The following is a 284,177-nucleotide window of genomic DNA, read 5'->3' on the forward strand; positions in this document are numbered from 1 at the left end:
CCTGTTTTATGGGGTAAAAGACATGAATGGATTTTGGTTGATATTGAGAATTGGACATAGCTTCTTCAATTTTTGTAGAATTGATTTCAATTTTTTTCATGCCTTCAATATATCAAATGGATTTTTGAGTCACACATTAGGAAGGGTAGGGGGAGGTTTGGGTGATAGTAATAACTTTATTTATAGAAGGTAACACATTAAGACATAGGCATCATATTATGAAAAACATAACACACGTCTTATTTACAATGCGGCCTTCTAAAAGAACATACAAAGACACACACACACACACACACACACACACACTAAATAAGATGTGATGCAAATAATTAATACTCAAAACACAAATGTGAAAAACACATTTTGAACAATACCGCAAAAATACATATTGTTAAAAAAAGCATTATTACATTTTTTCGTCATGGCCTATAATTAGAATTAATGATCGTTTTAACATGTAAAATGCTTAGAATGGGATTTCAGAAAGGTACGTATTAAAATGTAATATGAAAACATAAAGAAACATGAATATAATACATTCATTTAACACATCAATGCTTAATAATACATCAATTTGTACCTTAATGTTAACAAGAAAACTCATCAAACTTGTTTAATTGAGTAAGTAGGACAGTCACACATTTATTTAACACCTTACTCAACAAATACATACATATAAACTATACCTGTGGTATGCATGGAATTATGCATTTAATTTTTACAACGGATTTTGCGATTGATGATGTAAATAGAACTTCTTACAGCGGGTTTTAAATGTCTTTTCTGTGTTAGACTTACGTATTTCTTCTGGTAAAAAATTCCAAACTTTCCCACTGTAGCATGCAAACGAGTGTTTCTTGTATTGTGTTTTATGTCGAAAGTGAGCAATGTCTTGTCGCGTGGAAGATCGTAATCCATATCTTGTGTTGCTAGATATCTTAATAATGTCTCTTATGTAACTCGGTGTAAGATTATTAATAGATTTAAATACCATAACAGCCGTTTGATATCTGCAACGGTATTCAAATTGAAGCCATTCTAATTTTTTAAATAATTCATGCGATGGCGTTCTAATAGGCTTAAAGAGAATAATTTTTGCAGCTCTTTTTTGAAGCAAGGTGATTCTTCTCATATGCGTTTGCTTACTTTTCCCCCAAACGCAAATAGCTTGGGGTACTTTTGTTATTTTTAGCTAGTTTGATTTTTAACCAGGTTTTCACATAGTAAAACCTGGTTATTAGAATGACGAACGTCGTTGTTCGTGCGGGCGGCCGGGCGGCGTCAAACTCACCTATGAAACTGAATAATTTCAGTAAGGGTTGACATATCGTGACCAAACATGGTCTATAGGAAGAGTTTATGGACACCTTTCATGGAATTGCAATTGGGATTCCTAGAGTCAAGGTCAAGGTCATTATATATATATTATATCTATACTTAAAATAGAAAAATGTTTGAAACTGAATAACTTTAATTAGGATTGACATGTCTTGACCAAACTTGATATAAAGGAAGAGTTTATGGATACCTTTCATAGGATTGTGTTTTGGGTCCCTAGGGTCAAGGTCACTGTTACTAAAAAATAGAAAAACAGACACAGGCTGAAGTTCTTTTGTCAATCATTGAAAACCTGGTTTCGTCGCATTGCGGCGTTTCTTGCTTGGTCACTTACGAGCAAACTGTCGAAGCTATCACTTTCAAAATTTGGAATACGTGTTCACTATCAAATGTAAAAAAATGAAAGAAATAAAACGTAAAAAGATAAAATCAGATGAGCGTTCACCACCCGCAGGCGGTGCTCATGTTGCATTAGCTGTAAGGATGATAAAATTGTGAAGGCAACCACCTTTTATTGGCTGAGAAGAAAATTGAGATTATTGCCTCAAACCAAATCTGATCATTAGTGAATCTACAAAAATGCGAACATGAGTATTGTAAAAAATGAATAAAATTGGTAGTTCTATAGGGCGAGGCAGAATTTTTGTGAGACTTAGGGCCGATTAATTAGGAGAGGCTAGCAGTTAGGATCAATATGGAGCAGGGTTAACCCTATCTCGATCTCAGTCAATACAAAGTGGGAAATTCTCCTCAAAGAGATTAATACCGCTCCGCCTATTTTCTCTTGGTCTTTGCAGCACAGTGCCTGAAATGGGTTTGTGTCTTCTTTGGGATTCATAAATTGGCCATATAGGAGAGTTGTGACTTAAGATTTGGAAAATGAACAAGTAAGAAAATTTGCTTTGCTTGATTGTATAGCATTTTTATTATTTTATTTTTGACCCTCATGTGATTTGTACTGGCACATGCCATTTTAGTCTGGGAGAAACAGGGCATGGTTTACCACTGGTAAATCCAGGCCACATTTATACGTCAGCTTTTTACATTAGTATAATTATTCTATGAACTTATCTAATATGTCTAAATAAATTAAAATTCATAATCCCAAGGTTATTACAATTGTTACAATACAAAATATTCATATACTGCTAAATAAGTTAAGACTAACAACAACTAGGCAAAATTAAAAAAAGTAATCGGATGAAAAGAAGAGAAACATTTTTCAATCATGGTCAAATGGCAGTCTGGTAGTTTGCACATATAGATTGTAAACCAGCTCTAAGAGACTATAGAATAAAAATTAAGTTTTATTTACTAACCCTAACCCACTTATATTAAGCTTTTAAAACACACTGAAAAGGCCAGACATCCCAAAAATACTTTGTCATTTAAGTAAGTTTAAAGTTTCAACTTATTTATTTTACAATAAATGTAAAATAAGTTATTACTACATAATATATAGCACTCTTGTCTTAATGGTTAGGTTTAACCCTTACCCTATGCAAAGAGAGTGGTCTAACTAGATGAAACCCACTTGTACAGCTTGCATGGTGACACCATGCTCTCAGGCCAGGAATTGTACCAGGAACACCTTCGTGAAAAGCAAGTGTGTCAAACTCTTATGAGACATTGATTTTCATTTTAATTACCAGAACTTACACAGTAGAATCAAACTGAACATGTCAATTATAACCTAGACTCAGGTGATTCATGTTCAAAAATTTGCACTCTTTTTTATATGAATTACAGTTGAAACTCGTTGGCTCAATATTGCAAGGCTCAATATCATTGTTGGCTCAAACCATATTATATCATGTATAGGACGCTAGCATAGATAGGACGCAGGCAAAAAAATAGTTGAAAAAACGGGTAAAAACCCTTAATATATAAGATAGGATGCAGCGGAAAAATGTCAAAATCGGAGCTGAAAAATTGAGGTTGGTAAAGTATTTATAATATATATTGAACAAACAAAAAAATGTATATAAGGCATATTTCGATAACTGTCTTGCGTATTTCGATAATTATCGTCGTATTTCGGTAATTTAACATTTCGGTAATTTAGTGTACACAACAATGATATAATTCTTGACATTTTGAGAACATTCACGCATATTATAAGACTTATACAAATGCTGTAATAGCACGCCTTCTGACTGACAGTCAACCATTGCAACCGTTGCAATAGTTCCGACATGCCTTCTGAATGACAGTCAACCGTTGCAAAACTGTGTATCGTCAAAACTGATGATTGTTTTGATAAGGCTTGTCGCTGCGCTGAATAAAGCATGTCAGGCATAATTAATTTGTGTCGGTAATTATCCTTGCCAGCGGAAGGCACGACGGTTAAAGTGCGAACAAACAACCATACGGTATTACCATCGCAATAGTTCGTTCTATTCTTGTTTTTCTAATGACAGACAGTGGGTGTTTTTCACACCTTCGCACATTTGAAAAGATTTGATAGTGACAATAATGCTACTTTGCGTTATGCACATTCCTTTATTAATTTTTTAAAACAGTAACATACAACAAAATGTTTTGTAAAATATCGAAACATTAAAATCATGAACAACGATTAATTGATATTTACCTCCTTTCCCGATTTTCCGATGCCGTTATAACTCAATCCAGTTAAATGCTGACTCACATTGAATTTTTGTGAGTAGCGTCCCTTTTGTAAAAAAGTAAACACTCATGTTTGTTTTCAATTTATTTATCAATAAATCATTTTAAAGTAAACATTCAATATATTTCTGCTTGTGTTAACTTGCCTGATTTTACCTATGTCAGTTGTTCTCTTCGGTGACGCAGTACAGATACTTACTATTACCGCGTTCTTCCCCGGTCCGATATTTTTGACCTGAAATGGACTTGGAAAAAAACAGATGAAATTCTAATAGCATAGAAAGGACGCAGGAAATTTTTAAGACGAGAATTGGGGGTTAAAAAGTGCGTCCTATGCATGATATAATACGGTACTTTGTTTTGTTTGCTTGTCTCAATTTCATTCTTGCGGGCTCAGAGATGAATTTCACACCTTGATTTGTTTGTTTGGCAGCCTTCATTTAGCTGAGGCTCTAATCGATTAGATTTGCTTGATTGGTATCATAATTATCATCAAATTTAAATGGTTTAACAGTTTGAGCAAACATGCTATCACTTTATTTTCCGTCTTTAATTGGCAAGAGTACAAACGTCAAAAGTATGTCATTCATTAATAAATCTCAATGCATTTTGATAAGGCATCTTCACATAAAAATTGCACTGAATGTTTCTCCAACTGGAAGAATTTATACAAATGTCAAATGCTGAGCAATCTAGAGAAGGACCCGGTACAACCTAAGCTATTGTATGTGTTCCTAACTGTATGCAGATTACTTGTTAATTGTTTTCGTATAGATGTGTTTATAGTTTTATTGTGTAAATAAATAAAAAAAATCATATAATAATGGTATCAAATGCATCATGACATTTGGATATTGTCTTTGATTTGTGTACAGTAATTATGTCCAATACATACTCTGGTGGAGATAATGTAGCATATAACAAACAAAGTAAACAAGACTTTCTTTCATGCATCAAAAAAATAAATACACATTTCATCAGCAATCCCCCTTGGCTCGATATTCTCGAGGCTCAAAATATTTTAGCCAGTCCCTGGAATATCGAGCCAACGGGTTTCGACTGTATATTTTAAACCAGTTGCTGGGGTACATAATAAAAGGAAGCTTAGCCAGCCACAGGTAAGTACCAACATACAAACAGGCAGACTACTAGCTAGTCAGCAATCAAAACCACCATACCAATCCAGGCAGACCACTAAGTCAGCCAACCATCAAAACCACCATACAAATCATGGCAGAACCCTAGCCAACTAGCCATCAAAACCATCATACAAATCATGGCACATCACTAGTCAGACAGCCATCAAAACCACCATACAAATCATGGCAGACCGCTAGCCAACCAGGCATCAAAACCACCATACAAATCATGGCTCATCACTAGCCAGACAGCCATCAAAACCACTATACCAATCATGGCAGACCGTTAGCTAACCAGCCATCAAAACAACCATAAAAATCATGGCAGACCACTAGCCAGCCAACCATTAAAGCCACCATGGAAAAATGGCAGAAATATAAATCACAGCAGACATCTAGGCAGCCAACCATCAAAACAACCATGCAAACAATGGCAGACATACAAATTATGGCAGACCACTAGCCAGCCATCCATCAAAACCACCATACAAATCATGGCAGACCACTAACCAGCCATCCATCAAAACCACCATACAAATCATGACAGACCACTAGCCAGTCAGCCATCAAAACCACCGTACAAATCATAGCAGACCACTAGCCAGCCATCCATCAAAACCACCATACAAATCATGGCAGACCACAAGCCAGTCAGCCATCAATCAAAGACACTACCAAAAGAATGGCAGACATACAAATAATGGCAGACCACTAGACAGCCATCAAAACCACCATACAAATCATGGCAGACCTCTAGCCAGTCAGCCATCAAAACCACCATACAAATCATGGCAGACCACTAGCCAGTCAGCCATCCAAACCACCAAAACGCATCATGGCAGACCACTAGCCAGCCATCCATCAAAACCACCATACTAATCATGGCAGACCACTAAGCCAGTCAGCCATCAAAAACACCATACAAATCATGGCAGACCACTAACCAGCCATCCATCAAAACCACCATACTAATCATGGCAGACCACAAAGCCAGTCAGCCATCAAAAACACCATACAAATCATGGCAGACCACTAGCCAGCCATCCATCAAAACAACCATAAAAATCATGGCAGACCACTAGCCAGCCATCCATCAAAACCACCATACAAATCATGGCAGACCACTAAGCCAGTCAGCCATCAAAACCACCATACAAATCATGGCATACCACTAGCCAGCCATCCATCAAAACAACCATACAAATCATGGCAGACTACTAGCCAGCCATCCATCAAAACAACCATACAAATTATGGCAGACCACTAGCCAGCCAACCTTCAAAACCACCATACAAATCATGGCAGACCACTAGCCAGCCAACCATCAAAACCACCATACAAATCATGGCAGACCACTAGCCAGCCATCCATCAAAACCACCATACAAATCATGGCAGACCACTAACCAACAATCCATCAAAACCACCATACAAATAATGACAGACCACTAGCTAGCAATCCATTAAAACCACCATACAAGTCATGGCAGACCACTAGCCAGCCATCCATCAAAACCACCATACAAATCATGGCAGACCACTAGCCAGTCAGCCATCAAAGACAATATCCAAAGAATGACAGACATACAAATCATGGCAGACCACTTGCCAGCCAGCCATCAAAACCACCACTCAAAGAATGGCAGACATACAAATCATGGCAGACCACTGTCCAGCCAACCATCAAAAGCACTGTTTATATCATGGCACATCACTGAAGTTAGCCAACCATCAACACCACCATACCAGTCATCAAGACCTCCATTAAAAGAATGGCAGGCATTCAAATCATGACAAACCACTAGCCAGCCAACCATAAAAACCACCATGCAGAGAATGACAGACATACAAATCATGACAGACCACTAGCCAGACAGCCATCAAAACCACAATACAAATCATGGCAGACCGCTAGACAACCAGCCATCAAAACCACCATACAAATCATGGCACATCACTAGCCAGCCAGCTATCAAAACCACCATTCAAATTATGGCAGATCATTAGCCAGACAGACATCAACACCACCATACAAATCATGGCAGGCAAAAAGGTAGGCTTTGTCTTTAACTGTTACATAGCACAGTTTCCAACCTCTCCTTGACTTTAAATGCATTTGTCACTCATCATCAAGTTGATAAAGTGTCATTCATTTGCATTATTTTTTGTCCTATTTGTCTAACACTTAACGTTTTACACTGTATAACAGTCAAGCAAACCATTTGTTTTTTATCATTGTTATGCATTATAAATGGAAATGCTATTGCTTTGAATTGTGGGTTTGAAATCAATGTTGTAATTAATAATTCAGATGTGCCTGTGGGCATGTTTTTGACTCAAATATATGATGAGGTGAACGATTTTACTGGCTATATTAAATTATTTTACAGCAAAACTGCGATCGCTCGAGGTCGCCAGGCACCGAGCCAAAACCTCGAGGGAACCGATGTTTCGAACGAGCCGATTTTCAATTTTCCAGTTTGATATGAAATATCTTTCAGTGTATTTTAAGTTTGAAGTCGTCAAACAGACTGTTTACTAAGACACCGATTATGTGTTGCGTTGTGGAAATCGCTAATATGTTCACGGGTTGACGTAAACTAAATGTAAAATGCAAAAGAAAAAACAATAAATGAATAAATAGAAATGTTTATTTTAACAAAAAAGCTCATTTTCGTAACAAGCAACATTTGAATGACAGTACATATTGTGGTATTAGTCAGATTTAAGTTTCGCAAAATCAAGGATTGTTGATTGGCGCATCTTGTCGGTTTCGCGAAACTGTTCAATCGTAATGTGACGTGACAGCGTACAGAGCGTCTGAAGATCCCGGTCAGCATCGGCAGTGAATTCAAAGAACCTTCTGACCACATTTGAAGCGTTAACTTCTCGTCATTAACTTCTCATAATTATCATCTCAAATGCCCATACCAACTAAAATCGGCCATGCGTTAACAGTGAAAAACGGTTTTTCACAGCTTATCAACTTGCCTTCAACTGTCATTGCAATTTTTAGCTCCACTGGCCGAAGGCCATCGAGCTTATGTCATCACAGATTGTCCGTCGTGAGTGCGTGCGTGCGTGCGTGCGTGCGTGCGTGCGTAAACTTTTACTTTAAACGACATCTCCTCTGAAACTGATAAGCGGATTTTGACAAAACTTCACAGGAATGTTCCTTTGGTGGTCCTTTACCAAAATTGCTCAAATGGTTCCGGTCCATTGCACAATATGGCCGCCAGAGCTAAAAATAGCAAAATCTTTAAACGACATCTCCTCTGAAACGGTTCGGCAGATTTTGATGAAACTTGACAGTAATGTTCCTTGGGTGGTCCTTTATTAAAATTGCTCAAATGGTTCTGGTCCATTGCACAATATGGCCGCCACAGCTAAAAATAGCAAAATCTTTAAACGACATCTCCTCTGAAACGGATAGGCAGATTTTGATGAAACTTGACAGAATTGTTCCTTGGGTGGTCCTTAACCAAAATTGCTCAAATGGTTTCGGTCCGCTGCACAACATGGCTGCCAGGGCAAAAAAATAGAAAAACCTTTAAAGAACATCTTCTCAGAAACCGATGATCAGATTTTGATGAAACTTAACAGAAATGTTCCTTGGATGGTCCTTTATCAAATTTGCTTCAATGGTTTCGGTCCACTGCACAAGATGGCCCCCAGAGGTAAAAATAGAAAAACCTTTAAACGACTTCTCCTCAGAAACCGATGATCGTATTGCAATGAAACTTGACAGAAATGTTACTTGGGTAGTCCTTAACCAAAATAGCCCAAACAGTTCTGGTCTGCTGCACAACATGGGCACCAGAGCTAAGAATAGAAAAAAACGTTAAACTACATCTTCTCAGAAACCGATTATCAGATTTTGATGAAACTTTACATAAATGTTCATCGGGATGCCCTTTAACCAAAATTGCCCAAATGGTTCCGGTCCGCTGCACAACATGGCTGCGAGAGTTAAAAATGGAAAAACCTTTAAGGACTTCTCGTCCGCAGTCTTCACGAAAAACATTTTAACCTACTAGCCAGTTGGACTAGCATAATGGCATATTTTACTAGTCCGAATGACAATCTAGTAGTCCGACTATTTTGCCACATTATAAAACTGTATGCTTGAGGTAAATACCTATTTCAATTGAGCAGCTTGCAGTTTGAGTAAACATTTCTTTATTATGATGCTCATGCAGTGATAGGGAGTGACATCCTTCTGTTGGGAATAGTGCTCCTTGTTTTTCAGAACCTATGGGTACTATGTAAAAACAAAAGGCATCTTGCTTGAATAGACTGTAATAATATCAACATGGTTAGAAAAGAAATGCCATGCTTTAATAGCTTTGATTACATTTTACTACTGAATTACCTCCCTTTAATAGAAAAAAAAATAATGTCTTAATTTTTCACGTATAGCATCTTTAAATAATTTTTAAACAATAATAATTTATGAGTAAACATATAAGCATAAAGTTTTCACAAAAAGATCAATTTAAAAACCTTACATTTATACATAGGAAAGTATATATAGACTGAACATTAATTTTCGTTTAAGTGACATTCTGAAAGTTTATGAAACAGCTATTTTTAGTAACTTAAATGGCCGAAAAGTGTAAGTGAAACACCAAGTCGATTCTATCTCGTCAGTTCTTGTTCAGGTTAGATATTTGCTTCATAATCTATTCAGATTAAATGTTTATTAATTGTTTAACTTTTAAGCATTATTTTGGGTCGATATTTATAGTTTAAAGGAAAAACATTAAACATTAAAACATCTATTTTCATAGATATGTGCTGTTATTTCTTCGTTTACAATGTTTAACCAAAGCCATCTTTCCTGCTAGGTATCACATGACATGTGCTGTGTGGGTACACCTAACAACCAGTCTGAAACTGATTTACCACAATTATGATTATATAGCAGTTCTGATAAATCAAAAGTGATAACAAAAAAGAACAATTCCAAGGTTTATTTCTTTGCTTGTTTTGCGATCTTCTGATCCTTTGTACAAAGCAAAGGACGTCTCCATTTCCATTTGGAAAACAATGGTTTGTAATTTTTAGCTCGCCTGTCATATGACAAGACAAGATTACATGTTAGTCAATCGTCAGTCCACAAATTGCCTGCGTCACAATTTTGACATAATCTTTATGAGACTTAATAACAAGGGTCATCTCAACAAAATCTTTGACAAAATGGCCCAAATGGTTCCGTTCCGCTGCACAACATGGCAGCCAGAGCTAAAAATAGGAAAAATCTTTACACCACTTCTCCTCAGAAACCGATGATCAGATTTTGATGAAACTTGACAGAAATGTTCCTTGGGTGGTCATTAACCAAAATTTGTTAAATGGTTCCAGTCCACTGCACACCATGGCTGCCAGAGCTAAAAAATAAAAAAACTTTATACGACTTGTCGTCGAAACCGATGACCTTTTTTCGATAAAACTTGACAGAAATGTTTGTTTGGTGCTCCTTTACTCAAATTGCCCAAATCATTTCGGTCCACTGCACAACATGGCAGCCAGAGCTATTAAAGTAAACAATTTTTTTTAAATAACTTCTCCTCAAAAATTGATGATTGTATTTCTATGAAACTTGACGAAAATGTTCGTTAGGTGGTCTTTGCTTGAACCTTTTGGCCAGTGGAGCACAGGCACTGATGTGCCTCTTGTTACAACTTGCGAAAATTTTACACCTAGCAATTGTTTGTTTATTTTGTAACACGCGTTCGGGAAAAAGTGTGAAATTTTGTCCTCGAGGGAGCCAAAAGGTTTTGTGCACGAATTGTGTACTTGGGACCGAGGATATTGCTCGACTGCTCGACATAATTAGGTTTCGATGCAGCGTGGGTATATTTTATATGAAAATAGAAGGAAAATAGTTCGGGACCAAGCTCCGACCTCGAGGGAACGCCGGTTCTCGAACGACCGCTTGTTTGAAGGAACGCAGTTTCACTGTATATAGGATAAGGGCTTCATTTAAATGTATATTTGTAAACTTCAGTGTCATTAACAGAAAACAAATGCATTTAGCTCAAAGCTCTAGATTTAGTAGACCTTATTCATTTTTGAAACAGCCAAGATATTACCAAGATAGACAGGATGGACTCTAAAGCACTGCGGGTGAACAGTGAGTATGAACTGTAGACACAATTAACTCGACTGTGTATGTACTATACACACAAATAAACTGAGTATGTACTATACACCCAAATAAACTGAGTATGTACTATACACACAAATAAACTGAGTATGTACTATACACACAAATAAACTGAGTATGTACTATACACACAAATAAACTGAGTATGTACTATACACACAAATAAACTGAGTATGTACTATACACACAAATAAACTGAGTATGTACTATACACACAAATAAACTCAATATGTACTATAGACACAACTAGACTAAGTATGAATTGTACTATACACACAAATAAACTGAGTTTGTCAGATAGACACAACTAGACTGAGTATGTACTATAGACACAACTAGACTGAGTATGTACTATAGACACAACTAGACTGAGTATGTCCTATAGACACAACTAGACTGAGTATGTCCTATAGACACAACTAGACTGAGTATGTCCTATAGACACAACTAGACTGAGTATGTCCTATAGACACAACTAGACTGAGTATGTCCTATAGACACAACTAGACTGAGTATGTCCTATAGACACAACTAGACTGAGTATGTCCTATAGACACAACTAGACTGAGTATGTGCTATAGACACAACTAGACTGAGTATATACTAGGGATGCAAATGAATGTATGAATATTCGAATATACGATCAAACGTTTGGTATTAGAATGTCAAAATCGGTATTAGAATATTCGATGTTTTGTTGTTGAATAAATATTATTATAAACCTATTGCCTACAACTCTCATGTTTTGTTTAAAGTTTGTTTGTCTTGTTTTTACAACGATTGGCCTATACTGCCAGAGGTGTGAATGTGATGACAATACACTAAACATGCGTCATATGTCATTTAGGGAAATTTAAATGTCTGCCAATTAGGGAATAAACTAGTTCCTGAGTTGGTTTGGTTTTTCTACTTAGTATAGTTTTATTTAGTAGAGGTCAATCCCAGGACAAGGCTGTCCCTCCTACGGAAAGAGCCTCCATGGTGCATAATGCCATTTTACCAGATGAGAAATTTCAGAGGCTCATTCGGTGAAATTCAGGGTCCTCCGCCCGTAGTGGTTAGGCTAAAATGCCCCGGCTATTACTTTAGCAAACATTATAATAGTTTACTACAACTTTTAAAAGATGGATTTAGGTAATCGAATATTCGAATATTTGTTCGAAAGAATTACCGAATATTCGAATATCAGTTTTGCCAGTTTGCATCCCTAGTATGTACTATACAGGGCTTGAATTTTAACTTTTTTTGATACTCGCAAATTTTTGCGAGTGCTTAAACTTTCAACTCGCAAAATTAGACACTCAATTGAATGTTTTTAGGGCAAACCTTTGTGTTTGCTAGGAAAAGGTATGTATTGTATGAAAAACAATGGTTTAAGGAATAGTACAATTGTTTTAATGAATGATTATGTAATTGTTCTTTAAACGATATCATTATATATGTTACACTGACAATACATTCTGAGGAAGTCTGATCAGGCGAGTATTGGTATGTGCAAAATATTTTGAATACATTCCTTCCGTCATTTGTGCTGAGGGTCAATTAAATGTTCAACTTCCTCTTCCACATTGAAGCAGCTTTAACATACGGATTATTTCATTTTGGCTTCTTTTTTTGGAACTGATAATTGCCATCATTGGCAAATTTAAAATCAACATGCGTAAAAGAACTGATCTTTTCTTTGCTTGCCATCATTATACAGACTGTGTCTCGAAACGAATAGTGCTAGAAACAGCCGCCAAAAGTTTAAACGAAAGATCAGTCTACAAAAATACATAGTAAAAAGTACTTGCCACATATTAATCAGTACCTGCCTGTGCGCATAACGTTAATCAACGTCATCAGTTTCTCTGTGATTATCGAAAAATGAAAGTAGGCATTTCTTAAATTAGTTTTATATCAATTGTGATCACTGATTATGTTCATGTCTATTTCAAGGATTGCAAATTTTGAACTCGCAAATTTTTGCGAGTGTCTTTAAATTCAACTTGCATTTTCCAACTTTGGCTTGCATTCTGCGAGTGTGCGAGTGCTAAATTCGAGCCCTGTTATAGACACAACGACTGAGTATGTACTATACACACAAATAAATTGAGTATGTACTATAAACACAAGTCATCATAAACATGTATACTCAATGCCTTTTGGATGCAGTATCTTAATTGATGTTTGGACATGTTAGTGTTTAAGCTATTGTGACTGCCAGATTCTGATTTTATCATTTAGAAAGCTTCAGACAAAAAAATCATTTGATTGGTTTTTCAGCAGTTACTGCATGCATGTTGGCTCTTTAAGAGTAGCTTGTCCCTTATATTCAAACTGTAGTTACAGTGCTTCAAGTTTCCATTAGTTAATGCTCTTGAATATTATGTTTAATGATAGTCTTTTTTTACTTATCCCAGCAAAAGGTGTAGTTGTCTAGGTTATAAAATAAACTGGGACATATCTTGATGTTTCAAGAAGGTTGACCAATATCATTGAGGATGCAATTGTCATAGTTCAATCTTCATGTAATTAACAGATCTAAAGACTTTCTACAGACTGAGTGTTGGAAATAATTACTGTAAAGTGTCAGTTTCAGAGGCTATGTTTGATAAACAGAACCCACACATGTATTATTCAAGTTACTGTGAAAAGTGTCTGCTCTATTTGCTTCTCTTGGGTAAACAGCCATAAATGGCCATATGGTGCTCTTATTTGGATATTGCTATTGTACCTCATCCCAATGACTGTCTATACAGAACTATTTTTTTTACTTTTTTTCTGACTTATTTAACAGATAAGTAAAAACACTTTTTTTTCTATTTTCAGAGTATGCTTATTATGAGATGAACATGTGCTAAACAGGATAATGGATTAACAAAAAATGTGAAACGTTGGACATACTACAATGACTATTCCGGAGATTGTAACTCCTTGAGAGCTGATTGGATGATCACCACAGGGCTTCCATAGTGGCTCGGCAGAGCACAGCCACTGATTTCTTTGCTTCACTCAATTTAAGTTCGCTGTCGGCACCGCTTTCAGTCGTCAAAATTTCGTTCGCAAACTTTAAAAACTCATTGGATGGGGGAATGAACTTCCTGCGGCGCAGGTTTAGTTCTGGGGATCTGCAGGTTGGTCTTGCACAGTTGAATCTTCAGTTAAAAGAAATAATGTAAAAGCTTGATTTAAGAGTGTTGGCTCATTAACATTTGATTCAATGTCTTGCTGTGTTGGGTATTTATGGGGTTTAAATGCCATAAGTACCAAGCAACATTCAACTATGTACTGCTTTCCTATCTTCTTGCATTGAGTCTTGAAATTTTAAACATAAATTCTTACAAGTGAATAACTATGATGATTAACTTTCTTTGGTTTATGATGTAGCTTTGACATTATGTAAGGTACTTAATTTAATGATGTTTTAATTTTAATATTGAAAAGGCTGGTAAACTCTGTGTATTTCTTTAGGGGGAGTTGCGAGATGATGAAGAGCTCAACTTTTCACGGCTCAACTTCTCCAAGCGGGGTCCCTCTCCGAGCGCACCAAGCTCCCCGTCAAAGTCTCAGAGTTCTACTGGGCTGTTCTCCTCTGTTATCACTGCAGTACAGGCCCAGAAACCAGCTTATAATAAGGACCGATGTAAAACACTCCTGGTTGTAGATGACCAGCACACTAACTGGTATGTGCATTCACACTAACTGGTATGTGCATTCACACTAACTGGTATGTGCATTGTCATTCAGGCTGGTCTTGGGTTGGAATCCAGGACTCCCTACTAGCAAATCAGAGCCTGTAGTTTTATCATTAGATCTAATGTTTAGGCTGCTTAAATATGTGCAACTCTCTACACTGACCTTTGTAGATACCCTGGTAAATCAGTTCTGAAAGTGATATACATATGCACAGTAACTATTGTTAAACACGAACATTAAAGACAAATGAGACAAACTCTGAAACATCATATTAAAATGGTGTCTCAAATCTGCTTATGAGTATCGGTATATTAAAATTAGATTCAATTTCTAGCAGTTCTGTCATCTTGAGCAAAAGGAGCTTTGACATGATCGAACGTGATAGAAGTACAGAGGAATACATAACAGTGTTGAGACAAACTCTCATATTTTAAGCATTATCTTGATCATTTGATTCTCAACTACTGTGAAATCATTAATGTTCATGGGGCATTAATGTTCGTGGTTTTCGTGGGTTTGGTGATCCACGAATTCAAGATCCCACGAAATATAAACCCTTTATTCACTTTTTCAATTGCCTTGTTACGTACATACTCTAGTATATTCTTTACAGAGGTTGCAGTATACAGTGTTAAAACCTGTCTCACTGTATAACTTACGATCATTATTCTGTTAATATATTATAACTGCCTTTAACAAATAATGAACCAAATCAATTAAATGTGTTTTATACAGCAAATGACAGTTATAAGCACATGTTTAAACATATGCTGTTAATGAAAATCTCCAAGTTTACAAGATGTGCGTGTTGAGTGTCCATACTCAATTCTTTGATTTAATAAAATAATTAATCGATTTCTTGTATATTGAAGATTACTAAGCACCTAACGTGACAATATACGCACCTTTTTGGTGTTTTCACAGTTTGCAAAATTCTTAATTGGCATTCAATGGCTTCCCCTATCTGTATTTATGATCAGGGTACATCTTCTTTTATTACCTTTATTCCCAGTTAAATCGATAAGTGACATGGGTATATGCACTAATTGGCATGTCGTACCACATTAGCGAGTGTCATAAACCGAGTGACGGAAGATGGAAATCACGGGCCAGCGCGTGGATATTATACAGACGATCTAGGATGATCGCATCTTCAATTTTTTTTTTTTCAAAAATGAAAATCCACGAATTCAAGTACCCAGGAATTTATTTGTTTTCGGCAAACCACGAAATATCATGCCCATGAACATTAATGAATTCACAGTAGTTCAAACATTTCTGTAAAATGTTATGTTCTAATTGGGTCATGATTGGTTAACCTTACTTTAAATTATAAAATATTTAGAGCTAAGAAAATGCCTAAATTAGTAATTACTGTTCCGGTCTAGGAAGAAACAGGGTTTTCATTGTAAGAGTTTTGTTTCTGGGCTTCTCCCCCACCCCACTAGGGCTAGTGTTCATTTGAATATTGTATAATTGCAGGGGAAAATACTTCCAGGGCAGAAAGATATTTGGAGACTGGGATGTCAGAGTTGAACAGGTAATCATTACTATCCCTTAAGATTTGAAGGGTCAGGTTGCTAATCAGATTTTTGGTAGGGTTATGGTTGGTTTTCAGTTTTGATTTTTTACTCAATAACTTAAGGTTAATGGATAGTGATGAAATTTAGTTGGTAGGTATCTTATGTGCAGATCCAGCTTGGGATTGTTTTTTGGGTTTGTGGGGTCAAGGTCACTGTTACTAAAAATAGGAAATTGATAGCTCTAGGGCAAATTCTTGCGTTTCTTTAATATCTGTTCGCATCTTCTAAAAAATTACTATTAACTGTCATTTTATATCCATTTTAGATACAGCTTTTGGTGCTCATTTGATGAAAAATATTGTGATCTTACACTGAGGCGAACAATTATACTCTGCTTTAGTAGTTCCTATTGCATTATTATCGCCTTCTATTACAAAGACACCATTGAGTTAAGTTCATATGGTTTCATCTTGCCTGCAGTGTCATTTCTGAATGAAAATTAATAGTATGTTCACCCACGATAAATAATTTATTGATAGCTTGCACACGATTGTCATGAAATTTTCATATTTTGTATTGAATTTCTGAACATCTACTTCAGTAATAATATTCTGCCAGATATTGTTTAGAAAAGGTTGGAGCCTGTAACGTATATGTATATTTTCACATCATGAATATTTTTCTGATTGCTTTCCTTGGAGGGTAAAATGGACACAATGCATAAATGAATGTGTCTTCACTTCTTCGTCTATAATAAAACTTTGTATCAGCTGAGCAAAGCCAATCCCCAGTGTTCCTAATGACTGTTGCAAAAATACAATTTGAAACCTTTGTATAAATTTGTGCTGAGAGGACCAAATGAAAGGGAAAAACTGACGAAGGAAAAATGGCAGCTTTTATGAGTTACATTGCTCCCATGATAATGTTATTAGTTTGGGTCAATATTCTGAATCATAAATAATACAAGATATACTCTGGCTACCGGTACATAACATGGATTTATCGAGACATTACAGGAACTGAAAGAAGCTTCTTTTATATATGTTTGTGGTTCTTGCCAAGTATTGTCATATTCTTAGTGACATTGCCTTGTTGTCATTGACTGCTGGATTCATATTCGATGGTTGTCAAATACATTAATGCCATAATGATCTTTTGCAATAGCCTAAATGTTGGCTCTCACTTGGAAGGGACTGTTACAGTACACTTGTTTACATGACATGTCAAATCAAGCTGACTCAAATACATTCGTACATTAATCATTGTGGTCTTTAATCAAGTGAAAACAAATGGACAAGTTTGTAGTGGCATCTGCATGTCTTTCTCTTTTCTGATCCTTGTTTAATCCATGTTTAATCCCATCCCTGTTTTATGATGCACAATCATGGAAAATTTTGTTCACCAATTATATTTTAAACAATACTGAATGGTTTAATCTCAAAATAATTATAAAAGTGATGTTCCCAATTGATTGTAGAGCACAAATAACAGTGGATATACAATGATAAGCTTTTGTCTCTGGGTATGTCACAAAATATGTTTTTTCAGTATCATTAATACTGCTTACACACATGCTGATGTGTTGCAGGCTGAGTTTTCTGAGATCAACCTGGCCTCATACTCTGACACGGGAACCATGGTGGACATCCAGGTCACCAGGCAGGGAACCAAGGTCGTCAGGTACATACACACCTTCTCACCTGAGAGTGCTTTTCAATTTAAAAATAAAAGTTTATGTAGTGACACAGGTATTGCTGAGGTACATTGCTGAGGTAAATTTGTAGTAATCCTTTTGACAAAGATGCAGACATCTTGTGGAGTGTTCATTTACACTCCTATAGAATTTGACATTTAAGACCCATAAATTATACAGAGTGGTCAGTTTAACTCCAGGAGACTTTGATAAAGAACCATACGTTATATGGAATGGTCAGTTTCCAGGAGATGATGACAAAGACCCATACATTACATGGAGTGGTCAGTTTAACTCCAGGAGATGATGACAAAGACCCATAAATTATACAGAGTGGTCAGTTTCACTCCAGGAGACTTTGATAAAGAACCATACATTACATGAAGTGGTCAGTTTAACTCCAGAAGATGATGACAAAGACCCATACATTATATGGAGTGGTCAGTTTAACTCCAGAAGATGTTGACAAAGACCTATACATTACATGGAGTGGTCAGTTTAACTCCAGAAGATGATGACAAAGACCTATACATAATATGGAGTGGTCAGTTTATCTCCAGAAGATGATGACAAAGACCCATACATAATATGGAGTGGTCAGTTTATCTCCAGAAGATGTTAACAAAGACATAAACATTATATGGAGTGGCCAGTTTTACTCCAGAACATGTTGACAAAGACCTATACATTATATGGAGTGGCAAGTTTAACTCCAGAACATGTTGACTAAGACCCATACATTATATGGAGTGGTCAGTTTAACTCCAGAAGATGATGACAAAGACCCAAACATTAGATGGAGTGGTCAGTTTATCTCCAGAAGATGATGACAAAGACCTATACATTATATGGAGTGGTCAGTTTAACTCCAGAAGATGATGACAAAGACCCATACATAATATGGAGTGGTCCGTTTAACTCCAGAAGATGTTGACTAAGATCCATACATTATATGGAGTGGTCAGTTTAACTCCAGAAGATGATGACAAAGACCCAAACATTAGATGAAGTGGTCAGTTTATCTCCAGAATATGATGACAAAGACCTATACATTATATTGAGTGGTCAGTTTAACTCCAGAATATGATGACAAAGACACAAACATAGAAAGAGTGGTCAGTTTATCTCCAGAAGATGGTGACAAAGACCTATAAATTATATGGAGTGGTCAGTTTAACTCCAGAAGATGATGACAAAGACCCAAACATTAGATGAAGTGGTCAGTTTATCTCCAGAAGATGATGACAAAGACCTATACATTATATTGAGTGGTCAGATTAACTCCAGAAGATGATGACAAAGACCTATACATTATATGGAGTGGTCAGTTTAACTCCAGAAGATGATGACAAAGACCCATACATAATATGGAGTGGTCAGTTTAACTCCAGAAGATGTTGACTAAGATCCATACATTATATGGAGTGGTCAGTTTAACTCCAGAAGATGATGACAAAGACCCAAACATTAGATGAAGTGGTCAGTTTATCTCCAGAAGATGATGACAAAGACCTATACATTATATTGAGTGGTCAGTTTAACTCCAGAAGATGATGACAAAGACACAAACATAGAAAGAGTGGTCAGTTTATCTCCAGAAGATGATGACAAAGACCTATACATTTTATTGAGTGGTCAGTTTAACTCCAGAATATGATGACAAAGACCTATACATTATATGGAGTGGTCAGTTTAACTCCAGAAGATGATGACAAAGACCTATACATAATATGGAGTGGTCAGTTTATCTCCAGAAGATGATGACAAAGACCTATACATAATATGGAGTGGTCAGTTTAACTCCAGAAGATGTTGACAAAGACCTATACATTACATGGAGTGGTCAGTTTATCTCCAGAAGATGATGACAAAGACCTATACATTATATGGAGTGGTCAGTTTAACTCCAGAAGATGATGATGACCAAGACCTATACATAATATGGAGTGGTCAGTTTATCTCCAGAAGATGTTGGCAAAGACCTATACATTATATGGAGTGGCCACTTTAACTCCAGAAGATGTTGACAAAGACCTATACATTACATGGAGTGGTCAGTTTAACTCCAGAAGATGATGACAAAGACCTATACATAATATGGAGTGGTCAGTTTATCTCCAGAAGATGATGACAAAGACCCATACATAATATGGAGTGGTCAGTTTATCGCCAGAAGATGTTAACAAAGACATAAACATTATATGGAGTGGCCAGTTTAACTCCAGAACATGTTGACAAAGACCTATACATTATATGGAGTGGTCAGTTTAACTCCAGAACATGTTTACAAAGACCCATACATAATATGGAGTGGTCAGTTTAACTCCAGAAGATGTTGACTAAGACCCATACATTATATGGAGTGGTCAGTTTAACTCCAGAAGATGATGACAAAGACCCAAACATTAGATGGAGTGGTCAGTTTATCTCCAGAAAATGATGACAAACGTCCTATACATTATATGGAGTGGTCAGTTTAACTCCAGAAGATTTTGACTAAGACCCATGCATAATATGGAGTGGTCAGTTTAACTCCAGAAGATGATGACAAAGACCCAAACATTAGATGAAGTGGTCAGTTTATCTCCAGAAGATGATGACAAAGACCTATACATTATATGAAGTGGTCAGTTTAACTCCAGAATATGATGACAAAGACACAAACATAGAAAGAGTGGTCAGTTTATCTCCAGAAGATGTTGACAAAGACCTATGCATTATATGGAGTGGCAAGTTTAACTTCAGAACATGTTGACAAAGACCCATACATTATATGGAGTGGTCAGTTTAACTCCAGAAGATGTTGACTTAGACCCATAAATTATATGGAGTGGTCAGTTTAACTCCAGAACATGTTGACAAAGACCTATACATTATATGGAGTGGTCAGTTTAACTCCAGAACATGTTGACAAAGACCCATACATAATATGGAGTGGTCAGTTTAACTCCAGAAGATGATGACAAAGACCCAAACATAGAAAGAGTGGTCAGTTTATCTCCAGAAGATGATGACAAAGACCCAAACATTAGATGAAGTGGTCAGTTTATCTCCAGAAGATGATGACAAAGACCTATACATTATATGGAGTGGTCAGTTTAACTCCAGAATATGATGACAAAGACACAAACATAGAAATAGTGGTCAGTTTATCTCCAGAAGATGTTGACAAAGACCTATGCATTATATGGAGTGGCCAGTTTAACTTCAGAACATGTTGACAAAGACCCATACATTATATGGAGTGGTCAGCTTAACTCCAGAAGATGTTGACAAAGACCTATACATTATATGGAGTGGTCAGTTTAACTCCAGAAGATGATGACAAAGGCCCATAAATTATATGGAGTGGTCAGTTTAACTCCAGGAGACGTTGACAAAGACATAAACATTATATGGAGTGGTCAGTTTAACTCCAGAAGATGATGACAAAGACCCAAACATTAGATGAAGTGGTCAGTTTATCTCCAGAAGATGATGACAAAGACCTATACATTATATGGAGTGGTCAGTTCAACTCCAGAATATGATGACAAAGACACAAACATAGAAAGAGTGGTCAGTTTATCTCCAGAAGATGTTGACAAAGACCTATGCAATATATGGAGTGGCCAGTTTAACTTCAGAACATGTTGACAAAGACCCATACATTATATGGAGTGGTCAGCTTAACTCCAGAAGATGTTGACAAAGACCTATACATTATATGGAGTGGTCAGTTTAACTCCAGAAGATGATGACAAAGACCCATAAATTATATGGAGTGGTCAGTTTAACTCCAGGAGACGTTGACAAAGACCCATACATTATATGGAGTGGTCAGTTTAACTCCAGAAGATGATGACAAAGACCCAAACATAGAAAGAGTGGTCAGTTTATCTCCAGAAGATGTTGACAAAGACCTATACATTATATGGAGTGGTCAGTTTAACTCCAGAAGATGATGACAAAGACCCAAACATTAGATGAAGTGGTCAGTTTATCTCCAGAAGATGATGACAAAGACCTATACATTATATGGAGTGGTCAGTTTAACTCCAGAAGATTTTGACTAAGACCCATACATTATATGGAGTGGTCAGTTTAACTCCAGAAGATGATGACAAAGACCCAAACATTAGATGAAGTGGTCAGTTTATCTCCAGAAGATGATGACAAAGACCTATACATTATATGAAGTTGTCAGTTTAACTCCAGAAGATGATGACAAAGACACAAACATAGAAAGAGTGGTCAGTTTATCTCCAGAAGATGTTGACAAAGACCTATGCATTATATGGAGTGGCAAGTTTAACTTCAGAACATGTTGACAAAGACCCATACATTATATGGAGTGGTCAGTTTAACTCCAGAAGATGTTGACTTAGACCCATAAATTATATGGAGTGGTCAGTTTAACTCCAGAACATGTTGACAAAGACCTATACATTATATGGAGTGGTCAGTTTAACTCCAGAACATGTTGACAAAGACCCATACATAATATGGAGTGGTCAGTTTAACTCCAGAAGATGATGACAAAGACCCAAACATAGAAAGAGTGGTCAGTTTATCTCCAGAAGATGATGACAAAGACCCAAACATTAGATGAAGTGGTCAGTTTATCTCCAGAAGATGATGACAAAGACCTATACATTATATGGAGTGGTCAGTTTAACTCCAGAATATGATGACAAAGACACAAACATAGAAAGAGTGGTCAGTTTATCTCCAGAAGATGTTGACAAAGACCTATGCATTATATGGAGTGGCCAGTTTAACTTCAGAACATGTTGACAAAGACCCATACATTATATGGAGTGGTCAGCTTAACTCCAGAAGATGTTGACAAAGACCTATACATTATATGGAGTGGTCAGTTTAACTCCAGAAGATGATGACAAAGACCCATAAATTATATGGAGTGGTCAGTTTAACTCCAGGAGACGTTGACAAAGACATAAACATTATATGGAGTGGTCAGTTTAACTCCAGAAGATGATGACAAAGACATAAACATTATATGGAGTGGTCAGTTTAACTCCAGAATATGATGACAAAGACCCATACATTACATGGAGTGGTCAGTTTACCTTTAGAAGATGATGACAAAGACCCATACATTATATGGAGTGGTCAGTTTAACTCCAGAAGATGATGACAAAGACCCAAACATAGAAAGAGTGGTCAGTTTATCTCCAGAAGATGTTGACAAAGACCTATAAATTATATTGAGTGGTCAGTTTAACTCTAGTTAATGGTGACAAAGACCTATACATTATTGGAACTGAAGGAGTGTCATTCTGATTCTGCCTATTGCTCCAGTAATCATAATTTTGGCCAGACATTGCGACCCAACATGGCCTACAAGTGCTAGGCAATATCAAACCAAATGTTCTATTTTAAGCAGTGTCAGTTTTGGACCTCCAGCCATTATATCTGTTAACGTTGTTATGTTTATACATCATATGGATGGAAGTTATGGAATGTCTATAGACTGTTATAAATCCATGACAGTATGTTTATACTTGATGGGTCTGGTTTATATACCAGTTTTTACTAATTAATATTTTCTGTGAAAGAACCCACAATGACTATTTTATGTCATGACAGGTGGGTTTGTTAATGGCTTAAACAATTTTTTTTTTTTTGAAACATCTCTTTATTATACACCCCTTCGAAAAAAAGGGGGTATATTGCTTTGCACATGTAGGTCTGTCGGTAGGTCAGTCGGTTAGTCTGTCTGTCGGTAGACCAAAGCTTGTCCGGGAGATAACTTGACAATTCCTGGATGTATGGTCAGCAAACTTGACATTAAGGTTGGGCCTGACCAGGATATGACCCCTATTGATTTAGGGTCATCGGGTCAAAGTTCAAGGTCAGAGTGACCTTTAATGGTGAAAGGTTGTTAAAACTTGTCTGAGTGATAACTCAACAATGCCTTGACCTATGGTCTTCAAACTTGGCATGGAGGCTGGGGATAACCGGTAGATGACCCATATTGATTTTAAGGGTCATCGGGTCAAAGGTCAAGGACACAGTGACCTTGAATGATAAAAGGTTGTCTAAGTGATAACTTGACAATGCCTGCACGCATTACCTTCAAACTTGATTTGGAGGTTGGGCCAGTCCCCTATAGATTTTTGGGGTCATCAAGTCAAAGGTCAAGGTCACAGTGACCTTGAATGCAAACTCAACAATTCCTGAACCTATGGTCATCAAACTTGACATGGAAGTTCAACCTAACCAGTCGATGACCCCTTTTGATTTTAGGAGTTATCAGGTCAAAAGGTTGTTTGAATGATAAGTTGACAAAGTCTGCACCCATGGTCCTCAAACTTGACTTGGGGGTTGATTCTGACCGGTAGATGAACCCTTTTGATTTTAGGGGTCATTGGGTCAAAGGTAAAGGTCACAGTGACCTTGAATGATAAAAGGTTGTCCAAGTGATAACTTGACAATGCCTGCACGCATTACCTTCAAACTTGATTTGGTGGTTGGGCCAGTCCCCTATAGATTTTTGGGGTCATCAAGTCAAAGGTCAAGGTCACAGTGACCTTGAATGCAAACTCAACAATTCCTAAACCTATGGTCATCAAACTTGACATGGAAGTTCAACCTAACCAGTCGATGACCCCTTTTGATTTTAGGAGTTATCAGGTCAAAAGGTTGTTTGAATGATAAGTTGACAATGTCTGCACCCATGGTCCTCAAACTTGACTTGGGGGTTGATTCTGACCGGTAGATGAACCCTTTTGATTTTAGGGGTCATTGGGTCAAAAGTAAAGGTCACAGTGACCTTGAATGCATAAAGCTTGTCTGTGTGATAACTCAACAATACCTGCACCCATGGCCCTCAAACTTGACATTTGGATTGGGATGACCAGTTGCTGAGCTGTATGGATTTTCGAGGTCATAAAATCAAAGGTCAAGGTCATAACTCATATTCATCATAAAAATTTATGTCATATTTAATGATTCCCTGCTGCTAAAAGGATGCATTTTTATCTGCAAATATCAGTCTGAACATTTTTTAAAACTGTATCTTCTATCCTCACACTTTTAATCAGAATGGTCATAACCTTGCCTCAAAGGCATCCAATGTCAATGACAAATAAGCTGTCATTTCATACAATTGTCCAAATAATTATGACAACATTGCGCATAATGTTTGACAAACATGTCTTGTTTACATCTATAATATTTTATCAATTCCTGTTTTGAAATACACCTATATATATTGTGTGCACTATTTTGCAGATCGTTTAAGCCGGACTTTCTTCTTATCCGGCAGCATGTTCGGGACGCAGGGGAGGACTGGCGGAACATACTGATTGGTCTACAGTATGGGGGAATCCCCAGTATCAACTCTTTACAAGCCTGCTATAACTTCCTTGATAAACCTTGGGTGGTAAGCATGGGTTTCATCTCTTGACTTGCATAACTTCTTTATTAAGTGTTAACTCATTTATTTTACAATAATTGTGGATAAAATTATTGCTTTGGCACAATGTAACACAAGAAACTGTTCTCATGTTTTGGTGGAAAGTGAAGTACCCGGACGAAACAAACTGGTCACTTTGATGACCATTAACAATACTCACATATGCCCATGCCTGGAATAAAATCTTGGACATCTCTTCGTGAGAAGCAAGTTCACTTTAACCACTATGCTTATTGAACAACCAGTTAGCATGTTAAATGGACCTGCTCACGTTCAATACTCTCAGACATAGCGAAAAACAATTTTATATGAATGCAAACAAATTGTACGCTATTGTACAAAAGAAATTGAAATAAAAGTAATGAAATAAAAGTAACAAACGAGGTAAATTAAAATATCTCCTACAGAAACCAAAGATTCATCATTATTCTCTTGGCCGATTCTGATCGTTGACATTTTGTTTCTTCATACTTGTGTTCACATAGCTGCAATGATTAATAGTAGGGATGAAAGAGTTTCGACCGTTACGAGAATTGATTTCTTAATGGGCGTATTTTAACTATTTTTGCACTGATTATCACAATTGATTGGTTGATATTTTGAATCACGAATTATGAATATTAATGAGGTAAACAACAATTACATAGTACAAAAAACTATCATTTTAAAAAAAAAAATTGTAGAGTAAACAACTGAACAACTGAACTTCGTATTGAATTTCGTGTGCTAGTTTTATGTATGCTATTAATTTTCGTTCATTGTAATTCTGATTGTTGTTCATTTCTGCAGTGCATACTCGTATAAAATGAAACGAATAAGACAAATTAAAAGCCTTAAGCAGCATTTGTTTTCTTTTTATATCATTTTTTGTTAAAATACATAATGAAAGTTTATTTTAAAGGTAGAAAATGACCAATAATACGACCAACGCACAATATACGTCATTAATGTATTACATGTATACACAATCTTGTCTTTGCGAACACATATTCAATTTTTCCGAGTAATCGAGTACCCGAGTACTCGATCGAACGATCGTCCGAGTACTTGAGTATTAATTTTACTACTCGTTGCCATTCCTAATTAATAGCAATTAAATGTCAATATAGGATAAAAAAGAGGAATAAAATACGCTTAAAATGCACCATTTTGATCAAAATATTCCTGGGGGACTTGTAACCCCCAAACCCCTCTACCAACATTTTAAACCATTTAAATTCCAATTCCGAGTTAGGGACAAATGTCAAAAGGTTGACCCCCCAAGTAACTCCAAATCCTGGTTCTGCCTCTGGCTTTTAAATGTATTTGTTTTTCAGATCTGCTCTATGGGGGCTTCACTTGACAATGATGTATTTCTCACAAAATTATATAGTGTCACAGAATCTGATCATTCTTAATTAGTTTTGCTAGCATGAGAAAGAATTGGCATGAAGTTTGTTCCTGGAAATTGATGTTGCTGATGTGCAGTTCTGTCAGCTAATTTGTTAAACAAGTAAAATAAAAAAATATTCTCAAATTATTTTTTTAGGGAAACAAAATATTTTAACAAAATAGTATACCTCCGTAGAAGAAAATACAAATTGTGCGTTTAATATGAAGATATTTATAGGGGATCATGAAAAAAAAAGTACTTGTAAAAGAGACATAAATATATGTATATGTATGATACATGCATTGAGGAAGTTTTTATGTATACAATAAATTGAATAAGGTTTAAATTGTTATAGGAGTTGAAGAGCCAAAGGGAATTTACGATTTTCCAATTACCTGGGTAACCATGATGAAATGAGACCATATTTTTTTGACAGGTTGATAAAATGATATTATGACAGGTATGCTGACATATAATACATGTACAAACAAAAAGAATTGGATGAAAAAAAGACCATGTTTCCTCCTTTGACCGATCGTATGTTTGATTTCTGCTATTTGTATTTGCAGTTTGCTCAGTTGATAGAGATCCAGAACCGTGTGGGCAGGGAGAACTTCCCCCTCATTCACCAGGCGTACTACCCGAACCATCGAGAAATGGTGAGTACCTTCTGGGTGAGTGTCACGTGATTTCTTACTTCTTAGATGTGATGTGGTCCCTGGTAGCACCCTCCTGTATGGGCATGCATATCTTTGTCTACTTGCTTAAATGGACATTAATTTATGTTGTTCAATGTTTTTTTAAGAATTTTATAATCAGAACATTGAATATCGTAAAATAAACAACTACAATTATACTGTTTTGTATCTTCTAGATGTTCTTGACAGAATTAAGCTCAAAGATTCAGTATGTCGTGTCTTTCAAGATATGTATGACCTTCAATGGTGTAGTCGCTTAATTCTGCTAGCACATTTCTTTGGTTTGTAACTAGGGTTGGCAATGAGTGCTTGAGTACATCCGAGTCACATTTCTTTGGTTTGTAACTAGGGATGGCAATGAGTACTCAAGTACATTTGAGTCACATTTCCTTGGTTTGTAACTAGGGATGGAAATTAGTACTCAAGTACATCAAAGTCACATTTCCTTGGTTTGTATCCAAGGATGGCAATGAGTACTTGAGTACATCCGAGTCACATTTTCTTGGTTTGTAACCAAGGATGGCAATGAATACTTGAGTACATCCGAGTCACATTTTCTTGGTTTATAACCAAGGATGGCAATGAGTACTTGAGTACATCCAAGTCACATTTTCTTGGTTTGTAACCAAGGATGGCAATGAGTACATCCGAGTCACATTTTCTTGGTTTGTAACCAAGAATGGCAATGAGTACTTGAGTATATCTGAGTCACATCTTGGTTTGTAACCAAGGATGGCAATGAGTACTTGAATACATCCATTTCACTTTTCTTTGGTTTGCAACTAGGGATGGCAATGAGTACTCTAGTACTTCCCAGTTCCCAGTACTTGATCAGTCTTCAGTATCTGACACAAAACTCATAACCTGAAGTCCGGGAAAAGAATTGATGAATTATAGGATTATAAAAAGTGTCCTTATTTGAAAATGCACTTTTGCAAATGTCAAACTAATGGCATTTTGAACAATGTGCAGCGCCCACAATCCCTACAGTAATATAATTGGTGCTGTAAAATGAAATGGCAATTATTTTATAACACAGACTGTCATCTGAAAGTTTTCAATTAGTGCTCTTCATTGATGTGTTTTTTTATGCCCCCGAAGGTGGGCATATTAAAATCGCACCGTCCGTCCGGCCGGCCGGTGGGCCTGCTCTGTAACTTTCCCTTGTATGGACAGATTTTAAAATAACTTGCCACATGTGTTCCACATACCAAGACGACGTGTGGCGTGTAAGACTCGTGTCCCTACCTCAAAGGTCAAGGTCACACTTAGTGTTTATTCACAATGGAGTGCTGCATATAAGGACATAGAGTATAGGTTGTCGTTTCCGGGCTGTAACTTTCTCTTGTATGGACAGATTGTAAAATAACTCACATGTGTACCACATACCAAGACGACGTGTCGCGTGCAAGACCCGTGTTCCTACCTTAAAGGTCAAGGTCACACTTAGTGTTTATTCACAATGGAGTGCTGCATATAAGGACATAAGAGTATAGGTTGTCGTGTCCAGGCTGTAACTTTCTCTTGTATGGACAGATTTTAAAATAACTTGCCACATGTGTTCCACATACCAAGACGACGTGTCGCGTGCAAGACCCGTGTATCTGCCTCAAAGGTCAAGGTCACACATAGTGTTTATTCACAATGGAGTGCTGCATATAAGGACATAGTGTATAGGTTGTCGTGTCCGGGCTGTAACTTTCCCTTGTATGGACAGATTTTAAAATAACTTGCCACATGTGTTCCACATAACAAGACGACGTGTCGCGTGCAAGACCCGTGTCCCTACCTCAAAGGTCAAGGTCACACTTAGTGTTTATTCACAATGGAGTGCTGCATATAAGGACATAGAGTATAGCTTGTCGTGTCCTGGTTGTAACTTTCTCTTGTATGGACAGATTTTAAAATAACTTGCCACATGTGTTCTACATACCAAGACGACGTGTCGCGTGCAAGACCCGTGTCCCTGCCTGAAAGGTCAAGGTCACACTTAGTGTTTATTCACAATGGAGTGCTGCATATAAGGACATAGAGTATAGGTTGTCGTTTCCGGGCTGTAACTTTCTCTTGTATGGACAGATTTTAAAATAACTTGCCACATGTGTTCCACATACCAAGACGACATGTCGCATGCAAGACCCATGTCCCTATCTCAAAGGTCAAGGTCACACTTAGTGTTTATTCACAATGGAGTGCTGCATATAAGGACATAGAGTATAGGTTGTCGTGTTAGGGCTGTTACTTTCCCTTGTATGGACAGATTTTAAAATCACTTGCTGCATGTGTTCCACATACGAAGACGACGTGTCGTGTGCAAGACCCATGTCCCTACCTCTAAGGTGAAAGATACACTTAGTGTTTATTCACAAGGGAATTCTGAATATAAGGACATAACAGTGTAGGTTGTCAAGTATGGGTGGTACTTTTTTATGTTCAGATGCAATTTAAAATAACTTGCCATATGTATTCGACACGTAAAGGCAAGATCAACTTTTCATGTACTGACCTTGTTCGTAGGTCAATTTCACATTCGGGGGCATTCGTCACATACTGTGACTGCTCTTGTTGTTACTTCTTTTTCACAGACCTCAGCTGTTAACTAAATATTGTTATTTTTTATTATTAAGACTTTATAAAATTTGCATGCTTTTATCATGATAATGCTGCATTACGCAATTTGTTTAACAATGCCATAGTGTCCTTGTGGTATATCCATGTTCTCTCCTTTTTCCATTCCACAGGAAATCTGGGCACATCAAACTAGCAACACATAATATGTCTCATAAATCCCACACTTTCAGTCAAAAGTATTTACAACTATGCATGTTTAAATTTCTCAATTACTTTAAATGTCCAATTGAATGTGCATGCTCTAAAAGACTCGCCAGGGGTCTTTATGTGGGTCCGTTTTCCATTCCTGCATCATAAACAAAACAAGGCTTACCTTTACTCTAAACTGCAAAAAAAAAATGCAATTTTGTGTCGTTAATAAAAAGCATCCCATCTGGGCCATAAGAGAACACCCGCTTGGATTGCTAATGTCATATACAAACAGTAAACTATACCCATCATGTACATTGAGAGGTGATAAAGGGCACATGGTTATCAGTCATCTTATGTGTAGTTATAGTTGTTTTTTGTTTTATGTCCCATTGATCTTAGTAAATATGGAATGAATTTCAGTCAGTTTTTGTATTTAAAGAAGCAAAATGTTCAAACTCAAATGTTTAGGACAATTTTCTCCTCGATTGTTAAATAAAGTTTTATCGTTTTTCCATACAACATTTTCTCCCATAAGCAAAACAAACATTCTTCATTCTTGCCAAAAGTTATGTATTGCTATATTGAAGCCATAATTGTTCAGAAGATTATTGATTTACACACCAGGGGGTGTATAATGTTACAATGCAGAGAATACTCATTCCTGATTGGTCATTAGTGGGCTGTCGAATGTGGTCTAGGAGATGGGTAATTGTGACAAGAGTAGTCAGTATTTCATATTTTTAACGCTACACATGACTGATCATCAAATTAAGGAGATTTTAAAGAACTTGCCGGATGTGAAGAAATGGTTCTTATTTAGATTGCAGGGTTCTCAAAAAGGCACATTAAATAGGATAATTACACTAGATCAGTTGCTGGCTTCATTCATGCAATATCCTCTGGTGGTGGGAAGGGGAGGGAAATCCCCCAGAATTTCTATCTAACATCCTGTTCCAGGCAGGAATACGGTGCTTTTCAGTGAAAAAGGAATGCTTGTTAAAATAAAATGCTTTTGAAATTAGAACAAGCAAAACAATTACCGTGCCAGAGCAATTAATGACAATATCCCCCTAATTGTGGTGAAAATGTTTTCTGATTATTATGCCCTGAGAAACCTTCCAGAAATATGCCATGTTTGTGATGTTGATGCATCTTTTAGATGCTTAAAAAATCCCTTGGATTAATACCAAAATCCCCTGACTAGAATCCCCAAAGAATTTCTTTGATACATGTAATTAATAAAAGCTTTTAACTACTCATTGCCAAACCTTTAATCAGAATACTGTACATTCAATTTCTTCCTCTGTTAAACATTTTCGATTGTAAAGAAACATGTTCAGTTTTGGGATATATTCCCTAGTAGTTTGATTTGTTTAAATGTATTTATCTGTCATAATGTATTTAACATGAATAAAAAAACACCTGTTCTGTTCTGTTCTATTTTTCTGGTTAACATTTTGTGTTACACCAGCAGAACGGTTTGATTCATTTTCAATATTTTATAAAGTTTGTTGAAGTTTGAGCACACTGTTGTATGTCCATTATTGTTTCAGCTTGTCTCTATTTCATGTTGTACTCATAGGCAACGGGTGTCTTCGTTGCCATAACTCAAAAAACATTCAAGATATTCAAATGAAGTTTGTTACACATGTTACCTGAGACATGATGCAAATGTAGTGCAAGGCTCATAACTCTGGTTTCAGTGGTTGGTGAGTGAAGCCCCTGAATAACAGAGGAGTGAAGTCATGCGCTTTGCAGCACTCTTGTTTTCTCTTTTGCATTATTTACTTTTGTTGTTGTCTTAATTGTTGTTGTAAGTGATTTTTAGTTCCTATGGTTATTAAAAAGAATAAAAATAAGTGTATAGGAATAATGGCATTTATATTGCTTTATCAGGTAAAAATTTTGAAATGCAAAATGTATTTTCAATTCCCTTAATTGATATCATTACCAGTTTTGGTGGTTGAACTCTATACATGTTTGACTTTTCAAGTGTCTAATAGATTTCGATTTCATGCTGTTATTGAACCAAGTTCACATTTGAGTTATTTGGTGACTTTAGGTCCTACTCCTGATCGGAAGGGTATGCTCTAAGCCTCGTTGGTGCCATATAATGATTTTCTTATGACTACCATGGCAATATAATATTGCATTGAGTTCTCCTTTTATGATGAATTTGTTAGAGTGCAAGCAATTAAGTGTCAATAATTCCTACGAGGTTTTATGAAATCTGGCCTTAATAGTTTTCGGGAATTGATATGACATTTAAACAATAGGTAGATGATAGCTGTCATGCAACCTAATGGCTAAAGTTAAAATCAAAGTTATAAAAAAAGGTTGATTATGCTTAAGGCTATTCTCTCTAAACATGCAACCCAGCATATTTTGGACCATCCCTCCTTAAGAAAACTTTTTAATGTTAAATGGTTGAAAATTGAACAGGAACTTCCCAGTTTAGAAATGCTTTATTTTGCCTTCCTGGGGGGAGTTTCATGCTTAACTTGATGGAATGGCTTTTCAAAAGTATGTATGGTTGAAATAAGAACTTCCAGTTTATGTGGCCTGCTGGGAAATAGGAACATTGCATTACTATCCAAACACAGACTTGCCATTCAGAAATGCATACATGCCATATCCCCCGGTGGGGGAAAAATCCCCCGGTATTTCAACCCATCCCCTGGTCCCCCACAGGGGGATCCATATCCTTTGGAATTAAAAAAAAATGTTGTTTTTTTGTTTTTGTTTTTCAAAACTTGCTTAAGGTTGACAGTGGAAAGCATCAATAATATTATGAGTGTGAAATTCCATGAAGGACCATGATGACTAAGTCCAAAAGTTATTGTAATTTGAGTGTATTTCTGTATTGATTCCTAATTATAAACGCAGATATTGCGCAAATTTTCGCCGCGTAAAAATCCTCTGTATTATCAAAATCCCCTGGAATTCAGACTAAAATCCCCTGGGAAGCCTCTCAGAAATACGGCATGTATGGAAATGTCCTGTCTTCAATTTGATTATTGTAGTTCATTTCTGTGGCTGTCTTCAGCTCATACAAGATAGCCTTTACTCTCCTGTTGCACATCCTTAGATGAAAGCAGATTTTTTTCAAATTTCGATCGAGACAACATCTTTGGAATGCCTCTGATCTTACATCAAGTGAACAGTGTAACTTGTGAATGGTAAATTGAAGTTTTATTGCTGTAAACTTCAATGAAAAAAGTGACTGTGACTATTCAAATAGCCAAATTGGTACTACATTAAATTAATATGATGCAAATAATGATGCCTTACTCCAGCTGGTCACTTTTCCGAGGATGTTTGTCATAGCTCAGGCCAAAGCAATACACTGGACTATACAACCTTGTTCTATTATGTTTTGACAAATACCTATATTGCTCAATAAATGTTTAAATGACAACCAGCATCTTGTTAATTGTCTTTTAAGCCATCTAGGACAAATTTTGAATTAATATGTAAGAATTGCATGTTCTCTGTGTCTGACAAAGATGATACACTGAACAGAATACCTTGATGAATCAAAATACTAAAACATTTGATTCTTAAATTATGATCTATGAGGCTGCCTGTGTATGGGGGAACAATATATAAATAGCCTTTAACAGTGGTCTTGCTATTTGTCATTGACGGCTTAGGCCTGAGGAAAGAACTGATTTATTCTGTCTATACGGTAAATGAATCTATGCACTTTTAAAGCAAAGCTCAAGCATTCTCATATGCTCAGAATTGGAGGAATCGTGGGAATCTTGAGTTTTGGTTTTATGTGCACTTTTTTCCTCCTGCCAGTTTTATCATCCAGCTTTATTGCCTTTCTTTGTAACAGGTCATTGAATATTATTGCATCTCCTCTCCATCTTATTGTCAGACTTGAGTGCGTGGGTGGACATGAAATCTGGGAGATTCACACCACTCCCACATTTGCTCAATCGTAGCATTTAATCGCCATGGCAATTTAAGATTAAGATGGTCGTTTTATGGCTAAAGATAGACATCTCAATCCCAGGGAAGTGTTTATGTGCTTTAGGTAACCCTAAAACAACTAACAGAGAATTGTAGTATGTTTGCATAGAGCTTGCATGTTGCTGATCAGTTATTGCTAAGTGGCATTGAGACACACTCCCATCAGGAACATACAGGGCACCATGACATTGCACACTCCAGTCAGGAACATACAGAGCACCATGGCATTGCACACTCCAGTCAGGAACATACAGGGCACCATGGCATTGCACACTCCAGTCAGGAACATACAGGGTACCATGGCATTACACACTCCAGTCAGGAGCATACAGGGCACCATGGCATTGCACACTCCAGTCAGGAACATACAGGGCACCATGGCATTGCACACTCCTGTCAGGAACATACAGGACACCATGGCATTGCACACTCCAGTCAGGAACATACAGGGCACCATGGCATTGCACACTCCAGCCAGGAACATCAGGGCACCATGGCATTGCACACTCCAGTCAGGAACATACAGGGCACCATGGCATTGCACACTCCAGTCAGGAACATACAGGGCACCATGGCATTGCACACTCCAGTCAGGAACATACAGGGCACCATGACATTGCACACTCCTGTCTGGAACATACAGGGCCCCATGGCATTGCACACTCCAGTCAGGAACATACAGGGCACATGACATTGCACACTCCAGTCAGGAACATACAGGGCACCATGGCATTGCACACTCCTGTCAGGAACATACTGGGCACCATGGCATTGCACACTCCTGTCAGGAACATACAGGGCACCATGGCATTGCACACTCCTGTCAGGAACATACTGGGCACCATGGCATTGCACACTCCAGTCAGGAACATACAGGGCGCCATGGCATTGCACACTCCAGTCAGGAACATACAGGGCACCATGACATTGCACACTCCCATCAGGAACATACAGGGCACCATGGCATTGCACACTCCAGTCAGGAACATCAGGGCACCATGGCATTGCACACTCCAGTCAGGAACATACAGGGCACCATGGCATTGCACACTCCAGTCAGGAACATACAGGGCGCCATGGCATTGCACACTCCAGTCAGGAACATACAGGGCACCATGGCATTGCACACTCCAGCCAGGAACATCAGGGCACCATGGCATTGCACACTCCCATCAGGAACATACAGGGCACCATGGCATTGCACACTCCAGTCAGGAACATCAGGGCACCATGACATTGCACACGCCAGTCAGGAACATCAGGGCACCATGGCATTGCACACTCCCATCAGGAACATACAGGGCACCATGACATTGCACACTCCAGTCAGGAACATCAGGGCACCATGGCATTGCACACTCCCATCAGGAACATACAGGGCACCATGGCATTGCACACTCCAGTCAGGAACATCAGGGCACCATGACATTGCACACGCCAGTCAGGAACATCAGGGCACCATGGCATTGCACTCTCCCATCAGGAACATACAGGGCACCATGACATTGCACACTCCAGTCAGGAACATCAGGGCACCATGGCATTGCACACTCCCATCAGGAACATACAGGGCACCATGGCATTGCACACTCCAGTCAGGAACATCAGGGCACCATGACATTGCACACTCCAGTCAGGAACATCAGGGCACCATGGCATTGCACACTCCCATCAGGAACATACAGGGCACCATGACATTGCACACTCCCATCAGGAACATACAGGGCACCATGACATTGCACACGCCAGTCAGGAACATACAGGGCACCATGGCATTGCACACTCCCATCAGGAACATCAGGGCACCATGGCATTGCACACTCCCATCAGGAACATACAGGGCACCATGGCATTGCACACGCCAGTCAGGAACATACAGGACACCATGGCATTGCACACTCCAGTCAGGAACATACAGGGCACCATGACATTGGACGCTCCAGTCAGGAACATACAGGGCACCATGGCATTGCACACTCCCATCAGGAACATACAGGGCACCATGGCATTGCACACTCCTGTCAGGAACATACAGGGCGCCATGGCATTGCACACTCCTGTCAGGAACATACAGGGCGCCATGGCATTGCACACTCCAGTCAGGAACATCAGGGCACCATGGCATTGCACACTCCCATCAGGAACATACAAGGCACCATGGCATTGCACACTCCTGTCAGGAACATACAGGGCACCATGACATTGGACGCTCCAGTCAGGAACATACAGGGCACCATGACATTGGACGCTCCAGTCAGGAACATACAGGGCACCATGGCATTGCACACTCCCATCAGGAACATACAGGGCACCATGGCCTTGCACACTCCAGTCAGGAACATACAGGGCACCATGGCATTGCACACTCCAGTCAGGAACATACAGGGCACCATGACATTGGACGCTCCAGTCAGGAACATACAGGGCACCATGGCATTGCACACTCCAGTCAGGAACATACAGGGCACCATGGCATTGCACACTCCCATCAGGAACATACAGGTCACCATGGCATTGCACACTCCAGTCAGGAACATACAGGGCACCATGGCATTGCATACTCCAGTCAGGAACATACAGCGCACCATGACATTGCACACTCCAGTCAGGAACATCAGGGCACCATGGCATTTCCCACTCCAGTCAGGAACATCAGAGCACCATGGCATTGCACACTCCAGTCAGGAACATACAGGGCACCATGACATTGCACACTCCAGTCAGGAACATACAGGGTACCATGGCATTACACACTCCAGTCAGGAGCATACAGGGCACCATGGCATTACACACTCCAGTCAGGAGCATACAGGGCACCATGGCATTGCACACTCCAGTCAGGAACATATAGGGCACCATGGCATTGCACACTCCAGTCAGGAACATACAGGGCACCATGGCATTGCACACTCCTGTCGGGAACATACAGGGCACCATGGCATTGCACACTCCAGTCAGGAACATACAGGGCACCATGACATTGCACACTCCCATCAGGAACATCAGGGCACCATGGCATTGCACACTCCAGTCAGGAACATACAGGGCACCATGGCATTGCACACTCCCATCAGGAACATCAGGGCACCATGGCATTGCACACTCCAGTCAGGAACATCAGGGCACCATGACATTGCACACTCCCATCAGGAACATCAGGGCACCATGGCATTGCACACTCCAGTCAGGAACATACAGGGCACCATGGCATTGCACACTCCAGTCAGGAACATACAGGGCACCATGACATTGCACACTCCAGTCAGGAACATACAGGGCACCATGGCATTGCACACTCCAGTCAGGAACATACAGGGCACCATGGCACTTCATACTTTTGTCAGGAACATACAGGGCACCATGGCATTGCAGACTTTTGTCAGGAACATACAGGGCACCATCACATTGCAAATTCTACCATGGCCTGTATTTTGTCACAGGAAATTCAACTGAATCTGGCATTCAGATGTATAGATTCACACATCAATGTGACATGTAATACTGCTATTTCTGTTAATGTTTTTCCCTTCAGATTTAGGCAGATTGAATGGCTTGTATATTGTAGGAGACTTTGCAAAGATGTAGCAAATCAAAATGCACCTGACAAATATTAGTGTGTGCATTTGGTTCTTCATGCAGGCTCTTCTAAATGTTGTAACCATAAAGCTGTCTTTATTGTCAGATGAATAAAAGTCTTGCCAATTTAATAAAGTCATGGAAATAAATGGAAATGAAATACAGTAGTTCTGAGGAAATTCTCTCGTTAGTGTTGAAAGAAAGTGGCTTTGCTAGATAAGACACTTTCTGTAAAAGTGATCATTTCTCATACGCTTGCCTCCATACTGCTTGCTTTATCTTGAGGAGGAAATTAGTTTATTTTGATGCCATTTAGACTGAATCAATACAAGAGAAAACCCTGTTCAAATGATTTAGTTTTTGCCTTGCGATATAGATTTGGCTGTTCCAACTGTAGTAGATTGTCTGATCAGAACTGACACATCACAGAGCCTTTCATACACCCTGAACAGGAACCAGTGTTGACAGTTTCTGTGTTGCCATGAAACAATCAAATTTATGATTTAGTTTTTGTCCATCTAATGAATTAAACTGAAGCTGGGGAGTTTCTGTCTAACGAAGCTATGTATAATTTACAATGTGTATCAGATTAAGCTCTTGGCGATGCTAACTAAGCTGTGCCAATGCCAAATGCAGCATTGAAAGTCTCATACTATGACATTTTATCTCATAATATAACTACATTAAAAAAATCCTTTCCATTGCCATGGATACTAAATATATCTGTTTCATTCCATCAACCATTATACTGGTTATCCAAAACTAACTGAAAGTGACAAGAAATTTAAGTTTCGAAAATTACAGCACATAATTGCAATAAAAAATTGTGACAATGTTTTAGGTCCAATTACTCCCTGCTGTTCTCTGGGGTTTAAGTTAAGGACACACATCATTTTTTGCCATACTTGGAAGGAGCAATTTGGTAATCCAGTAAATTGTCTGCGGTGAAAATAGCAGGGGAAGACTTGAGTTCACAATCATAGACTTTCTAAGTTCAATGTATTTGTCATTCTCCAATGCTGTTTATGTCATTTGCTACTGGGTTTGGATCTGTTTTTTGCATGGTTTTGACTCAATCTTACATATTCCCAATTACAAATGTTAACAACATTGGAATGTTGCCATGCATTTGTTTCTTACTTAACTGACAAGGAAAACAAGTAATTTACATGAGGTTAATACAAAAACTTCAAGCCATCGGATACTGATGTTCAGATAAGAAAAAAGGCTGTACCGGGTAATTGCTACTAAATAATAGTTATGTAGCTTGGTCAGAATGATTGTCGCTGTGACATTCTAAATGGCTGTTTTTAATGTAATGTTGTAATTATTGATATCTGGTTAGTCTAGGTTGTTGTTGTTTTGAGTATATACACTCTCTTCCATGTAGTCTTATCTTCACTGGTGGTGCAACCACAGGAAATCATGGCCTCACCTTGTACAAAGGGGAGGATGTAATTTGGTTTCATTCAAACATTAAGTGAGAAAAATGTTTCATGGCAAACAAAATGGCGGATTAAGAATGAAAAGTACCAATTCAGGAACCAACTTTTGCCTGGTAAGTGGACTTTTTCTTTAAATTTTGAATAATGAATGCGTCCAGAATGTGGCGAAAAAACATATTCTTTGATCGGCATCTTAATTTGGTATCATAACTTTAAAGAAAAAAAGTTAAGATACCGATCAAAGAATATGTTTTTTTGCCACAAACTGGATGCATTCATTTTTCTCACTTAATGTTTGCATGAAACCAAATTACATCCTCCACCTTGCTTGTAAGGCTTAATAAGACCTTTGTGTATGAGCTGCTGATGGTCATGGAATCATTGTGTAAAGATAAGAGAGAACTGCAGTACAGCGACTATCTATTCTTTAATGATGCTAATGTGTCTGGTGGATCAAGTCTCTAATGAGGTAAACAGGATCTAGCAGCCAAGATAATAATGCTATTTTCTGTAACGATCTCTTATGATCAGACATTGAGATGGTGCCTCTGCAAATTATTGTTGTATAGCATATTTCATTGTAAAATTAAAATTGATGACACAAGGTATTTCTCTAGATCCTTCAGAATGTCTTATACAGCTTCTACCTTCCATAAAATTTTGATGTTTTTTGTTCTGTACAAGGAGCATCTTGTTTGATGAAACTTCAGCAAAAGAGATCATGAATTGATAATACAACAATAATCTCAAAACATAATTTATACAAAATTATACATTGAACAGTTCATCATATGAAGTTAAAATAACTACTGCAAATGAATAAAAGTCTGCTGAATAAAAAGAGCTTATGCTTCACTTTTTGTTCATGTATGGTCTCCATTACCAAAATGTGTGTACAAAAATTATGTTCACCAGATTGAATTTCACAAAAGCATAAGAAAGTATGAAATACATGTGAATTTTTGCAGTTTGATGCAATCACTAGCAATGGGTTCAAGTCCAGCATTCTGAACGAGCTTTCACTTCAGGGCTCTAGAAAGCCTGATGACTTTGTTTGTTTGCAAGCCTTCATTTTGGGGTTGTTGTGCCATTTACAGTCTCCCAGATGACTTTTCCTGTCCTTGATGCATGCCGTCTGCCTTTCATAGCACTCACTGTGGTCACCTCTAGAATCCCACTTGCAAGTGCTGTTGCTTGAATGTGGACTGTTGTAGGCATATGGGCTGGTGTCAAATACCTGCAATATATTCATAACTGTTAATATATTCATAACTGTTTATAAATTCATAACTGTTTATGTATTGAAATATATAATCATAACTGTTTATGTATTCATAACTGTTTATAAATTCATAACTGTTTATATATTCATAACTGTTTATATATTCATAAATGTTTATGTATTCATAACTGCTCATATATTCAAAACTGTTGATATATTCATAACTGCTTATATATTCATAACTGTTTATATATTCATAACTGTTGACATATCTATAACTGTTTATATATTCATAGCTGTTTACATATTCATGACTGTGTATATATTCATTACTGTTTACATATTCACAACTGTTTATGCATTCATAGCTGCTTATATATTCATAACTGTTTATATATTATATATTTATAACTACGTATATATTCATAACTGTTTACATATCCATAACTGTTTATATATTCATAACTGTTTATATATTATATATTCATAACTGTGTATATATTCATAACTGTTTACATATCCATAACTGTTTATATATTCATAACTGTTTCCATATCCATAACTGTTTATATATTCATAACTGTTAACATATCCATAACTGTTTATATATTCATAACTGTTTACATATCCATAACTGTCTATATATTCATAACTGTTAACATATCCATAACTGTTTATATATTCATAACGGTTTACATATCCATAACTGTCTATATATTTGTAACTGTTTACATATCCATAACTGTCTATATATTTGTAACTGTTTACATATCCATAACTGTTTATATATTCATAACTGTTAACATATCCATAACTGTTTATATATTCATAACGGTTTACATATCCATAACTGTCTATATATTCATAACTGTTAACATATCCATAACTGTTTATATATTCATAACTGTTTACATATCCATAACCATACATGTGATAATTTCTTGGGTTGATTCCGGGACACTCGTCGTTATGTCAACGCACACTAGGGGGGTCCGGAATTTTTTTTCAAATGGGGAACGTCTGTGGTGCATTCTAGAGCATATCTGGGACTATTTTAGTCGTTTTTAACGTCGGGAAAATGTACCTGTTTTGACTGCCAAGACGTATTTTTTACTTGACATGTTGTTTTTTTCTGCATTTTCTTGAAAAAATAAAACGACCAGGCTTTAAATGAAGTGCTAACCAGGAGGATATGCAGTCAACTTTCGGTTTCATCAAAACAGGAAATAAACAACTATACGGGCACCTGTTTTCCCGCGCTTTTGAGAACATGCGTTATAAAATATTTATTTTTTCATCACATTTAAAACGTTTGCAATTTATGACACACAATATTTTCCAGACGATAAAAAAGATTTTCCAGTCGATGAGCTTTTTTCCGTTTGGAGATGCATATAATTTTGATAGAGACATGTCAACAATCGGCTGTATAAAGCGATCACGTGACTTACCATGGTCACGTGATTAAAGCATTCTATATAACCACCTGTAAACCCCATATCGTCAGTTTTATTTCGGCGTAAAAATACACACGATAGTTCGGAAAAAAATGTCAAAACACTAAAATTCATTATGGACGTGTAAGTTGTTTAAAGTTGTTTAAAGTATAACGATGTATCGACTTTGAAATTTGAAAGGAATATGGGATGTTTTCCGTGTTTTAATTTTGTTTTTTTACTCATTTTGTCACTTTCTTTGAACTTACCTTCATGCTCGTTTGTCGGTAAAATGTGTGAAAAATATCAATTCATCAATTTAAAGCTATCACTCATAAGACCAAACAAATCCATATGAAAACAATGAATTTGTATACAAGAACCCTCCCCCACTCGTTAAGCACAACAATAGGCCGATAGATCAATTATCGGGTGATTGACGATGACCTCGACGACACACGTACCAATTAACGGATTAGTGTCAACATGTCCTGTGTTTTACGACCAGTGTCCCGGACAGGCAAAATAGCTGACTTACATTGGTAAAATAGGATAATCGATTCCGATTCCGAGATTTTTTTTTTCGTTTTTTTTTTTATGACTTTCCGGGACAAACATGCACCCTCCGTGACTCCGTGACAGAGATACGATTTCCGGGACAATCCCGGACGTCCGGGACGTTATCACATGTATGCCATAACTGTTTATATATTCATAACTGTTTACATATCCATAACTGTCTATATATTTGTAACTGTTTACATATCCATAACTGTTTATATATTTATAACTGTTTGTCTGGTGTAGTTTTTTAAGTATGATCAGAACTATATATTAAAGAATCAACATTGTGATAAGATTTTATGTAAGGGTATTTTTAAATGGAAAACAACAAGCACTGTTGGTTTACCATACTTTGAATGACAGGATAATTGCAATTGTCTCTTGTATGACAAATATAAATATACCAAAGGGCTTTCGAAAGTTATCAACATCTACTACTCGAGATTTCGCTAATATTTCCAAGACTCAGACTTTACTTACCACACATTCACAATTTTCTCTATAGATTCTATTGAGGTATTTTCTCTGCATCTTAGACACCCAGGCCCAAGGCATGGGGCCCTGACCATAGCTCCCGATGGTGGTACAGATGTCGATGTTCAATTGACTATCCACGTAGCTGCCTGAAATATATGAAAACTGTATTAATACCCTGACAGTTGTTATTCCTGTTTTGGCCTGCATGAACAGATCCCAAAGAAGGGAAGTCCGTTTTTACCTTCAAGAAAATACTGCTGTATGTCTTGACCTAAAACAGAAATTAAAGTAGTGAAGTTTTTCTGCTTTTCCTGTGCACGTTTAAACACAGTCTTAAATAGTCCAGATTCCGCGAGAGGTCAGCTTATTAAGTTCCTGATAAACAATCAAAATTGCTGTTTATAGTTTGTAAACAATCTGGAATGAGTACACCTATATAATTAAATACCTATCATGAATCCACACGCAATACGTATTGCAATATATGGTAGTCCGTATTCCACTCCAGTGCAATATGGCCTTTGTATAATTCCACTCTGCTGACAACTCGTCATAACATGTATCTTTGCGCGATGTTAAAATGAGGTCATTAAAATGACATTTACTATGAAAACAGGTGTAAAAAGTGATTTAACCAGTAATGTATTTAATAAAAAGGTTGTTAGTACTGGCTTTTGATCCTAAATGTCATATTCAACATGGATTTTTGCAGATTTCGATTTTGAAATCCATATCTGAAAAATTCCGCGAGAGTCAAATACCACCTCCCAGATCAAAATGGAATACTTATAACCATATTTTAAAGAGAAGATAATTGTATTTTCAAGTGTTAGGTTGTTATATATTTCACATAGTTTTTAGCTCCTTGCAAAATACAATAATCATAATGGTACTATATGTATATTGTCAGAGTTGCCTAAATCTGCCTTAGCTACAGAGCTGCATTCGGCATATCAAGTAACTTGCTAAAAGAAGCCCTGTTATGAGTATTCATAATATATTGTGCTGTTGATAGTGTTTGAGTAAGCTGAGTTTTGGCATAATTACGCAAATATAATCATATAAAAAACACAATTATTTTAATTTTTAATCAACAAATTAAAAATGCAGTATAAAATGTAGAATTTGCAAAAAGCTTCAAGAATAATGTGTGCTATATAAAAATAAATACATGAATATATCTGTATTTACATTTTGGCTGTGGCCAGAGAACTAGATACTATCAATTAAAAAAATATTCTGGGTATTAAATCAGATTCGGACAGGTTTATTCCCCAGAAATTAACCAGGATAACTTGGTAAAATGGGGAAAAATATTGATCGTTATAGGAAGATGTTAAAATGAAATTATATTATTAATCAGTGTTTGCTAGAACCAATTCTTGGCTTTAACTATTTTTAAGTTTTTTTGCATTATGTCTGCCATTGTCTGGCGTTAGGTAAACTATAAAGTATAAGCAAGGGTTAAAGCTTTAAACTATATGTTCAAAGTGGAGTTAATGTCGTGTAGTCAACCATATTGGTAACAACAGAACGCTGTAAATGTTGTCTGCTAAAGCTTCTCTAAAAATAAATAATGTCTCTGGTCTTGAAGATGTTTCAATATTACATAATTCAAAACAATCCGTTGCATATTTATTTAACTGTTTTAAATGATATAATTATTTGTTTATTGCACACGGAAACATATCATCCGAGTTACACAGGTTTACAATTGCAACTAATACTTGATGGAATCATGCACTATAAACAATAAATAAAATTCTTTGATTAAACAAAATTATTTTGAGTTCTGTCTTTCATTGGCTGATGTTTGCAAAACTATAAAGAAAAAGCAAATATGAAAGCTTTAATACGAATGATCAAAGGGAGGTTACTGCGTTACATTACGTTAGAGATAACAACAGACATCTGAATACCCGGTAGTTACGTTTTTTTGATTTATAAATAAATAAAAATGATACTGTCATATTTTTTATATAAACTCACACCAAGGGGACACAATGTTAAACATGTTGATCAACTTGTTGTTGTATATTTCAGCATAACTAGGAATTACCAAACAATATTAACTTTCTTTTAAAAGTTTTTGCTGTGTTTTGAAACATGCGCTGATTACTTTTTAAAAAAAACATTATGTATGTCTTACTACACAAATTTTCATTAATAGCTCGGCCTTCCTGATGCAGCTTAAAACTGGCATTACAAACAGAGCGAGGCGCCAATAAATAGTATGTGCATGGGTGATTCAAACCAGAGAAATTTGGTGCGAAGATCATTTAATTGTAGAACATAATTAAGCTTTAATTAACATGTCCAGTGCATTTTGTTGGATGCATTTGGTCTAGCAGGCATACCCTGACTCAGTCATGTTTTAAGAATAGAATAGATTATCCTCATAAATGCCTGATTTTTAGCTCTACTGGCCAAAGGCCAGAAGAGCTTATGCGATGGTAATGTGTGTAAGTAGTATGTGCATCCGTGCGTCCATGCGGTCGTGCAGTCGTGCGTTTGTGCGTCTGTAAACAATTGCTTGTGAACACGATACAGTCTTCAGTTTTGATTGTATCTCGATGAAACTTGTACAGTATATAGATATCCATTAGAGCTCAGTTCCTTTCGAAAACCAGCCAGATCCGTCCATAAATGCCTAGATTATGGGCCATGAAAGTTTTAAAGAAATGCTTTCTATTTTTAGCCAGGTCTGCATGAGCGAATTCTATTTTTAGCCAAGTTTACATGTACATGTAAATTCAAGTCTAGAGTTAAGGGAGACAATTTGCAAGTCTAGGATTTTGAGAGACAATTTGCATTTTGCTTCTGCAGTTGATTTTGTGAATTACTCTGCCTTGTTCTTGTTGAAAGCCCAAAGGCCATTTTTTAGCTTTAAGTTCTGTAGTTTGCACATTCATCTTAACAAAATTGGTTGTGAATGTTTAAGTTATGCACCTGGTGTCATTACTGGCCACACCCAGGGTTCACAGGTTTGGTAAACATAAATCTGGAAAGGTTTGAAAATCTTTTTTGTGTTCGTGCATCCATCTCGGCACAATTGATTGTGAATGTTTGTTCAAATTGATCAATGTTGTCCTAGGATGCCCTTGACTTTGACCTTTTGACCAACTTTTTTTAACTTTTAAAACTACAGAAATTTTTACTATGAGTACAGTTTTGAAAGCATTTTTTTTTGTCAGATGACTTTTACTTGGCACATATTAAAATAGTTCATGCAACTAATCTGCTTACAATACTTTCTGGGCTCAGATGTTGAACGTGCTACGTTTTCAGGTAACCCAAACACAAAACATAAAGTATATGTCTGTTGTCTTTTTCATACATACACATGCTCTGGATTGATATGACCACAAAAGCCATGCCAGTAGAGCATAGGCCCTTTTGGGCCTCTTGTTTTATTCATGGTAGTGCATTGTTTGTACAACCAAAGTTCAAGATAAGGTTTCATATGCAAATGAGTATTACTCCATACTTTTGTAATTATTTTAGTAGCCCACATGTTAAATGAGGATTTCAAGTGACTGATACTCATGAGCATGCATATACTTTCTTAAGATGTTTACCGGTATGTTAATTTTTACAATTACATGACTATACTCACAAAACATAGCAGGCCGTAAGCCTTTCAATGCTTTAATTTTAAGCGCTTTGATTATAATATGTAAACAATGTATTTCTCCTGAAAACTTCAGACACAATCTGATAGAGAGACAATATACATGTATTGTTTGTCAATGTTTATTGACTCTGTTCTTTCCTCACAGGGAAATGTGCCTGAATCAATATCAAAAACAGAGAAATATTTTGTCAGATTGATTTGGGAAAACATGATCATTTATGCCATAAAACAAAAGGCTTGGTTTGAAAGTGATACTGCAGTAAGCTGAAGTCTGTCAATATTGTTCTAGTTACTTAGTCTTTAATGCTTGCAGTGAAATGCTGGTATCTATTCTGCAGTTTGGACACTTTTGTCAAAGTTTATCATGGCATGAATTTCAAACCAGTCTGAACCAGTCAAATGGCTTTAAAAACAGTCAACTGGCTTAAAAATCTGTCAACTTGCTATAAAGTCAGTCAAATGGCTTTTAAAACAGTCAACTGGCTTAAAAATCTGTCAACTTGCTATAAAGTCAATCAAATGGCTTTAAAAAGCAGTAAACGGGCTTGAAAAATCTGTCAGCTGGCAAAAAAAATTAGTCAACTGGCTTTTAAAACTGTCAATTGCTTCAAAATAGTCAACTGGCTATAATTACAACCAAATGGCTATAAGAATCAGTCAACTGGCATTAAAACAGTCAACTGGCATTAAAACAGTCAACTAGCCATAAAAACAGTCAACAGGGTATAAAAACAGTCAACTGGCTTTAAAACAGTCAACTGGTTTAAAAATCAGTTTTCTGGCTTACAAAAACCGGTCAGCTGGCTTTAAAAATCAGTCAGCTGGCTTCAAAACAGTCAACTGGCTTTAAAAATCAGTCTGCTTGCTTTAAACCAGTCAATTAGCTTTAAAAACAGTCAACTGGCTTGTAAACTGTCAACTGGCTATAAAAAAACAGTCAATTGGCTTTAAATACAATCAATTGGCTATAAAAATCAATCAGCCAGTTTTATAAACAGTCAATTGGCTTTAAATACAGTCATTTGGCTATAAAAATCAATCAGCTGGTTTTATAAACAGTAAACTGGCTTTAAAAACAGTCAGCTGGCTTTAAAAACAGTTAACTGGCATTAAAAACAGTCAACTTGCCATAAAAACAGTCAACAGGCTATAAAAAACAGTTAACTGGCTTTAAAAACAGTTAACTGGCATTAAAAACAGCCAACATGCTATAAAAACAGTTAACTGGCTTTAAAACAGTCAACTGTCTTTAAAAATCAGTCAGCTGGCTTTAAAAATCAGTCAGCTGGCTTGAAAACAGTCAACTGTCTTTAAAAATCAGTCAGCTGGCTTTAAAAATCAGTCAGCCGGCTTTAAAAATCAGTCAACTGGCTTTAAAAACAGTCAATTGGCTATAAAAAATAAGTCAGCCAGCTATAAAAAACAGCCATCTGACTTTAAAAACAGTCAACTGGCTTTAAAACAGTCAACTGACTATAAAAATAATAGTCAACTGTCTATAAAAATGATTGACAGTCAATTTCATGTGGTATTTTTTTCTTATGAAGAAAACGTACAAGAATCTTCACTTAAAACAAACTTCTTCACTTGACATCTTTTTAATCCTAATTGCTTAGAAAACTTTTCTATCAGTTATTTATCTATGTAAAATATAATGAAGTTAAAGGAAATAGTAACATATACTCTGAAGAGCTTGTTATTCAGAATTTTTCCTAGCAACATACATCTGTATAGTTCTGCTATGTACATATGCTGATAAAAACATTATGCTGTTTGCTAATGCATTCATTTTGAAATTCACATGGCAGATTCGGGTTGTTTGCAAACATTAGTTCCGTTTCATGATAACCATTACAAGTTAACCTTTACTAGTAATTGATGAAGCTCTGAGTGGGGATCAAACCCATAACCCTGTGATTTGCTAACCATTCAGCATTACCATACAGTTGTGCTCTTCATTATCATGGAGGGATAAAGTATCAATTATATAAACCAACCTGTAAAAAGGAACTTGACTCGTTTTTCCAAAAATTCCACTCCACACAGCGAGTCATGAGATGCTGTGTATAAGATGCCAACTGTCATGTTTTCGTTGAACCCAAAATCATTGGGCTGCAATGGGGAAAAAAGTTTATCATTTCTGTTACATGTAATGAAACTATATTATAGAATGATGTTCAGGTGAGCTATGGGTATTACATTATAAATGTGGATTTTTGTGTCCCCTGAAAGGAATACATATTGGGCCTCTTTAGATGAGAACATTTCTAAGAAACATTTTCAACCATGCTATAAACATTGAACTGTAAAGCTCTGTTAAAACTTCAGACTCAGCAGCAGCCTAATATTTCCCTCCAATGAAAGTTCTGAAAATGCTTACTCTGGCTTTAAAGACTTTCCTGATGGTGACTTCATATTTCTTGGTCATTGAGCCATTAGGTTCTGTTTCCTTCACATTTGACCGCAGCCAACCTAGGAACACTATAGCAAAAATGAAACCTGTTTATTGTTAACTTTACAAAAGCATAGGATCCGCCAAAACATGATCAGTTCTAAATGTCCTTCTGAAGATGAAAGAAACTTATGACATCAAAATCTTATTGTTTGAAGTAATATATAGTATATTCTATATTTTTTTTGTGAAATTTGATAATCTTTCCATAGTGTTGATTAAATTGTATTTTCTCTGAAACAAGTATTGAAACATGCAGTGAGTTGAGTTTTAATGATAAAAGTGTATATTAAAATGTGCCTAAAATAGCTTCAAAGATCAATTCCAATTTCATTTGTTGAACTGTTCTCAAAGAGTGCATATAAGTGAAGATGTAAGAATAATATACTGAACATGTTCATACCAAAGTCTACACTACAGAACGTGTCCTGTGGATGTGAATATCCGCAGGAGCATGCCAACACACTTGTTACCCCAGCCACAAGTGCTAGAAGGCTGTATAGTAACATCCCCATATCTCACTGCTGTAAATATAGGAGAATATAAGATGATTGTAATATTTAAAAAAACAAACATCTTGTTAAAATAAAATAATGGCTAAAATCATTTTTTAATGAATGAGATGGTAGTATTTTTTAAAATAAATATGTTCTGCGCTTAGCTTGAATGTTAATTTTCATACAGACCCCATCTAAACAACAACCTAATACCAAATACTAAACCAATACTAAATATGCTCATACTTATTTCAGTAACAGATCTGTAGTATTTCCAGTATTTTTAAATTTAAAAGTCAAATATACGCTGTTTTGAAAATGTTCTTAGTTATATACAAAGAAAACAACAAAGGTGAATAAACACTATTATTAATTCAATTGCTCTAAAATATGTAGCTATAGGATTAACAGTTAAGGAAGAGATAACTCATTGTGCTGTCTGACACTCCACCAAAGTACTGTTTTCCGCTATGTCTTATGTTCTATGATTGCAAAGTGTACCAACTGTTTAGCGGTATAACTATCTGCTTATTCATTTTACTCATTTATAAATCAGAAAATATCTTACTATACTCAGAGGAATATTGTTACAAATACAAAACCCAGAGTAGATCATAGCATGCATTACTTACTGCTTAAAGTCCAGGCTCACCTATGATTTCCAAGTGATCTGAACAAGTAACAGGATGTTTGTGTGAGGGAACTGGTAGTTATTCCAGCACACCTGGGGGAGTATAATTACAGATAATTTATCTCAGTGCTTTGAGACTGGCTGGCGGTATCTGGCGTGATTTCTGAATCAGGATAGGACGTCCTGCCCACTCATGGCCTTAGATGATTAATTACTGAATACTTTGGGGGGTTTTAAGCTGTGTATATAAACATTTCAGTTTCGTTTTGATGTGCTAAAGAAATGTTGTGATTTAGTGTTGATATAAATTTCTCAATATAATAACATCATGTTGCACTTTTGCCATTTATACCAATGGTACCACAGACAGAAATATTCTTTTGAATTTAACATAATTAAACATGTTGATAAATCAACATTTGTAAATTACAACAATAGTATTTCAGAGACAGAGACTAGTCACATAAACTTTTATCTCACAACCATTATAAATCACTGTTTATCAGTATAAGTATCAGGTTAAGACTAATTGGCTGTTTTCGGAATGAACATTCTTTTGCAGTGAGAAATAATTCCTGCATGACACATGCATGTATAATTATAATGTGTTCCACCCCACAAGTATTTAAATGCAATGTTGGATATTTCAGCTCATTACACCCAAATTCCCTGTGGTGGTGAAGATCGGCCACGCCCACAGCGGACATGGAAAGGTAAAGCACTCTGCACATAAATCAAATTTTGTACCCGGGTATGATGAATGATTTTAAGTACTTAACAGTCTTATGTTGTAATTTTTCTGTATTGAACTTAAGATGTATTATTAATTAAAAATTTATTGTGTTCTTGTTTTATTATTCTTAAATTAATAAAAAATAGGATGCAATCCTTATGTATGGTTTTGATACTAATGCAGACAGGCTCTAAATTGCTTTTCTATCAATTAATACTCGGGTTATGTTATGGTGGCAGTGAGTTGTATGCCCCTTCAAAGAATAAAGGTTTACAAAAGGTGATATGTCAATCAGTCTGTGGGATTGTAAGTCCATCATTAGACCTGGTCTGGTCAGTCCATCTGTAACCTGTTGTTGTAAGTCCATCGGTAGACCTGGTCTGGTCAGTCCATCTGTAACCTGGTGTTGTAAGTCCATCGGTAGACCTGGTCTGGTCAGTCCATCTGTAACCTGGTGTTGTTAGTCCATCGGTAGACCTGGTCTGGTCAATCCATCGATAGACCTTATCTTGTGGGTCCATTGGTAGACCTGGTCTGGCCATTCCATCCGTAGACCTAGTGTAAGTCAATCAGTAGACCTGGTCTGGTCAATCCATCGATAGACCTTATCTTGTTGGTCCATAGGTAGACCTGATCTGGTCATTCCATCCCTAGACCTCTAGTGTTGTAAGTCCATCAGTAGACCTGTTCTGGTCAATCCATCCGTTGACCTGTAGTGTTGTAAGTCCATCGATAGACCTTACCTTGTTGGTCTGTCAGTAGACATGGTCTGGTCATTCCATCTGTAGACCTCTAGTGTTCTGGTATTGTCAGTCCATCGGTAGACCTGGTCTTATTAATCCAGCAGTAGACCTTGTGTTGACAATCCATCAATAGACCTGGTCTTGTTGGTCCATCGGTAGACCTGGTCTGGTCAGTCAATCAGTAGACCTGGTGTTGTCAGTCCATCGGTAGACCTGGTCTGGTCAGTCCAGCAGTAGACCTTGTGTTGTCAGTCCATCAGTAGACCTGGTCTTATTAGTCCAGCAGTAGACCTTGTGTTGTCAATCCATCGGTAGACCTGGTCTTATTAGTCCAGCAGTAGACCTAGTCTGGTCAGTCCATTGGTAGACCTGGTCTTATTAGTCCAGCAGTAGAACTGGTGTTGTCAGTCCATCAGTAGACCTGGTCTTATTATTCCAGCAGTAGAACTGGTGTTGTCAGTCCATCGGTAGATCTGGTCTTATTAGTCCAGCAGTAGAACTGGTGTTGTCAGTCCATTGGTGTACCTGGTCTTATTAGTCCAGCAGTAGACCTGGTGTTGTCAGTCCAGCAGTAGACCTGGTCTTATTAGTCCAGCAGTAGACCTTGTGTTGTCAGTCCATCGGTAGACCTGGTCTTATTAGTCCAGCAGTAGAACTGGTGTTGTCAGTCCATCGGTAGACCTGGTCTTATTAGTCCAGCAGTAGACCTTGTGTTGTCAGTCCATCGGTAGACCTGGTCTTATTAGTCCAGCAGTAGACCTGATCTGGTCAGTCCATCGGTAGACCTGGTCTTATTAGTCCAGCAGTAGACCTGGTGTTGTCAGTCCATTGGTAGACCTGGTCTTATTAGTCCAGCAGTAGACCTGATCTGGTCAGTCCATTGGTAGACCTGGTCTTATTAGTCTAGCAGTAGACCTTGTGTTGTCAGTCCATCGGTAGACCTGGTCTTATTAGTCCAGCAGTAGACCTGGTCTGGTCAGTCCATTGGTAGACCTGGTCTTATTAGTCCAGCAGTAGACCTTGTCTGGTCAGTCCATTGGTAGACCTGGTCTTATTAGTCCAGCAGTAGACCTTGTGTTGTCAGTCCATCGGTAGACCTGGTCTTATTAGTCCAGCAGTAGACCTGGTCTGGTCAGTCCATTGGTAGACCTGGTCTTATTAGTCCAGCAGTAGACCTGGTGTTGTCAGTCTATCAGTAGACCTGGTCTGGTCAGTCCATCGGTAGACCTGGTCTTATTAGTCCATCAGTAGACCTGGTCTGGTCAGTCCATCGGTAGACCTGTTCTTATTAGTCCAGCAGTAGACCTTGTGTTGTCAGTCCATCGGTAGACCTGGTCTTATTAGTCCAGCAGTAGAATTGGTGTTGTCAGTCCAACGGTAGACCTGGTCTTATTAGTCCAGCAGTAGAATTGGTGTTGTCAGTCCATCGGTAGACCTGGTCTTATTAGTCCAGCAGTAGAACTGGTGTTGTCAGTCCATCGGTAGACCTGGTCTTATTAGTTCAGCAGTAAACCTGGTCTGGTCAGTCCATTGGTAGACCTGGTCTTATTAGTCCAGCAATAGACCTGGTGTTGTCAGTCCATCGGTAGACCTGGTCTTATTAGTCCAGCAGTAGACCTGGTGTTATCAGTCCATCGGTAGACCTGGTCTTATTAGTCCAGCAGTAGAACTGGTGTTGTCAGTCCATTGGTAGACCTGGTCTTATTAGTCCAGCAGTAGACCTGGTGTTGTCAGTCCATCGGTAGACCCGGTCTTATGAGTCCAGCAGTAGAACTGGTGTTGTCAGTCCATCGGTAGACCTGGTCTTATTAGTCCAGCAGAAGAACTGGTATTGTCAGTCCAACGGTAGACCTGGTCTTATTAGTCCAGCAGTAGACCTTGTCTGGTCAGTCCATTGGTAGACCTGGTCTTATTCGTCCAGCAGTAGACCTGGTCTGGTCAGTCCATTGGTAGACCTGGTCTTATTAGTCCAGCAGTAGACCTTGTGTTGTCAGTCCATCGGTAGACCTGGTATTATTAGTCCAGCAGTAGACCTGGTCTGGCCAGTCCATCGGTAGACCTGGTCTTATCACTCCATTGGTAGACCTGGTCTTATTAGTCCAGCAGTAGACCTTGTGTTGTCAGTCCATCGGTAGACCTGGTCTTATTAGTCCAACAGTAGACCTGGTCTGGTCAGTCCATTGGTAGACCTGGTCTTATTAGTCCAGCAGTAGACCTTGTCTGGTCAGTCCATCGGTAGACCTGGTCTTATTAGTCCAGCAGTAGAACTGGTGTTGTCAGTCCATTGGTAGACCTGGTCTTACTAGTCCAGCAGTAGACCTGGTGTTGTCAGTCCATCGGTAGACCTGGTCTTATTAGTCCAGCAGTAGACCTGGTCTGGTCAGTCCATTGGTAGACCTGGTCTTATTAGTCCAGGAGTAGACCTGGTGTTGTCAGTCCATCAGTAGACCTGGTCTGGTCAGTCCATCGGTAGACCTGGTCTTATTAGTCCAACAGTAGACCTGGTCTGGTCAGTCCATCGGTAGACCTGGTCTTATTAGTCCAGCAGTAGACCTGGTCTGGTCAGTCCAACGGTTGACCTGGTCTTATTAGTCCAGCAGTAGACCTTGTGTTGTCAGTCCATCGGTAGACCTGGTCTTATTAGTCCAGCAGTAGAACTGGTGTTGTCAGTCCATCGGTAGACCTGGTCTTATTAGTTCAGCAGTAGACCTGGTCTGGTCAGTCCATTGGTAGACCTGGTCTTATTAGTCCAGCAGTAGACCTGGTGTTGTCAGTCCATTGGTAGACCTGGTCCTATTAGTCCAGCAGTAGACCTGGTGTTGTCAGTCCATCGGTAGACCTGGTCATATTAGTCCAGCAGTAGACCTTGTGTTTTAAGTCCATCGGTAGACCTGTTCTTATTAGTCCAGCAGTAGACCTTGTGTTTTAAATCCATCGGTAGACCTGTTCTTATTAGTCCAGCAGTAGACCTTGTGTTGTCAGTCCATCGGTAGACCTGGTCTTATTAGTCCAGCAGTAGAATTGGTGTTGTCAGTCCAACGGTAGACCTGGTCTTATTAGTCCAGCAGTAGAATTGGTGTTGTCAGTCCATCGGTAGACCTGGTCTTATTAGTCCAGCAGTAGAATTGGTGTTGTCAGTCCAAAGGTAGACCTGGTCTTATTAGTCCAGCAGTAGACCTTGTGTTGTCAGTCCAACGGTAGACCTGGTCTTATAAGTCCAGCAGTAGAATTGGTGTTGTCAGTCCAACGGTAGACCTGGTCTTATAAGTCCAGTAGTAGAACTGGTGTTGTCAGTCCAACGGTAGACCTGGTCTTATTAGTCCAGCAGTAGACCTTGTGTTGTCAGTCCAACGTAGACCTGGTCTTATTAGTCCAGCAATAGAATTGGTGTTGTCAGTCCAACGGTAGACCTGGTCTTATTAGTCCAGTAGTAGAATTGGTGTTGTCATTCCAACGGTAGACCTGGTCTTATTAGTCCAGTAGTAGAACTGGTGTTGTAAGTCCAACGGTAGACCTGGTCTTATTATTCCAGCAGTAGACCTTGTGTTGTCAGTCCAGCGGTAGACCTGGTCTTATTAGTCCAGTAGTAGAACTGGTGTTGTCAGTCCAGCAGTAGACCTGGTGTTGTCAGTCCAGCAGTAGAACTGGTGTTGTCAGTCCAGCGGTAGAACTGGTGCTGTCAGTCCAACGGTAGACCTGGTCTTGTTAGAGTGATAACTTAAAACTTTGTATGCATAATAAAAACTTTGTATGCATAATAACATTTGAAGTAAAATGATGAAACTGCAGTGGTTAGGTTTACGGGTATGTTGACCGGACGATAAACACCTTGGGGGGGGGTAAAGGTCAAAGGTCACAGTCAACAGTGTTTTTCATGAAATATCGATGGTAGGTTGCCTTTTATCAATAATTGAACCTTATTATTATGGGTTCAGTGTATGTAGATCGACGGTCAAGTCCATGGTCAACGCTCAACCATGTTATTAAACTTGTGTATGCCTCACTACTAGGAAGAACATTTTGACCTGAGACCATGAAACTTCATTTGAAGGTTGTACTTGAGCAGTTGATGACACCCATTCTCTTGTGGTCAGAAGCTTAAGGTCAATGCTACTGTATTTCTTTAAACATGTCAATGCAGTCTACAGAATATTTCTGACAAAAAAGGGGTTCAGTGGGGGCACAATGTTCTACAATAATTAGATAGCTTTACTTACTGGTGGGTGGAAAAAAATACATCAGTAGTGTGGGTGTGTCAATATGCCACTCATTGGTATTGCAGGTAAAGATTGATACGCACCACCAGTTCCAGGACATTGCCAGCGTGGTCGCCCTCTCAAAGTCATATGCAGCCACTGAGCAATACATTGAGTCCAAGTATGACATCCACATACAGAAGATAGGCAACCATTACAAGGCCTTCTTGTAAGTAGGATGGGTCTGTGTGAAAAGTTGTGAGTAGTTTTGATTTATTTTGCTCGTAAGAGAGTATTTTGCCACTGTATTTTGCCAAATTATTCTAATATATCTTTGTTTTTAAATTGTGCAAAACCTCATAATTAGTTGGCTTTATTTACCCTCTCTTGTTTACAATGCATTAGCAAAGTTGTAATATAAATCTATGATCCTGAAAAAATCTGAACATCCTGTAGGCGTTCAGCAATAGGAAATGTACTTGTTTATTTCTGAATCCTGTTTCTGTGCAAACATTAGTTTCAGTTCTGAGAAAAGAATCTAGATTAACAATCTGACATTACAAGTAAACCTTTGATTAATTTTCTCCCACAAAATGATGTTTGGTGGGTTTATGGGAGTGAGCTTGAAGGTTGGTTGCTCTGAGGGTGTTGTCCAAAAAAACCTCCTAAAAGCATCAACTGTTTTGAATAATATTTGGTATGCATGTTAAACATTATAAAATAAAGGTCAAGTTCGATTTTGGTTACAAACAAAATCTTTTTATGGACATTACAAACATAACATCACATACTTCCCCTTTTTAACTTAGAATTTCAAAAAAAGAGTGTCAGGATGACAGATGTAATCATTTGTTGGTTCAACACCATAAAATATAGGTCAAGCTTTTTAAGAAACTACTAATTGTTAAGGTAGTTTGGGCCTCTTTTCAACTAAGAATTTGCAAAATTTGTCTACTCAATATTTTATGACAGGTTATGGAATTGAATAAGTTTTGGTAGACATGTTTGACACTACAAGTTACAGGTCATCTTTGACTAAGGTTACAAACCAATAATGTTTGACATAGTTATGGCATCTTTTCAAAGGCCTAGTGTTACCATTCCTGTGTCTGGGAAGTGTATGGGGGGTTACCATTCCTGTGTCCTGGAAGCGTATGGGGGTAAAGTTTACCATTCCTGTGTCCAGGAAGCGTATGGGGGTAAAGTTTACCATTCCTGTGTCCTGGAAGCGTATGGGGGTAAAGTTTACCATTCCTGTGTCCAGGAAGCGTATAGGGTTGTTCGTCACTCCTGTAACAGATCTGGTTAGTAATCAGAATGTTTACTACTTTCATGATGAAATTTAGATGTTTAATCCCCACATTTTATTTTGTTATTCATGTTCTATTTGTAGATGTTGTGTTTTATGTTCCAACTGTTGTGTTTATTCCATCTCATATCTGGATCTCATCGTTTAGAGTGAAGGTAATTCATTTTATTTTTATGGCATGATGTTCAAAGTCTTTACTTGTACTTAATAACCATAAATTTATTCTCATCCCCTGGTATCAACGAAACTTTATTGTTGTTAACAGCATATCTATGTTCCAGTAGTACACTGCCCAGCAACAACCATATTGTTGTTTTGTATGTTTATGAGGTAGATGCAATTTGTAAAGTTGCAGGAAATATCTGAGTCATTGCTCCAGTCAGAATTTGAAAAGGGCAGGGTACTAGGTCAGAAAGGGCACTTTGATGGGCATTGAATAAGCATTAATGGGGCACTTGCAAGGGCCAATGTTCAATTCTTAGTGTGTATCACAGTGTTGAACTACATTCAATGCTAATAGTTTGTTATGAATACTTTTTTTAATAGCTGTTATCTTTACTTAAGTGTCAAAATAGTATGTATTTATTTAATTTTGTACTTATTTCTGTCAATTGACTCTGTCAAACAAAAGGGCACAGCAGGATGTAGTAAAAAGGGCAGCAGGGTGCTGGAAAAGGGCAGCAGAGTGCCCGAACCTGTCATTTAGGCCTAGCTGGAGCACTGCTGAGTATTGATACTGCATGATAGAGGAAAGGAGGGATGAACATCCTTCCTGAGGGTTGGGATGAACCTATCTTACACAAGCCGCCATGAGTTTTTTCTCCCACCTCAGTCAAACAGAATGAAGTTAAAATGTATTTTACGCTGGTACTCTTTTGTGCATTGTGAAAATAATTCGTGTATAGATATGGGATAATTTGTGGTTGTCATAGATATGCGCAAAGTGTTTCAAAATATTGCAATAGTCTAATTGTTCTATAGTTCTGAGGACAGTGCAGCATTATTTCTTGAAAGCTGCATGAAAACCTTTCCTTTTGCTATTTGAAGCAAGAATTAATATATTTGGATTTTAAATATTGCCATCAGATAAGGTTTACATGGTGCTACAGATGAAGATCTTCTACAAGGGAGGTAATTGCGTGATCACAATAAAAAAAATAGTTCAATACAGGTACTTATGAATCTAAGGATTAGGACAAGGATGGCCAAATATTTGGATCTTCTTATCTGGGGTGGTAGAAAAAGGGTCTCATCTGCTTCTTCACTTTGTGTCACTTAACACCTTTTTGCTTTTACAAATACAAACATTTGAATGATCAGTGATTGAATAGCAATTGTGCAATAATCATGGATTTATATTTCAGGAGAAAGTCTATATCTGGTAACTGGAAGGCCAATACTGGCTCGGCCATGTTGGAGCAGGTCCAGGTTAACGAAAGGTATGGAAGAGCTTTTCATGTTTATCAGTATAGTGTGCATCATTTACGAAGAAAAAATGCCATTTAAACGTATTGTAATAGTCCTTAGACCCATCCTTCACCATGGTGTGATGGTGTTGTTGGTGTTGATGCTGGCAACATCCCAAACAGTAATGATAGGGATCGTTGAAATGGTTACAAAATGGTGAAAACTAAGTCCCATTACTCTGGCTAAGATTGAAATATTCCTCTTGGTCAGCCAGAAAAAAATCCCAGTGAGATAAGGGCATCTAGCTGCTTTTTGTGTCGCTTTTGAACCAGCTGGTGAAGCGTCTCCAAACATAGCATGCACTTTTTTCATGGTCAGTAAATGACCGTTGTTGACACATCCAATTTGCAGTATTATATTCTGTCAATAGTCTGTCCTATATTTCTCTTTTTATGTTGGCTGATTTCTGTCATTATTGCCTCATATTTTCTTCATATTGACATAATTGTTATGTTATATTTATTTACAGCTGGAATAAGTAGAGATCGTGGGTCATATTTTATGGTATTGGTGTATGAGAGCATTTCATAGCAGTACAGAGAAACAGTGCCAGTGCTTTGTTACTTTTAGTTAAAGTGTATCCAATACTTAGAATGACTGTAGCTTAGTTTTACTTTTCTTCATTTTAAGCAAATTGTTGTTACATAATATCACAATAACGTCTCAAATTGAAACTTAAATTAAGTTTTCAGCAAATTATTATCTAGTTTAATTAGACCTTTAGAACTTGAAATTATTCTTTACGCCTTTGCACAAGACTTATTGAGTAGATCAATAAAGAATAAAAGGCTGACAAATGGATCTGTGTGTCTATTTTGTCATGCAAGATGATATCAGTCTGTCTGTAAACATCTTGCCTGAGCGATATCTTTGATATATTATGTACATTAAAATTATGAATATGATTCAAAGTAGATGGTCTATGTATTTCTTGAAAATTCAGCTTAAAGCTCAAGGTCAAGATCAAACAACAGTTCCATAGCCCAGCTATTGGGGGCATTTATCAATCATATAGAGTGATACCACTTATAATGGCCAATTCTATATCTCCTTGTAGGTACAAAATGTGGGTCGATGAGTGCTGTAAAATATTTGGAGGACTTGATGTCGTTGTTGTTGAGGCCATACAGGGCAAGGATGGCAAGGAGTACATTGTTGGGGTAGGTAGTGGAGGCCATATATGGCAAGGAGTACATTGTTGGGGTAGGTAATGGAGGCCATACAGGGCAAGGATGGCAAAGAGTACATTGTTGGGGTAGGTAGTGGAGGCCATATATGGCAAAGAGTACATTGTTGGGGTAGGTAGTGGAAGCCATATATGGCAAGGGTGACAAAGAGTACATTGTTGGGGTAGGTAGTGGAGGCCATATATGGCAAAGAGTACATTGTTGGGTTAGGTAGTGGAGGCCATACAGGGCAAGGATGGCAAAGAGTACATTGTGGGGGTAGGTAGTGGAGGCCATACATGGCAAGGAGTACATTGTTGGGGTAGGTAGTGGAGGCCATACATGGCAAAGGGTACATTGTCGGGGTAGGTAGTGGAAGCCATACAGGGCAAGGATGGCAAAGAGTACATTGTTGGGGTAGGTAGTGGAGGCCATATATGGCAAGGGTGACAAAGAGTACATTGTTGGGGTAGGTAGTGGAAGCCATACATGGCAAAGAGTACATTGTTGGGGTAGGTAGTGGAAGCCATACAGGGCAAAGAGTACATTGTTGGGGTAGGTAGTGGAAGCCATACATGGCAAGGAGTACATTGTTGGGGTAGGTAGTGGAAGCCATACATGGCAAAGAGTACATTGTTGGGGTAGGTAGTGGAAGCCATACATGGCAAAGAGTACATTGTTGGGGTAGGTAGTGGAAGCCATACATGGCAAGGAGTACATTGTTGGGGTAGGTAGTGGAGGCCATATATGGCAAGGGTGACAAAGAGTACATTGTTGTGGTAGGTAGTGGAAGCCATACATGGCAAAGATGACATTGTTGGGGTAGGTAGTGGAAGCCATACAGGGCAAGGATGGCAAAGAGTACATTGTTGGGGTAGGTAGTGGAGGCCATACATGGCAAGGAGTACATTGTTGGGGTAGGTAGTGGAGGCCATACATGGCAAAGGGTACATTGTCGGGGTAGGTAGTGGAGACCATATACTGTGAAATCATTAATGTTCGTGGGGCATTAATGTTCGTGGTTTTCGTGGGTTGGGTGATCCACGAATTCAAGATCCCACGAAATATAAACCCTTTATTCACTTTTTCAATTGCCTTGTTACGTACATACTCTAGTATACATGTATTATTTACAGAGGTCGCAGTATACAATGTTAAAACCTGTCTAACTGTATAACTTACGATCATTATTCTGTTAATATATTATAACTGCCTTTAACAAAGAATGAAAATCTCCAAGTTTACAAGATGTGCGTGATGAGTGTCTGTACTCGATTTTTTTTATTTAATGAAATAATTAATCGATTACTAGCACATTAAAGGTTACTAAGCACCGAACGTGACAATATACGCACCTTTTCGGTGTTTTCACAGTTTGCAAAATTCTTAATTGGCATTCAATGGCTTCCCCTATCTGTATTTATGATCAGGGTACATCCTCTTTTATTACCCTTATTTCCAATTGAATCGATAAGTGACATGGGTATATGCACTAATTGGCATGTCGTACCACATTAGCGAGTGTCATAAACGGAGTGACGTAGAAGACGGAAATCACGGGCCAGCGCGTGGATATTATGCAGTCGATCTAGGACGATCGCATCTTCGATTTTATTTTATTTTCAAAAATGAAAATCCACGAATTAAAGTACCCACGAATTTTTTTTTTTTCGGCAAACCACGAAATTTCATGCCCACGAACATTAATGATTTCACAGTATGGCAAGTTGGCAAGGAGTACATTGTTGGGGTAGGTAGTGGAGACCATATATGGCAATGATGGCAAGGAGTACATTGTGGGGGTAGGTAGTGGAGGCCATACAGGGCAAGGATGGCAAGGAGTACATTGTGGGGGTAGGTAGTGGAGGCCATACAGGGCAAGGATGGCAAGGAGTACATTGTGGGAGAAGGTAGTGAAGGCCATACAAGGCAAACAGTACATTGTTGGGGTAGGTAGTGGAGGCCATATATGGCAAGGGTGGCAAAGAGTACATTGTTGGGGTAGGTAGTGGAGGCCATATATGGCAAGGGTGGCAAAGAGTACATTGTTGGGGTAGGTAGTGGAGGTCATATATGGCAAGGATGGCAAGAAGTACATTGTTGGGGTAGGTAGTAGAGGCCATACAGGGCAAGGATGGCAAGGAGTACATTGTGGGGGTAGGTAGTGGAGGCCATAAAGGGCAATGATGGCAAAGAGTACATTGTTGGGGTAGGTAGTGGAGGCCATAAAGGGCAAGGATGGCAAAGAGTACATTGTTGGGGTAGGTAGTGGAGGCCATGCAGGGCGAGGATGACAAGGATTAAATTGTTGGGGTAGGTAGTGGAGGCCAAACAGGGCAAGGATGGCAAGGAGTACATTGTTGGGGTAGGTAGTGGAGGCCATATAAGGCAAAGAGTACATTGTGGGGGTAGGTAGTGGAGGCCATACAGGGCAAGGATGGCAAAGAGTACATTGTTGGGGTAAGTAGTGGAGGCCATGCAGGGCGAGGATGACAAGGATTAAATTGTTGGGGTAGGTAGTGGAGGCCAAACAGGGCAAGGATGGCAAGGAGTACATTGTTGGGGTAGGTAGTGGAGGCCATACAAGGCAAAGAGTACATTGTGGGGGTAGGTAGTGGAGGCCATACAGGGCAAGGATGGCAAAGAGTACATTGTTGGGGTAAGTAGTGGAGGCCATACAGGGCAAGGATGGCAAAGAGTACATTGTTGGGGTAGGTAGTGGAGGCCATATATGGCAAGGGAGACAAGGAGTACATTGTAAGGGTAGGTAGTGGAGGCCATATAGGGCAAGGATGACAAAGAGATCATTGTCCCGGTTGGTAGTGGAGGCCATATATGGCAAGGATGGCAAGGAGTACATTGTGGGGGTATGTAGTGGAGGGCAAGGATGGCAAGGAGTACATTGTCTGTGTAGGTAGTGGATGCCATATAGGGCAAGGATGGCAAGGAGTGCATTGTGGGGGAAGGTAGTGGAGGCCATACTGGGCAAGGAATACATTGTGGGGGTATGTAGTATAGGCCATGGAGGGCAAGGATGGCAAGGAGTACATTGTCTGTGTAGGTAGTGGATGCCATACAGGGCAAGGATGGCAAAGAGTACACTGTAGGGGTAGGTAGTGAAGGCCATACAAGGCAAGGAGTACATTGTAGGGATAGGTAGTGGAGGCCATATACGGCAAGGATGGCAGGGAGTACATTGTGGGGGTAGGTAGTGGAGGCCATACAAGGTAAGGAGTACATTGTGGGGGTAGGTAGTGGAGGCCATTCAAGGTAAGGACTACATTGTGGGGGTAGGTAGTGGAGGCCATATAGGGCAAGGATTGCAAGAAGTACATTGTTGGGGTAGGTATAGGAGGCCATACAAGGTAAGGAGTACATTGTGGGGGTAGGTAGTGGAGGCCATACAAAGTAAAGAGTACATTGTGGGGGTAGGTAGTGGAGGCCATACAAGGTAAGGAGTACATTGTGGGGGTAGGTAGTGGAGGCCATACAAGGTAAGGAGTACATTGTTGGTGTAGGTAGTGGAGGCCATCAAATTAATTAAAGGTGCATCATGAACAGATTACATCAAGTCAAAAAATTGTTTGCTGTTACTGGTTTTTGTTGCATGGATTGTAAGGTAAAATTTACTTTGTCACATTTCTTCAAGTACAGATAGGTCTATTGTCACACTTAACATATAACTAACATGGAATAGGATAAGATATTCTCTTTATTTTGATTTTGCACGTATTAATGATTATCTTTAATTTTAATAATAAACATTGAAAACACTTCACCAAATTTATGCTGTCTGATCTGCAGATTAATGACAGTGCGATGACGTTACTGGGGGAGAGCCAGGAAGAGGACAGGAAACACATAGCGGAGCTCACCCTCGCCAAGATGCAGGCATTCCTTAAACCAGTCAACACCAACATGTATGTTACCAATCACTTAAGTTTATTGTTATCATTGGAGGGGAATATTGACAATGGTGCGTGAACAGAGCCATGGATGGGAGGATTTCGGCGTCCACCTTCATTTTGAACTTTATAGGTGATTAGTACTGGCTACAAAATATTCTTTAAAGCTGCACTCTCACGGATTGAACGTTTTGACAACTTTTTTATTTTTGAAACGAGCAAATTTTTGCGTTAATATCTGCAAATCAATGATAAAAGAAAGATGGCAAAAGATCAGATTGCAGATTTTCAGATTTCCGCTCCAAAATTTATATTTTATGCATTTTTCTTAAACCGTTAGTTACGGTTTAAGCCGTAAAACATTAAATTTGGAATGGAAATATGAGATTCTGCGATCTGATCTTTTGTCAGCTGTCTTCTATCACTGGTTTGCAGATATTTATGCAAAAATTTGCAATTTCCAAGACAAAAAATAAAAAAGTTGAAAAAACGGTAAATCTGTGAGATACACCAAAAACTGATTTGGTGAAATTAATAAAAACCTTACATAAAGTAAAAATAGTACTGAATTCCTGGTATGGATTCTTGTGTTATTCACCATTTATAAGGACAACTAGCAGGGATAAATTTGTTTATCTGTTTATTACAATTTATACAAAAATTAATGTTTCTTAAAAAAAGCACACAATGTTTCATTAACAGTTATAGGAGAGTTGAGTTCTGAAAAGGAGGTATCTGGTAGAGGACATAGTATGTACCACCTTAAAGCTCATTTTTACAGAATTTTGAAGCTCCAAGTGTAAATACAGCAGGCCAGAATTTCTCGAACATTCTTAAGTCAGTCTCATAACAAGAGCATGTTGAGCACACTTTTTATTTTGGTATAATATTGAGGAGTGTTCAGACTTTTATGGAAATTATTTTTATGATATCAAACTGTTTCTATTTAGTCTCAAAAAAAGTAAGTAATTTGGCTGAATGAGATACTTACACTTGTTATGTTTGGATTCCAGAAGAAATTAAGGCTAGGATAGAACATAATTGATTGTTGGATAGCTTTTAAAATGTCTGCAAAGTATTTATTTTGTGCAAGACAATTCATTTTCCAAAGAATGAATCAAAATATAATAAGACTTTTAAATGCAATAAAGAAATTGTATGCTTCCTCTGCAAGTTCTACTAAATTGTAAGATTACTCCATGCCAGACGTCTTAAGCAGATTTCCCCGGAAGAAGGCAATAAAAGAAGTGCTGAAACTTGCATTATTTGTGATTAACTGGTTGTCTTCCAATTTCGAGTCATAAGCAATCAATGTCATCTGTGTTCCTCCTCTCCCTGCCAGCAAATCTTCCAACACCAGTTCTGTGATTGGCTACACCATGAATGGGAATGGTTCTGGACTGGGAACAGGAAGTATTGGCCAGACGATGACTGGCTCCCAGCCCAACAGGCCTCCATTGCCCGCTGGTGCCCAGCAGAGACCACCCGACCCTCGGGCACAGCAGGGACTGGTACAACAACAGGTACATAACCGATGTGTTTGTAAAAACAAAAAGCACCTGCAACAACTTACCTTGTTGTTACATGGGCTTTTGGTGTGTAGGTAGCTTATGTGAAAAACTAGCTTGGGATTGCTTTTGAGAAGGTTGGGACCAGGTCATTGTTACCAAAAATAGAAAAATTGTGTCCGCCAATTAACTTAAGTTAGAATGGATGGATGTTAATGAAAATTAGTGTGTAAATGGCTTATGTGAAGAGCTAGCTTGGGTTTGCTTTTGAGGGGGTCAGGGTCAAGGTCATTGTTACTTAAAGTCGAAAAATTGTTTCCCCCAAATTACTTGAGCTAGAATTGATGGATAGTAATTAAAGCTGATGTGTAGGTAGCTTATGTGAAGAGCTAGCTTGGGTTGCTTTTAAGAGTTGTGGTGTCAAGTTCAAAGTCACTATTACTAAGAAAAGAAAAAGGGTTTTCGCCTAATAACTATCATAAGTAAGAACTGATTGAACGTGATGAAAATTGGTGTGTAAGTGGCTTTTGATAAGAACTAGCTAAGGATTGCTTTTTGTGTGTGTGGGGGGGGGGGGGGGGGGAGGGGGTCAAGGTCAAGGTCACAGTTCCTAAAATTGAAAAATGGTTTTCACCCAATCACTTAAGTAAGAATTGATGGATTGTAGTAAAAGTTGGTGTGTATGTAGCTTATGTGAAGAGTTAGCTTTGGATTGCTTTTTGGGGGTCGGGGTCAAGGTCACTGTTACTAATAATAGAAAAAATAGTTCCCGCCCAACCACTTGGGTTAGTTAGAATTGATGGAAACAAAACACATAAGAGTTATTTTCAGTTACTTTTCTTTTTGATAAAAAGTTATGATAAAGGCTGCTTCTTTTTCCTAAATATACAAGAAATGAATTGTCTACAATTTCTAATTGCCCATATATAAAACCTAGTTTTGTTGCATTTTTTTCGATAATAAATACACACTTTTAGCAAAGCTGAATGCTTTCTTTCATTCACTTAAATTTGCTAAGGATCCCATCTGACAATGTTGTCAAATTAAATCAACAAAAAAAAATAAGCCATTTCTTTCACTGCAACATCTATCATCAGCAGAGACAATTCTTCTACAATATACCGTATACTAATAACTCAACCTATCACTATCCAAACTTCCATTTCATACGCTGTTTTAAAATTCGGAAGCCTTTGTTCATTGATTATCTATTTGGTCAGAATGGGTACTGGCATAATATCTTAGACAAGTTCAATAACAATTCATATCACTTCAATCACTCAAGAGTTTTTGCCCTTTAATTGTAAAATTCACCTTAAATTTGTGTTGTCTGCAGTATTTGTCCAATCACCTCCGTATTTGGTCAGAATGTGTATAAGCATATTATCTCAGACAAGTTCAATAACCTGTCATATCACTGTTGTCACTCAAGAGTTATTGTCGTTTAATTATAGAAATTACACTTATCAACAAACTGGGTGTCCTAAAATTAGGAAATGTGAATTTGAAATTGAGCGGCTATGGTAGATGCTTTTTCTCCCACCTCAGTTAAACAAAATATGTATTTTTTGCTGGAACTCTTTTGTGCTTAGTGAAAATAAATGCGTATGGATATGCGATAATTCGTGGTTGTCATGGATATGCGCGCAGTGATTCAGATTATCTTGAAATGTGCATGAAAACTGTTTTATGGTGACATTTGAAACAAGAAATAATTAATTAGCATTCTAAATATTGCCACAAGACATGGTTTCCATGATGCTACAGATGACAGTCTGTCTATCTTGGCCCGTGGGCAAGATAAGAATTTCTTGCATGGTTAAATTATTGTATCTACTTATCTGAGGTGGGAGAAAACCATATCTCAAACATGTTCATAATTCATATCCTCCAAATTATTTTACCAAATAAAGTATGCCAGGTCTACTCGATTCTTTGTAGTTTGAGTAAAAACCAGTCCCCAGATTTATACTATCATATTTGCATCTATCCTTTACACCATGTTACATATTCCATACTTTCTTTTTCTTAAGTATCAACCAATCAGCATTGAAAAAGAGCCTATTCCACTACCTGAAAGGCTTGAGAGAAGCATTGTTTGTAATTATACAATTATGTTGTTCTCAGTTAACATTAATGCAAGAAAATGGAGAGAGGTAATACTTGTGGGATATGCTTTTAGCTGTCACCTCAACCCTTAAGCTTTTATCAATGATATATATTTTATTCAATGTATTTTCATGAAATAAATTGCCGTATGCTTATACTAAATTGAAATAAAAACTCACATATTCTTTTCACGTAATGAACACTTGATCAAATAAACATGCATATTTTTATTCTATTCTGATATAAAGAAATGCCTAATTCTGAAATGTTTGTACATATTTATTGCATATAACTTCAGGTGAATGGCCCTAATGCTCCGCCTCACGCCCCTCTTCCCCAGGGCCCCACCCAGGGGCTGCCTCATGCCCCCACCCAGCAACACCCCATGAGACCTCCACAACAGAGGGGACCAACCCCACAGCAGCAGCAGCAATTACGGTATGTAACAACTTGCACTCTTCTCCCAGAGCTCCACCCGGGGGTTCCCTGACACACACACACACACGCACGCACGCACGCACGCACACACACACACAACCAACCACCCAGCAGCACCTCAAGAAACCTCCACAACAGAGGAGACATAAAAATCAGCAGCACAGCAATAACAGTAAGTTACAAATGCATGCCCTGCCCCCATGACCCCAACCAGGGACTGCCTGTCACCACAGCTGAGCAACACTCATAGAGAAATCCAAAATCGATGCAGCAGCAGCAATTACGTATCAACTCGCGCATGTCCACCGAGGGCTCCACAGTGGGGGTGCTACACACACACTCGGAAACTCCCCTAGAGACAACCCCAACAGAGGGAATATCAAAAACAGCAGCAGCAATAATGGTAGGTACAACTCATGCCCCTGCCCCCAGGGCTGCAATCAGCGACTGCCTCACACCACAGCTGAGCAACACTCACAGAGACCTCCAAAATCGATGGGACCCACCCAAAAGCAGCAACAGCAATTACATGTAACAACTCAAGCATGTCTACCCAGGGTTCCACAGTGGGGGTGCATACATACACCCAGAAACACCCCTAGAGACCTACCCAACAGAGGGAATATCAAAAACAGCAGCAGCAGCAATAATGGTAGGTAACACCTCATGCACATGCCCCCTGGGCCCCAACCAGGGACTGCCTCACACCACTGTTGGGCAACACTCTAAGAGATCTCCAAAACTTAGATTTGACACACCCAACAGTAGCAGCAGCAATTACATGTAACAATTCATGCCTGTCCTCCAATAGACCTCCACCACAAGGTATTTGATAGTAAAGAACAACTCCAACCCATTGTGACTTCAATCTATCACTCTCCCTTACTCCCACCCTGTAGCTAACCTGTGGCCTATTTTTGATGACTGAAATGTCAAGCAGAGTAAATATTTATTATACAGTAGCTTAACTTTTGTAGGAGATGACCATAAGGTGACTATGTATTGGCCCAAAGACCCGATTCCTAGCTTCAAGGTCAAGGTCACTACATGCTTCAGAACTTTGTCAGTTATTTTTATGCCCCCAAAGGTGGGCATATTAAAATCGCACTGTCCATCTGTTCGTCCCTCCCTGTGTCCGGCTCAATAACTCTTGTCCGGTCTGTTACTTTCTCTTGTATGGACAGATTTTAATATCTGTTTGACATACCAAGACGACATGTCGCGTGCAAGACCCGTGTCCTTACCTCTAAGGTCAAGGTCACACTTAGTGTTTATTCACAATGGAATGCTGAATATAAGTACATAGAGTATAGGTTGTTGTGTCCGGGCTGTAACTTTCCCTTGTATGGACAGATTTTAAAATAACTTGCCACATGTGTTTGACATACCAAGACGACATGTCACGTGCAAGACCCGTGTCCCTACCTCTATGGTCAAGGTCACACTTAGGTGTTTATTCACAATGGAATGCTGCATATAAGGACACAGAGTATAGGTTGTCGTGTCCGGGCTGTAACTTTCTCTTGTATGGACATATTTTAAAATAACTTACCACATGTGTTCGACATATCAAGACGATGTGTCATGTGCAAGACCTGTGTCCCTACCTCAATGGTCAAGGTCACACTTAGTGTTTATTCACAATGGAATGCTGCATATAAGGACATAGAGTATAGGTTGTTGTGTCCGGGCTGTAACTTTCTCTTGTATGCACATATTTTAAAATGACTTACTACATGTGTTCGACATACCAAGACCATGTGTCGCATGCAAGACCTGTGTCCCTTTTTCTAAGGTCGAGGTCACACTTATTGTTTATTTACAATGGAATGCTGTATATAAGGACACAGAGTATAGGTTGTCGTGTCCGGGCTGTAACTTTCTCTTATATGGACAATTACTTGCCACATGTGTTCGACATACCAAGGCGATATGTCGCGTGCAAAACCCGTGTCCCTACATCTAAGGTCAAGGTCACACTTAGGTGTTTATTCACAATGGAATGCTGCATATAAGGACATAAAGTATAGGTTGTCATGTCCGGGCTGTAACTTTTTTTTGTATGGACAGATTTTAAAATAACTTGCCACATGTGTTCGACATACCAAGACGATGTGTTGCGTGCATGACCCATGTCTCTACCTCTAAGGTGAAAGATACACTTAGTGTTTATTCACAATGGAATGTTGAATATAAGGACATAAGAGTGTAGGTTGTCAAGTATGGGTGGTATTTTTTTATGTCCAGTGGCAATTTAAAATAACTTGCCATAATTATGTATTTGACACGTAAAGGCAAGATCAACTTTTCATATATTGACCTTGTTCATAGGTCAATGTCACATTCCGGGGGCGTTCGCCACATACTGTGACAGCTCTTGTTCTATATGAGCATTAGTGATGAAAGTGTTTTATGTCCAGTCCATAAGTGTTCAGGTAGGGATTTGGAAATATTTTCACCAACATTAGATTATGTGTCGCATGCCACACCATACTTTGGCTGTATTGAAAATCTTAGAATGGCAGCATGTGGGGGTAGTCTTCTCTTCTGTGATAGCTCTAGATATAGATGTTAGAAGCTTTCAGTTGAAAAGTAAGCTCCTAAAATTACACAATCATTGATCTCTGCTTCCGATGTTTAACACCCTATTAAGACACTCTGAGAAATTAAAGTTTCATCAAAGAACAAAATGAGTCTGAGCTTGATGTAGTTTTTTAAGCAAATTTCCCATATGTTGGAAATTTCAATAAGCTTGTACTTGGCTTTCCCTGCTTGAAACCGCCTCCATAGCTTTGAACATCATTATGTATTGCTAAGACATTAAAACTGTCATTACTAGGACATTAGCTGTATAAAGCTGTTCTTATCATTTACTGTCGCTGTCGTTCTTAACAACAAATACTTTTTTTTTTTTTATCAAGATGAATTTTACAAGTAAATATCAGGATTTAGTACATTTATGTGTGTCCATGCTGTTTGAGCACAGGAGAGAGCTTTTGCAAATTTCTTAGTAGTGGGCTTCATTGAATTTGCCTTAAAGTGCCATCCTTACATTGTTCATACAGCAAGAGCACACACATAAATGCAATCAATACTTAAGTGAAAGGGAAGACTACAGTGATTTAATTCCTATGTAAAATCTGACAGTAGTTTATAAAATTGATGATTTACACTTCTCTCATTGCAGAGTTGTTTTGGAGGGGTTTTTTTGTATCAAAGTTATAAGGGAATGCTTTTTATAGCAAAGACATGAAACATTTCAGTGGTTAATGCATCAATTAATTAAAGGTTTTCCTATTTCAGTGGCCCCCCTCCACACAACATGGTTCACCGAGGCCCTCCTCCAATGCCTGGGGACCCACAACAGCAGCAGCGCCAGCAGCAGCCAGGACAACCACCCAGACAGATGCCCCGAGGACAGTCGAAGGAAGGGGAGGAGGACACCATGAAAAACCTCCGTAAAACTTTTGCTGGAATATTTGGCGATATGTAGCAGTGTGCTGATTGTGTTAGGACTGTAGAACATTATAATATTAATATAGTTACACTTTGGCCAAAACTGGACCTAGTCCAAATTTATACATCATTTTGAAGACAGTCCAGTTTGGTTCTAGTTAGTGTTTTAGTGGCATTACTATTTCATTGAAGTATGATAGTCGTTATAGCATTCATTATTCTGCGTCTTTAGTGTGGGCCTATGTTTACTGTATATCTGACTATAAATGTTATTAATACCATTGAACGCAGTAGGAAATGCATGATATAATACAGAGGATTTTTGTCAAGCATGTACCAGTATAGCTTTTTGAAAATGTGTATTACATTTGTTACTTGCTTAAATAATTATACATCTGTATCTTATATATCACTGATACCAGCTTTAAGTCATATTGCACTACATGGTGCAGTATGTGATGTATTATATGCTGTATGGTCCCAACACGGAAGTGTTATACTGTGTCGTTCTTTAAAATGATAGATCAACACTTAGATCAACACTTTGAAAAACATGTGTTAATTCAATATTCACAAAAAGTTCATAGCATTTGAAGTTAAAAACCAGTTTCAATCATTTTCAGCTTGCTTAATAACTATGTTTGACAATGGAGCCATTTTATTTATCTCATCATTTATACATTCCATTTTACACCAATATTATAGTCGCCATTTTTTTATTGATAATGTGATGTGATTTATACATTCCTTGTATTAAAGTGTAGATTTTTTTGCTGATCTTGTTTTGGATTATCATGATAATGTCATAGACTTGATGTCCTTTGCCACAGAAGAAACTATGTCATTGTGTAAATAAATTATATTGGCCATAATATAAAAAAAAATGATCTGTTTAATATATTGCTTTAAAAGCAGTCCAAATAGAAGCAGAGTTATGTTTATTGATCAGCTTTAAACAACTACCAATTGTTGGCAGGTAGATGTGGTTTTCTTGATATCATTTAGTAGGGTAATTTACTCCCATTTCATTATCAATGTGTCATAAGTGTTCATTTTAACTGTTGTTGTAATGCATCAACTCATGATACATGTAGGACAAGTATACATGTAGGACCAGTATACTTGTAGGACCAGTATACATGTAGAACCAGTATACTTGTAGGACCAGTATACATGTAGGACCAGTATATTTGTAGGACTGGTGTGTATGTAGGGCTGGTATACATGTTAGACATGTGTACATGAAGAAACTGTTTACATGCAGGGGCCATATACATGTAGGACCAGTATACTTGTAGGACTGGTATGCATGTAGGGCTGGTATACATGTTAGACCAGTGTACATGAAGAAACCGTTTACATGCAGGGCCCATATACATGTAGGACCAGTATACTTGTAGGACTGGTATGCATGTAGGGCAGGTATACATGCAGGACCAGTGTACATGAAGGACCCATATACATGCAGGGCCCATCTACATGTAAGACCAGTATACTTGTAGGACTGGTATGCATGTAGGCCAGGTATACATGCAGGACCAGTGTACATGAAGGACCCATATACATGCAGGGCCCATCTACATGTAAGACCAGTATACTAGTAGGACTGGTATGCATGTAGGGCCAGCATACATGCAGGGCAAGTATTCATGAAGGACCAGCATACATGTAGGACCAGTATACATGTAGGACTGGTATTTACACTTGGGACTGATATCAAATTGTAGGACTGGTATACATGTAGGACTGGTATAAATGTAGGACTGGTATACATGTAGGACTGGAACACATTTGAAAGGAACATGCTGCAATGTAAAGAAAAAAATGGTTCATTTCTTAGATATTTTCTATTTGAAATAAATAACTCTCTTTCATTGTAATTGTTAACATAATAAAAAAAACAATTTGAACAAAGTAATCATAAATGCTTGTCTATTTGTAAAGTGAGGGTTTTATCAAAGATTTGTTTCATTGTTGCTGGGCTTTAACCCAGACATAACTCTCAGTTTAATCATTAAAGAGTTGTGCTGTATTTCAACTTGTAAATAATAGATGAGCATTGGTATTTGCTCCACAGGTCTCTTGTTTTAATTTTATTTATATTATACATATTATTGTTTATTTTCATTAAGTTTGATTTCTGTGCTGTTAAAGGGACAAGACACCAAAATTGGTAAATACCGTTGTTCCTCAAGACAAGGCTAGAATTGTCAATACGAGCTTGAAGTAGTATGAAGATAATACCTCATTTTACATTGTTTACAGAATAAACACAACAGCCTTGTTGGCCCCACACACAGTCTCAGCTGAGTCTCCCTGTTAAAAAACAGCTTCTCTGTCGAGCTCCGTGTCTACATTGTTTCGCAGCAGTTTTTTGCTTCCTTGCAGTGTTCATCCTTTTGGAAAGCCATTGAAATGTGTATATTTGGCATGTGAAAGTTATGTGATGAGTGATGATAATGATAATATACTGTCTCTAACCCTTGGATTAACCGGGTAGACAAACCCAGTAGATCATCGAAAAGGAAAATTTGCAAAAGCTGCGAAAATAAATGTGTTGTAAGCAATGTGTTACATCAGAAAGTAAGGTTCAATGTGTTTTTCACGAAGATATCAATTCTATGTTAGTTCTTGACAATTTTCTGTTTTTCTTGCAATTGGATCACTTGGTGTCTAATCCCTTTAATGACACTTGGATCTGTGATATGTTGACATTTTGACTTTAAATTATATTTCTCATCCTCGCAACTGTTGTGTATATTTTTATTTTATTTAAACAAAACATTTAGTTTTAATTTATTTGATTTATTTGAGTGAATAGGCCATGGTAATTTTCTTTGTGCATATTTAACATGAGTTAAAAGACTATTTGTATTTCAAAGTATTCCCTGTGGTATGGTTAGTAATTTAGAGATATATGGGTCAAGGTTTCGGGGTGCCAGTTACAAGTTAAACCCCTTTATTGACTAGTATTCTGGTAATAAATAGTGATAGGGCACTGTGTTTTACGCAAATGCACTTACATATATGATAAACTGTTTTGTATGTTTGTGTATTACTTAAATTTGTATATGTTACTAGTTACATTAGTTCAATTACTAACTAATGGGGTTTATTGTTTAAAAATGTACATACTGTTACTCTGAATAAGAAAATGTGTAGAGATATTACCAAAATATTTTCAATTTCACATTCCGTTGATTAACAATGCATCATTTCTCTTTAAAAGAAAAAAAATCGGGGCTTGTCAAAAGACATTATGTCGTTAACATAAGAAGGTCATGCAACACCAAATGTTGTAAGTATACACATAGAAAGTGTTGACATCATGTGTCGTACTGCTGGAAAGATTGTCACCCTTCCAGATTCATTGATATGAAATATTGATGTACATGTACTTAATGTTTTCGTTTATCTTATTACATATATAACTTACATGTAAATAAATGTTAATGGCTTATTATGTGTAGGTTGGAGTTGTGTGCATAGGTCAACCATTTACTGTCTAAAATGTTCGTTTATACGTAATGTATATCTTAATATGGACAATGACTTGTAAATTATTACTTGTTACGTTGTAAATAGTTTTATATTGAAGTGAGCCAACAGTTTATTCGTGGTAAATTCAGTTGTTCACCAAAGTGTGTCTGTATTGCCACACTGTCCAGAGATAAGAGACACTTCTTTATCATTTGGAATAGCTGCCAATGACACCATCTTGTATGATCATGGACACACTGTCCAGAGATAAGAGACACTTCTTTATCATTTGGAATAGCTGCCAATGACACCATGTTGTATAATCATGGCCACACTGTCCAGAGATAAGAGACACTTCTTTATCATTTGGAATAGCTGCCAATGACACCATGTTGTATGATCATGGACACACTGTCCAGAGATAAAAGACACTTCTTTATCATTTGGAATAGCTGCCAATGACACCATGTTGTATGATCATGGACACACTGTCCAGAGATAAGAGACACTTCTTTATCATTTGGAATAGCTGCCAATGACACCATGTTGTATAATCATGGCCACACTGTCCAGAGATAAGAGACACTTCATTATCATTTGGAATAGCTGCCAATGACACCATGTTGTATGATCATGGACACACTGTCCAGAGATAAAAGACACTTCTTTATCATTTGGAATAGCTGCCAATGACACCATGTTGTATGATCATGGACACACTGTCCAGAGATAAAAGACACTTCATTATCATTTGGAATAGCTGCCAATGACACCATGTTGTATGATCATGGACACACTGTCCAGAGATAAAAGACACTTCTTTATCATTTGGAATAGCTGCCAATGACACCATGTTGTATGATCATGGACACACTGTCCAGAGATAAAAGACACTTCTTTATCATTTGGAATAGCTGCCAATGACACCATGTTGTATGATCATGGACACACTGTCCAGAGATAAAAGACACTTCTTTATCATTTGGAATAGCTGCCAATGACACCATGTTGTATAATCATGGCCACACTGTCCAGAGATAAAAGACACTTCTTTATCATTTGGAATAGCTGCCAATGACACCATCTTGTATGATCATGGACACACTGTCCAGAGATAAGAGACACTTCATTATCATTTGGAATAGCTGCCAATGACACCATGTTGTATAATCATGGCCACACTGTCCAGAGATAAGAGACACTTCTTTATCATTTGGAATAGCTGCCAATGACACCATCTTGTATGATCATGGACACACTGTCCAGAGATAAAAGACACTTCATTATCATTTGGAATAGCTGCCAATGACACCATGTTGTATAATCATGGACACACTGTCCAGAGATAAGAGACACTTCATTATCATTTGGAATAGCTGCCAATGACACCATGTTGTATGATCATGGCCACACTGTCCAGAGATAAGAGACACTTCTTTATCAATTGGAATAGCTGCCAATGACACCATGTTGTATGATCATGGCCACACTGTCCAGAGATAAGAGACACTTCTTTATCATTTGGAATAGCTGCCAATGACACCATGTTGTATGATCATGGACACACTGTCCAGAGATAAAAGACACTTCATTATCATTTGGAATAGCTGCCAATGACACCATGTTGTATGATCATAGACACACTGTCCAGAGATAAGAGACACTTCATTATCATTTGGAATAGCTGCCAATGACACCATCTTGTATGATCATGGACACACTGTCCAGAGATAAGAGACACTTCATTATCATTTGGAATAGCTGCCAATGACACCATCTTGTATGATCATGGACACACTGTCCAGAGATAAGAGACACTTCATTATCATTCAGAAAAGCTGCCAATGACATCATCTTGTATGATCATGGACACACTAACCAGAGATAAGAGACACTTCTTTATCATTTGGAATAGCTGCCAATGACACCATGTTGTATAATCATGGACACACTGTCCAGAGATTAGAGACACTTCATTATCATTTGGAATAGCTGCCAATGACACCATGTTGTATGATCATGGCCACACTGTCCAGAGATAAGAGACACTTCTTTATCATTTGGAATAGCTGCCAATGACACCATGTTGTATGATCATGGCCACACTGTCCAGAGATAAGAGACACTTCTTTATCATTTGGAATAGCTGCCAATGACACCATGTTGTATGATCATGGACACACTGTCCAGAGATAAAAGACACTTCATTATCATTTGGAATAGCTGCCAATGACACCATGTTGTATGATCATAGACACACTGTCCAGAGATAAGAGACACTTCATTATCATTTGGAATAGCTGCCAATGACACCATCTTGTATGATCATGGACACACTGTCCAGAGATAAGAGACACTTCATTATCATTTGGAATAGCTGCCAATGACACCATCTTGTATGATCATGGACACACTGTCCAGAGATAAGAGACACTTCATTATCATTCAGAAAAGCTGCCAATGACATCATCTTGTATGATCATGGACACACTAACCAGAGATAAGAGACACTTCATTATCATTTAGAAGAGCTGCCAATGACATCATCTTGTATGATCATGGACACACTGTCCAGAGATAAGAGACACTTCTTCATTATCATTCAGAAAAGCTGCCAATGACATCATCTTGTATGATCAGTGACTTTTTGCAATAGAATACCAGGTAATATAAAAATGATTTACCAATACATTTGAACCATCTCATTCAGTAAGAAGCTTATATCATTTAGTGAAAATCCTCCAGATAATGTGTGAATAATAATTACCTATAGATTGAGATTACCATTTTCTGTCATTGTTCGGTAGAAGTTGAAATTACATGCACAAGGTTATTTGGTTGCTATTATAAAAACATTTTATAGACAATATCAGTCACTCATATGAATGATACTTGGTACAATGATAAATCCGTAGAATCTTGCGTGAACAGGCTTCGCATGCCACTATTAAATCATGATACTTTGTGCAGTGATCTTATAAATCCTACTACATTGTATGTCCGACCAGAACCCTTTAATGTCTGCCCATATAAGGGCACGAGACTGCATACTCGTACTGCTGTTTACACCACCATGCAACATCCAACTCTCATAAGCATGCACGTGTATTTCCTTTACAAAGTTAAAAGTGCAATATGTGTATACATGTCCAAACCTGTGGATAGTTTAACCCAGGGCTATATGTGTGTACATGTCCAGGCCCTTGGGTATTTTAACCCAGGGCTTTACGTGTGTGCATGTCCAAGTCCTTTGGTAGTTAATCCCAGGGTTTTATGTGTGTGCGTGTAAAAGCCCATGGGTAGTGTAGCCAAGGGCTTTGTGTTTGTGCATGTCCAAGCCCTTAGGTAGTTTACCCAGGGCTTTATGTGTGTGGGTGTTCAAGCCCATGGGCAGTGTAGCCCAGGGCGCTATGTTTTTGTGGAAGTTGATAGTTATGTCCGTAGTGTTATTTATTATTAATGATTATGTCTTCTGTTGTAGAAATAATAAAGTATAAAGCAAGTATATGTTATGTTTTTATTTCATATTTCATTCCAATATAACAACAGAATCGGACAGTTCACAAGTGTGAATATAAGCTCCCTGATTCAGCCAATGTAAAGTGAATACTATAGATAACAAATGTAACATCTATCTGACAGTTTTCATAAGTAAATAAATGACTTTGCAGATATACTGTTACATCTTTAATCTTGAGATAAACTAGCTTATAAGTTAAAACGGAAAAATTATTTATGTATGCTATCTGCATTATTGAAAAATATGATAGTGTTTTTGAAAATGATCAGTCATTTCCCACAAATCAAGGGCTTAGTGAAAGACTTTTAAAATGCCTTCTATTGCTATATGAAGTTACAACTGTCCTGCACTTGGCCCGCGAAATATAGACCAAATCAGTTTGCTCACATTCATTTGTAACCGACGTAACAGAATGAGAATAATTGTATATGAAGGTCATACAAGTTCCGTACACACAGTCCACTCATTGTGGCCTGTCTTGTCAGCAACATTATTACACAAGCATTTTTTTAATCTGTTTTTTGGGGGGAACTTTTTATGTATGTTTCAAAACAGTCTAGACAAAGTTTATTATAATTAAAATTTACACTTGGGATTTATTTTGTGACACTTTCAAAGTGTATAATTGAAATGAGTGGCTCTGAACCATACTTAGCCATATGCTTCTGATAAGAGGGCCAAAATGTGCAGCAAGATGAGAGAAGGCATACATGAGTATCATGATATGGTTTTCACAACAGTTCCAGCTTATTTATATGGGAAAGATGAAGCACCAAGGTGAGGGTTGGATTAACTTGTACACAGTGAATATCAACATCTCAAGTGGACGAACAATTACTTTTAGAAGAAACAAAATCGAGGTGGAATTTTAACCCAGTAGCAGTCAGTTTAACCATAAATCACATATGGTTAGGGTAAGGGTTATAACCGTTATATATTAATAAATTACAATATAAAACAGGGAAACTAAAATATACAGACAACAAAGGCTTTTAACATAGGTCGCAGTGCGTAAAATTATGCATGGAAAAAATAAATAATTATTCTATTCAAAGGTTGAAATACAGTCATTTTGTCCAAAAATAAATTGGTGACAAAATAAATGCATATCAATTCTGACCATATCGTGTATTACATTTAACAACCTTAGAGCATTTCAGTGACATTGTACAATATTCTCAAAATCAATCGGAGCATATTCTTTAAAATTTTCTAATTCTCTAATCACAAAATCTAATCAATCAAAAATACTTGGAACATTTTAGAAACCGCTAATTTGACCTTGTAATTTTTGGCTTGATGCCACAGTAATGTTCTTCAAACATTTGTAGCTCAGCTTTCCCTTCAAATATTGTTCATTTACATCTTACATTTTTGTGAAATTATACAAAATAAAACTCAATACCGACAACATTGAAATCAATCATCAAAATTTGCACATAATTGGAAAATGATTTCGCCACATATTGCGTTCGGTTGGCTTGGAATAATCATAACACATGGCTAGAAGCCAACAAAAACAACATCAAAAGAGCAAAATGAACATAAACAAGGTAAAACTAATTGCACTTAATGTCTTATTCAGCGGTCTTTAACAGTTTTCTTGGCCCTCGTTTTTGGGGACCCTTTGGCTTTTCAAATTTCATGGTGGCAATGTTTTTCTTTGGGTGGAGCTCATCATACAAAAATTCCTCAGTCAACTCTTCTGCATCGTCTATTTCCAACTAAAACAGAAAAATCAATGTATGTCGGAAGTGGCATTCAATACATTTAATTGGCCTTTAAATTCAAATCTTGAGTCATGCCAACCCTACTAACTACTACTTCAATGACTTTATAAGTCATATATTTCTCCTGTTAAATCCTAATAGCTGCAGCATTCCCCATCTCGCCTATATATAATGTAATAGCTATTGATGTATTTATACATTTTCACTGACTTTTCCAATTTCGGTGAATGATCACTCAAACAAAGAGAAACATGCAGAACAATGTCATATCAGAAATGTTTTTTATCTATGCCCCAATGACTCCTGATTAATGGTGTTTAAATGTATTTGTTTTATGATGAGGTTCATGGTGTATTTACTCATGTGATGAGGTCAATAACAAAAAATGGTGCATTTGTTCCTTAAATGACATGCATGATTGCAAATGGTGGATTCGTTCCTATGATGATTTACCGTACCTTTTTCTCTAGGGGAAGCTGAAGCTGTTGTTCAAGCTGGGAAACAAATGGGCCTTTACAGCTGGAGTAGAGCATCCGTTCCTTGATTGGGCACTTGTATCCAGGCATGGAGTATATAAACACTGTAAACATAGATGTACAATAGAATGTAAGGATTAAACAGTGATTAGTGACATTTATTGAACAATCTACATTTGAACATGTGTATGAACAACTTTTAATGAATGTTTTGTGAAGGTTTACAGAGATTTATCAGTGATTAAAATAGGCATTTGACTGTCAAATAGTATAATATCACTTTACTTGTTTAATTTTAGCCTACTCTGAAGTCAAAATCAAATGAAAGAAAGCACCTCGCTGGGACAGAATTTTAACAAAGTCATTTCCAAAATAACATTAAGACTGCAGACAATTATTAGTGCTTTTATAAACAAGAGGCCCAAAAGGGCCTATGCTCTACTGGCATGGCTCTTGTGGTCATTTTCAATCCAGAGTATGTACGTTTGAGTAATAGGCAACAAATATATAGTTCACTTTCAGTGTTTGGGTTAGCTGAAAACGCTGCACATTCAACATCTGAGGACAGGAAGTGTTGTAAACAGATTAGTTGCATGAACTATTTTAATATGAGGTAATCTTAGGTTAAAAAATATTTGCTTTCAAAACTGTACTCGTCAGTCAAAATTTCATTTCTGTAGCTTTAAAAATAAAAAGTTGGTCAAAGGTCAAAGTAAAGGACATCCGAGGACAACATTAATGCTTGTTTGCAAAACTGTTTACATGGTCAAAAGTTCATTACTGTAGCTTTAAAAATTAATAAGTAAGTCAAAAGGGGTGGGGCCAGCTTTTGCCCAAGGGGCATTATTTCAAATGTTTTCAATTGCATTATATGATGCTCCACAATTAATATCAAAGGTGTGAACCTTGTGGTTTGAAACAAGAAGATTTTGAAAATACTTCTTAAATAAGTCTCTAGGAAAATTGTGACACCCAGGGCAGTGCCAGTTTTGCATAGTGGTTTCAGACAAAAAGGTTTTTAACATTTCCCAATTTAAAGGGTGGGGGGGGGGGGTGGAGTCCGTCCCTTACAAAGAAAAGAGAACTCTTCCCTGGGCCTCCGCCAACGTCGCCGAGGTCGTTTGCATTTGCCCCACTGGTCCCTTGCAGGACAATCTCCGTGGGGGGGGGGGGGGGGGGGGGGGGGGCGCAGTAACGACCCCAGGGGCATAATTTGAATTTGAAGAAACCTTCACAAGCAATTGTGACTTTACATGTAAACTTGGCTAAAAATAGACTTTGCTCATGTAGACTTGGCTAAAAATAGACTTGGCTTATAATAGCATTTTTTATACTTTCAAGACCCATAATCCAGGCATGCATGGGCAGATCTGGCTGGTTTTCAAAAGGAACCAAGTTCTAATGGATATCTAAATACTGTACAAGTTTCATCGAGATACAATCAAAACTGAAGACTGTATCGTGTTCACAAGCAATTGTTTACACAATAGCATTTTTTTATACTATCAAGGGCCATAATCTAGGCATGCATGGGCGGTTCTGGCTGGTTTTCGAAAGGAATCAAGCACTAATGGATATCTAGATACTGTACAAGTTTCATCGAGATACAATCAAAACTAAAGACTGTATCATGTTCACAAGCAATTGTGTACACAATACCATTTTTTTTATACTATCAAGGGCCATAATCTAGGCATGCATGGGCGGATCTGGCTGGTTTTCGAAAGAATCCAAGCTCTAATGGATATCTAGATACTGTACAAGTTTCATCGAGATACAATCAAAATTAAAGACTGTATCGTGTTCACAAGCAATTGTTTACAGACGCACGGACGCATGGATGCACATACTACGTACACATTACCATCACATAAGCTCTTCTGGCCTTTGGCCAGTAGAGCTAAAAACTACAATAAACTCATTTCCCTAAGAGAAATCAGGAAAAAAAAAGAGTCCAGCAAAAGTCCAGTAGCCAAATATTTAATGAAGACTCTTTTTTTATATGCACACAACTTAGGCCTTACAGAAGCTTAATAAGAGGGATACAACAAAGAAACAACCGGTTGTCCAGTAAGCACAGTGGTGAGCGCACTCGCTTCTAACCAATACGACCCAGGTTCGATTCCCGGCCTGGGCACATGTGTGTTTGGTTTGTGGTCACCAAGCCAGACAAGTGGGTTTTCTCCGAGCACATCGGATAACCTCACAACACAAGACCACACTCTTGCACAACATCGTGCCAACAGGAGTGACTTGTTATAAGGTATCATAACTTTCTTCACAATCTTTGTAAAATATATACTGTTTAAACTAAAGAAACAACTCATTTCAGACCAAATAACCACCTATATTTTCTACAATAAATGTTAGGGAAATTGCCTTCAAATGATCAGAGAAACAGGAGTTCATTTTAAACTGGTTTGGGATTTCTTAACCTCACACTTTACAAATATAAATTAGAAATTGGCTCATTGCAATCAACCTTTAGAGTTAAGGAAGTCTCCCTCGTGTGTGTGTTTGAATGTAAAGAGATGGTATCGAGCTCCGTCCGTGGGGATCTTGCCAGGGAGCTGGGCTGTGGAGACATTGCCACTGTCTGACAACTCAATACTCTCACCAGACAGGTCCAACTTCTGCAATGTAGGGTTATGCATGTATTTATCAAAGAAATGATCATGGAAATCATTGTCTTTCAGACAACTGAGAATGCATTCGGAACTCCTCGGCCATTTTTATCGAAAACAACCTCGGATGTATGCCGGTACATCAGTTGTAGTAGTTCATAATTTTTTCAATTATATCGTTAATTAAATGAGGTCTTTTAGAGTTTATTGATCTAAGTTTAAATTGATTGCCAGTGAAGTGTTTTATTGCAATTATAATTAAGATTCCCAAGAGTTAAGTCATAAAGTTTAACTGCTAAATAAAATTACTACGCGATCTACTTGCAGCGGACTTAAACGTATGGCATTTTGAGTATGTAAACCATCCAAATACATTCAATGTTGTTTTCAATAAAAATAGCCGAGGAGCTCAGAATGTAGAGATGTACTACAAGGGTTGCATCCAGTTCAAATTGCATCATTTCAGTTATATGACAACAAAATTAAACATGACAGTGGTTTGCACCTTCATTGCACAACATTCAGCAATGATTTAGTAAAAAAAGGAAAAGTAATGCTAATGTTCCAGCCAGAACTTGTCTCGCATGGGCTTTACGTCAACGTTTTCTTTCTATTTCCATAATACCATTTACAGAATATTTCAGTACTCATGAAATAAGCATCCTTGTTTCCACAATCATACATTCATTTGTTAGAATTACTAAGAAACCTGAGGATTAAGGCAAAGAATATCTATGACTTACAAACCACATTGTCGAGCTATCAAGTCAACTATGATGATCAATATGGTGATATTTTATAGATAAAGAATTAAAAAATAAAATTCATAAGAGAACTGAAATACCGCAAACAATCCTGAACAGATATCCTACCAGTTGCACATAGGAGATCTTGTCCTGGTGAAAGTCGACTATTTTGTGTGCAGCCTCGTCCGAAATGGGGAATGCCAGACCCTTCATTGTCTGATGCTTCGTGTCTATGTGAATATCTGTCCGTGTCTAAAAAAGGCACAAACAGGTTGTACAACACATGTAGCACAGGCAGTTACTGACCTTACCACAATGCAAAATACATGAACCCATTAATAGATGTGTCCTTTTACATCCATTTCTTATAGTTGGATGGTTCCACAATTTGAGGGATTTTAAACTACAAGCAGAAATGTCATATACCGGTAATGTTTTCAGGTAGTATTGGACTTTTTTCAACCGATCATAAATATGACACAAGCAGTGCAACCAATACAGTCTGGGTTAATTGAGGAAAAATGGATAACTTGAAATAAATAAAACTATGACCACATCCTTTACAAAAATGGTATCATGACTCATCTTAAAACCAGAATCATTTTTAAGGAAAATAACTGAATTATCTCATTTAATGATGATGTATTTGCTTGTACAACTAGAAAGTGCTCCAAATCTTTTTTTGCAGATTTGACATTGACCAAAAATAAGGTACAGATTCTAGTTCTCATAACTCTCTTAATGGTTTTCAGTTTCCATTCCTACTGCGATCTAGACTGTTATGAAAATACAGTGCTTTATGTGTACCCCACCTCGTTGTGCTTGATATATTCGAGCTCCTCCTCGGCTGCTGTGAGTGGGGCCTGTGATGACTGGTGCTCCAGGTGCTTCTTGTACCCTGCCAGGCTCACATCAGCCTAAAACATGAAGGAAGAACGGTGTTCTCAGCCAATAAAGTAAACAGGAATATGCAAAATATAACAACTTGGGAATGCAAAAAAGACTTAAATATGACAACAGGTTTTAATCAGATGTTAATCAGGGGTTTTACATTTCAGTTATGTGTACTGCTATCATTGTGTTCCTATCTCTTTACAGCTATCATTGTGTTTCTACCTCTGTAGTTCCAAACATTTCTTCCTGGATTATTCCCGTGCCAAACTCTGTCTTCATAGTGGATCTTGTGGCCGCATATATCATCTTCTCTTTTACCTAGAAACATTCAAACAAATGCTTAAAGATATTCATAAATAAATTTATCTTTCAAAGTAAAGAAAATGCTAACTAGTAATACATGTATTTTGAATATACTTGTATGACTTAAAAAATATCATCAAGATCATCAGATACATAACAAGGTATATATAAAATTGAAAGAGACAAAGCCAGCATAAACTACAAGAAGATTATCTCTCAAACAAAAAGAAAACTTACAGGAGAAAAATCTGGAGACCAAGCTATAAATATCCACAGATATCCCTGGTTGTTCTTGGAGTCTAGTCTGTATAAGATATAGCATGGCTGCTTCTCCTCCAGCTGGCGCAACACAAGGTCATTAAAATGTTCAAATAGTAAAGGAAATAATGATTCTTTCATCAATCTACACTTAAATTGACTATCTATAAAGTTAAACATGATTGAAGTGAATATTGATGAAAAAAATCAGATAGTTTTAGTACTTTAAAAACAAACTGTCAAAGCATGATTATAAATGACTGACTTAAGTGATTATAATCAGTCACTTCTATACGTAAAATTGGGTAAAAAGAAATAGAGGATTATTGTTGTTGCAGTGTAAGATTGCTATATATTTCAATGATTGCCATTAAAAGCAATAAAGCCAATTGTGTAATCTACTGTTAGTGTTTATAAGGTAAAATATATTCCAATGTTCTACTGAAAAAATATTGAGTTGGAAAAACTAGTGTCACATTCAAGCCAAATAATGTATTACATCATTGAGTTTTCATTCCATTTCTTGTTTGTTTGTTTTTTCACAAAGAAATACTTACACCTCAACTTCCATTCCTTAAATGAACTGCCTTTTGGCAATTGCGTTTATCAATCGATGAATGCAACATCTTCGGATATGTTCAGATCGCAATTCATCGCATAACAATATAACGATACATGAAAACTATTGATCTTGTTATTGTTTGTATTGTGTCAGAAGATCCCGTAAAATATAAATCAACATTTTAGAAAGTGTTTATTTATTATATTTTAAATGTATTATTGCCATATGTGTTTCAATTTTACATTTTAAAGTGATTTCAAGTGTTGATCTTTTCCTGCGTTATTGTGACGTCATTTGAACAAATGTTTCAGAATGGGTAAGAAGGGATTACTAGGAGGTTTTCTTAAATGAAATGAAGTATTTTTTTAACAATTATTGAATGAAAAAATGAACTATTGGTGTAAATAAAAGTAATGAATTGCGGGGTTGATGTCATTATCGGGGATATGAATGCAATTGGGATGGTCAAAGTATGCGTGGAGTCCACACACTTTGACCATCCCAATTGCGTTCATACCCTGATAATGACATCAACCCCGCAATTCATTCCTTAAATGGGCTAAAGTAAGAGAAACAGTGAGAAATCTTCTTTTTTTTTCAATAAGCTCATCCCATTTGTCCAAATGGTAAGTTCATTAGAATATAACTTACTGGGGTTTTTTCAATTAACCATTCTAATATATCAAATGATTTGTAGAACACTAATTAAAGTGAAAATTTCAAACTTGAATTGAAATTAAACTGACACTACAAATATGTATATTTTAACATATTGTCAACCAATTATAAAGAATCTGTGCCGCCAATAAAAGGATATCTTCTTCCCAAGTTCCTCTAGCCTTTTCACTGTTTGCTAGCTCTAATTTCTCTAAAATGAAAAGAAGCAACCAGAATAACATGACCATTAGAAGAACTATGGTAAACTTGAAATATATAGTAATATTGTTTGAATGTCATAAAATAGAATCAGAGCAAACATTATTAATGCTGGTTTTTATTCTAAACTTATAGTTTCATTTTATATGGATTGCTAGAATAAATAGAAGAACTCACTGACATGAGTAAATGCTTCTCAATTCATTGCTCAATGAATTTACTCATTTATAAAGCCTTACCATCTTTAATGGCAATCTTTATCAGTCTGAATCCGCCATCTCTTGAATGTGAAAGGAAGTCCTTCAATTCATCAGAAGCTAAAAGCATTAACACATGTATGTCAATATTAATACAGATTTACAGAAACAAATATCTAACTAAATTGCCTTTTGTTCCCAGGATGAAGCGTTGTTTTCCACAAGTCAACTTCAATCAATTTACAACTTTGGGGATTTCGATGAACATGCACCATTAGAAGTTAGTTTGGCTGGTTAAAACTGCAGGTTGTGAGACCAGAATGGTTAAGGATCTACATGTACACGTATGCTGGGACTCACTTCAGCAATACAGATACCTGTAAAGGCATCAAATGGTCAAGTGTAGCAAAGCTTTATAAAAATGAACATGATATTCATGATGATGTCAAAGTATTGACAAACATACTTGTGATGTAGTCTACTATTAGAATGGCATACTTTTAGCACATTTCCTATGTGTACAGGGTGTATTAAACCTGAGACTTGAGGGCAAGGGCAAGAGCCAGTAAGAAGGGAATTACGATCCGTCCTACATATAAACATGAATCAATCCTCCATCTAGCCATTTTTTAAACATCAGTTTGTCCATAAAACAGCTGCTTCAGAGTCTATGATTATTTTTGATTTGGCGACTCTACACGTCCATGTCTAACTTGTTGTTTTCCTAGCCAAGAATGACAGATACCAGCACAAAGTATATTGAGCGGAAAGATAATGGGCACCGTCTAGATAGTGCTAAAAAGGCGATGCCTTGTTGACTGAAGTCGAACTAAATTAGTATTTCATGAAAGACTTAACTGTAATAAGAAAAAGGTATTGGCTAAAAATAATTATTGTGTAACTTTGTGTTTTTATTTGTTGAGTTACAGTTGGAGAATTTATTTTACATTGGTATGAATCAGTCGACTTGTGGCATTTAGGGAACAAAATGCAATATGCAAATGTTAATGAAGTTCCCAAAATGTGCATTCTTGTGGATTAAAATCAATATGATCATTTTAAATGTTCCTATAAATGATGGTTCGGGCTTTGTCAGTGAGTGATACAAATGTCAGGCTGGTGTGGTTTGGCAACGCAATTTCGACCAAAAAAGGAGACTCACTACCACCGAGCTATCAGGGTGATTAATGCTTACATTAAACTTTATTTCTATAAAAGAAAGGTATAAAAAAATGTTCAACGCCTCAGCAGAGATATATAAATGGTTTGCCCCACCCACTTCTACAAATAACTTGACATGTCAAAAACAACAACAAAAATTTCAAACTCATAGAAAATAAAATTCATATCTTTGTAATTTATATTCTGTAAAGTAATGCCATCATATTTCTGAAAAACAATTTGTATATAAAAAGGTTAGTTACCTGAAATGCCGGTTTGATGAGACATTTTACAGATTTTAACTCAACAACACGGAAGTAAACAGTAAGAGTGTAAACACACCTACGTGTCACGTGATAGTAGCAGACAACAGTTTTCTGTTCAGCCCGTGTAGCGTTTTGATGATAATTATGTTTTCTTAGGTCAAAATGGACTAAACTCATGTTTTGTACCATGACACATCAATCGGAGTTCATTTAAATACGAACATTATGTGTTGTTGTTTTTTTATTTAATCCAAAATTACCCCAAAATATTTTCCAAAGTGGTCAGTTGGTTATTGCTGAATTTTAACAGAAAGCAGAACAGACAAGATAGAGTTACCTGATAACGCACCGACAGCTGAGTAGTAGAGTGTTCGCTCCGAGTGCTGAAGGTCGTGGGTTCAAACCCCGACCACGTCAAACCGAAAAACATTTAAATTTAGTACCAGTAGCGCTCGGCATTTAAAGGGCACCACTATGAAATTAGTGTACTCGTTACTGGTTAACCCAGCAAATTATGATGTATCCCGTGGCTCGGTACTTTACACCAAGCACGTTAAAGAACCAAAAGGTCTCTTCGCAAATGAGCTGGGTACCACACCTGAATCGCTCGTGTCTCAATCTGTTTCTTCAAGTATTCTTAACAGACAGATAGAAATTCTAGGGAATTACAGAATTACATTTTGTATCAACTTATCATTGTCAACAATTAAGCCTTGGTGAAACAAGAGATGTTTGCCAAACATTATGCCCCCCTGAGCGCCATGTTGTCAGGATTATATGGACAATTGAATGAAATATGCATGGACCGAAATGACAGCTGATTTGTTGCTGTTTTAAGATTATGACCATTAAAGTGTGAGGATAAAGTGTGTTATGACCGTCATGACCTTTGACTCTATGAACTCAAAATCATCAGCTGGTCACCAGAAACCTAAATATCAAGTTTGAGGGCCCCTTAAATCATAAGGGGTCATCTACAAGTCAGATGCAACTCCAAGTCAAGTTTGAAGGCCATGGGTTCAGGCATTGTTGAGTTATCACTCGGACAACCTTATACCATTCAAAATCATTGTGACATTGACCTTTGGCTCTATGAATCCTAAAATCAATAAGGGTGATCTACTGTCCATGTCAAGTTTAATGATCATAGGTTCAGGCATTGTTGAGAAATCAGTGGGGGAAGATTTGTTAACTTTTTTCCGTTAAAGGTTACTGTGACATTGACCTTGGCCTGATGACCCCCAAAGTCGATAGGGGTCATCTACTGGGCAGGCCCAACCTTCATGTCAAGTTTGAAGACCATAGGTCCAAGAATTGTCGAGTTTGCTTTCAAGGTCACTGTGACCTTGACCTTTGGCCCAATGACCCCTAAAATTAATAGGGACAATCTTCTGGCCAGGCTCAATTGAGGGCCATGGGTGCAGGCATTGTCGAGTTATCACTCGGACAACCTTTTACCATTCCAGGTCACTGTGACCTTGACCTTTGGCCAGATGACCCCCAAAAACCATAGGGGTCATCTCCTGGTCAGGCCAATTCTCCAAGTCAAGTTTAAGGGCCATGAGTGCAGGCATTGTTGAGTTATCAATCGGACAACCTTTTACCATTCAAGGTCACTGTGACCTTGACCTTTGGCCCAATGACCCCCCAAAACAATAGGGGTCATCTACTGGTCAGGCCCAACCTCCAAGTCAAGTTTGAGGGCCATGGGTGCAGGCATTGTTGAGTTATCACATGAACAACCTTTTACCATTAAAGGTCACTGTGAGCTTGACCTTTGACTCATTGAGCCCAAAAAACAATAGGGGTCAGCTACTGATCAGGCCCAACCTCCAAGTCAAGTTTGAGGGCCATGGGTGCAGGCATTGTCGAGGTCACTGTGACCTTGACCTTTGACCCGATAACCCCCAAAATCAATAGGGGTCATCTACTGGTCAGGCCCAACCTTCATGTGAAGTTTGATGACCATACGTCCAGGGATTGTTGAGTTATCACTCGGACAAGCTTTGGTCTACCGACGGACCGACCGACCGACCGACCGACATGCCTGTGCAAAGCAATATACCCCTCTTCTTCGAAGGGGGGCATAAAAAATAGACTGACTGAAATAGATCAATAGTTTCATATGACCACGAGTTTAAATACAATTGCTTTCGAAAACTAGGAATGACGGTACCAAATTTATGTTTCCAACAAGGTTAGATACATAGAGGTACATAACGCATGTGAATTGAAAAAAGCATGTGTGATTGTTCCCTACTCAAAACTTTTAAAAATTGTGTTTTATAATTTCAGAGCAATCTACTGTGCAAAGACAAACATTTCAAACAATCAAGACCGAATGAATATAAAAAAGTATAGTCATTATTAATCATAAAAGATAGGGAAGTTTCCGTGGTGCAGTGGTTAACACTGAAGCCATCCAAAATGGGTACATATACGAGACCGTCAGAGTCCAAACTTTTTTTCATTTTCAGGCATACGAGTTACAATTCAAATAGTGTTGAAGTTGTACCCTGCAGACCATTTTTGCGGAAATTGTTTTCTCAATGTCAGAAACAGCGTTCACGTGTTTATCATTGAACCACTCATTTACGACAGATCTTTTTCGTGTTAAGTCATTCGCGGCAACCATGGTGGAGACTGTTAATTTCACAGTTTACTGTTCCGAGTATTTTCCGAATCAATTAGTATTTGGCCTTTTATTGGAGACTTATTAATTTTAGGTAATTGCTTTATATCTAGGCGGTATTTGTGGGACAATGGTTTCATCATGACATGTTTCGTTTCAGAAGTAATATCAGGTCATTCCACTGAGGTATTTTTGTTTCTTTCATGTTCTAGCTTTATTTTCTCATTGGAGATTGATTTTTCTTTTTCATTCATCTCGACCGCTGTCCGTTTACTTTTTACTAGAGAGTCAAATGAAATTCCGTTGATTTCAGTGTCGTCTGTTTCTTTGGCTAAATTGGGATCCGGCGCTGGAACAGCCGTTTCATAGTCACTTGCTTTTTTTGGCATTTTTGTCCCAAATGCTTATTAGGCTTATGAATTTGCGTTCTTCCTTAGGTTTTGTTACGTCTATTCCAATACTCTTTTTAGCAGCTTTAATATGATAGCATGTACCAGTCGATGGACATTTTCACACCTTAGTTGGAAACAATTTTACATTATAGTATATATTGAATCTCCAACAAAACACCGCGAATAATGTACATGTATGCATTTATTTCTGGAACATGCCATACAAATTCACTTTTTACTTTATCTACCAAATCCTTTTGTGAACGAAATCTCTTTGCTTCACCTTGGTACTCTGACTGATTTCGTGTTCATCGTTATTTTTTGTTCATCAATGGTTTCTGTTTCAGACTGTTTATTTACGTTTTCTTGCAAATAGTCATGTGTTAAAATTTCATCTGGATTTACCACTTTGTTAGGAAAAATAAGTTCATCGAGTGAAATTCCGAAATGTTCATATCGTTTTTTAAGAGAATAATTTCCCAAGTCAGCACGACCTCTCAGAACATTGCAGTATATGCCGTTCTGTAGGTAGAATAAACTTTGAATCATATTGTCAACTGGTAGTTTTTGTGGTTATACACCCTCTTAATTGTATGATTGAAGCTTTCAGAAATATTTGTGGTAACACCTGATTTTTGGCATACAATAGGACCAGCTTCTTCTTACAACCATGTACCTGAATGTGTGACAATTTCTGGTTTTAAATGGGTTTCAAAGTAATTATTAAATGCAGTGCACCAAGTTCTTAATTCTTCGAAAGGCGAGATCAAATGTTTCCAAAGATTCTTCCCTTATTAACGTATCTTAAGTTTTGTAAATATAAGTCCGTGTTTGCAGATAGTGTTTCTTTCTCACAACCAGTCACGCACATCTCATTTCACGTAGTTCCAGCAGTGGAAAACGGAAGTGTTAATTAACTTTATATGCACAGCTTTTGTCAATGCAAGTTCACAGTCTGCCACAAAGTTTACCTCTTTAGGCCAAGTTAGGACATTTGTCTTGTAGAATAGTCAAAACTCGTACATGAAACGTTTGGTATTTTTGCTCATGCATAAAGGCCAATGGAATGGTAATGGCTCACTTTTAAACAAGAAAAGTTTGTACACAACCAGAGTTAGGTAAAATTTCCAACAGCCAAATGTAGTGTCTATTGACAAAAACATTTTTCTCCCTCTCCATAAACTGACAACAAATTATTAAAATCTTCAATTGATTGTTTTGTTCCCATAATTACAGTCAATGATGGATAAAGATCGATTGGGTGAATAAACCCATTTAACTGAAACGCTAATCATAATGAATTGTATAATATAAAAGAGTATTGCGAAAGCCGTCTGCTTGCCTAGTTTTGTACTTGTTTCAAGTTTTACGTTGCTTCGGATGCAGCCGCAATACCGTCGACAGAACTGTTTATGCCATTATAATATTTCGCCGGCGCAATGTTTTCGATTTTAAAGATTTTATATCATCAAAGACGGACGGACACGTTTGGGTATAGGTTCAAATACGTATACGTTCTTGTTTCAGTCTTTTTGGTATTACCATGCTGTATACATCTACAATGTAGGTTTGCAAACAGTCTCGTCTCGAATGTAAAGAAAAAGGAAATATCTATCACTTTCGATTATGTTCCATTCAGTTCCAAAATCGCTTAATTGGTGGTAATGTTTTACCGGTTTGTTACAATTTTTACCCAATGTCTAACCTTATATATATTGGCAGTTTCTTAACACCATCGTTAATCCATTTATACTGTGATTACAACGCCTATCCAACTTATTTGTGAATTTCAAAGTGTCAACAATAATAAGTTGTCCAGCAGCTGGTTTCATTGCCTCTTCGTTACATATGAAATTAGGGTCAATAATGGTACCCTTTAAACACATTTTTAAAACACCTCTAGCATAATCAGCACATATAGGTTCATTGACGTAAGCACGATATACTTTATTTGTATTTTTTAGAATCGGTGGGCAACTGTCATTATGGGACCTACTGTTCGGAAAACTTGGACTGCAGTATGTAGATTTTGTAGCTATATGGTTCCCAGCGTACTCTGCACAAGAGTACGGCCCGATAATGAAATGGTAAGGGCAGGTAACCCCGATAATGAAGTGGTAAGGGCATGTTACCCAGGCTAATGAGTCGCCCAAATTATAGTCATTTCAAAACTGTTGTCTGCTGCCTTTCAAAAATGGCTGAAAATGAACCAATTAAGGATGTATCTAAGGATGAAATGTAAGTAAAGTAGGTTTCATTTGGTTAGTAATCAATAAAGGTATGCTTATATTGGATTTTGACCCTACCCTATCAAATCAATCTTGAATATTTGACATTTGCCTCTATACTGGCTAAGGTCACTAATCCGAACACTTTTTGTGTTGTTTTTTTCACAATTATCTTGGACAGTGTTTGTCGTAGTAAGTTAAAATTGCGTACTGGGCAGTTGCCTAATTCCGGATTTGCCTAAATATTCGGAAATCGTTTAAAATGCATTTCGGCGACCGTGATCAATATAGAATGATCACAGTCTACGCAACTGACCTCCATAGCAACAGAAACAAGACAAAGGTGCAGCTATTCGAGTATAACCCCAAAATAAATACCTCTATACTTTCGCTTTCCTAAATGTCAATATTTAGTCACATAGGGGATGACGTCACACAGCGCGAGCTTTTATATTGAGGTTTGACAGGGTTATCTTTAAACACTAGACCTACGATACAATGTTTATGACTTATCTTCAATCACGAAATACAATGCCAATTACATATAAAGTAAATAAATTGACGATGTCATTGTTTTGTGTTGTGCAGCATTTGATATGAAAACGAAGCAGAAATGAAGCAGATTCGTACTTTCAAAATTTTGCAAATTCGGACAAATTAGTAGTTCGGATACGCCGAAATACACATACAAATACTTCAGAGAAGTATAAAATTTATATACAGGTTAAACATTTAATACATGATGTTCATTTAAGCAGCATTTAAATATTTGTATATTGACTTGATAATGTTTACTTTGTTCTTTGAAAAAATCCGAATATTTAGGCACTGAATGCAGGTTTTTTGTCGTCGTTTATGCCCTTATTTCGTACTGAATATTATATTATAATTAATTGTTTTTTTCTTTTATTCTTTTTCCAGTTTGGTTGATATAGGACCCAACATTTGTCTATTAAAATTTTATGCACTAATGATCAGTAATTATGACAATATTTTAAGAAAACTTCAAAATTGATCCGGAATTAGGCAACTGCCCAGTATGAAACATCTTTGGTTAATGTGAAAACTTCTGTTGAAGTACAAATCCACGATCTCATCCATTTGATGTCATAAATCGTTCATTTTATGGTAAATCACCCTTAACTTTATGCTATGGAGGGCACGAATACCTAGTTCTGACTTCCATAACTTTAATGTTGATATATATTTTTTTGATGTTTACAACACATTAAAGTTATGGCGTAACCCCCATAGTAAAGTCAACCAGAATCAATTGAGTGTGATGATGCAATGCAATCACATGACCATAATGACGTCGATGGATTCTATTTATAGTATCGGTTCACATTGTTCATTTAGTTGAATCCAATTATTGTGATCCCGACATAACAACTAATATCCATACAAATATACCTGATAAAGATGAGCACTAGCGTCGAATCTACGTATCAGATGATGATGGATATAAGATGATCGTCAGAAGTAATAAGTCCGTCAGGTCTCAGTCGTGGTCAGTCAAAGTCTCTGTTTCCTGCTAGCTGGTTCCCTACATCAGCTTCTATTAGACTGGTTATCATAAATGAATAACGTGACTGGTTCCCAGATCACAACACAATTGCAGTAAGGCTGAAAATACCTTTTGATAAGTAAAAACAATTGATTTATTCCAAATTTGTTATTAGTTATTTACTAATTATACAAAACAGAAAAAAATAACAGTAAAATAAACACTACATTTTTGAGGTCAAATGTAGGTCACATGGGTATTTTCTGAAAATAATGGTGTCACGTGATTAAATTTGAACACAACTATAACCTAGTTAAGGAATGCTTATAATCAGATTTATTAAAATGATAAATTAACTATATATAATGCGTTTTTTGGTTTTGAAAATGTGGTTGTGAACTACATTTTACTTCATTTACCTGAGGATTTAGTTATTTTGTCTGTACAATGCATACAAGTGAAATAACAGCGTGACATAAAAATGTCACGAATTCTGGTAGGGTTTGGTAATATATACGATAACGTGTTCGTTGAAGTTCTTTATCTTACAAATACCGAACACTTGCAAAGCGAAAATACATGGTCATATTATTATAATTAACACGGACCTACAAACCATGGATTGGCAACTCTTGTCTGTGTTAATGCTATTTACTCAAACTCACGTGTGCAGCGCGATTTTATTCCAAGATCTTACCGTGTGGTCGTTTTGGAGACGTCCGACATCGGCCGAATATATACATATAGGAAAACATTAATTAAAACTAAATATAAATTTAATCAGGAACATATTAGGTCCTGATTAATACTTCGATAATTAGAGAAAATATAATAACGACAAACTACAAACATATTACATGCGACATGTCGATCGGTGTTAAAAATAATTATCAACAGAGCTGGCGGAAATAACCGAAGATCGCCGTTAAATGTTAATCACCGATCGGAGATTCGGTGGAATTTTCCGATATTTGCTGAGCGCGCGCTAAGGATTGTGGGTAAATTATTATTTCTTATCGTTTCACCGATATTGGGCAGTTGCCAATCCATGGTTTATAGGTCCATGTAATTAATAAGTATGCTCTTAGCTGTGAAGTTATTTATTGTTTCGGATGTTTTTCAAAACATGCAATTCAAATGTAAAGGGTGGTTTCTATTTATAGATATCTTGAATGTAGGTCAATATAACTGTAAAACTTCAAGATGCACGTGCACCCTGACGTCATTCACGCCATGTGCTACATTTTGATCTTTAACTGTATAAACATTGAATGGCATTTTTATAGAAAAATACTTAACAAAACAAGATGAAACTTCGCAATTTATCTAGATCATCGAAAAATTGATCATGGTAAACAAACCCGTGTTTTTGCCGGGGTTCGGGATTTGTGCCCTGTTCGGAAATGTACCATCAACCACTATATTATAACATAGCTAGCCCGGACATAACAGTAGTTCTGTCTTATGAGACTTTCTTCTTCATTGGCTTCAATGACAACAGATCTACACATCTTCTTTTTTTTAAAAAGAGGACATTTTCGCAACCTGAAGAAATTGTGTGTGGTAATTATACTGATACTGTCCTAAGTTTTAAATATAGGCTAAATAAATTTTTGATAGCAAAAAGATTTGATACATCTTACTATTATTAACTGATACTGGAGCAGGAAAAAAAGGATAGGAGAAATAACAAGCCATTGTTAAAAATGGCTGTCAAGGCTTTGAAGACTAGCAGTAATCAGTAAGGACTTACAGTACACTCAACGAGTTGGACCCACTTTCCTTTTCCTGTCGTGGATTTTCAGATTTTCGCTATGGCAATGGCAAACATAAAAATGAATTTATCATCTGTCTGTGTTCCGTGGATTTTTGGTCCACTGAAGAATAACAAACGGGGCGCTTCTTGGAGAAGCTTACTCTGTGGACACTTGATAACAATCTACGCTAAAAATTATTTTTGTGGAATAAAAATTTTAATTGATTATGATGCCTACAGTAAATTGCTGTTTTTCAGATCCACTTCTGAGAAAATATTTAATAAACTTTTAAACATTATGTTTTGCATGAAAGTAGCTTATCTCAAGAATAGCCACAATAATGTGCGTTATGGAAACTTTTTAAAATATCGGCATTTATTATGTTCCCTTAACACTGCGTAGAGTCGCCAAAAAAATTCCCAAAAACGTCACTAGCTATTTTTTACAACCAATAATAATATCATATAATTATCTACAATGTATAATTGTTTTAATAACATGCATGACTTCAAGGTTCATGGTACACAATTGTGTAAAATGTCGGCCATGTCACGAAGAAATACAAGCAGAACCAATATATAAATCGTGAATGATTCAATATTTATTATTACTAAGTCAAGACAATATTTATATGGCATTTACACTCGCACAAAGTCATACGAATAAATCACTGGAAAGAACTTTGAGCAATGCAGATCTGAGCAAAAAAATTGAGTAATCAAGCATAAGAATTTTCATGACTAGTTTGAGGTCATTGATTGTTTGATTAACAGCATTATGAGTTTTACATTTTGTAGAGTAGACAGATGCAACCTATACTTGGATATCAAGGAAACACAGTGGCCGATAGTTTACAGGCCGGAGTACAACATCGGATTTCTGGGCTTGGAGAAGCTTCATCCCTTTGATGCTGGAAAATGGGGGCGTGTTTATCAGTATCTTAAAGGTTTGAACAATAATTATGAATGTGTGACATTTTGGTTTACAAGTTTACTAAACATATTTGGATTTTATTGTGTGTAGAGCTAAAACCATGTAAATAACACACTACACATGTACATGTAGTATATCATTGTTACAGAGGGCAAGATGGTTCGAGATGATACAACCGTCAAGCCAGAGGAGGCTTCAGAAAATGACCTGAAGGTGGTTCACTCGCAGTCCTACATCAACAGTCTCAAGGTGACACTTATAATCACCTTTGACCTTAACATAGTTTGAGGTTAACCAAGAAACATGTACATATAGATATTAATGGGAATTAATCCACTGTCAGCAACAAGTTTTCTTTGCAAGTACACTTAAAAATGTGTTTGTACATGTATATTAAATATTAAAACACAAAACATACGGGTACATAAGTATATTTTAGGTAGTACATGTAAAATTTTATGTACCAGAATATGTAGTAAACAAATTAAATTCATTACTGTTGTCGTATTAAAATGCCTCATTTAACATTATGAATCTATTAATAAAGCACTGAAAAGATATTTAATGAAATATTTGGATTTAGGTTAATAATCATTGATCATTATTTTGCATGTATGCTATCTTATTGAAACTAATAGAACAAAAAAATAACCATTGTTTGTATCATGTCATTGCTATTTTACTGTCATGCCTATCATGTGTTATGTTGCCACGCACAGCTTACAAGTATAGTGGAGGGAACCGTATTAAAGGAGGTACTCATCATTGTGACCATTTTCACCTCACCTGGCACTGTTTTGCTTGGAGGGAAATCATTTACTTCATAGAGTATCAACTATTATTATGCCCCCAACAAACAAAATTTGAATGGGTTTATTGGAGTCACCCTGTGGTTGGTTTTCCTTGTCCAGAGCATAACGTCATAACTACTGGATGGAATTCAATAAAACTTCATAAAATGGTAGAACATAATGAGAGAAAGTGCAGTGTAAGGCTCCATAACTCTACTTCAACTAATTTCAGAGTTATTGCCCTTCGTTACTTTTCCTTGCCCGAAACTTAACTTGAAAACTACTGGATGTAATTTAATTTAAAACTTCATACAATATGAAAGCATGATGGGAGGAGGTGAAGTGTTCAAGAACCATTACGATATTTCAGCTAATGACAGTGTTATTGTCCTTTGTTACTTTTCCTTGTCAGAAGCCTTAGTTCTAAATTACTCAATGGATTTTAACAATCTTTGGTTAAATATGAGTGGAAATGCAGTGTTCAATAACTTTTACTATATCTTATCTAATGAAAGAGTTATCAACTCATTACTGTTTGTTTCTCACATGTCTGCAACATTAGTTGAAAAGTATTGGATGAAATTTACTGAAACTTCATACAAATGTATAATTGCTCTACATGTAGCTGTTTTAAAACCATAGCTACCGTAGGGACATCCCATTGCCAGAAGAGCAAAGGCTCTCATGGGCCTCTTGTTTTACGGAATTATGGCCCTCTTTCAACTTAGAATTCACCAAAACTTGGTGTCTGGAAGATATCTTAGGACAGGTAAAGTGTCTTAAAAAATGATATATACACTTGTTTTAAGTTCAAATCTTCCTTGGTAACAATCCACCAATGTTTGACAGAGTTATGGCCTCTTTTCAAAGAAAACATTTGCCATTTCTATGTCCAGGCAGCATTCTGGGGTATTCGGTACACCCAAATGATAAACTATTAAAGTTGTAAGTATTTAAAAGATAATGTAGGTAATGCAAATTGCATATGTTTTTCAGAAATATCTGTTATACACTAATCTGTAAACTCCCATCATGGCAAAACATTGGTAGGTGGAAAACACATGTTATATGTCCACTGCAAGCAGTAATAATATAACATTGCATGTTAAACTGCACATTACTATAATGGTCTGGCCTTTACCCTGACCTTTATTAAGGTCATATAGTTATAGTGAGTATAAGACCAAGCCGGTCGAGGTTCGTTTTATGTCCTAGTGTGTATAACTAACAAAAGCTGTTTTCCATAGTTTACTCTCTTCGTTTCTATACAGATAAATCATGAATCAACATGAAGCACGAAGCACGAAGTACGAAGCAACACACTGAAATATAATATGAACAGTAATCAGTTAAATGCATCATCACATTTAGTTATTACAAAAGGTTAAAGAAAAGGTTTATCTCATACAATAATCATGTGCTTAGTGGCCCGTATTAACAAACGACTAATAAGATAAATAACATTTCCTACAAAGATAATACAGTAATGGCAACAACAATAAAACATGTATGACATCAACAACTACAGATACACTTACAAGTTTATGGAACTGAGTGTTCTCACTGTATACATGTCTCTCATCTCTCACCCATGGTGTCTGTTAATCTGGTCACTGTGGTTACTACTGTAAACAATTATGAACACAGTGAAACACATGCAAAGGGTTACTTAAAAGAGCTGCTATCTTGAAATACTGTGATAGAACAGAATTTACCAAACCTTCCAAAAATACAGAATGCACAGCCAATACAACATATTGCAATTAAAAGAATAACACTCTTGAATTCATTTAATACATACCAAACATGGAAATACTTCCAGGAACTAGTTAAAATAATAAAGCTCTAAAAGTGCGCCAAAAGCTGCAATCCTGGCAGATTGCTATTCTCACAAAAACCTCAAATATCAGGGGGAAAGGTAGCAGTCAACACAAAATATGAGAACTGGAGCAGACAACACTTTTTACTAAATGCTGAAATATCCACAGGGCTACATACACCCCTGCCCTAAGAAATGACGTCTCGTCATTCTTCTACACAACTTCCAACAAAATTGAAATCAGAACTAGCCTATAACTACTGTAGTATACCACTGTACTACTTCTCTTAAAACTAATCTGTTTTATTCAAACAATATGATCTTATAATCACACGAATATATGTCAAACAAATTCAAAATTTGCACACACAAAATCAAATTTCAGCATTTCAAATATACTACTTACTGTTAATTTCATATTTAAGACTTTAAAAATCTGTAACTGCCGCTTCTCTCCCTCTCTTGAAAATAAGCGTCCGCGCTTGTCTCGAGCATATGAAAATTCATGGCGTTTTATTCAATTTATTTAAAATTCAATAAAATACAGTAAAACAAATTTCATTTTTCATAATTGTATTTCACTTCCAAACAGAATCTACTAACTTCTGTGCTATCATAGTATCCATATCCATCAATATTCCTGACTCGACCAACATCGTCAGAGCTACTATTCTCGAATCATGTGGTCTTGGTACCATCTGGTTTAACTGATATGCGTCATATCTAGCAGGCATTCTCCTTTGTCTTGTTGATCTTCTCAGACCTTCTTCCATATCCTCTTCAGTTTCAGTAGGTTGAGCATCTACTGTTTGATCTCTATGCCTATCTGCTTGTTCATCTCTATTACTTTCTTTCACTCTCTCTCTACTTTTCTGTCCGCTTTCTCCATTCTCGACCAATTTCTGATGAGTTTCTTCTCTCAGATTTGCTTCTCTTGTCGCCTGTGCTAAGTTTTCATTTGTCTCCACTTCAGGTTCTTTAGGTTCATCATCACTTTGTTCTACGATTCGGTCTTCCTGTCTATCTTGCCGTTCATACCCAGTATTCTGTCCTTGACCATCTTGTACTATTTCAACGTCCATCAGAGGTGGATTTCTGCCACTCTCGTCCACATCAGGCCTGATCTCAATAACATCTCTATGTTCCACTGTAGCGCTATTTCTGTTTCTTCTATCATCTTCTACTACTTCAATAGTTCCATCAACTCTTCCAGTTGTCACAGGTAAATGGGCGTCCCCACCATTAGATGTAGTTACTACAAAAAAATAACCTGACTCGTCATCTGTTTCTGAATCCTCATTTGTGTCGACACCTTTTTCTTCACCTTTCGCTACTTCTTCATCTCTCTTATCATCTGATGGTCTTTCCGCCTGTACACCATCCTCTTTATGAGCTGATGTCTCTCAGGCACTTTCTCTACTGTCACATCTTCATCTATCTCTTCCTTGTAGTTCACAGGGACTAAATGGTTTCTGTGCAGCGTCTTCACTCTGTTTGACTTTCATTTTTCACTTTAAATACGGGTATATCTACTCTTGGTTGTTCTATAACCTCATAGATGTCTTCCTCAAATCTGTCCTGAATCTTGTGTTTTCCTTCAAAGGCAAGTATCTTTACCAGAACTCTATCCCCTACTTGTATCTCAGCTGCTCTGGCCTTTCTGTCGTAATACTTCTTTTGTTTACTTTGAGCCTTCTCGGTGTGTTTCTGGACTATCTCGTTGGTCTTCATAATTCTTTCCTTCATATCATCCAGATATTCTCTAGTACTCAGCTTCTTCGGAGTGTCACCGGTATCAATCTCAAAGACTGCGTCTATAGGCAATTTTGGCTTTCTACCGAACATCAACTCAAAGGGCGCTATACCAGTTGTCTCGTGTGGTGTGCAGTTGTAGGCATACACAAGAGGTGCAACAAACTTCTTCCAGTCATGTTTCTGACCTGGTTCTAGCGTCCCTAACATACTCAGTAGTGTCCTATTCATCCGTTCGGTTTGACCGTTGCCCATCGGATGGTACGGGGTAGTCCTACTTTTCTGCATGTTTGTAATCCTACAGAGCTCTTGGACGATTTCGGACTCGAAGTTAGCCCCTTGATCAGAGTGTAGAACAGTCGGAATGCCATAGTGCAAGACAAAGTTGTTGTAAAAGGCTTCCGCTGTGGTCTTCGCAGTCTGATTCTTCAGTGGAATAGCCTGTGCAAACTTCGTGAAATGATCTGTAACAACCAAAATGTTTGCAATTCCACCCTTAGACGGCTCCAGGGTCAAAAAGTCCATACAGACTAGCTCCAAAGGGTATGTAGAACATATGGAGACTAGTGGTGCCCTGGTGTTGGTTGGCGTCTTCTCCGTAAGCACCTATCACATCTAGAGACCCACTTGTCAACATCTGATGTCATACCAGGCCAGTAATATCTTTCCCGGAGTAGGGAAAGTGTCCGTTCACGTCCCGGATGACCAACATCATTGTGCAGTCCCATTAAAACTTCCTTTCTATATACTTCAGGTAACACAAGTTGTTCTATGATCTTTTCATTTTCATTCATCTGCTTATACAGTACTCCTCTCTTCATTTTGAAATTCTTGAAATGTCTTTTCATGGTGATATCGTCTCGTCCGTGGTTGTATCGGGGTAAAGTCTGATCTATAACTGCTCTTCGCCATCTTTCTATCAACGGGTCTTCTCGCTGTTTCCGTCTTACTTCCCTTAGTTCTTTCTGGGCCATCATCTGTCCTGGCATCTCGGTAGCATCAACTATACTGATATTCATTGATGGCAATGTCTCAAAATATGGTGGTGCAATAATTCCACATATCGCCTTGACCGTGCTGTCCTCAATCTTTACCCTTCTCCCTTCTTCTGACTCTTCTTCTACATTGGGATATCGACTCATGCCGTCGGCGTCAGCATTTTTCAGTCCAGCTCTATATGTGATTCGAAATTGTATTGTGCAAGTGCAGATGCCCATCGCTGTCCAGTAGCATCAAGTTTCGCAGAGGTAAGTATATAAGTAAGAGGATTGTTATCTGTAAGTACTGTAAAGGGTTTTATTTTCAGGTAATCGGAGAATTTTTCAGTAAGTGCCCATTTTAGTGCCAAAAATTCCAATTTGTGAGCCGGATAGTTCTTCTCTGATTTCGTTAAAGATCTACTTGCATAGGCTATGACTCTTTTCTGTTTGTCCTGTTCTTGACACAATACTGCTCCTAGTCCTTTGAACGAAGCATCAGTGTGTACTTCAAAGGGTTTGGTGAAATCAGGGTATGCAAGGATCGGTGGATGGGTAAGTATTTCTTTCAGGTGTTCAAATACTTCCTGTTCTGTTAAAGTCCATTGCCATTCTTTTCAGGTTTCCTGCTTTTGTTGTGCTTAGACTTTTTGGTCGCAGTGCCCGGAAGGAGATCGGATAGTGGTCGTACAACCTTGCTGAAATCCTTCACGAACCGCCTGTAATACCCAGCGAAGGCAAGGAACGAGCGAAGTTCGTCTGCATTATTGGGTACTGGCCAGTCACGCACCTTCTGTATCTTGGCGGGATCTGTCTCAATGCCTTCTTCACTGACTACGTGGCCAAGAAAATGTACCTTCTCCTGAATAAAGAAACACTTTTCTGGTGATAACTTCAGCCCGCATTCCTTGAGCCTTGTTAACACTATGTCAAGTCGTTTCAGATGTTCCTCGTAAGTATCAGAAAATATGATCAGGTCATCCAGATATATCACGCAGATGGTCATGTTCAGGGGTCCAAGACACTCCTCCATCAGCCGCTGATAAGTTGCTGGACTGTTTGACATACCAAACGGCATTTTAATATATTCGTAGAAGCCCAGTGGTCCTACGGTGAATGCTGTGCGTTCTTTGTGACCTTCTTCGATCTCGACCTGATGATAGCCGGCCTTCATGTCGATCGTTGAAAAGAACCGGCTGCCATGAAGGATGTCAAAAACTTCTTCGATGCGTGGCAGTGCGTAAGCATCTTTGACTGATCGGTTGTTCAGTTGCCTATAGTCAACACACATACGCAGCTTGCCATTCTTTTTCCGCACAAGAACTACATTAGAAGCCCATGGCGACCTTGACTTCTGTATAATGCCTGCAGCCAGAAGCTGTTCTATGTGTAGTCTAACCTCGTTGATCATATCTGGTGGTATACGTCTATGGCGTTGTTTTAATGGTGTTTCGAACCCTGGGAGAAAATCTATGCGGTGTTTCATCATGTCACACACGCCAATGTCAGTGTCTCCAGTTGAAAAAATGTCGCGGTGTTTCTCTAGTAATTCATCAATCTGTCTTTTCTGATCTGCATTAAGCTTCATGTTCTCGTCTATATGAACTTCTTTTAACACGTCCTTCACTGACTGGTTCTCAATATGATTTAGCACATCATTATCAATTGTAACTGGTTGAAGTTCACAAATTATAGATCTTGGAGCGATGGATATGGTGTTGGTGGTGAGGTTTGAAATGTTTACTGTTACTGGCTTATTCTTCTTAAATTCATAGTATATTATTCCAGGTGTAATGTCCACAAAGTCAGGCAGGTAGGTATCATCAGCTTCATGAATAAGAGCAGTAGTGTTATGATATTCCAATTCCTTGTCTGTGTAACACTCAATGTCAAGGCTCTCATTTGGCTTCAATATAACTCTCTGGTTGACAGATCTGATGACAGCTATACGATTCTTCCTTCGTTTCAGCTCCCGTTCTCTGATAACTATACATCTGAAGGATAAATACCATGGCATATGAAGCTTGGCCTTTTGTAAGAATTGTTCGCCAAAATTTAACTTGCATCCTTCCAGAAGTATGTTGAGGATGTTAGTTCCAAGTATCAGTGGAGTTTTGTCAGAGTACTGAGTATTTTTACTGACAAGAAATAAACAAGGCTGTGTCTCTGCTGACTGTAGTCCTTGTCCAGCATCTAACTCCACTTCAATGCAGCCCTCATACGGCAAGTTCTCACCATTGGCACATTCCACGTTCAAAACCTCATTCACTGGCTCAATTATAATGTGGCTGAGATGACTGTCATAAAATGCCTTCGACATAACACTCACGCAGCTTCCAGTGTCAATAAGTGCTTTAGCTGTTATGCCATTTACTTTTACATCTGTTTCATTCGTGTCTCCTACTAGCTGAGTATCCCTCTTCGTCTTGTTCAGATTATTTACTATGGGCTTGGACACTATTATCGGGCAGTCCTTTGCAATGTGGCCCTTTTTATTGCATTGGTAACAGGCAGGCGCAAATGAATGAGTATATGTTGGCCTTCTTGGGTAAAACTGTGGCCTTCTTCTATCATAATGGGGTTTGTATCTTCTATAATTTCTTCCAAAACTGTAAGTATTTGCTGAATAGCCACTTTCTCTCTCCTTTTCTAAAATTTCAATTCTATGATATAAATTTTTAACTAATTCATTCACTTCAGGTTCACTATCAACTTCTTGTGCCGAGTTACTATATATGTTTGATTCCGTTTCCACTTTCTTATCTCTTTCTAAGTCCAGCTCAAGACGTCTTAACTCTAAAACAAATGTATCATAATCTTGTACAGTGTCCAGCTTGTAGAATGAAAGATGCCTAATATCTCTTTTTAAACCTTTATGCACAGTTCTTTTCAAAATTTCAGTATCACTTTGTTTCAAACCATCAAGTTTTATTGCCTTATAAAACAAATACTCAGCTCTTGCGCAAAACCTAGACACTGATTCTTCTGCACCCTGATCCAATGAGTAAAAATCTCTTAATACCTCTACTCGGCTTTCCAAACTTCCATAGTTACTGTCTAACCTCACCAAAACTTCTTTAACAGTTGCATTCACACCCAGAAATCTCATTATATCAAATGCCTCGCCTTTCAATGATTTCCGTATACTCATAAGTATCTCATTTTCACTATAGGCATTACTTTCCACCAACATCTCAACTTCAAATTTAAATGTATCCCAATTGACATCACTGTCCGACTCATTTCCGCTGAATGTGGATAATGGCGGGTACAGGTAGGTCTCATGCTCCCACTCCATATCGCTGTCTTCATCAACAAATTCTGCCATTCTGAACTAAGTTCACTAATGCACTAACATTCACAAAGCTTAATCACAAGTATCACTTATCACTGTTTAACACTAAAGTTACAATGTCCCAGTGTCAAAATGTTCTTTTAAGCACACAAATCACTTCCATAATTCAACTATGTTCACACGCAAGTGTTCACTTGTCACTTTTCACTACAAATAATCACAATATTTGCATGTTTAGCACTTAATTCATCACCCAAAGATCAAATAATTCACTTGATCAATCACTACTTAATGAATTATGTTCCATATGTAGCACCATACAATTATTTCAAATCACAATAGGTACCACTTCTCATCACTAAGTCTTCAACACAAGACCATGCTTTCACCACACACACAAATTAAAAATGTAAAATTCACACTAATAAATCCAAACGGCACAACTGCTGCACCAACTATGATCTCATTTCACAAATCACTTCAAATAAACTCAGTTTCCAAAATGAAATTCACAATTCACTTCATAAGTGTCCCTAACGTACACCATAGTTTCACTTCACACAATCAGTCAAACTCCGGTGATAATGAGTAGATTCAAAATCCTTAATCACTGCGTCTGAATAATCAATAATCTATTTTCACAATATCATGACTCCCAATTTCACACCATCACAATGTATCATAAACTCATATATTCCATCCATAAGTTGGTATCTATTCAACTCCACTTTGCTTCACTATAAGTGTTCTCTTATTATATTTTCAATACACAATGGTGAATGCCAATGCACATATCAGACAACTCATTCAAGCATTTCAACTTGTAATGTCCCTTTAATTCAATTCAACCCGAACTGTCATGCCGTCCCTTTAACTCACACAATGTTCAATACTGTCCCTTTAACTTAATTCAACATGGATGATCAATACTGTCCCTCTAATTCACACACGTGTTCATACTGTGCCTTTAATTCACCTGAAATTCTAAACTGTCCCTTTAATTTCATTCACTTCAACACTAAAGGTGTACCTTTAATTCAAACAAACCAAATCATGACAACTCATAACTATTTAGTCTTTAGATTGTCTTGTTTCTCTTTCCATCAAAAGCAGCTTTCACATTACATACAAATCTATAACCGGTTAAATATTCAATTTAATTTTACCACTTTCCTCGCAAAGAATAATAAATTATATAAGTCAAATTTATTTCTGTCACTGTGTATTTGCAAATAAAATATTATGAATATTATTATTTATAATAATATTAATAATTGTACATGTACATGTTTTCTTTGTGTATTTGTACCATCAAAGTATTTTAAATTTATTTAAAATACAATGATAAATTTCTACAATTCACTCAAAACAATGTTTATTTTGAATGAAATCATTATAGTACCAAAAAATATTTCTAAGTTCAAATAAAATCATTTGAGTACAAAAAAAAATGTTTCTAAGTTCAAATAAATAAATGTCTTATTAATTTGGCTAATTTAACAGCCACTTATGCACCTAATTGCTACGTGTCTTTCTAAATACTACAATAGTCTTTGATTAATTAACTATAAAACACAAATACTATCAATCTACATTTATCTAATGTCAAGTACTACTTTTCTAAAGTTTACTACATGTATTTATCTAACTATACTACGGTGTAAGAATATCACATGATAGTGTCACATGACGGTACATATCAATGATGTCACAGAGGGATAACTCCACAATCAACCAATGAGAGCAACGATAATAAATAGAATCCCTGATCACATGACAAGAATGTTAGTCACATGCCGTATGAATGGCGTAGTAATTTTCAATGATTCAATCTAAACAAGTCCCGTACAGGTAAAAGAAATAGTTCCAATTTTAACCTCTTAATTTCAATGAACACATCCAAAAAATGACAAAAGTAATCAAGTACAAAATAAATGCAGAAGGAAATGAATCTCCTAAACCTTGAATATTGCACAATAACCTTGATTTAGGAATTTACACCTGTATGCACTCAGAGGTCTCAAACTAGGTCAAGATCAATATATGTTGTACTGGCAATGTATTGGAACAGCTGATTAATGTAAACAAATAGGTCTTCACAATATTTTCAAAAGCAGCACTTTAAATGAGTAACATTTGTGGTGAATATTTAAAATATTAAAATGCACTTATGAGGAAGGGATTAATTAGTAATTAAATACCTTTACCAGATTATTATTCATGCAAGTGAAATCTCTCTCTTACTTTACAGAATCAAAATCTCACAGAAATCATATAAAATACCAGAATCTGCAATTTGTTATTTATTTAAAATGCAAAATAGAAATTAAATTGCAAGTTCTAAGCATTTTAGGCAAAATATGGTACTCACAAAATCCAAAACCAGAAACACAGCAAGTCTCTCACAATGGCCACTAAACACAAGTGTCACTACATGTCATTTCACACAACAAATGTTCATCATTTCCGGTATATCCTGGTTTGGTCCCTGCTTCCCTGAATGTCATCCTTGGCATTCCATATATCCATCCGAATTCTAACGTACACATGGGTCAATCTTGGGAATGTGCTGGCTTCCTCGGTATGTTGCATCTCAACGAATGTCCAATAGATCCATTAACATTTAAATCCAAATTTAAATTCCATGCATGGCATGTTTGTCAAATTGTGTATTGGTTAAATCCTGATATCTGCAGGTTTAAAACTATAGTTATGTTTACAACAGTGGCAGTTGATCTGTAGTCCACACAAATTTCACTCTATCTAATCCATATGAAAAACACACTTTTCACAATAAATCACGTTGGGCGCCATTATAATGGTCTGGCCTTTACCCTGACCTTTATTAAGGTCATATAGTTATAGTGAGTATAAGACCAAGCCGGTCGAGGTTCGTTTTATGTCCTAGTGTGTATAACTAACAAAAGCTGTTTTCCATAGTTTACTCTCTTCGTTTCTATACAGATAAATCATGAATCAACATGAAGCACGAAGCACGAAGCACGAAGCAACACACTGAAATATAATATGAACAGTAATCAGTTAAATGCATCATCACATTTAGTTATTACAAAAGGTTAAAGAAAAGGTTTATCTCATACAATAATCATGTGCTTAGTGGCCCGTATTAACAAACGACTAATGAGATAAATAACATTTCCTACAAAGATAATACAGTAATGGCAACAACAATAAAACATGTATGACATCAACAACTACAGATACACTTACAAGTTTATGGAACTGAGTGTTCTCACTGTATACATGTCTCTCTCTCACCCATGGTGTCTGTTAATCTGGTCACTGTGGTTACTACTGTAAACAATTATGAACACAGTGAAACACATGCAAAGGGTTACTTAAAAGAGCTGCTATCTTGAAATACTGTGATAGAACAGAATTTACCAAACCTTCCAAAAATACAGAATGCACAGCCAATACAACATATTGCAATTAAAAGAATAACACTCTTGAATTCATTTAATACATACCAAACATGGAAATACTTCCAGGAACTAGTTAAAATAATAAAGCTCTAAAAGTGCGCCAAAAGCTGCAATCCTGGCAGATTGCTATTCTCACAAAAACCTCAAATATCAGGGGGGAAAGGTAGCAGTCAACACAAAATATGAGAACTGGAGCAGACAACACTTTTTACTAAATGCTGAAATATCCACAGGGCTACACATGGTTGACCATGGCTTTTGGTTAATAATTGCCCAAGTGGAAGGAATAATTGCCCCGAGGGCTTTATTTTATGTTTTTGTACAACTAAAGTTTTATATATTCAATAAATTTGTTTTAAAAGAAGAAAATGCCCTCATTTTGAAAAAAAGAAATAGCATTTCAGTATACCTCTTAGGTTTTTAAATGCCAAATGTTCGCTTACATCTGTTCTAATTTACTAACAAAATTCAAATCAATGTAAGATATATCGAAGTGGAGAAAAATATTAAACATTGTTTAATGTCTTTATACCCGTTCATTTCGGATCCATTTGGCGTTACGAAATAAATTCGTTCTCCCGTAATTGGCACACATTTGGGGCAAAATTAATTTTTTTCTGACTTTCTTATATAACGATTTCTTTACTTTGATATTAAAGTTCAATACCTCTGACAAACTGTGTACAAATTTAACCCACACCATTCACTCCGTTTGTCTACGAAAACCTTATGAAGTTACCTACTAAAACGCGTCGTTACGGAACATATATTAATCATCGGACTATCTTTGGAAATACTATTTTACTAACACTTTAGATTGAATGATTTGATTCATAGGTATTGGGAAGATAAAGACCAATGGTTAACTTTAATAACAATAGTATATACCATATCTCTTTCTGAAACTTGTATATTCGGGATGTAAAAAGCTTGTATAAGCAAAGATTTAAAAAAAATGCCATTGTTTAGATGTAATCCACAAACAAGAACTGTCATGAAGGTGGTCAATTTATATTTTGATAGAAGCAGAACACAATTAAAGCATAACTTTTAATTAATGTAACGTTGCCAGACAACTGTTGCTACACAAATGTTTAACCAACAGTAATTACATTCTGTTACGGAACATAATTACATTCTGTTACGGAACATAGGTGACTGTAAATGTTGCAAATGTGTGAACAATGCATTCAAAAAAAATAATGTTTTTGGTTAGCCGTTTAAGCTTCATTGAAGCATCATTGTCACAATTTCATATAATCTAAGAAACCATAAGTAACTGTTAACAACAACAACAACAACAACAACAACAACAGGGATATATATATATATATGAGCTGTGCCATTAGAAAACCATAAGTGGCTTTACGACCAGCATGGAGCCTGATCAGCCTGCATATCGTTTCTTCGCTGATCTTGTTGATGCAATATTTGAAAATGAATGTCTTTCTTTGTTTTCTTCTTTCTAGCACTTTCCCTGATTGCATCAATCACTGCATTCCCAAAAATTAACCTTTTACGAACAGCACTTCTCTTTTTTACATTTATGCCTGCTTTCTTAAGCATGAAAGCTGGTTTTGACCTTGGGGTTGCATGTATGCTCTCTCCAGAAGTAGATGATTTTCTTGTTGATGTTCTCTTTCTACTCGTTTCTGCAGCTTTTTCAGCTTTTCACGTTTATCTCTTAGTCCGTCGAGATCCCTGTAAGCCTTTCGTAGTGTTTGGTGTACCTTCTCTTTACTCCTAATCCCTTATTTCCACAAAAAAGTTTTTAACTTTAAACTTTCAGAGGTCCTAGTAGAAACCTTTTGGTGTTCACTTGACTTATTTGCTTTCTTCTTTTTTCTTATATTATGTTTCTTGTAGTCCTCTCTACAATTTTGTCGCCGTTGCTCTTTCTTTTCAGCAGATAACTCATCAGATGGGACATACTTTTTCTCTTTTCTTCTTCTCTCTTTTCTTAAGTATGATTCGTAGTTTTCCTCTCTCTGCCTTTGTCTCCATTTTCGTTGTCTTTCGGCATTTGATAGTGCCCTTCTGAAATAGAAAACCAGTGCAATTTTTAAACTTAGTATTAATAATCATATTAACTTTTTAAATCATGATTCATCATCATCATTATTAACTTCAATATAATGATCATTATAACTATTATCATTGTCATCATTATCATAAATAAACTGTTAAATAATTTAAAAAACATTACGATTTTATTTGGGGATTGTACAATTAAAAAATTCATTCTAAACAGAGCATTTATTAGTACTATGTTCCGTAACAAATTTGCTATGTTCCGTAACGGAAAGCTGCAACTTTACAATGCACAATGCAAAACATGTTAGATTTCCAGGTCATATTGAACAACATTTTCATACATCTTACTCATGAAAAACTCATTTGAACCTGTTTAATAAACATTCTGAATATTAGTTTTACGGTGGACAAAAACCTAGTAAAATACTATGCTTCCGTAACATTTTTGTTGTGGCTGTTGGTTTATCGGTGCTCTCTTTTGTCATTAAAATTTATTCCATGTCTAAAACCAATAATATATTTTAAATTGTCAACTACTTATGGATAAAATGCATATATCACATCAATTTATGATGTCACAATAAACCTATGTTCCGTTACGGATATTTGAAACGGGTAAAATTTTATATAAAAATCGTCAACTTACGACTTCCAACCCTTTTCTTTTCTGCAAATAATGTTTGCAATCGCATTCACCAGTAAAACTGCTTATACAAGTAAAATATATTGAACATTAACATAATACAAAAAAGTACAGTGATTTTCACTTACCTTTATTTACCGTATTTTATCACAAAAAGTCGATTTACAATTTTTTGGCAGACATAATAATGACGTTTCAGCGGAGGCCGTGAAGAGGTAAACAGTCTCGCGGTTATTTGAACCAAATACTGTACCGCATTTATGATAATCGATTCGTTACGGAAAATAGTCGTTACGGAAACATAGTGAAATAAGGCTTCTGCGGGACACACTGGTCACTTTTGTATGCCGATAGCATTTATTTTACTCTGTTTCATTTCAAGAAATACAAATCAGTATTTTTCAATCTATATTTGATTTATATAAAGTACATTGGAGTACATACGGCCGTTACGGAGGCATAGCATTTTAAATGCGACATTCGTATTTTCTAAAATAAAATCATTTGTGTTAAATTGTTTTACCGTAGGAGTTTTATTTATAAATTTTAGTCCAAATATGGTATTCGGACATTATATTGGATACGGATTTAAAAGAATATAACACACTTTAAGATTGTTGTATTCCAGTTTAAAATCGTTACGGTAGCATAGTCACATTTCGGCGACAACCCTATTTGATAAGATTTGCGGAAAATATTGATCTCTTGCTAAAACTTTTGCTGCAATTCCTAATCATATATGGGTACTTCATTGATTTTATACGAAAAATCGTCTGAAAACACTGAAACAGTTTGTTTTTATTATTTAAAAATATCTTTAATGGGACAAGCGACAGCAGGTTTTTGTGGTTATAATCGTTTATCAGATAAATCTAAAAGATAATCGTCGAGTATTTCAACTACAAAATTTAGGCTAAGCAGCTAAAAACATCTCAAAGTACTTATTTAACTCTTAATTAGATGTGTTTAAGCTCAGTTGTACATTTTATAGCTCTAGTAATGTTGGAGACAGGATTTTTTCAAAATTGCGTCAATTATTGGAGAATCGCTACACGTAAAAATTTACGCCTTTAGGGAAGATCAATTCAAGACCCAATCTTTACAAACGTTCATGTTTATTCAATTGTTTACTCACAATTGTATTTGAAAATGACTATTTTTTATTATGAATTGATTTTAAATATCGATTTTAATTTTTGACAATGAACGTGTCTTGTAATTAGTACAAAGCCCACAGCGTACGCGTTTTACTGACACAAATTTTAGTTCAAAAATTAAGAAGCAAAATATCCTCAAATGAACAAATGCATACGTTTGATGTTGTTAAAACTCCGAAGTGCTGAAATAATTTAAAGGTAAAAAAAAGATATAGAAAAAAAACAAAACAAAATAGTTTGTGTGGACAAAGAGGACCAGATGTACATATGGCAGTAATCTTGGGACATTTGTTATTACTGAATAAGTGATATATGATACCCAAATTGGATGACCGAATCATTTGTGAAAAGTTTTTTTTTTTTTTAATTTATATAACCGCATATTTTTTATATAACGACTGAAAGTGAGAAAAGTTGAGTTAAAGATAATTTGAATTATGTGCCGAATTGACTAAGCTTGATGGTGCCGAGTAAATTAAGGGCCGAATGTGTTGGTGCAGAATTGACTAGGCCGAATTACCTTGTTGCCGAATGGTCCAGTTACCCTGAATAAGACCCAATTACGTAACAATAACAGTAAATGTTCTGACAGACAACGACGAATATGTTTTGATCGAAAACCTGAAACAAAGCTACAAAGTAACTGCATGATTTAATATAGTCCATTTGTAGGAGATCGGATGATATTTTGATGTGCCATTAGGAATATACGGCAAAAATAAAGTTGATGCTACTTTTCGACAGGCGTGCATCAATTGGTTCTCGCATTCAAAGCTGAATACAACAGCAAGCGTAAACTATACCCAGCATTATACACCGTCACATCACTCAGAAATATTTTCTATACGCGAAGCGAGATATCTGATATTCTGAACACGCATTGTATCGGTAATGAAAGTTAAAGACGAAATCTTATTCAGAATAGAAAACTGGTCATACAACTGCTGTTTCAATTTTGTTCAAACTCGGGAGTAACATATTTATTCAATGTTCAAAAAAGATTAATGAATACGCACATGGTACTTCTTTTCACACCTCGATCATGATCATTTATGACCTTTAATAATTAACCCCAAAATTTCAGAACGAAAAAGGTTTGCTATTCATTATTTTATCACGGTCATTAAGAATACATATTGTATAAAATTGATAAAATGATTATAATTCTTCAATCTATCTTTCAGCTTTAGTTTATGGAAAGTTACTTTTGTACAAAATTAATTTAAGTTCGTCGTTTGATTTTCGTTCAGTAATAATCGTATTCGTACCGCCATGTTGTTATGATGTTCGTGAACGGTTTGAGAAAGCAGACTGATGATGTCGTATTTTAGTCTTAAGTAAGTATCAATATATGAGCTGGCTTATTATAAACCCATTAGTTTGGTAAAACATATGTAGCCAACCGGTTTATATTACCATTACAGACGGTATAACATGATTTAGATACGTTAACTGCAATAACAAAGGCAATTTGCCGTGTGTAGAAAGCAGGTCAAGATTGTGCTATGTATTTATTATTGAGTAAATCCTATTTTGTTTACAGTCTGAAGTAGATTTTGATTGAAATTGTGTTTAAAAAATGTTTACATCAGTGTTTGTGATATTTTTAATATGCTGTTGTTGCAGGTTTCTTTGTAAGATATGCTAACTTGTACATTAGTCTAAAATAATAGACCAGTAGACGTGTTATGCACCAGTCAATTGTAACCACGGCCCCCCAGGTCCGGGGAATAGCGGGGACTTTGACTTTCGGTCCAGCCAACCCCGGGTACAATCCCAGTCCTGCTGGGACGAAATGATGTTAAAACCCTGGCCAAGTGCCCCTGCACCCCAGAGACTATATATACGGCCCAATCTCCGTCAAATTTGGCGCTAAGACAAAACCACCGCGGTCACCCGGCCCTGCGGGGCCACCTTGCCCGGCCCTTTTCTCCGGCTATCCCCGGACCGGGGGGGGCGTGGTTACAATTGACTGGTGCATTATACAGGATTCTTCCAATCCCGAACGTCTAAACGGGTTTGTGCAAAAAACAGGTGTGTTTGAAAAGTATTAAAATTGTATTAAGTGAAGTATTTTATGGCTGAAATTGATCATAAAGGTTTGAATTCATATTTAACCATGTAAGTGAAAATTTATTTTGCACAAAACAAGCATTTAATGCATTAAAACACATTGTTTACCTTTAAAATAAAATGAAAGTTGACTGACACAGACCACAGGAATTTGACTCAGTGTTTCGTCAAAAATGACATATTAAGTCATTATATGACCAAAAATTGACAAAAGACAACAATTTCGGACAAAAACCTGGTCACTTATACTATCAATAGAGAAAGGACCGGCACTCCGGACGTGCCCAAAATCAGGTAAGTCAATTTTGATCTCCGTTTCTTTTTCACCACCGTCGGAATCTAAACATTCTGTACATTTTTGAAAAGCCCTATCCATAACCTTTGTAATGATATACAATACTTGACACTTCTTTCGGAAATAAAAAAGAATCGAGCAAACAATCATTCCTGTCAGTGCGATTTTCCCAGGTCGGAAAAGTTTATAGAACCCAATGTAAAACAGTGTGATCAGAGTCAAGAGCATGTTACGGTGGCATATAGCGACTATTCATCGACTGTTCCTAACATATACAAACAAAGTTTGGTAAATGCATCAATAAAAACCAACCTTTCTTGTGTTTATCATCCAAACTCAGTAAAAACAACTTTCCGCTAATTACTTTCTGTCAATATCGGCCATTTATGTTTGCAAGCGCCTGGCTGATGGCCTTGAAGTTGACCTTGTTTTCGATTGGATTTTCGCTGGGCCCGACCAATCGAAAACAAGGTCAATTTCAAGGCCATAACTTTTTTAGTTTTGCATATACTGCGTTTCTGAACAGTAAATGTAAATTACGCAGGTTATTTTTTATTTCCTTTTATATATGCAGGTTGAAGCTCAGCACATAATGAGAAGGTATACAATGTGGATGTGACAATCATGCTTCATGCTGTAGACAGAGAAATGGGAGGACTAGAGACGTACAGATGTCGTGCATAAATGATGACGTTGCAAACACCCACAACTCATTCACATCACCTTTTACACACAATATACAGGTAATTAAAAAATTTGTTTAGCCAGCTCAAAATCATTCTAAACATATTTTCTGCATTGATGGAGCTACTATATTGTATCTGCTATAGCCATCAGTTCACCCCTGCCAGGTCATACCTTAAATTTCCATTCAACTAAAATAAATATATTTGTTTACATGAAATATCATTAAAATGGCGCAGTACTAAATTAACAAATCAAAATAATTGTACTACTATGTACACGGAATGTTCAAGATTAAAATCTAATAATAGTATGTGTGAACATTTGCATAAAACCTGAGTTAAAGAGACCAAAGAGAGCATCAAGGTCGTCAACCTACTGCAGACTGGAGTTACATTTGGCTTATGTCACAAGGCTGACTGTTTCCATGGAACTGATTTTGCTTCCTTACCCTTCCTACATTTTGATCAACTGACAGCAGATGGGAGTGTTCAATTGCATCTTAAATAAAACTGTTCAGACTGTTCTGATATCTGACAGCAGCTTCGTCAAAATAGAACTTAACCGCTTGGAATGAGACCAACTTTAGTCATAAACACATATTTAATGTGTGCTTGGACATTTAGTCGTGAACAGTTTAGTTCTTAACATTATCAAAATAAGCCTGTTGACATTTTGAACTTTCAATTCTCTGCATATCATTTATATAACAGCTTCTCACAACATAATTTTTTGTCAAGTTTTAGAAAACATACTACAAAGGCACTTCAGTAATGAAATTGCTTTCGAAAAAACATTTCATTTGTTTACAATATGAAATAATAGGATTTTCACCAACAAAGAGAACCTCTTAACCTGAAAATACATGAAATTTAACTTCAATAACATTATTTCTAAAAACTGGAAATATTCACTATTACTATATGTGTTTTGAAATTTGTTTGTACAAATCGCTGCAAGTATATCAACTTGTATTGTTCTTTCAATTGTATCATGTATATTTAATTGATTGCACATAACTAAACCACTAATGATTAAGTTTTGATCTCATTTCATGGTTCTCTTGTCTAATATAAATGTTACTCAATAGATTATTATGATGGGTATACTTTCTAGTTCTTCACGTAGTATTTGATAATTGTCAGCTGTATCTTTTCATTCAGGAAAATCTGTATCTAAATTTCTTTGCAAGCCTCCGACCCATTCTTTGCCTCATATGTAATGATACATGTATGTGTTATGTGGTTGCTGTCAGAACAGGTATTATTATTTATGAACCCGATAGTCAGTACACGAAGTGAGCTATTGTGATCGCCCTGTGTCCGTCGTCAACAATTTGACTGTTTACACTCTAGAGGTCACGATTTGGGCACAATCTTAATGAAACTTGGTCAGAATGTTACCTTCAATAAAACCTTGGACGAGATCGATATTGGGTCATCTAGGGTTAAAAATAAGTCACCAGGTCAAATTAAATGAAAAGCTTTTTAACAATGTAAAGGTCACATGTATGACTATCTTCAGGAAACTTGGTCAGAATGTTAATATTAATAATTTCTAGGTCAAGTTTGAATCTGGGTCATGTGCAGTCAAAAACTAGGTCACCAGGTCAAATTGAAGGAAAAGCTGGTTAACACTCCAGAGGTCACATTTATAACTGTATATTTATGGAAGTTGGTCAGAATGTTTATATTAATAATCTTAGTCAAGTTTAAATCCGGGTCATGTGCGGTCAAAAACTAGGTTACCAGGTCAAATCATAGGAAAAGCTTGTAAGCACTCTAGAGGTCACATTTATGACAGTATGTTCATGAAACTTAGTCAGAAAGTATATATGATTAGCTTTAGGCCAAGTTCGAATCTTGGTCATGTGCAGTCAAAAACTAGGTCACCAGGTAAAATTTAAGGAAGAGCTTGTTAACAATCTAGAGGTCACATTTATAAATGTTTCTTCATGAAAGTTGGTCAGAATGTTTATATTAATAATCTCTTAGACAGGTTTAAATCTTTATCATGTGCGGTCAAAAACTAGGTTATTAGGTCAAATCATAGGAAAAGCTTGTTAGCACTCTAGAGGTCAGATTCATGACTTTATGTTAATGAAACTTAGTCAGAATGTTTATATTGATTAGCTCTAAGCCAAGTTCGAATCTGGGTCACGTGCGGTCAAAACAAGATCACCAGGTCAAATTTAAGGAAAAGCTTTTTAACACTGTAGAGGTCACATTTGTAACTGTATATTCATGAAAGTTGGTCAGAATGTTTATATTAATAATCTCAGTCAAGTTTGAATCCGGGTCAGGTGTAGTCAAAAACTAGGTCATAAGGTCAAATCATAGAAAAAGCTTATTAGCACTCTATAGAGGTCACGATATGACTGTGTGTTCAGTAAAGTCAGAATGTTTATATTGATTAGCTCTAGGCCAAGTTCGAATCTTGGTCATGTGCAGTCAAAAACTAGGTCACCAGGTCAAATAATAGGAAAAGCAAGTTAACACTCTAGAGGCCACATTTATGACCATATGTTCATGGAACTTGGTTAGAATGTTATTCTTGATGATCTATAGGTAGAGATTGAAACTGGGTTATCAGAGGTCAAAAACCAGGCCACTAGGGTCAAATCATTGAAAAACTTTGTAAACACTGTAGAGGTTACATTCTCTCTTTGATCACCATGTAACTATGTCGGAATGTTTATGTTTATGAAGTGTATGTCACACTCGAATTGGATCAGGCGAGCGATATAGGACCTTCAGGGCCCTCTTGTTAAAAATAAATTGTGCATTTGCTCAATTGCTATGGTAAAATATTTTTTAAGTTTCATAAAATCAATCTTGTGATATAGCTTTCGTGTTGCATCCACCATGACCCCAAGCCTTACCTTTTCTTAAACATCTGAATATTCAAGTAAAAACTACTAGAAATCATGATTTTCTGTTTTGTCAATTCACAGAAATTAAACAGACAAGGGCTGATATCCAAATGGTACTCATTGTGTACTGCCAGAAATGAATAATTTTATGTCAATAACTTCAGCACACCTCACCTGTCAACAGTCATTAATTCTTTAATAATAACTTCATTGTTGTCATATATTCAAGTAAGCCTTCCATTCAACTGCAATTAATCTAATAAACTCTGGTATGATTGTTTGTTAAAGATTGGCTCTTTTCTAGCAGTTGTGAATTGACTCATTTTCATTGTTTGTTAAAGATTGGCTCTTTTCTAGCAGTTGTGAATTGACTCATTTTCAATCTCATATAGATCAATAAACAAACACCAGAGTTCAATTGAGATTTTAGTTTCTTAAAATGCTTCAACAAACCTTTTCACATTATGGCCTTCTGACAGAGGCTAGATCACTGTCAAAACATTATTTTGGAAACCGGTTTGTCATTGTTTGATGAAATGTATTGCCTTATCTGCCTTTAGTAATGGAACGAAGGAGGGGCTCCTTGAGCGGCATAGACTGTTCATTGTTTTATTTACAATGATGTAGTGAAATAAAATTTATCTTTGATTTAAGTCTTCATTTTAAACAAATTGTTGCTTCCGACGTAGCATAAATTACGTTATTTATCACTCTGATATATATACACTGTAAATTATGCTTTGTGTGAATTTGTTAATGTTGTTTTACAAATTGAACTGGTCTGTGGTTGTTGAGGCATTGGTCTATCACAGTGGTCTATGTGTTTGCCTGTTATGTTTTGAATTGTTCTGGAAAATCATTTGTCCAATAAATTCATAAAGGTATGCACTTCTATATTTCATGTTTTTAATTTATTATTAAGACGAACATTTAAGTTGTTGTTTTAGCCTTTGTGAAAAAGTTATCGTTCCAGATTTTTAATAATGCCATAAAACATCAATTGATGTTACAGATTTGTATTTGTGTATGGTTCAAATCCTTATTACATATATTTACACTACCAATTGTTACATTGATGCTGCCAACATTCAGCAGTACCATCCCTCAGCACTTTCAGTGCTTTGATTTAAACCCGCAATGTAAACGTTTTACATTTTAAAGTCGTATAGCAGTTAACTTGCTTACTATAATCATAAACCTCAATATTTAGCTATTTCGTTATTAGTATTTCTCCACTTTAATCGATGTAACTTAACAACTGACGGGGTCAGATGAGGTCGACGCTCTAAGGTATGTCGCACAGGAAAGTAACACTCTTCTAATTCTGTTCTCACATATAGCATGGTTGCATGCTATAAATACTGGACACAGACAACTGTGACAAGGTCAACATATATGTTTTGCGAAGCTGTCATTCAAAGCAAGCAGACTGCAGAAGCAACTTGCCTGATTTCGAAATACCTTGTACCTATGTCTTGCTTTGATATATGTTTTTGAATATGTTGGCTGATCGATGACTTGAATAAGGCTAGTTAAGTTGAACCAATACACTGAAAATTTACCTGTCGCTCCAAATTTTTACCTGTCGCAATGTTACAAACAGTATTCAGTAACATCAGCCTAAACCTTGATTTTAAGCCTCTTATTTAAATAAGTTTTGTAATTCCCCATTATAACAGGTTTAGATCTTCTTGGTTAGATGTGTCCTACTATTATAAATTACAAAAAGAAGCTAAATATCAGGTAAAAAAATCAATATTTCGGATCTTAAGACATAATTTTTGTCTTCCCTTGCCTCCCATAAAAGCTCATATCCGGTTCGTCTACCCATGGAGAAGCTAGATCTTACTCTTTTAATTCATCTTTAAATTAAAGATACAGTCAGGGCATACCTGGGCATACTCGAATACGCCCAGGCATACAAAGGAATTAAGGTTCCCGCGAAATGGCCAGTAAAAAAGTCCCACGTCAGGGGATATTGGTCACGCTCCAACCCCAAAGTCAAACTCAGACACAACATGTATGCAAAAACGAAAGTAAGAGTTCTTGTTATTGGCATTCTTGTTATTGGCAATGTTAAACAGAGCGGAAAGAGAGTCAGCTCGGTATATTCGTCATTATATTAAAATTAACACGATTGCCGGGAACCACTTCCCCGAAAAATAATTGTAATTTTCGAACATTTCCGTAAAATTCTGTCTGTTAAAAAGTATTAGAGTACAGACTGAAATCGGAACCTTACGTGTTTTTTCGGCTTTTACGGAAACATGTGCAAAACGGGGTTTACAAATAGTAATACACGGATTAACACGATGTCGGATGAAAAATTACAATCAGATTTCATATATTGATATGTCTACTGAATGCCCAACATCATTTATGTAACATAATATACAACAGTCGCATGGAATTAACTGACGGTATTGTTTCACTGTTTTGCAGGTGCTGCTGTACACATCATTCCCAACAGATGTTTTTCAAGTGCTGGCGAGCATGGTTCAGAGGATGGCCCCTCAACTATCATGCTGGTTGGACAGTCACATGCTTTAGCATTCAGGATCAACTTCTGATGGCTTTGATGAAACTAAGGTCGAATTGTAAGGACCTAGATTTAGCTGTCCGGTTCAATACCAGCAGGGCAACTGTGTCTAACGTTATCAACGCCTACATATCTGTATTGCATGAAATATTACATTATGGCGTTTTAAAGGCAGTAGGAATTCCAAGCCAGCTGAAATGCAAAGGTCCCATGCCAAAATCATCTGAAGATTTCAGCTCTGCTAGAATCGCTATGGATGCTACAGAAATCATACAAGATGTGCCATCAGATATGAACAGTCAGTCGCTGTCTTACAGCAGCTACAAAAGCAGACACACTGTGAAGCTAGCTACACACCAAGTTTCATCAATATCGGTCAATGCTAACTAAAGTTATTGGGCAGAAACCATTTTTCTATTAACAGTAACAGTGACAGTAACAGTGACCTTGACCATTTTTCTATTTTAAGTTATAGTGACCTTGACCTTAGCCCCTCCCCACTCAAAAGCAATCCCAAGCTAGCTCTTCACATAAGCAACTTACACACCAAGTTTCATCAATATCTGTCAATCCTAACTAAAGTTATTGGGCGGAAACCATTTTTCTATTTTTAGTAATAGTGACCTTGACCTTAGCCCCGCCCCACTCAAAAGCAATTCGAAGCTAGCTCTTCACATAAGCTACCTACACACTAAGTTTCATCAATATCTATCAATGTTAACTTATGTTATTGGGCAGAAACCATTTTTCGATTTTTAGTAACAGGCGAGCTTGACCTTAGCCCCTCCCCCCTCAATAGCAATCCCAAGCTAGCTCTTCACATAAGCTACCTACACACCAACTTTCGTCAATATCTATCAATCCTAACTTAAGTTATTGGGCAGAAACCATTTTTCTATTTTTAGTAACAGGCGACCTTGACCTTAGCCCAACCCCTCTCAAAAGCCATCCCAAGCTAGCTCTTCACATAAGCTACCTACACACCAAGTTTCATTAAAATCTGTCAATGCTAACTAAAGTTATTGGGCAGAAACCATTTTTCTATTTTAAGTAACAGTGACCTTGACCATTTTTATATTTTAAGTAATAGTGACCTTGACCATAGCCCCTCCCCACTCAAAAGCAATCCCAAGCTAGCTCTTCACATAAGCAACTTACACACCAAGTTTCGTCAATATCTATCAATGCTAACTAAAGTTATTGGGCAGAAGCCATTTTTCTATTTTTAGTAACAGTGACCTTGACCTTAGCCCCACCCCCCTCAAAAGCAATCCCAAGCTAGCTTTTCCCATAAGCTACCTACACACCAAGTTTCATCAATATCTGTCAATGCTAACTTAAGTTATTGAACAGAAACCAATGTTCAAAGCTTGCCCGCCCGCCCGCCCGCCTGCCCAACGACAACCTCATTCTAATAACCCGGTTTTTGTTGAAAACCTGGTTAAAAATACGGTATTATATTTATGACAAACAAATGTAACACAACAAATTGCTGTGCATAAGGTCAAATTAAAAACGAGAAAAAACACCAATTGTGCATACGCCACGTGATACGGCTTTTTTGTACAAAAAGAGTTTCTGTAATGATCACAGGACTTCCCTTTTGTTTAAAATAATTGATTCAATTAACAAATTTTCGAACTTTAAAATAGTTTTCAAAGATGACAGAAATTTGTTAAAGCAGTGTTTGATAGTTAACATTGAATGTGATACACACTACTCAATCTCTTATCTTTTATCATGGCACAGTGTCAAACTCTGACAATGGTCCATTTTCAGTGTCAGCTATCACATTATTACATTCATCATTTTCATGAAGAAAATAAACTCAATAAAGTATACTAGTATCTTTATTTAAGAGATGGTAAAAATGTCAACATATAAAAATCAATCATAGAAGACATATTAATTGCCCAAGAATTGTCTTTTAATATTCTAACAATTTGCATGTCTTTCGTTGTCCAAACAACCAAATCACAAAACTGAGTGCCAGTAATATGAAGCTGTCCCTGAATTTGGTGCCAGTAGTCATGTGAGCGTTTCAAGCACATCCTGCCATCTGGAGATAAGTCTGGAAAAAACAAAGCCGTCTTTAGATCATGTCTTATGAACAAATGCTTGTTTCATTTTCATTTAAAATGATCACTTAAAGTTGCACTCTCACAGACTGACAGTTTTGACCTCTTTTTTGGTCTCAGAATCAGCTGATTTTGGAATCAATGCCTTCAATTCAGTCATAAGAGATAACTCACTATAGAACAGATCTCAATTGGTTGGAAAACTGCGGAAAATTTCATTTCTCTTCAAGCGTTTTTAATGCTTATAGCCATAGTACATCAATTATGAAAACGTTAATATGAAAACTGCGATCTGTTCTTTTGTCAGCAGTCTTACATCACTTGTTTTCTGGCATTTATGCAACAATTGGCTCATTCCAAGACAAAACTAAAAAAAATCAAAAAATCTGTGACAGTGCAGCTTTAAGTTAAATAAATAATAGTAGTTGATAGTTAACTGAAATATAATGGTATAAGCAACCAGCATCAACATCTTCCATTTAGAGATAAGATAAATCAAGTTAACAGTTTGTGATATGTGTTTACAGTTTATATCCACCTTTTTCTGTGTCAAAAATCCAGAGATGAAATTATTTTTCACTTACAGTCGAAACTCGTTGGCTCGATATCTCATGGCTCGATATCCTCGTTGACTCGAACCAAATTAAAATGACTGATTTTTATTTACTCTTTGTTCATATAAATTTCAATCGGATGGCTCGATATCTTGAGGGTCGATGTTTCTCCATGCTCGAAGTCGTTTTCGCAGTCCCAAACAAGAATTTCACACTTTGATTTGGTTGCTTGGGTCGATGTCATTTTCGCGGGTTCAGTTAAGAATCTCACACCTTGATTTGTTTGACTGGCTTCATTTAGCACAAGGCGCTAATCGATTAAAAATTGCTTGACTGATATTATAATTATTATCGAATTTAAATGGTTTAACAGTTTGAATAAACATGCCATCACTTTAAGTTATGTCTCTAATTGTTATCAATCCCTAAATTACTATGCATTTTGATATAACTTTTAAGCTATGTTTGTGTTACCCACTGTTTACAATTGCTTGTTTTCGCATAAATGTATTTTTATTATAAATAAAAAATAAAATGATATTTTCTAATAATCGAATAAGTCATATTACGAAATTTAGGGTGCGTAACTATGCCCAATAAATACTCTTCCTTCTCTTGCGGAGATAGCTTAGCCAATAACAAACGAGGAAGTACTTTGGCCGGTCCCTAGAATATCGAGCCATCGAGTTTCGACTGTATATTGAAAATCATCTTATAGAATACAAGAGATGTTTGTCAAACATTATGCCCCCCCTGAGCGCCATGTTGTCAGGATTATATGGAAAATTGAATGAAATATGCATGGACCGAAATGACAGCTGATTTGTTGCTGTTTTAAGATTATGACCATTAAAGTGTGAGGATAAAGTGTGTTATGACCGTCATGACCTTTGACTCTATGAACTCAAAATCCAGAGTCATCAGCTGGTCACCAGAAACCTAAATGTCAAGTTTGAGGGCCATGGGTGCAGGCATTGTCAAGTTATCACAAGTCAAGTTTTTTTCGTTCAAGGTCACTGTGACCTTGACCTTTGACCCGATGACCCTTAAATCATAAGGGGTCATCTACAAGTCAGATGCAACTCCAAGTCAAGTTTGAAGGCCATGGGTTCAGGCATTGTTGAGTTATCACTCGGACAACCTTTTACCATTCAAGATCACTGTGACCTTGACCTTTGACTCTATGAATCCTAAATCAATAAGGGTGATCTACTGGTCAGGCTTAACATCCATGTCAAGTTTAATGATCATAGGTTCAGGCATTGTTGAGATATCAGTGGGGGAAGATTTGTTAACTTTTTTGCGTTAAAGGTTACTGTGACATTGACCTTGGCCTGATGACCCCCAAAGTCGATAGGGGTCATCTACTGGGCAGGCCAAACCTTCATGTCAAGTTTGATGTCCATAGGTCCAAGAATTGTCGAGTTTGCTTTCAAGGTCACTGTGACCTTGACCTTTGACCCCTAAAATCAATAGGGGTCATCTACTGGTCAGGCCCAACCTCCATGTCAAGTTTGAGGGCCATGGGTGCAGGCATTGTTGAGTTATCACTTGGACAACCTTTTATCATTCAAGGTCACTGTGACCTTGACCTTTGGCCCAATGACCCCTAAAATTGATAGGGACAATCTTCTGGCTGGGCTCAACCTCCAAGTCAAGTTTGAGGGCCATGGGTGCAGCCATTGTCAAGTTATCACTCGGATAACCTTTTACCATTCCAGGTCACTGTGACCTTGACCTTTGGCCCAATGACCCCTTAAATCAATAGGGACCATCTTCTGGCCAGGCCCAACCTCCAAGTCAAGTTTGATGGCCATGGGTGCAGGCATTGTCGAGTTATCAATCGGACAACCTTTTACCATTCCAGGTCACTGTGACCTTGACCTTTGGCCAGATGACCCCCCAAAACCATAGGGGTCATCTCCTGGTCAGGCCAGTTCTCCAAGTCAAGTTTGAGGGCCATGGGTGCAGGCATTGTTGAGTTATCAATCGGACAACCTTTTACCATTCAAGGTCACTGTGACCTTGACCTTTGGCCCAATGACCCCCCAAAACCATAGGGGTCATCTACTGGTCAGGCCCAACCTCCAAGTAAAGTTTGAGGGCCATGGGTGCAGGCATTGTTGAGTTATCACTCGAACAACCTTTTACCATTCAAGGTCACTGTGACCTTGACCTTTGACCCATTGAGCCCAAAAAACAATAGGGGTCATGTCTGATTAGGCCCAACCTCAAAGTCAATTTTGAGGGCCATGGGTGCAGGCATTGTCACGTTATCACTTGGACAACCTTTTACCATTCAAGGTCACTGTGACCTTGACCTTTGGCCTGATGACCCCCAAAAACAATAGGGGTCAGCTACTGGTCAGGCCCAACCTCCAAGTCAAGTTTGAGGGCCATAAGTGCAGGCATTGTCACGTTATCACTCGGACAACCTTTTACCATTCAAGGTCACTGTGACCTTGACCTTTGGCCTGATGACCCCCAAAAACAATAGGGGTCATCTACTGGTCAGGCCCAACCTTCAGGTCAAGTTTGAGGGCCATGGGTGCAGGCATTGTTGAGTTATCACTCGGACAAGCTTTAAAATTATTTTACCGTTAAAGGTCACTGTGACCTTGACCTTTGACCCGATGACCCCCAAAATCAATAGGGGTCATCTACTGGTCAGGCCCAACCTTCATGTGAAGTTTGATGACCATACGTCCAGGAATTGTTGAGTTATCACTCGGACAAGCTTTGGTCTACAGACGGACCGACCGACCGACATGCCTGTGCAAAGCAATATACCCCTCTTCTTCGAAGGGGGCATAAAAATGAGTGAAAATACCTAGGTAGAAGTCTTTGTTTGAATGACAAGCCTCCGTAATAGTCATGTCCTTGGCCGAGAAAGGGCACTTCACCTCGATGATATCTGGTGACGTTACTGGCGGTTCCTTCTCTTGAAGGTGAACGCGGCCACCAGGTGAAGCCCAAGGAAGCCTGATTCATGAAGCCAAATGCCTGTACAATGTTAGATACACATAAACAGTCAACAGCTACAATATGGTTTAACGACACTGGTCAATTAATGAATGTACCCATACTGGGGCTCAAATCACAAACCTCTTGATAACAAGGTTGATGCATTACACAGAGAGCTAAATCTCTACTTTTTTACTTGTTTATTTATCAGCAAACTACTAATATTAAATTTCAATACTGTACAATATTTCAATACTGTACAATCAAACATTCTCGGCAATAATACATAGACTAGTGATTCTTGAATATAGCAAGTACCATTAACAGTATTATAATCATTTTCATCTCAATACAAATGTAATATACATGAAGGTCAATGAAAAGTGGTGGGAACTTAAAATGTATACATTGAAATGAGCTTTGTAACACAGATGAAGATGAATCCAATTTTGAAATTAATTATTCATATCACATGATTATCATTTGTGCATTGTGTAATATATTAACATGCAGTAACTGGTTGATGTCATTAGGTACCAAATCACATTAAAATGTACAAAACTTTACGGTACCTTACAGCATTAAGTATTTTCAATAATAAGTATCATTGGATATTTTTCATGAATCAGAAAGACATTTAAAATATTTACCTGTTTGTACCAATGTCACACCTCCAGTTCTGCAATATGCATCTAACCCATTTTTCTCATGAGTTAATCCCCACTGGATAGGCGCCCTTCTTCTGAAGATTGTAGGCGCTCAGTAGCCGTTTCTTCAGGGATGCACATAATCTGTTAATACATTATCATACTAAAGTGACATCACACATGTTATTAACAGTTGTATATAACTGAATACAAAGTATATTGCTATCATAATGCTTGGATAAAAGGGAAAAATAATAAAGATAGTTTTACAAGAGACCTATTGGTTAGTTTATCATCCATAGCTTTACCGATTGCGTTTGGAAGCAGCAATTATTTGTCCAAAGTTGGAGGCAGTGAATCGCAGCTTTCTGGCGGCTGCCCAAAGGGAGTTTTCCCTCCGTCCGGTTGTCATGAAGGCTAGCTGGGTGATCTTCTCCTGGGACAGAACAAGTGATCGCCCAAAATATGTGCGTGGATCTTCTGATGAATGGTATCCTGCGCTGACTAACACATCTTCAATCAGTGGTAATGGAACTTGTGGCGGCTTGGGTTCCTCCAACAGAATCCAGTGTAAAGCTACAAGTAGATAGTAAATAATAAATTTCATTAATTAAAGGAAAATTGCTAAAGTTAACTATTACATAAATAACATGCATACAATACACAATCGTGTGAATATGTTTACATCATTATTTTACAAGATCCTTGTTAATCAATATTAATTTAATTATTATTCTAAACATTATTATTTTGTCATTTGCAATTTCAGAAAATTTAATCAAAGTTCAGACCAAATATTTTGAATGCAGAACATTTTTTATCAGAAGAAACAAATGAAAGTATCAAAATATGGTAAATAATAAAAAGACATATTCTTCAATCCCAACTGTACAACAGTAACAAAAATCAACATTTAACTCCAACAATTTCGCAACCTGTGAAACGCCCTAACTGCCCTTGGCAGTTATATAGAAATGATCTGTCGTCTGCTGTGACAGTCCTCTTAAGAGCCCTGGATAAGAACATTTTTCGAAAGACATCGATACAGACTTCCAGCTTTTACCAGACCAAAGATTTTTTTTTGTCAACTTGGTTCTTTGCTGTTGTAAATTAGGCAAGTTTTTTACCAGTCGTGCTCAAACCATACCAAACATGACTGATGGGTCAGGCAGTATCTGCAAATCGTGGTATTTAATCTTAATTGTTCTAGTTAATCAATAAAATTTATGTTAGCATTTCATACTAATAATGTAATTATAATATTTTTACCTGTACTCTTGTTGCCTTGGGGGATATAAGTCATTCATTGTAACTGTAGTCTTTGGAGGTGCTGACTTTGGATGTTTGAGCCAACTGCATTTTATATATGTTTTGCTAGCTCTCTTGTACCTGCAAACAAATCTACAAATGATGACCACATTTGAACAACATTTATGAAGCAGTTATTTTACTATTGGAGACATATTATTGCATTTCAAATGATAAATCACTGCTATGATTTCCCCTGTACGAAATTTTCCAACCGTAAAACATACGTAAAACTTTAAATTTTACGTAAAGAATCATGGAAATTACGCCCAGAATTAAGGAAAATAAAGAACGATTTACGTGTGCTAAACACACGGAAACTGACCGTAAAAGTGGACGTAATATTTAAATTAACCAGAAATTCGGAACAGGAATTTGTATAAAATTCTGTGTGTAAAAATTTCCAAACGTAATATAAAGATAGAATTTGTGTGCCAAACGGACGGAATCTGACCGTAAAAGTGGGCGTAATATTTAAATTAACCGGAATTTTGGAACAGGAATTTTTCAAAAATCTGACCGTAAAATGGCACGTAATATTTAATGCATACATGCCATATCCCCCGGAGGAGGAAAAAATACCCCAGAATTTCGACCCATCCCCCAGTCTCCCGGAGGGAGATGAAAATACCCCGGAATTATAAAAATGTGTTTAAAATTATGCAAATTTATCACACGGTTTAATTATATATATATGCCTGTTTACAGTTATAATGCCCTTCCTGTCCTGAAGCTTAATTGGATTATCAACTGACGGTGTGTTTTAACAACACCTATTGGGCGACACTTAATAAATCAGCAGGGCACATTTCATGCATTGTTTTGATTGAAACTGACAGAATTTGCGTAAGAAATATCAATTAGACTGGTCAGATAAAAGGTTGATTTTCATTGGTAAAAACTATAATTTTTATCCAATCAGAGAGGATGTAACAAATTAAAGCGTTCTTCAAAACATGTGTCATTGTCATCAAAAGGATTAATAATTTAAAGGCAACAGTAAATTATTCAGTAAAGAAAAGGATTAAAAATAACTAATAGACAATGCTGTTCTTTGTTATGCCTCACTAATATGTTTACATACATGACATTGACCTTCATCGCAAATATCGGAAAATAACAGAACTTCCAGAAGGGAAACTGAAAGTAGACAATTCGGATGAAATGACTTTTTATTTATTTATTATGGTGGTGATGTGTTTATTTTCTGATGAATGCCAAAAGAAGATATGTTTATGAACTTAAAACAATAAATTATGCATTTGCTTTTTATCAGAAGCAAACAAATCTGACTATTTGGGAATTGAAATGCTCAGTAGCAAAAGTTTAAACATAAACCCGGTTTAGTGGCACTGGGCAAACGCTAAAGACATAGAACAAACAAGAAACATAGAACAGCACAAAACTCTACAAACTTGGTATGTTTATCAAGAATAAAAGGCATCATTGTACTAAAACTGGGAACAAATAAAGAAAAACGTTATTAAAAATAAAAGCGACTTGTATTTGCTAATCTCTCCTTCTAAATGATTTGAAAATGTAAAAGTTTGAAGAAAATGAAGTCACATACCAAAAACTTAATACATACTTGTCAAAAAATGTTTTTTTCGCCAAAAATAACTCTATTTTCATATTTCTTTCATAATCTTATTTTCGCGAAAATAACTTTATTTTTGAAAAAAATTACTATATTTTGGTCAAAAATGTTATTTTCGCCAAAACTAACTCTAATTTCATATTTCTTTCAAAATCTTACTTTATTTTCATAAAAAAACCTTATTTTTCGTATTTTAGTCAAAAAGCTATTTTCGCGAAAATAGGTTATTTTCGTATTTTAGTCGTACCGTTTTAAATGCTATATTTTATATTTTAGTCTTTCTGTTCTTTACAATCAGCTTTATTGTTAATTTCAGCTTTTTACCACACTCACACTACATGATACAAAGAAATAAAAGTGTTCACGGTTATACTGTTCATTTATTGAAAGAAGACATAACAGTACAGTAATGTGTAATACACAAAATGATGTTTGTTTACCTGCAGAATACGACGTATCTCTCATGGATGCCTGAACATTTGCCTGTATCACTCTCAGTTCATCGATGGAAAATCGTAATACTCTCCCGCTTTCTACCGCTGCTTCACTTTTTCGTGTAAGCTTCACATGACATTCGACGTATCTCGACCAGTACAATATTGATACCGGCATATTGTAGTTTGTTTGAACCCGGAAGTGCAAACTCTCGTTAATTCTCGGAGGTCACATGTTTTTCGGAAAATTTATTTTTAGTTTCTATGTTCAGTTATTTTTAAGTATTATATCATGATTATTCAGCGTGTTAATCCGTGTATCACTATTTGTAAACCCCGCTTAAAACTACGTATTTGTTATGAAATCCATCGCTGGAAACGTATATTTGTAAGGCACGGATGCGAAACAGTGGCTCCAGCTCTTTTAGGAGCTGTGTATAAAAAGGAGCCAATGACACTTCCGAGCTAGAGCAAAAGAACGGATATCATCGTAAAACGTAAGTATGACTCGTTATTTTAATTATATTATATATTTTAAAAAACAACAACACTATCTTAATACTTGTTATAAATAAAAAACTGCAACCAATCCAAATATGACCAGTTGAATGCATTATTATACAGCGTATTGGCTCAGCCTCCACGCTTTGGCTCCAGCTCCCTGGCTTTGGCTCCAGCTCAACCCAAAAAAAGAGTATAAACATGCTTATTCCGGTAATCAGGCGGTCATTTTTATTCCCGAGTGAAATTCAGCTGAAAATTGGTGAAAATGTTCTACTTTCGTTTGTAAACATTGATGTGTTTGGTGGGAGAATTGGTTTTATAACTCCATAAACAGTATGTTCACAAAATAACCCAAATACGTGTGAAGATTAAACATATTCATATGGCACTGCATTCCCGGTTTCTCAAATAAGCCCTCATAATTGTGATATTAGATAAAATAACGAGTCATACTTACGTTTTACGATGATATCCGTTTTTTTGCTCTAGCTCGGAAGTGTCATTGGCTCCTTTTTATACACAGCTCCTAAAAGAGCTGGAGCCACTGTTTCGCAGTCATGTAAGGGATATCTCTCAATATTGTCTTGTTTTAAAATCTACAAACAAGTTTAATATGATATAATATATATTTCAGTTTCGTAAGAGGTGCAGCATATTTATTGTTTACATTGGATAGTAAGCAAAGCGGTTCTAGGCTTCAGTCTCAACAGAGGCATGCATCCAAGGTTGTCCCTGCAAATGACATCAGTTACTTACATACCAACGCAACAATTAGCGTGTTTATAATTGAAGCGGTGGCCACCTAGCATGGAAAGTGGAACTATATATACGTGTTGTATTATCGGGTACTAATCTAACACTTTGTGTGTAACAGCTGCAGTTTATCAAGACTTTATTCTTGTTCCGCTTCCTATTTTACTGTAGTATGTACAAACGACATTGCGCATGAAATTAGGTTACCTTTTCGTGTTATGCGAATGATACAACCTTATACATAATAACTATAGTATGAGGTAAATGAAGTAAAATGTAGTTATCAAACACAAACCAAAAAAAAAACACGCTGAATAGATAGGTGTTTTACCTTTATAATAAATCCGATTATAAACATTCCTTAATTATGTCGGTTATTTAAAATTTTCAGGTAATACGGGTATGACTGAAATACGAAAATAGGATATTTTTGCGAAAATAACAGCAAAATAAACTTTACATTTTTTAGGTCAAATGTAGGTCACTTGGGTAAAACTAACTATATTTTTTCAAATATGTTATCTTCGCCAAAACAAACCCTATTTATAGATTTTTATCAAAATCTTATTTTCGCAAAAAATACTTTATTTTCATCAAAAACAGATTTATTTTCTTATGTAAGTCATTTCGCGAAAATAGCATTTAGTTTTACCCACGTGACCTACATTTGACCTCACCAATGTAAAGTTTTTTTTGCTATTATTTCCGCGAAAATAACCCTACTTTCGCAAAAATAGCCGAATTTCGCATTTTAGTCCTACCCGTATTTTCTGAAAATCTTATCACGTTATTAAATTTGTCTGGTTCCCAGCGTACCCTGCACAACAAGAATACGTCTGGCGCATTCGGAGCTCCTCGGCCTTTTTTTTTCAAAAACATGGCCGAGGAGTTCCGAATGCGCCTGGCGTGGCCCAAAAATGGCGACCTCCAGTCGTAACGACGTAAGACCACATTGATTTGGAGGGAATGAGCTGAATTTTGACCTTAACAAAATTTAGTGACATTTTACCTAAAATAACCTAAAATATATTTTGTTTCTTCTTCAGATTCATCAAAGGGGTCACTCATACCAACTATCTTGCATAAATAACTATGAATCACGGCACTGAATCTGAAGAAAAAAATATATTTTAGGTTATTTTAGGTAAAATGTCATTAAATTTTGTAAAGGTCAAAATTCAGCTCATTCCCTCCAAATCACTGACGAAGACGACCTCCAGTGTAAGTACAACGGATAGGGGGAAAGTATAAATGTTTGGCTGAAATTACGAAATAATAGTTATCTTATAAGTCTGAAACTGTAGCGCAGCAGTGATTTTGTCATAGATTTATTAATTTTTTAAGCAATTGCATTTTGGTTTACTGTTATAGTGTTCGGATGATGCGAATGTAATGCCAATTTCGGATACTAAACCAAACTACATACGCTTGTAGTTCATAAAAATCGAGTAAAAACACCTTACTACGGTATTTAAAACTTATAGATACATTGTCTGTGTCCTAAACTTGGCAACAATGAACTGGATGGTATCCAGTGACACCCCTTTTATACAGATAATACTTCATACTGGAGACATGACAAGTGCATTATCATACAGTCTGGTCTAGCCAACACTGTCTGCAAGTGCATCTAATCACTAATGTTTACCGGTATGAAGGGGGACCAAGAAGCTTGGGCAGTTTTGTTCATTTATACTAGTATTTATGAAAGTTATGTTTTTACTTCTACTGGTAGTATAAGATCTAAGTACATGTATACATAACAACATGAATACCATATTTTTCATTGAACGTTGGATAGAACTCCTATCCTAACTTTTAAACCAGCGCAACACACTCAACTTCTGAAATGTTGACATGTCAGGTGAAAATTATTTCGTTTACGTATTGTATACATTTAACATTAAAGGGACTCGCTTATGTTTTTGTAAAATGCACTTTAAATGAAATAGTGTGGCAAATCATTGTGAGTGTTAAACCCATGTTTCAAATTATTTGCCACCTTAAGTTTGCATACAAAATATATTTTGTACAATAATTGTATTTTTTCTGCAATTTCGATATCATGGAGTAAGATAATGAATAAAATCAGTGTTTTCAGATGCATTACTGTGAAAACTCATTTTTGGTTCCAAAACATGAGTGAGTCGTTTTAAAGAATTTCAGTCCATTAAACCATTATGCACCAGTCAAATGTAACCACGGGTCCCCCAGGTCCGGGAAATAGCGGGGACTTTGACTTTCGGTCCAGCCCAATCGTAACAACTCGGCCATCTCCGGCAAGCTTCGAGATAGACCTCGTAAATAGTAGTAAGGATATACGAAAGTGCGATGCGGCTACCGGCGATTAACACCGTTTTCAATCCGCGTAAAGAAGGCCCATTGTAACAACAAGGAAATGGATTGTGTTAAATTAAATGTGCTTGTTTAAGAGAAAATATTTATTGTAACCTCAAACAATGTTCGTTTTATGAATAATTAGATGTGTCCTTTTACATGAAGCTCTCTGTTTCCTCTAGAAAAATCATGAGCACACAGAAAATGTACTTGACAGTAATTGAAATGATCATACGGTTCATGGCATGCATGAATCATTACATCGGATTAAATGCATGCATGGACTAAATGTCAGCATTTTCTCAACAGCCATACGATTACCCTATGAAATGTAAGTTTTAAGTCATACTTTGCTTGTGTTATTTTTCACACCATGCTTTGCCATTCTAACAACATTTCTATTCTGTAAAATCATTGATTGCATTGTGCAGTTTTGTGGGTTGTGGGTGGGTGTGAGCTTGGCAGCCAGTCAGCTTTACCAGCTGAAAGTCATGCATGCCTTTACTTCAGCATTATTGGGTTTGGGCTGCAAAGTGAATGTTTTTGTCTAAACAGTTATGTGGCCATTGTGGGGTTGGGTGGGGCGGTGACTATAGCCACCCAGTAAGCTCAATTGGTAGTACCATACAACGGTCATGTGGCTATGCACCAGTCAATTGTAACCACGCCCCCTCCCCCCGGCCTTGGTACTAAGCTTTTCAGCAATGTATACCAGACCTTTTTTTATTTATACTTAAATCTATTTCGAATAATTAGCCTTTAGATCACTCTTCACACAATGACTCTTAAATGTCCAACTCCATAAAATGCAAACAAGAAAAATTTTATCAACACATCCCTTAATTTTATTTTTAATATTAGTCAAGCAATAACAGAGCCATCTGTATGCAATCCAATGTAAATTTAATGATAATTTAGTTTTTACTCCCATTTTTACTTTCATTTCTGTGCCAAGCCCTTTTAGGTGCATTGAGTATTTTGGGAGACTTCACAATCTTTCTGGCATTTAATCCCCATATATATAATATATGGCTTTAAGTTGCCATACAAATTTAAGTCTTCAAGATACTTAAGTCTCAGTCTTAACCATAAACACACAATGAGAGGACTAAAGCATTACCATGTGTCAGAGATATAGATCTTTCTATGCATTTTATTTGTCTAAATATTTAACCGGTCTCTTTAGCAATATCCTTGTGCCTCTTTGAGTACTTGGCTTGACGGTTTGGTTTTTAATACATTGTTTTGAATGTTTTATTTGCACACAACAATGATGATGATGATGACACTATGCTATGCCAAAGCCTCGATACATTTTCTTCAAATAAAAAAAGGACATTCTGAATAACTTTTATTACATCATTTGAGAAAATAAACTCATACAAACAACAAAATAAACATGCATCTGTAAAATCACAAGTCATGTTATGTGTTCGTTAAATTCAACTTAATAAAGAAAATAAATATTGGTTGTGGTAAGCAATGCTCATCACTTCTATTAAACATTCCAACAGACTGAAAAACAAAACAACACAAATGGAAAAACTGTTTGCAATTCAGCTAGTATCTTATTTTATACCTAATCAGATTGCTATGCAAGCTGGAAGCTTACAGAAGCACTCTTACTTCTGTTGCCGAAGTAGAAACAAGTACGGACATCCTTTTCCTGAGGTCATGAGAAAGTATCTTGGAGGGGCTTGAACTCACAACCTTGGATTTGAGGCTTATCCTCTAAACCACTTTCACCTAAAATACATTTTAAAGAGCCCAGTTTTCAATATGGCATTTGAAAGGATGTGCCCTATTAAAGGCTTTTCTAGAGTCTTAAAAAATTAACTGAACAAAATAGTTCTCCATCATTTGGTCTGCCAATGCCATCTGTTTCTGTTTTTGTAGTTATCTTCCCTCCTTAATATAGGAAAACCACTTTAAGCGTAGATAAATCCTTTATCATATTACCCTTTTAAAATATGTGTCTGGGTGTATCTAATAATCACAGGCCAACAGATGATTTTTATCGGCAACTTCACATCAGTATTGAGTCTTTAAATATTTGAGATGACAAGATGTTTCACTGAACGCTCTGTTTCCATCTTGCACTCATTTCCCCAAGGTAGGCGTTGCAGTTGTGTTAGATGATTTCCATGCATTGCAGGTCAATCCTCATACAATGACACTTTTGATTTCATTCGGATTCCAGTGCCTAAAATAGAAAACATAAAATACAACAGAAATAATGGGAATTATATTTTCAGATTATTTTAAAAGCCTGTACAACAACAGAAAAGTATTCACAAAATATTAAGTGCAACACCAATTTAAAGCTGCATCCTCAGTTTGACTGTTCTGCCACCTTTTTATGTTTGTCTTTTAACGAGCCAATTGGCAATTATTGTGCAAATGTATGGAAACCAGTGATATTAAACTGCTGACATAATATCAGATCACAGTCTTTCATATTCAAGATTGAAAATTTGGTATAAATGACTTCTTCTTAGTCATATAAGGCCACACATAAAAGAACATATTTCAATTGTTTGGAAAATAATTTGTTGCTATTGCTTTAAGCCATATATATTTGTGTACATTTAATTTTATTACTCCTTTGATATCAATTGAGGGCTTTTGAAGAATGACCAAGAAGAACCGTCAATCTGTGAGAGAGCAGCTTTTAGCTCTGGATTACTGGCAAATTTAAGAAAATGAAATGAAATTGTTATTATGTTTAAATTCCACTTCAATGTTGATATTTTAATGATAATAATCCTTGTTGATTAATTGTCCAAACTTGCAGGTACATTTGGGCTTAAACCAATAGGATACTTGATAGGTAAATTATTGTTCCAATTTCGAAAATAGCACAACCATTACCTCATCCGCCTTTTTTCATTAGAACAAGCCAGGAATTCAGAGTCGGTTGCACCACTGGTACCATACTGCTCTCTGAAAATGACAATGAGATTAAAATTTAAATGTCTGCATTTCATTGGCACAGTAAAATTGTAAGCATTTTTCAATGTTTCTGCATCACCACCACCGGTGGATATCATAGAATTTAACGATGAAGTTGAAACTGGGACCAATAATAGTAATCTTACTCCCAGCGTGAAAGAAATGTGTGATGGTTTATGCGTTCAAACTCATTTTGCTAAACCACTTGAATGAAGATCTAATTTATTTAGAGAGCTATATTAGTGAACAGGCATCAATTGTGCCATTACATTGAGGTGTTCGATACCAACACTCACGGACATATAAACCATACATCCTTGGTTAAAAGAATGTAAATTTTAATTATAAAAAAATCAAGTTAATGAAATGAAATGTATATCTTAGAATCTGTCAAATGGAAGAAGACTTTACCACACCCACTAAGAATTAATGACATTTCCATTTAGTTTCTCATTAGGGCTCTTTTAAAACAATTTTTATATTTTAATAAAATACAATAAGTATAAAAATAACACTTACACACAAATAAGTGGTACAAATAAGTGGTAAAAGTTACGGTCCTCATTCTGTTTTTGGTCGAACATATCTCTTGGTTGTTTGAACATCTTCTTGGTCGGCCATGATGGACTATTTTCTTACGACCCGTATTATATCCGAGGCCATATCTTGATACTAGCCGAGGAGTTCCGATTGCATGCTCGAGTGGTGATGTTTCACTCTTCTATGGAAAAATAATCTGGCCAGGTTTGTATTTGGGTTTTAACCGTTTATTCATTTCAAAATATAAATTTGTTTAGGACAGACATGAATACCACTGTGGTATTCTGTCTTATTTCACTAAAACGGCTTGTACAATACATAAAATTAAAGTAATGATCATTTCAGATTATCAATGTTTATTAAAACAAAATAATTTATTTTAACAGCAAATACATCGATGTTGTTTTAAGTTTACAATTATAACTTCTATTAATATAAATGTGAAATACCAGTAAATAACATCCTTGCCATTTTTATAATATACAATACAGATTTTTGGATTGGTATGAAGTATGGATTAGGTACACGTTTTTCAAACTGAACTGATCTACAATCTAAACAATTAATCTTTTCATCAAACACAAAGCTTGTAAAATTATATTTCAATAAATATCTTTAAATTTTTATCAAACTTTTTGACCAGATAAAAGTATCCACTGATGATCCTGTATAAACGAAATACTGTACTTTGTTACAGCTGAAGAACATGATACTGACAACACTTCAAAAACCAAATGCAGAATGTCAGATAAGGCTCATAAATATTTCATCTGTTGCATTAGGAATGGGGGCAGACTTGAAAAACGTTAAAAGGATAATAGATGCAGGACCACCAACTAGTTTAGAAAGTAAGTTTAATGTACATTTAAATAAAAGACATATATATACCTTCCCACATGTTTTCCCCGTGAATTGTAGATGTAGAAATACGTTTTAGCTAGTTTACTTTATTTTTCGTGTTAAAGCAGCACTCTCACAGATATATTGTTTCGACAATTTTTTTTATTTTTTGTCTTTGAATAAGCCAATGTTTGCATAAATGTTTGTAAACAAGTGAAATGAGATAGCTAACAAAAGATCAGATCACAATTTCCATATTTACTTTCAAAATATATTTAACGCTTTAAAGCTGCACTCTCACAGATTGAACGTTTTCACATATTTTTTTGTCTTGGAACGAGCCAATATTTGCAAAACTTCATGGAAACCAGTTATATAAGACTGCTGACAAAAATAAGATCTCAGATTTTATATTTAAGTTTAAAAATTGATGTTTAATGCATAATTCTTAAACTGTTTCTAACGGTTTAGGACATAAAACATTAATTTTCGAACGGAAATATAAAAATCTGCGATCTGATCTTTTGTCAGCAATCTTTAATCATTGGTTTGCAGATATCTAAGACAAAAAATAAAAAAAGTTGTAAAAACGGTATATCTGTTAGTGTGCAGCTTTAAAAAATGAGTTTTGGGCATAAAAAACAACAGTACATATGAAAACCTGTAATCAGATATTTTGTCAGCAGTCTTATAACAATGGTTTCTAGACATTAATGCAAAAACTGGCTGATTCTAAAACCAAAAAAAGATTTTAAAATGGTATTATCGGGTAAATATCTGTGTGTGCCGCTTTAAGTAAATTTACAAAATACTCTTCATACTTCTGGTACACTCACAGCCATATATCAATTTGTTATCTTTATTACTAATTATGCCATTTTAATTTTCGTTAAAAACTACAATCAATATATAATAGAGTCCTTGCGTAGTTAGTTATTTTCTATGTCACAAACAGAAAAGCAACATCACAACAACTCTGTAGCAAACATCTTCATTTGTTGCCTTTTATAAAAAACAGATAATGTGTTTGGTTTGATTATAATATATGTGGCACTTGTGATTCTAGAACCATTCTGAACACCACATTGAACAACATAATCAGAGTTCATTGAATACATAATACTTTAATATAGTGCTTTTAATATGTGCATCTTAAATGTTCTCTTGTTTTCAGCATATATTCAAGAGATTGGTTGTGCTGGACGAACAGGGTCTGTGGCAGAAGCAGTTCTCTACTTCAATAATTCTGACATATCAGGTCAATGTATGAAAAAGGATATGCAAGATTACTGTAGAAACAATGAAAAGTGTCGCAGGGATATCATCAATGAACATTTTGGCTTCCAAACCAAGGAAAAACCAACAATCTGCTGCAATTTTTGTGACTCTCAACTGTGTATTGAATGGGATTTTTCTAATTTAGCAATAAATAAGTGAAAAATCTCAATTAGGTTCTTCAGCAAAGGAACAGATTTTGATGCACAAATAAAAGTTTAACAAAGTGTTCTTGTTAAAGATTTTTTTTTAAATTACTGAAACATCACTTTCTAAGTGTTCATTGTGTCATGCATAATAAAATGTTAATGCTCATGTACAGTACACATAATATTTATATGGCATTTACACTCACACAAAGTCATACGAATAAATCACTGGAAAGAACTTTGAGCAATGCAGATCTGAGCAAAAAAATTGAGTAATCAGGCATAAGAATTTTCATGACTAGTTTGAGGTCATTGATTGTTTGATTAACAGCATTATGAGTTTTACATTTTGTAGAGTAGACAGATGCAACCTATACTTGGATATCAAGGAAACACAGTGGCCGATAGTTTACAGGCCGGAGTACAACATCGGATTTCTGGGCTTGGAGAAGCTTCATCCCTTTGATGCTGGAAAATGGGGGCGTGTTTATCAGTATCTTAAAGGTTTGAACAATAATAATGAATGTGTGACATTTTGGTTTACAAGTTTACTAAACATATTTGGATTTTATTGTGTGTAGAGCTAAAACCATGTAAATAACACACTACACATGTACATGTAGTATATCATTGTTACAGAGGGCAAGATGGTTCGAGATGATACAACCGTCAAGCCAGAAGAGGCTTCAGAAAATGACCTGAAGGTGGTTCACTCGCAGTCCTACATCAACAGTCTCAAGGTGACACTTATAATCACCTTTGACCTTAACATAGTTTGAGGTTAACCAAGAAACATGTACATATAGATATTAATGGGAATTAATCCACTGTCAGCAACAAGTTTTCTTTGCAAGTACACTTAAAAATGTGTTTGTACATGTATATTAAGTAGTAAAACACAAAACATACGGGTACATAAGTATATTTTAGGTAGTACATGTAAAATTTTATGTACCAGAATATGTAGTAAACAAATTAAATTCATTACTGTTGTCGTATTAAAATGCCTCATTTAACATTATGAATCTATTAATAAAGCACTGAAAAGATATTTAATGAAATATTTGGATTTAGGTTAATAATCATTGATCATCATTTTGCATGTATGCTATCTTATTGAAACTAATAGAACAAAAAAATAACCATTGTTTGTATCATGTCATTGCTATTTTACTGTCATGCCTATCATGTGTTATGTTGCCACGCACAGCTTACAAGTATAGTGGAGGGAACCGTATTAAAGGAGGTACTCATCATTGTGACCATTTTCACCTCACCTGGCACTGTTTTGCTTGGAGGGAAATCATTTACTTCATAGAGTATCAACTATTATTATGCCCCCAACAAACAAAATTTGAATGGGTTTATTGGAGTCACCCTGTGGTTGGTTTTCCTTGTCCAGAGCATAACGTCATAACTACTGGATGGAATTCAATAAAACTTCATAAAATGGTAGAACATAATGAGAGATAGTGCAGTGTAAGGCTCCATAACTCTACTTCAACTAATTTCAGAGTTATTGCCCTTCGTTACTTTTCCTTGCCCGAAACTTAACTTGAAAACTACTGGATGTAATTTAATTTAAAACTTCATACAATATGAAAGCATGATGGGAGGAAGTGAAGTGTTCAAGAACCATAACGATATTTCAGCTAATGACAGTGTTATTGTCCTTTGTTACTTTTCCTTGTCAGAAGCCTTAGTTCTAAATTACTCAATGGATTTTAACAATCTTTGGTTAAATATGAGTGGAAATGCAGTGTTCAATACTTTTTACTATATCTTATCTAATGAAAGAGTTATCAACTCATTACTGTTTGTTTCTCACATGTCTGCAACATTAGTTGAAAACTATTGGATGAAATTTACTGAAACTTCATACAAATGTATAATTGCTCTACATGTAGTTGTTTTAAAACCATAGCTACCGTAGGGACATCCCATTGCCAGAAGAGCAAAGGCTCTCATGGGCCTCTTGTTTTACGGAATTATGGCCCTCTTTCAACTTAGAATTCACCAAAACTTGGTGTCTGGAAGATATCTTAGGACAGGTAAAGTGTCTTAAAAATGATATATACATTTGTTTAAGTTCAAATCTTCCTTGGTAACAATCCACCAATGTTTGACAGAGTTATGGCCTCTTTTCAAAGAAAACATTTGCCATTTCTATGTCCAGGCAGCATTCTGGGGTATTCGGTACACCCAAATGATAAACTATTAAAGTTGTAAGTATTTAAAAGATAATGTAGGTAATGCATTTGCATATGTTTTTCAGAAATATCTGTTATACACTAAACTGTAAACTCCCATCATGGCAAAACATTGGTAGGTGGAAAACACATGTTATATGTCCACTGCAAGCAGTAATAATATAACATTGCATGTTAAACTGCACATTACCACACTGTAAATTGGTATTCTTCAATTTCTATAAGAAATAAATTGTATGCATTAATACAGTTTCAGCGTATTGAATAATGGTCTCTTTGTATTCCCAAAATGTCAAGTTGCCTGATGGAATAATAGATAAATAATAGATACATGATGTTTATTTACATGTATTAAATCCTATTAAACTTGTATGCTTGCAATGGAATCTTGTGATAGTCATTTACATGTTGTATTGTTTATTCTGTGTATGGATAAAGTATACCCCCAGATAGGTATCAGGCAGTTATATAAGAGTTGTGTTTGTCGCGTCACTGAAAAATCTTGGGTATCATGTAGCTCCAAAGTAGTTGCACCTTCATTCATGAAACTTTATAGGAATGTTGGACCACATGAATAATTGTGCCCCGGGGACTTGTTAGGAACACCCTCAAATTAATTTACAGGTGCCCTATATTAATCACCCTTTCATCTATCCGCCTGCCCATATTTTGTTTTTGTCATAACTTAAAAACCATTTAAAGTAACAACTTAATATTGTTGATATCATCAACAATGCACTCTTTTTGGACAAGGTACATCACTCTTACTTAAATATTGTCAGCTCTATTGCCCTTAGTCAACTTATTGAAATTTAACAAATAAAATTACTCTTCATTGTCAACTTGAAAAGTTCTTGAAGGAATTCAATGAAACTTGGAGCATCAATTTGTCACCTTAGTGCAAGAACTCAATATCTGCCTCTATTTATATATGCAGTTATTGAATTATAGCACTGAGGTAACAAATTTATCACAATTAAATCTTGTTTGGTATGCAAGAACCATATTGCTATGATTCATTGTTACAAAATTTCTCCCTTGATTTGAAAAAGAAAATATTTAAGTACATGACCATTGATGGACTGATGAATAGTTACCAGGGGTATTATTTGTTGAACTATCGGACATTGCAAGAACTATAACTATGTAACCTAAAATATGTAAAAAATAAACTACTTTTTATTAGAATTTAAACATGTGCGACCATTCTAAAACCTAATCAAGGTCAACAGTTAAGTTTATTTTCCATTCACAGCTTGAAAAGTTTGGTTGGAACTGAATGAAACTTGAAGCAATCATATAAAATCATATTGAAATGTTTTGTGTAATATAATAAGAACCATAACTCTTTTACTCATTGATTAAAAACATTATAGCCTTCCTTGATATGACTTAAATGTTCGTTCTCTAAAAGTATATTGGCAGAAGTGAATGAGTATTGAAAGGTTTATTTATAGGCATAGTATCTCAAACTTTTCACATCTCAAGAGCCATCACTCTGTGACCCATAGTTTCTTGACATGTGTATTAACTTTTCATCAGAAAAAAAAGGAAGTGAACTTTTAAGAAACAAGTTTTATTGTGAACTGCTGTTCTCAATGTTTTGAAAATGTAATTAAGGAAATGAAATAAAATTTGAAATTGTTTGATGGCAATATATATTTGTAACCGATTGTAGAACAGTTAGTTTTAACTTCATTTATTCTACAAGAACTGTGATGAAAAGTATGTTAACCTATGCCAAGTCACTTGCCAAGTCACTCTGGAAGGCATGATGTTGTGCCAGACTGGTTTTGGGGAACTAATAACTGGCAACATTATTTGTTGCTTGGCCATATTTATAAAGTCACTCCACTTGACTTAAAACTTACTTTAAGTTGCTCCTGTTGTCAAACATGCTTTGAATCAGGTGGGCCCTTGTCATATTCTGTGACGGCTATCAATTTGACATTGCAGTATGTCTAAAAAAGTTTTAGCTGTTGATTCTCATAATCTTGCACCAACATTTATGAAACTTCATCTAGGTATGTTGGTCAGTTTGATTGCATACATGCTTGTTTTGTTGATTCCAAATCATGACATTTAACCATTCCTGAGTTCATTCCGCGTCTTTGGATAATCATCACGTCTGTAATAGCTCAAGTTGTAATTCCCTTATGGAATTACATGATTTTGTTTGTGCTCTTTGAATGTTTTAGTCTTTCTTAAAAAGATGACAGCCCGTAATTTTTTCTTAATTGATAGAATACTGTACAATTGATCACTTTCCTGGACATTATTTAATATAACATTCAAAGATGTACATTAGTTTGTTGTAGTGTATTCAACATGTTTTAGTATAGCGGTTGTTCAACATGTTTGAGTCTAGTGGTTAATCCCTCCACTTTTACTTCTTTTTTGTTTGCCTCTCATACAGTATTTAATTTTCCAAATCATTGTTTAAGATAGAATTATGCACAGAACTTCCATGTAAAAATGCAAAAACTAAAAGATTTCAAGAGTTTTTGTGCATATTTATCCTTGTACATAGGAAAAAAATCTAAAACCTTGTACTACTCTTAATCACTGTACATTTAACACTTGTCAGGATAATGAGGATAGTTTTACTCATTCTGTAAGCTCGAAATTTCAGTTTTTTACTTCATGTATAAAACCAGTGTATTACTACTAGCTTGTAGGTACTGGGATTGCCGTCAGTGTTACTTTGATGCCAACTGCTATATTTCCAGTGGAGTATGAATGTAGCGGGTATAACGGAGGTGCCACCAGTCGCCTTTCTTCCAAACTTTATTGTACAGAGGAAAGTGCTGAAGCCCTTCCGATATCAGACTGGAGGAACAATACTGGTATACTGCAAACATTCCTAACAATAACAAACACTGTTATATAAACTGTAAATATCAAAGCTATAGATTTAAAACTATGGTGAATAGAACATGTATTTTAAGAGAAACCATGGATAAAAATTATTATTTTTTTATGGTACAAAAAAACATTATTAGAACTTTTATATGAACAAGGCAGAAAATTATTATAACACTTTGATTGCAAATAGTTAATTAGTGCAAATAAACACATAAAATGTAGAATGTATATATCCTCTTATGTGAAAGTTCAGTGATATGTAAAGTCTGCAGCAACTGTCTTGCATGCTTAAAAATTCTAAAGAAAGGGTACTGCCTTGCTATCATTACACATGGCTTTTAACCGTACATGTTTTACATCCCAGGCAGCTAAGCTTGCCATAGAGCGTGGATGGGGTATCAACATCGGAGGGGGCTTCCACCACTGCAGTGGGGAGAGGGGTGGGGGGTTCTGTGCGTACGCGGACATCACCCTCGCTATCAAGTTCCTCTTCAAGTACGATACGAATATCAAAAAGGCCATGATTGTGGATCTGGATGCCCATCAGGTAGAGATTGTTGAGAGACTATCTGCAGAAGTAGCCTCATTGTCCTCTGATTTAAGTATAAGTTGTGGATATTGTAGCTATTTAAAGATATACCCTAGATACCCTTAATAAGGACTCTGGGGCTCTGAGTTATTTACTGTCACAATTATGAACAAGTCGCATAAAGTATGTAGAGATTTGAAAGAAACAAACATTTGTACAGTTTAAAAATATGCTATGTAAAATATGATTGAAAACAATTCATCGGTGATGACAAGTTCTAATTATTGCTTCCGATAATACTGTGATGACATGCAGTGTAAATGGAAAAATACACTCAAAGAATATTTTTGCATATCATTATGTTGTTTAACATTGGTCAGATCAGAGGGCAAAACTGATTTATACAATGACTTCATAACTGAACAAAAGATTAGGGTGGTAAATATATTCGGATAAGTAGTATTATATCAATAATCATAGAGTAAGTAAACACAATGCAGGTCATCCTTGTTATTACAGGGCAATGGTCATGAGCGTGACTTTATGGAAGACTCTCGTGTGTACATCATGGACGTCTACAACAGAGGCATATATCCACACGATGGCTTTGCCAAACGTGAGGATGTTCATCATGTGTACATTATTATATATAGTGTCTGTCTGTTCTTGCCAAAAGGCTACATTTCACCTTGGAAACACTTTCAACAGTTATAATGCAGAGACAAGTATATCTTTTAATCTTAAGACTTACAACATTTTCAATAATTTGTTTAATTAGTAGAAAACAATATGCTAATGTAGCGGTACATCGTTTTTGAACTGGTAGTCATCTGACTAGGGTATGTACAGTTGATAAGCCTTAAATTATGCTGTTCAAATCAACTGAGTTGCTGGATTTATATACCAAATACTATGAGTGTGTTTCCAGGGGCTATAAGGAAGAAGGTGGAGCTGGCCCATGGAACAACAGATACAGAGTACCTGGACCTGGTCAACAAGTCAGTAATGTTTCTTGAACTGTGAAACCTTATTCAAGTACTAGTTATAAACATCCTTACCATAGAACGCAATGTGATAATGAACTACCCGTATAGCTTGGTGATTTTTCCTTAATGCACAGTCATGTTCTTGAGCTTTCATTCAGACCAGTTAAACCTTGGTGGTAGGCATGTCAAGTCACTTCCTTTCAGTGTTGCTTGTAGTCCTCTATGTTGTCTTCATTCACGCATTATTTAAGTTTTTATCAATATCTTCTGTGATATAGAGTCTTCAAACTTGGTATGCACATTGGATTGGCCATGGTCAGTAGATGACACCTGTTGATTTAAGGTCATTATGTCAAGGTCATGGTGACCTTTCCTACAAATACTAAGGCATTTCTGATCAAAAAGTGTAAAACAATGTGGAGTAGAGTTGTAAATGCTGCCAATTGGATTGATCATAGGCAATAGATGACCTCTATTGATTTAGGTGTTTGTCAGGTTCATGGTGACCTTGACTAGAACAACTATGGGCATTTCCAAATCAATAACCTTTTATCTGCATGGTGTAGTCTTTAAACTGAATATGCACAATAGTCATGGCCAGGAGATGACCTCTATTAATTTTAGGGCCGATTGGTCAAAGAACAAAGTCATGGTGACATTGACTAGTAAAAAATATTTTTCTGATCAGTAACTTTTAAAACAACTAAGTCAGGGATTATTTGTCTGCAGATCATTGAGACTAATGAGACCATAAAAATAATACTTAACAAACAAAAAATGTTTTTTGTTGTTTTTTGCTTTTGGTTGTTACTGTTTTTCTTGAAAATATTGAAATTCAACATTGGAAGTCAGGGAAGCCCTCAAAAGGGCTTCTATAAGGCCAGTTTTTCATCTGCAGCAGGGTACTTCAGCCCCTTTGACCCCCATTTTGGTCCTAAAGTACCCTCAGTAAAATTTACAATCTATTTGAATCAAGATGTTCATAAATATATTGATAATGAATTTGTAAACTTTACAACAAGATGGATACTAGCGTATTTCATCAAATATTAACAAATTAACATATTATTTACTAAAACTGATGTACAATGTATTCTTAAACTTCTCCCTCCAGGAACTTTGATGAAGCATTGACAGAGTTTCATCCGGATGTGATTGTTTACAATGCGGGCACTGACATACTGAAGGGTGATCCACTGGGAAACCTAGACATATCACCAAAGGTGGGAACATGTATAAAACACTGCTGTTTAACCTTGATTTTTAGTTCTACTGGTCAAAGGCCAGAATAACCATGGGGCAGTGTCTGTGCATCTGTAAACAATTGCTTGTGAACAAGATAAAGTCTTTAGTTTTGATCTTAATTAAACATATACTGTCTTAAGATATCTAGAGCTCAGTTTCTTCATAAACCAGCAAGATCCTACCATGCATGACTGTATTATTGCCATTCAAGTTATTAAAATTGCTCTTGTAGCAACGTGAAAAAACATAATTTTAGGGAGACAACTTGTTTTCAGAGAGACTGCAGATGGTTTTTAGCTCACGAAAGCCCAGAATTTTTCCATATTTAAGGGCATCTGGGATTTGATGTTGCTTAACAATGATATCACAAACCAATAACAACCGTAGATCATGAATTTGCAAGAACCCTCAAATTGATTATATGACCTTAGTGCATGTAAATCATGCCATGGATGTGTCTGATTATTTCACGTGTCAATGTACAGGCAGATTTTTGTTGTACAAAATTGGCTTCCGGTTATAAAAGCATTGTCAAAACATTGAAAATAAATGAAGACAAAATGACGGCCATGATTAAAGAAATCCAAAATATATGGATGGTTAGTACAGCTTTTAACATTTTATTTTAGCAACAATACATTTTGACAACTTTCGCAATACATTCTTTTGTTAAAAAGCATGTTTTAAGTTTGAATTACAATGTAGTTGCATTATATTTGCATTTTATCCTGACCATTTCAGGGTATAATTGCAAGAGATGAGATGGTGTTCAAGAAAGCCAGAGATCTCAAGATTCCTATAATGATGGTTACGAGCGGAGGGTACCAACGCAGCACAGCCCAGATCATTGCCGACTCCATCCTCAACCTGCGAGCTCTTGGTCATATAGCCTGCAAGGCCGCGGAAAACTGCCCTACCCCCGAAGGTTTCCCGTAGGTGTTGTAAAGTGGATATATTTAGCTAATTTACAAGATGGCTGTCAAAATAATTACTTTGATATAGATTGGTTAACATAGGTAAATATTTAAGATGTTGTGGTTTTGATGTTAATTTACTCTTGTATTTGCCTTTTATTGTCCATAGCTTTTAACTGTTGTTTTTCATCTGTTTTATTGTACTTCATAACATTTTTTTTGGTTTTTTAAGTATTGATTACAATTTTCATACAGCATTATCACATCAAACATGTTATCAGTCCTTATATTAACATTTTAAATATTTACACATTATGATTAAGTAATGTTAGTTAAATCTTCCGGACCAGAGTAGTTGTTATAAAAGAAAGGTTAGAGACAATTAACATTAAACATTAACAGAGCTCAATATTGAAATATACAGCTACGGCTTGAGCTATCCCATGTACAATAAGGTGAAATCAGTGACGCCACTAACCCGGAATTATTTGGATATTGTATGAAAGGGGGACATGTAGAGGAACAATATGTATTATAAATAATTCCTTTGCTGTTACTTTTATTCTCTGTTTTTTCATTGAGCTAATTTTTAGCTTGACTATTCGAAGAATAAGGAGAGCTATACTACTCACCCAAGCGTCGGTGCCGACGTCAGCGTTGGCATCACACCTTGGTTAAGGTTTTGCGTGCAAGCACACATAGATCAATATCTCAGCAACTACTTGAGGTATTGCATTGAGATTTTATACAATGGTACTCAACCATCCAACCTACCTAATTAACCAAGTAAGATAACTATAGTTTACATTTAATGCAAATAATAGGCCTTTATTAATAGACTTAGAAATACGGGTTAAGGTTTTGGGTGCAAGCACACATAGGCTAATATCTCAGCAACTACTTGAGGTATTGCATTGAGACTTGATACAATGGTACTTAACCATCCAACCTACTTAATTAACCTAGTGAGATAACTCTAGTTTGCATTTAATGCAAATAATTGCAGTGGTCGAAATTAGTACAAGCCCGCAAGCCCTGCACTGGTAAAATGTCTTCCGGGCTTGCATAAATTCTGAATTTAATATAGCAGGGTGTGTTCAAAAATATGATTCCATGCTAAAGTATAAGAATTCGGGCTTGTTCATCCAAAAGTCTAATTTTGATGACTGATAATTGTCTTTTATTATTCGACTTAGAAATTCTGGTTAAGGTTTTGTATGTAACCACATTCAAGTCAATATCTCAGGTATTGCATTGAAACTTTAGATATGTATTCCCAACTATCTAATCTACTAAATTAATGTAGTAAGATAACACTTTTTTGAATATAATGCAAATTATGGGCCTTTATTATTTGACTTAGAAATTCTGGTTAAGGTTTTGCATGAAAGCACACATAGGTTAATATCTCAGCAACTACTTGATGTATTGTATTGAGACTTGATACAATGGTACTCAACCATCCAGTCTACTTAAATAACCAAGTAAGATAACTCTAGTTTTCATTAAATTCAAATAATGGCCCCTTTTTTATTCGACTAGAAATTCTGGTTAAGGTTTTGCATGTAACCACTTTTATTTAAAGTAAATACCTCAGCAAATACATCATGTATTGCATTGAAACTTTACACACAGGCTCCCAACCTTTTAACCTTCTTATTTAATCAAGCAAGATTGTAAGTATCTTCCATGGCCGCGAGTGTAAGATAGGTTCATTCCAACCCGAGTGTAGGGTGTTTTGCGGTAACAAGGTTTACCGAGTTGCACCCTGTGCAAGGGTCGGGATGAACCAATCTTACACGAGCGGCTATGGTAGATGCTTTTTCTCCCACCTCAGTTAAGCAAAATTAAGTAAAAATGTATTTTTTGCTGGAACTCTTTTGTGCTTAGTGAAAATAATTGCGTATGGATATGCGATAGCACGTGGTTGTCATAGATACGGGCGCAGTGATCCAGGTAATGTTAATAGTCAAACCGGTCGTTTTAAATAGTTCTAAGGAGAATGAAGCATTATTTCTTGAATGGTGCGTGAAAACTGTTTTATGGTGACATTTGAAGCAAGAAATAATTAATTAGTGTTCTAAATATTACCATAAGCAAGGTTTCCATGATGCTACTGACGACAGTCTTCAACAAGGGAGGTAATTACAATGTGGTGACCATTAAAAAGGAGTTCCATACGGGCATTTTATCTTCGCCCGTGGGCAAGATAAGAATATCCAGCATGGTTAAATTATTGGATCTACTTATCTGAGGTGGGAGAAAACTCTATCTTTTATATTATATAATTTTTGCCCCTTTATAATGTTACTTAGAAATTCTGGTTAAGGTCTTGCATGTTAGCACACATAGGATAATATCTCAGCAACTACTTGATGTATTGCATTGAGACTTTATACAATGGTATTCAACCACCCAATCTAATTGAATAACCAAGTTAGATAACTGTATTTTTCAAATAATGGCCCTTTATTATTAGACTTAAAAATTCTGGTTAAAATTTTACATGAAACCATTTATGTTATTATCTCAGCACATTATGTATTGCATTGAAATCTAATCTAAAAGTGATCCATGCATGTTTCGCCAAAACTTTTCAATCCTTACACTGAAAAGCGGCCAAATAGTCGAGTGCGCTGTCTCTGTGACAGCTCTTGTTCTTGTTTTTACTCTTTTTTCATTTTTATGATCCTCCAATTGTAAACCATAATATAATCATGATCATAATTATAATCATTTAAAGTTACTTACATAATTTTTGTAAATGTTTAAGTAAACATAACTCAAAAATGCCATCTGATTATTTACCATTATGTTAACATGCAAACATGCTATTCTACCTTGATAGGCTTAAAATCGGTCAAATTTCAGCTCAGACTTCACATGAAATTAACAACAGATATACCAACTGCTTTAACTTTATCTGCAATGTGTTGTTGTAAGTGAATCTTTTTCTCCTTTCAGAGCCTAACTCAAATCTTCCACGAAGTGAGAGTGAGTATGGATTTTTCACACGGCTAAAACATGCTTGCCTCTCAGCGGCCTCATCCAAGCTGTCAGTGACCACACCCGAGCCAGTGTGTCAAACCAACCTGGGCGTAAAAATGTCAAAATCCACCCAGGACATCTCAAAGGAAGATGAAGACTGGCTGAAAGAACTGAACACAGAAGTGTCCGCTTCTAAATCCTGCTCAAATCTCTCTAACACATTCCATGATGAGTCAGATGTTGACATCTCCCATTTGCTTGATTCAACTTTTACAATCCCTTTGAAATCAAAACAACTATTTGGAACAAAGTAAAATAATGACAATGAATGTCCTGAGACAGATAAACTCATCATTACATTGTACGCTATCCGTATGCTGTTCAAAGAACAACATCATTAGTTTATGACATTTGTCAGTATTTGCTATGGAAATCTAGAGCAGAACTGTTTTAAGTCTTTTAATGCCCTCAAAGGTGGGCATATTAAAATTGCACTGTCTGTCCAGTTTTCCATGTCCGGCTGTATCTTTGTCATTTTAAGATAAGATGGCACATACGTTCAGTACATAAAGGTAACATGATGCATGCAAGACTCTTGCACCAACCTCAAAGGTTGTTTATCGTTATGGAATGCTTCATATTAAGTTAAGGAGTAAGTAGGTGATAGATGGGATATATGGGTAAAGGAAACCATATCAAATATTTTAAAATTACATGGCACATGTGTTTGATACAAGCAGGTGATGTGTATCATACAGACCCTTTTTCAAAGTTCAAGATCAGACTCCGAGTTTATGATAGCTCTGGAATGATTCATGCATGATTATATAGAGTAGCTGGTTGTGTCCACACTGTTATTTTGTCATGCACAAAGAAAATGCAAGATTACTTTGCACATGTGTTCCGTACATAAAGATGAGGTGTGAGGTGCAAGACCTGTGTCCCTACCGCTAACTCCATCACTCCTCCACAATTGACATCAACCATCATGGTGGCTGGCATTCACTTACAGGTTATGATAGCTCTTCCTCAATGTAGGCATATCAGAAATTGCATAAGCCATTTCGGGGGCATTTTCACTTCCTGTTTGGATTCAAGAGCAAAAAACAGCTATTGACGTCTGTGATTGAGTTAAGAGCAAGCTGGCTTTCTTTCTGTTTTCATCAGATCAGCATTATGAAATATTAAATCCATATGTATAATTTTTTTATTTTATTTCTGTTGCATTGTAATAATTTTGTAATATTGCTTCTTCTTTTAATTTTTTAATTGTAAAGATGATTATTTTATGTGGGTTTTTTTTCTCAGTGAAATACAATGTTATTTTCACTGCTGTTGTTTTACAGCTCTGAAAATATTAATTTCATTATATTGACAGCACTTCACATCTTGATTCCCATATTGTTTAAGTATCATAGTGTTCACTATACCAGCTTGAAAATGTTTGAAATGATGTGACTGGAATGACGTCATGATGTTATGTTTCTCACACTATTTTTCAATTTACAAAATAATTTGACATTTTTAGCTCGACTATTCGAAGAATAAGTAGAGCTATACTACTCACCCAAGCGTTGGCGTCTGCGTCACCCCTTGGTTAAGGATTTGCGTGCAAGCACACATAGGTTAATATCTCAGCAACTACTTGAGGCATTGCATTGATACTTTATACAATGGTACTCAACCATCCAACCTACTTAATTAACCAAGTTTGATAACTCTACTTTGTATTTAATGCCAATAATAGGCCTTTATTATTTGACTTAGAAATTCTGGTTAAGGTTTTGCGTGCAAGCACACATAGGTTAATATCTCAGCAACTACTTGAGGTATTGCTTTGAGCCTTGATACAATGGTACTCAACCATACAACTTACTCAATTAACCAAGTTAGATAACTCTAGTTTGCATTTAATGCAAATAACAGGCCTTTATTATTTGACTTAGAAATTCTGGTTACGGTTTTGGTTGCAAGCACACATAGGTTAATATCTCAGCAACTACTTGAGGTATTGCATTGAGACTTGATACAATGGTACTCAACCATCCAACCTACTTAATTAACCAAGTTAGATAACTCTAGTTTGCATTTAATGCAAAAAATAGGCCTTTATTATTTGACTTAGAAATTCTGGTTAATGTTTTGTGTGCAAGCACACATAGGTTAATATCTCAGCAACTGCTTGTGGTATTGCATTGAGACTTGATACAATAGTATTCAACCATCCAACCTACTTAATTTACCAAGTTAGATAACACTAGTTTGCATTTAATGCAAATAATTGCCCTTTATTATTCGACTCAGAAATTCTGGTTAAGGTTTTGCATATAAGCACACATAGGTTAATATCTCAGCAACTACTGGATGAATTGCATTGAGACTTTATAAAATGGTACTCAACCATCCAATCTACTTAAATAACCAAGTAAGATAACTCTTGTTTGCATTAAATTCAAATAATGGCCCTTTTTTATTCAACATAGAAATTTGGGTTAAGGTTTTGCATGCAACCTTTTTTAAGTCAATGCTTTAGCAAATACATCATGTATTGCATTGAAACTTTACACACAGGCTCCCAACCATTTAACCTTCTTATTTAATCAAGTAAGATAACTCTATCTTTCATATTTTATAATTTTTGCCCCTTTATTATGCGACTTAGAAATTCTGGTTAAGGTCTTGCATGTTAGCACACATAGGATATTATCTCAGCAAATACTAAGTCTTGATGTATTGCATTGAGACTTTATATAATGGTATTCAACCACCCAACCTAATTGAATAACCAAATTAGATAACTGTGTTTTGCAAATAATGGCCCTTTATTAATACACTTAAAAATTCTGGTTAAAATTTTGCATGTAACCACATTTATGTTAATATCTCCACACATTATGTATTGCATTGAAATCTAATCTAACAGTGATCCATGCATGTTTCGCCAAAAATTTTCAATCCTTACACTGAAAAGGGGCGGAATAGACGAGCGCGCTGTCTCTGTGACAGCTCTTGTTATTAAAATTAATAAAGAGACTTCTTTTTTTTAATTTCAATGTAATATCAAAATTTATTTCACTTGCCTCTGTGCCATTCATTTTTGTTTTTTGTGATCATTGGATGAAACGAATTTTGATCTTTCACTCGAATAATATTATATATTAAAATTCTCAATCTTTTTTTACATCTGATAAACTATTATTTTCCCGTCACATTTCCTGAAATATAAGTTACATGTACATATATTTTTTTCAAATATGCCTGCATGCTTTAAGCAAATAAAGCACATTGTAGATCTATTTTACATTGAACAACTATTAGATATAGATATTCTAGCCATTTTAAATACTTCTAATAAAACATATGATTATGTTTGGGTCACTGTTTAAATTAAATATCAAAAATCTTTAAATGTGTAGTAACACTTACTTTTGTTTTATTTTCAAATATTATTTTAAACAAACCATTATAAATGTGGACTTATATATACATGTGAATGGAAAAGGCATCATTTTCCCAGGAACTTTCAGAATATAGGTGTTTCTTATATGTTATCATTATTTTGTTGTCTATGTTTGATAAATTGTGATTATTAATTGTTTGAAATATGTAAGTAAGGATTTAAGCCTAGTTTAGTGTGTGAAATCTACAAGAATACCATGCTTTTTATTTTGTTTAAAGATGTAGTCTGTGACTTATTGACATATTTTCCCAACTTTTTTTATTCATCTCACTGCTTGATTACAAAAATCCAGAAAACCTGTTGATGCATTGATTTTCTGTTGTAAGATTAACATGTAGTTATTGTGCAATACAGATGTTTATTGATTGTGATTGTATCATTTCTGATGTGTATTTCATCTCAATTTAATGTTTTGTTTTGTATTTATTTTGTATGGTCCATGCTATTCTATCTTGATCGATATTGTTTATGACTATGTTTTAACAAATGTTGCAAATAAACTGGTTAGTAATGACTTAATCATTTTCAAACTTGCAATTCAAAGTTTTGCTTTAGAAACACTGCAAAGTTGTTACAAATGAATTTGTGACATACTTATATAACGAATACTTCCTTAGTAATTTCAAGTTTCTACTTATTTCAAACTTGCAATGGTACACATGTAAAATAAAAAAGAAGTAAAAACAAATATAGATTTGCTCTTTAACTTATCAAGAGTTTTAACTCTTCTTTAATATTTGGTTGGAATATAAATGAAGACATTTGTTTGAAGAAACTGCAAAAAAATAGACAAACTTTATTTCTGTAAAGGTTTCTGTTCAAAAGTGTTATAAAATTTCATTTAGGTGCAGAAATATCTCTTCTATTTTCTTTTTATGTTCACATTTAACCGTCCACGTGGCCTAGTGGTTAAGGCGTCCAGAGCGGGAGGTCGTTGGTTCGATCCCTGACCGTGTCATACCAAAAGACGTCAAAAGTTGGTACAAGTAGCTGCCTTGCCTGGCGCTCGGCAATTAAAGGGTAGTGCTAGGGAAAGTGGTGTATTCTGTACTGGTTTAACCAAGGAAAGTTGTACCCCGTGTATCAGTGCTTTACACCGAGCACGTTAAAGAACCAAGGGGTCTCTTCGAAAAAGAGCTTGTGTATATCGCACCCGGACTTCCTTGTATCCCACCACAGTCTCTTCCGATTGCTGTCCTTTCAGAAAAAAACAAAGGACCCGGTATGAAAGTGCTTGCACTTAAGGTCTAAAGAAATACATACATACATACTTTTGAGGCCGTGATAGACAGTTTATGTATTTTTAGCTCGACTATTCGAAGAATAGGTGGGCTATACTACTCGCCCCGGCGTCGGCGTCCGGTTAAAGTTTTAGGGCAAGTTGGGATTTTCACTTATAAGTCCAATACCTTTCATTCAATTGAGTTAATACTTCACACAGTTGTTCAGGGCCATCACATGATGAGGTTAGATAACTCCATATTATTCTTTACACAGATTATGGCCCCAGATTGACTATGAAACTTGGGTTAAAGTTTTAGGGCAGGTTGGGATATTTATAAATAACTTCTATACCCTTTGTTTAATTGACTTAATACTTCACACAGTTGTTCAGGATCATCACACAATGAGGTTACATAACTCCATATTATCCTTAATACAAGTTATGGCCCCTGATTGACTTAGGTTAAAGTTTTAGGGCAGGTTAAAGTTTTAGGGCAAGTTGGGATTTTCACTTAAAACTCCAATACCATTCATTCAGTTGACTAAATACTTAACACAGTTGTTCAGAGCCATCACATAATGAGGTTAGATAACTCCATATTATCTTTTATACAAATTATGGCCCCTGATTGACTATGGAACTTAGGTTAAAGTTTGAGGGCAGGTTGGGATATTTATTAATAATTTCTATACCCTTCATTCAATTGACTTAATACTTCACACAGTTGTTCAGGACCATCACTCAATGAGGTTACATAACTCCATATCCTTAATACAAGTTATGGCCCCTGATTGACTTAGGTTAAAGTTTTAGGCAAGTAAACGTTAAGGGCAAGTTGGGATTTAAATAAAAAAACTTCTATACCTTTCATTCAATGCACTTAATAAAATTCAAAATTATTTACGACCATCTTACAACAAGAAACATAACTCCATTTTAACTCTTAATACAAATAATTTCCCCTCAATATTTTTTTTTATTTTATTTTTTTTAATTTCTTTTGACAGGCACATTTTTACATTCTTAACCAGTTTTTTACCAAGGGAAAACAAGGAGGGCTATACTATATGGCCCTTGAATTTTTATTATTATTATTTTGTTTTATTTTTTTATTTCTTTTGAAAGGCATATTTGTATATTCTTTACCACATTTTCATAATGGAAAATCAAGTTATTTGAATGACTTGCGTCATTTTTCGGGTGGTGGGAGGGGAGCATCAAAGTCACCTTATGTATTGAATAATTTTAGTTACGTTTGACATAAATAGACCAAACTTGGTAATATTACATTGTTATTGTATTCACTTTTAAGTCAAAGCGGCGAAGTCGAGCGCGTTGTCTTACGACAGCTCTTGTTTAAACAAAATAATGAGTTCTGTCCTATTGGTGTAATTTTGCAATGGCTATATATTGCTCTACCTCGCCCACTTCAAAACAAACATGCACAATCAACATGAACAATAGTATTGCACATTAAGAGAATCCTGTGATCAGTATTTATGTATCATCTTCATGATATCATATCAAAACTGCCGGAAACTGTTCATTTGTATGGGACTTAATAAATATATGAACTTTGAAGACTGAAAACAAAAATGAACAAAATTCCCTATATTTTTTCCTATATTTTCACTTAAACTTGGTTGACGGCCTGGTTAAACTGCCGGAAACTGTTCATTCTCACTCCATCCGGTGATGAGCAGGAACAAAATCATGATAGGCCACTATGTTCAGATGTCTTGCTGCAAAAGAGCACTTCTTTCATCGGAGGATTTGTATGGGACTTAAAGATGCACTCTTACTCCTTACCACTCTTAAACTTATTGTTTTAATTTTCCAAAAAGGATGAATAAATGTCGGAAACAATGGTTCTTATGAAGGATACCGAGTGTAATTTGAAAGAAATGTGCATAAAACACGGTATTTCTACCTAATGAGACTATAATAGATCACAATAAATATTTTAGCATTCACCAATCATTTAATATGTTTTGCGTTTTTTTGTTTTTTTTTTAAATACAGGGTTAAAAACTTGTTATTAGTAACTCAAATTTTCGGTAAATACATTTTTAGGAAGTAGTTGAAGGGTATCAGTAAACGTAGATGTTTGTTATTCATGTGTATGTATTGATTTTGAATAAGAGTGTCACTTTAATAAATATATGAACTTTGAAGACCGGAAACAAAATAAAATTGTATATTATCGTCGGTGTAATGCCGGAAGGTATTAAAACCTCGTGTATTTTATGATGTTTATCGGTCCCTTCTGACATCGCACGTCAGCGCCAAAGCCACACCGAGGCAGCGTCTCGATTAAAATTTGCAGTACAAGATCATGAGATAAATTAGTAGAATAGAGTAGAATGAAATATACTTAACTCCACTTCTGGATTCGAGAAACGATACTTTTACTTGCATACCAAAGAAATACATCCAGTGCAAGTTTGACGGTGTTTGTGTATATTTAAGTTATTCCGCAAAACTGTGTGCAAAGTTGTTCACAGACGCCAACGTCATGACGTGAAAACGGTTTCAGATTGCCGTCGGCTTTTATGGTTTTCATTTAATGTTGTAATAATATTGTTGGTGATGTACATTTATTATGACACTGGTCTTCTAAATACTTTTTTTTGATTTAGTTTTATTATCCATAAAAATATATCTCTGAAATGGCGCGGGATGGATAAGTATATATTGTTTCCTATCAGAATAGTCACCTGAAAAGGGAGCGCGCATTAGCCGGTAACGAGGCCTGTCGACATTTTCCCTTGCATACCTAAACTTATCAATTTGTGGAAAAGTTGTCGTAGAAAACGCATTGTGTGCAATACACTCAAAAAAGCGCATGCGACGTTGTATACTGGCGCCATGAAGCATAGTAACTGTTGATCACTACTTACGTCAACTTGATAGTTCCTTTAAAATCGCGTTTGATGATTGGTGTAAGACGGGGTTTTCAGCACTGGTCACATGTTCGGACGCCCACGCTCGGTATGCAAGAAAAGGAAAAGGGTCAGGTAAAAAATCTGAAACGCATGTCCGAAATGCAACAAAGCTTCGTGTTCATTCTCGTGGCTTTTTGATGCAACACATTGGAATTTATAAGACCACTGTCTGAAATCCCAAGCCAACGATCGTGACTTGATATGGGCTCACATTGAAGCTATAACGACCTTGCGGATATCCTCAGAACCTATATATAGCTTGAGTCAATCCCATTCTCGTTCATCAGAGGTTTGATAATGATAAATCTTAAATGGTACGCATAGCATCATCACTCTAGTGAACGAGAATGGTCAATCCCGACTCTTTTGAAAAGTCAGTAAAAATAATTGTACAATTACTAGTCAATAATAGTGCCAGGGAAACAAAGGATCGTTGGTAAATCACAGGGCAAATACCGGTGAAAATACAGCATCGATGGACCATTACAGCACCTTATTTCTCGTTTTCCTGGAAGAGGTTTTAGAGGAAATTTATTTGTTACCTGGAAATTACGTGAAACACTGAAGACACAATCAAACAAACATTTTCAAACGACCATCCTATTAAGGCAATTGAAAACCTTAAGTTTAAACATATCTGTTATGTCCCGTTCGTGCGAACTGCAAACGCATTTTCAGAGCTTTAAAACATGCTAAGACTCAAAAGATGGACACGGCCAATGATGAAAGACTCTTGTCTTTATGGTTAAGCTTAAATGTGTGTTCATAAAATATCTCCAATACACCCCAAGGATATTCTGCGATTGCGGGAATTTCCCGAATTATTTTTGGTTTTGATCAGAAAACAAAATTATTTGGCATGAATCTGTTGTATCTTAAATCAGTGTTTGCTTATTTCATTTGTCTTGAAATACCCATAAATCATTGAAAATCAATTCATTCTGGCGAGCTTGTCCATAGAGAAAAAAGTCAGCGGGAGGGGGGATATGCCCCCGGGACCCCCCCCCCCCCCCGACTTCCTCGGTTTAAAATATGCCTATGGTTACGGCGTTGCACGTTAGTTAGTTGTGGCCACAACTTAGTAACTTGAGACCAATCAAAACAGCTGTGTCATATTTGACGCTTTATTACCGGAAATAGTGCGGTACTATAGATGCATCGTATATTTCGCCTGTACAAACCGGCCTTATTTAGTCCTGATGGAAGCAATAGGAAGAAGAAAGAGGATGGAACGCTGTCATGGTGGCGAGTGATGGTTGTGGACATGGACGATAAACTCAAACCTTACGGGGGCGTAGCTAGGGTCTAAAAAGCTTGTAGGCCCGATGATTCTATGTGAGTTTGTGGACTTTTATATGCATATTACACACACTCAATTATACATTACAATTGCAATGATTACAATAAAACCAAGCAAAACACTCTGCACGTAGTTTAAAAATACAACACCAAAATTGATTTCGTTAAAATAAAGCAGGCTTTTGAGTTGTTCAAAGTGTTTGAGAAGTTTTTGCTACATTTTTGTGTTATTCAAATTTTCCAAAAAAGTTGTAGGCCCGGGCCTACAAGGCCTATATGTAGCTACGGAACTGCCTTATGCTCAATTCATTCGCCTAGCACCGTTGTCGCATAATTCTAGAACCATGATTGTGTCAAGAATGCTCGATCACGTTGTCAACAAAGTCACTAACAGAAAGAGCGTTATTGTACTCTCTTCGGCTTAACGTCAACGATCTCAGTACTGTGCAAATGACGTAAACATATTTGAATTACTAGTATATGACTTTTCCTCAAAACTGTTACAATATTAGCATAAGAAATGCCTTCCTGAAAGTAATCTGATTATAATACTTTCCCTGTCTGCGTCCATATCATTCACCGTTTGCTGGGTACAAATAGCGTTTTAGTATCAGGGTTGCTTACTGTGTCATAATCGTGAAACTCGGTTTAAATTTATTAAGTCGTGGCCTCAAGTTACTAAAATGTGGCCACAATTTAGTAAGTTGTGCCCCAATATAAATTAAGTGTTGCAGATGTCACCTCTGTAGTACCGTATAAACGAGCGTATACAAACTTTAGGATACAAATGTATTCTGTAAAGTGGGTTTTAAACCCTGTTCCAAAGTACTGAGTTTCAGCCCGTGCAATTTAAACGACCATCATTGGTTCTTCCTCATACTTTTAAACGTACACAAGTATGTGTGTGATGTGTGATGATAACAGTAACTTAAACCAGTTAAAATCATGTTGAAATGGAGTCCATCTCTTTAATCTGGGTGTATTTATGGAGTTTATTACAGTAAAAAGATTGCGTTGTCGGCAGGATTCGAACCTGCGCGGGAAGATCCCAATGGATTTCTAGTCCATCGCCTTAACCACTCGGCCACGACAACTCTTGATTAAGCTTGGTTAAAAATAGATTTATATTCAAAATATAGTTTTACCTGTACTCTATACATACTATCTTCATATTAAATCAAGTACTTTGTAAACTGAATATTGTAATGAAAACAATTAGTGCGTTATGCTTCCATTATTTATTATCAATTTATGTTATATAATATTCTTATACCACATTATACCTGGGACCAATATGAATAAGTCAGTATTATTACTTCAACTTGTGTATATCTGTATACTGTACTGTAGCCAAGGGTTATGTCAACTTTAAATAAGTCAAACATAACCTCTGATGTATCGTTGTTAAAAAACGCATTGTATTCATTTCTTCAAAACGGTATATATAATTATACAAACTTTGAATCACTCAATGCATGCATATAAAAATTTTAATGTTTGCCATATATTTGGCCTACAGTATAGGGGACACATATAAACTAGCGAGTTCCAGGGAGGAGCATCTGGCGCCCCCACCCCATCCCAACAAATCGTCAGAATTTACTTTTAAAGTTAGTATTGGAGAAAAAATGTAACAAAATACGCTCTTGAAAAATGCAACATTTCGGACCATAAAATGATTGGGAGCGTATCCTCAAACCCCTAGGCATACATTTCCTTTTGTTTATCATTTTTTATTGTTTTATTTAAGATTGGTTATTAATACTTTAGTTGTGTTCATGCCAGAAGGCCACATTTAAATAAGACGTGTGTTATTATTATTATTATTATTATTATTATTATTATTATTATTATTATTATTATTATTATTATTATTATTATTATTGATTACTTTCATTGAAGGTATGTCATGAATTATTATGACTCTGAACGCCAATACGACAATCTTTGACCAGTGCCAACACCCCGAAAAAGTTACATATGTTTCAAATTACATCCTTAATTAATTTTTTCCCTAATTTCGAGATTTCATATGGGAACCAAAATTTATTTGCTGTACGCCCGGGGCGTTCTCGTGATCGTCCCTGTGTTTCTGTGTTGATATTGTGCGTGTTTTCTGTGGGAGTAACTTCCCTCCTGACAACACTGCGTACTGAATATACTAGTCTTCATTTTCAAAAAAAATCCTGTGCACAAAGTAATACTTATGCACCAGTCAGCTGTAATCACGCCCCCCCCCCCCAGGTCCGGGGGTATACCGGGGATAGCCGGGGAAATGGGCCGTGTTTTTACCTTCCAAGTGGCCCCACAGTGCCGGGTGAATGCGGTGGTTTTGTCTGCGGGCCAAAAATAGCGGGGACCTAGGGTCCACGGTGGGGAGCGAGGGCATTTGGCGGGAATTTTACCAGTAGTTCGTCCCCGCAGGACCGGGCTCTTCCCCGGACCTGGGGGGGGGGGGGGGGGGCTGGTTACAACTGACTGGTGCGCAACCTATTTAGCAAATAATGTCAAATCGTGTGATGTTGGCGTACTGCCTTCCATACCACCATCATTGCTTTGTCCCGACATTTCAGCCCGAGAAGCCACCGAATACCGTTGAAAGTTTGAACAAAATAAGATTGCAATAATTAAATATGGGATTGTGATGTTTATCTACATGTTATAAAAGACGTATATTTGTGCGGTATAGCATAATAATAATAATAATAATAATAATAATAATAAAAATCCATATGGAATGGAATATAATTAAGTGGGTTTTTTTCGTGCTGAAACAACAACAAAAACAACCCAAACTAATGACAAGATTCCCGCCACGAATGCTTCCCATTATTCAGCCAGATGTTTTGAACAATGCAAATATCTATTTGTCTCACATTAACACGACTGACTGAAATCCCTGATGTTCAGTATAACAGCCCTTTAGGCAGCTTATAAAGAATTATGACCATTCATCTAATTTTCCGATACCTAGGCAGGCGATAATACATCGATATCGATTTATGACCAGGCTCTGTTATTGAGATGTTCCAAACCCTGTAGGTGCCCCGAGATTCCACACAAACCAGCTGCGCCAGAACGATCTATAGTATTCTCATAGAAAACTGTGCCAGCAGTTTGTGCCTATTTTTATATGTTCTTCAGGAATATTTAGATCTCCAAAAAGGTTTGTGCTGATTTGTTTTTTCTGTGTCACACAGGGTCGCGTTTCCTATGCTTTAAATCATCCTATTAACCATGATGATGTTTCCAGAAAAAAATCAAATTATGAAGAAATCTTTGACTGATGATTGGAAACCATGTCTGCTCTACTTATAATCGATATCATCAGTACACATGAAGGTCACACAGCTTTTATGATGATAGTGCTGTTTTAGCAGTGAGCTTTCAAGTAAAAACGTTCTGATGAATTGTGAAATGTATATAACGGTTCTTGTGCCATAAGTAACAGATCATCTTCTATTCAGTGTAGACTTTGGTGTTCTGTGTAAGATCAAGATCAACAATTATGGCATATGGAAAATATTCCAAACCAAATTGCAGCTACCCTTATTGTGTTTCAATCAAGCAATCTTATATTAGCATATCAACCTCTTTTATTCTTTCCAAACTAATGCTTTGCTCGATTTCTTGAGTTATTTGAAAAACAATACGCGATATATGTCCCGACAGATTCGTCCCTGGATGTCATTGTGGCTTGGTAAGCGAAATCGCGACACCGTTTGGTTCTAATCTACTAGTATATATGGTGTGTGGTTTTCATTTGACCTTGACGTTGAAGGACACCAACATTCCACGCCTGTGTTCCCAAGATTCTTTGTCTTTTTTATACAAAAAGATCTGTGATTTATCACCCAATTAGATAGAATGAAATGATGTATTTATGTACGAGGCGGTAGTGTTGTTGGCCAGTAAACCGTCTGAGGATAAATTCAAGATATAGGTTGTTGAATGGAATTCATTATAAGTCTAATTTACTTCGAATCTGGTCAAAAACGTTATCATTTATACGTAACTGAATTATCCCGGACAATGGAGCGACAATGTTTGATCAAATGTTATAACTCCCTGAAAATACAATTCTCTACAAACACATGGCATCATTCCCTGCCCACATGACGCAAAGAAACACAGAACGGACGTCCTTATCTCGATCCTACGAGATTAAGCTGGAAATGACGACCTTATGCCTTGGGATTGTTTACAAATAGCAGACATTGCCTGACCGGGTAGGGACATTGCAGACTGCGCCTCGAAATAAGGCTAACAATGACGTCTGGAAGCAGTCATGTGCCTTCTTTTTAATTCAAAGAGTGAAACTGTATATAATTGTGTTTTATTCTAAGGCCAATCAACAATCACCGTGTATTGCTCTCGATTTATAACATTTCGTTCCACTTTATTTTCCTACTTCACTCTTCTTATCGGTTTATCGGTGGGATATGGAGAGAGATATTTTGCTAATCGATATCTACAATCTCATGAGTGTTTTCAGCTCATATATGTGTTCAGACGTCAACCTGGTCTGCTTGTGTGATAGATAACAGTTGGTATGACTCTACATCTCCTCTTAGGTTGTCCATGTACAAACAGACAATGACATGCAGCCTTTCTTCATCGCTAAATACCAATACATATGAACGAATGTTTTCATTATATTTTGCAGCCCAACTTCATAGCCATGGGGATGAAGACAATGCTCGCTTTATGTGTTGCCATGGCAATAGTGTTGACGGCAGCTGCAGAAGAGACCGTTGGTAAGTTACAAGGCCTTTGCATCTTCATCATCGAGTTTTAACTGCTGTCGCTTCAAGTACGCTGTTGTCTCACGTAGGGTGTTTCCGCAGAACCCCCTGGGCGAGGGTTGGAATGAACCTTTTTTACACTGGCGGCCACATGTTTTTCTCCCATCTCAGTTAAACAAAATATAGTAGAAACGTATTTTGATTTATTTCTACATACAGGCACTTTTTATCTTTGCCCGTGGACAATATATAGGTTTCCAGCTTGGCAAAATAAATGTTTCTGGTAATATGGGGTGGCAAACAACAACATTCGATATTTCTCTTTTTCGCAAGTTTTGTCAAACAAATACAGGCCTAGTATGTTCTTCATGACGGTAAACACGCAATTTGCTACGCATTACTATAACCATAAAGTGTTAAAGAGTAACAAGTACAGCAGGGTATTTACAGGCAGGACAATCCAGGTCCACTGAGTCGAAAAACAAAATGGTTTAGATTACACGGTTTCAAACTTAAAGTAATTTTGTTTTTGTTTTCAGTGCACATGGACAAGATATCCGGGGAGAGCCAGTGTGGCAAGGTGTTTGTGCTGAGTCCCGGTCACGACGTTCGACTCAAGTCCCAGGGGCTGGCTCCCGACGGTTACTGCGGGGTGTCTGTTTTTACACCCAGGGAAATAAACAACTACACGTGCGATGGGTTGTGCGTCACATTCAAATCAGCGTCCGTCAACGTATGCGACATCAAGTTGAAGTTCATAGGACACAGATTTGGAAAGGGAGGCGATTATATTAGGGTAAAGTTCTCTGTTGTTTGTTTCAATTTTGTTCTTCGCATTTGAAAAAATAAGATAACATTAAAACTAATCCAAATCCCCATTTTAGGAAATAAATTTCCAGACCATGTTTTTTGCCTTCGTTTGCCTTGATGTGTCGATCTTTCTTCAAACAGATTGCAAATGAAGTAGAATACAATTACGGAGAGAAAAAGCAATTAATGTCTCCTGAGAAAAATCGTGGAATGGAAAAATAACTGTTGATCAGTATCAATCGAAAACTTTGGACAGACAATCTAAGAACTCTAGATATGCAAGTCTTTTCTGGAATAAATTACATATCTTGTTCTAAGAATGTCTGTCTCCGTGTACATTTGACACTGGGTCATACACCTCCGCATCAGAGGCCTTAGTTTCTGAGAAAGTATTTACTGCCATGCTGATTTTATAGTATTTCATTACTGTATGCTTTTTATGTGGAACAATTCATCGGTTAAGTTCAAAGAAGCTCCTAGTAACGTTTTCATTTTATAGATCTACGAATGAGGATTTTTCTATTTATATCTCCTTTATAATCGGATAATGAGGTGGTTCGATTAGTGAGGTTTAATTATGAACACTATTGGCAGACAAAATTGTTCTTCAGACACTGATATGATAGATGTAACACATATAATACGATGGAAATTTCAGACACTTGCCAAGTAATCAAACATAGAAAATACACTGTTTAAAGGCAGAATGCTTTATAACTGTACCATTAATGCCCTATAACCGTACACTAAACGATTTATAACCCTTCCCTAAACATCTTATAACCGTTCACTAAACATCTTATCAACGTACACTAAACATATTATAACCGTACACTAAACATCTTATAACCGTTCACTAAACATCTTAAAAACGTAAAACTAAACATCTTATAACCGTTCACTAAACATCTTATAAACGTACACGTAACATCTTATAACCGTTCACTAAACATCTTATAAACGTACACGTAACATCTTATAACCGTTCACTAAACATCTTATAACCGTTCACTAAACATTTTATAACCGTACATAAAACATATTATAACCGTTCACATAACCGTTCACTAAACATTTTATAACCGTTCACTAAACATCTTATAACCGTTCACTAAACACCTTATAAACGTACATTAAACATATTATAACCGTTCACATAACCGTTCCCTAAACATCTTATAACCGTTCACTAAACATCTTATAAACGTACACTAAACATATTATAACCGTTCACTGAACATCTTATAAACGTACACTAAACATACTATAACCGTACACTAAACATACTATAACCGTACACTAAACATACTATAACCGTTCACTAAACATATTATAACCGTTCACTAAACATCTTATAACCATTCGCTAAACATCTTATAACCGTACACTAAACGATTTAGAACCGTACACTAAACGCCTTAGAACCGTACACTAAACGCCTTAGAACCGTACCCTATACGCCTTAGAACCGTACACTAACCGCCTCAAAACCGTACACTAAACGAGAGACATACTTCTTGCAAAAAGACAGATAGCCGCTCAAATATAAACATACATATGATAATTGAATTCACGGTGGAGTTACCGCCTTTGAACACTCAGCGAAACTTATTCTCACTGGAAGGTAAATCAAAACTACGTTTACGTGTATAGAAGCCTTCCGTACATTTCAGGAGTTCACCTGCCACAACCAGAACCGCGACGCGTTCTGCTGGGAGGTGAGCTCCGTGCGTGTCGAAGTGATTGAGAGCTACAAGTATTCCTACGAGGCACAGAAACCCAACTACGAGTTTGACGTCGACGTAAACGCTAAATGTAGCCGCTTCGGGATCGAGGAGAGGAAAGGTATGGCTGGATTGTGGTACGGAGAGACATTTTGTCAGTGTTAAAAAATAACTTAACAACAAATGTTATTTTTATAATAACCTACATTTCCAGCCAATAAAATCTCCAATCGGCCTTTAATAATTCGTAGCTTGGTTTCCAGACTGTTCTAACATCATCTGTTAGTGTTTTGAGAAAATTGAGTTTAAAGTTTAAAGTTTTTATAATTTTTTGTTTGTAAACGTAATTTCACCAAATCTTTACAGACCATTTAAAGTGCAGTGTGTCGATGATTTATAAAAAAAAATAAACATGCAGTTATTTATTTTTTTAGAATAATTACTTTTATAAAAACGAAAATGACCACAAATGTCACGCTTTTGTTAAGTTAAATGATTTACATACTGTTCTAATTGAGATAGAACAGTTTGTGTATGTTATATCGTACATGCATTTTTGTTATTAACTCACTGTGTTGGTCAAGTGTTCCAAACTGTTTTAAGCATTTTGGATTTGTTAAAGAAATTAATCACTAGTCGTTACGATGATTTCATTGGCCAATTTAAGACTGAGAGCAGTCTTGAAGTTATGAGAGCGGGAGATTTTGAGATAGAACATAAGGGAAGGATGAATACTAGTAACTATTAATTTGACTTACTGACTGTAGTAAGTCCAACTACATCAAATAGAGTTTGAAAAGACGAAACCAGCGGTATAAATTTCTCTATTTAACCCCAAAACACACTGAGAACAGTCTGGAACCTAAGCTTCACAACTTAACAGCAGTGATTTATCTTAAGGAATAAAACAAGACGCATCTGAGTCATTAGTTTTCTTTCATTGAATTATTCCAGCCATGTGATATACCTCACTGCCGTGTGGAAGTGACATTTGAATCTGAAAGTATTCTATCTCTAAACCCCAAATTGTGCAGATGAAGCCCCAGCTTGCATGTCTGGTAATATAGACTGGTATGATTCAACACAGTCTAGGACTTGTTTCATGCAACAGATGTTGTTTTAACGAGTGTTCAAATTCCTTTCCTCATAATAGCTGCAATAAATATGCGTTGCCACGTACTGTAAAAATGCAAATTCTACTAAATGTGTATGAAATAGTATAATACGTGTACCGCCTTTTTCTCGACAGCGTTCGCATGGTCCCGTGCACGACTTGATGCGGACGAGCACCAGACGTACGTGGAGGGTATAGCGGTGGGCGTGTCCCTGGCCTGCGTCTTCCTCATCGTCCTCTTTATCGCCTGGTGTTATACCAAACACCAGGCCGTCTCCGGGACCCGCTCAAATGACCGACCCGCGCCCGCCAAGTCCGATCCATCCAAAAAAGGTGGGCTTGTTTTTAAATTTCAATAATTATGTTATGGTTGAGAGTTATTTTGCAATATACTTTTATAACAGTAATAAGAAGCGCTCTGTCCACACGTATGTCAAGCGTATATACCGGTACATATCGTATATTGTATTTTAACTGGAAAAACGTTAACTTCGAGTATATAATACTACTTTATCAAAGTATATTACGAAACCCTTACTACTTTTTCATCACTTTGAAGTAGTCTTTACGAAATGGAAAATTGTTTAACCATTCATTAATTCATGAGAAACAAAGTCACTGCAGGCAATACTAGTTGTTTTTAAGCAGTAGCATTGATTTCGCCCATCGATTTTTATTAGTTGCCAGTCCCAGCCAGCAAGGTCTGTAGCTTTGTTTGGGAGTGTTACATTTTCTACGATAATACTAGCATGTAAATTGTTAACTAATAGCTTTGGGTGATTGACAGGTTACCGAATATTAAACTTTAGCGGCAAGTCTCCGCATCCCCAGCCAGAACATGTATAACCAGGTCAGAGCGCACGAGCATATGTTCTGCATGTGAGCCTTTGTTGGCGTCCTCTGCTGTATAAACCCCCTCTAATCCCTTGGTTAGTTCATTTCAAGACACCCGCAAGGGCTGCCAAGTGATGAAACCAGGACTGGTGTGGACCGATTATTCACTAAACATGTTCAAAACTGGCAGCATTCGGAACTCCTCGGCCATTTTTATCGAAAACAACCTCGGATATATGCCGGTACATCAGTTGAAGTAGTTTCATAAAATTTTGAATTATATCATTATAATAATAATAATAATAATAATAATAATAATAATAATAATAATAATAATAATAACAACAACAACAACAACAACAACAACAACTTTACTTAACGAAGGTTACATACTAAGTGTACAATCATTTTTCATGAATTGTATCATATAAAATGTCCAAAGCAAAGTTTGGATCTGCTATTGAATCGATAAGGATCAGATTCGAGTTAACTAAATCTGCTTTAAAAAGATCTTTATCGAAGCTTTTATAACATCGATATGTTATTGAATCGTGACTGTTTTTCACTTGTTTCGTTTTTTACTAATCTCGTGAAAGCGATAGGCAAGTGGTCGCTTATGGTATAATTATATACAGCAATATCTGAGATGAGATCTTTTCTTGTTGCATATATATGGTCTATAATAGACGAACCATTTGTATGAATCCTAGTTGGCGTTTCAATGATTTGAGAAAGTCCAAACTTGGAAAGAAAATTTTCGCATTTTGCATTATTGAATTTATTTCTTTTGTCTGGAAAATAATTGATGTTAAAGTCCCCTATAGCATATATTTCACTATCCTTGCTTCCTAATTTGTTGTATTGGGTTTCAAATAGATCTATCCAGTTTTGTGAAGAATCAGGAGGTCTATATACAAAGTTTACTAAAAACAATTTACTTCTGGGTAAAGCGATTTGAACCCAGATGGATTCTAAAGTGTCGGACTCTAAATCATATCGCCTAACATATGAGAGTTTATTTGAAATGTAGACAATTATACCCCCGCCCCCTTTGTCGAGGCGATCTTTGCGCACGAAGCTATATCCAGGAATAACTCATTCATTATCATGTACACTGGGTGTCAAAAACGTTTCACATAAACCAATTATATCAATGTGAAATGACTGAAATAAATGAAATTTCAACTCATCTCGCTTGTTTAAAATGTGTTGAATATTTAAACTGACTATGTGTAAGCCTTTATGATTCTTTTTGTCATGTTTAATTGGCAAAGTCGAAATATTATTATTAAAGCCTGTATTTCTTATCAAATCAGTTTGGGTATTCACCGTACATGACGTAAATGGATATATATTTTGAGGCTGACCCGTAGGTTGTAACAAATAGTCAGAGTTACATGCATTTGTATTCGCACTTTTTATTGCGATTCCTGATTGAAATTCCTTCATTATACTTGTTCATAATATTACAGAATTTACTATATATATACAATAATTGTAATGGTATCATTATAAACGTATTACGTGGAATAATTTGAAAAACAGTTTCATTACTTTGATTGTGTTTGTCGGCGGATTCCTAGTATTTCCGGTAAGAGCTAGAACTAAAATGTGTATTTCCAGCATGCCACCTTCGTCCACACTCGCTGGTATTGTGGTTCTGCATTCTGCAGTGTGTACACCATTTATTACGATCTACGGGTATATCTCGTTCTCTGTCAATGCCGGCAACATTTTGCCGAGGGTATTTATTGTTTATATTGTCCAAGTGCCTCCTTGTTCTTTACCGCATTGTCCCGCAGATTTTCTTTCACGACCCGTCTTATAAGCTGCATCGGGTTTATGTGTGTTTCTCACTGCACCGCCGATTTCGGAGTGATAACTTCCTGCGTCTGTTGACCTTCGAATTATTTTCACCGACGTGTTAATTGCACGAACCAAAGCACTTGTTCCTTTTTTGTTCAAATGAATACCGTCGTGGTTGTAATACTCCGGAATTGAGGAACCGTCACCGAATACAAACTTATTAAATGTATTAATAAGTTTGGCTCCCGTTTCTTCGCACAGCGCTGCCAGCATTTTATTAGCCTGGCTAACCTCACAGTCCGCTCGGGAACAAATGGTGCAAACGTACATTTCGCAGTACGGATTTCTACGTTGTACTGATTCTATTCCATTTTTCAGTTGTTTATACATTTCGCGAAGATCCTGGCCATCAGATACATCGTTCCCACCGATATACAGAATAACGTTTTTCAAGTCGTCTACTTCCCATTTTTCCAACCTTAAACCAACATGGTTAACTTTTCCCCCTCTTATCATTCGAATTTCAACATTTCCTAGTCCTCTAGAATTTACATTCTTGAGAATAGAATCTCCTATCAACAATGTTGTCTCTGGAAGTAATTGTACATCTTCATTGCAAGTTGCCTCGTTATTGGTGTCTATTGTAAATTCGGGACTTTTTATTTCACGCCGACTCTCTGATTTTCCTTGACGAGATTTCAGTATATCCATAATTGACTCAATTTTGCTGTCAGTACTAGAGAATTTAGCCTTTTCAAACTAATAACTTCATCACTCAGTCTTTGAAAATTAGAGTTTGTATTCTCAATATGACATAGTAATATGTCTTTCCGATCGGCCATGTCTGCCTGTAAATTTTTCAGTAGACGTGTTTCATTGTTAGGTTCCGTACATGTGTCTACAGTTTCGTTTAATGTACTCTCGTCACACGAGTTATCCGCGCCAGTTTCTTCCAGTATTATAAGTTCATCTGGATCAAGTTCACTCAGTATTGAGTCGTTCGATTCAGTATTATTCTGGATAATTTGGGATGTGTGTTGCGAAGTATTTTCTGCATCAGAAACGTCTGACAATGTTCTAATGATTTTCTGTCGTATTTTCTCATTAAAATCGTCGAGCGTGATGCCTTCTTCATTAAGTCTGTTTTCAAGTTTTGACAAAATTTCACACATATCTTTTGTCATAAACTGCTGTACACCTTTTCCATTTAAAGGCATTGAACTAGTTGTATGGTAGAAGTTAATTGTATAATGCTCGAAGTCATCAATTACTACTCTATACCGGGTTTCAACAATGTTCTGTTTTTTTATCAGTTGCGTTAGTGCAATCTGCTTTCATTTCGTCTGACGTATAATACTGATAAGCTGTATGTCTTAGCTTTTACTTGTTGACCTGAATTTAAATTGATTGCCAGTGAAGTTTATTATAGCAAACATTATTAAGATTCCAAAGAACTAATTAGTCATGAAATTTAGCTGCTAAATCAAATAACTACGCGATCTACTTGCAGTGAACTTAGAAAGACCCGATTTCTGACATTGGATACTGTCCATATACATCCGAGGTTGTTTTCGATAAAAATGTCCGTAGAGCTCCGTATTTACTTGCAGTAGAAGTCACACACGGCTTTACGTGCTTTAGCAAAACTCTTCAAGGGACTATACACCAGATTGGCACCACAAAAAAAATGTTGTTTTTTTTTGTAACGAATCTCAGGACAATTATTTAATAAAATGTTTGTTACTCTTTGATATCATACTGTAAAAAAGTACCAAGATGTAAAAAAATCGAGTCGGAGATCGAGTTCGAACCGGTGTCGCCAAAATTACAGTCCGGTGCTATATCCATTCTGCTACGAAGGCTTACCCTAAACAGTTGGAATATTTAAGCTTTATACCTAACTTGGTAATATCACGTGATGACATCGACTAGCCAATCACGCATAAGGAATGAATTCTACTAGGTAGACATACCTAGACTTTTTTAATGGAGGAATACGAACAAACTGCGAAAAAATAAAATAAATGTTAGCTATGAGGTACTTCTGTTAGTAAGATCCAATGCATTGTACACATCGATATCAAGTTTATGTCAGTTTTCGAAAATTTTCTTTTTTTCGCTATTTCATCATACAGAGTACAGCCCCTTTAAAGCAGATGAACGATCGAAAGTCAATTACTGGTTCGTATGCTAATGTATGTAAGGTACATGTACGAGCCAAATACGGAAACATCGTACGTAAAACATTTCATAGAGGTAATAATGATATCTTTATCACAGAAATTGTCGGAATGAGCTCTCTTTAGGCGATAAATTCCATTCATGAGTATCCTTGAAGTTATATGTTAAAGTAAGCAGACGCAACCCAATTACTTCAACTGAGTCAGGCGTTGTTTCATATGTGCAAAAGGACAATTTTTATTCCGCTTTAAAATTAATATATTTAGTTTTCGGTTATCTTAAATGGCATTTTGACATCTGAGATGACTTGACAACATAACCGTTTCAAAAATGGCACCAATATTTGATTGAGCATGTTTGCATATGAAGAACAGCACGCGAAGATAAGTGGTATTGCTTCACCTGTATGTAATTTGTAAAGCACGTTTGACCAGAATGAAGAGGAGGAGAGGTTTATGAAAATACAAAATATTGTTATTCCGTCCATCATTCGAATTCTATCAACTTACTTCGGTAACGATAGCTTAATTATCAGGAAGTTTGGTTAAAATTATTATTCATATTTTACAAATTATAATACATTATTGCATTTAGTCGCAACGTGTGGTAGCAATATACTTATGTCTATAGATTTAATCACTAAAACATTTACATACACTTTTTAAACCACGTGCTCTGTCTTAGCATTTTATTTTTAAAACAATCGCCAAAACTCTTCATGCATTAGTTAATATACTCATCAAAAAATATGAGAAGACGTCAAGTCATAAGTCTATGTATTTTGAATGGCCCACGTAACTGTAGATTTTAGAGGGATTCTGCCAACAGCTCCACGACTTTTCTTACCCGCTTGTATAAAAAGTGTGCCGCTTCAAAAACTAAAATAAACGACATCACATAGGCAGATTAAAAATGGGTAATGCCATGGGACGTCGTTAATTTTACATATTCCCGCAAGCTACATTAGTGGGTTTTTTTCAAACTCTTTGTACATATTCTATATAACAGGCACATTCCCGCCTGTACGGACTCACTGTCACGCAGCCTAACGCTTGCTTAATATGCTTACAACAATCATCAACTAGACGTACAGTACTAACTGAATGATATGAAATACTAATATTATAAGAGTAACATTTGATATATTAGCTGTTATGTTCATTTAATCAAGGCACATTATTATTATTAAGTTACACTCACATTCAAAATCCATACATAACACGTGTATAACAAACACAATTTTGAGTGATAAACCTTGCACTTCTTACTTAATAATGCATTCATGGAAATTATTACACTGTAATCGTGTATTTAATAGGCAAAAACGCAAACAATATTTAATGATTGGTGAATGCTAAAATAATTACTGTGATCTACTGCAGTCTCATAAGATAGAAATACCGTGTTTGCTGCCCATTTCCTTCAAATTAAACTCGGTATCCTTCATAAGGACCATTATTTTCAAAATTATTTATCCTTTATGGTATATTTATTATATATCTTATTTGGGAATAATAGTGCATCTTTATAAACGTCTGTAAAGTTGAACTTACTTTTGTATTAATTCGCGTACAAAGCAATTTTGGATGGATGGATTTATATACCTTCAGGTAGCATCGTCTCCACATTCCGTAAAAAGTTGAACATTCTGCGGCGGAATCAGAACCAGGACGAAGAACCGGAAGCTGTGTACCGGCGGACAGACACCGCCGCCGCAGCCACGACGCATGGAATTGAGGGCGCCACGGAACTTCAACCACTCACCGGAAACGGAAAGGAGAAGGAAACGGAAGCTGAAACGTTTGAACTTGCCAACGAGACTATAGGGGATTCGGAGGGCGAGAAGAAATGCACGCCGGGGGAAGATTCCCCGAAGGACGGCGGCGCCGAAGCAACCAAACTAGATCCACCGGAAGTCGTTATCGTTCCCGGCACGCCGGAGCCTTCGGAAGTTGAGAGTGATTAATAAACGTTTGAACTTCTTTGAAAAATTATTTCTGGCGTTCAATGTGTTCAAATTTTACAGAATAAGGGGATAATGCCACACATTTTGACATTGTTCATTTATGTGGTTTTTAGCACTGTCGTGACTCAACATGTCGGCAGTATGGCGTACCAAGCGGCTCAAAAGTGTACTATCAACAACAATAAACCTACAGCTATAGATTTAAATCTAAAGTTGTATTTAATAGCTACAGCTGTATACTTATAGCTGAAGTTGTATTTTACATTTGTAGATTTCTATAAATACATATTTTACAGCTACAGCCATGGAATACAAAATAGCCACTGCTGTATGTTATTACTTTAGCTATTTATTAGTACACATGGTTGGTGCGTGTATTGGTCTTGGACAACAGTCGGAATGAATTCACATGAATAGCAATATCATGATTTAGATTTTTAATGTTTCATACATCAGATGTAGTTTCATTTTCATTACATGTGAACATCTTGTTTCTTTCTCTACAATGGCTTAAGAAATTTATATGACTCTTACACGCGTTTGGATGCTAGCCATGAGGTTTGATGACAACGTAATTACCAGAAGTATTCACCATTCAGACATACGTTCACGTTGAAAGCCTAACCATATTCATTGGTCTTTGATCCACATTTCTCGTCTTAACATAATCCGTATCATTGAACGGAGTGACAATACCATAGGATATAGTGCAATACATTTCGATCACGTGAGATTACTTCGTTTTATATGTCCGCCAAACTATACTTATATGCCTAAGGAATGGATGGATTTAATGACACACATTGAAGGTTTGTTCTCACTTTCCCACACAGCACACAATACATCTCCCCAACTCCAACCTCAATTTCCATAGGAAAAATTAGTGGTTGGGAAAGTGGGAACACACCACATTGAAGAAGTCGTGGCAAATCTGAGGGTAGGAAGTACTGTGTGAACTATTTATGCCAACTTGTAAAACGTTAAACATTAATTACATATTGAGCTAGAAGTCACCGCAACAATTGTCCGCCTCTACAATTACAGATCTGTGATTCTCATGCATCTAACAGATCTATGCATTTTACTTAATATATTTCAGCCTTTTATAAAACATGCATTCCGTCAATGTTGTCAATGTTGTTGTTGTTGGATGACAAGAAGATACAGGTAGATATTCATAACAGTCAGATTTTTACACACATCCAGGTAGTTTTTGTTTACTGAAATATGAATGATGATTGTAATATAACGATAGTTTAGAAATATATAATTGTTATGTGTTTATACATTGTAAGATGTTTTGTCCTTTTTGTTTTAGTATACATGTTTAATAGTCAATATATTTTATCTTTGAAGTTTCGTGTAATAAAATTTAGATACGTAACATGAGTTTGTATTTACCATCTGACTGCCATGACACAGGACTACTCGTCAAATAAAAAAACAAGTCGAATTAAAAAGTAATCAAGAAACGCCGCAATGCAACGAAACCAGGTGTCCAGTGATTTACAGAAGAACTTCAGCCTTAATTGTGCAATTCAGTTTCAACTGTGTTTAATATTTTTCGCAACGGTGACCTCTACATTGGCCCTAGGGGCCCCAAATGCAATATGTGGAAGTACTCCATAATCTATTCCTACCTACCAAATTTGGTCACATTAAAATAATTCGGAACCAACCGGTTACCGGTATTTATTTTGTGTAACCCTAGGAACCCCAAACGAAATCCCTTGCAAGTTCTCTATATATTATTCCTACTTACCAAATTTGGTTTCAGTATTTCAACCCCAACTAAGTCTTTTCAGTTTTGAACGTTTTTTTTTCTATTTTTAGTAACAGTGACCTTAACCCGAAGGGTCCCAAACTCAAAACCAAGAAAGGAGTTCATAAACTCTTCCAATGTACCAAGTTTGGTCACAATAATATGCCAATCATAACGTAAGTTATTCAGTACTTGCCATTTTCTATTTTTAGTAACAGTGACCTTGACCATGAATCTCAGGGCCTCAAACACAGTCCCATGAAAGGTCTCTATAAAATCTTCCTGTATACCAAGTTTTTGTCGCAAAATGTCAACCCCAACTTCAGTTATTCGGATCCAAGCAATTTTCTATTAAAGAAACAGTGACCTTGACCCTAAGGCTCCATACTCAATCCCATGAAAGGTCTTTATAAACTATTCCTATATACCAAGTTTGGTCACTATATCTCAAACCTAACTAAAATTATTTGATACAATAATTGTTGCCACTCGGCACTCAAAAGCACAAAAATCCCCCCACATCAATCAAGGGTCATAATTTGTAGTCAGGGTTAATATGAAGTAATGTAATCAAAGTGTGTTTGGTACTAAAGTATGAAAGCCATTTAGTGAATAGTGTTTGAGATGGTAGTTTAAACCAAAAGTAGCCAAACTTTTTAAGTCAATCAATGGCCATTATTTGTATTTAGGATAATATGTAGTTATGTAACCTTATTGTTTGATGGCCTAAAACAACTGTGTGAAGTACTAAGTCAATTGAATGAAGTATAGAAGTAATCCCCAAATGTCCCTTCAACTTAAACCATAGAACAAGAGCACCGCGAAACGGAGCATTATACGCCCGAAGAAGATTCGGCTTGAGGTCCTTTTAATGTAGTGATGATTTGTATAAAGTTATTTGAAAATCGCTTTATTAGTTACCAAGTTATGGCCCGGACACGAAATTGCTAACGGACGGACAGACGGACAGACGATGGAGGCCATAACATAATACGACCCTTCGGGCGTATAAAAATGTGCCCTATAACTTTACCCTAGGTTCCTAAGTCAATCAGAGGCATTATTTGTATTTAGGATAACATGGAGTTAGGTAAACTCATTGTGTGGCGTTCCTGAACGATAAATAACACATTTTCTTACCATATCAAACTTACAAACCTCATATTAAAACACTGGACCTCTTGTTCATATCTTTGTTAAGATAAACAACATTGTTTATGTCATCGTTGTTAACTTTCAAATCCTTATTGCACTGTCTACTGTCTTGAAGTTAATTGCTAAACTTGTTGATGTGCAGTATTCCTCACAAGATTTGATCCAACAGATTCAAAGGTACTTGTTTATATTTAAATATGTGAGCACATCATGAAATATTTCAACCTGAAAGTTATCAAAGATGTCATTAATCACATTCTTTACTTTAACAAAGTTATGAACAATTGACTCATTGTTGGTCAGGCATAAAATGTTACACTTAATAAAAATCTAAATTTCATTGCCTTTACATTAGTCACACACATTTATCACCATCAACAAAAAATATTATTTCCAGCAAAATTCCTGTCAGAAATTCTGCATCAGATATCTTTATGAATTGACAAACTGTTCTTAAACCTGTATCACAAATCAGGACAAACAAAGCTTGGGGCTTTTTATGAGAGCATGTCAAACTTGATGGGATCCATAGTAAATTTCTTGATATATATTAGTGGGTTAATCTTTAAATTTGGTAATACACAACATAGTTCAGGAAATACTTCAATAAATGTATTAATCTTTATTAATTCAAATTAAAACAGTGTACATGCTTTATATACAACTTAACAGTAAAACAAGTAACAACAGATGGCAGATTAGCATATTTCCATGATTGCTTACCGGGGTAGCACATTCAACGGTCCGAATTACCGCCCACTTACTGGGAGTTATACATGTTCATTTAAGGAATCTGTCACTTCAAAGAACTACATGGTAACTCTAAGAACGTATAAAATGCACATACAATACAGAGGAAATATAATTTAAGACTGTTAATCTGTGGGGATGTATCACTTTGAGTTGCTTCCATAAAGTCAGTATCACACAGCATAGGTAGAGCGGGATGTAACTTTACCCATCCAGCAAGAAATGATACAGTCGCACAGATCAACCGACTTCATAAATTTCTTTTATTTCACAGTATGTTTTTAAAAAAATGAGATTATAATTTTCTTAAAAGAAGCATCTAAATTGACAACAAAAATCATATTTGATTTGCGTAGGTCAAAAACTTGCAGCTTCAATAGAATGTCTTACTCATGTGTTAGTCCGATGAAATCATTGGTGGATAAGATAACAACACTGATCACTGACATTACTACAGAGATCAACTACTGCAAACAACTATTTAGAACTATTGACCTTTATAAAGCCATTTAGTTCCTGTTTGGTAAAAACAATGAGGCAGAAACTAAAACAGAAGTGCAAGCATTGAGATTCTACAAAATGGTAATTATCACAAGCCACATTAAACTAGACAAACCTCACACACTTAACAATGACAAATACACTGTTTGACACTAACAGTCAATGGTGTCTGTTTTACAATGCATAATCAACAAAGGGTGCATAACTGTTACAAATCACAATTACACATGTAGGTCAGCAGAGTCTTAGTAGGATATGATGAGGGTATTATAACCAAACATGTAACTATAGGGGTGTATACAATAACATTTAAGGACTGATCACATTTACACAGTAGGGCATGCAAGCATATTCCATGAAGCCTGCCTGCGATTCTTAGTCATTTGCTCGCTTGCCCTACTGCATTCATACAGCAAGGAAAAATACCTTCAATACTTAAAATCAAATAAATTTACATTATAAATCATTATTCATTATGACTAAAAACAAGCAGCATCTCCTGCAATGGAGTATTTGTTCTGAAATAAATGTAACCAACAACATACGTTTGTATAAATGAATAGCTGATTTTTGTTACAACGATTAAATGACGTCGCGCTTATCCAATCGGAGTGCAATATTGAAACAAACATAACTCTTTGACTGTCATACATTACATATGTCAAGTTTCATCTAAACAAAGGACTCGAGGAGGCGAATAAAAATATATGTAAGTAACTGCAACTTGCTTGATTGGCAACCAATCCTTCATATAAAATACAGTGTGAATTAAAACATGAGTGCTGTATAAAAGAACCTTTTTTTATATATTCATTCAAAGAAGGGACATAACTTTACTCAAAGATATTGAGTTATGGGCCTACATGAACATATGCATATTGTCCATACATTCTTATACCTGTTGGATATCTTGAAAGTTGTTGTTTTTAATTACCGGTATGGCCATTTTTTTCCCACAATTACAACAATGTCACAAAGATAATCACAAAGCCCTACCTTTTTCTTAGAAAAACATATGAGCTATAAACATAAATTTCATATACGATCCAGACTGTACATTGGAAATAAGTATAAATTTATAATGCTGATTGAGAACTACCCAGTATTTACTATTAATAAGGTCCCCTTAAATTTGATGACAAAAATAAATCAAAAGGAAATATGTAAAAGGTATGTTGAGCACAAGCACATATTTTATGGTAAAATAGCACTTATTTACTGCATCAAGAAACATTGCAGTTTCATAAATCCACACTGTTTTCGTGGGTAGGAAGGCATTTCTTAGTCTCAATGAAGCCTAGACATTAACGAAGAGTACATAATATTTGTAAAAGTTCATTTGCTTACTCTTAGGGTAAAAGGACAGGTATTTTTTGACGAGTCAGACTGGCCACTGCGTGCAAATAATTAACTAAAGATGGCCTGAAGTGCACAATGTCAAGGTCACATGAGAGTTCATGACGAGGCATCCTTGAATATGTTGAGCGAGGCCAGCCAGCTGTAGTACTCAAGACTGATCCGGCCCTTGCCCGTCTTCACTTTAACTTCCTTCTTCCCGCTGTCCAAGTTGGCCAGAGTACCTGAAGAAGTAGAACTATTAATATCACAGGAAATAAGATTGTGTTTATCCAAAATTATATTCAATAAGGCATTCTATAGTTATATATTGTAAATTGTATTGTATAAAATTATACTGTACATAAAATTAGTTTGGTTCAATTCATTCATCCCTTGTAATTTAAAGACTTCAAAATGAACAAGAGGCCTATAAGGGGCTATGCTCTACTGGCATGGCTCTTTTGGTCATTTTCAATCCAGAACATGTATGTATGGGTAAAAGGCAACAAACATATAGTTCATGTTTTGTGTTTGGGTTACCTGAAAACATTGCACATTCAACATCTGAGGACAGAAAGTGTTGTAAGCAGATTAGTTGCATGAACTATTTTAGTATGTGCCAAGTAAAGGTCATCTGACAAAATAAAGTTTCTTTCAAAACTGTACTCATGGTCAAAATTTCATTTCTGTAGCTTTAAAAATAAAAAAGTTGGTCAAAAGGTCAAAGTCAAGGTCATCCGAGGACAACATTGATGCTCGTTTGCAAAACTGTACACATGGTCCAAATATCATTGCTGTAGTTTTAAAAATAAAAAAGGTTTAAAGGGGTTGGGCCAGCTTTGGGACCAGGGGCATAATTTCAACTGTTTTGCTTGAGAGTCATCATATGATGCTCCACAACAAATATCAAAGGTATGAGCTGTGTTTTGAACACAGGTGCATAATTTGAACAACCATGGTAGCAGACCACTAAATTATGCCTTATTCAAAATAGCAAGTGTCTGCATAGCTGGTTCAGACAAAAAGATTTTCAAACATTCCCAATTTAAGTATAGCAAACCTGTGAACCCCAGGGGATGGCCAGTAATGACTCTAGGGGCAAAATTTGAACAAACATTCACGAGCAATTGTGCTTAGATGGATGTGCCAACACACAAAAAGATTTTCAAACATTTCCCAATTTAAGTATACCAAACCTGTGAACCCTGGGGCGTGGCCAGTAATGACCCCGGGGGCATAATTTAAACAAACAGTCCCAACCAATTTTGTTTAGATGAAAGCGCGAACTACAGACACTTTGGCCAATAGAGCTAAAAAATAGCCTTTGGCCTTTCAACAAGAACATGGCAGAGTAATTCACAAAATCAACTGCAGAACCAAAAAGCAAGTAAACCTGGCTAAAAATAGACAAATCGCTCATGCAGACTTGGCTAAACATAGGTTAGCTAAAAATAGCATTTTTTTAAAAACTTTCAAGGCCCATAATCTAGGCATGCATGGGCAGATCTGGCTGGTTTTCAAAGGAACCAAGCTCTGATGGATATCTAAATACTGTACAAGTTTTATCTAGATACAATCAAAACTGAAGACTGTATCATGTTCACAAGCAATTGTTTACGGACACACTGACGCACGCACAGACGCACATACAAGGTACACATTACCATTGCATAAGCTCTTCTGGCCTTTGGCCAGTAGAGCTAAAAACGAAGAGTTCAAATTATGAATAGTGCAGCAATACACCATAACTCTTTAGCTAAAACACCACCTACTATACATTAATTTACATTTTACACATAATTAAGCTAAATTTTCAAGAAAAAAAGATCATGATTTAAAGCAAAAGGAAGGAACTCTGTACCAGTAACACTGGTGATGTTGTCAGCTTTTTCAATTTGCATATTGTTGAGTGCCACTTTCCCAGGATCGATGCTAGTCCCGGTGAGGCTCACCTTTCCTTTTTGAGATTCAGCAACCTTCACACAGACATCACCTACAAATGCAGACACAACCTTCACACAGACATCACCTACAAATGCAGACACAACCTTCACACAGAAATCACCTACAAATGCAGACACAACCTTCACACAGACATCACCTACAAATGCAGACACAACCTTCACACAGACATCACCTACAAACGCAGACACAACCTTCACACAGACATCACCTACAAATGCAGACACAACCTTCACCTTCACACTGACATCACCTACAAATGCAGACACAACCTTCATACAGACATCACCTACAAATGCAGACACAACCTTCACACAGACATCACCTACAAATGCAAACACAACCTTCACCTTCACACAGACATCGCCTTGGAATGCAGACACAACCTTCACACAGACATCGCCTACAAACAACATTCTCACAGACATCACAAACAAACAACATTCACACCAGTATCGCATACAAACATCCTTCAAACAGACATCCCCTACAAACACATTCACACAGACATTGTCTACAAACAACCTTCACACAGACATCGCCTGCAAACAACCTTCACACAGACATCGCCTACAAACAACCTTCACACAGACATCGCCTACAAACAACCTTCACACAGACATTACATACAAGTGCAGACACAACCTTTTCAAATATATTGCAGCAATGTACTGTTTTGAATTTTAGACAAAATGCACTGAAATAAATATAAGCAGCAATGTGAATCCTGATTAACCTAAGCTTACCTATGTTGCTTGAATCGTTCACATTCATACAAAACCAGGTGTGGACATATTTTTCATTCATATTTGTTAGAAATAAGTTTGCAATTATTTCATTAATAGAACATGCTGCATTTTCTCACAAAATATATTATACCTGTCCCAGTTTCCATGTTGATGTTGCCCTCTCGTGACATGGCTACCACACTGTCACCCCGCCCCACCTTAACAGATAGATTCCCATCCAGGCTGCCTGGAGGTAAAAGCACTACAAATCACAAACTAAGCATTTCAAACTTGCTTCATGTAGATAACTACAGCATACCTAAATGGTCAATTGCAACAGTAAACTGTTACTTCACCACATATTTAATACAATGCATAAAAGTTATTCCCGTGATCTATTCAAACCAAAATTTACTACCCAATACAGTTTGGCAAGGCATAAAAAAGACACATTAAATTTCCTAAATCACCATTTTCTGAGACGTTTCTAATTATATCAAATAGTAACACTGTAGTACTTACCAACTGTGAGATCACCAATGTCAAGTGTGACCTGTGTGTTACCATGGCAACTGCCCAGGCAGATGTTTCCATGGTGAGTGTGAAAGTGTGATTTATCAGCATAAACATCCTTCACCTGTATGTTACCATGGCGACCAGCACACTCCACAACCTGACCCTGCACTCGGTCTGCTGTGATGGACTAGAAGACAAATAATAGGTTCAAATTAAAAAGCAATAAAGCACAAGAGCGAAACAATCAGTTGCTAGCTTTTGCCTGTTGTTTTTTAAAGTTGTTTTAGGAGCACAATTCATTAATCTTTATTGAATGATGCCCTTATAATAACTTGCAAGACTAAGTTTTTGTAGTCAGCATCACCTAGTTACATGTCTCATTTATTTTCCATGTAAAAAATATATATCAGTACACAGTTTTGATTTCTCAGCCTATAAACAAAAACAATTATGCTCACGCACACACACTTATTTGTACATTTGCACACCCAAGCGCACGAAAAGACAAAAAGACATTATACAAACAGATGTGTAATATTATTTATCTATTTATAAATAGCACAGCTGCACTCAACTATGAAGAAACATTATTGGAACTATAACTACTATTGGAAGTATATTTCAAGCAAAGCCTTGGTTAGGATTAAAATTTCCCTCACCCCATCTACCGAGGTCAGCCGAAGATTGCCCTGTAAGACCTTGCGCCCGACGATGTTGCCTTCCTTTGTCTCTACGTTGATGTTGAAACCCTGGAAGACAATATCTCTGGTGTACATCAAGTTTTATGAGATGGATTATGGTTCTGTACATATCTTATATTAGATTCTTGTGTACAAATACACGACATTTTTGTGATTTGTTATAAATAAAAGTGGAATACATATGGATTTAATTACAAAAGGAATATTTAATTATAATTCATTATGGGACTCTTCTCTTTTCTTTACCAATATCAATACAAACAAATAGCACTGATTACCTTTAGTTTTTAGTGTAATGAAATCATACTAATTTTAAAATAAACAGCTGATTTCTCCAAATGCTGTTCAGATGTTCTGCAAAGCAAAATTCTCTATTATAATGACTCTTTGAATCTATGTAATAAAAGACTCGATAATTAATACATGATACTCATTACAACTCACTTCCATAACCTAAGATATAATCTATGGTCTTCCAACTGGTTGCTATGTCTGCTGAAAGTAAAACCAAGTGATACACACAAAAACATACAAAATCATTGTCACTTATGTCTTAACAAACATTGTGTTAGACTGCTGTCATTACAAGGATAAAAAGTCAGAAAAACAAGCTTTAATAATTTAAATAAAATTATCGTTTATGTGATGTGCTTATTCTCTAACCAAATGTTGCACTTCAAGTCACAAGTATGATTGACTTAAATAATAAAAGGTAACAAAAATAAATAATTTTATTTAAAATTAAGCAAATTGCTATTCATAATAGTTGCATGTATGATATATTTATTTTTTATAAACTTTTCAAATATGAATTGCTGATACATGTAATTAAAGGTGTGCTGTTAAAAAAATCATGTGTTAATCACAAAATTTCTTTTTTTTAAAAACCTAATCATTCAAGGTCTCTAGATATTTTCTTTCAAAATCATTAATGAAGAGACATTTACAACATTCAATAAATATAAATGGCATTCAATATGAAAATGCTATTGAATGGACTATAATTTGGAAAAGGTATACTGCCTTATGCCCTATTTCCAACTGTTATACCTACATCAGATGTTTTTATGTTCATGTATATTATTGGGCCAATTGCCATATATCATAAATTACTGAAATTAGACTTTATCAAATTTAGTGTTTTTAAGCAACATTTTTATAAAATAAAATGTATCCTTTAAAATATTGCTAAACTGATACAATTGAATCAAGAACAAACTTAATTTCAATTTAAAATGTGACATTAAAATGTTATACATTTAAGAATAAAATCAAAATTGAAGTCAATAATATATCGTGCCTTTCTGTCAAGTATTGGTTGGTTCAAAATTTAAAAGTAGTCTTAAAAAAATAACTTTAAAAAGATTTTTAAAAATTTAATCTTTGTTAGTTTTCTTGAATATGAGGTGTACTTGCACTTTAAATCTTACACACAAATTAATAGCTAACGATGATCCGTATTTTAACAAGAAAAAGCCACTAACATACAGTTCTAGTACCTTGATGTTTTTCAGGAGGCAATCTCCCTTGTGAGTTTTAACATGGACATTCTGGCCTTCCATCTGTTCCACACATGCTTCGCCAGTATTTGTACAGGACACAGACACATCTGAAAAACAGAAAGGACATTCATTTTTAATATCACTAAACACAAAATTTCACAATTGGATCATTCTGATTATATCTCAATTATTATCATTCTCAGCAACACTGACACTTAAAACAGTTTGTGGATGCATTTTTTTTATTTAAAGCAAAATACATTTATTTTCATTTTTAGACAAAATGAGAATTTATTTTCAAAATTTGAAAATTTATAAGTTTGTAATAGCAACGGGAGTACAGGGGGCAGAAACAAATTATTTTTATCTATTCTAGCCTACATACAAATCAATATACCAGGATTAAGTAAACATAAAGTACCGTATTGGATTGGCACTTGAATGTGGCAAAGCATCTCCAGCGGACGGCTGATTTTATGGTCAATTTTCAGGTCAATACCAGTGTTGAATTCTTTGACATCCAAATTTACAATATACTGTTTCGTCAGGTTCTGCAATTCCGATAGGCGAATTTTGTCGTTTCCCATGTACAGTACATTTATGAATAATTTATTCATTTCTGGGTATTTTTGTGGGTCGATCGGCCGGATGTGAACATCCATTGGGGAGCTGACTATAAGTTGGCCATGCTTCTGAACATCAAAGTACCACGACTCCAGTACTGTTCCAAGGTCTGGCACCTCTGACTCTATTTGTTCTTGCCGTAGCTGGTTTTTGAAGATGGACCTCTGAGCTGAAAAAGTCCGCAACTTTCTCGTGCTCACATAACAAGCCCCCTTCACAGCTGTCAAATTACGACGGCAGGAAACGGTACGTGGTAAGTAGCGAAAGACTAAGAGTTGTACAATGCTTAGTTGTACCATTCTAGAATGATGGCTAAGCTTAGGAAGACGGCAATTAGACAACCTCGCCTGACTTTGTTTTTCTGTAAGCGACACCTACCAAGGGAGGTAGTCAATTCAATAGTCAAAACGGTAATGCGTTATTCCGGTTTTAGGTTTTCTGAAAACAGGAAAGACTATTTATATACTGCATAATAACATTGTTTTATTCCATTGCTTCATTGTTAAATAAGTATTCTAGTATTATGCAGCAATTATGAATAATAAGTTTCTACAAGATATATGGCAAGTTGTCATTGATTTGCAGGCTTTCTGTTTTTTACTTTCTACTTCTTCATTTTGTGTTGTATACTGTATATACATTTTGTAGGATTTCATTTTGTCATTTTTTGGCAATCTACAGTACTGTAGAGCGATATATGAAAAATAGACATCTGTATCAAGTCACATAGACGACAAAATGCTATATACAAAATACATTATTATTTACACGGTCAGATTTGCTCTGAATGATATGGAACTACAGTAAATTATGTTAACCATCAATAATTATTGTCATTGGTGCACAAATTTATAAGTGTGAACGGCAAATTAAATACAACTTCAAATCCACACAGTAGAACTAGTAGAGATTATAAAAAAACAAGACAAGGAAGAATTAAAAGCCACAGCATGTGCCGGTCAAACAACGTTTCAATTTTACCAGGCAATACAGCATTACCGCTCATCCGGGGGTGCGAGGTATACCCTGGTAGTTCGAAAGCGCAATTTATTTAAAGGTCATCAATTGAGATGTGGTCGCTATGATACTTAATGGCATTCTTGGTCGATAAATGTTTTTAATCACAGCGGTTCATTATGGTTCGTTCATTATGAATACATGTACATGTATATGACACATGCGAGCCGTGCACCATACAAGATAATCAACATCTGAACAAAATGTCATTTCAAAGAATGTTAATGAGGCTTTCGGCAAATTTACAATCTTACGTGTTGCTTTAGTTTTGTATTACTGCAATATCTCAAGCATTTGTCACCCAGGTCGCAACATGTACCCGGGGGCGTTTAATGGTTGATGCATTGCATACAGGTTGACTCCACTAACATTTGCCCCACATTCAACGTTGGATAGCTGATGATGCATTATGTTATTAAATATTAGTCTAAATCACTAATTATGTTCTTTGAACTGTTGGGATTTTGAAAAAGATCTCTCAATACTTAAACTTTTGAATATATTTCATTTCTAATCTGTGCTTTAGTGATGTCTTACGTTCGTTGGATGTCACAGTTACCCGCATGGCTGACACACATGCCCCTCTCGTGTCTCGCTATCCCAGGTAAGTTGCTGGTTTCAATATAAAATAATGACTTGATGTACAATGTGGTTTAAACTTAATATGGAAATTTACAGCGCCATTGCAGCGTCTGGACATTTTTCTCAAAGATATGTCTACATCAATCCCTTCATTGAAAGGATTTAACAACTTGAGTTTAATTTCTTTTTCTGCGTTTAGGTTCGCACAACTCCGGCACAAGTGACCTTGACCCCGCCCTAGGTATCGCCGTTGACCAGACGGCAAGTATCCGTGTCCTTGGCAGCACATGCTGTGGTTCATCAGTGGTCAGACAGTGGTCCAAGACGCAACATTTGTCGATCTTGGAGCAACTAAAGGCGGGTATACGATATTTTGACTTCCGTGTCGCTTTGCACCCCCGGACCGGAGATTTCCGGTTTGTTCATGGACTGTATGGTAGTCTTGTAGAACAAACTTTATGGGATATCAAACTTTTTCTGCTACAAAATCCCCAAGAAGTGGCAATACTGCACTTCTATCGCTTTTACAATGTTGGTATCGAGGCCCATAAGCAACTGTTGGCTTATATAAGAACCATCCTTGGCGAGTTATTGGTTCCCCGCCCGTTTTCTGGACCTTCTCACACGATGTGGGGCACCACGCTAAACACCTTATGGCAAACTACACACAGGGTAATAGCCGTGTATAATGATGACGGCGGCGCGGACTTTCCCGACATATGGCACGGGGAATATGTGGACTCTCCCTGGCCTAACACGAACAAAGCTAACGATCTGATCAACTTCCTGGAAAACAACTACACCAACAAACATCGTTATAAAAATGATACATTTTACAACTGGCAAGGAGTATTAACGGCAAGAACAAAAGATGTCGCATTGAGCCTTAGTTCAAGCCTTGAGGGGCGACTGGCGTCGTCGGCAACAGCGAGTTTCGTGAAGTGGCTAAGGGGCGGCAAGGTACCGGGACCTCAGGAGCTGAATATTTGTACGGCAGACTTTGTGGAAAACCACGACTTCATTCCGACCGTTATTGCGCTGAACCAACACATGAGAGATATACCAAGGCCCTTCATTGCACAAAACTAGCTTGCTTTATAGTCCTTGAATGAGTTCATTGTGTAGGTAAATCCAATAGATTGATAACATATTCTTCAAACACTACACTTACTTTTTAAAGCTGAAATTTTCGTCCAACACTGTGGACATCATCAGAGCAACTGGCCTGACTATCGCTCACTCGCAGCTCTGACACTCGGGACTTCCCGCCGAATTTCCGTAATCCGGCGAAAAGTGGGTTGTAAATCCCAGAAAGGAAGGCCCCCTCGTCCCGGTTCATAACTGCCCCCTCAGTTTTGATGCAGGGGCAGGGGAGGGGGCACGCGTAATAGAGAGAGAATCAGACTGGAGAGTGCGAAAAACGAAGGAGGCTATCTGCATCAAAACTGAGGGGGCAGTTATGAACCGGGACGAGGGGGCCTTCCTTTCTGGGATTTACAACCCACTTTTCGCCGGATTACGGAAATTCGGCGGGAAGTCCCGAGTGTCAGAGCTGCGAGTGAGCGATAGTCAGGCCAGTTGCTCTGATGATGTCCACAGTGTTGGACGAAAATTTCAGCTTTAAAAAGTAAGTGTAGTGTTTGAAGAATATGTTATCAATCTATTGCTTTATAGTCCTTTAGTAATTGACAGACGTAACATTTGAAATTACTTGCTTTTAAGTATTCTGCGTGCATCTAACATTATTTGGAATGGGTTTACTTCTTATGTTTTAACATGTTTTAAACTTTAAATTGATGTTAAATGTAACAACAATAAATAAATAAATTCTACAGTCTTCTCTAATGAACAGGCGTGTTGTGCGCTGCTACATAAACGTTCAATTAGGATGCAACGTGTGCCGCGTTAACCTTCAAACGGACACCATGGACTCCCGCAAATTCCAGCGGTCGATCAATTATCTCAGCAGCTCAACTGCTCAATTATCAATTACGATTACGATCAAGAGTATCCGAAAATAAATTTAAAAGTTGAAATGGATAGATGCCATAATATTAATAGAGATTAACATAAATATAAACTATATTCAATGGTAGGAACATACATCATCTTAAAGCGTTAATTACGCCTTAAGCCATAAATTGTTGAAAGGTACGACTACCGCTACTCATTCGATACACACTCCCTGTGTCAGATTTTGCGTTGAAAATGTTTCAGCCAATGAGTTTGTATTCTTAGTCAGAAATATGACATGAAGTAATAATTTTAATGATTAAGCCGATGACAGTTTACTTTAGGTCATCTAACTATTACATAAAATACGAAATGGCTTAAGATTATAAATTCTTAAAAAGAACTGCTTTCTTATATCAAGTTGTTTCACTTAATATGAAATATGATAAGCTTCAATAAATAAACTGTTAATGTGCATTGTACTATACCATATTACACTGTTCAATATTTGTTTGTCATATATAGGTAAGACTCAAGTCTATGGCGGCCCCGCGCGTGAACAGTGACAAATCCCTAATATGTGTCCAAATTATGTCACAACCGTGGCCGGTCCCTAAAGCGTCCCCAAAGGTCGTCACTTATTTTTATATGACGTCATCTGACGTACGAGCTGTCAGGGAAAATAACTTTCAATAGATTAATGATTGGTTTTCTCTCTGAATATAATCTTTTTTTAATCATGATTTACAAACAAACAGGGAACATCAATTGTAGGGGGTGACATCCCGACCCCCTCTTGTTGATAAGCGATATTCAGGACATTTTTATGCAGGGGCTTTCCTTCGAACAACATAACATGATACACACAATCACTGAAATAAAACAAAACCGCAAAACAGACTATAGATAAAACATATATGTGATAATGTCTAGCATAAAATTAAATGTTATTAAAATTGGTACCAAAATTCTCAATTTATTCGTAATTGTATTAATAAACCAGGGACACCGTAGTTTAAATGAATACAATTTCTGGAATCCTAACCAGGCTAAACCTCACCCTGACACCGTGAATATTGATAGATAGATAGATAGATAGATGGATGGGTGGGTGGGTGGGTTTTGGGGTGGGTGGATGGATGGATGGATGGATGGATGGATGGATGGATAGATTTATTCGTGCATATATGTATGTCATAGTAACAAACCAAATATCTCATAAAGTTATAACACAGACTGATTAACAAAGTATTAGTGATGATATCTATACTAAAGCGCAACATCTTTAGAATGCTTTGGATACATACGTACGTTAATAAAGATTTAATTCAATGTGACAAATATATAACACAGGATAACCCATTAAAGTTATTCAACTTATTTCCAATGGGGTCCTTATGACAAATTTAATTATTTGCCAAGATCTCAGTTGTAAGCTGTTTAAATTAGGTTTTCTTATACAAAGATAACATGCATGTACTCTTGACCAGTTAAAGAATGATTAAATGTTTGAGATCGAACTTTTACAGTTATAATGCAACCGGCTGTTAAAACCATATGACACTTTAGCATAATATGACAAAAATCTTTGAACTGATATGCAAGATTAAATGAATAACGATTAATAAAATAGGAAATCTTCCATTTCTGCACATTTCATACCAACAATGAGATGTGATTTCACTTCTTTTTTAAAAGTATTCTTCTTTTTTTTCAATTCTTTTAACTTTATTGGAAGACTGTTCCAGTCCTGGATTGCTTGATAAAAGAAAGTATGTAATATAAAACTGTCAGCCTGTGGCACTTTAAAATTTCCAGCACTATGTCTACTGTTGTAAGAATGTGTGGATGAGACTAAAGTAAAATGTTCATGTAAGTATGATGGGAATTTGCTATTAAAGATTTTATGTACATGGTTTAGTCGTGGTTGCTTTATCCTATTTTCTATATTAAGCCATCCAATATCACTGAAAGCCGAGACTTTCAGGGAAGTTCTACAATCATAGCCATAAATAAATCTGACAACTTTGTTCTGAGTGACCTGTAATCTGTTCTTGAATTGTTTAGATATACCACTGTACCAAGATGTTATGCATAGTCAAAATGACATTGTGTTAAGGAGTTACATAACAATCTTCTTAGATTCATATCTAAAAAACGATTTTGTCTATATAATTTTTTAGCCTAGAATTAACTTTACTGACAATATTGTTAACAATAGATGCAGCACTGAGATCATTGTCCAGTATACTTCCAAGATATTTAACAAAATTGTTTAGGTTTTATGAGATGGCCATTGCAGTTTACATTAAAGCTATCAACTTCTGTTAGTTTTCTTTTAGACCCAAATAAAATACATTCTGTGTTTCCAAGATGCAAAGACAGTTTGTTGTCAACTAACCACTTACTACAGTTTCCAAGTTCCTTGCCGAGTACATTACTATTAACAGACGTATCTTTGTGTGAGAAAAGGATAGCACTATCATCTGCATATAATATTAATTTACATTTTTCACTTATGCTTATACTCATATCATTGACATAGCATAAAAACAGCAACGGTCCAAGTATGCTTCCTTGAGGAACGCCACAAGAGATGTTCATGAATTCAGACGTTGTATTAGTTACATTGACAACTTGTTTACGCCCAGATAAATATGATTGAAACAACTCAATTGAATCCACAACAATTTCTTTTAACTTCTGACATAGAATTTTGTGATCTACGGTATCAAACGCCTTTTGAAGATCCAGCATAATCATTCCTGTATTTAGACCTTTGGAATTTTGTTCTTGTATATGAATAACTATATTATAGATCCTATAAGACATTATTTTGCGCAAAAATGTATGCTGTATTTTGACGTTATCAACGTTGACGTCATTTAATGTTGACGTCATTTCCTGTTCATTATATACATACAACTTGATGAACGCTGAATGGCCGAAACGTTGTTTCATAAATAAATAATTTGTGTTGAAGTTGGACTTCTTTAATTATCACCATATGTTCTTGTATATGGTCGGTCAAATGAATTAGGCAGGAGTCAGTTGAATAGTTACATCTAAAACCACTCTGAAGTTCGTATAATAATCCATGTTTAACAAGAAAAGATTCTAGTTGGTTGTATACAACTCTTTCTAGGATTTTTTAATCTATACATAGTATGCTTACAGGTCGATAGTTTGAAACATCAGATTTGTTGTTTTTCTTAAACAATGGTTTAACTTTAGCATTTTTGAGTTCAGATGGTACAATGTTACTTGTGATACTGTAGAGCTGTTTATCAGAAATATTACTGGTATCTTTTAAAATGGTGCAGTATTTTTTAAAAATCTTGCAGGAATGTTATCTAACCCTGTGCTTTCTGAACAGTTTAGTTTACATAGTTCCTTGTAAATGTATTCTTCACTAACAGTGTGAAGTTTAAATTTAACAGAGTCAGGATTTCTATCTTAAAATCGTTTAAAACAGTCAGACTTATAGTTAAACAAATTGAAGGGCAAAGGTAGTTTTTTTTTTAATAAAGTTGAGGCTACAGTAGTAAAAAAAGTATTAAATTGATTTGCAATCTTACATGGTTCAAAACAATTTTATTATCAATGTTCAAAACAGTATTTGGAGAAGATTTACTTTTACTACTATATCCAAGATTTTTTAAATCTGACCACAGCTTTTTTGGATCATTTTTATTTTCTTCCAGCTTTTTCGACATATATTCTGATTTGGCCTTAATTACTTCTTTCCGGACAAGGTTTCTGTAAAAAAGATATTTATCTAACATCACTGTTTTTTTTGTTGTTTTTTTTAATTTGAATTTGAATTTGAAATAAAAAGCATCTCTTTGACTGATGAGTTCCAGAATGTTAGAATTTAACCATGGTTCACTTCTTTGTTTTAGTCTGACTTCCTTAACAGGAGCAACAGTGTTCAAAACTGACAGAAATGTTCCTTTAAAAGACAGCCATGAATCTTCTACATTTTTTTGCAATAAACATGTTTGACCAACCGCAAAGTTTAATTTTTGAATAAAGAGATCTACATTGTAATGTTTCAAAGATCTTATAACAACATTCTTATGCATATTATACGTCCCTTTCTGTGTTTTACGCGTACAAAATACAGGCAAATGATCACTGAGACCTATCGGAAGAGTACCAGACTGAAAAATCTTGTCTTGATGGCTACATAAAATGTGATCTAACACAGAAGAGGAGGACTCTGAGATTCTGGTAGGTTCATTTATGATCTGTTTTAGATTAAAGATATTAAGAACTTGTTCAAACCTTTTAAAAAGAGCTGATTTCTTTGCAAAAAAACAACAACAAATGTTAAAATCACCAAGGATGTACATGTACTATTCTGTGTCAGATCTAACCATAGATAAAACATTTTCAAAAATATCAACAAAATCTGTTTGTTTAGGTGGTCTATAACATGACCCTATTAAAATAGGTTTGGTTTTTGGTAATAAAATATCAGCCCACACTGCTTAAAGATTGTCCTTTTCTAGGTCCCGTCTTTCGGTAAACGCCAGATCTTCATTAACGTATAAGCATACTCCGCCACCTTGTCTGTTTCGGTCCTTTCTGATCACATTGTATCCTTGAATTTGTATTTCCGAGTCCATAACTGAATTGTCCAGCCAGGTCTCTGAAAACGTTATGGCTGCAAATCTATATTTTGAATTAAATGTCTCACTTCGGACAACTTTGGTAAAAGAGATCGTATGTTGAAATGAATAAAATGAAGTCCTTTAAGTTCAAAGCAGTTAAAATTACTACAAGATTCAGCAAAACTATTGTCATGTAAATCTGGCAGAATTCTATCATGAATATCGTTTAAATTATCACAAAGATAAAAAGGTAATAATTTAAAAGTACATATCCGACAAGTGAAATAGAAAGATCCATTAGATTTGCATACGTTTGAGTAGAAAGAATCACTTATATAACCTGAGCATCTTATATGTGTCCGGATTTCACAAAAATCACAGCTGACAGCTTTACTACGGGCAGTTACACCTTTTTCACAAACTGAACAAGGAAATTTAGGTTGTCTCTCATTCTTCATATTTGAAAATCCCGAATTATCAGCATACTTGTCCTGTTCAATAGGTCCAGGGTGAGGGTGCATGTCACCACTTAGTACAAGGAACACAAAAAATTATATCTTGGATTAACCTTGGCATAATACTTCTGAAGGTTTTTAATAGTTCTCATGGAGGATACAAAATGGCTTCAGGTGTCACTTCAACCACTGGGGGCGAAAGGTACGAAAGAATTTCAAACGTGAAAATACTTTTTTTGTATAGTCGAAACAGTTGACTAGTGTTTTTTTCGCCTGGAGAATATTTATGTTTTGTTTTAGGCTGGTTGGTATCGTTGTATTCCACTGCTATTAAATATATTTGAAGAAGTATACAGGCGACTAAAATTCCACGAAAAGCCACCATCTTGAACGACTAGACTGTTAGCTCCTGTATTAAAACGAAATTAAATGTGTCACCATTACGTCCAGAAGAAAAAGTGACTCTCCACATATGTTGAAAAAATAATTAACTCTTCCTTTTTACTAAGCTTGTAAGTCCCTCTTCGGTAATTTCTACGCCGGGATCCGAACACTATCAAGCGTTTACGTTATATCTCCTGTGTAATTGTTGTTCGATTTTGTTGAATTTGTCATAAACGGTATGGTTGTTGGCAAAATGATTGTTCACTGTTGATTTCCCATCTTTTAAGTTAAAGTTCCGTCTTGTTCCTCTTTGTTACTCGATTTCTTGCGCCGACGTCAAAGCAAATTTGAAGTTTTCCAAAGTTCACATTAACCATCTTGATGAAAATTGTACCATAAGACTTGAATTTTAATTTGACATCGTTTGATAATATTTTTTTGAATATTGCTTAAGAAATATTGTTAAAATAATTTATTTTTGTTAAAATATATAAGAGCGTCAATTTTTTACAACTTGTTATGATGACGTCATTTCCGATCACTTTAGTTTTTCCACTTCATCACCTTTCCCGATGTCCCATACAATACAATACAATACAATACAATAAGTTTTATTTCAAGTCGGCAAGACACAAACATATGTAACATAAGCTCTGATGAGCTTTTTAACCGACCGTTAACAAATGTATATGAGATCAACAAGAGTAAAAATAGCTATAAAAGGAAAAAGTATTAGATATTTCTATATTATATATCATCTAAAAGCACGCATATTAAGAACATCTAAAGCTGTGGAAAAAAGCTGCTGATCCTAACCAGTGGCCTAAAAACTGCTATAAGAACTTATGTAAATAAAACACTGAATTATCAATACCAGCACAAAAGTGCGACTGCAAAGAAAACATTCTCAGGAACATATTAAAACATTTAATGAAATCAGAAATAAGATTATACGACACATATAAAACAGAATGGATGTTATGATGTCCTAAAACAAGTTTACATGCATGGAACAAAAGCAGAAATATTGACTACAAAGATGCAACAACTTTGTCACAAGCAAGCACAAATCAAAAATAATAAGCACAAGTTGACATGCAAACATACAAAGGCAAGCATAACGCATAAAATGAATAAGGCAGAAAGCAAACAAAATATTATATGGGTATATACGCACCTGTGCTGTGATTAAGTTAGAAGAAGAGAAAAACAATAATTTAATTTGATGAGGAATTACAGGCAATGCATCTACAGTTTTGACCATTCCAAGAAGCCATAAGAGATTTAAATTGATTAAAGTTTGAACATGTTCTGTAGTTTTCTGGTAGTGAGTTCCACAGCACAGGGGCAGCATATCTGAAGGAATTCTTACCAAATTTAGTTGTTTTCACTCTAGGAATATCCAAAATATTTGTGTATCTGAAATTATATTTAGATTTTCTTTTATGTACTAATTCTGATAAGACAGGAGGTGCTAAGTTACTTAGTATTCTGAAAAGTTTCTATTGCCATGGTTTTCATTCTTCTTATATGTAAGCTTGGTAAGTTACTAGTTAGCTAGTAGGTTATTGTAAGTTGATTCATAGTCATTGTAGTCATTGTCATTGTAGACAAATCTTAGAGCTATTTCCTGATTTTTTCCATTTTTTAGTATAATCTTCAGAACAAAAATGCTATGACATTGGACAGAAGTTAAAATTTGAAATTATAAATGTATGGAATATAGTAAGCTTATTTAATTTACTTAAATTAGACCCCATTCTTTTCAAAACATTAAGTTGTCTTGCTGCCTTTTTACAAATATTACTTATATGAAAATTAAAATTTAACTGATAATCTATGTCTACACCGAGCGGCTTAACAACTTCATCGCAGGTAATATCAGCTGAACCTATATTAAAAGTTTTTTTTTCAAAAGTTCTTTTTCCAACAGCTATAGCCTGAAATTTATCTGGATTAGCTTGCATACAATTAAAACTAAACCATTCAATGAGAATTTGACTTTCTTGTTCTAAAACGTTTTTAACTTCATTAAAATCAGGTGAACTAAAAGATAGTGTGTTGTCATCTGCGTAATTATAAAGTGTTCCTTTCTGTATGAAATAGAAAATATCATTAATAAATACATTAAAAAGTAAGGGACCTAGTATGAAGCCTTGAGGCACACCTTTCAATATATTTTTCCATGAGCTGACGACATTACCAATTTTGATTTGCTGTTTGCGTCCAGTGAGATACGATTGAAGAAGAGTTGTTGCTGATTCGGATAAGCCATTGGCGGATAGTTTACTTAATAAAATGTTATGAGGTAGGCAGTCAAATGCTTTTGATAAATCCATTAGGATAGCTGCTAAGTATAAATTTTGGTCTAAGGCATTTTTCCAATATTCTAGTAATTTCAAAAGTGTAGTTTGGCAACCATGGCCTTTCCTAAATGCACATAAAAAGTTATCAAAGATACTGTCAAAATAGTCAGAAAGCTGTAAGGACATAACTTTTTCAAATATTTTAGATGGAATTGGTAAGATACTGACTGGTCTATAATTTGATTTTGTCATTGTGTCGTTTTTCTTATGTAGAGGAGTAACCTGGGCTTGCTTAAGTTTATCTGGGAATACTTGTGTTGATATTGAAAGATTGACCAGGTCTGTTATTGGTTCAACAAGTGACTGCTTACCTAATTTTAATAATTTTACTGATATTTTGTCTGCCCCTGTGGCTTTTTTTTTTTTTTTTTTTTTTTTACATTAAAATCCCGGCCTTTCTGATAATCGGTACCGGGTCCCGGCATATATATATATAACTTCCCCAAAATGGCTGACGAACCTGAACCGGTATTTGGTTTTTAATTTTGGAACTTTTATATTTGAACATTATATGTGATAACAGCGTTTTTCTTTATACGAAAATTGTATTACACAATATATAACTTAAGTCATAATTATACTCACATTAGGACGAATAAGTTTTGCTTATTACTTTTGCAATATATTTTCGCGATGATAATTACTAAATTAGAAATTAAAATATTTAGGGTATTGATGCATATTTTGAATACCTTTAAAACGACGTTTCTCATGTATATGAATACCATTATATACTTAAATTGTGAAGGGGCTGCATGCTATATTACAAATCTGAAACTTGCATAGAATTCTGTATTTCTCATTTTTTAATTTAATAGTTCCAACTTCCATATCTCATAAAGATGTCTTTTTTTGTTTGATTTTATATTTTCAATTAAATTGATCTTATTGTTTGATTATATCTCCCACCCCTCCAAAAAAATAAATAAGAATAAATCCCTAAGGAGCAGATCGAAATTGCCAGTGCTCCAGCAGTTGTGGGTTTGAGCCCCACGCCTTGCTCATTTTTCTATTAAGGATTACTTAACTGTTGTCAGACTTAAACAACAGGAGTGCCTAGATTACCAAAAAGATACTTACTGTTTTAATTCATTGGGTACAGTGCCTTGTTTAAAATAATAGATGTGTTACACGGGATTCTTCCAATCCCTAACGTCTAAATGGGTTTGTGCAAAAATCGGGGGTGTTTTGAAAAATATTGAAATTGTATTAAGCTAAGTTATTTATGGTTTTAAGGTTTATATACATATTTAACCATATAAGTGAGAAGTTATTTTGCACAAAACAAGCATTTAATGCATTAAAACACGTTATTTAGCTTTTCAATAAAAGGAAAGTTGACTGACACAGACAACAATTATGCCAAGCGGAACATCTTGACCCAATCGTAATAACTCTGCCACCTCCGACAAGCTTCGAGATAGACCTCGTAAATACAAACGTAACAACTCGGCCATGGCCGATATGTTCCGATTGCTTTAATATTGTGCCCTGAAGCCTTGCAGGTGCCCTTCATGTATATATCGATATGTTTTGACAGCAAGAAATGGGGAAAAAACATCTCAAACTCATAATTATTCGTAGGATATGACATTTTTATAAAATAACGAATTTGGTAATATTTCTTGTTTTAGTGATATTTTTTAGATGCTAAATGCTTTAACCCGGAATCTCAATCGGAATAACTACCCACTTTTGATACTAAACAATTTGTACGTGAAGGATTTGCCATATCAAAAATCATACAAAAAATCCGTTAACGTACAATTATTTGGACTAGTACAGTGCCTTACTAGTGTTATGGCAGTGTTGGTTCTTGTAAAATTATCTTGGGAGGCTTGTGGCTCAAACCTACTTCCTGGGACTCCTGATTGCCTCTTTTTGGAAATTTTAACCAGTCATTTTTCAAGCAATTTAAGCTTTTCTATTTATCAAATTCATAAAGTCAAGTTTATATAATAAAACCCACAAGCCCCATAAAACCCACAAGCCCCATAAAACCCAAAAGCCCCATAACTCTGGCATTATTGTTGAATAATGTACCATTTTTCAATTGTAAAATATGGTACAAGGGTTCACCCTGCTGCACTCTTGACTTAAAAATTGTCTTTGTAATTTTCATAGGGAAGGTTCAAGATGCCACTAGTTTGAGCAAAACTAACTGCCTTTTTGGTCATGTTCTTCTTTCATTTAGGAGTGTAAAAAAATCAACCTTCTTTATTACATGTAGGTGAAAAATCCAGTAAACTGCAGTACTGGTAAGGGTTTCACTCAGAAATGAAGGTTTTACTTGAAAATTTACAGGCAGAAAATTAGGCTTCTTAACTCAAAATCAGAAGAATAAAATGTATGATGTTTCCTTTTTTTAAGTATGAAATAATATGCCAGAAATACTAATTAAAATCACTGAAATACACATACAATACCAATAATTTGCCCGACCTAGGAAATAGTAATTATTTAGAAAATCTGAAAAAAGTACTCGACAACTAAATTATAATAGATCTTTCTACTTTGTAGGATAAACATGTTGCTGTGTTTGAAGGAGTATTTTTGGGTGAAATGTTTCCCTTTTTTGTTGAGTGGTAGAATTCAATAAACCACTGCTGCAAATTTTTATATGGTGTTACCTGGTGCTAATAAATTCGTCATTTTAGAGAATATTATTTTTCTATTCTAAAGCTTTATTTTAGCACAAAATGTCTTTTGTATAAAAAAAACCCCTATCATAACAGAATTGTTCAACTATGATTTTTTAGGCTGGGCAAATAATTTGTATGGGTGAAAAAGTGGTCCCTAACCAGTACATTCTCCAAAAAGAATAAAGGAGGCTTGAGTGACGCAAAACTGAAACACTATGGAACTTCAATTTACTTGTAGTTTTTAGTTGATCCATACCATTAGTTATCTGTTTAATTTTGTGTTACAGCCAGTTGCTCAGCAGACAGTGGAGGAACCCCTGGATCTGATACGCCTCAGCCTGGATGAGAGGATTTATGTGAAGATGCGCAGCGACAGAGAGCTCAGGGGCAGACTACATGTATGCTTATATCTGCTTATACTTTTTGTCGCCTGAAAAGGCAACATATGGGTGTTACTTTGGCGTTGGTTGCCGTGGCGTGATCAACATTTTATGTAGAAAATAACGAAGATTTTATTGCCCACTCATAATGAAACTTGTTGACAGTGTTAAGTCTGTGGGCAGAATGTGTCATTCAATATCAGTTGTGGGGTTAATTGCCTCAGTAACTCCATAGTTATTAACCTTCTACATTTATAATATGGCAATGGCTTACTTATGTTGTTGTTAAATAGTACGACAATCAGACAAAGATTTCATTATACTAGTTACTACCAAGTTGTTCATCAGAATTGGTATAATAATTGGTTTGACTGCAATTGGTGCTCCAAACAGGTCATACATCCAATTGCATGGAATTCTAGTTAAAACAAAATCATTTTTCAAATTTTCTACAATTCACAAATCATTTACAAATCATTTTATTATGCCCCCAAAGGGATGCATATAGTTATCGGACCTTCTGTCATTCCCCAAGACTTTGGCATAATATCTGAAGAAAGCTTTAGGCCCCTGGACCTCAAATTTAGTATGCAGGTTGGTCATGACCAGCAGATAAACCTTATTGATTTTGAGGTCAGTGGGTCAAAGGTCAAGGTGATAGTGACCATTAGCTGAAGTTCTTGTACTTGTACTGAGTAATGTACAATAGTTTCAACCAAATATCAACACTATTATGCTATAGTACATTCATCTTTCAACTCTGAATGCTGGTGTGTTGGCTTTCGAACCCTGGAATGTTCAACAGTTTTTAGCATGGTGTTCGCTGTTGTTCAGGAGTTTACAGCATGATATTGTTCCCAAGATTAAGATATTTGTTATGATTTTTGTGTATTAAAATGTATGTTTGATACAATATTACAAACTTCATACTTATTTGATATATATTTATCATTTTATATCAGATTTAAAATTTTGCATTATATTAACAGCATTAAACCATAATTTCGTGACTTTCAAATATTGACTATTGTTTAATCCATGATTATTTAATATTATTCGATTGATAAGACTGACTTAGACTATTTTTATTTAAATCAAGGTCCCAGTTTGGGAAGGTTTTTATATGATACAAAAAACTACACACCCATGATGGCTTTTGGTTAAAGTTTTAGTTTAAGTTGAGATTTTCATTATACATTGTATATGATAATGTATGATGATTTTTAATTGATCTTAGGTACAAATTATGACCCTTTATTGACTTATAAATATTTACAAAGTTGATGGGAAGGTAGTATAGGTCACCATGGAAATATGATGGATACTGAAGGCTATCTGTCACATTTCTTTTAATAATTATCATCACAAGAGCTCTACTTATAACTTTTGGAGATTTGGTTTTATTGTAACAAGCATTTTGTTCATATTTCAAATGATTTTTTTTCAATTCCGGACCCCTTAAGACATGACAGAGGCCCTTTGAAATACATGAGAATTGTTGTGTTTCAGGCTTATGACCAGCATCTGAACATGATCATGGGAGATGTGGAGGAAACTGTCACCACTGTGGAGATTGATGAGGAAACATATGAAGAAATATACAAGGTAATGATGAGGACTGTTGCCTGATATTGAACTCTTTATTTGGATAAGATGGCTGATATATATGCAGTCAGTATACCGGTAGTAGCAATGAGCAAATTATCTTTGTATAACTATTTAACAGAGGTTAAACAGTATCCATGTTGCTGAACATGTTTTTGAATTGTCACATTCACTTTCTTAAAAATGGTATAAATCCACATTGTCATAGATAATGCCATCTTCAGGGTTGAAATGCTCGAAATTAGCAACAAAAATAGTTGAAATCATATTTTTATGGTTTTCATAAAATTATGAGAGTTCACCAGTATGCTTTTATAATGTTTCAGTCGACCAAAAGGAACATCCCGATGCTGTTTGTGCGTGGCGACGGCGTCATACTTGTCTCTCCGCCCATGAGGACAGGGACATAACTCCAGCTGAAGGTTTCATCTCATCATAGATTAACTCCCTTGATCCACATTTCATGTCGTAGTTTTGTATAATTAAAATGTTTAACTGATGATAGTTGTATTTAATTAATTACCAGCTTGTTTACCTCAAAGGCTTGTCTTCAAAGATGACATCCCAAAATGTGCATGTAGTTGTTCGCCATGTCCTTAAGCCTTGAAGGTTGATAAATCATAAGTTTGTGTTAAAGCTTAAAGCTGGGAGTAGTATTAATGGTCCTAGGTTAAAGGCAGGAAAGTTCATTTTAATAAAAAAAATCTGGAAAAGATGCCTATGCAAAGGAAGTTTCACAAAAAAATCAAATTCGAAATCGGCAAAATTTTTAACACATAAAACAAGTTAAATAAATTGGGTTTTTCATTTTTTGCTTAAGATCCGAGCGATCTATTTTTAGATGAAATACTGTCTTAGTAGTATTTTCGCTCTTACATTAAAACTGGGCAAACCGCTTGGAGCACTGATGATGTTATCAACTGCACAGTTAAAAAGTGTTTCACTAATTTGTAACTTTTTAAACTTAATATTAAATAAGCAATTGAGCTTGAGTGCCTTTAATTTATCATTGTGTCACACTGACAAATTATTTAACAATGCCGTTTGGTCACAAAAGACCGTTTACGTGCTTTTCAACTGAAGAAAAGGATGAGCGTTGCCGCGCTGTTCAACAAATACAATTGGTCTGATGATGGCTTTATTTAATTGAAAACACCAATGAGCGTTGGCAAGAAGTTGGGCATTGTTCAACTGAAAAAAAAGAATGAGCGTTGTTCAACTGGAAAAAACGGATGAGCTTTGGTGCGATATTCAACCAAGAAAACGGGTAAGCGTTGGGCATTGTTCAACTGGGAAAACGGCTGGGCGTGAGGGGCAGTTAAATGTAGAAAACGGGTGAGCTTTGGCCTTGTTCAACTGAAAAAATGGGTGAGCGTTGGGCGTTTTTTTTAACTAAGAAACCGGATGAGCATTGGGCGCAGTTCAAACGCAAAAGCGGATGAGCGTTTGCCGTTGTTTAACTTGGTAAACTGGTGAGCGTTGGGCATTACTCATCTGAGAACACGGGTGAACGTTTGGCGTTGTTCAACTGGGAAAACGGGTGAACGTTTGGCGTTGTTCAACTGGGAAAACGGGTGAAGTTTGGCGTTGTTCAAGTGAGAAAACTGGTGAACGTTTGGCGTTGTTCAACTGGGAAAACGGGTGAACGTTTGGCGTTGTTCAACTGGGAAAACGGGTGAACGTTTGGCATTGTTCAATTGAGAACACGAGGGAGTGTTTGGCGTTGTTCAACTGGGAAAACGGGTGAACGTTTGGCGTTGTTCAACTGAGAAAACGGGTGAACGTTTGGCGTTGTTCAACTGAGAAAACGGGTGAACGTTTGGCGTTGTTCAAGTGAGAAAACTGGTGAACGTTTGGCGTTGTTCAACTGGGAAAACGGGTGAACGTTTGGCGTTGTTCAACTGGGAAAACGGGAGAACGTTTGGCGTTGTTCAACTGGGAAAACGGGTGAACGTTTGGCGTTGTTCAACTGAGAAAACGGGTGAACGTTTGGCGTTGTTCAAGTGAGAAAACTGGTGAACGTTTGGCGTTGTTCAACTGGGAAAACGGGTGAACGTTTGGCGTTGTTCAACTGGGAAAACGGATGTACGTTGGACATTGTTCAACTGAGAAAACGGATGAACGCTGGGCATTGTTCAACTAAGAAAATTGGGCGCTGGGCGTTGTTCAACTAAGAAAACTGATGGGCGTTGGACATTGTTCAACTAAGAAAACTGGGCGTTGGGCGTTGTTCAACTAAGAAAACTGATGAGCGTTGGACATTGTTCAACTGAGAAAACTGGGCGCTGGGCGTTGTTCAACTAAGAAAACTGATGAGCGTTGGACATTGTTCAACTGAGAAAACTGGGCGCTGGGCGTTGTTCAACTAAGAAAACTGATGAGCGTTGGACATTGTTCAACTGAGAAAACTGGGCGTTGGGCGTTGTTCAACTAAGAAAACGGATGAGCGTTGGACATTGTTCAACTGAGAAAACGGATGAGCGCTGGGCATTGTTCAACTGAGAAAACTGGGCGTTGGGCGTTGTTCAACTAAGAAAACTGATGAGCGTTGGACATTGTTCAACTGAGAAAACAAGTGGGCGTTGGGCGTTGTTCAACTAAGAAAACTGATGAGCGTTGGACATTGTTCAACTGAGAAAACAAGTGGGCGTTTGGCGTTGTTCAACTGGGAAAGCGGATGAGCGTTAGACATTGTTCTACTGAGAAAATGAGTGGGCGTATCGCGTTGTTAAACTGGGAAAACGGATGTTCAACTGAGAAAATGAGTGAGTGTTGGGCGTTGTACAACTGAAAAAGCGGATGAGCGTTGGGCGTTGTACAACTGGAAAAGCGGATGAGCGTTGGGCATTGTTCAACTGGGAAAACGGGTGAGTGTTGGGCGTTGTTCAACTGGAAAAGCGGGTGAGTGTTGGGCGTTGTTCAACTGGGAAAACGGATGAGTGTTGGGCGTTGTTCAACTGGGAAAACGGATGGGCGTTCTGTGTTGTTCAACTAGGAAAACGGAAGAGCATTTGGCGTTGTTCAACTGAGAAAACGGAAGAGCATTGGGCATTGTTCAACTGGGAAAACAGATGAGCGTTGGGCATTTTTCAATAAATGGACAAACAGTTAATATGTGCATGTCGTAAATGTAACATGAACAAATCGTGTGGTTAACAATTAACTGTTACTTGTTCGTAAATTACATCAGTGTTGCAATATCATCGTCCGGAACATTTTAGCATGTGTCGGCAGATTGATGAGAATAAATGCATAGATAAAAGTAAAGCTAATCAGCAGCGGTTCTTCTGTGTGTGTGGGGGGGGGGGAGGTATTGCAAACAATTTTTACATGCTTTCAATGTAAGCATTTAAACCTGTACATATAAAGAGGTTGTCGTCGACTGTGACGGGCGGTCACCAGTTTACTGATGTTTCAGTAATTATATTCATCTTTTCATCCCACGTTATCCCGGCAATAAACAAGAGTGGTGTTTTCTCCTCCCTGGGGCCTGGTAATGGAGATGAAATAACGAGTGGGACAATTGTATACATCACCAACACACTCCATTACATAGTTCATCTACTGGGGCGCTAAAAATAATCAGCTGCATATTGCAATGATATTAATTTCAATTAAATACAATAACTATCATTTTTATGTGATGGAGCCAGTAGGCCTCATTATTAAAACACTTCAGAAAAAAACCGACTTCAACCCCACTCTAGAATACGGAATCTTGATCAATTCTCTAACAGATGTTTCCTTATTTTGATGTTCATTTGATACACTGCGAACTTTGCTATGAAATAAATCAACACATCCAGCAGATGTGTATCAGAACGTTCAGGCTATGCTTGCAAAAGTAGACTTCCGCTGTGTTAAAGATGAGTACCATTTCCTTTCATTCATAGGATTTAAGGAAATGAAGCGTTCCAAACATATGTATGTGTCACATACAGCGCCCCATATAGGATAGAACGTACCAGAAATATTCACCACATATAGGAGATGTGTCGGGTACCACGCCCCATATAAGATAGAACGTGTCAGAAATATACGCCACATATAGGAGATGTGTCGGGTACCACGCCCCATATAAGATAGAACGTGTCAGAAATATTCACCACATATAGGAGATGTGTCGGGTACCACGCCCCATATAAGATAGAACGTGTCAGAAATATACGCCACATATAGGTGATGTGTCACGTACAACGCCCCATATAAGATAGAACGTGTCAGAAATATACGCCACATATAGGTGATGTGTCACGTACCACGCCCCATATCGGATAGAACGTGTCATAAATATACGCCACATATAGGTGATGTGTCACGTACCCCGCCCCATATCGGATAGAACGTGTCAGAAATATACGCCACATGTTGGTGATGTGTCACGTACCACGCCCCATATAGGATAGAATGTGTCAGAAATATACGCCACATGTAGGAGATGTGTCACGTACCACGCCCCATATAGGATAGAACGTGTCAGAAATATACGCCACCTGTAGGTGATGTGTCACGTACCACGCCCCATATAGGATAGAACGTGTCAGAAATATACGCCACCTGTAGGTGATGTGTCACGTACTACGCCCCATATAGGATAGAACGTGTCAGAAATATACGCCACATGTAGGAGATGTGTCGGGTACAAGGCCCCATATCGGATAGAACGTGTCAGAAATATACGCCACATGTAGGCCCGTTATTTAAATCCGTCAGTATTGAATCAAATTTGATTGGCAAAAACTATATTCTTATATAACGGGAAAGTTACATATCTCAGGTCCGAAGGTCAAGGTTACGATATTTGCTTTGATTGAAATAAAGCTAAGGCAATCCTATCAACAATCACTCAGGTAAACAATCACTCAGGTTAACGTTCACTCCAGTTAACAATCACTTCTGTTAACCTTCATTCAGGTTAACAATCACTCCTGTTAACCTTCATTCAGGTTAACAATCACTCATGTAAACAATCACTCCTGTTAACTTTCATTCAGGTTAACAATCACTCATGTAAACAATCACTCCTGTTAACCTTCATTCAGATTAACAATCACTTATGTAAACAATCACTCCTGTTAACCTTCATTCAGGTTAACAATCACTCATGTAAACAATCACTCCTGTTAACCTTCATTCAGGTTAACAATCACTCATGTAAACAATCACTCATGTTTACCTTCACTCCAGTTAACAATCACTCATGTAAACACTCACTCATGTTTACAATCATTTATTTAAACAATCACTCATTTAAACAACCAATCCTGTTAACAACCAATCCTGTTAACAACCAATCCTGTTAACCATCGGTCCTGTTGACAACCAATCCACAAGTTGAACGCAGGTGAACAGCACTCAGTTTTCTGTGGTTTAAAATCGAAGACAGAACTGTAAGAAAATTTAAAGAAATTAATTGTAATATTATGTAAATCAATTATCATTAAGGCTACATGGACGAAGTACATCCCAAGTCGTTCAAACCGTTTTTCGGACAGTGTGTCCATATTAATCGAGTTTTGGTAATAAAATACAAAAACTCGTTGGGTGTTTGTGCTTTGGGCAAAATTTGGTAGCATCGCTTCCAAATTACGGCGTTACAGTTATGCATGTATTTATTTATTATATAGGCATGTACACTTTGTTCTACGTGTCGTGTACTATGTATTTTTCCATAGAACATGATATGTCATTTATCAGTACAAATTTACCGTTAGCCATATGTGGATAAAGCAATTAAGATACCATCAATTTCATTAATATCGACCTTTACCAGATGGCAGGGCAAGGGCGGTTCCAGTGTTCGGTGTGAACTGCCGTGAAGTGTCTCTGGGAGGGGAGAGGAGGAGGGCGCGACTTTGTATGGTGATACCTGCTGGGAAATTTCCCGGGGGGAGGGCGTAATTGTGTACTGTGTAACCGGCGAGGAAATGTCCCGTGGGGGGGGGGGGGGTGTACTTGGGTTCGGTGTTAACTGCGGGAAAGTGTCCCGAGAGGGAAGGCGTTACTCTGTACGATGTTACCTGCTGGGAAGTTTCCTGGAGGGGGTGAGGCGTTACTGTGTACGGTGTTACCTGCTGGGAAGTTTCCCGGAGGAGGGGGGGGGGGCGTAATAGGGTACTGTGACCACCGCGGTGAAGAACCCCAGAGAGGCGGAGTGGGGTTGGGCGTAACTCGGGACACGCTGCTCCTTTTATTCGAAACAAGACTGGGTCTTAACATGATACGTGCTTTGGTCGCCTCTAAACAGTCTGCAATTATTGGCTGAAAAATCAAAAATGAGCCACATGGACGTTACAATTGACATAGAACGTGTAAATGAAAAATTGCGGAGACGAATTTGGGATGGGTGCCTCCGACTACATCCGTCAAACGAGTATACATACAAATATGCAGGGAAAATGTATAAAACCGCTCATTTTTTTCTGCAAAAGCAGCGATACGGATTATGAATCGGGCTGAGTTTCCCCGAATTTCCCGATATTCCACGTTGCTATGAATATTATCGAATATAAAGTTATCAATTCAATCACTCATATTTATGTTCTTACAAAACAAGGATACGGAAATGACTTCATGAACTGATCCTTTTAAGTGTTGAAACAGATACTGCAGAGAGTTTATCGAATAGTGGATACTGGTAATATAAGTTCAAGGTCTGTTGCCAGTCTAAACGATTCAACAATACGAGAAAGAGCGACACTAACTCCTCGGATACAACCATTTCTGGTAAATGGAAAATAATACGTAACGGTAATATAGGCCGCAGCTTTAATGTTGTTTTTTCTCTTCTTGGATAACACGGAAATTGAAACTTAATTAAACAAGTATTGATTATTATTGATGAATATCAATGTGCTGTCAAAGTTACTTGCCTAAAGCATTTAACTAATAACTAATCATAAATAAATGACACAGAGCGTTGAACGTGTATTTCGGAAAGTTGTATTAATAATAATGTTAAAAATATATATCACCGAGAATATTTTTATTTTGTGTGATCACTATTCCATACTAGTGCGCTAATTTAAATAAACATCGATCTGGACTTTAAAAAGTGACAGGCGGTATAGTTATTTAACTTATTTTTTTTTTTTTTTTTTGTGATAAATATAGTACGATTTTTTTTCTGTTGTCTGTAAGAAGACACTTTTGAAGAAAAAACGAGTTACTGTATCTGACTAATACGATGACAAGTGTATCACATATATTAGTGAGCAAATAAATGCATTAATAACTAAATAAATACAGATTTATAAATAGAAAAAAAATATTTTTCCGAAAGATAAACATTAGATTATTACCTGTACAATGTATCGGCTGGTGGGATTACTCGAAATTCTCGTGCACGGTCCGCTTACAAGCGTAAGAAGACACTCTTTCAAAAGCTCTGCTGAGGGTATAAACACCATCTAGTACTCATTTCCATTTTGCTTCAGGCGACTCCCTTCAACCCCGTGTTACACTGAGCGATGCTACGCTTCCTCTTCCGACGGAGATTCTTCAAGCGTCTGGTGGCGTCCTTGGCGCTACTCTACATTACCGCCGTTTGCATGTCATCTCTGTTTGTATTCTCGCTCACGGAAAACCCCGACGGCTACCGGAACTCTATTCCGGATATACGTGGTCGCACCTCATTGCGCTCAGTTGACAAATGTGCCCATCCGAAACTTGGAACCGATAGGATTTACACATATGACCTACCAACCATTACAAACTATGGGTTGGTAAACAATAATGGCAATCCGCGTTTCAAGGAATACAAAATTCCAGTAATAGATATTTCAGAGGCATACAAATCTAATCTAGACGAACTGTCTGTTTATGTGATTCCATTTTCTCACGTGGATCCCGGCTACGGCATGACCATGGAGCAGTATTTTGCATCTAAATCGCGGCACACATTAGATAACATGGTACGTAAGCTAGAAGAGTATCCTGATCTCACGTTCCAGTGGGCAGAAACGGTGTTCCTCGAGCGATGGTGGCGGCAGGCCGACAACGGAACCCGCGCCAAGATGAAGCGGCTAGCGGAAGAAGGGCGGTTCGAGGTGGTACTTGGCGGCTGGGTTATGCCAGACGAGGCTGTCACGCACTTTGAGGCTGTGGTCGACCAGCTGATCGAGGGGCATACCTGGCTCAAAAAGCACCTGCACGTGTCGCCTCGGAACGCCTGGATTAATGACCCGTTCGGTTACTCGAGCACCATGCCGTATCTGTGGCGTCAGGCAGGCATGCGTAATATGGTCATACTGAGAATTCACCAAGCCATAAAGGCCACACTGATGCGGAAGCGCGCACTTGAGTTTAACTGGAAACCTATGTGGGAAATGGGTGGTGACACTTATGGTGACATGCTTTGCCATTTGATGTCCTACCGCGGGTACTGGATCGGAGACGTCTGTGGGCCTAACAACCAACATATATGTAGAGAGTATGCGTTCATGCACGAAAACCCGCGGGACAAGGTTGTCTTTTTGTCCAATGAAAACATTGCCGAAAGAGCCCGCATCTTGTACGAACAGTACAGAATTACGGCCGAACTTTACCGGAAACATACCTCAACGGAACATCCGCAAGGGGAACAGCTGTTTTTGCCTATGTTTCTCGGAGAAGACTTTTCGTATGTTACAGCGAAAGATTACGACTTAATATATAAGAATTATAAAATGTTATTTGACTATATGAATAAAAAGAGTGAATGGAAGATAAATATCAAGTTTGGCACCATCAATGATTATTTTACTGACATTAAGAAGTACCAAGCCAGTGTTGGCTACAGTTTTCCTAATTTGTCAGGTGATTTTTTTCCGTACTCGGACTATCAAAACGATTACTGGACTGGCTACTACTCCACACGACCATTTTTAAAGCAGCTATCCAGGGAATTACAGAGTACTCTTAAGTTAGCAGACATGTTGCACACTTACGCCAAGGCAAGGGTTAAAACAAACGATGAATACACGAACCTGAAAGAAATTGACGAGCTTCTTCAAACTTCCCGCCGCCACCTTGGCGTGTTCCAGCACCACGACGGTATCACGGGAACATCTCTGCAGTTCGTCATGGACAACTTCCAGAAAGAGCTCAGCGAGGCGTTGCAGAAATGTAAAACGGCGATGAAAATGATTACCTCTCAGTTATTATCAAGAGGGAGTATGCCAGTTGCAAGTGTACGCGATGTGCTGGCCAGAGAAGGATCTAAAACCGCGACAACATACACTGTGATGACGGTGCCACCGGGTGGTGCGTTTCTCACCGTCGCCAACTCATTGCCTCGCATGCGGACGGAGGTGGTAACGTTCCACTGTAGCGAAGACAAAGTGAAGGTATCCGAAGGAGGACGGACCCTGCCGCTGCAGGTACGCGAGGTGGGCAGCTCCAGGTACGAGGTCTCTTTTGTGGCACAACTTCCGCCGGCCAGCGTGCAATATTATAACGTGACATTGATGATGGAGGTTGGGGCAAATGTTGCACAGAAATCCAGTCCAAGTGAACATGGTGGTGAAATTTTGATAGAAAACGACTTCTTGAAAGTGCAGTTTAACAATGAATCAGGATTTATAAGTCAAATTATTGGGAAACATTTAAATAATTTGAAGTTAAACATTCAAAGTGATGTATTAGCGTACACCGCTAAAAGAAGTGGCGCTTATATATTTGCTCCCGATGGCGAGGCCAAACAATTTCTTAGAGGTAAACCAAAAGTTACACTTACAACAGGGAACTTATATTCTGAAGTCGAAGTGGTTTACTCTTCGGTATTTATCATTACAACAAGACTGTATCATTTGCCAGGAAGCAAGGCGATGGGCGTGTTTATTGACACAAAATTAGATGTAAAAAGTAACACTCAGTCAATGAATCAAGAAGTAATTTTACGTCTGAAAACTGATATGAAAACCAATAACACGATGTTCACAGATCAGAACGGGTTTCAGCTGATGGGGCGGCGCACGTACACTGATCGTGCCACGGAGGAGAACTTCTACCCAATCACAACAATGGCTATTATTCAGGACAGCTCGAGTCGGCTCACGCTTAACACCGCCCAGCCGCACGGCGCCGCGAGTCTGAAAGACGGGTGGCTCGAAGTGATGCTGGACAGGTCCCTATCACGGGACGACGGGAAGGGGCTTGGGCAGGGGGTTAGTGATAACGTGGCCACCTCGGCACAATTTGTCCTTCACCTGGAAAGCATGACTGGCGAGGGCATTCCTGAGACCAAGTACACATATCCCTCCATGGATAGCTTGCTTATAAACGAACAGTTGAACGAACCAGTGTACAAGTTGTTTGTTCCTTCCGTTGGGGTGAAGTATATTGCAAACGTTCAGGGAATAGAGGACTCCTTGCCATGTGACACGTCCATAACGGTGATGCGACAGTCGAACGTTGGCACGAGCATGGTGCTCCACCGCTGGGCCACACATTGCCGCTTTCCGACTGTGTCCGAGTGTCGACGCTACCAAGGGGACGTTACTCTTCGCAATCTATTTAGGAGCGTTGCGAAGGTATCTGCCGTCGAGACGTCCTTGACACATTCGGAACACTTTGGACCAGTGTCCCGAACCGACATCCTGGCGCCCACACCAATGCAGCTTAGAACGTTCCTCATTCTTCTTTCATAACCTTAAATTATTTAATTTTTATACTGTGATATGAAGCAGTCCCAATGCTAAATATTTATTAGTTTTTGTATAATTCATGTTATATTGAATGTATTTATTCTGTTATCTACGATTTTAAGTTAAAACTTTTCACTGTAATGGAATAAAAAATGCTGTAATTATTTTTTCTTTACGTTCTGTGAGTTGCAAATTTTGTTTTAAAACAAACACTTCTCTAGCAGTCAAAGATGTTGGGTACAGCCTACCAAAAAAATAAGACGGAATATGTTCCAAATGTATTTTGACACACGTAATGTACAACATGACAGCACAACCGGCATGGTTATACACTTACGGCAATCGCTTATGAATTATGATAAAAAAAGTTGAGTATTAAATGCATTTCTCTCCTCTAAATACAAATAAACAAAGATAAAAGTTGCATGCACAAACAATACTATTATTTAGAAAAGCACAGTCACATACATGTTATAAAACTGATCATAAACGTGTATACACATATAAAACATGAATGTACTGGTTATTTATATGAATACGTTTTAAAATTATATATAGATAAAAATCATGCAATAATTAGCCGATTGACACAAAAACTGTCCACCACATTTTCTATTGCACGTCTCTGGCTGAGTAAAATGTCACCTTTAGTACCAAATGTATTCGACTTATTACGTCTATTGCAATTCCCTGCAACATTACTAAACGTTCCTCTAACATTAACCTAGTGATTGCAATGGTTGCCTTCGCATGCAAACTGAACTATTTAAGTATTCACTGTACTTGAAATTAAAACGTTTGAGCAAATTAATTGATCCGATTTCACATCGCCTTATGTGGTACGGTAGTTACATCATATCATGAAGACCCCGTCTTCCTCGATCCCGTGCTGGTACGGACTGTGTACGGAGTTAATGATATCCGGAACATGGGCGCGCGTTCCGCTTTTGTCTGACTTCCCTGTGAACTGATTGTCTGAACCGTGACATTTCATGTCTACTGGTACATGTCTTTTGTTATATGGGAAGTTTATATTTATTATTTCAAGGTCATTAGGTGAGGTTATTACAGTACTGGAGGATGATGTAATCCGTTTATTGCTTGTTGGACCTACACCAGACGGGGCATCCCCAGTCCTCTCTGTGTTTTGAGATTCCCCTTCCTCCGCGGCGTCCTCCTCATCGCTGCTCCCTCCCTGAAGGTCCCGTGCACTCAGGTACTGTATTTGGGATTCTTGATTCCTAGGGTCCGACCTCTCCTCCACCAGCGTGTCTGGCGAATCAGATAAGTCGTCGTCACTCACCGCATTGTGTCGAGTTTGAACGGCCCTTTTAAGTTGACTGTCATTTGGGTATATGTAGTGAGGGTCGTCTTTATCCCAGCTTGGGCACCGGAAGCGAGGGGAAGAATCGGCACGTGACCGGTAGACAGGCATCGTCGTACTCCCCATTGGAGCTGAACGCGGTGCTCCAGGAGACTGTTTATATTTGCCCGGCTTTCCCACCAAATCCATCGTCTTATACTTCTGTAAGGCAGGTGTTTTACTGATTTTGTGTAGACGGGACACAGGCGCTGACGCCACTGAACTTGGTCGTTCCATGGAACTTAAGGCATGAAGACGTAGCAAGTCGCTGTCGGACAGATGGCTTTGACCGCGGATGTCCGCGTACTGGACCTGGCTATCTGCCGACGCCGAGCCAATCACTGACCCAGACTGGCTGTGCTGTCGGCCGGTTAAACTGTCCATGTCGAAGGCTAGATTGCCAAACGTTCGAGTGACGGACGATGGCGAATCATATACATCCAGCTCTTCATCTGAAAATAGATATTCAACCTAGTTTCCACGCTAAAAGCAATCGCTCATAGTTCCCGTGTTAAATGCACTCTCTCACAGTTCCCATGTTCACAACAAATTTTGTCAAACTTTGTTATTTTAATTTCCTTTATAAACAGACACCAAACCGCAGACAGACGTTTGAAAGAATTTTGTTATGCCAAGCCTTAAAGAATTCCATTTTCGATAGCGTCGCTTACGCTTTTCAGGAAAATAGAGCATTTCGTCACATTTTAATACATATAACCAATCGAGCTCTAACTGTTGATGACCTTTTACCACTGTCACAAATACATCGCTCATATTTATTCGAAAAAATGTGAAGGAGTGACTGTAGCCCGTAGCCAGTAATATCAGTTTATCATTGTCCTTAAATATCGTTTACTTATTAAACCGTTTTTAGGCTGTAGGCCGCTAGGCCTGCAGACTTTTATAACCGTATCTCGGAAATCGCATCGGCAGATCGACATAACATTTTTAACTTTTGGCGAATTAATGCGCGCACGGGCGTATCAACGCCCGCGCGGTTAGAATTGCGGTGGTTAACGACCTAATTTTCATTAACATTTAGATCGAAAATACCTAGTTAGCAATCTGCTCTAATAGCTACGGACTGCATTCTGCATATTAATTAGCTTGCTAAAAGTAGCGCTGTAATGAGTGTTCAATCTATGTTATGCGGTTAATATAGTTCGAATAAGATGCCTTTTGCATATAATATAATATAATTATTTTATTATCGGCGAGTTACAGAACGCAGTATTTAAAGCAGATTCTGCAAATAGTTTAATAATGAAGCGTACTGAATCAAATAAATACAAGTATGTATTTTGTATACCTTTAGATTTTGCTGCGGCCGAGGACCGATAATATCTACATAATATCTACATGTACATTGCAGTTAAGAATAGAATCTGGGTCATCGCATTCGGACAGGTTTATTCCCCGGAGATAAACTCTGAGCTTAATCCCGGAAAAATATGGATCGCATTATGATGCAATTAAATGCCAAGTATGCGCAAAATATCAAACAATTATGTGAAAATAGAATTATAATACTTCATTTAATCCTAAATCAGTTTTTTGGTGAGTGTAGTTTATTCATAAGTATATTTTCTATGTTTTAAATTGCCTAAATCGGCTATTACTTGACATTTTTTTATTGAGATTGTTAGTTCTTACTTGTGTTTGTAAAATATGTGTCGCATAAAACCATTCTCTTGTGTAAGTACATACTAACAACCTTTTAACCATAACTAAATGAATATTATACACTTTCCCCATTCAAATCAAATCGCGTAAAGCGTGGACAGGCTATCGACCTGCTACAATTTGTGGCATAGTCACGTAATGACGAATGAAACGGAAAGTATGTGAATATTTCCCTGTTTGTCTCAGTAATTTCAGTCCAATATCTTGAGCATGAAGCATAATGCATATGCATATTTAAAAAAATAACTGATGTAAACCTGATCATTTTGTCCACGAGTGGCATATGTTGAGGGCATTATTAAAATACATGTACATCAAACATACAGGGAATTGATACTTTGTGGGTGATATGATCCAGAGGTATTTGGCAATGTAGAAAGAAGCCTTAAACACAAACCTAATTAATATTTCCAATGCATTTTGCTGGGATGCATTTGGTTTAGCTGGCATGCCCTGGTAGAAAATTAAATACGCCAAAGTCAAGTGTGAAGTGTAGAGTAGATTTTACTAAAAACTCCTAAATGCTTTATCCGTGGCAGTGCATTGTTTATGAAACCAAAGCTCCAAATAAGGTCTTATATGATATTGAGAATTACTCCGATACCTTATAAGTAACTATTTGGCGTATTCCACATGTCAAGTGACTTATACTTCATGATCTCATTGAGAATCAACATTAAACTCTAAAAAAAATCGAGAAGGAAATTTTGAGCGGGCATATAATATCTTTAGATGTTTATGTTAATAATTATATTTTACAATTACATGGCTATACTCACGAAACGTTGCAGGCCGAAAGCCATTCAACGCTTTAAGCGCTTTGATTTTATTAAGCTTCTGATTCTGACGAAAGACTCGTCACCATGGCAGACAAGATAAATCAGATCGGCAAACGGTTAATTGAACTACAAAAAAAAAAATGACAGCGCCAATGTACCTGAGATTGCTTTGGTGGGGGCCGGCGGGCGGTAGACCCGGCACAGGAAGGCAGAAATAAGTACCAGGATGATGGCGAACACAGCCAGCAGGGCGCCCAGGATCACCACGATCACCTCCATCCTGCAGGAACAAAACCATCATATTTAAAAAGGCCGTCAGGTTTATACCATGCGTATAGGGTTCGACTGTATGTTGTTTTTTTACGGAAAAGAAAATACAACATGCAGAATACTGGTATGTCACGTACGTTTGACTACTTTGCACAGGCATTGGTGTGGGCGGCGCGGAGGTCGATGTTACGGTGCCGGCAGTGGTCACGGTCGAGTTGATCGGCACGACACATATCATGGGGTCACACTCACTAGTGCTCAGGTAATTGGCGCAGCGGGTGTAGTAGTAAAACTCCTCTTTCGGGTCCTGCAGGGACACATTCTTTCGATGGTTGTTGTAAAACTTCGGGTTTGATGTGAGGGTTAACCGTCCATCCGTCCCAAAGCTGCCGATCTGCGGTAGGAATGGGTTTACCAATGAAATAAGATTTTAAGAACCCTGAGACCACAATTGCAAACTTATGGCATAGTAAAATAACATATATTTTTAGTTTTAACATCCTTTTATATGGATAAAACGCATTCGCTTGCATTTGCAATTGCTTTATATTATTTACAACATTGAAATACGTGTAAGCGTACTTCTTTGTAGAATGCACGTCCATCTGCGTCCAGCTGGATGTTGTGAATGGTGAACCCTATATTTCCGTTTCCGCTCTCATCAAACAAGCGCTTGCCGCTGATGCTCTGACGCCGGATGCTGTTCACCAGGTCGGTCGGGGAAGTGCGGGCCGCCTGGTAGCAGGGGATGCTGCGGATTTGGCGTTCAGCACAGAATTGTTTGTAACCGGAAGCCACCGCCTGTACGGCGAGGCCCGTGTGAACACCTCTCTGGTCCTTGACCAAATTGCCGACAAGCGAATCGTTCAAGTATGTAGTCATCGTCTCTTTTTCACACCTAGCGCCATTACGAAACCTGTCTTTTTCAAATGATGAAATCAAATTGCAATAATTAATGTTCTCGAAATAGTTTGGGATCCATTTATTAAAATATGTTTGAGAAATGTTTAAACCAGCTAGGTACTGTCTGTATGAAGTACTTTGGAACTCCTTGGCTGATACAGTGAACACAAGGGCACCAAGGCTGGCCTTTTCTACTTCCGCCGCTACCAGCTCGCGGTTCGTGCCCCATCCGTCACTAGCTATAAATATAAGCGGCTTGCCTTGGTTATCGTTGTCTTTAAAGGTAAGAAGTAGTCGACGCGCCAACGTGTCTATTCCAAAATACAACACGACACGTACTTGCTGGGTGAAAAGCTTGTTAATGACTTTATCTAACTGTGACGTTGTCATATCTTGTGAAATGGGAATTGGGTCTCTAATGCAAATATTTTTAAGTTTAGCCTCATTAAGCAATCCTTCTTTCCCGTTTATACCATACGCATCATCAATATATACAAGACCGACGTGGTTGACCTCTAGTTGCACCACCAGCTGTATCATGCCATGAATCTGTACTGGATCGCTAGGCACGGTTCGCAGGAAGTACGGGTATCGGATACGGTTGTCTAACTCCATAGAAGACGCACTGTAAGATACTAGCGGAAGGTTTGCCGCGTTTACAATGTCCCCGATAAGTATCGTTACGGGCGACGACAGAGATCCTACAACCGCAACTACGCGGTCCGCGTCTACCACGTGACCAGTTGTGAAATCCGTCAAAATCAAACGTTTGTCTAGAAAATTGAAAAGAAAGCTGGTTGTGTTGATTCCGTTGTAACAATCATCAATAGCTAACGCACCGAAATCAATGCCCGTTGTGTTACGCATTTCTTGCACTGAATGCATAAACGCTGAAACTGTGATGATGTCATTCGTCTCGTTTCGGAGTAACCCGCAGGTGAATGTGGAGTAACCATAGTTACGGATGGTAAAGAGGCCGACAATGAGCGCCTCCTCCCCGTGCAAGTACGAGAACCGACCCTCGTCCACGTGCACGCATTTCTCGCAATGTTTACGGCAGGCAGAGACAGGCAGCGTCCTGGGGTCGCCTAGCGTGAGCGTACAATGGTCCGCATCCGCATCAGCCTCCCAGACATGTGTGTATATTTCCTGTAAATTATATGTAAACGCTTAAACTACGTGAAGTGAGAGCAGCATGCCACTACAGACTGGAATTGTAAGACTAAATACTACGACAAAGGTGCCATAGTTAATTCTATGTTTTGTTTCAAGTTTGAACACTTTAGATATGAGTAAATATGAAATATTAATAACGATTTTTTGTATTGTATGTATAAGTATTTCCAATCAAAAACCATAGCCCATTTCGATTATTATTTAAATTAAATATGTTAAAAATGAAAATTACCTCGACACCATTAGCTTTATCATAGGTACTCATCGATAAGCGAAGAAAGGAATAATTCTGAAATCCGTTTTTGTTGAAACTTATTTCCTTGGAAGCGTATGGATAAAACTCGAGGTCCTTGAAGAATTCGGTGACATTGACCGTGTTTGACAGAATGGTCTCAGTAAGAGATTCAACAATGGAAGAGTTTGTCGCCAAGCATTGTTTTATATCAAGTTCCCCGCATGACACGTGAAGAGTGTCGTTCGCCGCTAGCGCGCCGGCAAGGACGGCGTCAAGCACGTGCTTTGGTTCCAATTCCAGCAAGTGATTGGATGGCAACTGAGAAACCAGATCGGAGATCGGGCTAAGCTCGAAACCATTACGTATATTTTGAAAATAGGAATAAAAATGCCAGTTTTGGTTCGTTTTGTTGCCGTAGAACGGATGGTCCACGTGAACAACAGAGACTTCTCCATGTTCTCGATGAAATTTGGATTTAATGCTCTCGTGTATGGCTGACGTCACTAACCACGTGATACCTGCCGAGGGGCTCGTTGAGTTTAACATTGCAATGAATGTCTCAGAGTTCCCGAAATATACCACCGTAAGAGTTGTATCTACTGCCTCTTTTCGAGCGAAAGAGTATATCCGGTCCAACGCCTCATGTCCAGCAGCCACGCTCATGGTCAAACAAACACTTGCTGACCGTGCAAGCGCCTGGAAACGTGCAGATGCCGACATACCGTACTCATCCGTACTGTGCACTTCCGCCACAAAATTCCAGTCAGCGTTTTTCAACAACGACAGTATTGCCTGAATATTGAAAAGGTTATTATAGTCTACTACAATAAAGGTCCAGTTTAATAATTAAAATAATAATAATAAGGAATTGTCATTTTTCCGTCAGCGTCCCTTAGATATGCTCAGTATTCAGAACTGGACACTTGCGCAGTTGCATCTTCATGTAGAAAGCGAATGTTCTTGAATGTGTATATATACAATGATCAATGATAGTATTGTCTTTCTACAAATATTCTAATTACATCTTAGGATTATCAAATTCTCATTCCACATGTAATTGTTCATAAGGGCATATACGTGCCTTGAGTTCTTGCTCCATTGGGACAACTGTATGGATCAATATTGGGTCGGAGACCGACTGTATAGCGGCCGGAAGAGGACGGAACACAGGCATACCCCGAACCAGCCGACCAGCCAGTCGACCGCCCTCTACGTCTACCAGCACCAGCGTCCCTGGTAAAAAACATGAAGCAACAATTATGCACCTTAAGCTTTCGAATAGTTCGTTGAACAAAATGAACTATATACTTACAGACAATCAAAACACCCAACACCTTTTATCCAACGTCATATCGTAGCTGTCGTACTGTTGTTTTTTCCTTGTGTAATTATTTCTCAAGTGTGGTCAGATATAATAATAATAATAATAAACAAAAACAAAATGCATTTGGTAAATCATAAAACATCTGCATCGCACTTATACATTCCTATACAAGAACTTTTGATGTTTTGAATATAATTATTCTATACAAATCATGTTTAATTAACATAACAATTATTTCAATATACATACATACAATATATATGTTAAGCCTCATATCTGATCAATAGAGATTAGAGTCTTGACAAAACCAAAAGTTGTTAAACATAAAAACATATAGCTCAGGGAACTGCATTTATGAAGCTCGTTTTTACTTTCACATATTTAACATGATAATATAGATAATAAATAATTACATTCAGTATTTGTGAAGGTTAGTTTTCCGGTTTTACATTGACACCTTGCTTTTTGTAGCATCTGCTGTGGGTACTTGTGTATCCCCAAAAAAGCTCATCTAGCATTACTATGTTTGAGTTTATGCTGAAATTCATTTCATGCCTTTTCCTGCCTAATACATTTAGAAATTGGAGAAGTGTAGTAAACAAAGAATCGACAGAAAATTGTGACCGTTTCTCTGAGAAACTTACAAGTCAAGTATATTTAAAAAAACAACAACATTAAACAGACAACGGGAGATGCTGCTCGGGATTATGTCCATTAACCTAAAAACGATTGGACGTTCATGGCATCGGAATATCGGCGAAATATTGCTCGTCTTAGCTTTGTCTGTGAATGGGACTTCTTTTTACCTATAGTGTTTGTCCGTGCATCCGGCTGGCATGTGGTCGATGGGAATCCTGGGACCAGTAGGGCGGCAATGTGGGCCTCGCTGCTGCACGTGTCAAATATCTCGTAACCTGGAAAATACAACATGATTTTGACAAAACGTGCAATGCATCTCGTAACCTGGAACAGCTCACATCACGTGGACAACAGGTGCCACACACCTTGTAAGCTTGAACAGCTCACATCACATGGACAACGCGTGCCATACACATTGTAACATTGAACAGCTCACCTTACGTGGACAACACATGCCATACACATTTTAACACGGAACAACTCACATCACATGGACGGCACGTGCCATACACATTGTAACATTGAACAGCTCACATCACGTGGACAACACGTGCCATACACATTGTAACATTGAACAGCTCACATCACGTGGACAACACGTGCCATACACATTGTAACATTGAACAGCTCACACCACGTGGACAGCACGTGCCATAAACATTGTAACATTGAACAGCTCACATCACATGGACAACACGTGCCATACACATTGTAACATTGAACAGCTCACATCACGTGGACAACACGTGCCATACACATTGTAACATTGAACAAATCACATCACGTGGACAACACATGCCATACACATTGTAACATTGAACAGCTCAAATCACGTGGACAACTAGCGCCATACACATTTTAACCTGGAACAGCTCAAACCACGTGGACATCAAGGGCCATACACATTGTAACATTTAACACCTCACACCACATGGACAACAAGCGCAATACACATTGTAACCTGGAACAGCTCAACTCACGTGGACAACAAGCGCAATACACATTGTAACCTGGAACAAATCACACCACGTGGACAACAAGCGTCATACACAGTGTAACCCGGAACAGCTCACACCACATGGACAACAAGCGCCATACACATTGTAACATTGAACTGCTCACACCACATGGACAACAAGTGCCATACACATTGTAACATGGAACAGCTCACACCACGTGGACAACAAGCGCCATACATATTTTAACATGGAACAGCTCAAATCACGTGGACAACAAGTGCCATACACATTGTAACATGGAACAGCTCACACCACATTGGACAACAAGCGCCATACACATTGCAACATGGAATAGCTCACATCACGTGGACAACAAGCGCCATACACATTGTAACCTGGAACAGCTCACATCACGTGAACAACACATGTCATACACAGTGTAACCTGGAACAGCTCACACCACATGGACAACAAGCGCCATACACAGTGTAACCTGGAACAGCTCACACCACATGGACAACAAGCGTCATACACAGTGTGACCTGGAACAGCTCACACCACATGGACAACAAGCGCCATACACATTGTAACCTGGAACAGCTCACACCACATGGACAACAAGCGCCATACACATTGTAACTTGGAACAGCTCACACCACATGGACAACAAACACCATACACTTTATAACATTGAACAGCTCAAATCACGTGGAGAACACATGCCATACACATTGTAACATTGAACAACTCACACCACGTGGACAACAAGCGCCATACACATTGAAACCTGGAACAGCTCACACCACATGGACAACAAGCGCCATACACATTGTAACATTGAACAGCTTACATCACGTGGACAACAAGCGCCATACACATTGTAGCATGGAACAGCTCACACCACGTACGTATACAACAAGCGCCATACACAGTAACCTGGAACAGCTCACACCACGTGTACAACAAGCGACATACACATTGTAACATGGAACAGCTCACACCACGTGGACAACAAGCGCCATACACATTGTAACCTGGAACAGCTCACATCACGTGGACAACACATGTCATACACATTGTAACTTGGAACAGCTCACACCACATGGACAACAAGCGCCATACACATTGTAACCTGGAACAGCTCACACCACGTGGACAACAAGCGTCATACACAGTGTAACCTGGAACAGCTCACACCACGTGGACAACAAGCGCCATACACAGTGTAACCTGGAACAGCTCACACCACGTGGACAACAAGCGCCATACATATTTTAACATGGAACAGCTCACACGATGTGGACAACACATGTCATACACAGTGTAACCTGGAACAGCTCACACCACATGGACAACAAGCGCCATACACAGTGTAACCTGGAACAGCTCACACCACATAGACAACAAGCGCCATACACAGTGTGACCTGGAACAGCTCACACCACATGGATAACAAGCGCCATACATATTGTAACCTGGAACAGCTCACACCACATGGACAACAAGCGCCATACACATTGTAACCTGGAACAGCTCACACCACATGGACAACAAGAGTCATACACATTGTAACATGGAACAGCTAACCATACACATTGTAACCTGGAACAACTCACACCACGTGGACAACAAGCGCCATACACATTGTACATAACATGGAACAGCTCACCATACACATTGTAACATGGAACAGCTCACACCACATGGACAACAAGAGCCATACACATTGTAACATGGAACAGCTAACCATACACATTGTAACCTGGAACAACTCATACCACATGGACAACAAGCGCCATACACATTGTACATAACATGGAACAGCTCACCATACACATTGTAACATGGAACAGCTCACACCACGTGGACAACAAGCGCCATACACATTGTAACATGGAACAGCTCACACCACATGGATAACAAGTGCCATACATATTGTAACCTGGAACAGCTCACACCACATGGACAACAAGCGCCATACATATTGTAACCTGGAACAGCTCACACCACATGGACAACAAGCGCAATACACATTGTAACCTGGAACAGCTCAACTCACGTGGACAACAAGCGCAATACACATTGTAACCTGGAACAAATCACACCACGTGGACAACAAGCGTCATACACATTGTAACATTGAACAGCTCACACCACATGGACAACAAGTGCCATACACATTGTAACATTGAACTGCTCACACCACATGGACAACAAGTGCCATACACATTGTAACATGGAACAGCTCACACCACGTGGACAACAAGCGCCATACACATTGCAACATGGAACAGCTCAAATCACGTGGACAACAAGTGCCATACATATTGTAACATGGAACAGCTCACACCACATTGGACAACAAGCGCCATACACATTGCAACATGGAATAGCTCACATCACGTGGACAACAAGCGCCATACACATTGTAACCTGGAACAGCTCACATCACGTGAACAACACATGTCATACACAGTGTAACCTGGAACAGCTCACACCACATGGACAACAAGCGCCATACACAGTGTAACCTGGAACAGCTCACACCACATGGACAACAAGCGTCATACACAGTGTGACCTGGAACAGCTCACACCACATGGACAACAAGCGCCATACACATTGTAACCTGGAACAGCTCACACCACATGGACAACAAGCGCCATACACATTGTAACTTGTAACAGCTCACACCACATGGACAACAAACACCATACACTTTATAACATTGAACAGCTCAAATCACGTGGAGAACACATGCCATACACATTGTAACATTGAACAACTCACACCACGTGGACAACAAGCGCCATACACATTGTAACCTGGAACAGCTCACACCACATGGACAACAAGCGCCATACACATTGTAACATTGAACAGCTTACATCACGTGGACAACAAGCGCCATACACATTGTAGCATGGAACAGCTCACACCACGTACGTATACAACAAGCGCCATACACATTGTAACCTGGAACAGCTCACACCACGTGTACAACAAGCGACATACACATTGTAACATGGAACAGCTCACACCACGTGGACAACAAGCGCCATACACATTGTAACCTGGAACAGCTCACATCACGTGGACAACACATGTCATACACATTGTAACCTGGAACAGCTCACACCACATGGACAACAAGCGCCATACACATTGTAACCTGGAACAGCTCACACCACGTGGACAACAAGCGCCATACACAGTGTAACCTGGAACAGCTCACACCACGTGGACAACAAGAGCCATACACAGTGTAACCTGGAGCAGCTCACACCACGTGGACAACAAGCGCCATACACAGTGTAACCTGGAGCAGCTCACACCACGTGGACAACACATGTCATACACAGTGTAACCTGGAACAGCTCACACCACATGGACAACAAGCGCCATACACAGTGTAACCTGGAACAGCTCACACCACATAGACAACAAGCGCCATACACAGTGTGACCTGGAACAGCTCACACCACATGGATAACAAGCGCCATACATATTGTAACCTGGAACAGCTCACACCACATGGACAACAAGCGCCATACACATTGTAACCTGGAACAGCTCACACCACATGGACAACAAGAGTCATACACATTGTAACATGGAACAGCTAACCATACACATTGTAACCTGGAACAACTCACACCACGTGGACAACAAGCGCCATACACATTGTACATAACATGGAACAGCTCACCATACACATTGTAACATGGAACAGCTCACACCACATGGACAACAAGAGCCATACACATTGTAACATGGAACAACTAACCATACACATTGTAACCTGGAACAACTCATACCACATGGACAACAAGCGCCATACACATTGTACATAACATGGAACAGCTCACCATACACATTGTAACATGGAACAGCTCACACCACGTGGACAACAAGCGCCATACACATTGTTACATGGAACAGCTCACACCACATGGATAACAAGTGCCATACATATTGTAACCTGGAACAGCTCACACCACATGGACAACAAGCGCAATACATATTGTAACCTGGAACAGCTCACACCACGTGGAAACAAGCGCCATACACATTGTAACATGTAACAGATCACACCACGTGGACAACACGTGGCAAACACATTGTAACCTGGAACAGATCACACCACGTGGACAACAAGCACCACACACATTGTAACATGGAACAGATCACACCACGTGGACAACAAGCGCCATACACATTGTAACCTGGAACAGCTCACACCACATGGACAACAAGCGCCATACACATTGTAACATGGAACAGATCACACCACGTTGACAACAAGTACCATACACATTGTAATGGAACAACTCATATGACGTGGCAACACGTGCCATACACATTGTAACAAATCTGGAACAGATCACATCACATAGGCAGACGATACGAGACCTCTAGATTTCCAAACAAATGAAGTGTTAGTTAAAATGTCAAGTAAAACGAAACATACTTACAAGAGATAGATAAAAATAATCACGATATGTAGCCTACAGCTGTGCGCATGACAAAATCATCGCTATTATAAATAACCATATATATATAAATAAACAATAGCAAACCTAGATCTACTCCATTCTTAGCTAAAACACCGGCCACAAAATCTAGTGCCACAAGATGCTCGATGACGGCCGTGGATAGCCGCCCGGAGCACCCACCAACACCATCCGGTTCGTGAATGGCAGCCAGTACGCGTAGCACGAGCGTCCCCGACCGCGTCCATGACCGAAAGCTGCTGGTTCCATTCTCCTGGCAGAATGAGGCTGCCGGGCCGAACGCAAGGAAGACAACCAGCAGCAAGGTCAACCCTGGCCCCGCCCGCAGCAACCTCCGTTCTATCCGCATTCGGTGATCTGTTTATATAACAGGGTATATTTATATATATAAGATAAAACAAACACTATGACTTCTATTATAACAAAGGCCGGTTGATGTCAACCAAAACGAACCTTTACGATTATTGAAAACATTGCTGGTTGCTGAAAACTTCCAGCATCCAGCATATAGCCTCGATTATTATTTTAACCGGCAAGACGGAAATATGCTCGTATAAACGCTAATATCAACGAGGGTATATATACCACCGGGGGCAAATTAGCCTCAAACCTGGGGTTGGTATAAATTCCCCCTTGGGTATAACTATATCATGTCATATGTTTCGCGTTTTATGAAAGGATTTACTCTCGAAGCAAATATGAGCATATACCCCAGGGGGTAAATTTACCTTCAAGTGGACTTTGCTCCAAGGTGGGTAAATTTGTGCCCTGGGGTATTTCATGTCCTATAAACGGAATAATTTATATGCCCCATGCGGTATTTCGAATTTAGCTTGGTTTTACAGTAACTTTTTCACAAATAAAACGCGTTTGAAATGGGTTTTTCTCCGTCAAACGTTTTTTTTTAATTCTCGGCAGACTGTTTGTACGAAGGGCTGAAATGTTTGAAATGCCATGTTTGATTTGTTCTTTCTTAGAGACGAAACAGAAATGAAGACGTACGTACGTAAAATGTTATGGGACATGCCATTCTTTTATTGGAGAAAATAGATCATTATCATGTTCCTCAAATACTAGTAACTGCAGCATAATATTAAGTCAAGTCTTATTGACTTGACTTGAACATAATATCGCTAAGTGAATGAGAGTGGTACTAAAAACAGGCATTGATATAGCATGTCCGTAATATAAGCTCCACCATTACATGTTTAATGTACATTTAGACTCAAACTATTGTTAGTTTTGTAAAGAAATATTCATTTTCCTCACTCAATTGCAATATAAACGCGTCCAAAAATACCCCAGGACGTGGGTTTATCGCCATATAAGATTCACAAAGTTTAAAAAAGATACAGGAAGTATTTCTCTTTCAGGCATGATATAACATATAAATGTGCGTTACCCTCCGATTCAATTTTATCAGAACAGAAAATGAATAATTAAGTTCACAAACAGATTAATGTGGTCTGGTATTTATAGACGTTTACCTCTTGAGTTGAGGAACCATTTATGTTTGGTTGTTTGATGCATGAGGATATTCAAAATCAACCAGTATGACCGATAAAAGCGGTTTAATGGACGGGTGACATTGAGACGTCTTTCCCTGAACGAAAGTTAACAAATTTTGACTATTATTTTAGTTCAATTGTGTTTCGTCATACCTGATACAGCTAGACATGTTAGGAAAACTAAACAGTGAAGAAAATGTTGCTTAACTGAATTCATATAGTAGCTGTTCACTACATACCGTTCTTCAACTGTTTTCAGACATCTTCGTATAAATGGACCTTCCTCCTCTGTGTGGTTGAAAGTAAGTTTGGTTAACAGCAAGTATAGTTTTAGTTTTAAACAATATAGTACGTCCCTCCACTCGTGATATATCCGCCATGTAACCTGTCAACACAGGTAGAATCTGCACTTTTGGGTACACAACTGCTTACATAATTGCGTTCTTTATATCCTTATCACGCCACTTCTCCACACCTCAACTCCACTTCTTGTACTTTTACAACTCCTCATATTTATTTAAGAATGAATTAAAGTGAATTATAAACGTTTCTTTTATCGTTTATAAATACATTTTGTCGACGCAACTAGGATATTTTGTTTCATGGACTAGCTAGATCTGTATTATTAAAACGCATGAGTGAGCGGACATAATGTTCATAAACATTGTGACACTGAATATATTACATACATGTAGATAATAAGAGAGGGGAGGTCATTTTCCTCAAACGAGTTTCATGTTTTAAACAAAAAGGAGATCAAAATGAGTTATTTCAAAGATTATTACAAACAAACACCAAACAGAGACTGACATAATATTCATACGGTTCTTATGTAAACGGATATTCGTAATTAAGTGCTTAAAGATGCTCTTTTACTCCCAATTTAGATGTACCACAATTAAACAATGTTTTAATTCACCGAAAATGATGAATAAAACAATAGTTCTTATGAAGGATACCGTGTTTAATTTGAAAGAAAGGTGCAGAAACCTTATGTAAAACAGTCGAAACTCGTTAAATCGACTTTGTCGGGACCTAGGGAAAAACGTCGAGATAACGAACATTCGGCACATCCGAATATTAAAAAAAAATATTACCAATCCCTACACATTTTTTGTTTGGATATACATATATGGAGTAAAATCCCGAGTATTTTGGGTTGTTAACCTTTATAATGTAGCTTTAAGGTTAGTCTTAATTTCGATATACTTGTTTGAACGAATCATCTGAAAGTTTATTTGAATGTCGATCGTCTATAATGAACATTCGTAGAAATATAAGGGTGTAGGCTTTTCAAAATACTATTTTTAATCACTGAATATATTTTCTTCGATCGTTTGATCACGTTAGATCCCGGTAAAGGTAGGTTGTTTTATTCGTGGATTGAAAGTAACGCTGTGTTTAACGATCTGACCAGAGTGTGAGTGGTCTTATGGTAACCCGAGATACTTAGTATTCGATCCCCCCAAGGGTCATATGTTCTCTTGACCTCTTAACGAACACATCAGCTAGCTTTTACCCAGAAATCCGTCGTCAGAATTAACGTTAAAAGCCTTTACAGAAACGTCTAAGTTAGTATACGAGCATGAATTTAATTCGGTTGCTGCGTTGAACGTGCATTCATTTTGTTAGTCATGAAAACTAATAGCAATATGTTTCTACCGAGCAAATTCATGTTTGGTTTTTAAGTTATAAGAAGTATCACCTGTTTTTGTCACGTTGAAAAAAAAAACTTGATAATCCTGGCTCCCCTTAGCAATTTTGTGGACACACTTTATTTTTTTTATTTTTCGTGACTAGATCGGTGAAAACGACATCACGAAGTTTATGATAACAAAAATGAGACCGGCCTTGCCCATATACAATATATATATATATATATATATATATATATATATAGTAGATAGGGCTCTAAAATCAGGGGCGTAGCTAGGGCCTAGAAAACTTCAAGTGATGGTAATTTGAGACAGCTGGTAATGGAAACGGTCGTTAAACTGAATTGACATAAATGACTTTGTGAAAGTTATGGTGGTTGATTTCTGCCATCGAAAATAAACCAAATGGCGGGATAAAAATATAAATACTCGGCAACACGCAAAGTTGCGGTTCGGAAATACGCCCTACGGCGGGGCAGAATTATGAAATGATAATCCGTCGTATCTTCGACCAATCATAAAAGGTAATTCCATATACTAGTATTCATATTTCGACGCGCCACAAAAATATGGTGACTGGCGAATCTATAAAAATACACCATGTTAAGGAGTGGAAAAACGTCATAGTGCGGAGTGAAAATACGCCATGTCGTGATTCGAAAATACGCCATGCGGTGGGGCAGATTTTTAAAATAATAATTCGTCGTATCTCCCCTCCCCCACCCACAAAACGTAAGACTTTCGTTTATTCACATTCCGACCCGCCACGAAAATATGCCAACTGGCGGATGAAAATACACCATGTTGCGGAGCGAAAATACGCCATGTTGCGGGGCGAAAATACGCCATGTTGCGGAGCGAAAATACGCCATGTTCACGTGGCGATGCGAAAATACACCAAGTAACGGGGGAAGGGGGGATATGACAATACGAATATACCAGAAGTGGCGAGGTGAAATCACGACGGATTGCTATTTCCACCCAACCCATCAATAGCTCTAATGTTAATAAGAGCGTACCAAATGATTTAAAAAAATGTGTTGGTCAACCCGCTTTTTAAGAAAAATAGTAGGTCATTTTTTTTTCAAACTTCTAGCATTTTATAAATTGTGTCCAAAATCCTTGGGCGAGCAGTTCAAATGTTAACAATCAGTTGGAATCATTTTTAATAAAAAATGGTATGTATAGTATGAATATCAAGACCGTTTCCATGGTAACAACTCTACAGACTCCTGCCTCATACACCTTTGAAGTTACATACGTAAACAATATTCTAGCGGTGTGTTTGCTGGCATGATCTTGTTAGATCTTCAAAAAGCTTTCGACACTATATATAATCCGTCTTTTCATGTAAACAGTACCAAATTAGATTTCAGTCAATTTGTTTGTGGTGTGCACCTCATTGAGGTATTTTAGGTCCTCTACTTTGTGTTTATAAGAGAGTGATACATGAATACAAGCATCAGTTTTAAATGCAAATGGATACTTTATGCCGATGACAGTGCGATTTTATTTTCTCATATAGGTACCGATATCATTAGACAAGTTGTGGGTCAAGAATGGCAAAACTGCAGCAAGTGGTAAACTGGTAACAAATTACCCCTTCATATAGGAAAGAAATTATGCATATTTTCGGTTCCAAACTTAAATTTGGCAAAGTAGGTGTTAAAAGCGTACAATTTACATGTTCATGTAATAGCCACAAACTGATCAAGGCACAATAATCAGTCAAATATCTTGGGTCAATTTTAGACTCTGCGTGATTTTTCATGTACATAATTATGGGAGTAAGATTTTGTTATTGTACACACTGGTACGTCAATTGTAAACAATAGTGTTAATTACGAATGATTTTAAAACTCTAATAGATGTTTTAGGAGAATTCAAAAATTGCATTTTTAAACAAACATCTTACGAGATACAAGATACAAGAATCTGTATATACAGTCTACTGAAGCCGGTCGTATGATAACAAAAATTTCCGCCATGATTAGCAAACATACAAAACATATAAAAACAATGAGCTTAAGACCTGGAATAAAAACTAAAATAATTGCATATGTACATTTTGTATAGTACCCAGCTAGCAAAATATGTGGGTCCCATGTAGATTTATATATGGGCCCCACATGGGCGACACATGTGGGGCCCACATGGAAAGTGCAACCGGGATTTGCATGGGACCCATATGGGTTTAGATTTGGGTCCAACAGGCGTTAGATGTGAACACTTGCCATCCTCCATAGTCATTATTTTCTTAAACTGTTGTCTGCCATCCACGATGTCGAAAATCATATCGTTAAAGGTCAGAACTCAAAAATTAATTAAGTTGGGATTGACATTCGCTTATATGTAGTGATTATTCAAATTTGTTATACTAGTCTCCTTAATTGATAATTATTTTATAGTTTTATTAATTATATCTGTCTTGATTTATGTGTGAATACATATACCTAAAAATAGCAGTATTTTCGGATAAACTCTTCGGACAAACACTTGCTTTCAGTACTTTTTTGTATGTATTTTTTTTCTTATATTAAACAATTCGTGAATAATTTGTATATTCATATTCACTGATAAAAGCATGGTTGTTTCATCTATTCAGAACACAGTGAGTTTGGTTACTGGTGGTGCTTCTGGTTTGGGTCGGGCCACAGCCGAGCGGTTTGCACAGCTGGGGTCCCGTGTAGCAATTTTAGACCTGCCTTCTTCAGATGGGGAGAATGTTGCTGCACAGATCAAGGAAAAAACCAGCGGAGAATGCATTTTTACACCTGCTGATGTAAGACCTGGTTTTCATTGGAAAACATTTGAATATGGGTGATGATGCCTGAACAGTTAGCATATTATCAGACTTTGAGTGAGATGCTCCTGGGTTACATTCCTGTTCAGGGTTTTGTTGATGATAAGTTCTGCCTATGATATCACTCACGAATGGTAAATGGTTCTCTCTCGCATGCAATTAGCAGTGTGTAAAAGCTATCCTGTTCGAATATGTACAGAGCTCCCATGTATGAAAATTGTTGATCATTGAGTTGCATAAATAAATTTTCTACCTTAGAAGTTTGTACACTTAAGAGTTTTACTCTCAACAGTGTGCGATTGTCAGGTTTCATTTAGGAGATGGACAACATGATTTGGCTGTTCGATTCCACTGTCTACTACTTCTGAAAACCTTCTTTCAAAAAATACTTACTGACTTACCCCTTTGAAATTTGTATTTAAGATCAAAAATTGATTATGGTTGCTAATAAATTATTGACCTTTGATATTCAATAAAAAAAAGTCAAAATAATTACATTTGGAACCCACTTGTTGGCCAATAAATCGACCCATTTCTTTAGTATTTTGGAATTAAAAAGCTCTTGTGCTCTTATTAGTTATGTATAAACTCTGTGGTTACATGTACTTTCCTTTGTTTTGGTAATGCGGACATAGTAAATACAAAGAAGATATTATGATAGGATGCTTTTCTGGTGACCTGCAATTCTTTTTTTTTTTTACCATTTCAATTTTATTTAAATACTTTCTGTCAAATTTCCATACTTGGAATAGCTGGCTCGTATACATATGTTACATACTTATGTGTATTGAAGTAAAGAGAGGCTTCTCCATCATTACAAGTCAGCAGTTGAAGATTTCACTTTACTGAGCAAAATAACTAGAACATGTTTTATATCTTGGCAACATAAATAAATTGGTAATACGAAGACAATGATTTCATTTCATCATCTATGCATTGGCAATATAAGGTATATAAGCCAGGATTTTACTGTGAGTACCAGTTAGTCTGAATTGGAACTCTGAAGAAGGATCATGTTAGTTTATTTTGTGTAGATAGCTAGTGGGACTCTGAAGAGTCAACATGGTTACAGCAAAGGTAACTAGTGGTATTCAGGGATTTCCTCTTAATCACTGCGAAAGTGCAGGGGTTTTATGATGACTCTTGTTACTGAAGAAATACCATGTATCCTGGAACTTTTGGCCATGTTATAAATATATCTGTAATCTGCCTTGTTGACACAATCCTTGTGGCCGAACACACCTATAGGCTTTGATATACATTACCAGAGGCTGGGAACTAGTGATGCTTTGTGCTATATTACAGTTGTGCAGTAATTCTTATCAAAACTGGATTGACAACTTTCATATGTCGCACATATGAACATTTATGTAGAGTAAACAGAACAGATGAAACAAGTTTAATGGGCTTTTAAATTGATGAAAAGAACAGCTTGTTTCATAAATTTTATTGAACTTTTAAACCGAAAATTTTACAGAAAGGAGACTTTTATGATTACATTGATGAACCGTCCACATTTCGATGTCATCCATTTCTGTCCTTCACTTTAGTATAACAAGCTTTATTCTTAGAAATTTGGGTCAAATGAGTTTATTTTTTCAACATTTCTTGCTGTGTCTTAATAAAATCATAATTTATATACATGTTCCGGTACTCATAAAATATTATAAGATGACGTCAAACAATATCAAGAATGTCTACAAATTACATAACAATTGAATAAGTGTTTGAATTCCATCCAGTGTATTGTTTTTGCAATGTGGGTATCGGGTGAAAATGTCTTTGAACAAAAAACATTTCACTAAATGTACAGATGTTTGTACATGTACAGTCTATTTACACAAATTAATCATAAAATCATCTTTGTACATGTGCAGCCTTGAAAATTCTTTTTTTTAAACAGGTAACAAGTGAGTCTGATGTTTCGTCAGTGATTGACAAGATCAGTGAGAAATATGGAGCCCTACACAATGTGATCAACTGTGCTGGCATAGGTGTGGCTCGCAGGACTATTAACTTTGGGAGAAAGGAGACTCACTCACTCGAGCTCTTCAACAGAGTCCTTTTGGTTTGTGAAGTTCTACTCTAAAATTTGCATACTATAATCTTGATGAATAGGTTCATCATTTCATGTCATATCCTGTTTTTCTCCTATGACCTTGATTTCATACACTAATTTAATACTGTATTGTTATTGTATCAATTGGGATTTTAGCTAAGGGTCATGGAAGGGTGCTGCACCCTGTCCTTTTTTTGGTAACACCCTTCTGCCCTCATTGGGACCAGCATGGGCTCCCTTCTGCCAGAGAATTTAATGCTTAAGACTAAATATAAGTATTTTTTAATTTGAAACCTATAATAAGATTATAAATACATACTAACTTAACGTATTATAATGTCATGGATATTTGTACAGTGTTTAAAACGATACAATAGAACACATAGGAATGTAACTTTGCATGTTTGTATCTGCTGTTGTACCTACTGTTTTGAATAAACGAAAGTGTTATAAACACAATTCCTAAGATTCTTAATGAAATTCATAATGTTCAAAAAATTCTGAGCCCAATATATTATGCCCTTTTCTACCTTGTCCCTCTTCTGCAGCACCCTGACCTTACTAAAACCTGGCTAAAACCCTATATCAGTTGAAATTCTTGCTTTGACTGTTTTTCTATGGTACTTAAAGAGTTATATATACACTAGTTATATTCTAGCTGACATTCTGGTTATATAATAGAAGCTTGAATAACCTGTACAAAATATAATGTTTCAGACAAACGTCGGTGGTACATTTAATGTCATCGCCAAGGCATGTCCTCTAATCAACGAGAATAAACCTCTGAATGAAGATAATTGCCTGGGCTGCATCATTAACACATCCAGCATTGCAGCATTTGACGGACAGATTGGTAAAACAGCTCTTTACTTAAAAATAAATGATATAAACTATACTTGAGGGTTTATGAAAAGGAGCAGGGCCTTCTTACCAGTTACAGGGAAGACATCCTAGCTCTTATTATGGAAAAAAACAACACATTTTTTGCGGGTTTTGGGGAGGACAATTTAGATTTACAAATTGAATAAGATATAAAAAAACAGGAAATGTGTCACTCAGAAACATCATTAAATGTATCTTGAGATTCTCATTATATATATAAAAAAAAATCTTTTTGGCCCTTAGGGAAGAAGCTGGGTATCTCACTGTATCACCATATGACGGGTGAGGTTGGTCTAGTGGTATAGGTGTCAGCCTCTCACCCAAGAGTTTGATCCCCACCAGAGGTACTTTCTCATGGCCTTTTTAAATGGACACAGTAGATGGACTAGAGTGATTCTATAAGCTATTGGTTTTCGTGCAATGGAGCAAAAAGAAATTAGCATAGCTAAACTCTAAATAAAGACAGATCTCATTTAGGAGAAGTGCAGTGCACAGGAACCATAACTCTGCACTCCTTTGTTGAAAGGTGAAGTTGATAATGGTTTTTATTTGATAGGGCATATAACAGTCTGTTATTGCTCTTGTTAAAATATACATATGATAGTATGTATTTGATAGTAGATATATACATGTATTGGCTGGTCTGAGGAGTGCACCATTGATAGCATTGACTTGACATACTGGTATATGTTTTGTGCTTCTGATAAGTAAGCACCGTTGATGCCATTAATGTACATGATTGTGTTATATGTCTGATGAGTACAAACCATTGTTACAGTTGTGTAATACAGATTGTGTATTATAAAGATAAAAAACAGTCCTTATATCTATAGGCCAGGTAGCATACTCTGCCAGTAAAGGGGCGATTGCAGCCATGACATTACCAATAGCCAGAGATCTATCTATACGAGGCATCAGATGTGTAACCATTGCCCCAGGTAAGTGAACCATGACATTGCCAGTGGCCAGAGATCTGTCTATATTAGGCATCAGATGTGTTAACAGTAACTCTTTTTCAGCTTATCATAGAGTAATTTCCCTTTGTTACTTTTTCATGTCTGAAGTAAAAATAGAAAACAACTATTTTTATTAAAATTCATACGATCGGAAAGCTTAATGAGAGGAAGTGCAGTGTACAAGAACAATAACTGCTTTTCAGCTAATACAGAGTTAATGCCCTTCGTTATTTTTTTATGTAAGCAGTGTTACTTCTTAATTACTGCATGGATTTTAATTAAACAACACACATTGGATAAGTATGATAAGTAGAAATACAGTGTACAATAACGATGGAGTGGCCTCTTTTCAAAGAAATAGTATAGCCATTCTGTACATGTAATCTTGATGTAAAGGTGATAATTAATGGAAGAATAAATAGACATGTATGTGAACATGCACTAGGGGCGTACATGGAGCATTTTGAATCGTTGAATGTACACATGAGCAAGTTATCAATTTGTGATGGTCTTTCACTAGTTTAGCCTCAATTGGTTTTATGAGGTGGGAGCAGGTGTGATGTCCCTTCCTCCAGGATTTGTTTTTAAAATACATGTACAGGTATAAAAGAACCATTTTTAATCATTCTTAACACCAGCATTTAGTGGAAATACAACAAACATTAACCCGTAAGAAGTTTTATGCTTATATATCCCTTAGCCTTATAGGTTTTATTCCTTATCTAAAGATTTCAGCATTGGCCATCTCGGGGGGAACCTCAGCTGATTTGTATTCCTGGGTATACTGAGGTACGCTTCTGTATACGAGTGTAATATGAAAGCAGAATAATGCACAGAGTTGCTGGATATGTGATGATGATAACCATATTTACATGTACAATGTAGCTGAATAGGTGTGTGCTTATGGTAACTGAGTATTGCATGATTGTGAAAGTGGAGCAATGTAATCAAGAGATGCTACTACACATATACCTGTATGTCCCTGTATGTGCCAATTAACTACATGTATGTACATTCCACTGCAGGCTTGTTCAAGACCCCGCTGCTGGAGTCACTGCCTGCGAAGGTGCAGAAGCAGCTGGCCACATTGGTCCCCTTCCCGACCCGTCTCGGAGACCCTGCCGAGTTTGCCCATCTGTGCCAGAGTATCGCCGAGAACCCCATGTTGAACGGCGAGGTCATCAGGCTTGATGGGGCCATTCGTATGTTGCCTTGATGCTGTGGTCGCATTGGAGGATTTGGGACTTCCTAGACATTACATGAATTTTGTGATCAAATACTTTTTAATACTGTCAACCTGTGAATAGTGCTAATGAGGAATGTCAGGACATTCTGTTTGGTCGTATACATGTGCATACATTGTTTTTTTAGTAAATTGTGGAGAAAAAATGTGCAACCCACAAATGGTTTTGTTTGATATAGCAAAGGCCAAAGAGGTTTACGTGTATATTCGTAAATGTAAAGTCAACTTTTTCTTTTGAACTTTAGCATTAATAGATGTTGTTGGATAAAATTTAAAGCCTTCAGTTGCATTTTTTACAAATTGTGAATTACACTGCTATTAGTCCACTCATATTGTGACATAATCTCACTAAAATGTGCCCATTGTGTTGAAATTATAAAACAGTGCCCGATGAAACATATTTAGGTAAATAAACAAAATGAGGACCCACTAAAATTTTGTCCAAGACAACCGCCAAAATCCTATATTGCCGCCAACTACCTTTAACAGTCTATATTTTGAAGTCAGAATAAACCATTAAATATAGAACGAGCAGTTTCACTAAAACTTTCTTGGTTCAGCCAATGTATGAATAGAAGTAATTAAATCTAAGATGATAAGGTATGTTTTAGTATAGATACAAAATTTAATCTTAAACATACCCTTGGTACATGCATGCATGGACCAAACCTCAATTGTTTACAAATCTACCTTTCATAACAAATACATGTACTGGAGTATTTAGCCATTGGCTCTTAAATGTTACCTATTTGACATTTTCCTTTCTCTAACTTGACCATTTAACATACAATCTTAACTAAACTTTTACTTTGGAGTTATGGCCCTTTTTTGTCAATTTTTTACCAAATTGACCATGTTCGCTTACAAGGGTCTGAAGCTATTTTCCATCATATCCTTATTAAACTTACTCGTGTATTTTCTGATCGAGCTTACTTCCAATATTAAATCATCTTGTCCTCTCCCATAACTTTAAAAAGTTTGGTGTCTTAACTTTTGTTTGTTTTAAAAGTTCCAACAACCAAGTGTACAAGAAGAAGCAATAGCTATGAAGTTATTTAAATTCAATATAAATTTAATCTTTATTCAAGCAATGGCATATGAGTCCAAATACATTTTAGAAAGTTCTAGTCAGTGTCACATGTGGATGTGTTTGTTTCGCAGAATATCCAAGGCATTCCAAGTGCTGTTGTCTGTTAAAAAGTCCCAGATCTGAAATGTCAATTACTAGTAAATGCCAATTATTACAAAATATATATTTTTTATATATACTGTATACCAGGTAACAATATTGGTTGTTATGCCATTTATGAACTTTTCACAAAGTTGCTGCAATTTACCGTTGCACAACATTTATTTATTGATTAAATTAAGCTATAATGCCAGTGTGATTTAAATTTTATTCCAAAATACCACGTGTCTACAGCACTAGTGAGAATTGATTGGGAACATCAAATATTAAATTAAGAGATTGCGACATCAAAATATTAAACTACAAAAAAAAGGTGTCTGCTTTCTTCGCCATTGGCCTATCTCCATTCTTGATTATGTTTATAATGAAACAAAATTATGTAAATATGTGCAGTTTCAATGTTTTCTGACTTTTCATATCTTATTATCTTTCAAAGCACATATTTCCTTTTTTTCCCTGAAGTTACTGCAACATAATATCACAAGTTAAGGTGAATGTGAGTTGTATTAGATATAGTGATCAAATATTGGTATAATAAACGTCAATTTTATGTCTTTATGTTCTTTTCAGCACAAACTATTTCAATTATGTTCTCAAAAACAATAATAAAAAAAAAATACCCCAGACACAATTTTGCCCATGTAAAGGCAATACTAATAATGATGAATAGATAAGGGTTTATTTATAAAGTATATCATATTGACACACTAAACTAGGCATTTCATTCTCATGGCCAAAATCACTTGAATGTCAAAATGCAAATTTGACCAATATGGGCACATTAAAGCATAGGGTGGTTGATAACATTCATTTATTTAGAAAAAATGAATTGCCTTCAGTTTTGCCCTATTGATATTTTATTATTTAAAAGAAAAAACTTGCACCAACAATATGGGGTTACAATTTATTCAAAATGGCACCTGAAGTCTGTCATACAGATCTTTCTAAATTGTACTTAAGATTAACACAAAATTGTGATTTGTATTAAAAAGCATGTTTGAGTCTGATATGGGGCTGCGATTTTCGCATTCTCTCAATGTGGATGGCAGTACTGCCATTAAAGCTGCACTCTCACAGATTGAATGTTTCAACAACTTTTTTTATTTTTTTGTCCTGGAACAAGCAGTTTTTGGCGTAAATATCAGAAAACCAGTGATAGAAGACTGATGACAAAAGATCAGATCGCAGATGTTCATATTAACTCTCCAAAATTGATGTTTTATACATTTTTCTTAAACGGTTTAAGCCACAAAACATTAAATTTGGAATGGAAATATAAAAACCTGCAATTTGATCTTTTGCCAACGGTCTTTCATCACTGGTGTGCAGATATTTTCGCAAAAAAATGTCAATTCCAAGACAAAAAAGTTGGAAAAACGGTAAATCTGTGAGAGTTCAGCTTTAAGGTGGTCCTCGAGATTAGAGCGTAATACAGTTCATACAGATAACAAGAGTGAAGTGATCTTGAGAATCAAGCTAAACTAGTGAAATGAACTGGGCATTCATTCATCCCTTTCTGAACTTTCAAATGCTATTGTGACCACGGACAGTATAATCTGAACATGATAAGCATGTTCCAAGACTTCTGTTGATGCACCGAGGGCATCTTCAGATGGTTCTGGGATCTCTGTAGTTTCTGCAACTTTATGACCATCTTCAACAGCATCTAAAATATATCCATAGAAAAGAGATTAATGAAATGTTGATTATTATACAACTGAACTTTTTCTAAAAAACTGAACTTTTTCTAAAAATACCTAATCCGTTACCAATGGATACAAATGTTTGACCGACTCTGTTACTCTCCATTTGTTACCTGCGGATTATTTTATTCATATTATAACGAAGATATGAAGCAGACATGAAACCTATGACATTCACCTTTGACCTTAAATTAAACCTTTATCAAGCACCCATGTAGTGTAGATTACAAATGTTGTCTTGATGTAGTGAACATTTCACCCAAGTTCCAGGGATTTAAGAGACTCGACAGATAAACTGACAGATGGGCATCCACACCAAAGACTGACAGATGGGCGTCCACACCAAAAACAATATGTCTTCTCCTGCTTTGAAATGCGGAGAGATAATTCAAACTCAATAGGCAAGTGCATTGTTCAAAAACGTAAGTTTTTCAAACTGCAACCTAGTTTGAGCTTCAGTCTATATTATATACCTGTATAATAGAGGGTTGGGTGGAAGTCTTGGGCCAGAATCCGTTCACTGTCCGCATGGCTGGTATGGTGCATGTCCATTTGGATCTTCACAATCATTTTTGGAAAGAGAACCATCAGCAGATAGTCCAGGTACTGAAATAGAGACTACAAAAAAATGTAACACAATGGGCATTTTAAAATGACTTTACCGCACAGGTCAAGTAACAGGTGAGTAAAAAAAATCAATAATTCTGTTTTTATTTTTTTTATTTTCTTATATCTGTTAAGTCCTCAATTTCAAATAAAATCCTTATGAAGGCAGTGGAAAGTTCTAAAACACTGTTAGATAAATTCTGCATGTAAAATTATACTTCATTCATTTGTTAACTCGTGTGTCCTTTACTCACAACTGCCAGATGTCTTTCACCTTCACTGTTTAAACTTGTTCTTAGTGTGATAGTTTCTAAAACAAGGTGCAAAACACAGAGCAACCTTGCAGTCAGGACACCAATAAGATGTTTGCACACGCTAAGTGTCTGCACGATCCTTTTTCTTTGGGTTGCAAACAATACAGTCCCGTAGTGGCCTCGCCCGTTTTGCTCCCTCTTTCGCCGGTATGTACGCTGGGAAGCATCTTGATGCCATTCTTGTTGGGATTTCACTCAGCACTGGCCGTCCTCTCTTGACTTGTTTACTGGCTACATCCACAGCTTCCAACAGTGCACACGCTAGTGCGGAGCGGAATCTCTGGTGATCTATCTTCTCCTTTTCGACTTGCGCAAACTTCCGATACAAAATGTAAGAGTTCACTGCCGCCATATTCATCAGGTAGAAGAATATCTTCCTCCACCACTTCTTGGACTTTCTGGTAAGACTGTTGTAGTGACCGATATGATCTAACAGATCGACATCTCCTTTATGTTCACAGTAATCAACAATACACTTCGTTTTCGTAACATTGTCACCATTACGGTAATTCCTCTTTTCCAACAGGGCTATATTTGCCTCGTGAAAGTTATAGTCAGTATTGTAACATCTTGCTTCTCTTTATAGCGTATAGCTAAAAGATTATCCCTTCTCCTTAACACAACTTCACCTTCTTTCAATTTACTTTTGTTTTTTACAACCAAGGGCACACCTATTCTGTTGACTCGAAGAGTCCCACATGCATATGTCTTGCTACTCTCCAACTCATCAAAAAGCTCAGGTGAGCTATAGTTAATGTCCATGTGGACTTGATTTCCCTTTTGCAAGAGGCCACTCATTGCCATCAAGTTCATGGCAGTACATGATGTCTTGTTTAGGTGGTGAATGTCACCATTCAATGCGACTATGGTTTAAATTCAAATTGCATTATTGTAAGAAGTAGTTTCGTGAGTTAATTTCTAAACTTCAAGATGCACTCAAATAAGATTTACCACAATTAATACAAATGTTTTAATATACCAAAAAGGATGAATAAATGTCGAAAACAATAGTGATTAGTTGTTATGAAAGATAACGAGTTTTATTTGAAATAAAGGTGCAGAGAACATAGTATTTTTACCTTTTCAGACGATAGTAAATGACAGTAATGCACCAGTCAGTTGTAACCACGGCCCCCAGGACCAGAGGTATACCGAGGATAGCGGGGATAATGGGCCGTGTTTTACCTTTCAGGCCCCGCAGTGCCGAGTGAATGCGTTGATTTTGTTTTCGCTCCGATAATAGCCCTACCTTCGTATCCCGGGGTGCGGGAGCATTTGGCGGGGATTTTACCAGCAGTTTGTCCCCACAGGCCGGGGATTTTACCCGGGATTGGCTGGACCGAAAGCCAAAGTCCCCGCTACTCCCCGGACCTAGTGGGCCGTGGTTACTATTGACAGCATAAATGCATAAATATTTTAACACTCACCAATCATTTAATATTTTTGCTGTTCAGCTATTAAATACACGGTTAAAATCTTGTTATCAGTAATAAATATTTTCCATAAATGCATTATTAAGTAAGTAATTCAATGTTTATCACTCAAAATATATGTTTTTCAGACATGTGTATGTATTAATTTTGAATAAGATTGTCACTTTTTAAAAACATCTCGATAGCGCGCTCGATTCATCGAGTTTTTATAAACTGTTGTCTGCTGCTTGCATGGACAAAAGATACGGAAGAAAGGGTACATGTTGTTGTGTTTACAAGTACTGAAATGCTCTGTTTGACCTAAAGCAGTAAATATTCTTTCAAAAGATACAAGAATGGGAAATTTCAAAGACTCTTTGTATTTTTTTACACTTATACATCGTGTTTTCATTGAATGACTTTCGTACCCATTTGTTTCATACCGGTCGGTGGAATTACCGAAATCCCAAAATCCTGGTAAATACCGAAATCCCCTTTCATTTTCATAGGTATATACTGTATCGTTTTCTTTTATACGCCCGGATTTAATAATTTATTGCTGAATGTTGTATGCCGTAATTGTTGGAGGTTGGAGAGGGGTGGAGAAGTCGGAGGAGGGGTGGGGGTCGTGGTGACTAAAACCCGGGACCCCTTTCATTTACATAAGTTCATACAAAAGAAGAATATGTGAGGAGGTTCATACGCCGTGGCTTCAAAACTGCATTGTGTTTTAGTGGGTTGTATACTGTATTCCTTGGTGGTTGGAGAGGGGTGGGGGAGTCGGAGGAGTTGGGGTGGGGAAGGGAATGATTAACATTCATATTTCTAAGTACATACAAAAGAGTATGCAGTATGGTTTAAAACTGTATTGTGTTTAAGTGAGTTGTATGTCGTGGTGGAGGTTGGTTGGAGAGTGATGGGGGAGTCAGAGGAGGGGGTGGTGGCTACGAAGAAGTTTCAAAACTACTTTCCGATACTTCATTTCAAAGTGTAGAGGTAATGGATGGTAGGGACTTCATTTCAAAGTGTAGAGGTAATGGATGGTAGGGATCATACTTTACATACAATAGAGTCTGCGAGGTGGTTTGTGTGCCGTAGTAGTTGGTGGTTTGAGATGCGTGGTGAAGTCAGAGGAATTGAAGGTGGCTATGAAGAAGTCTCAAATACTACTTTCACAAACCTCATTTCAAAGAGTAGAGGTAAAGGAGGGTAGGGCTCGTACCTTACATACAAAAGAGTATGCTAGGGTGTGTACGCCGATATTTAATACTTCATTTTGGTCGTGACCTATATGCCAAAGTTGTTAGTGGGTGGAGAGGGGTGTGGAAGTCTGACGAGGGGAAGGGCTAAATCCCGGGAAGTCCTTTCAATTTCATATATGTTAACGTTTTAACGACAAGTTCAATATCACATTTTATATTTGTTTGATTGCTTTTCGTATTTTTAGTATGTCGTATATTGATTGTTTTAAAGGTGTCTTACCTTTTATTGATATTGCCTGTAATAAGTTGTCCGTTTATTTCGTTGTAAAGCGCCTTTGAACGCGTGTATCGAAAGGGTGCTATATAAAGTTAACCAATAAAAATAATAAATGTGTATTGTGAACAAGTTGTGTGACAAGAAAGGTGAATAATTGGTATCAAGCGGGAGTTGATTATACAATTGTCCTTATGTGTATCATACGATTTGTATGTGTCTCAACTGTTATGTGGAATCGCTTGGTATGTTTTATTGAAAGAAATGCAAATAATACAATTTCATTTAAATACCATCACTGCACGTAAATACGAATCATCAACATCATTTTAACATTGGTCACGATAGGAAAGTGTACTTAATGAATAAAGGCATAATATAAGATTTAATATCATAAAGCATACAATTTAAATACATACATGAAATACTCGTCTCAATATCGATATGGACATGTCATTGTGAGATATTGGTCCATGTCTGTTACCTATCAGTAATGACACCCCGCTGTGACAGATTCTTATCGTGCGATCAGTATTTGGAACCATGCTGTCACTGATGACTATAATACGATGTGTATACTAAAAATAAGAAAATCAATAAAAAATATAATGTGATATTGAACTACTAGTTTGAAGTTAAAACATTACATATCAATATCTACGATACCAAAATGACAAGCCAGTGTAAAGTACACAACTTCTGTGTATTGCTCTTTATCTTTATTACCGTCTGTTGTCTTATCAGATCTCACATTTGAGTGTGTTGCTGTGCAGTACCGTGCGGTGCTGTCCAATACAGTACAATTTTTATAAAAGAAATTGAATGAACAAAGCATGTTATCATACTTCGTTGATTTTGATTACGCTTAAGTCAGCCCAACCCCCCTCCACCGACTCCACTTCCCCTCTCAAACTACAACCAACTACAGCATACAAGCAGTGACACAATGAAGTAATTAATCCCGGCGTACAAACTACCTCGCATACTCTATTGTATTTACTTATGAACATAAAAAGGGTGCCGGGTTTTACTACCCCCCCCCCCCCCCCCAACGACTATGTGTGGCATACAACCGGCGATGAACACAATGAATTAGATCATTTAGGCATACGAACCAAGTCGCATACTCTATTGTAGGTACTTTGGAAAATGAAAGGGGGTTCTGGGTTTTCGCCCCCACCACCTCATTTGACTCCCATGCACTGCCCTCTCCAACCACGAACAACGGCATACAAGCCATAAACACAATGCAGTTTTGAAGCAACGGCGTAAGAACCTTCTCGCATACTCTTCTTTTGTATGAACTTATGTAAATGAAAGGGGGTCCTGGGTTTTAGTCTCAACGACCACCACCCCTTCCCCTCCTATGACTTCTCCACCCCTCTCCAACCTCCAACAATTACGGCATACAACATTCGAACACAATAAAGTATTAAATCCGGGCGTATAAAAGAAAACGATATATACCTATGAAAATGAAAGGGGATTTCGGTATTTACCAGGATTTCAGGATTTCGGTAATTCCACCGACCCGTTTCATACCACAATCTGAATTAGTAGTGGCCAATTTGTAGAGTCCACTGTCTTTAACACCATTTTACTTACAACAACACTTTTTACACTGTTATAGGATGAAAGCTTTCGATCTGTCTATTTTGCAGCTTCGGATGAAAGCTTTCGATCTGTCTATTTTGCAGCTTCTGGCTTAAATCTTTTTTTTTAAATACAACACACATAGGCTTGTGCAGTTACTTGGTATTTGGACAGCATTTTTGGCCAGTCGAGCTACCTTATTCAAGCGATTGGTCCCTAGGGTGATCTCTTGGACTGAGAATCATAAAAAAATGTGTTTTAGTACTTTATGATACACATAATAAACAAATAATCCACTTTTGGTCGTTTATTTTTACATATTAAATATTTTTAAATTTCATACAATCTTTATCATTCACAAGTTATGAAGGTTAGCAGATTTCAGATTGAGACATAAGTATGGAAACAAGCTCGGATCTACAAGATTTTTTCGATAAAACAACTGTATACGTTGCATGCAAGGAAGTAATCTCCAAGGTGCAATCGCTCAACAAGCACAAACAAGACGCGTCTTCGCAATTTTCTTTAATAACTCTGCCAAGAATACTGTTTATACACCGACTCACAAATCTTCGCCAGTAGGTGCATAGGTGTGCGGTGGTTGAACTGTCACTCTGGGACCCTTCAATGTGCTCACACCAGGACCCGGAGTATAAACTACTAACACCACCACCACCTTCACCAGACGCTGTCTGCTGTCTATATGACAGTCATGGGTGAATTTTTTAATGTTTCAAGGACCGCATCATTCTTGCCTTTTTCATGGAAAGGCAGAATTTAATTTTTTGCCAATCCTATTAAATATTGTAGCATCGGCCACTGCCCTTGTCGCCCCAGCTCCAACACCTTTGTATTGTAGTCATATAAACATCATCGCTTACCTTCAGGCACTTGTAACAATGGAGAAGGAAGACAAGTCTTCAACAGATCTAGTAATTGACAGTGAACTGAAGAGATTTGTACGCAATGAATATCTACGCCTGAGAAACCTGAAAAAAAACAGGCATGCAGAATTAGTCAGGGTAAATCAGATCATTTTGTTTACTTGAACATGCAGTGTTTTTTGTGCAATTAACTGCATTCTAAAGGCTGTTTCCCCCTGTGAAAAACTGTCCATTTTCCAAAAATTGTATAATTTTTTCTCAATACGATAAATGCAGTTTACATTCATGATTAAAAAAGCAATGAATTTCTTGAAATATAAACAAAATATTTTACAGCATAATGTATACATGCATAAAAAATGTATATTTGCCATTATATTAGCTTTTTTGGCCTGATTTTGTATTTTCCCAAAGTCGACTTTTTTTCCCAATTTGCAAGGTACAGGCAGTAAAAATAATTCCAAAAAAAATCCCTGTGCATATCAGACATGATATATTATATAGTTTTTCATATTATTTTCTCATTTTTTTCGTCTTTATTAATCACAGTGATAAATAAGATTTTTTATTACAACTTAAAATAAGCAGGATGATATTATTGAATAATTAATAAACTTCAAACAAAATAAATTTATTTGTTTGAACTGTTGACAGAAAATTTTCTGATTTTATATTTTTGTTATCAGAAACATCGCTTTTCCAGACAAACTCCAGGCATTGTGGTGCTGGAAATATTTATTAAGTCAAATAATTACGTAGCAAACAATGATTATCATAATAAAAACATTTATATGTTTAAACAGATTTTGATGATTTTTTTCAGCGTCTATTCAGTGAGAACAGAGCAGAAATACAAGCAGACCTGGAGGAGGCCAAATGCAGCCAACCGAGGCCCAGATGTCAGCTGTTCCACAAGATAGACATCCTTGGGTCAACACCTGTCACACACAATGTATGATTATATGGAGCTCTTAATATGAAACATTACAATCTGCTTTTTATCCGTTTTCTGACTAAACTTGCATTGAAAAACCATTTTGTTCAAAACAATACCTCTTATCAATTGATGCCAATGAAACATGAATGGTCAGACAAAAGTCAATGGTTTTCAGTTACTTCCGTGGGAATTTTCAAACATTTTTTTTTTAACAAAGCAAATGCAAAGTTAAAACTTCGAGAAACTTAAAGGAAAAAATCACTTACAAATACACTTTATGAAGTCTGTTGTTTTGTGTTTAAGGTGACACATCTGTGACTTTTACAGGGGGTCAAAATGTACCTTCAATCACTATTTAGCACTCCGAGTGAATTGCATTGTCACACACAGTATGAATATGATTTATGTTCCCGGAATTATACATCTTGCAAATACGCAGTAACGCTGCATACCCAGGTATGCACTATACATCGATTATAGACCAACAACAGCGATTGTTGCCGACTTGATGGTAGTCAGTTAAGATCAATTAATTCTACTCAGTGATTGTTACATCACTAAAGTTTCCTTAAAATTTGCATTGAGATGAATTCTGAATGAAAAAAAAAACGTTTTTAAAACTATTTCAGTGTGAGGTGAGCAGCTGCGTGAAGGAGCTTGCCAGCCAGTCGGTGCCCCTGCGTGTTATGAACAGTCTCAAGCCCATCCCTTTCATGTATTCCTGGGCCCCGCTCCAGCAGAACTTTGTGGTATGTACATATATCTAGTTTGCCAGCCAGTCGGTGCCCCTGCGTGTTATGAACTGTTTCAAGCCCATCCCTTTCATGTATTCCTGGGCCCCGCTCCAGCAGAACTTTGTGGTATGTACATGTATCTAGTTGGTGCCCAGCCAGTTGGTGCCCAGCCAGTTGGTGCCCTTGCATGTATGAAACCATTTCAAACCCATTTTGAGAATCACAGTAAATTGATCTGTTTTTCTACAAGATGTGTGCTGCAATTCCCCAACAGCAGGAAATCTATTGAAATGGTAGTTTGAGGAGAAATCACAATTTTGTAGGGCTTTTGTCTTGATTATTGTTGGCTCTATATATTCAGTTTAAGGTAGATGTAATACAGCCATTTTCCACTGTTTTCAATTTGTCCTTGTAAGTGTTGCTAGCTTAGACACCTTCTAGTGTTGCTAGCTCAGTAGGTTTAGTCATATATAGTGTTCGTTTGTTTGGAAATTTGAACTTGTCACATTTTGGTAGTTTGGAGAGAATGATGAAATAGTTTGGAGAGAATGATGAAATTATTTCTTAAGATGTGTTGTATATCCAACTGTAGGTTGAGGACGAGACAGTGTTGCACAACATTCCATACATGGGAGACGAGGTGCTTGAGAAGGACACCTCCTTTATCGAGGAGCTGATCCGCAACTATGATGGGAAAGTGCATGGGGATAAAGACAAGTCCCTGCTCGATGACGAGATCTTCATGGGCCTCGTCAGTGCTGTGGCTAACTGGCTTAGGGAGAATCACAACATCAAGATAGGTTGTTGAAAGTTGATGAATTTATGAACAATTAAACATTTTTTCTGAAACTCGTAGTCACTTGCAAAAACAACTTGTGGAAGTATTTTATTTGGTTCATATTGACTCAGATTGTGAGATTGCTGATGAAGGTATCAAGTGCAGTGTTATTTTTTGGCCCATTTTGGGGCTAAAATTCATCCCCATTCCCTTCCTAAAAATGCATATATTTTTCCCCAACCCATGTATCCCCTTTAAAGAAAAATTGTTTGTTAGAGGAGCATTGAGCTCCAACCATTTGGCAATTCTAGCAATATACATCATCCGCACTCCATGATCATAACCTATATAATTGGCTAGAGAAACTTCGTAAATCTTGAATATTCATAATCATTTTCCGACTAGTGAAATAGCCGATAATAAAAAGGAAATAATCTCCTTTGTGAAGAGCTATCGGCATAATTAACAATATCCTGCCTAAAATGATTTGTAAGCCGTGAACTCATTGGATTATTTCAAAACGAGATCACATCCATTACTTCTCAGCCATTTCTGCACCGCATGAGGTGTGCCTCATGCGACCAATCAAGCGCTGGATTTCACCTTATTAATTATTCATGAGTATGACGTTTTTACAGCTGATTTGCCCAGGGTATCATATAAGTTATGATACGCTGGGGTGCCGTGGATGATAATATAGTGCCATTCATGATTTTTTTGATAAAAGGTTCGAAAAAAAGTATTATACGAAAATGTTAGTATTTTTCCCTTTTGCAAAAACAATGCTATTTTTCTCATTTGAAAGGGCCCCACCACCATTCTCTTAAAAGTGGGAAAAATCACTGTGTATGTTTTAAGAGTCAGATCCACGAGGTGAAACTATATTAAGAAAACTATTCATTATTGAACATTGTGATCTCTTATAGCAGTTTATGTAATTGATATCCAATACAGAGGAGGGCGAGTTGAGTGACACATCTCCACTAGAGCAACCAGAGGTGTTTGAAGCCATATCTGCAGTGTTTCCAGAGAAAGGAAAACCTGAGACACTTAAACACCTGTATGTACACATTGGTACTTGTTCAAATGATTGTTACCTGGATATTTTGTTTGATAAACATCTCTTTTTTATCAAAGACTGCATGAAAAAATACATGCATAAACTGATTTCTCAAATATGTTACACAAACTATCATGGTTGATGTCAGGATATGATTTTGAAAGTACAAAATCCATCCTACTGTATGAAAATAAGCACTTGATGACCTCTTCATGAAATGTAACACACTGTCAGGTACCGTGATCTATTGGACAAGAAGGACCCCAGCACCCTGCCCCCGGAGTGTACCCCCAACATTGACGGCCAGGACGCCATGTCCGTGCCCAGGGAACAAACAATGCACTCATTCCATACACTCTTCTGTAGACGATGTTACAAATATGACTGCTTCCTCCACCGTGAGTAACACATTAAAGTTAAATGCAGTGGTAATATAAAAGATTTTCTCTTCCCATTAAAAGTTGTCAATAAAGTATTAAAATAATTAGGGATGGCAATGAGTAGTAAAATTGGTACTCGATTACTCGGATAATCTTTCGATCGAGTACTCGGGTACTCTATTACTCGGAAAAATTGAATTTGTTTTCGGGAAAGACAAGATCGTGTTTACATGTATCATTCATGACGTATATTGTGCGTTGGTCGTATTAATGGTCATTTTAGACTTTTATTATGTGCTTTAACAAAAAATTAAATAAAAGGAAAACAAATGTTGTTTCATGCTTTTAATTTTGTCTTTTTCATTTCATTTTAATGATTTTATATATAAGTTTAAATTGCAAATTAGCTACAATGCAGCTGGAAAGTTAAACCCGGATTTTATTCGAGCGTCTAGATAATCGAGATTGCTAATCAGTGCTTATTGGATATAGGGGCCCTTTGTTGACAGTTTGAAACTTATTAGGGTCAATTGTGTACACAGCGGTGATTAGAGGGACCGTAAATTGTCCTCTTGACAACTAACCAGATCTGATTCTTCGTCTGTAAATTGTGTATTTGATGATTTTTATAGATTTTTTTCGAGTACTCAAGTAGTGATTTGGTACTCGAGTACTCCAAAGATTGATCGAGTACTTGGGTACTCGTTGCCATCCCTAAACATAATACATGAGCATGAATGGTATGATTTCATTCATGAGGTTAGTGGATGTAGTAACAGTTATGTACCATATTGTCAAGGTAAGGGTTTAATAATTAGCATGTGTATATTTGACTATCATTATGATTTATCGGCTCATTTGGTATTGCACAGTATGATATTTGCCTACTGGTTACTGTTTTAATATGAGAATTAATGGTTAAACAAAAACAAAGAAAATGTTTTTATATGTGGTATAATAAATGTGGTACAATAAATATGGTAAATTGTATCACTACTGCTTACCAATTATGTATGCCATATTTTGTATTGATATTAATGTTGTTTTCAAATAAATACCTCAGCAATTAAACATTAGATTCTTTGGCTCATAAATTAGCCTGCTTTCCTTCTGTAGCTTACAGACCCCACCCCAGCAAGGCAATGAGGAAGCCACCAGAGAGGAAACAGGAACCGGAGCCCTGTGGTCCTGCTTGCTTTATGCACCTGGTAAGCAGGCCAGACTGTAGTATTTTGTTTATTATTGGGGCAATTTGATGTTAAAATCTGCATTCAGGGTTTAAAGCCTATAACTATTTCATCACATTAAACTTCTTTAACCCTACTTTAGGCCTGAATCCCTCATACTCATAGTAAATCTGCTGTGTGGGATTCTTCCACACCATCTTCGTCTATAAAATGTTGACAAAAAGAATATTTAAAAGCTGTTAAAGGTCAATACTAATATTGTGATACGGGAAATCAGTGGTCTACCTCTCCTCAATGCGTTTGGAGGCACTCTTAATCTCTTCCAATGCTCTCAAATATTGCTTTTTTCCCTAGGACCTAGGTGAATTTACTATAGCATTAAACAAGACAGCTTTTACTGTTTGAATACAAACTCAAGCTAAAAACAGCTTAAATTTGAATTTAATTTTGTAGACTGGCTATATTGAGAAGGAAGCTTCTGTTGGCGGTGGGTCAGGGTCAGACCAGGAGCGCTCTGAGCGGAGTCGCTCACCCCTGCCGGTCGGGGGGAAGTCAGAAAGGAGCAGCTCACCTGTCGGCGGGACTAAGAACAGGAAGAGGAAGGCCAATGGCACCGCTGGCAGTGGCAGTGAGGACAGCAATGATGGGAGTGGTAGGTGGGGGTGTGGAATGGGGAATGGAAATGGGAAGTCAGACCTCAATACATTGTGGACCTTTTCTTTGTCTAGATAATTGGATGTCAGAATGGCACTCAAATCTAAAAAGTCAATGCTCAATTTGTGATGTTTAGTTTTGAAGTTTCTTTTGTTCATTTATGAGTGTTTTAGAAATAAATGGTATTGAAACAAAATATCCAGTCCTGTATTATAGGATATCATAAATTGTAATTTATGTCTCACTAGTAACAGCCAGGAGGCGGAGCTGATTCAATAAAGATCATAGATGTAAATTTTGTGTCATATTTTTGCTGTTTTGCTATGTATTTATTCATATTGAACTTCAGCCAGATGAACGCAAAATTGAGAACATGAAAGAGAAACAAATAACCTTACGGCCATGTTCCTACAGATTAAAGATATTTTAAGTTACAAGTAACACCCTTTAATGTATATATTTGTTTATGGTTTAATGTTAGGGTCAGTCATGAAAATGAAGTACAAAAGTCTTGAGCAGCGTTTTCCTATGAAGGAGAAGAATGTTCGTCCGGAATGGACAGGCGCAGAGCAGTCGCTGTTCCGTGTCCTTACAGACATGTACCGCTCCAACTACTGTGCCATCGCCAAACTCCTGTGGGAAAAGTCGTGTAAACAGGTGAGAAGAATACAAAAAACCTTGACAAGAGTTGTGGTATTGAATTGGTACTGTCATAACCTTGGCATTAACAAGGTCAGTTTCATCATTGTTGTTCTATTTTTTTATCTGGCATTAACATGTGACAATGGGCCGATTGTGCAGAACTTTGTTAAAGTTAACAATTGTTAATGTCATCATTGTTACCCTTCAAATTGTTACTGCTATGGTAGTTAAATGGATTCAGTTGTGATTTGAAGTATTTTTAACAAGATTTAAGCCAACTGTTTCAGGTGTTCTTGTTTATATTTAAACATTTGAGCACATAATGAAATATTTCACATTTAAAAGTTAAGAATGATGTCGTTAATCACGTTAACTTAAACAAAGTCCTGAACAATTGGACCATTATGTAGAAGCTTGTGTGTGGCCAGGCCCATAAATCTGGCTGTGAGAAACAGAAGAGTGTTTCTTTGCTTAAGACAAACTGTTGCAAACTTCTTTCTCAAGACCATCTGTCAGGTTATGAACTTGGCAAACATTTATTGCTAGTCTTACTCATCAACTTCACACAAATCCATAATAAGAAATTTAAAACCTCCACTTCAGGTGTATGAGTTTGCCAGCAATGAGATGAGCCACCTACAGGAGCTGACTGAGGACAGCGAGAAAACACCCCCACGTAAAACAAAGTCAAAGAAGAGACCCATGTAAATGAATGCTCTTAATTTTTTTTATCTACTAGAAAACTGATAGCTTTTAATTTTTGATGAAACTTCATTTTGATTCGTTGTAATATGACTGCATAACTGGACTATTTTCACAGTGTTTAAATGTAACATTCTTTGTCTTAACTGACGGTGTCTACGGTGTTGTCAGCATCACACTGATGTTTTTTATCAATAACTTTTGAATGGCATGTAAATTGTCTTCAATTTAACTTGGTATGTACATTGGTCACTGTTAATAGATGCCCTCTATTTGATGTAAGCATATTAATGACCATGGTAACCTTAGAAATATGATGTGAGCGCCGAAAAGCAACACATCACAATTGCGGAATTCTAGTTTCTATTTTTTATTTCATAATTTAAAACCTCATGACATTTTATGATATAAAAATAATTTATAAGTCTAGATTGGGCAACACATTATTTTATCATTTTAATTTCTATTTATTTTAAAAACATTTAAATCTTAACACTGTCATTTAAATTGGTTAGCATTAATACATTTACAAATTGTGAAACTAACAATAATACTTTTTACCCATTATTGCTTACAGAAGCAAGGTGTGGGCACTGCACTCAACGCGTGTTCAGATGAAGAAAGACAGTAACATGAAGGTTGTGTCCAACTATGTACCATGTGACCACCCTGGCACGCGCTGTGACGAGACCTGTAACTGTGTCATGGCACAGAACTTTTGCGAGAAGTTCTGTCAGTGCAGTCCGGAATGTATGTGCATAAGCATGTAGTAGTTATAGTTGATGGTTTTTAATTATCGTATCTGTCATACCCCTTTGGCATGAAAATGTTTTCCAATATTCTTCTAAGTAATCCAACCTTAGGAAGAATCTTACCCGGAAATATGCTAATTCTCTGCCGTAAATGGTAACCAAAAGTACATTATACTTGTAGTTATAACAGTTCGTATATTTGGTCTTTTTTCACCTGTTCATTGATGCTAAAATGATCGATTTTGCATTTGTTGATGGCCTAAAATCTTTTTTGTTTAGCTCGACTATTCGAAGAATAAGGAGAGCTATCCTAGTCACCCGAGCGACGGTGTCGGCGTAACCACTTATGTTAAAGTTTTTGTAAGAGTTTGTATACCACTTCAAATATTGTCGTATGGCTTTGAAACTTTGCACACTTGTTCAACATCATGCCCCCACCCTGTAAACAGGAGGAGGTAACTCTATCAAGCATTTTGACAAAATTATGCACCTTTTTTTTACTTAGAATTTACGTTAAAGTTTGCGTACCACCTCAAATATTTTCAAAGTCCATTGACATCTGGCTTGGAAACTTTGCACGCTTGTTCACCATCATGCCCCCAACCTGTACACAGGAGGAGGTAACTCTATCAAGCATTTTGACAAAATTATGCCACTTTTTCGACTTAGAATTTATGTTAAAGTTTGCGTACCACCTCAAATATTTTCCATTCAATTAATGTAAATATCTCAGCACATCATGTATTGCATTAAAGTCTAATCTAACAGTGATCCATGCATGTTTCGCCAAAACGTTTCAATCCATACACCGAAAAGCGGCGGAATAGTCGAGCGCGCTGTCTCTGTGACAGCTCTTGTTTATTGCTGCACAAAAAAAGGTTTCAAATGGATATCAAACTAATATTGGGTGACAACGAATCAAAAATTCACATATTTCTAAATATGATTCTGTAATTCCACTTGCTTTTCCAGGATATTAGGATATGTTTTGATGTCTGGTAGGGAAGATTGTGCAAATGATACATGTACCATGGTTTAAGTATAGTCAGTTTACTAGGAGTCAAATGTTAAAACTCGCTCGTATGACTCGAGTGCTTCATCATTTTATAGCATGCCCTTGACTTAGGTTTCAAGCCAAGAGGTCCCACCTTTGTGTTTTCACCGAGGTTACAGATTTTTGACTTGAACCCCAGAATTTGTGACTACAAGAAGCAAACCTAAGCAAGAGTCATAATTCAGCATTTACCATCTTCATAATAAAACTAATATAAAATATTTCATTTAGAACACGAAAGAAAATTGAAATGTTTATCATACATGTATATTGGTAGGTGAGAATCGTTTCCCTGGTTGTCGGTGTAAGGCCCAGTGCAACACGAAGCAGTGCCCATGTTACCTGGCGGTTAGAGAGTGTGACCCTGATCTGTGTCAGATGTGTGGGGCTGACCAGTTCGACACTGAAAAGATCTCATGCAAGAATGTCAATGTCCAGAGGAACCAGAAAAAGGTTATTAGGATTACTGTTATCTTTTTTGCAATGCATAAAATCTTTACACAAAATTTGATACGCTGAAAGCAAAACAAAGTAAAATGAAATCATTAAGAATGTAACTGTAACATAAATACATGTTAATAGAATCTGTGAGTAACCAGAAAGTACAAATTTTATCTTATCCTTTTTTCTAAAGAACTGGGTATTATCCTTTGCCTTGATGGTGGAGTTTGAATTGGTGGCACACAAAAACTTTTCCCTTTGTAAGAAATTGTTCAAGATATTCAAACTTGGTACAATTGTTGTCAGAGACAAAACAACACGCAGGAATAGCAGGGCCCATTACTCTGGGTTTTGTTATTGTTGAGTTATTCCCATTGTACGACTTAAAAGAATAACAGAATAGCATTGTGTATACAGACTAAAAATACTTCACTGTTTATACTTTGTTATTTTCAACAAAGGTCTGGGACTGTGGATTATTTTGTTCTACATAATATCTTACATGTCTTGTAAACTTACAGCACCTGTTGTTGGCACCCTCAGACATTGCTGGCTGGGGGATTTTCTTGAAGGAGTCCAGTGAAAAGAATGAGTTCATCTCAGAATACTGCGGAGAGGTATGTATGCAGGAATGAAAGTTGGAGGTTCTAAATTTCAGGATAAATCAAGAAATCTGGAGTCAGATCTTTTAACTTCAGTTGTAAAGATTGTTTTTGTTTGCATTTTTGAACACCCTTGTACTTTTGACCCAGATTTTAGCAAGTTATTTCTAATTGTTAAGAAATTAAAATATTGGATGGCATGTAGAAAACCTAGTCTATTCAACAAGAGCAAAAAAAGAATATGTAAAAGTTAAGGAAATTCATGTAGAAATCTTGGAGGTCCGTTGTTGGTTTGTAGAAAATTCAAAAAATAAGCAATAGACTTCTACATTAGTCATGAAGTTTCTCATGATTAACTACATTGTAAGTAGACTTGTTACTGTATGTGATTGAGATTCTTCCCTGCTCTTCCAGGTGATATCCCAGGATGAGGCTGACCGGCGGGGCAAGGTCTACGACAAGTACATGTGCAGTTTCCTCTTCAACCTCAATAATGGTAATGGATTTGAAGTTGTGTTTCAAACATGTACATAAATGCTTATAAAGTTTAGTACATAAGCATGTGTCCAATTAAGTTTACATACCGGTACATATATTTACATTCGCCAAGTCCTCTGTCTAGATAAATCTTGACATTCATTAGCTCGACTATTCGAAGAATAAGGAGGGCTATACTATTCACCCCATGGTCGGCATCCGGTTAAAGTTTTAGGGCAAATTGGGATTTTCACTTATAAGTCCAATACCCTTCGTTCAATTGACTTAATACTTCACACAGTTGTTCAGGGCCATCACATGATGAGGTTAGATTACTCCATATTATCCTTTACACAGATTATGGCCCCTGATTGACTATGGAACTTAGGTTAAATTTTTAGGGCAGGTTAGAATATTTATTAATAACTTCTATACCCTTCATTCAATTGACTTAATACTTCACATAATTGTTCAGGACCATAACCCAATGAGGTTACATAACTCCATATTGTCCTTAATACAAGTTATGGCCCCTGATTGACTTAGGTTAAAGATTTAGGGCAAGTTAAAGTTAACGGCAAGTTGGGATTTTAATAAAAAAAACTTCTATACCTTTCATTCAATGCACTTAATAAAATTCAAAATTATTTACGACCATCTTACAACAAGAAACATAACTCCATTTAACACTAAATACAAATTATGGCCCTTGAATTTAAAAAATAAATAAATAATTTTTTTTTTTTTATTTTTTTTTAAATTTCTTTTGAAGGGCATATTTGTATATTCTTAACCACAATTTCATAATGGGAAATGAAGTTATTTGAATGACTTGCGTCATTGTTCGGGCGGGCTGGTGGGAGGGCAGCATCAAAGTCACCTTATGTATTGAATAATTATGTCTCCCCCTCTCTGGGGGAGACATATTGTTTTTGCCCTGTCCGTCAGTCCGGTAGTCCGTCAGTCCGTCAGTCCGTCCGTACGTCACACTTCGTTTCCGATCGATAACTGGAAAACCGCATGACCTAGGATCACCAAACTTGGTAGGGAGGTTGGTCGTGAGGTGTAGAGGATCCCTATTGTTTTTGGGGTCACTAGGTCAAAGGTCAAGGTCGCGGCGACCCCCAATATAAAAAACATTTCTGCTCAAAATCTTGAGAACGGTTTGACCTAGGTTCACCAAACTTGGTAGGGAGGTTGGTCATGAGGTGTAGAAGATCCCTATTGTTTTTGGGGTCACTAGGTCAAAGGTCAAGGTCGCGGCGACCCCCAATGTAAAAAACATTTCCGCTCAATATCTTGAGAATGGTTTGACCTAGGTTCACCAAACTTGGTAGGGAGGTTGATCATGAGGTTTAGAAAACTCCTATATTTTGGGGGGTCACAAGGTCAAAGGTCAACGTCGCTGTGACCTCTAATGTAAAAAAATATTTCCGTGCAATATCAGGAGAATGCTTTGATCTAGGTTCACCAAACTTTGAAGTGAGGTTGGTCATGATGTCTAGATGATCCCAATTGTTTTGGGGGTAACAAGGTCAATAGTCAAGGTCGTGGTGACCTTCCATGTAAAAATCATTTGCGTGTAATATCTTTATGTCTCCCCCATTCATGGGGAGACATATTGTTTTTGCCCTGTCCGTCAGTCAGTCCATCAGTCTGTCAGTCAGTCAGTCAGTACGTCACACTTCGTTTCCGCCCAATAACTATAGAACTCTTAGACCCAGGAACTTCATACTTGGTATGCTAGTTGGTCATGACTAGTAGATGACCCCTATTGAATTTGGGGTCACTAGGTCAAAGATCAGGGTCAACGTGACCTTGAGGTGAAGAAACGGTTTCCACTCAATAACTAAAGATCCTTTGGGTCCAGGAACTTCATACTTGGTATGCTAGTTGTTCATGACTATTAGATGACTCCTATTGATTTTGAGATCAAAAGGTCAAAGGTCAAGGTTACCTTCAGGTAAAAAATGTTATGTTGGCAGTGACCTTAAGCTTAAAAATGGTTTCTGCTCAATAACTAAAGAAAGCTTGTACCCAGGAACTTCATAGTTGTTCATGACTAGTAGATGACTCCTATTGATTTTGAGATCAGTAGGTCAATGGTCAAGGTCACCGTGACCTTGAGGTGAAGAAACTGTTTCCGCTCAATAACTAGAGAACGCTTGCAACCAGGAATTTCATACTTGGTATGCTAGTTGGTCATGACTAGAAGATGACCCATATTGATTTTGAGATCACTAGGTCAAAGGTCAAGGTTGCCATGACCTTGAAGTGAAGAAAAAGTTTCCGCTCAATAACTAAAGATCCTTTGGTTTCAGGAACTTCATACTTGGTAAGCTAGTTGTTCATGACTAGAAGATGACCCCTATTGATTTTCAGATCAAAAGGTCAAAGGTCAAGGTTACCTTCAGGTAAAAAATGATACGTTGGCGGTGACCTTAAGCTTAAAAATGGTTTCTGCTCAATAACTTAAGAACGCTTGTACCCAGGAACTTCATTCTTGGTACGCTAGTCGGTCATGACTAGTAGATGACCCCTATTGATTTTGAGATCAGTAGGTCAAAGGTCAAGGTTGCCATGACCTTGAGTTGAAGAAATGGTTACCGCTCAGTAACTAAAGAACACTTGCACCCAAGAACTTAATACTTGGTATGCAAGTTGGTTATGTAGATGATCCCTATTGATGTTGTGATCAGTAGGTAAAAGGTCATGGTCACAATGACTGTGAGCTGAAAAATGGTTTCCGATCAATAATTGAATAACGCTTGCGCCCAGGAACTTCATACAATGCAAACTTCGTTTACATTTTCCATGATTAATCAACAACACTTTCTTCTCTTCACTATTTAATATAATCGAATAAACCAAACTTCACTGTTGGTTTGTCTCCAGTCCAAAGTTACAAATTTCATGTCCATCATTTATTTTTTCTCAGCTACGACCACACAATAGGGGAGACAAGCGCTTTTTCAAAAAAGCAATCTCTAGTTTTAGTTAGGTTTGACATAAATAAACCAAACTTGGTAATCTTACATCGTTAATGTATTCACTTCTAAGTCAAAGCGGCGTTACGACAGCTCTTGTTTTGTATAACACTCGAGGAGTTATGACATCATTGTTTACTTCAATATTGCGCTCCGATTGGATTAGCGTGACGTCATTTCACCAATGATATACGATGTTACAAAAATCAGCTATTCTTTTATATAAACATACGTTGACGGTCACTCTCCTTTAAGAACAAATACTCAATTGCAGAAGATACTTCTAATTATTAATAGGAATGAATATTTTTTGCAAATGTAAATATACAAGTATTGATATGTGCTTCATGGAATTTGCTCGCGTGCCCTACTGTGTTCATACAGCATAAACGCAAGAAAAAATGTGATCAATCCTTAATTAAACATTAATTACGTATAGATGTGAGTTGTAACGAATAATTGTTTGTGATGACTTTAGACTTTGTCGTGGATGCAACACGTAAGGGGAACAAGATACGCTTTGCAAACCACTCCATAAACCCAAACTGCTACGCCAAGGTGATGATGGTGAACGGGGACCACCGTATAGGGATCTTTGCCAAGCGAGCAATACAAGCAGGGGAGGAACTCTTCTTTGACTACAGGTGAGCGCTAAAAGTGATGTTGTTTTTGGCCTAAATGCAAAATGTATCAAGTTTATGCATTTATAAAAATGTGCATCAAAATTAGTGTTATTTATTTAGAAAATTATCTCATAGTTTGCAGGGTCACAAGGTAATTTACAATATTAAAGTTTTTGTTTTGATATACATATTTGAGTAAGGAAAGACTATGGTCAATACAAGATACAAGTAGCAAAGCCATCATTATAGTTTTTAGCTGACATCTGTTTTTGGAAAAAAAAAGTCAATGTATTGTCATGACCTTTGCATCGGGTCATAACCCAGAAACTTTCAAGATATTCAAATGAAACTTTGTACACCTGTTTCCATAACTCTACCTTCAATACTCATGGAGTTATGTCTTGACTTAAAAAAAAAAAGAGAAGAGTATTAGCATTTGCTTTGTGGTGCTCTTGTTTTTTGGTTAGAGAGCCACTGCTAAAGGTTTTCATACGTTTCGTTGCAATTAACCAAAATGTATATTCTGCAGGTATGGACCCACCGAACAACTGAGGTTTGTGGGGATTGAGAGAGACGTGGAAATGACATGATGTGTTACTGTGTACAGAATATAACCTCATATCTGACAAGATGTTAAGGTGCAAAATCACACTGAAATCTGTCTGTAAAAAAACATTATCATGCTGAAAGTCTACTAAGGCTCCCAACAGAAAACAGAGAACAAGATTGCATGGAAGGTTAAATTGTAATAAATACTTGAAATAGTTTTGTTTGAAAACTTGTTTATCAACATACATAATTCTTAAATAAAATGTTTGCATTTTATGATTATTGACTTATGTTATTTTCCCCCCTTTCTGAATTGAAAGTATACTTCAAAGTATACTTTAGTGTTTTACTATAGACATTCAAGAGCACTCCTAGTTCACACAGTCACAATCTGATATTGCTAGTTGCTGTGTTGAACTCTGCTAGTGGTGGGTTTTCCGTGTTGTACACTGCTAGTAGTGGGTCTAGTGTGTTTTCTGCTAGTAATGGGTCTCCCGTGTTGTACACTGCTAGTAGTGGGTCTCTCATGTAATACTCTGCTAGTATTAGGTCTCCCATGTAGAATTCTGCAAGAATTAGGTCTCCCATGTAGAATTCTGCTAGTATTGGGTCTCTCACCTAGAATTCTGCTAGTATTGGGTCTGCTATGTTGTACTCTGCTAGTAGTGGGTCTCATGTTGTAATCTGCTAGTAGTGGGTCTCATGTTGTAATCTGCTAGTAGTGGGTCTCTCATGTTGTACTCTGCTAGTAGTGGGGTGGGTCAACCATGTTGTACGCTGCTAGTAGTGGGTCTCTTATGTAGTATTCTGCTAGTAGTGGGTCTCTCATGTTGTACTTTGCTAGTAGTGGGTATCTTGTGTTGTACTCTGCTAGTATTGGGTCTCTTATGTTGTACTCTGCTAGTATTGGGTTACTCATGTTGTACTCTGCTAGTATAAGGTCTCTTATGTTGTACTCTGCTAGTATTGGGTCTCTTATGTTGTACTCTGCTAGTATTAGGTCTCTTATGTTGTACTCTGCTAGTATTGGGTCTCTTATGTTGTACTCTGCTAGTATTGGGTCACTCATGTTGTACTCGGCTAGTATTGGGTCACTTATGTTGTACTCTGCTAGTAGTGGGTTACTCGTGTTGTACTCTGCTAGTACTGGGTTACTCATGTTGTTCTCTGCTAGTATTGGGTCACTTATGTTGAAATCTGCTAGTATTGGGTCACTCATGTTGTACTCAGCTAGTATTGGGTCACTCATGTTGTACTCTGCTAGTATTGGGTTACTCATGTTGTACTCTGCTAGTGTTGGGTCACTTATGTTGTACTCTGCTAGTATTGGGTCACTTATGTTGTACTCTGCTAGTATTTAGTCTCTCATGTTGTACTCTGCTAGTGTAGGGTCTCTCATGTTGTACTTTGCTAGTATTGGGTCACTTATGTTGTACTCTGCTAGTAGTGGGTCTCTTATGTTGTACTCTGCTAATAGTGGGCCTCTCATGTAGAACTCCGCTAGTAGTTGGTCTCTCATGTTGTGCTCCGCTAGTAGTGGGTCACTTATGTTGTACTCTGCTAGTAGTGGGTCTCTCATGTTGTACTCTGCTAGTATTGGGTCACTCATGTTGTACTCTGCTAGTAGTGGGTCTCTCATGTTGAACTCCGCTAGTGTTGGGTCTCTCATGTTGTACTCTGCTAGTATTGGGTCACTTATGTTGTACTCTGCTAGTAGTGGGTCTCTTATGTAGTATTCTGCTAGTAGTGGGTCTCTTATGTTGTACTCTGCTAGTAGTGGGTCACTTATGTTGTACTCCGCTAGTAGTGGTTCACTTATGTTGTACTCTGCTAGTAGTGGGTCTCTTATGTAGTATTCTGCTAGTAGTGGGTTTCTTATGTAGTATTCTGCTAGTATTGGGTCTCTTATGTAGTATTCTGCTAGTTGTGGGTTTCTTATGTAGTATTCTGCTAGTATTGGGTCACTTATGTTGTACTCTGCTAGTAGTGGGTCTCTTATGTAGTATTCTGCTAGTAGTGGGTCTCTTATCTTGTACTCTGCTAGTATTGGGTCTCATGTTGTACTCTGCTAGTATTGGGTCACTTATGTAGTATTCTGCTAGTAGTGGGTCACTTATGTTGTACTCTGCTAGTATAGGGTTCCTCATGCTGTACTCTGATAGTAGTCGTTCTCCATGTTGTACTCTGCTAGTATAGGGTTCCTCATGATAGTAGTGGGAGTCCATGTTGATTAATATGCTAGTAGTGGGTCACTCATGTTAAACTCGGCTAGTAGTGGGTCAATCATGTTGTACTCTGCTAGTATTGAGTTACTCATGTTGTACTCTACTAATATATGATCTCTCATGTTGTACTCTGCTAGTATAGGGTCTCTCATGTTGTACTCTTCTAGTAGTGGGTCTCTTATGTTGTACTCCATGAGTAGTGGGTCTCCCTTGTTGTACTCTGCTAGTATTGGGTCTCTCATGTTGTACTCTGCTAGTATTGGGTTCCTCATGTTGTTCTCTGCTAGTAGTGGGTATCTTTCGTTTTCTCTCAAAGTAGTAGGTTTCTTGTGTGTTTACGCTGCAAGAAGTCGGTCCCCCGTGTTTTACCCCGCAAGCACTAAGTCATTCGTGTTGTTATGTGCTTGCAATAGATCTCTTGTAAGAGGAACATTGTTGGGGTCGAATGGCAACTTTATGCATTTATCTTGATAAGGGACTGCCCAAACAATGTTTCATAGGTCGTCCTTACCAAGGAGGGTGCATAATGAGTCTGACGATTGAAATACCATAAGATCGTTGTCACTGCTGATATAGGACCAAAGCAAAGTGCTTATTTGGCCTGAATGATTAACCTAGACGCTTTTGAAATTGCTGTCGAAAGATGACGGTGACAACTAGATTTTCACTCTGACCTTGACTGAGCAATATCTTGAGGAATCCGTGCAATGGCCTTGGCATCCTGATATCTGTGCCAGATGTGAAAGTTTGCGTTCGAATGATAAGGTCAAGGGAGTGGTTTTTACCAATGGCCAATATGTTCAAGATTTGTGCATGAAAGTTAGGATACCTATACAGACACAGAAAAAGTTATGATGTCGAATGGTTTAGGTTAAATGACATGTATTATGGGTTCGCTTATACCTTGCAATTTGACAATTCTGATATGTGGTGGAAACCGTAGAAAACCCATTTGTCAGGGTTGGTGACCACATACTAAACTTCCTACTCATAACTGGATTCGGAACCGCTTCTGACCTAACCGATATGGGACTCAAGCCTGAAAGGGTAATATCTGTTTCTATGTTGGAGTTTTCTCCCTTGCTTGCAAGCTCGTTGACTCTCATTGACCGAAAGTTCGCAATTCCTGTTTATTCCCTTTTGATCTGAATATACGTCAAATCATGTTTTTTATCGACTAATAGAAGTGAAAAGGCGTATGAATAAGAATGGAGATCTATGTGAGATTATTGGCTCTCGGTGCGTTTCAACATGGTCTGGATCACCTATCTAAATATTATCGATTTCGGCCTTTATAATACAACCCTGTCGAAGCGTTTAAAGGTTTACAAATCAATCTTTGTATACATTGGAGTCATAGTCAATATTAAATGTAAGAGTTCTAAGTAAGAGCCTTGAGAATATTAAGTATAACTCATGAATTCCTGTCCATCTGTTCCTGTTAATAATTCATGTTGTCTGGACATTCGATAAGCTTCCATTGGAATCGATAAAACATAAAGTGAAAACAATGTATGATGGTAACGAGCTAGTTGTGCACGCTATTTGGATTATTGATAGTGCAAACTTGGATTTTCTGATATACAGTTTGTCAATATAATGTTAAGTTGAAAAGGGAAAATGATATGACAGAGTCGGTGTAGGGAATATCGGAGACGGGTTAGGTCAAACCATTTACTTGTTTACATGTGACATCCAACCAGAAGTGCCAGTTTCATACGAGTGCTCTAGAAACCATGGCGGGTTTCAGTTTCACTCACCAGCAGACGAAGAAGTTTATGCCGCCATCAAAGGAATGGCAGGACAAAACAGCCAAACAGCTTAATATACGTATGGAATTGCGCTTGGAGTATGGGAGCCCCAAGTATTATAATGGGGATACCGCACCAAAATTGACGTCTGAGATCCGAGCAGACGGCAACTGTTTCTTTCGCGCGCTGAGCGTCATCATTACTGGCGTGGAATCGAACCACATGACTGTCCGTGAGCAGATCACACAGCACGTGGAGAAACACTCGGACATCTATCGGACGTTTCTACAGAGTCGCGGTGGCATGGATACGTACGTTCGGAGCATGCGCCGGCCGAGGGAGTGGGCCACGGACACTGAAATATTCGCGGCCGCCACGTTTTTGAAGACAATTATTGAAGTATGTAGCATTATTAGGACGAATAATGGACGTGAGTACCAGTGGCAGACTTTCGCGCCACTCAATGACGATAACCCGTCCTTACCAAAGATCTACATATGTCACAAGGATGAACATTTTGAACCAATATTAGACATAGCAGAGGTTGCAATAGACGGGTCACAAAGTTTAAGACCAAGAATCTCCGAGGCGGAGGACCAGAAATCTCAGAGATCCTACAAGGACTATGACCGGTTTCGTGGGGACCATCCTCCTCCTGCCCCACCTCCGGACCCATCGCAGCGCAGCCCCTCTAACCCCTTCATGACCAGTTCTTACCGCAGCTCCTATCGGGACCCTGGACAAGTTCAGACTCAAACCCGAGCACTCGGTACCAATCAAAGAAGTCACAATAATCTACACTTTTAACTGTTATTGTTGGATTGTTCGAGTGCCAAAGGAATATTTCGTTGCTGGTTAACTGTGCCTTAATTCAATATTTTATTCGTCGTATCTGTAACTCCTTATCTTAGATTATTAAGTATGGGCTTAATAACTGATAAAACAAATATGCTTTCTGCAAGTGTTTCAGTATTATTATCCTGTTATTTCAGAGTTTATCTGCTTTGTTATAGCGTAAGAAGTGGTAAAATTTACAATAAGATAATGATTTTAAAATGTTCGAATGATCTTAATAACTACCAAAGGTTAACACAATACAGTTACGCAAGATTAAATAATTACAGTTTGATCTGGGTTATTGATATTCCAAATATGTAGACAGCGAAAATTGGCAGTATATCTTTTTCTTAATGGAATGCGGTTAAAACATTGAACTTGTAAATTCATTTGTACTGTTCATTTGAAGTGAACCGCCTTGAAAAGCAATTATATAAAAATGATTTGGATGTAAATTATTGTGACATGTTTTCATATTAAAATAGAAGTATCTGAACAAATTACTACGATGCATACCAGAATGACAATAGCATTTAATGAAGCAGTTCATAAAGAGTTAAAAAACATAAGAATAAAATATTCCACTCTCTGCGTTTAACTTTGATGTATTTGTATCAAGTCCATTCATTCATGCGATTGTTCATTCAACGGTGCGTTCATTGATCGTTTGTTCGTCTGTTCGTTACACGTATACATACATACATAAATACATAACATTACAAGATATCACGCAAAAACAAGCACACAAACACGCACGCATTATTTACAGATACTATATACCCGTATATACATGAAATATTAAATTTGCAGCAGGGTTTTTTATGATTGCACCATTGATAATTCCACAAAGTACCTAGTGCCTTATTTTGAAAACATCTACATGTATAAAGAAATAAGCTATTGGTCAACAAACCTACTAAAAAGGAATACTTTTTATGTTTTTGATATTTGTTTTAAACTAACTGATTACATTGTTTCGCGCATAAAATACAGTTATTACTTCGAAACTTATTCCGATGCCCCTTTAATACGTCTTGAGCCTGGATCCACGTATTCACTAACGTCTTGAGCCTGGATCCACGTATTCACTAACGTCTTGAGCCTGGATCCACGTATTCACTAACGTCTTGAGCCTGGATCCACGTATTCACTAACGTCTTGAGCCTGGATCCACATATTCACTAACGTCTTGAGCCAGGATCCACATATTCACTAACGTGTTAAGCCAGGATCCACATATTCACTAACGTCTTGAGCCTGGATCCACGTATTCACTAACGTCTTGAGCCTGGATCCACGTATTCACTAACGTCTTGAGCCTGGATCCACATATTCACTAACGTCTTGAGCCAGGATCCACATATTCACTAACGTGTTAAGCCAGGATCCACATATTCACTAACGTGTTGAGCATGGATCCACATATTCACTAACGTGTTGAGCCTGGATCCACATATTCACTAACGTCTTGAGCCTGGATCCACATATTCACTAACGTCTTGAGCCTGGATCCACATATTCACTAACGTCTTGAGCCTGGATCCACATATTCAGTTACGTCTTGAGCCTGGATCCACATATTCACTAACGTCTTGAGCCTGGATCCACATATTCACTAACGTCTTGAGCCAGGATCCACATATTCACTAACGTCTTGAGCCAGGATCCACATATTCACTTACGTCTTGAGCCAGGATCCACATATTCAGTTACGTCTTGAGCCAGGATCCACATATTCAGTTACGTCTTGAGCCAGGATCCACATATTCAGTTACGTCTTGAGCCTGGATCCACATATTCAGTTACGTCTTGAGCCTGGATCCACATATTCAGTTACGTCTTGAGCCTGGATCCACATATTCAGTTACGTCTTGAGCCTGGATCCACATATTCAGTTACGTCTTGAGCCTGGATCCACATATTCAGTAACGTCTTGAGCCTGGATCCACATATTCAGTTACGTCTTGAGCCTGGATCCACATATTCAGTTACGTATTGAGCCTGGATCCACATATTCACTAACGTCTTGAGCCTGGATCCACATATTCAGTTACGTCTTGAGCTTGAATCCACATATTCACTTACGTCTTGAGCCTGAATCCACATATTCACTAACGTCTTGAGCCTGGATCCACGTAATCACTAACGTCATGAGCCTGGATTCACATATTCACTAACGTATTGAGCATGGATCCACATATTCACTAACGTCTTTGGTCTGGATCCACGTATTCACTTACGTCTTGCGCCAGGATCCACGTATTCTCTAACGTCTTGAGCCTGGATCCACGTATTCACTAACGTCTTGAGCCTGGATCCACATATTCACTAACGTATTAGGCCTAGATCCACGTATTCTCTAACGTATTGAGCCCGGATCCACGTATTCTCTAACGTATTGAGCCTGGATCCACGTATTCTCTAACGTATTGAGCCTGGATTCACATATTCACTAACGTCTTGAGCCAGGATCCACATATTCACTAACGTCTTGAGCCTGGATCCACATATTCACTAACGTCTTGAGCCTGGATCCACGTAATCACTAACGTCATGAGCCTGGATTCACATATTCACTAACGTATTGAGCATGGATCCACATATTCACTAACGTCTTGGGTCTGGATCCACGTATTCACTAACGTCTTGCGCCAGGATCCACGTATTCTCTAACGTCTTGAGCCTAGATCCTCATAGTCACTAACGTCTTGAGCCTGAATCCACGCAATCGCTAACGTCATGAGCCTGGATTCACATATTCACTAACGTATTGAGCATGGATCCACATATTCACTTACGTCTTAGGCCTGGATCCACATATTCACTTACGTTTTGAGCCTGGATCCACATATTCACTAACGTCTTGAGCCTGGATCCACATATTCACTAACGTCTTGAGCCTGGATCCACATATTCACTAACGTCTTGAGCCTGGGTCTACATATTCACTAACGTCTTGAGCCTGGATCCACATATTTACTAACGTCTTGAGCCTAGAACCAGATATTTACTAATGTCTTTAGCCTAGATCCACATATTCACTAACGTCTTGAGCCTGGATCCACGTATTCAGTTACGTCTTGAGCTTGGATCCACATATTTACTAAAGTCTTGAGCCAGGGTCCACGTATTCAGTTACGTCTTGAGCCTGGATCTACATATTTACTAACGTATTGAGCCTGGATCCACGTATTCACTAACGTTTTTAATGTCTTGAGCCTTGATCCACATATTCACTTACGTTTTGAGCCTTGATCCACGTATTCAGTAACGCCTTGAGCCTGGATCCACATATTCACTAACGCCTTAAGCCTGGATCCACATATTCACTAACGCCTTAAGCCTGGATCCACATATTCACTAACGCATTGAGCCTGGATCCACATATTTACTAACGTCTTGAGCCTGAATCCACATATTCGCTTACGTCTTGAGCCTGGGTCCACATATTCACTAACGCCTTGAGCTTGGATCCACATATTCACTAACATCTTAAGCCTGGATCCACGTATTCACTAACGTCTTAAGCCTGGATCCACATATTCACTAACATCTTAAGCCTGGATCCACATATTCACTAACATCTTAAGCCTGGATCCACGTATTCACTAATGTCTTAAGCATGGGTCCACATATTCACTCACTTCTTGGGCCTGGATCCACGTTTTCACTTACGTCTTGAGCCTTGGTCTACATATTCACTTACGAGTTTGAGACTCAGAGTCAGAGAAGTGAATTCTTAATTATTTCGAAATATCTATTATTATAAGAAATTTGGGCAATATACGTATGCCTTAGAGTAGAACAGGTTATGTCTACAGATTCAGCATAGATTATCTACTTTGCACCTGTGATAACCTTTTTACAAAAAAAAATTAAGAACACGCATTTCTGAGTCTTAGTCTAATAAAGGCCCAGATATAATCAATATTGTTTTGTTAATTCAACTTTATCGGCAAGAATTTTAAAAATACAAAAACATAACGTTTATCCATATGGTTAAACTCAATGACTTTGTTATGATGGGAATACGATTGGATCCGCTCGTCAAGTATCAACTAGTATATGCTTTTCGCAGAATCTACTCTGTACCGGGAAGAGCGGGCTTTGATAGTGATTGATTGACATTTATTGTATCAGTCAGGTACATAAATGATCACCTTACAACTCGGGCCTCATTTACATGCTACGAACAGTGTTTAGTATTTTAGTCACCACGCGCTTGTGTTTATTTAGTGTTTATTAAGCTTCTCTACTAAGCGTTAAATACGTAAAACAGTCAAATGACGTTAACGTAGCGTTAACAAACACGTTAGTCGTTATATAACACATGACGTTGCTACATTGAGTCGGTACTTTCACTGAGAGGGTGTTTCAACTAGGAGCGAATGAGCACTTAGTGTTTCATTATTTTATTTATCTGCTATCTATATTACTTTTAAAAGTTAAACGTTGCGGATTTTCACATCAAGTTCGCTAGTGTCGAGCAAGTCACGAAGAATCTACAAATAAATAATTGCAATTTCTCTTCAAAGATTTTCAGAAATAACCTCTTTGAATTTAAACCATTCAAGTACACTTTCCGTAAAAAATGACAATGCCAGTGTCAGTCAAAATGTTTATGAACTTGTTTCTGCTGGCGGCGACGTTTCTCCTGCACGTGACGGGGGATGATATATGTGAGGGAGGGAAATTGCAGATCGTTCCTGACCCCAAGGACTGTGCAGGCTTTGTGATATGTCATGGCACACACCGCTTCCGGTTCTCGTGCTCCTCCAAGGGGCCACCCAAGGTGTTCGATCCTCTAAGCAAGACGTGCGTCCTCATGGGAACCACATACGACCACAGCAAATGTAAGTTTCTTAGAGGGAGTGCATTTTTAGAGGGGTCTTCAAACAGGTCGGATGTTGGTTGTTTTACAATCAGTACATGCTTCATATGATTGTAGACTCCCCAATTTAACATTTGCTTTGTAAACGTTATATTTTGAGCAAAAAAAGTTGAATTTAAATCTTGAATGCATTGCTTGTTGACGATACGTTATGCCTATATGGATTACTAAGTATTACTTTTCAAGAAATGTTTCTACGATATTGTCGCGGTGGACTATGGTTATACACTAAACGCGTATTTGTTGATGTAATTCAATAAAATACTGTTCAGAATAATTCAAAGTGGAAATCCTCTCATAGATTTGTGGAATTTTTGTTTACATTTTGTATACAAATGTGTGCAATGTGTATATGACGTGTTTAGCATTGTAACTACTTTCACGTTTATGACAATTGAAGGATTTGTTTTCTTTTATTAGACTGATATGTGAAATGTGTTGACAAACAAGGGCCGGATATGGACGGTATAAACGCTTGTTAGTATTTCCGTTAATTTAGAAAATTCACGAGTTATAAAAGTATAGAAGCAATAAAGTTTGGCAAGAATGGATAAGGTTGCATCTTCAATAAATAGAAAAGTGAGCGAAGACCAACATCCTTAGACACAGATTTATATTTTTTTTGCGTGAATTCAAATGTATGTTTTTTATTTTTATAAATACTAGTACATTTAGATTTCGCTTAAACCGTGATATTTGAACTGCAATTATTTCCTCCGTTTTTCCTCATTAGGATCTTAAAATTAATCGGCATCGTTTATCAAAAAAACAATTGAGAACATTACGTAGTGTTTGGATATTGATTGGTTGCCTCGTATTGCTGTGATATTATTGGTGGTCATCGATCAAAGTGAAAGAAAACATTGCAACCGCGTGTGAGGACAACTGGTTGTTTTTGTGCTTTTATGGGCTCCATAATTATTATAATGAGATCATCGACTATTTTATCGTGATCCATCGTCATCATGTTTACTTAGACACGAAAATAACCTTGTAGCTTCCATTGATGTAAGTGAAGTTGGCGGTCTTGCGGTCTAACGGCGTGAAGTTAACGGCCTGGTGGCCTAGCGGTGTTTATTTATTTCATATTCTGTAGCCGCAACATTTATGTTTTGTATTGAATAAATTGCACTTGTTGACATTTTTCTATGGTGGCATATAACTGCCGTAAGATAACCTGTTAACGTTCACTAATTGTTTCGTGTTAACCACTTAATTTTCGCGATAATTATCTAGCTATCTAGTTGATATTCGCGAAACCTTTTCGGTAAGATAAATATGATAAAACTAAAAACTGGCTTGAGAGAGTCAAGAACTGCCACCGGTTACCTTATTTTGCCGTACAGCATTAACAGTTTAACTAGTTATGGTGTGCTAACACGAATCTTATCTAGTTAAACAGTTATAACATAACTTATTAAGTGGAATTCGCAAATAAAAACTAGTTAGGGCCATCGCTTGTGAACGAAATAATAATTACCGTTCTTTGCCGATTTGAGCTTTAAGACTGCACGAAATGTATTCGCGTGTGCTGAATACGGATTTTGTCATGTTATCATGTCATATTTCATTCTATATTACATGTTTTCAATTATATTATGTTTTTTTATAACTATCGATCTGCCGGCCTAGCGGCTTATAGGTAGATTGTATATGTATAGAAGTACAACATGTAAGCATAGCTTCGTGGCCGGCAGTAACTTATTTCTTTAAACAGGTTCAAGTATCATACACTTGTATTTTATTTAGTCTGATTACTTGCTTAAATCTATTGTTTTTACACAAAAAGTTATTATCATAAATATCATAAAAATAATTTTCCTAAAAGATTTTTTTCTGCTGTATAGGGTCTTAAGATTGGGGCCTGTCCCCCGGGACTTTAACACATTTGCTCCCAAGCCCTCATGCAAACGCAAGAAAGAAACCTTCATTAAAATTGGAAGCAGATAAAAAGTGAGAAATTTTGATGAATTTATTACCATGGAGATGAGAACCGTTGACATTATGACGACATTGCAACCTTTCATGATTCACCTAGACTCACAGTAGACGAGTCTATGAATTATATTTGTTTTAATAATGCAGCATAACATGCTAAACTATTTTCGAAAATACCAGCTGTCTTACGCCTCAGGTAGTCGGAGCACAACTGGTTATTAATCAAAGAAATAGACCACTCCGAGCTATGGCATGCGTGCGGTAAAAATTAAATGACTGGTATGCCTGAATTGCAAGCAATCAAAAAAGTATGACATTTATGAACAAAAATGCATAATCAAATGCTGTATAAAGTATAATAGAACTTAATAATATATATGTCACTCTCTCGATCAATCAGCAGCTATACTCGCACTGAAACGCGCAAAAGTGTAAGCTCAATGTCTAATTCCACGCATAGTCCACAATGGAAGAGCATTAATTTTATACAAACATGCCATTTTTATGTTGTACATTATATACCCGTCACATAGCGTTTACTTTCGTAGTTTGCATCATAACTTAATGATATAGAAGTGACACACAGAATATATATAAGAATCCTAGTATATGAAAACATGCAACTTTCAACGTGTTCATGTTATTGGCTGTAGTCCGCAAATCGACATCAGATATCGTCAGATGTATTTTTTTATGACATGTTGAAATAATTTATGCGACTATTTAAACTAGCTAATTGTTTTGACAATTCATCATTCTTATTCTTAGGTAATGACAGACACTTATCGGTTACATTGTTGGGGGCACTAAAATATTTTAGGATTCGACTTTTATTGCCTGTGAACAGAATATTTGTTATAAACGTAAAATCGCGCTTGTTGCGCCTACATCCTTTCAACGCTTTCAGCGCTTTAATCTAAGTCATTGTGCAATCTATTTCATTTGCAGGCAGCAGTTTTGCCCCACTCAAGCCCACGTGTGTACCAGGTCAGCACGGCATGTTTCCAGATCCGTACAGTTGCGCCAAATATTACCAGTGCACGGGTGGCTCTCAACCCTTACTCAGGGAGTGCCCGTACCCGCGCCTTTACGACCCCCGTACATACTCGTGTAGAGTATACATGTTTGTGAAGTGTGGGGCTCGCAGGGAATCAAAAGACCCTTGTAAGTTCACAGTTATATATATACGTTCCGAAGTATTCCAATTGCTTATTCGTTAGAATATGGTGACTGATTTCTGCCTTTTCGTTTTCCGCATTTACCGCAGCGTAGTTGCGACACTGCCCCAATAAAAAAAATGCGCCAACTTGCGGAGACGGAATGCAACAAGGCGAAAATGTACCAAATGGCATATTCGCTTGAGCCATTTTCGCCTTCCGCTTCGAAAAACCACCATATAATGATATACGTCGACAAGTGGGGAGGATGGGTAAAGTATCTCATGCACACACCACACATAGGGCAAGATGTCCTCGAACGATATCAACAACTATGAGAAGACATCTGGTTGAAGATCATACATAATTTTTTCATACCGAATTAGGAGTTTTTATCCTGGTTTAAGCAGCAATTAAGCAAAGAAGCCAGAAAGTACAAGGCCAGCAAGCATTACCTGGGCTTTGCACATGCTCGCTTTTAAGCTCGATTGTGAAGACATCAGAATATAAATTACTTTCGAGTCTGTTTTATTTATTTGGAATCGTATGATCGTATTATAACGTTAAAAGCTTTGTTGTGGATGGTGTTAACGTCTAAGAAGTAATGCAGTCTAGTCGACCCTGCAGCAATACGTCATAGCAACATCCCGAAATATGCCGGTTCATGGGCAATGAATAATAATGACATAAATTTCATCCAAAATGAATAATTTCAGCCTGTGATGCATGAGAAACCATCGGATGTATTTTGACCTATTACGTGCTCAGCCTGTATTAAAAAACCTTTAAACCTAGTACAACGGCACAAGAATATTTACTTATTATAAGTTTACAACGAGACATACAGGGGTGGATCCAGGAATTGACGTTAGATGGGGCGTATCTTAGTGGCGCAACCTTTTGACATACGCCTCTACTTCAGAACCGAAAGTATATGACATACACCATTTTACCGGGAGTTTGAGGATACTCCCTCAAGAAAAGTTTGTAAAAAATTTGTAGTCGGAAATGTTGCATTTTTAGCGTATTGTATCATTTTTTAAACTTGAGCGATTTAATAGGGGGCGTGCGCCGGGTACCCCCACCCCCACCCATGTGCATCCGCTAGCGCCGTTTTCTGTACTGTCGTTTTGTCTTGATAGACACACTGTGTTGTACTCCACGAAATGTTGTCTTGTTCTGTAATAACATTTAGATATAAATGCAAAAAACACACGAAGTAATGCATTATGCATATTGTAAAGAAATAGTATGACCTTGAAACGCATATACAGATATTGTTGCCTTATCAATAAATCATGCCACACGTCCGAGCAATGAAGTCCTCTACCAGCAAATCACCTGTCAAGGAAAGGCATTTCTTCTCTGTATGTACGTTTACAATTAATCATTTTCAGGTGATTACAAATCCAACCAGTGCGCGGGTAGTGGTTGCATCCCTTGCCGCGCGCGATTTGGCACATGCCTCGGAAAACCGAATGGTCCAAACGCTTGGGAGGACAAGCTGTGGACGCCTCACTTCTTGATCTGCCGGGACGAACGGGTGATTCTTCAGGGAGACTGTCGACAGGGCGGGAAACTGAAGATCTTTAACCCTTTCACTCGGAGGTGTATGCCCATGGCGGACATCTACAAGATGATGTCACAGTTTGGCCGAAAAACACCGATCTAACACACCCGTTTAGACACATATTCTGACATTATTTGAAAGTGATACTATGTGATAGAAGACTTTTTCTTATGCAACATAGTGCTGTAAAGGCGGAACACCTGAACCCGTTTTCAATTGCAAACAAGGGAGATAGTTTTCCTGCAGATTAGGTCAATTTCAATTCCCTATAAACAAGAAATCTACAAAAAGATCACCCATAAGTAATATCATAGCATCTGTTTACATTTCTCCGCTCTGTAATGAGGAACACTTGTTCTTCCCTTTTAAATCTGTCTCCATTTCCGACACAAACTAGACCAATGTATAACACTTACCAAAATAAAAAGAATTCCACATCAAAAATGGTAACGATGGCCCATATGTGAGAACATTAACGGTTACGACGACATCATAGGAGACATCATTAACAGTAACGATGACATCATAGGTGACATCACTAACGGTTTCGATGATATCATAGGTGACATCATTAACGGTTACGATGACATCATAGGTGACAACACTAACGGTTACGATGACATCATAGGTGACATCACTAACGGTTACGGTGACATTATGAGTGACAACATTAACGGTTACGATGACATCATAGGAGACATCATTAACGGCTACGATAATATCATAGGTGACAACATTAACGGTTACGATGACATCGTAAGAGACATCATGAACGGTTACGATGATATCATAAGTGACATCATTAATAGTTACGGTTACGATGACATCATAGGTGACATCATTAACGGTTACGATGACATCATAGGTGACATCATTAACGGTTACGATGACATCATAGGTGACATCATTAACGGTTTCGATGACATCAAAGGTGACATCATAAACGGTTACGATGACATCATAGGTGACAACATTAACGGCTACGATGACATCATAGGTGACATCATTAACGGTTACGATGACATCATAGGTGACATCATAAACGGTTACGATGACATCATAGGTGACATCATAAACGGTTACGATGACATCATAGGTGACATCATAAACGGTTACGATGACATCATAGGTGACATCATTAACGGTTACGATGACATCATAGGTGACACCATTAACGGTTACGATGACATCATAGGTGACATCATTAACGGTTTCGATGACATCAAAGGTGACATCATAAACGGTTACGATGGCATCATAGGTGACATCATTAACTGTTACGATGACATAAGTGACATCATAAACGGTTACGATGACATCATAGGTTACATCATTAACGGTTACTGCGACATCAAAGGTGACATCATAAACGGTTACGATGACATCATAGGTGACATCATTAACTGTTACGCTGACATCATAAGTGACATCATTAACTGTTACGATGACATCATAGGTGACATCATAAACGGTAACGGTTACGATGACATCATAGGTGACATCATTAACGGTTTCGATGACATCAAAGGTGACATCATAAACGGTTACGATGACATCATAGGTGACATCATTAACGGTTTCGATGACATCAAAGGTGACATCATTAACGGTTACGATGACATCATAGGTGACATCATTAACGGTTACGGTGACATCAAAGGTGACATCATAAACGGTTACAATGACATCATAGGTGACATCATTAACTGTTACGATGACATCATAGGTGACAACACTAACGGTTACGATGACATCATAGGTGACATCATTAACTGTTACGATGATATCATAAGTGACATCATTAACGGTTACGATGACATCATAGGTGACATCATTAACGGTTACGCTGGGATATACGCGTACAATGGCTCTAGCATTTATATTGGCAAAAAGGTGACATCAAAAATGGTCAGGTAGCCCATGGCATAAAATACACCCACACTGCACCATTTCGAACTATAAATTGTTTACCTCCCCCCACCCCCCAAACACGCAAAATGAATTTCGTTTCTGAGGACTGAAGTCAAAAGGTTACGCCCCTATAACGTCAAATCCTGGATCCACCCTTGACGAGTAACTAAATTGTGTTCACAATGAATGGCCACTTCCATGCTGTCATCATGTTTTCATTTTGTCGTATTTTGAGGTTTTGCGACAACTGCACGTCTTTCTATAAGATGACTCAGATACATAATTGGTAATAATAATAATTGTGTGATTTCTGTTGTGGTTACTTCATGAGGTATAAAACCCGACGACACCTATATTTATATAAACATTAAGTGTTGTTCCACGCACATTACTGTAAATAAAGCAATCAAACATCTACATCGTGTGTACAATATAATATATCATCATTTCCCATTCGATCGAATAATAAAACAATGACTATGGCGAGGTAACACTTATTTACTTATTTACGAGGTTTACTTATTATATTTGTGTAGGTGTTAAAAACAACTGCCAGTGTAAATGAATCACTCAGTCAATCAATCAATTATTTAATAAATCATGGACTCGTCTAGAGCTTTATTCATAATATTATTTGTTTTAAATGAGACACAAATTGCTATATTTATTTCCGAAAAGCTCTATCGCGATCTGAATTGTTTATGGTCGTTGTTTAAATCGTTGTAGTTTGGTGCTTGATTATAAAAGTTAGAAAAATAAATATATTTTAACATACATTTGTAGTTTTAAATGTGTTGCTTACATACAATTTGTGAGTCCCTTAAATATAAATAATAAGAAATGGTTCGAGGTTATTAATGCACTTGCAAAAACAAATGGTTTGATGCGACATAGTCGAATAATCATTTATTTCGTGTAAGTACATATAAACAGTTTTGACATACCCACTGACTATGCAATCCACTGTTTATATCTACCGCTTCACCTGATTAAAATCACTAACGGCTGACTGCTGATTTACATAAATAAATGTATGAGAAAAATTAAGAAATATTGCCTTCTCCTTATAAAAATAAAATGCTGATAACTACGTTTTATTGGTCTAACATAAACTACCCACTAGCTGGGCCAGCCACTGGTAGTATCTACCGTTTCATCGAGAAAAAAATGATTAAGGCTGACTGTCGATTTTCTAAAATAAATCTATTGGAAACTTTGAGAAATACTGCCTTTTCGTTGAACAAACTATTTTTTGAACACTAAATACATTAACTGGTCAGCCGCTTTTGATTTTAAGAAGGTGAGGCGGTAGATATAAAACGTGGGTGCCAAGTTAATTGAATAGTTGACACAATATAATGTAGACCACAAAACAACTTAAATATTGTAAGCATATAGTTGATAACATATTTGGAGCGGCCAAACATACGCAGACCATCTGATGGATATGGGCTTGCTGTTCAGTCAAGAAATACTGCGTAATATTCATTATTACTATGCCGATCACGTCTTCATTATTCAGGTTTGTAATTGATAGCATCAACTATTACCATAAAAATAATATTATAAGATAATAGTGTGTGAGTGTTTCAAGATGTTTCAAGATGTCCAGCTTTAATAATTTATAAGTCACTAAATGGCATCGCTTTATCAAAATGTGGCATTTTAATGTCAATTTAATAAGATATGTTGTTAAGAACTTAAGATGCTCTAGATGCCAATAAACTTGATCGAGACTACATCGAGACAAAAATTCTGATAAAATTTCCAAAATATTAGTTGAAAAAAGTTGTCATTGTTCAAATATGATTTTTTCTAAAGTTTACATTGTGGCAAACTTTTTGACTCGATATGACCAATACCCAAACTTGATTATTTTGGTCAAGTTCCGCAAAGATCTGATTAAACACATCCTTTATTGTGTAAACAAGGAGTTGTTGTTTTTATAAAGATTTTACAATGTGACTTATTTATAACCTCATGTGATTAAATTTATCGATACTTCACCTCGTCAGTTATTCTGGCAAGATTTCCTAAAGATCGAATTAAGAAAGCATTTATTGCAATCAATTTAATCACATTTCGCAAACATCAGCCTACATTGTGTAAACAATGTTTTTAAGACGTTTTCTTGTGTCCAGCTTTTTGACATGATATGACCCATATTCGAACTTGATCGACAAATCACCAAGACAATCGTACTAATCAGGATTCACAAATAACGGATGAAAAATGCAGCATCTATTGATTAAAGCTTTTCTGTTTTAAAAGATCTGACCTAGTGACCTTTACATGAAAAAAGCAGACCCGTATGCATTAACAAGGTTTTCTTTGATCTGACCTTGTGTCCTATCGATAAAAAGCAGCATCTGTCGTGTAAACAAGGTTTGTCTCAGATTTGACCTAGTGTCCCTTTCATGAAAAAACAGGCTCTAATGCGTAAACATGGTTTTCTGAGATTTGACCTAGCACCCAAGCGATAAAAAGATAGACTAAATTGCGTAGACAAATGTGTTTTTCTATAAGATTTGATCTTCAATGTAGTAACCTATCGAAAGCAGCCTCTATTGCTTTAGCAAAGTGTTTGTAAGATTTAACCTAGTAACCTATATATGAAAACAGCAGAAGTGACAAATATTCGAACATGTCCGGGATTTGATAAATACAATCATTCGGACCAATATTCAGAGAGCAAATAAACCAATTATTGACGACGCACGGCACACAACGGACGCCGGACAACCAACCTACCACAATATCTCTCCCTTATTCGTGCTCAGGTGAGTTAAACATAGAGATAGACGAGAGCCTGCATTTCAACCAATCTGACAAATACACACGATCTGAACAGCGTTTGTGAAGGATATTATTTCAAACAGATTGGTCGTCGTACGGGCCTTATAACTCGATTTTTTAAAGCATCGGTGTTCCTTGTCACCAAAGGATCTCTAAACACGAAGCAATGGGCTGGCGTAGAGGTTAGGAACAGGTTTCATGCAGTCCAGTACTTCTTATGCAGTTTGTCACGTAAGTTGACGTAACTAATCAAGATCTTAAATGGGGCTAGCCGTGGACATTATTGATGTGACTTTGATCGTACCCCCCACACACACACAAAAAGGGTGAGTGACGGATTGGTTGGGGGGTTTGGTGGTGGCGACGGCAGGGGGTACCTTTCCTTGGGCTTCGGGTTCGGTCAGCAATGCATAAATTGTAAAAGTTTGGTTATACAATAAAACGTTCAAATTTTACTAAAAATAAGGATTATAAATATATTTAAACGCAAAATATATTCGGAAATCCTTCCATCGGTTTGTGTTAACAAATACAAATGGCTTTCTGGATATTGACCCGTAATGTCCGATTTCTTTACTCGACCCGGGCTTTTGTCCAATAACGCTGATTGATCAAATTGGTGTGGTGAAATTGGACGAATACGATCTAATTCTTAAAACAGCTAAAATCTCACTTATTAATGTTCACCAAGCCGGACAAGTGGGTTTTCTCCGGTTTCCCCCACAACACATGATCACACTCTCGTGCAACATCGTGCCAACAAGAGGGACTTAGTATAAATTATCATAACTTTCCTCACAATCGTTGTTAAGTATATAATGCTAAGACTAAAACATTGAAAAGAAAATGCTCCATGAACAAAAATAGCGTTCAAGACAGACACTCTCGGACATTTGTCTTCTAAATCCAACATGGACCCCTAAATCCAACCTTGACATTGAGGGTACGTCAAGACCGCGACATGTGTTCTGCACGCTAGCTGGAAGTTGAGAACACTTGTCTTAGTATATTTGGACATCGTTTCATCGATAGAAGTTACTTGAAGCGGACTCGAAATAAAGACGGACGGACATATTCTCAACTAACAGCAACTACAGTTCCAATGTGTTTGAATCAAGACCGTACCATACGCACAAAGGACTTATTAAGGAATGACATATAGTTACGCATACGTTTCTAATGGAGGCA

General features: G+C 37.0%; 15 protein-coding genes, 1 long non-coding RNA gene, 1 other non-coding gene and 1 pseudogene across 25 annotated transcripts; 11 read left to right on the forward strand and 7 right to left on the reverse strand.

Annotated features, from left to right (window-relative positions):
* The first annotated feature begins 2,115 nt into the window (after positions 1-2,115).
* On the forward strand, positions 2,116-75,869 carry LOC128216955 (synapsin-like). The gene is made up of 15 exons (XM_052923717.1): positions 2,116-2,225; positions 14,085-14,389; positions 14,727-14,938; positions 16,434-16,491; positions 18,063-18,154; positions 25,407-25,557; positions 27,532-27,636; positions 50,986-51,048; positions 56,094-56,236; positions 58,681-58,755; positions 59,841-59,943; positions 63,754-63,869; positions 65,197-65,377; positions 67,770-67,909; positions 71,213-75,869. The coding sequence occupies exons 2-15, from the start codon at positions 14,348-14,350 to the stop codon at positions 71,400-71,402; spliced, it is 1,671 nt and encodes a 556-aa protein (XP_052779677.1). The 5' UTR covers positions 2,116-2,225; positions 14,085-14,347; the 3' UTR covers positions 71,403-75,869.
* LOC128216957 (metalloproteinase inhibitor 3-like) lies at positions 40,167-50,496 on the reverse strand. Of its 3 annotated transcripts, none has more exons than XM_052923722.1 (6): positions 50,357-50,496; positions 49,611-49,731; positions 49,136-49,236; positions 48,753-48,867; positions 43,125-43,267; positions 40,167-40,659 (listed from the first exon to the last, which is right to left on the reverse strand). In XM_052923722.1, the coding sequence occupies exons 2-6, from the start codon at positions 49,720-49,722 to the stop codon at positions 40,447-40,449; spliced, it is 684 nt and encodes a 227-aa protein (XP_052779682.1). In that variant the 5' UTR covers positions 49,723-49,731; positions 50,357-50,496; the 3' UTR covers positions 40,167-40,446. The 3 variants fall into 3 exon arrangements, with proteins under 3 accessions (XP_052779682.1, XP_052779681.1, XP_052779680.1); XM_052923721.1 differs by having other exon boundaries at positions 50,337-50,489; XM_052923720.1 differs by lacking the exon at positions 50,357-50,496 and adding an exon at positions 49,951-50,114.
* A 2,479-nt stretch (positions 75,870-78,348) lies between the features above and the next one.
* Positions 78,349-88,551, reverse strand: LOC128216956 (twinfilin-1-like). The gene is made up of 10 exons (XM_052923719.1): positions 88,456-88,551; positions 87,074-87,151; positions 86,774-86,826; positions 85,376-85,501; positions 85,058-85,153; positions 84,754-84,858; positions 84,068-84,193; positions 83,054-83,204; positions 80,554-80,675; positions 78,349-80,089 (listed from the first exon to the last, which is right to left on the reverse strand). The coding sequence occupies exons 1-10, from the start codon at positions 88,478-88,480 to the stop codon at positions 79,943-79,945; spliced, it is 1,029 nt and encodes a 342-aa protein (XP_052779679.1). The 5' UTR covers positions 88,481-88,551; the 3' UTR covers positions 78,349-79,942.
* A 5,104-nt stretch (positions 88,552-93,655) lies between these two features.
* On the forward strand, positions 93,656-156,932 carry LOC128216879 (histone deacetylase 11-like). The gene is made up of 10 exons (XM_052923582.1): positions 93,656-93,720; positions 97,772-97,920; positions 98,056-98,156; positions 146,156-146,272; positions 146,656-146,838; positions 147,340-147,436; positions 147,749-147,818; positions 148,921-149,029; positions 149,793-149,983; positions 152,930-156,932. Exons 1-10 carry the CDS (start codon positions 93,677-93,679, stop codon positions 152,934-152,936), a joined length of 1,068 nt encoding a protein of 355 aa, XP_052779542.1. The 5' UTR covers positions 93,656-93,676; the 3' UTR covers positions 152,937-156,932.
* On the reverse strand, positions 99,934-133,867 carry LOC128216883 (uncharacterized). Its single transcript, XR_008258153.1, has 6 exons — positions 133,455-133,867; positions 132,828-132,966; positions 109,773-109,856; positions 108,913-109,556; positions 100,237-100,323; positions 99,934-100,020 (listed from the first exon to the last, which is right to left on the reverse strand). It is a non-coding gene; the product is annotated as an uncharacterized LOC128216883 (long non-coding RNA).
* On the reverse strand, positions 124,119-132,821 carry LOC128216882 (uncharacterized; annotated as a pseudogene).
* A 5,962-nt stretch (positions 156,933-162,894) lies between the features above and the next one.
* Positions 162,895-162,976, reverse strand: Trnas-aga (transfer RNA serine (anticodon AGA)). Its single transcript has one exon. It is a non-coding gene; the product is annotated as a tRNA-Ser (tRNA).
* A 1,954-nt stretch (positions 162,977-164,930) lies between these two features.
* On the forward strand, positions 164,931-178,389 carry LOC128218133 (uncharacterized). Of its 2 annotated transcripts, XM_052925687.1 has the most exons (7): positions 164,931-165,048; positions 166,549-166,639; positions 167,167-167,423; positions 169,111-169,282; positions 170,411-170,608; positions 170,956-170,976; positions 176,707-178,389. In XM_052925687.1, exons 2-7 carry the CDS (start codon positions 166,564-166,566, stop codon positions 177,060-177,062), a joined length of 1,080 nt encoding a protein of 359 aa, XP_052781647.1. In that variant the 5' UTR covers positions 164,931-165,048; positions 166,549-166,563; the 3' UTR covers positions 177,063-178,389. The 2 variants fall into 2 exon arrangements, with proteins under 2 accessions (XP_052781647.1, XP_052781648.1); XM_052925688.1 differs by lacking the exon at positions 170,956-170,976.
* Positions 178,390-180,586: 2,197 nt separating this feature from the next.
* LOC128217631 (protein FAM185A-like) lies at positions 180,587-188,972 on the reverse strand. Its single transcript, XM_052924898.1, has 7 exons — positions 188,399-188,972; positions 187,975-188,084; positions 186,434-186,523; positions 185,781-185,961; positions 185,410-185,505; positions 184,430-184,561; positions 180,587-182,810 (listed from the first exon to the last, which is right to left on the reverse strand). The coding sequence occupies exons 1-7, from the start codon at positions 188,898-188,900 to the stop codon at positions 182,686-182,688; spliced, it is 1,236 nt and encodes a 411-aa protein (XP_052780858.1). The 5' UTR covers positions 188,901-188,972; the 3' UTR covers positions 180,587-182,685.
* Positions 188,973-190,146: 1,174 nt separating this feature from the next.
* On the forward strand, positions 190,147-191,289 carry LOC128217452 (PI-PLC X domain-containing protein 3-like). The gene is made up of 2 exons (XM_052924606.1): positions 190,147-190,222; positions 190,400-191,289. Exons 1-2 carry the CDS (start codon positions 190,147-190,149, stop codon positions 191,287-191,289), a joined length of 966 nt encoding a protein of 321 aa, XP_052780566.1.
* Positions 191,290-200,409: 9,120 nt separating this feature from the next.
* LOC128218358 (U6 snRNA-associated Sm-like protein LSm3) lies at positions 200,410-205,101 on the forward strand. The gene is made up of 4 exons (XM_052926013.1): positions 200,410-200,442; positions 202,904-203,014; positions 204,506-204,601; positions 204,928-205,101. The coding sequence occupies exons 1-4, from the start codon at positions 200,422-200,424 to the stop codon at positions 205,009-205,011; spliced, it is 312 nt and encodes a 103-aa protein (XP_052781973.1). The 5' UTR covers positions 200,410-200,421; the 3' UTR covers positions 205,012-205,101.
* Positions 205,102-211,243: 6,142 nt separating this feature from the next.
* On the forward strand, positions 211,244-215,371 carry LOC128217244 (alpha-mannosidase 2-like). 3 transcript variants are annotated; one of them, XM_052924249.1, is made up of 2 exons: positions 211,244-211,327; positions 212,038-215,371. In XM_052924249.1, exon 2 carries the CDS (start codon positions 212,071-212,073, stop codon positions 215,227-215,229), a length of 3,159 nt encoding a protein of 1,052 aa, XP_052780209.1. In that variant the 5' UTR covers positions 211,244-211,327; positions 212,038-212,070; the 3' UTR covers positions 215,230-215,371. The 3 variants fall into 3 exon arrangements, with proteins under 3 accessions (XP_052780209.1, XP_052780210.1, XP_052780208.1); XM_052924250.1 differs by having other exon boundaries at positions 211,293-211,351; XM_052924248.1 differs by lacking the exon at positions 211,244-211,327 and adding an exon at positions 211,493-211,665.
* A 121-nt stretch (positions 215,372-215,492) lies between these two features.
* LOC128217245 (uncharacterized) lies at positions 215,493-231,228 on the reverse strand. Its single transcript, XM_052924251.1, has 9 exons — positions 230,819-231,228; positions 229,138-229,428; positions 223,766-223,873; positions 222,717-222,868; positions 221,633-222,427; positions 219,904-221,373; positions 219,459-219,715; positions 219,210-219,331; positions 215,493-217,041 (listed from the first exon to the last, which is right to left on the reverse strand). Exons 2-9 carry the CDS (start codon positions 229,418-229,420, stop codon positions 216,080-216,082), a joined length of 4,149 nt encoding a protein of 1,382 aa, XP_052780211.1. The 5' UTR covers positions 229,421-229,428; positions 230,819-231,228; the 3' UTR covers positions 215,493-216,079.
* A 3,261-nt stretch (positions 231,229-234,489) lies between these two features.
* LOC128217246 (3-hydroxyacyl-CoA dehydrogenase type-2-like) lies at positions 234,490-240,458 on the forward strand. The gene is made up of 6 exons (XM_052924252.1): positions 234,490-234,539; positions 234,840-235,016; positions 236,941-237,105; positions 237,814-237,949; positions 238,812-238,916; positions 239,960-240,458. Exons 1-6 carry the CDS (start codon positions 234,516-234,518, stop codon positions 240,148-240,150), a joined length of 798 nt encoding a protein of 265 aa, XP_052780212.1. The 5' UTR covers positions 234,490-234,515; the 3' UTR covers positions 240,151-240,458.
* A 5,182-nt stretch (positions 240,459-245,640) lies between these two features.
* LOC128217502 (histone-lysine N-methyltransferase EZH2-like) lies at positions 245,641-264,189 on the forward strand. Of its 3 annotated transcripts, none has more exons than XM_052924666.1 (17): positions 245,641-245,678; positions 249,358-249,492; positions 250,178-250,306; positions 250,921-251,040; positions 251,618-251,825; positions 252,758-252,863; positions 253,098-253,261; positions 254,360-254,451; positions 254,884-255,082; positions 255,566-255,741; positions 256,330-256,430; positions 257,006-257,178; positions 258,512-258,687; positions 259,197-259,292; positions 259,692-259,773; positions 263,220-263,385; positions 263,894-264,189. In XM_052924666.1, the coding sequence occupies exons 2-17, from the start codon at positions 249,370-249,372 to the stop codon at positions 263,952-263,954; spliced, it is 2,172 nt and encodes a 723-aa protein (XP_052780626.1). In that variant the 5' UTR covers positions 245,641-245,678; positions 249,358-249,369; the 3' UTR covers positions 263,955-264,189. The 3 variants fall into 3 exon arrangements, with proteins under 3 accessions (XP_052780626.1, XP_052780628.1, XP_052780629.1); XM_052924668.1 differs by having other exon boundaries at positions 245,664-245,730; XM_052924669.1 differs by lacking the exon at positions 245,641-245,678 and adding an exon at positions 245,685-245,700.
* A 3,280-nt stretch (positions 264,190-267,469) lies between these two features.
* On the forward strand, positions 267,470-269,018 carry LOC128217505 (uncharacterized). Its single transcript, XM_052924674.1, has one exon. It carries the CDS (start codon positions 267,875-267,877, stop codon positions 268,694-268,696), a length of 822 nt encoding a protein of 273 aa, XP_052780634.1. The 5' UTR covers positions 267,470-267,874; the 3' UTR covers positions 268,697-269,018.
* A 3,895-nt stretch (positions 269,019-272,913) lies between these two features.
* LOC128217506 (uncharacterized) lies at positions 272,914-278,912 on the forward strand. The gene is made up of 3 exons (XM_052924675.1): positions 272,914-273,579; positions 276,504-276,719; positions 278,110-278,912. Exons 1-3 carry the CDS (start codon positions 273,318-273,320, stop codon positions 278,382-278,384), a joined length of 753 nt encoding a protein of 250 aa, XP_052780635.1. The 5' UTR covers positions 272,914-273,317; the 3' UTR covers positions 278,385-278,912.
* Positions 278,913-278,934: 22 nt separating this feature from the next.
* LOC128217504 (GRIP and coiled-coil domain-containing protein-like) lies at positions 278,935-280,965 on the forward strand. Of its 2 annotated transcripts, none has more exons than XM_052924672.1 (2): positions 278,935-279,738; positions 279,778-280,965. In XM_052924672.1, the coding sequence occupies exons 1-2, from the start codon at positions 278,940-278,942 to the stop codon at positions 280,197-280,199; spliced, it is 1,221 nt and encodes a 406-aa protein (XP_052780632.1). In that variant the 5' UTR covers positions 278,935-278,939; the 3' UTR covers positions 280,200-280,965. The 2 variants fall into 2 exon arrangements, with proteins under 2 accessions (XP_052780632.1, XP_052780633.1); XM_052924673.1 differs by having other exon boundaries at positions 279,844-280,965.
* The last annotated feature ends 3,212 nt before the right edge of the window (positions 280,966-284,177 follow it).

Source organism: Mya arenaria, chromosome 14, assembly GCF_026914265.1.
Source record: "Mya arenaria isolate MELC-2E11 chromosome 14, ASM2691426v1".
Lineage (NCBI taxonomy): Eukaryota > Metazoa > Mollusca > Bivalvia > Myida > Myidae > Mya > Mya arenaria.

Excerpts from the sequence above, each read along its gene's own strand:
- LOC128216955 (XM_052923717.1), top strand. The coding sequence starts at position 14,348 with ATGAACTTCCTGCGGCGCAGGTTTAGTTCTGGGGATCTGCAG. Across the intron at positions 18,155-25,406 it reads CAGGGAACCAAGGTCGTCAG|ATCGTTTAAGCCGGACTTTC; the intron begins GTACATACACAC and ends ACTATTTTGCAG. Across the intron at positions 56,237-58,680 it reads AACCATTACAAGGCCTTCTT|GAGAAAGTCTATATCTGGTA; the intron begins GTAAGTAGGATG and ends TTTATATTTCAG.
- LOC128216957 (XM_052923722.1), bottom strand. The coding sequence starts at position 49,722 with ATGGGGATGTTACTATACAGCCTTCTAGCACTTGTGGCTGGGGTAACA. Across the intron at positions 48,868-49,135 it reads GGAAAGTCTTTAAAGCCAGA|CCCAATGATTTTGGGTTCAA; the intron begins GTAAGCATTTTC and ends TCCCCATTGCAG. Across the intron at positions 40,660-43,124 it reads GAGAAAATTGTGAATGTGTG|GTATTTGACACCAGCCCATA; the intron begins GTAAGTAAAGTC and ends AATATATTGCAG.
- LOC128216956 (XM_052923719.1), bottom strand. The coding sequence starts at position 88,480 with ATGTCTCATCAAACCGGCATTTCAG. Across the intron at positions 85,502-86,773 it reads GAGGAACTTGGGAAGAAGAT|TTTAATGACCTTGTGTTGCG; the intron begins ATCCTTTTATTG and ends CTATTTGAACAT. Across the intron at positions 83,205-84,067 it reads AGATCTCCTATGTGCAACTG|AAGTTGGACCTGTCTGGTGA; the intron begins GTAGGATATCTG and ends CCTACATTGCAG.
- LOC128216879 (XM_052923582.1), top strand. The coding sequence starts at position 93,677 with ATGGCTGAAAATGAACCAATTAAGGATGTATCTAAGGATGAAAT. Across the intron at positions 146,839-147,339 it reads TGGATCTGGATGCCCATCAG|GGCAATGGTCATGAGCGTGA; the intron begins GTAGAGATTGTT and ends TTGTTATTACAG. Across the intron at positions 147,819-148,920 it reads TACCTGGACCTGGTCAACAA|GAACTTTGATGAAGCATTGA; the intron begins GTCAGTAATGTT and ends TTCTCCCTCCAG.
- LOC128218133 (XM_052925687.1), top strand. The coding sequence starts at position 166,564 with ATGGGGATGAAGACAATGCTCGCTTTATGTGTTGCCATGGCAATAGTG. Across the intron at positions 166,640-167,166 it reads AGCTGCAGAAGAGACCGTTG|TGCACATGGACAAGATATCC; the intron begins GTAAGTTACAAG and ends TTTTGTTTTCAG. Across the intron at positions 167,424-169,110 it reads AGGGAGGCGATTATATTAGG|GAGTTCACCTGCCACAACCA; the intron begins GTAAAGTTCTCT and ends CGTACATTTCAG.
- LOC128217631 (XM_052924898.1), bottom strand. The coding sequence starts at position 188,900 with ATGGTACAACTAAGCATTGTACAACTCTTAGTCTTTCGCTACTTACCA. Across the intron at positions 188,085-188,398 it reads TCAAGTGCCAATCCAATACG|ATGTGTCTGTGTCCTGTACA; the intron begins GTACTTTATGTT and ends TCTGTTTTTCAG. Across the intron at positions 182,811-184,429 it reads CAACATCACCAGTGTTACTG|GTACTCTGGCCAACTTGGAC; the intron begins GTACAGAGTTCC and ends CTACTTCTTCAG.
- LOC128217452 (XM_052924606.1), top strand. The coding sequence starts at position 190,147 with ATGTCTTACGTTCGTTGGATGTCACAGTTACCCGCATGGCTGACACAC. Across the intron at positions 190,223-190,399 it reads CTCGTGTCTCGCTATCCCAG|GTTCGCACAACTCCGGCACA; the intron begins GTAAGTTGCTGG and ends TTCTGCGTTTAG.
- LOC128218358 (XM_052926013.1), top strand. The coding sequence starts at position 200,422 with ATGGCTGACGAACCTGAACCG. Across the intron at positions 200,443-202,903 it reads TGGCTGACGAACCTGAACCG|CCAGTTGCTCAGCAGACAGT; the intron begins GTATTTGGTTTT and ends TTTGTGTTACAG. Across the intron at positions 203,015-204,505 it reads AGCTCAGGGGCAGACTACAT|GCTTATGACCAGCATCTGAA; the intron begins GTATGCTTATAT and ends GTTGTGTTTCAG.
- LOC128217244 (XM_052924249.1), top strand. The coding sequence starts at position 212,071 with ATGCTACGCTTCCTCTTCCGACGGAGATTCTTCAAGCGTCTGGTGGCG.
- LOC128217245 (XM_052924251.1), bottom strand. The coding sequence starts at position 229,420 with ATGCGGATAGAACGGAGGTTGCTGCGGGCGGGGCCAGGGTTGACCTTG. Across the intron at positions 223,874-229,137 it reads TAAGAATGGAGTAGATCTAG|GTTACGAGATATTTGACACG; the intron begins GTTTGCTATTGT and ends TGTATTTTCCAG. Across the intron at positions 221,374-221,632 it reads ATAAAGCTAATGGTGTCGAG|GAAATATACACACATGTCTG; the intron begins GTAATTTTCATT and ends TATAATTTACAG.
- LOC128217246 (XM_052924252.1), top strand. The coding sequence starts at position 234,516 with ATGTCGAAAATCATATCGTTAAAG. Across the intron at positions 235,017-236,940 it reads GCATTTTTACACCTGCTGAT|GTAACAAGTGAGTCTGATGT; the intron begins GTAAGACCTGGT and ends TTTTTTAAACAG. Across the intron at positions 237,106-237,813 it reads TCTTCAACAGAGTCCTTTTG|ACAAACGTCGGTGGTACATT; the intron begins GTTTGTGAAGTT and ends ATAATGTTTCAG.
- LOC128217502 (XM_052924666.1), top strand. The coding sequence starts at position 249,370 with ATGGAGAAGGAAGACAAGTCTTCAACAGATCTAGTAATTGACAGTGAA. Across the intron at positions 250,307-250,920 it reads CAACACCTGTCACACACAAT|TGTGAGGTGAGCAGCTGCGT; the intron begins GTATGATTATAT and ends AAACTATTTCAG. Across the intron at positions 263,386-263,893 it reads GAACTCTTCTTTGACTACAG|GTATGGACCCACCGAACAAC; the intron begins GTGAGCGCTAAA and ends TATATTCTGCAG.
- LOC128217505 (XM_052924674.1), top strand. The coding sequence starts at position 267,875 with ATGGCGGGTTTCAGTTTCACTCACCAGCAGACGAAGAAGTTTATGCCG.
- LOC128217506 (XM_052924675.1), top strand. The coding sequence starts at position 273,318 with ATGACAATGCCAGTGTCAGTCAAAATGTTTATGAACTTGTTTCTGCTG. Across the intron at positions 273,580-276,503 it reads CACATACGACCACAGCAAAT|GCAGCAGTTTTGCCCCACTC; the intron begins GTAAGTTTCTTA and ends TTTCATTTGCAG. Across the intron at positions 276,720-278,109 it reads CAGGGAATCAAAAGACCCTT|GTGATTACAAATCCAACCAG; the intron begins GTAAGTTCACAG and ends AATCATTTTCAG.
- LOC128217504 (XM_052924672.1), top strand. The coding sequence starts at position 278,940 with ATGAGTGACAACATTAACGGTTACGATGACATCATAGGAGACATCATT. Across the intron at positions 279,739-279,777 it reads CTGTTACGATGACATCATAG|GTGACATCATTAACGGTTTC; the intron begins GTGACATCATAA and ends ATGACATCATAG.